This window comes from Apodemus sylvaticus, chromosome 7, assembly GCF_947179515.1.
Source record: "Apodemus sylvaticus chromosome 7, mApoSyl1.1, whole genome shotgun sequence".
Classification (NCBI taxonomy): Eukaryota; Metazoa; Chordata; class Mammalia; order Rodentia; family Muridae; genus Apodemus; species Apodemus sylvaticus.
Genome location: NC_067478.1, coordinates 108,864,215 through 109,152,572, shown reverse-complemented (window position 1 = coordinate 109,152,572; position 288,358 = coordinate 108,864,215). Strand labels below are relative to the sequence as shown.

Sequence of the window (288,358 nt, the reverse complement as noted above, 5' to 3'; positions counted from 1 at the left end):
GCATGCATACTGTGCAATACTGAAATCCTTCTTCCCTTGCCTCGTCTCCTGTGTCTCCTTCCTAAATTACTGCCTATCACATCAATGTATGTCAGTTTTTAACTGCCATATTTCAAGGAACATGATATGCTGCTGTAGTGTCCCATTTGCTATGAATGTTAGGCTTTCATTATTTATAGCAGAATAATTGTCTCCCTGGGCATTTGTACCACATTTTCTTCATCCATCTGTTGATGGTACTTAGGTTGATTACACATCATGGCTACTGTAAATAATGCTATAATAAACAAGGACACTTAAGTATTTCCTTGTTACATTGATTTCATTTATTTTGTTTATACTAGAAACAGGCAGCTATAGAAGATGGCGGGTATATTTTCAATTTTTCTGGGTATTCCCATAGTGCCTGTCCTAACTTACATTCTTGTCAGCAGTGTGTTGGGAGCTCTACAGTCATATCCTCACTAGCATTGTTTAAATTTTTATGAGTTTTAAGATATACCTTTTGTTTTTTATTTTCACAATAGCCACACTATGAAGAGAGTACATCTCGTTGCAGTTTTAATGAGCATTCCTCCAACAGCTAACAATATTATAAGCTTTTTGTATTTGTTGGCCATTTTCACTTCTTTTGAAACTTAGCATTTCACATCATTTGGCCATTTTTATTTACATTACTTAGCTTTTGCCGTTCCACTTTTGAGTTCCCCATATATCCTGTCAATACTCTTGTTAATGCATTGTGTGGTCCTTAGCTCTCCATCCCATAGCTGTCTTTCACTCCAGTGGTTGGATTTTGACTCCGATGAAACGACTTATTGTGATTCAGCACTATTTTTTTCACTGCTTTAGTGTGTTTTAGGCTATCCAATGACTTAGTAGCATGTTATGTTACATGAAAGAAGGAAGACACAGAATGATGTTCATGGAAGTTATGGGCAGGAGGTTAGGAAGGAAACATGGGAGGAGAGGCAAAGAGGGAAGGAATCTCAATATTCCACACTGTACACATGTAATGACATACCACAATGAACCCCTTTAGATGGACAATTGCTAAAGAGTTATAAACATTTTAAAGCTTTGTTTGTCCTGTGATAGTAAGGGGAGACTTAAGAAAAACTAGTCTTCCTTACATGATGAAATAAAAAAGTCACAGTGTAGCCCTCTACTTTGCCTTTCTTTTCCTTAACATAACCTGAGAATACAAATGGGTGACCTACCACCATCATTTGCTTGAGGAGCAAGAATTAAGGAAACTGTAGACTTATCACCTGAACCAAGTTTCCTGATGTTGTGCAGATCCAATGTTTTAAACTATATCTTCTGTGTTCCCTTCCCATTGTCTCACAACTTTGGTTATTAAAGCCTTTGACAAATTCAAGTAGGTTTTCTATAGAGTCCTATCATACACTGGGCACCAATTGTTAATCTTCTGCATGTGAGTATGATGCTTTTGGCCTGTTATCTATTGAGGCAACGCTCCTTTGTTCAGTGTGTTTCTGGTGCCTCTTCCAAAATTAGCTGGCTGCAGTGAACTTCCATTTCTGAGACCTTTGATCTGTTCTGTTGGCTTCTGTGTCTGTTACATGCCAGCCAAAGCCTGCTGCTTGGCCCCCCAGGCTCTGTGGCATGCCTTAAAATCAGCTATTATTCCTGGGCTTTGTTCCTTTTTGTGCCAGATTGCTTTTGTTATTTTGTATTAAAATGATCCCTATTTTTTTATCAGTTTTTCAGAATCTTATCAAGTTTTGCCAGGGAATACTTTCCTCATAGCCCCATAGCTTCAGTTTTTAACTGAAGGCCCATCTGGGTGAGAAAAAAGGCATCAAAGCCATCCAACTCAGCGAGGTTTGGTCCCCTAAAGGTGGGTGGGTCGAATCACTATTCACAGCCTTGCTACACTATCCTCTGAATTATCTCTGCTCTCTTTTCTTCAAGCTGGCTTGTAGCACACAGCATTCTCATGGGAAACATGTGATAAAGGAGCACAATGGTAGCACAAATCCCTCTGCAAAATTACCCTGGTTTCAAGTGATGACTTTGCACACAGTATGAGTCGTAGGCCTTGGCCTACTTTGTCTTATTTAATTCTTAAGACAACATTATTATCCTCCTCTATCAGAAAAGGGCAACAAGTCCCATGGACGTCAGCCAGCTTGCATGAGATCAAGCACATCTAAGAAGAAGAACTGAGTTGTTCTCCTTCCAAACCTGCTTACTTGGGCACTGTGCAGACAGGGCATTGAGTCAATGGTCTATCTCCACCAAGTCTGTGATTCTGACATGGCCCCTGTGTCCAGCTGTGTGTCTTCATCTCCAACTTGGAGACAAGTAATAACATTTTTTTTCCTACAAATTACAGGACTAAAAAGGTGAAATGAGTCAACATGGTTCAGGTCCTTAGGTCTGTAGTTCACATCTAATGTACCACCATGTCCCAGGATACTATGTTCAGCCCATAATGGGCCATAGAAATGTATTTTAAAGTGATAGTAGCTGATATTTGTCATTAACTGATGGAATATTAACTGAGTCTACCTTAGAAACACTCTGTGGGGTGGGTGCTGGGACACTCTCTCCTTTCATGGCACCTACAGAGACTATTTGTTTTTCATGACATATCTGAACAAAAAATTATACATCGTATTCATTTACTTAGTAGTTAAACCTCATTGACACATGTTTTAGAATTATTTATTAACTCCTTTAGCTGTTGTCTCCCAAGAATCAACATAAAGCAAGAAGTGATATTCAGTCTGGTTCGATGGCTCCAGAATCAGCAGGCACATCAAATTCATTTTCCTTTTTTAAAAGCCAGACTATATTTATGTTTACATTCTTGAAATAAAATCCCACTATGTGTCCAAGGTTTGTCTCAAACTTACAATCCACCTACCTTATCCCCCTAAGTGCCAGAGTTCAAGATTACACTACCATACAGTTTTTTCTTTCTGACTATTGGGATTCTCAAAGAGCTAAGGAATTATCATGAAATAAACATACATTGCATTGATGAGGTGTGAGTAGTGGGTAAATAAATATAATGTATATTTTTGTATAGATGTGCCATAAAAAATAGTCACTGTATGTGCCAGGAAATGATGAATTTGGAACATTTGGCTGGAGGCAGTTCCAGGATATAGTCAGGCCATAGCTATCAGTGTTATCAATGTTCTCACCAACCCTCATGCTATAGCATGTCTTGTACCAGGTTTGCCAGGCCTCAGTGTTTATATAGCTGCTGTTTTGTATAGGAACTACATACATGTTCCACAGGAAGACCAAGGCAATGCTAATGTAGAGAGGATTGCTGTCTCATTAGTTCTAGATCACTTAGACCAAGCAGTGAGATGAAATGAGAGGGAGAGAGAGAGAGAGAAAGAGAGAGGGAGGGGATTGGGATTCAAGTTCTATCTGCCAATTCTACCTAGGGAAATGGCTACCCTGTGAGGATGGTGCACCCTGCTATGCTTTTGCACACACAGCAGATCTAAGATTGGCTTGGGCAGTAGCCTAGAGAAGCCAATCTTTTATTAGCAGGAAATGGGAAATTGGAAGAAAGTCAGGCTAGATCAGACGTAGGTGACTGAGCTGCTAGATGCAGAACCTTCTAGAAGCTGCTGTCAGGAGGAGTATTTTCTATTTGTTTATATCATCATTTATTTTATGTCCTAACACTTTATGGTTGATGTTTTTACAGCACCCCAGCACCTTTGTACAGACATGTGTTATACAAACTATTATCCATTTGGCTGTAAAGCCTAGTTTTAGGTGATCCCCAAACATCCAGCTTAAAGCTGGTTCTGCATGTGCCCCTCCCCTGACCTCCTACCAGGTCTTTTGTTAGGGGCTTACTTGAACAAGTAGTTTCCTGGTTTCCTGACTCAGTGCTTAGATGCCTTTACCAGTTCTCAGCCATACCTACTCCATTTGCCTTCAGTTTGATCCCACTATGATCCCACTCCCCTAAATCACCCTGCATCTCTGTCTGCTGCAGTGGCCTTCCTCTGAATGTGCTTGCCATCAACACTCTGCAAACAGTCTTAGATCAATCTCCTACTGGAGATTACAGCCATATGCACAGAGTACTCGCCTCTCATGGATCACATACTATCATTATAACTAATCTAATCTCTTTGGATATTGGTCTCACCTTCCTGGTTGGTGGTAAGGAGCTAAACCTACCTGTTTGCTCTAGTTGTCTTAAGAATCAAGAGGTATGCTAAATGTAAAGTTCTTATCCAGGCTCAGAAGGTTTTATTACTATAAAGGGATTCATGTTTTTCTTCACCTTCCTCCTCCACCGCCTGCCCATTATGCAGTGGTAGACCCTTGCCAGGTCAGCCACAATGAAGACCTGATCTCCTGATACTTCCTAGAGAACCAGCCACATGCGGGGCATTTGGTAAGACCCACTCCCACCCCTGGAGGCCCAGAGCCACTGGGACTCACTACACAGAAACCACCAAAACCCGTGGCCTCCAGAATACCATTTCATTCCCGTTCTTTCTCCCCCTTCTGCTGCCACCACCTGCTGGTTCTGCTGTGGTAGAGCCTTGCCAGGTCTGCCACAATGAAGACCCCATCTCCTGATACTTCCTGGGGAACCAGCCTTTTACATGGGCATTTGAGAGAAAGGGAGTCCCAGGAGTACAGATACACAGGCTTGCAGGACAGATAAACCACAGTCAGAGACAGCAAGACCAGCTAATACCAGAGATAAGGCAAACATAAGATCATTACCAACAGAAACCAAGGCAATATGGTACCATCAGAGCCCAATTGTCCAACAACAGCAAATTCTGGATACCCCAACACATCAGAAAAGCAAGAGCTGGATTTAAAATCACATCTCATGATGCTGATAGAGGACTTCAAGAAGGACATAAATAACTCCTTTAAAGAAATAAGGAGAATATGGGTCAACAGGGAGAAGCCCTTAAAAGGGAAACACAAAAATCCCTTAAAGAAACATAGGAGAATATGGGTCAACAGATAGAAGCCCTTAAAAATGAAACACAAAAATCCCTTAAAGAATTTCAGGAAAACACAACACAAACAAGTGAAGGAACTGAACAAAACTTCCATAATCTAAAAATGGAAGTAGAAACAATAAAGAAATCACAAAATGAGACATCTCTGGAGATAGAAAACCTTGGAAAGAATTCAGGAGTCATAGATGCAAGCGTCAACAACATAATACAAGAGACAGAAGAATCTCAGATGCTGAAGATTTCATTCAAACAGTCAAAGAAAAATGCAAAATGCAAAAAGCTTGTGACCCAAAACATCAAGGAAATCCAGGACGCAATGAGAAGACAAACCTAAGGATTATAGGTCTGGAAGAGAGTGAAGAATTACAGCTTAAAGGGCCAGTAAATATCCTCAACAAAATTATAGAAGAAAACTTCCTTAACCTAAAGAAAGAGATGTCCATGAACATATAAAAAGCCTACAGAACTCCAAACAGACTAGACTAGAACAGAAATTCCTCCCATCACAGAATAATCAAAACAGCAAGCACTAAACAAAGACCAAACTCTAGAGGAGCCCTGCCAGGGCCTTACTAGACAGGGCCTTCTCTCAAATTGTTTCTGTTGTTTATCTTCATTACAGTTTCACAGAAATAATACAAACTGCGTCCACCAGAATTATGAGTCTCAGCTGCAAAGGATCCAGGCTGGGTCTTAGTCTAGTAAGTCTGGGTATTAAAATGAAGATTTGTTTATTCTTGTTGGGGGTGGTAGTGGAAGGAAGAGGCATTGATCTGATCACATGACCTCTTAAAAAAGAATCTTCTGGTGGATGGTGAGCTAATAAGGACACATGGAGAGAATAAGCAGGAATCCAGCTATGAGCTACTCAAGCTATTCCCAGCTAAAATCAACAAGAGACCAGGGACTGGGTCCTACAGCAGCTAGGAGCAGGATCTGTCCAAGAGTCTGGCTTAACACTGGGGCAGAATCACCTGAGAATCTGCATAATCATCCAGTACACAGTCTCAGAGCAGAGGACTCCATGGCCAGCCCAAGGGCACAGGCAAGGAAGGGATAATCAGTTTAGATGTTTCCAGATGAGCTCATTCATCTGTGGAGATTTGTTACTACAGCAATAAGAAATGAACACAGAATGGCATCCTCACTTGGGTCTCAGTAAGAAATAAAGATCCCCATCAAAAGTACCACAAAGTTCACTGATCGAATAAGACCCTTGACAACAGGGGTGCTATGGTTTGAATATGAAGTGTCACCCACAGATGAGCACCTGCTTCCCAGCTGGGGTGCTGTTGTGGGAGGCTGTGGGACCTTTAAGAAGTGGTTCTAGATAGCAGAAGCAGGTCACCAAGAGTGAGAATTTTGAATTTTGTGTAAATATACCACGTTTTCTGTATCCATCCCTCCATTGAGGGACGTCTGGGTTCTTTCCAGCTTCTGGCTATTATAAATGAGGCTGCAATGAACATAGTGGAGCATGTGTCCTTGTTGTATGCTGGGGAATCCTCTGGGGGTTGATTGGGGAATGGGCAGAGGGAAGAGGGCTTATGGGACTTATGGGGAGGGTAGAACCAGGAATGGGAAGTCATTTGGAATGTAAACAAAGAATATAGAAAATAAAAAAAGAAAAAGAAAAAGAAAATGACATCCTTGTTTTTAGTTGTTACACTTCCACCTCAGATCTTCTACTGAGTGAAAAGCAATGGCCACACATTCCCTCCGCAGTAATTTGCCATGCTTTCCTAAGCATGGCAAACTGCAGTCCTCTGAAGTCTTGTGCCAAAATAAAGCTTCCTTCTCTCACATTGTTTCTGTTGTTTATTTTGATTACAGTTTCACAGAAATAACACAGATATTATGCAAGCCACATCCACCAGAACTATGAGTCTCAGCTGCAAAGGATCCAGGCAAGGGTCTTAGAAAATGGTGGTTGTAACCTGGGGAACTGTTAGGCTTGGTACTAGGGAAGAAGCAAGGAGTCACTGAGGAGGTGGCATGCTGTCAGGTGGAACCCGGCCAGAAGCCACCTTTTTATATTGCATGCTACACAGGCTGCAGTTGATCTAACAAGACTTGCTCTGCATGTCCCAAATGTTTCCGAAGGCCTCCTTAATCATGAAGAACACATTCCAAGGCTTCCTATTGCATGCCAGAAGTGACTGACTGATACAAAAATGCACAAAAATTCACTGTTGTCCCCCTTCATAAGGCTCACACTAGACATGAATCAGACACTAACCAGATGATTTACATCTGATCACAAGCTGTGATAGATGGTGCTGAGATGATGTGCTGTGTTGCTGATGTAATAAAGGAGTTTCTCCATGCCTTGTTGCCACTGTTATGATTTACTAAGGAAGATGATATGAAGGTAATTTCCTTTCACTGCCTTGTAGAAAGCATTGGGTGTTCTGCATGAGAGCTCTCTAATGATCCTGAAGGCTGAGGTTTGCAACAGGACAGAGATCTCTCCTGTTTTAAAATGACTACAGAGGGGAAAAAAGAAGGTTGTAGTGAGACCTCAGAGCAGCTTTTGAGGGAAGATTAGGTGGCCGAATAGTATGCTGGGCTTGCAGTATCGCCGGAACAACTTTTATTTTTTTTTATTTTTATAATTTTTTATTTTCAATATTCCTTGTTTACTTTCAAAATGATTTTCCATTTCCCAGTTCCCCGTTCCCCATAAGTTCCCTAAGCCCTCTTCCTTCTGCCCGAAAAACTTTTAAAAAGGCAGATCTTAGAGGAAGATGCTTTTAAAAAGTGGTTTCATGAACATGGGATGGAAGATGGTGGAGCAGAGCAACAGAGACGGGGGGAAATAGAAGTGGGAATGCTGAGGTGCTGCCATGCTCCCAGCGGTATTGGAACATGTCTATACCTCTGCCCTCTGGGAGGTACAGGCCTGCAGCATGGAGCTCCTGCAGCTCTCTCTGCTCGCTCTATTGGGGGAAGGAAAGCCCTGGCCCCAAGCACAGTGATTATGCCTGGCAGACCAAGAACAGAGATGCACAGTCGCCTGGAGCGCTCATGCCTCCAGATGTCCTGCCTAACCACAAGCTCACCCCGACTCCAGGTAACAACAGGCTGTCCATATCCAAGAAGAGCTTCAGCAACAGTCCAGTATTTATAGTGTTTCAGAAACCAGAAACCTTGAACTAGACAAATCACTTGTTGTAATATTTGTTGCATGTAAATATATGGAAAAATACACACACACACATATATGTATGTATATATATATATGCTTATCTCTATGTATATCTCTATGTATACATATATATATATATACATGTATATATGTATATATATGCATGTCTGCAATGCTACTTTGGTGAATAACTGTGCAATGCAGAGCTGGGATAATGGCAGAAAGAAGAGATGGAGAGTGGTCGAGCTAGACAGATTTGGCAGTGACAAGTGTGGGAGTTCAGTTGCAAAGGACAAGGGAACATTGATGAGAAGGGTCATTGGGGTGTTGTGCACCAGCCTAGAGTTTACATAGGTATGTCCTGCCCCATTCTTCTCAGCTGCATGATCACTCCAGTCCTGAGCAACTGCAGGATATACAAGAAGGAGAAGAGTTGATATTATGAATTGGGCATCTTTGAAAGACATTCACGGTCTATGCTGCCATCAGACACGATTTTGGTATGTGTAGTAGTTTGTACAGGACCCATGAGCCATGATGATGTCCATGGTTCATGGTCCCACTGGAGGCTATGTGGATATCTGTGGTCTGTGATGTCACAGGAGGCCATGGCAGCATAATTGATATTTGCTGCTGATGAAGGCTATGTTAATGTTGATGACCCATGCTGCTCTGGAGGTCATGTTGGTGTCTGTGATTCATGCTGCTGCCGGGGGGATCATGTTGATATTCATGGTCTCTGTTACCATCAGAGGCCCAATTGGTGGCCATGGTCTGTACTGTTGCTGGGGGCCATGTCGAAATTTTGTTGTATGTGCTGCTGCCCCTGGACTCCATGTGAAGTCGATGCTTCATACTGCTGCTTCAAGTTATGGGCAAGAAAGCTTTTTTTTGAAGTGATATAGATGACTGCAGATTCATAACTGAGAATGAGAGACATCAAAGGCTTCTATAACACATACCCCCAAATAAAATAAAATAAAATAAAATAAAATAAAATAAAATAAAATAAAATAAAATAAAATAAAAAGTCGAGAAGGAAGCCATTGAAGAGAGTCCTAAAAATTATGATGGGGATGCAGATGTGTAGCTTTTCACAGTTGTTGACTTCTAGTGATGGGTGGAGAAGGACTCAGTTTTCTTTAATGGGCTGACCACTGGGATTTTGACCATGGTCCAGTTAGTATATGGGCAACACTATATTTAGGGGGTGTCAAAGGTAGAAAGGAGAGTAGACTAGGGAGGAATGGGAAGCAAGTGTGATTGGGGTGCATTTTGTCAAATTCCCAGATAATTATTAATAATATCATGTTGGAAAAAATATCTATAGAAATACTGAGAAATACTGTTAACATGTTAAATATGTGCCTTAAATATTAAAATAACCTACTTAACAAAAAGAAATAAATGCAATGCAGAGTAATAAATTCATTTACCTACAATTTTAAAATATTAAGATAAATAACATGAATATCTTAAAGAAACTTTGTATATTAGTTTTCCCTAACAAGTTTTAAATGTCTATTCTATACTCAAAGCACTCAATTTTAGTGGGGGTATTTTTTTCTTTAAAGTTATTGTTAGTGAGGTAGGAAGACCTTCAGTTGCAATGACAGTGTGGAATATCAACAGTAATCTCCAAGGACTTAGTGTCAAGACATGGGTGACTAAATCTCAGGTACTGATGGAACATAGCTTCAACAACCCTTCTCTTGGACCAATAATTGGTGAAGAGCAACCCTTAGCAGAGCATTGCTTAGCAAGAGACCACATGATCATATATCTCAGAGAAACAAAGGTCTTTCCCTATTCTCCAAGCTAAGCAACCTCCTGTTTGCTGTACATGGGAACTTGGTCCTGCAGAGCATGATGTTGAGTCAATAACAGAAATGTCTCTTGCATCACTCTAGATGGAGTGGAGTGATTTGCCTCTGCTGGACATGTAGGCAAAGTCTACTCTGACCCCCAAGAAATCAAAAATGGTCATTAATAGAGACTAGGCATTAAGGAGAGCCTCATGAGTTGTGAATCATAACTCTGACTGTCCAGTGTGTCTCGTGCAGGATTTGGATACTGAGTACCTCCGAATGTCTGAATGGGAAAGGCTTTGTCTCTAATTCCAGGTTGCTGAACCAACATTTTTTGGAATTGGAGCCATGTACGAGTTCCTTATATCATGCGGATATGCTTTTCGAAGGATTGTGGAACCTCTGTCTCTTTGTCGTTACTTTCTAATAGCTGGTGTTATGTGTGGCTTTACTGTACCACACTCTGTCATGATATGCTGTCTCATCACAAGTCCAAGAACGGGACCCACTGACCATGGACTACAATCTCCAAAATACATTGGCTCAAATAAACAGACACCTCAGTGCTTTAGGAGAACAAAATTTCAGCCCAAAAGTAATGCTAGTAAGAATGTTATGTGGAAAAAATAAGATGAAAAACTAGTAGTTAAATAGAATTCTTCTTATAGTGATAGCAACAGGGCTGGAAGCAATAGCATCCTATCTCACTGATCCCACCTTCCTCTAATCTTAACATAAAAACTTGTAGAAACAGAAAGATACAGAAATTAGATTATGTACAATGTTACTGAGTAGGAAATTGAGGCAGGATAGTAGACTCATGCAATCTCTGATTTTCATCACATAAAACCAGTATATGTTTTCTGAATGAATATAAAAACATAAGAGAAGGTCATTGAAGAAAGTTGTCCTTGCTAATGTATAACATGATGGCTTTTACTGACTAAATGAGAGGAATAGCCACCATTATAATATAGAGCTGTGGTTGCAACCATCTTAGACTGGAGTTAGCAAGAATCATTTACCACCCTAATAGTACTTGACTCCTGATATAATTCTCTATTATGTCTTTAGCATCGGCTATGAACTAGTCTCACACATATTGTCTAAGATAATCAATCAACTTTCTTAACCTAATTTCCAATGATAAAGATTAAAACAGTTATATAAAAACAGAAATGACTCTTTAAAAATCAACAGACAAATATAGAATAATGGAGATATTAGATAATTGATCTGTACCTATCAAACAAATGACATGTCAATAGGAGTAAAGGTATGGAACTTTAGAGTGAAAAAATAAAGGCCATCTATAGTCCTAGAACAGGAATCCACTATCCTTAACTGAGAGTTTCAGCCTAAAGCTTTCATCCTCAACTCTGGGATAAGCAGAATAATAGAAGCTTAAACTGAAGAAGCCCAGAGAGCAAACATTAGGTCAGATTTGAAGCAGAGAGTTGCCTCTGGAAGTGGGCATTCTGGGCACATAGGAGAACTGTGTGAGAGCTTACTCTGGAGTATTCCTAATGCCTCTGAGAAAAGGGCTACGCAGCCAGCTGCAAATAACTTCTGTCTGCACTATACACAAGGGAACAAAAACAAGCAAAGATGTTCTCTGTTTCTACAAAAGCTCTCCTTGCAGTGATTCCTTACACTCCACCAGCAACATGAACCTTGCCTCTCAGAACACAGATACAGTGTGAATATCATATTTTCCTTTTGTCTGGAACAGGATATTTGAGCAAATATTTAAACATACCTAGCTGTGTCTATCCCAATACCTAATACAGAAAAAGAAAACATGCTATATCACCACAAGTACTAATCCATAAAATCTATGAAAACTAACAATAACTCCTCAACAAAGAGAAATCTAATTTTAAAGTTCCACAAAAAGAAAGCCAATGGAAGTTAGATGGCAACAAATGGGTCTGTAATTCTCAGAATCAGGAAACTTGTTTGTATGAGAAATAAATAAAATAGATGAAGAAGAGCTATCTATAGATCAATGTAATTATGTAGAAAGGGAATAGTGGCTATAAATGGTTAATTGTATTTTTAAAGTATAATTTGATAATTGGACAAAAGGATTAAGACAGTATCCCAAACTAGGAGAAATGGGAATCACGAAGAATATAGTAAATAAAGCTTCAAAGGAGAGATGAGAGCAACTCAGGATAGATTGAAATAGGAAGCAGCAAGCTTCTCTTCTCCCACATAGAAAATAGCTCTGGCAGATTCTGTCTGATGTTTCTCCATTGGTACTGGGGAGTCTTTGAAGTTTCAGAACTTTAGGGAATGGCTTGGTCTACAAAGTGTGTTCACTTTGGATCAACTTCAGTTCTTTGCACAGTAGCAGGCTCCCTCATCCCAGGCTCCATGGTAGACAGCTCAATACATGTCTCTGAAGCAGTTTTCATTAGGCGTGTAGCATCATGTTTCTTCTTTTCTCTTATTATATATTTTTATTTCCTATATTCTTTGTTTACATTCCAAATGATTTCCCCTTTCCCAGTTCCCCCCTCCCCATATGTCCCATGAACCGTCTTCTCTCCACCCATTCTCCAATCACCTCCCTCCATTTTCTCTGTCCTGATACTCCACTACAATGATAGATCAAGCCTTTCCAGGATCAGGACCCTCTCCATACTTCTTCATGGGAGTCATTTTGTTATGCTAATTGTGCCTTGGGTATTCAGAGCTTCTGGGCTAATTAATATCCACTTATCAGAGATTGCATTCCATGTGTATTCTTTTGTGATTTGGTTGCCTCGCTTAGGATGATATTTTCCAGATCCAACGATTTGCCTCAAAATTTCATGAATTCATTGTTTTTAATTGTTTTTAATTAATTTAATTGCTTTAATTTAAGTAAGCATTGTGTAAATATACCACATTTTTCTTATCCATTCTGCCACTGAGGGACATCTGGGTTCTTTCCAGCGTCTGGCTATTATAAATAAGGCTGCTATGAACATAGCGGAGCATGTGTCTTTATTGCATTCCGGGGAATCCTTTGGGTATGTGCCCAGGAGAGGTACAGCAGGGTCCTCGGAAGTGTCATGTCCAGTTTTCTGAGGAACTGCCAGACTGATTTCCAAAGTGGTTGGTCCATCTTACAATCCCACAAGCAGTGGAGGAGTGTTCCTCTTTTTCCAAATCCTCGCCAACACCTGCTGTCTCCTGAGTTTTTAACCTTAGCCATTCTGACTGGTGTGAGGTGAAATCTCAGGGTTGTTTTGATATGCATTTCCCTAATGACTAATGATGTTGAGCATTTCTTTTTTCTTTTTTTTTATTCGATATATTTTTTGTTTACATTTCAAATGATTTCCCCTTTTCTAGACCCCCACTCCACGAAAGCCCCATCAGCCCCCTTCCCTCCCCCTGTTTTCTAACCCAACCCTTCCCACTTCCCTGTTCTGGTTTTGCCCTATACTGCTTCACTGAGTCTTTCCAGAACAAGGGGCCACTCCTCCATTCTTCTTGTACCTCATTTGATGTGTAGATTATGTTTTGGGTATTCCAGTTTTCTAGGTTAATATCCACTTATTAGTGAGTGCATACCATGATTCATCTTTTGAGTCTGGGTTGCCTCACTTAGTATGATGTTCTCCAGCTCCATCCATTTGCCTAAGAATTTCATGAATTCATTGTTTCTAATGGCTGAATAGTACCATTGAGTATATATACCACATTTTTTGCATCCATTTGTCTGTTGAGGGATACCGGGGTTCTTTCCAGATTCTGGCAATTATAAATAGGGCTGCTATGAACATAGTGGAACATGTATCCTTATTACATGCTGGGGAATCTTCTGGGTATATGCCCAGGAGTGGTATAGCAGGATCTTCTGGAAGTGAGATGCCTAGTTTTCTGAGGAACTGCCAGACTGATTTCCAGAGTGGTTGTACCAATTTGCAACCCCACCAGCAGTGGCGGAGTGTTCCTCTTTCTCCACATCCTTGCCAACATCTGCAGTCTCCTGAATTTTTAATCTTAGCCATTCTGACTGGTGTAAGGTGAAATCTCAGGGTTGTTTTGATTTGCATTTCCCTAATGACTAATGAAGTTGAGCATTTTTTAAGATGCTTCTCCGCCATCCGAAGTTCTTCAGGTGAAAATTCTTTGTTTAACTTTGTACTCCATTTTTTAATAGGGTTATTTGGTTTTCTGGAGTCTGACTTCTTGAGTTCTTTATATATATTGGATATTAGCCCTCTATCTGATGTAGGGTTGGTGAGGATCTTTTCCCAATTTGTTGGTTGGTGATTTGTCCTTTTTTGATGGTGATCTTTGCCTTACAGAAACTTTGTAATTTTATGAGGTCCCGTTTATCAATTCTTGATCTTAGAGCATAAGCTATTGATGTTCTGTTCAGGAAATTTCCCCCTGTACCGATGTCCTCAAGGGTCTTCCCCAGTTTCTTTTCTATTAGCTTCAGAGTGTCTGGCTTTATGTGGAGGTCCTTGATCCATTTGGAGTTGAGCTTAGTACAAGGAGACAAGGATGGATCAATTCGCATTCTTCTGCATGCTGACCTCCAGTTGAACCAGCACCATTTGTTGAAAAGGCTATCTTTTTTCCATTGGATGTTTTCTGCCGCTTTGTCGAGGATCAAGTGGCCATAGGTGTGTGGGTTCATTTCTGGATCTTCAATTCTGTTCCATTGATCTGCCTGCCTGTCACTGTAGCAATACCATGCAGTTTTTTTTTGTTTTGTTTTGTTTTGTTTTTTTGTTTTTTTGTTTTTTTTTTTGCATGTATATCATGGCTTCTTTTTTTTTTAATTTATTGATATATTTATTTACATTTCAAATGATTTCCCCTTTTCTGGACCCCCATTCCCCGAAAGTCTCATCAGTTCCCTTCCCTCCCCCTGTTTTCCCACCCAACCCTTCCCACTTCCCTGTTCTGATTTTGCTCTATACTGCTTCACTGAGTCTTTTCAGAACAAGGGGCCACTCCTCCATTCTTCTTGTACCTCATTTGATGTGTGGATTATGTTTTGGGTATTCCAGTTTTCTAGGTTAATATCCACTTTTTAGTGAGTGCATACCATGATTCATCTTTTGAGTCTGGGTTACCTCGCTTAGTATGATATTCTCCAGCTCCATCCATTTGCCTAAGAATTTCATGAATTCATTGTTTCTAATGGCTGAATAGTACTCCGTTGTGTATATATACCACATTTTTTGCATCCACTCTTGAGACGTCATAAAATTACAAAGTTTCTGTACAGCAAAGGACACCATCAAATGGACAAATCGGCAACCAACAAATTGGGAAAAGATCTTCACCAATCCTACATCAGATAGTTTTAGCTATCCTGGGTTTTTTGTTATTCCAGATGAATTTGAGGATTGCTCTTTCTAACTCTGTGAAGAATTGAGTTTGGATTTTGATGGGTATTGCATTGAATCTGTATATTGCTTTTGGCAAAATGACCATTTTAACTATATTAATCCTGCCGATCCATGAGCATGGGAGGTTTTTCCAATATATATAAAGAACTCAAGAAGTTAGACTCCAGAAAACCAAACAACCCTATTAAAAAATGGGGTACAGAGTTAAACAAAAAATTCTCACCTGAAGAACTTCGGATGGCAGAGAAACACCTTAAAAATGCTCAACTTCATTAGTCATTAGGGAAATGCAAATCAAAACAACCCTGAGATTTCACCTTACACCAGTCAGAATGGCTAAGATTAAAAATTCAGGAGACAGCAGGTGTTGGAGAGGTTGTGGAGAAAGAGGAACACTCCTCCACTGCTGGTGGGGTTGCAAATTGGTACAACCACTCTGGAAAGCAGTCTGCTGGTTCCTCCGAAAACTGGGCACCTCACTTCCAGAAGATCCTGCTATACCAGTTTTTAACACTATTGCTCTGTAGTATTGCTTGAGGTCAGGGATACTGATACCCCCAGATTTTCTTTTATTGTTGAGAATAGTTTTAGCTATCCTGGGTTTTTTGTTATTCCAGATGAATTTGAGGATTGCTCTTTCTAACTCTGTGAAGAATTGAGTTTGGATTTTGATCGGTATTGCATTGAATCTGTATATTGCTTTCGGCAAAATGACCATTTTAACTATATTAATCCTGCCGATCCATGAGCATGGGAGGTTTTTCCATTTTTTGAGGTCTTCTTCCATTTCTCCATAGTCTTGAAGTTCTTGTCATATAGATCTTTCACATGTTTGGTAAGAGTCACCCCAAGGTACTTTATACTGTTGGTGGCCATTGTGAAGGGGGTCATTTCCCTAATTTCTTTCTCAGCCTGCTTATCTGTTGAGTATAGGAAGGCTACTGATTTGCTTGAGTTGATTTTATAACCTGCCACATTGCTGAAGTTGTTTATCAGCTGTAGGAGTTCTCTAGTGGAGTTTTTTGGGTCACTTAAGTAGACTATCATATCATCTGCAAATAATGATAGTTTGACTTCTTCCTTTCCAATTTGTTTTTTTTTTTTTTTTTTTTGTTTGTTTTTTTTTTATTCTTTTTTTTTTTTTTTTGTCTTTTTTTTTTTATTTGATATAATTTATTTACATTTCAAATGATTTCCCCTTTTCTAGCCCCCCCCACTCCCCGAAAGTCCCGTAAGCCCCCTTCTCTTCCCCTGTCCTCCCTCCCACCCCTTCCCAGTTCCCCGTTCTGGTTTTGCCAAATACTGTTTCACTGAGTCTTTCCAGAACCAGGGACCACTCCTGCTTTCTTCTTGTATCTCATTTGATGTGTGGATTATGTTTTGGGTATTCCAGTTTTCCAGGTTAATAACCACTTATTAGTGAGTGCATACCATGATTCACCTTTTGAGTCTGGGTTACCTCACTTAGTATGATGTTCTCTAGCTCCATCCATTTGCCTAAGAATTTCATGAATTCATTGTTTCTAATGGCTGAATAGTACTCCATTGTGTAGATATACCACATTTTTTGTATCCACTCTTCTGTTGAGGGATACCTGGGTTCTTTCCAGCATCTGGCAATTATAAATAGGGCTGCTATGAACATAGTAGAGCATGTATCCTTATTACATGGTGGGGAATCCTCTGGGTATATGCCCAGGAGTGGTATAGCAGGATCTTCTGGAAGTGAGGTGCCCAGTTTTCGGAGGAACCGCCAGACTGATTTCCAGAGTGGTTGTACCAATTTGCAACCCCACCAGCAGTGGAGGAGTGTTCCTCTTTCTCCGCACCCTCTCCAACACCTGCTGTCTCCTGAATTTTTAATCTTAGCCATTCTGACTGGTGTAAGATGAAATCTTAGGGTTGTTTTGATTTGCATTTCCCTAATGACTAATGAAGTGGAGCATTTTTTAAGATGCTTCTCCGCCATCCGAAGTTCTTCAGGTGAGAATTCTTTGTTTAACTCTGTACCCCATTTTTTAATAGGGTTGTTCGGTTTTCTGGAGTCTAACTTCTTGAGTTCTTTATATATATTGGATATTAGCCCTCTATCTGATGTAGGATTGGTGAAGATCTTTTCCCAATTTGTTGGTTGCCGATCTGTCCTCTTGACGGTGTCCTTTGCCTTACAGAAACTCTGTAACCTTATGAGGTCCCATTTGTCAATTCTTGCTCTTAGAGCATACGCCATTGGTGTTCTGTTCAGAAACTTTCTCCCTGTACCGATGTCCTCAAGGGTCTTCCCCAGTTTCTTTTCTATTAGCTTCAGAGTGTCTGGCTTTATGTGGAGGTCCTTGATCCATTTGGATTTGAGCTTAGTACAAGGAGACAAGGATGGATCAATTCGCATTCTTCTGCATGCTGACCTCCAGTTGAACCAGCACCATTTGTTGAAAAGGCTATCTTTTTTTCCATTGGATGTTTTCAGCCTCTTTGTCGAGGATCAAGTGGCCATAGGTGTGTGGGTTCATTTCTGGATCTTCAATCCTGTTCCATTGATCCTCCTGCCTGTCACTGTACCAATACCATGCAGATGGTTTCAGTGCAGAATTCTACCAGACCTTCAAAGAAGAGTTAACACCAATACTCTTCAAACTATTCCACAAAATAGAAACAGAAGGAACACTACCCAATTCCTTCTACGAAGCCACAATTACGCTGATACCAAAGCCACACAAAGATCCAACAAAGAAAGAGAACTTCAGACCAATTTCCCTTATGAACATCGATGCAAAAATACTCAACAAAATTCTTGCCAACCGAATCCAAGAACACATCAAAACGATCATCCACCATGATCAAGTAGGCTTTATCCCGGGAATGCAGGGTTGGTTCAATATACGGAAATCCATCAATACAATCCACTACATAAACAAACTCAAAGAACAAAATCATATGGTCATTTCATTGGATGCTGAAAAAGCATTTGACAAAATTCAGCATCCTTTCATGCTTAAAGTCTTGGAGAGAACAGGAATTCAAGGCCCATACCTAAACATAGTAAAAGCAATATACAGCAAACCGGTAGCCAGCATCAAACTAAACGGAGAGAAACTTGAAGCAATCCCACTGAAATCAGGGACCAGACAAGGCTGCCCCCTTTCTCCTTATCTTTTCAATATTGTACTTGAGGTACTAGCTCGGGCAATTCGACAACATAAGGAGGTCAAAGGGATACAAATTGGAAAGGAGGAAGTCAAACTATCATTATTTGCAGACGACATGATCGTCTACCTAAGTGACCCAAAGAACTCCACTAGAGAGCTCCTACAGCTGATAAACAACTTCAGCAAAGTGGCAGGTTACAAAATCAACTCAAGCAAATCAGTGGCCTTCCTATACTCAAAGGATAAGCAGGCTGAGAAAGAAATTAGGGAAATGACCCCCTTCACAATAGCCACAAACAGTATAAAGTATCTTGGGGTGACTCTTACCAAACATGCGAAAGATCTGTATGGCAAGAACTTCAAGACTCTGAAGAAGGAAATGGAAGAAGACCTCAAAAAATGGGAAAACCTCCCATGCTCATGGATCGGTAGAATCAATATAGTTAAAATGGCCATTTTGCCTAAAGCACTATACAGATTCAATGCAATACCCATCAAAATCCCAACTCAATTCTTCACAGAGTTAGAAAGAGCAATTATCAAATTCATCTGGAACAACAAAAAACCCAGGATAGCTAAAACTATTCTCAGCAACAAAAGAAAATCTGGGGGAATCAGTATCCCTGACCTCAAGCAATACTACAGAGCAATAGTGTTAAAAACTTCCTTTCCAATTTGTATCCCTTTGACCTCCTTATGTTGTCTAATTGTCTGAGAAAATTCTTTGTTTAGATCTGTACCCCATTTTTAATAGGGTTATTTGGTTCCCTAGGGTCTAACTTCTTGAGTTCTTTGTATATATTGGATATTACCCCTCTATCAGATGTAGGGTTGGTGAAGATTTTTTTCCCAATTTGTTGGTTGCTGTTTTGTCCCTTTGACAGTGTCCTTTGCCTTACAGAAACTTTGGAATTTTATGAGGTCTCATTTGTCAATTCTTGATCTTACAGCCTAAGCTCTTGAAGTTCTGTTCGGGAAATTTTCTCCTGTGCCCATGTCCTCAAGGGTTTCCCCCCAAGTTTCTTTTCTATTAATTTCAGTGTGTCTCTTTTTACGTGGAGATCCTTGATCCACGTGGAGTTGAGTTTAGTACAAGGAGATAAGAATGGATCAATTCGCATTCTTCTGCATGCTGACCTCCAGTTGAACTAGCACCATGTGTTGAAAAGGCTTTCTTTTTTCCACTGGATGCTTTCTGCTCCTTTGTTGAAGATCAAGTGACCATAGGTGTGTGGATTCATTTCCGGGTCTTCAATTCTATTCCATTGGTCCACTTGCCTGTCACTGTGCTAATACCATGCAGTTTTTAACACTATTGCTCTGTAGTATTTCTTGAGGTCTGGGATACTGATTCCCCCAGAAGTTCTTTTACTGTTGAGAATAGTTTTAGTGATCCTGGGTTTTTTGTTATTCCAGATGAATTTGAGAATTACTTTTTCTAACTCTGTGAAGAACTGAGTTGGGATTTTGATGGGGATTGCGTTGGATCTGTAGATTGCTTTTGACAAAATGGTCATTTGAACTATATTAATCCTGCCAATCCACGAGCATGGAAGATTTTTTCAATTTTCTTAGGTCTTCTTCGATTTCCTTCTTCAGAGATCTGAAATTCTTGTCATATAGATCTTTCGCTTGTTTGGTTAGAGTCACACCAAGATACTTTATATTGTTTGTGGCTATTGTGAAGGGTGTCATTTCCCTAACTTCTTTCTCAGCCTGCTTATCCTTTGAGTATAAGAAGGCAACTGATTTGCTTGAGTTGATTTTATAACCAGCCACTTTGCTGAAGTTGTTTATCAGCTGTAGGAGTTCTCTGGTGGTGGTTTTTGGGTCACTTAAGTAGACTATCATGCTATCTGCAAATAGTGATAATTTGACTTCTTCCTTTCCAATTTGTATCCCTTTGACCTCCTTATGTTGTCTAATTGCTCTAGCTAGAACTTCAAGTACTATATTGAAAAGATATGGAGAGAGAAGGCAGCCTTGTCTAGTCCATGATTTTAGTGGGATTGCTTCAAGTTTCTCTCCATTTAGTTTGATGTTGGCTACCATTTTGCTGTATATTGCTTTAATTATGTTTAGGTATGGGCCTTGAATTCCTGTTCTTTCCAAGACTTTTAGCATGAAAGGATGCTGAATTTTGTCAAATGTTTTTTCAGCATCTAATGAAATGATGATGTATTTTTTTTCTTTGAGTTTGTTTATGTAGTGGATTACATTGATGGATTTCCTTATATTGAACCATCCCTGCATCCCTGGGATGAAGCCTACTTGATCATGGTGGATGATCGTTTTGATGTGTTCTTGGATTCAGTTGGCAAGAATTTTATTGAGTATTTTTGTATCAATATTCATAAGGGAAATTGGTCTGAAGTTCTCTTTCTTTGTTTGACCTTTGTGTGATTTTGGTATCAATGTAATTGTGGCTTCATAGAACGAGTTGGGTAGTGTTCCTTCTGTTTCTATTTTGTGGAATAGTTTGAAGAGTATTAGTGTCAGATCTTCTTTGAAGGTCTTATTGAATTCTGCTCTGAAGCCATCTGGCCTCATGCTTTTTTTGGTTGGGAGACTTTCTATGACCCTTTTATTTCTTTAGGGGTTATGGGTCTGTTTAGATGATCTATTTGATCCTGATTTAATTTTGGTGTTTGATATCTGTCCAGGAACCTGTTCATTTCCTCGAGATTCTCCAGTTGTGTTGAGTATAGGCTTCTATAGTAGGATGTGATGATTTTTTGAATTTCCTTAGTTTCTGTTGTTATATCTCCCTTTTCATTTCTAATTTTGTTAATCTAGATACTGTCTCTGTGCCCTTTGGTTAGTCTGGATAAGGGTTTATATATCTTGTTGATTTTCTCAAAGAACCAGTTCCAGGTTTTGTTGATTCTTTATATGGTTCTCTTGGTTTCTACTTGATTGATTTCAGCCCTGAGTTTGATGATTTCCTGTCTTCTCCTCCTCCTGGGTGAATTAGCTTCTTTTTGTTTCAGGGCTTTCAGTTGTTCCATTAATCTTCTAGTGTATGCTCTCTTGAATTTCTTTTTGGAAGCACTCAAAGCTATGAGTTTTCCTCTTAGTACTGTTTTCATTGTGTCCCATAGATTTGTGTATGTTGTGGCTTCATTTTCATTAAATTCTAAAAAATTTTTGATTTCTTTCTTTATTTCTTCCTTGACCAAGGTATCATTAAGTAGAGTATTGTTCAGTTTCCATGTGTATGTGGGCTTTCTATTGTTTTTATTGTTATTAAATACCACTTTTACTCCATAGTGATCTCATAGGAGGCATGGGATTATTCCAATTCTTATATTTGCTGAGGTCTGTCTTGTAGCCAACTATAAGATTGATTTTGGAGAAGGTACCATGAGGTGCTGAGAAAAGGTATATTCTTTTGCTTTAGGATAAAATGTTTTATATATACATACATATATATATATATCTGTTAAATCTAATTGGTCCAAAGCTTCAATTAGTTTTGCTGTGTCCCTGTTCAGTTTCTGTTTTCCTGACTGGTCCATTGAGGAAAGTGCAGTGTTGAAATCACCCACAATTATTGTGTTAGGTGCAATGTGTGCTTTGAGCTTTATTAAAGTTTCTTTTATGAATGAGGGTGCCCTTGCATTTGGAGCATAGATGTGCAAGATTGAGAGTTCTTCTTGCTTTATTTTTCCTTGACCAGCAAGAAGTGTCCCTCAGAGTCTCTTTTGATGACTTTGAGTTGAAAGTCAATTTTATCTGATATTAGAATGGCTACTCCTGCCTGTTTCCTGAGACCATTTGCTTGTAACATTGTCTTCCACCCTTTTACTCTAAGGTAGTATTTGTCTTTGACACTGAGGTGTGTTTCCTGTATGTAGCAAAATGTAGGGTTTTATTTACGTATACAGTCTGTTAGTCTATTTCTTTTTATTGGGGAATTTAGTCCATTGATGTTAAGAGATATTAAGGAATGGTGATTATTACTTTCTGTTATTTTTGATGTTATTTTTTAAATTTGATTGGTTATCTTGTTTCAAAATAAGTACTCTTAATACCATAGATCTAATGATTGATGCTCTATTTGGAGAGGTGTGTGGAGAAGTGTGTGTGACTATTGGGGTACTCAAGCATTTGGTACCAGTGCCTATTAATCCAGATTAAAGTGATATACAGAACTGAAAGACATAATATACTCTTTTGGTAGTTTCTTCAATTTTGTTTTATCATTTTTAACTAGGGAAAAGTTATTAAAGAGTTACAGAACCAAAGAGTAGCCTGTGACAGGATCCTTCTTGTTTCCATCTGTTCTGGGAGCTGATCCTGTGTCATAGGTCTTCATACCCAAATACCAACAGGGGAGAGCTGGTCTCCCAGGAGTGCTGACACACCTGTAAGCACAGGTAAGACCACCACTTCTGTTCAAACTCCTGGCCCAAGTGGGACCCTCCCAGAGCCCTCAGGACACAGGAAGCAGAGAACAGCCATGGGCAGGATCCTTCTGCTTTCTGTCTGCACCCTAGAGCTGACCCTGTGCCACAACTCTCCATACTTAAGTTCCTCCACATGAGAACTGATCTCCCAGGAGGCTAGCAAGAGGGACAATCAGAGAAAGCAACACCAGCTAACACCAGAGATATCCAGATGGAGGGAGGCAAGCATAAGAACATAAGCAACTGAAACCAAGGCTACTTGATATCAGCAGAACCCAGTTCTCCCATCACAGGAAGCCCTGGATACTCCAACACACCAGACAAGCAAGACTCTGATTTAAAATCATATCTGATGATGATAATAGAGTACTTTAAGGACATAAATAACTCCCTTAAAGAACCACAGGAGGACACAGATAAACAGGTAGAATCCCTTAAAGAGGAAACAAAAAAAATCCCTTAAAGAATTTCAGGAAAACACAACCAAAGAGGTAAAGGAATTGAACAAAACCATCCAGGTTCTAAAAATAGAAATAGAAACTATAAAGAAATCACAAAGGGAGACAACCCGGAGATAGAAAACCTAGCAAAGAGATCAGGAGTCATAGATGCAAACATCACCAACAGAAATACAAGAAATAGGAGAGAGAATTTCAGAAGCAGAACATACCATAGTAAACATAGACACAATAGTCAAAAAATGCAAAATGCAAAAAGGAAATTTGTTTTAAAAAAATAACAACAAAAATTTACATATCATTTTTTAAAAACCCCACACATTTATACAGAGAAAATTACAAGATGATCATGCATACCCAGGGAAAGTTCCAGAAGACATTTTTGTACTTAAAGCTAATCTTTACCACAGCCAGCCTTCTACAAGTACTAAAAAAAATAGTTAACAAAAACCATAGCAAAAGAAACCATGTAAAAGGGGGGCTAAATATGATTTCTACAGTCGTAGAGTTATTAGATTTAGAAATCCTTGTTTAAAAGTAGGTATGATTGCAAAGAAACATGCACTCAAAGTGTGAAACACTAAAATTAAAAAAGAAAGGTTAAGGAACAGTTTACTGTTTATGGAGACAAACTTTATGGAAGATCCCCTAGCAAAAGTACAACTGTTAAAACTACACAAAGAGTGAAAAGAGATGTGAAGAAAGAAAAGCAATGTGTAACCAAACGAGAGTCATTAGAGCCATTCATTCTTGAGGTAAATACACCTGAGGGCCAAAAGGTACAAGAAGTAAGATTAAAATTATACAAGTACAAAAAGGAATGATTAAAGTTGAAGACAGGATGTAGAAATTACCTAATCAAATAAATAGGGGGACATCAAAGGAAAATGAAGAGACCCCAGGAGACAAGAATAGGTTCAAGATTTCAGATTTCCTGGGAACAATCTCCCTGTTATAGATAGAAGACACCTTCCCACAGATTCCCTGACCCTCTCGTTCCTATGTTCTTCCCACCCCTTCTGTGGTTTTTGCTTAGGTGTAGGAGTTGTGTTATGTATACCCAAGTTGTGGTTGGGAACTCCACACTATTGTTCTCTGTGTTTTTGTCAATTATGAATTTCTCTAATGGTTTCTCTCTACTGCAAAAGAATTTTCTTTGATGAAAAGTGAGCTTTACATTTATCTGTTGTTAGAAGGTTAATTATTTAAATTGAAGAGAGGCATTGCACTGGTTTATGACAATGGGAGTTGGAGGGGCTTTTCTAAGGACTATAACTTCACCAGCCACTGGTAGTGCTGGTTAGCTAGCTTTACATTACAGACATCAGTTCTCACCTGTTGTATGGGCTCCACGGTGTTTGTTACCAAGAAATATGCACCATTAGGGATGTGTTTCCCGTCCCGTAATTGTTATGGCCCATACCCTGCACAGCTGGGTAGGTTAAGATGACTGATGTTTTTTGTCTTTAGTCAGCTTGCATATAAAGCTATGGGAGTTATTCCTGAGAGGAGGCTTCCAAATCAGCTCGAACCCAGTTCTTCCAAATTCTAAGTGTCGTGTCTTAAGAACAGGGCATTACCTTCATGTCTTTGAAGGAAACCAAAGGCTGTGAAAATAGCATATATTTACTTTAGAACTCTTTTGAACTTCCTAATCAAACCCAAAGAGAGGTTTCTCATGCCGGCACTGTGGTTGGGCTAGATAGTCGATGACTCTTGTGGAAAGCATTAATACTCCAAATGGGCTAGCTTCATTTAATAGCTATATCATCTATATCTATGCCTATTACAGATATATCTACAATATCTATATTGATATATCTATTTGTTTCCCATGGCATTTTTGAGCATCTTTAGTGCATTCATTCTTCCCCTTTCTCTCTCTGTGTGTATTATTATGCTTTTTCCACAATCTTTATTTAACACAATATATTTTTTCTATTTTATGGCACTGTGTCCTACAGTCTTCCTCTCTGAAACACAGAAAATATGGTCCCTTAAATAAAGTCTGCATGTGGAAACACCAGTTGACATGCTAAGATGGATGAGTAATATCTCACAAAGCCCCTGCTCTACATGAACAACTATACCTAGTTAACAGTGCTATGATAGGAAGTCAGTTTTCTGCATAGACAAGCCTTTGATAGATTATCCAATCCAGAGTGCTCATAACACACACACACACACACACACACACAGGGACAATATACTTACTCATTGTAGAGTTTTAGAAGGAGTTTAAAGAAAGAAAAGGCAAGGACAGAGCAAATATTTAAATAAATAGTGACTGAAAATCTCTTAAAATTTAATAAAAGACTTATTTTAAAAATATATAAAAAATCAAACTCCACTAATAATGGGCTAGAAGACACTTGCCAAGAGACAATTGAAATCAAGTGACAGGGAAGGAAGAGGTGGCTAGTCACTTGCAAAGGATCCTCAGTTCTGACAGCAGTATTCTTGTCAGCAACACTGCAGGCAAGAAGGCAATGGTGCGTATTACACATGGCTTTTAAAAAATATATTCCAATGTATCCAAGTGTCCTATATCCAGTGGAACAATGCTTCAAAAGGAAAGAGAAAAGTAAACCCTCCGTAGAGAAATTGAGGGCCCTGATGCTGTTATACCTACTCAAGGGAGTCCTGCAACATAAGTAACAAGACATGCAGTTTAGATTCAGTGTTACTGAACATTTTTCAGGATCATTAGAAGTTTAAATTAACTGTAGTAACTCATCCATCTACGTAACAAATAACACTTAGGGCAGCTGAGAACCTGTTGCTTCAGCTTGGTATCAGCTTCATATCTGCAGCAAGTGAAACAGTCACAAACTTTAAGGTGAAGATTGACTTCTGTGGGGGAAAAGAAGATGCTTCTACATTTTCTTTTCTTTTTTTTTTTTTTTTTTTTTTGGTTTGGTTTTTTTTTTTTTTTTTTTTGGATTTTTTTTTTTTTTTTGAAACAGGGTTTCTCTGTATAGCCCTGGCTGTCCTGGAATTCACTCTGTAGACCAGGCTGGCCTAGAACTCAGAAATCCGCCTGCCTCTGCCTCCCAGAGTGTGGGGATTTCAGGCCTGCACCACCACCGCCCTGCTGCCTCTACATTTTCAAACACCTCTACTTATGTGTATCTGAGAGTATATATGGCACACATACAGGGGTGTTTGTGTGGGCCAGAAGAAAAGAACCTCAGATCCCCAAGTGCTGGAGTTACAGGTGATCTAAGTAGGTTTTGGAAATTAACGATGGTCCTCTGAAAAGGCAGCAAGTTCTCTTAACCACTGAGCCATCCTTCCAGTCCCGTCTCTACTTTTTCGAAGCTAAAATGATATCAAATTGAAATGGACTTTGCTAAGGATGAGACCAGTCAGTCACTGTACTTATCACATAGAAAACGCAAGAGACTGTCCACAAAACCAAATGAAAATTGAATTTTAAGGTCTCATTATAGAAAAATGAACAGCATGAAAGAAAAAGTGCAGAACAGGAAGTATAAAGAATCTAAAATCTGGTGGATTCAAGATGGCAGCAGATGGTGCCATGGGGACCCTTTGAGGCTTCAAAGGCAGCTGACTCAGCAGAGGAAGATAACCCCCCAGAGTGTGCAGTATCTCTGAAACAACTTTTAAAAAGGCAGGCCTTTTGGAACCACCACTACTGCCACACAATCTGCAGCAAACATGTCCCGGGCACCAGCAAGGAGGCTGGTGTCCAGGGGAGGGTGGTATACAGCAGGGTGGAGTTCACATAGGCTATGCCCAGCCCACGACCTCCCTGACTCTAAGCAATGACAAAGTACCTGAGATAAAGAATGGTTTAATTCCTGGATTAGGCATCCCCCTGTTGCTCCAGAAGCCATGTTATTGTCTGTGCTCCATGCTGCCCCTGGAGGCCAGGCAGATGTACAGGGCCCATGCCTGCCACCAGAAATCGTGTGCAAGTCTACCATCTGAGCTGCCTCCAGCAAGGAAGCTTCTTTTGCAATGCTATTGATGACTGCAGACTCATAACTAAGAATGGGAGACACTGAGGGTTTTGTGACAGCCTCCTCCACACCCCACCTCTGCCAAAGAAGAACAGAAAAGAAAATGAAAAAAGAAAAAGAAAGAAAGAAAAAGAGTCCAGACAGGACGCTATTGAAGAGAGCACTTAAAAACTGTGATAAAGATGCTAAAGCTCTTCATGGGTAATGGCTTCTGCCAGGGCCTGTTGTCTTTAACAGTCTGGACACTAAGCTTGGCTGTGTTCCAGTAAGTATATAGACAACACAAATTAGACTTGATGGGAGGACCTGAGAGGAACGGGAAATAAGTCTCATGGGGTGCACTGTAGAAAATTCCCAAATAATTAATAAAAATATTATGTTAGGGGAAGAAAAAATCAGAAAGAGATTTGCTTACAGGCCATCTGATAAAGGCATTTTTCCTAACTGAAGTTTATTTTCTTTCCAGCAGTAAAAAAAGAACCTGAAAGCCATAAAGAAAACAAATTTTAAAATGTGAATACATCTTCCTAATTAGTAGTTTCTTCCAATTCAAAAGGATTAAATCTTCCAATCAAGAGACATTATCAGACTGGATTAAACACATGATCCAACTATATTGAGTCTGTGATAGATTTTCTACATAAAACCAAAAATCCTGAAAGGAAAATAACAGATGATATTTAAGGAAAATTATCAAAAGAGATGAACAACAATTTTTAAATACAAAAATCAAAATATCCAATAGATTTTAATTAAAAAATAAAATAATGACTTTTATATTAAGATACAAAAATTTTAAACATTGATATTCTTAATAATCAACCATTAAAATATATAAAGAGCGAAGTAAAGTAAGAAATAGTCCAACATTAATAGTTGGTGACATCACAGTCCTGTTCTTAACAGAAAAGAACTAAGCAGACATGTTTGTGCACTGTGGTAGGCATAGAAATAGGCAGAGTTACTATAGAAAACCATATGGCAATTCCCCCCAGAGTTATCAAAATTATAAAAGCAATTGTATTTTATTTTAAAAGTTAAAACAATCCTACAGGGCACTTCTGTATTTCCACCCATTTATGATGGGTCAAGCATGCAAGCAACCACATGTCCATTCATATGGGGAATAGATAGAGTAAATGACATAGTGCTTTTCTGTTCTCCATTTGTTATTGTTGCATAAACACACACACACATACACACACACACAGACATAGAGACAGAGAAAGAGACAGAGAAATATGCATAAATACGTAGATATAGCAGTCTCATTCTCATTCTATTCCTTGTGTTACTTATGCGAGAGGGGAGAGGAGGCATGGGAGGAGTTGGAAAGGTAAAGAAAATAGAGAGATGATGCAATTGTATTTTATTTTAAAAGTTAAAACAAAAAAGCATGTCAAGAATACCTAACAGACATTCTCTGAATGCCACTCAATGATAATATATAAAATTTTAACAATATATACATTTTTCTTCAATTCACAAGGGAAATTTTTAAGGATACAACATCTGTTAGGCCACATATTAAGTATCCTTCCAAACACAACACAAGAAATTGAGAAATAGGTAATAAAAGTAAAACTGCAAATTTACAAATTTTTGAATGTTAAATAACACACTCATAAATAGCCATGTCTCAGAGAATAAATCACAAAGAAAATCAGAAAACGTGTAGAGAAGAAAGGCCATGAAAAGACGATAGGTCAAAGCATGGGACCCAACAAAACTGCAGAGGAGGAAGCCTGTGCCAAGACAGCTGAGAAAAAAGCACAAAGCAATAGCTTTCTGATATTAACACTTAATAAAAATAAAAATAAAACAAACCATGTTGTGCTGTAATGAAAACAGACATACAGACAATGAAAGGGATCCCAGAAATGAGCTCTAATCTCTTTGATCAAAAGACGTTTTTTAAGGTTGCCAAGACTCTTTGATGGGGAAAAAAAACCTCTCTTTCCAACAATACTACTGGCAAAGAGACCTGAGTGCACAAAGATAGACCTCAGTTCCAATCAGCACAAATGGATTTAATATCAAACCCAACAAAACTCAGAATAAAAGCCAGGGCAAAATTCCCCATCATCAGATTTGGCAAAGACTTCTTGGATGTGATACCTATGGCCCAGGCTTCAAAATAAACATTCATACTTATTTATAATTAAAATTTATATTCATTAGAATAAGGCACTGCTAAGCAAAAATGACAATCAAGAGATGGCAGAAAGCATCTAATATATTTGGATAAGATATAAATCATTCATTGTGTACAGAAAACTTCTAAAGCAACCACCAGCAACACAATTAGATTGAATACTGGGAAAAAGATTAGCATAGGCTACTTCTAAAGACAATGCATTAATGGTTGATAAGCACATGAGAATATGTCTCAGCATCACTAGTCAGGACAATGAGACATTATTACATGTCCATTAAGACAGCTACCATAAAACTAACACAAAATAGAAAATAAGGAAGAATGGTGAAGATTTGGAGAAATTGCCATTCTTTCATCCTATAGTTGAGATACCAAAAGACCCATCTACTCTGAAAAGCAATATTATAATTTTTTCTCACAAAATTATAAATGTCATTTTGATCCAATTCTGCAATACACTTCTGTATTTTTGTACCCAAATAAAAGGAATATAGGTCTTTAGAAGATACTCATGGATCCATGCTTATAATGCATCATTTATTATAGTTGAAATATGTAAACAGCTCACATTGTCTAGCCACAGGGAAATAAATAAAATATGATGTAGTCACACAATGGACTAGTTGTCAGCTTTTTAAAATGAAAAAAAAACTTAACATCTTCTGCAACATGATGATAAGTGAAATAGTCACAGAAAGGCAGATGCTCTAAGACAGTGGTTCTTGCCCTGTGTGTTGTGACCCCTTTGGGAGTCAGATGACCCTTTAACAGGGGTCAACTAAGACCATCAGAAAGCACAGAATAGTAGCAAAATTATTCTTATAAAGAGGCAACAAAAATAATTTTATTGTTGGGGGTCACCAAAACATGGGAAACTGTATTAAAGGGTTGCAGCAATCAGAAGGGTAATAATCACTGCTCTAAGAATTGACTTGGGGAAGTTAAGTCATAAAGAAAAAAGGAGAATGTGCTTCTCAGGGATGAGGGGCTATGAATAGGAAACCCTCTTTAATGGCTGGTGGCTACTCATCATCATGAACGAACATACCTAATACTGATGAATAATTCCCCTAGTAAGTTTTTTAACTGGGGGTATTTTCACACATCAAAACAATGGGCAGTGATGGATTCTCCCAGAAAAATATGTTGGTTGAATGAATGAAGTCTAATGGTAGATAACCCTTGTAAGAGAAAGAGACAGCAGGCAGGAAGGCATGTTGGGAGAGTCTTCTGGTATCATAATTTCTGGATGTCACTGGAACATTTGATCATCATTCCTTAGGCAAGATTAGCCTTCTAAGCTTGGAAAGTAACTCATACTTTATGAGTATATTTATTTCCATACTTTATGGAAAGAATATTTATGCTATTTTTAATGAAATGATGCTCTACATATTTTGATTGACCAAATAGTCACAGATAGATAGATGATAGACAAACAGACAGACAGATAAATAGATAGATGGATAGATAGATAGATAGATAGATAGATAGATAGATAGATAGATAGATAGATAGATAAACATTGAAAAATGTCTAGAGACTGAAGCAGAATATTAATTTTAAAATATGGATAATAGTATTTGGGCTTATCTGCATGCCGTAGTTACTCTAAGATAAATATAAGTCGCTAAAGAGTTAAAACAATAAATGAGTAATTATGTTTTTACTTTTAAGCAAAAAGCATCTAGATTGCTAGCTCCTTGAATATAGCATATAAAGATGAGCCATTTCTGCCATATTAACAGCTTTTACTACAGCTTGAGAAAAAGAACTTAAATCAACTATAGATATGAAAAAATCCTCTTATGCACTCCAAACTAAACAGCCTGCCATCCCCTCTGGAATTCCATTCTCCCAATATCTCACAACCCACTGTCAGCAACCTGCTGAGCCTGAACCATACACGTAAGCTTCCCTTCTCCTACCCATCTTCCCTTTTAGAAGCACCAACAGCCAGATGGTCCTGGTGCATGACTTCAGCTTTGGACACTCAGAAGACACAGCTCACAGAGAACAACTCTGTAGTCACAGTTATCCATAAGAAGACACCATTAGGCTGGTTTTAACCTACTGGGGACCTACCGTCACCACCAAGGTGAGCATCATTGCTGAGCCAAAACTGAAACTCAAGGGAATGGCATGCCAACCTGAAGTCCTTTCTTCCTTTCCCACCTGCATCCTCCCACCAGTTCCTCCTAGTAGTTAAGCCTATGTCAATCATGGATGAAAGGAAAATAAGGTCTGCATCTACCTATCCCTGGAGTCCAAGATGATAACAGAAAGGTGATTTTAACCTGAGATACATTTAAAAAAGCTCTCTGTCAGGCAACAACTGTCATGAGTAATTGGAAATATTGTTTGTGTCTCTGAGTGAGAAGGATGGAACCAAAGATGAGGTTTGAGATAAAGCCTGTGAGATGGATAGATGGGGTGTTATCCTAGTGACACCTCCCAGTTTCCTGTTACAGAAAGACCCTTACCTTCCTGTATCACACTTAAATAACTCTGTACCCATTGGACTACTGGTACCCCAAATACCTTTATTGCTATGAGTCTCCAGTGAATCCCATGGGTTTGAACTTCTGAATATTGATTTTGGGAACTTTCTCTGACGAAAAAAGTATATTTTATATACTTTTATCCTGGCCTTCAAAATAATGTTTCTCTTAAATCCCACAACTCTGTATCACCCAATCCCACAAACCTACATTGGCAGTAGAGAGCCCTATTCATCCATCTGCCTATCTGTCCTCAAATTCATCCAACAACAGCTTATGACATTGGACATTATTCTTAATGTTACAGCTAGCAATGAGGAAAGAGATTGTGGGTCTGCTTTGTGTATTCCCACTTCAGTGGGAGGAAGTAGCACAGGCAGACAATATACAAGCCACTGTAATAAAGAAGGTCACAAGATAATGAGTCCTACAAGGAACAGAACAGAGAAATATGAGTGATGAAGTATAGGGGTTGGCGTGTGATGGAAAAGAACTCTGAAAAACTGACAGCTGAATGGAGACAAGAACAGTATCAGTCCTGAGAACAATTATGAGGAATGCAATTAATTATAGGTTAAGAGAATAGGGGGGGGAAGAACTGAAATAAATTGATCTGACAGGATGAAAGACAAAACCAATCAACCAGGAGAACAAGGAAGAAGCCAGCTACAGTTGAGACAGTAGCTGGCATCAGACACAACAGGTCATATGGTAATCCAAGCAATAGGACACGACATCCTGGATGAGATGAGAAGGTACTTAGAGGGGATGAGCAGGAGGGAAAGAATAATTGACTTAAATACAATGAGTCTTCATGGGTTTATATAGATTTCATAGTTGCTAAGAAAAAAATCAATTAGAAGAGATACCATTCTACTACTAAGAAATAAGAAACAATTAAACCACAAAGTGGTGTCTCACGTATTTTCTTGTTGAAAGAACTGATTTTCATAGATTTTCAGACATCATTTCTTATGCATGTCTAATGAGAAAATATACATGAAGACAATTGATTGGAGTGTTGCCCTAGCCTTCTTCATGACAAGCCCATCATTTTCAAAACAGTTTGAATTAAGTCTTCAAAGACAACAGTATACTTATTTTTTGCGCAGTGACTATGTGCTTAAAATCCAACAGATGCACCTGCTGGGTTTACTAAGCTTCTAGTCCATTGGAAACATAAAGAAAAGAGAAGGCAGTAAATACAGAGAAAACAACATATCTACAAATTCTGCCTCTTCCTAGAGCAGTGCTTAGGTATGAAAAAAACTAGATTTGATTCTCTCTACTTACCAGCTATGGATCCTTGAATGCCTTTAGTTACTGCTTTCCCCTGAACATGAAATACCCTGAAACACCATTCAGGGTAAACTAAAATGCTTTGTGTAAAACCCTTAGTAAAATATTGGCTGCAATTCTGGAATTTGTGTTCTCCACATGAGTATGTGTCCCTATGCTCAGAAGTGCCTGACATGGTCTCAAGTTCATTTCTATGGCCACAATGCCTCAGACTTTTATGGGTGATTCTTTATCTCATTTAAACTTGGGAGGTCTGAATGGGGTCTCTCGGTGTGAAAATTTATAATAACATGGCAGTTTTGTCTCATGTCAGATATTTTCATCTTTTCCCAGTCGCTCCTAAATCATGATATATCAGAAAAAAAAACCATTTTGTTGCCCCTTTCATAAAGGAGATTGCTTTCATTTACCATTCTCTTTAGCTGGTTGAAGTAAAAAAAAAAATGAAAACTTGAGAGGAATGGGTTTGTAATGTCCGTTCAAAGATGCTGAAGGACATTGCCTATTATCACAAATGTCAAAAGAGGTGGGGAGGAACCACTGAGCTCAGTCTGAGAGGAGCCCTCACTGTTTGCCCAGATCTATGTGAGTCATGAATAAACACTTTCCAGTCAACTCCTGGAGTTCCAGGACACACGATGCTCACAGGAGCACACTCCACCAGCCTGCTGGAATCTTTGTACTAATGTTGTGGGAAATGTGATCTGGTCCTCTTCTGGACCATATCCTCACAGGCAATGGTAGGCAATATGGCCATATCTTATGTGTTCAGAGAAAACTCAACCCAAGGAGTTCTTATCTTAAGTAATAAATTGTTTGATGAAATATTCTGGGGAAAAGCTTCTTCAAAGGGAAATGAGCGATCTACCTTCAGAATGTAGTTTCATTTTCTTCTCTTCTTTCTTTTTTTTTTCTTTTGTTTCTCTTTAAAACTCTGGGGGCTGAGTAGAAATCTCATTTGCCATCTGTCTTATTTGTGTAAATTGTTAAACAGCTATGTTTAGGAATTAGACAAAGTGCATCTTTCTATGTATGTCTTCCAGAGCATATGACAATGACGACCTAACAAACACTGCATCCTGCAGTCACTGTGCTTTGGCATTGGAAGGATATTAAATACAGACAACATCAACCGAAACAAGTCCCAATGTGGTTTTATGAAAGCATAAAGCTCCCTTTAATTCCTACACAATTTTACATAGAAATTAAATAGGTATAGTATATACTATTGGATTTACTTTTGTAAAATATTTTGTTTATATCACACATCTTGAAGCAATATGAACTTAGAGACTGTTGACAAATGCTAAATTATTCAAGACCCATTTCAGCAGTCAGTGAAGAGTCATGAGCAGAGCAATGGCTTCTTACCCAGGCAGCATATGGTCTTTAGCTACAACAGATACACGAATGTTGTCTGTGTTTTATAAATTTCTAATACCATAAACTGTTCCAAGCAGCTCAAATCGGTCTTCAGCATGTGTTGCTCCTTAAAACACATTTTGCAAAATGAACTTAAGTTTTTGCACTTGAAGTTTTAGCTGATATATACACACAAATGTCAGCTGTGGAAAGAAGCTCGTGGTGTTCACATTGGTTAACCCCATTCTGTCTCAGGATCTTTATTTTGTTCAAAAGCTCACACATTCTACGTTTTATACAATTATTTTTATTTTTATTTTTATTTCTTTATTTACATTTCAAATCTTATCTCCTTTTCTGGTTTCCCCTCTGAACTCTCCCTATCCCATCCCCACTTCCCCTGCTTGTATGGGAGTGCTCCCCCACCCACCCACTCCTGCTTCCCCGTCCTGGCATTCCCCTACACTGGGGCATTGAGACTTCACAATTCTCTTCATTACCTGCTCCATAGTTTATTTTATTGTCCCCATTTTTAACTTCCCAATGGAAATAGTGAGGCTAAATTCAGAAACAGCTGCATACCGTTCATTTACGTTTGATTTCCACTCACTCCTGAACATTTTCAGTCTGTTCCCCATGCTTGTCAATAAATGCTGCACAGAAACTTCTTTGTAAATCAAAGATATTACACTGTATTGCACAATCATATTTTCCATTGTTTTCAAACATGTTGGGTCATTTAATTTTCACTTCAGCTATGGATTAACCTGACCAACAGTGTTATATTCACTTTTGTAAATTTGGTAAGAGAGATTAAATAATTTTACAAAATTGCGCTGTTTAAGAGTCAATTCTTAGATGGCCTAATTCTTTTTTTTTTATGTTTGCACAGTAAGTATTTTATTAACTGAGCTTTCTTCCCATTAAAGAATATGCATTAAGTTTTTAGTATCATAAATTAAATAATCTCTTCTTCAAACTTACAGGTAATTTCCACTGACAAATATGTTTAAATAATTTTTTACATTGATCGATTTTTATGATGAGATCAGTGACATTTACAATACAGTTAACAAGTTTTAAATGACTTGTTACAATAACAAGCCTGTTCATTAATCAAAGCATTTCTCTTAGTCTTGAATTGGTATAAGATGTATTGGCACTTGAGAATTCGAACACCTTGCAGTGGCTTCAATCAGGGTCAGGAAGCAAATTTCACCTCAAACCCGTAAGTGTATGGGAAGCGCCATATCTGGAAGTACCTCCAGAAGTAGCCAAGGCACCAGGGTGGGAACAGATCTCACAAGTGCATGAGGAGAGCCACAAATTACAAGAAATATACAAACCTGAGTAAAATGTCCTAGCCAACACCAAATAAACGTTCAATAAGACTGGCAGTAGAAGCTCTGGCCTTAAACGCCAGATCAGTAGTGGGAAAGGACACACAGATCCTACTAGAACTTACTCCTTCTGAATATTGTGAGCACCACTACTAAAAGGAAAAAAGTGATTAAGATTTTTAAAATAAAACAATACAAAAGAAACAAAAATACAAAAAATACCAAAGAGTTCAATCAACAAACTGACCCTGGGGATTTATGTATGAGCTGAAAAAAATAAACACAAAAAACAAAATCAACCTTGTTTCTTCATCTTTGTTGATCATCAATCAACAAAGCATTGATGCCATCATAATGACACCGAGTAGAAAATCTACTGAGAAGAATGATGAGACAAATCATTCAAAGGAATGGTTGCAATTATGCTCAAACAACTCAAAAACACGGACTCCAAGAAAACAGAGACAAGGAGATGAACCTAATGGGAACAGTCCTCCAAGACAGGAAAATAAAGGTAGAAATGCTAAAGAACTCCCAACATGAAATGTAACTGGGAATGAAAACCTTAATAAACCAAGTGAAATCCTCTGTATAAAGCCACATCACTAGAACTGATCGTGCAGAAATCAGGAGTTCAGGAATGGAAGACAGATATAGGAGTTAGATCACGCATGATGGGTCAATGATAAATCTTAAAGGAAATATGAGCAAGAGTTGGGAAGCTCTGAGACACTGTGAAAGCACGTAGCCTTCAGATTATAGGCATAGGAAAAGGAGAAAACAAGAGTGATGGCATAGAGACTATCTTCAAGGAAATTTCCCAAGCATAGAGATAGAGATATTCATCCAAGTACAAGAAACCTACAGAACTCCACATACACAGAACATGAAATAAAACCCATGATAGCATTGTAGCTAAAGCGTTAAAAACAAAGAATAAACAGAGGGCATTGAAAACTTTAAGGAAACAAAATTAAGTCACTTAAAAAGGCAGACCCAGCAGAACAATACCTGTTTTCTTGATAGAAACTTGTAAAGTGAGAAGGTCTTAGAAAGTTGTATTCCACTTACACAAGATAGCAACAGCCTTAGTTCTGACATACATGTTTTCCATGTTATACTCATGGAAATTATCTGAGCCTAAATTTTGCATATCATATTATTTGGAATTTCATTTTCATATTTCACTAGCTTTGTGTCTTTATGTAAACTTCAAACTTGGGCTTCAGCTTCATTAGCTACATGGAAGGTAACTCACAGGAAACAAAATACATTAAGTGTTCCTATATGCTTTGAGTTTTTAATGCTACAGTTGTCATTCTATTGGGTGCATAGTAGATGTTACATAAATATAGTTTATTTTTTTTCTCCAGCCAGATGGCATAATGAATCATTGCAAAAGTGACAATTGCTAAATGAGAAAGGATTGTTTAAACCAAATACTTATAAAAAGTCAAAAAGTACTACTAATACTTGACAATTATTAAGCATACATCTTCTTATTCTAATGTATATCTAAATCTATACATTGTTATTCCCACTCCATACATTAAGAATATAAGTCACAGAAGCTAGAGGAATAACTCAGAAGTTAAGAACACTTGTGACTTGTGTAGAGGACCTGAGTTGACTTTCCAATGCCAACATAGCAGCTCACAACCATCTCAAAGTCCAGTTCTAGGGTATGGAGTGCTTCCTTCTGACATATGAGAACACCAGCAACATATGTGATAGGCATACATGCATTCTAAAACCCAATCTAAAAAGAACTAAAATACAAAGGGGCTTAAGAACCTTCTCAATATCATGCAACAAGTTGCTGCTGGGCCCAAAGAAGCTAATCCAATTTTCCAGTCCTCCAATTAATTATATGTGAGGCCCAACACCTGGCATAGCCAGCAGTCATTTTCTTTTGCAGTGATGAATTGCTTCTTATTTAAGCTGCAGGTTAACTTTGTGGATTTTTGTTTTGGCAAACATAACTGAACATTGATATTTTTGGAGCTACAATCTGGAGCACAAAACTCAGGTTCTGATAGAAAAGTGTCCTGTATAATAGGAGAAAAAGAAAAGTTTGTATTCTGAATAGTCATGTTACTATGTTACCATGACTTCTTGAGAAAGGAATGAAAAAGAAGATTGAAGTCATTGACATTCACTGAGGAGTTTGAAAGAGCAGGAGATTCTTGGTTATTCCTGGAATCATCTCATTCAGACCCAGAGGATAGATTTTCCTTTATGATTTTACACTCTTCAGAACTGTAGCATCCCATCCCAGACACCCCTAGACACCCCACAACTCACCAAAAGATAACTTTCCCATCCTGTTTTTTACAGCAGTGCTTCAATTCCTGAAAAGTGCTGACAAATATGTTGCCAAGGAACATTTTTGCTATAGCCCCTGTATTACTCCTTACAGTCTCGCTGAACAAGTTATATCTGCCCTCATGGGCAGTGATGCTGGATCTTGGAATTGTAAGATACGATGAACCTGGGAGAAGTTCTTGTTAAATGGTGGTAACCTGTCTGGACATTTGAGGGATAGTATAGGAACCTGTAAATGCATGATTCAAGATGAAGGCTCATGAAACAGAGCATTCAAACAATAGAGCGGTTTTCAGAAAAAAAATATTAAGTGTAACTTGTTAGAGTAACCTGAAAGTGGATCTGTACAGTGGCGCTAGCACTATGCCTGCTGAAACTGAAACAATGTTGACAATTTTTTGAAGAGTGGCTTAGTTAAAAGGAGAAGTGTCCAAATGTCTTTTTTTTTCCCCTAAACAACCGTTTCATGGTGTGCTTGTGCACACATTAGCAGCCTGGAAACATTATCTGCATGCTGTCAGATGACGGGGCAGATAGGATCATTTACTTGACAACCAAATGCATGAAGGCAGGCTGCCCACTCTCAGTGCTTGGGAAGGCAGTGGATGCTGTTGCTTCACACATTATTTCTCAACCACAACTGCACATGAGCATCTTGTAGAGAGCCTCTAAAATGCCGCTTCAATCCTTTCTCACACACTTCAGACTACAGAAAAACTGGGAGGTAGAACCATGACTTATGAGGTTTCCTATGCAAACCAAGATCTAGTTAAACTTGGAAGCTACTGTATGGAATGCTGTCTTACTAATGTGGCCGATTCTCACTGAACCAGGAGAGCAATGTGGAACTTCAAGAGTATTCTCTTAGACCTAGGCAGATGCAACAGATGTGCACACAAGAGGCACACAAGAGATGTGCACCCAAAATGATAGGTGTGAACACACAGAGCCAAAGCTCCACTTGACTATGTGCCTGCCCACATTCAGTGTTACCAATCTAAATGGCAATGCTGATATAAACCTCCTCTTTTTGTCAGGGATGCACCATTCATGGATACGGTAATACTACTGCTCTCCAGAGTACAAGCCTTCTCTAAAATGAGCAAAGAGAGAAACAACATCATACATCAAATCCAGAATGTATAAAAATTGTCACTAAGTAGGAAGAAGAGTAACTCAATTTTAAATATGTAAATATCCAAAGAAGATAAACAATTGACTATTAAACACATAAAGAACTATTTGGCATAATTTTCCAAGAAAAAATGCAAATTAAAACCATGCAAATGGCAATAACAGTAATAATTTTCAAAAGGACAAAGAAAATATTGTTGAGGATATGGAGAACTGGAATGTTTGTACTTCATTTAAAAGGGTAGAATGTTTCTACCCTTTTAAATGAAGTACAAATTCAAAATATAGTTTAGCAGTTGAAGATTTTTGAAGAAGTGGACAGAGTTCAATGAGAGAAAACACATGTAAGTTAGTTCTCTTATTTGTTACAAGAAAAGACCAACAAATAATGCATTTCTAGTGTTAATAAATGAATACTCTGAGGTTTATTAAAATTATTTTAGGGCATAACATATACGTCTATATTTCATAGGGTTCTGTAAACCTAGCCTATGTCCCCTGATGATGAGGATATGGACACTAAAAGAGAACTTATTACTGCTGCTTCACTGAACCATTATAATATCCATACTACTGAGACATGTTGAGTTTGAGAACAGAGTACTACGACCTTCCTAAGCTTTATAATTCCCAATAGCCTACTAAATACTTATCCTCAGACACAAAGGTAAATATAGCTTTAAAGCTCACACAAGAAGCAAGAGAAAAATGAATGTGGGGGACCCAGCCCTAACTTATACATCTAGAGCCCAGTTCCTACACCCAAGTCTCATGAAACATTTGTAAGAGAAGGTAGAAAAATCCTTGAGCCAAAGAAATAGAATTTCTGCTGTGAAATAGTGTCTCCTATATGTGATAGGAAAGCTTCATCCAGGAAATCTCAACCACATAGTTGTATAGACAAGACCTAAAAGTGATAACACCAACTGGCATTCCAGCGTACATGGAGAATTTGACCCCTAGAAGATGATCTACAAGCTTAATGGCTGAAGAGAGAGGAAGAATTAGTCTTCTACATGAACAAATCCTTGATAGGCTAATCAATCCCAAGAGGTCAGCCCTTAACACTGAATTTCAGCAGGGTTTGTTTATAAATGCATGCACACACACACACACATACACACATTATATAAGAATTATAGTTAAATACTGTGAAGATGTAGATGTGAAGAGTAGGAAGGACACAGGAGGAATTACTTGGAGGCAAGAAAATGTAGAGGAGAATGATGTAAAGATAGTATTCATATATGAAATTATCAACCAATCAATAAATAAATCTGATGTATCTTATATGTTACAAAAGAAAAAGAACCATGTAAAAAACTTAAAACAGAGCTAAATAATATAAAAATAACAAGCTTGTGACAACATTGAAAACAATGCTGAGTCAGACACAAAGGTAAGACTCAGGAAGTATATAAAGAGAACAAGGCATGGAGTATTTAATAATAATATAAATGATGTAACAGCCTTCATTTTGAGAGAAAGGGGCCCTTCTCTTGGTTGTGGTGGCACATATCAACAGGACAATCTAAAGAAGCCATGGCAGGAGGATACCATAAAGGAGATCCTCATTAAACAACAACATAAAATATATTCAGTGTTAGAGACTGGGAGTAAGAAATTATTTTCTCCAAGAATATTAATAGGCCTGGAAAGATGGTTACTCTGTCAACTGTTTTCCCCACAAATGTGAGAACCTGGGTCTAGAACCCTAGAAATGTTGTAAAACTGGACACCATAGCACATGTCTAAAATCCCAGGACTCTTGTAAAGAGAGGGGAGGCAGAGACAGGAGAAAACCTGGAAGTTAGTGGAAGAGCTGTGGTGGTGTATGCAGACAAGAACAGCAGGAGAGCCTCAAGGCTGAAAGCAAGGACTAACAACTGATACTGTCTTCTGACCTCCACGTGTGCACCCATGCTCACACACACACACACACACACACACACACACACACACACACACACACACGCATATACATCATACACACGAAAAACAAAATAAAGAATAAAAATGCAAAAAGGAGAGGCATCCATGTCAGATACAGGCATTTTTCTGCAACTCTGACTTTGCAAAGAGAAATCTGACTTTGTGAGGCATAAAAAAACACTCAGCCTCCTTCATATGCAAACCATACGAGTGAATTCTTTCCACTAGAATGTGAACAGAAGCCATCTGAGACAGGTTTCAGGAGAGCTGCTTTAGAAGGAGCTGAGCATTCTTTCTTCTGTTGGTGGCTGGGAGGAAAATATGATACAAGTAGATTGTCTACCTACTACCATATGGTGACTTTATGAATCAGAACAATTCTCCTAGGATACCATATCGAGAAGCTAGAAGGAGACTGGACCACTGTAGAACGACTTTACCCCTCCTCCCATCCCCGACCTGCTGCACTGTGGCTCTGTGGTGGGTGTGGCAGCAGAGGGAGCATAGTGACTTGTTTATGCCATTAATTCCCAGTTCTCTGCTGTTTTCAACCAAAAGAAATGCTTTACTACTATCAGATCATAACATAAAAATGTCAGATTCAAGGCTAAATCAATACATTAGACAGAGAATGGTTTGTAAACTGCAATGATTCCACCTAAATATGTGTACCTGTGATAGTAATCCAAATTAAAAAGAGGAATATATGCAGAAAATGCAAGGATAAAAGTAATAATAGGGACAGACCTCTTTTAGTCTTCGTACAAGGTGTTATATGCAGGAATGAAGAATAGAGTATAGAGTGAGAGCTTGGGTGGATCAGGAGGAGTGGGGTGAGTATAGTTGAAATACATTGTGAGTGTGTAGGAAATTCTTAAAGAAGTGACACAAATACTACATACTAGAAAATAATACAAGGCGATGAATAGGATTCGTGAGCAGCATGCCTGGGGAAGCATTTCTGAGCTTAGTACATTTAAAATGTTCTGTATCACTTATTTTGGAAGGTAACTCACTGAGAATTATATCTAAAATGTAATTAAAAATTTTATGTACTAAAGACATATGTCAGTAGTTAAGATTGCTTGCTGCTGTTTCAGAGAACCAGCACCCACATCAGCTAGCCTATAGCAACTTGCAACTCCATATCTATTGGAATTAGTATACAATTCTAGTACTCTTAGGAACCTGCATAAAGGAATGTATAAAACACACACACACACACACACTCACAAATAAAATGTGAATATGAAATGAGAAATAAAAATAATAAATTTTAAATATTTCAAATGTTTTGTCTTCAAGTATAATTTGAATATGTCAAAATATAAAAATAAAGTAGACCAGAGCTCTAACTACTTGAAGGTACTCACTCACAAGTAACTATTTTTAGTCTAAAAAAGAAATCAAACATATTATATAAACTGCAGGGAATGGCAGAAGTAAGGGTATTATATATCAGAAGTTCTTGCAAACAGTTGGAGACATAGTAAGAGAAAAATTCAGTGCCTTAAAGACTTCAGCTAATTACAAGCAAGAGAAAATAGAAGGCTCATGAGTCCCAGGTCCAAGGCTGTGAAGTCAGTAGGCATATGAGCACAGAAGAGGCAATGCGCTTGGGGAAAGCGGCAGCGGTAATTCTATCTGAAGAAAGTACTTGGCAAAATAGTCATGTAAACACTCAGAAATATTTGCCACTGCTTGATTTCTGAAAAATCTGAAACAATTTAACCTTCAGTTATTACAAGGATGATTGAATACATCAGAATACACCACTTAGTAATGTGATGGCTCCACTAAAATAACCATCAAATTTTACATACAGACCTACACTTGTGGAAATTAAAAAAGCAGAATGAAAAGTGGATCACATGGCATGATTTTATTTGAGCACTAAAGGACACATTGTCAATTAATGAAACTTGTGCCTTGACATTTTCAGGTATTTCTTTCAAACAGACTCATTTTACTTTTATAAACAGAAGAATACATTCGAGAATGGTCTGTAATGTCAAGATGGCACATTGGATGAAAATGCTTGCTGTCATGTCTGATCATGTCCCAAAGACCTACACTACATGATGGAACGAGGGGCCTGATCCTGTACATGGTCTCCAGCTTCTGCCATGGCACCACACACACACACACACACACACACACACACACACATGCAGACACATACACACCTGCAGACACACACCCCTGATGCTCACATACTAAAATAAATTTAATAAAAGCTGTAAAAAATGGTCTACTAGACTGTATTTCCTCAATGTTCTCCCTTAAGAACATTGTTCCATTTATTCAGAGATTACAGCTCCGAATCATTGTAACTGTGCACCCTCTCACACACTTAGTATAAGCAATTACCATATGTAATAGCATCTGTATCTCTTCTTTAGGATCTGAGGAATTATTCGTTGCTTTTAAAGCAGTTTTCTCCCTAATGCTACTGAGCATAGGTTTTTATTTTATCCTCACTTAAAGCTCCCACAATTCCATCAGAATAGTAGAAAGAAAGAATAAAAAAGGATTAAGCAGTATGGAGAATTGATGACTGTTTATGATTTTATATCTGTATTTGAAAAGCTCTCATCTATCAAGATCTTTCTGTAATTTAATATAGGAGAGATATATATTCATGTCAAGGTAATATTCCGGAAATTAAATGTAACATCTGTGTAGTAACCAGTTAGATGGTATCCCATCTGTTTTTCCATCTCTCTCTTTCTACTCTACTGAAATTCCTCCAACAATCCACTTAGAATCACACTTAGGATACATGCAAGTGTGATTCTAAGTAGTGTTAGAGTGTTAAGAGTAGTAATCCTCCCTATTTACATAACGGGTGCAGAGTGTTGGCTTCTTCAAGCTTAAATTGTCAGTTCTTTTTTTTTTTATTTAGTATTATCTGATAAAGTATTGATTTTTATTAGATATTTTATTTACATTTCAAATGTTATCCCCTTTCCTGGTTTCCCCTCTGAAAACCTCCTATACCACCCCTCCTCCCCCTGCTCACCGCCCCCTCCCAATTTCCTGACTTGCATTCCTCTTCTCTGGTGAATCGAGCCTTCACAGGATCAATGGCTTCTCCTCTCATTGATGTCTGAAGTGGTCATCTTCTGCTACATATGTATCTGGAGCCATGGGTCCCTTCATTTGTACTCTGTGGTTGGTAGTTTAATCCCTGGGAGCTCTGGGGGTACTGGTTGGTCCATATTATTGTTCCTCCTGCAGGGCTGCAAACCTTTTCAGTTCCTTGGGTCCTTTCTTTAGCTTCTCCATTGGGGACCCTGTGCTCATTCTATTGGTTCACAGTGAGCCATGGATATTTTGATCCATTTTGTAATATGGACCAAAGTATCCACACTTTGGTCTTCCTTCTTCTTGAGTTTCATGTGATCCATGAATTGTATCTTGGGTATTCTGAGCTTCTGGGCTAACATCCACTTGTCAGTGAGTACATACCATGTGTGTTCTTTGTGACTGGGTTACCTCACTCAGGATAATATTTTCTAGTTCCATCCATTTGCCTAAGAAGTTCATAAATTCTTTGGTTTTAATAGCTGAATAGTACTCCATTGTTTAAATGTACCACATTTTCTGTATCCATTCCTCTGTTGAAGGACATCTGGGTTCTTTCCAGCTTCTGGTTATTATAAATGAGGCTGCTATGAACATAGTGAATCATGGGTCCTTATTACATGTTGGAGCATCATATGGGTATATGGCCAGGAGTGGTATAGTTGATCCTCAGATAGTACTATATCTAATTATCTGAGGAACTGCCAAACTGATTTCCAGACTGCAATCCCTCCAGCAATGGAAGAGTGTTCCTCTTTCTCCACATCCTTGCCAGCATTTGCTGTCCCCTGAGTTTTTGATTTTAGCCATTCTGACTGGTGTGAGGTAAGAAAAGTCAAGGGAGTAAGATGTGAATTCACACTTTGACCCTGAGAAACTTCATCTTTGCAGGCAAAGTTATAAGCTGGTATCAAAAGATCAAAATCCACCAGACAGAAGTTAATCCGTACTTTCCATTCCTTACAGAGTTAGAAAAACTAGCTTCTTATTCAAAGTAATGAAATATACCACACCAAAATTTTAATCCTCAACCTCTGACCTCATCTTCTTCTGATCTCAGAATATTAATTCTACTCACTATGTACTTAGCAATCAGTCATTTGCTAACATAATCACCTTTTGTATTGGGGTTGTTCTTCTTTTCAGTCCTTTATTAAACTTATTCCCCCAACAAAACCAGAATCTGCTCATTAGAGGCTCTTTGGAAATATCTGACATGGTACAGTCTTCATGCTTAGTGGATTTTTATGAGTTACTTTTGAGCTCAAAAAGAAAACGAGTCAAGAGAAGTAAAGAAAGGAGACAATTGGACACAACAGCTAAGCATCATCTTCTTAAGTCCCCTAGTACCTATAGCATTCAGAACAGTACTCTTCTCAGTTAAAAGTCATGGAAAGGATAAGTATGAGACTGAGAAAGCAATTCAGAGGCTCTTGTGCAGGAGTTAAGAAAAAAAGAGACACACCTCTACACCTAGACAATGGACAGTTTAGGTCACAGGTAACAGTTCATGAAATGCCACTATCCCAACTAACAAGTGCATCCTGGGCTCAGTAAAAGATTTTCTGGGAAGTCCTCAAACTTCTATGTCATTGACAAGGACCAATGGGAAAACCCTTGGATTTTTAGCTTCCAACAGAGCAGTGTACACTTCCCTACATAGAGGGAACAAATGGCCAGTGAAATACTAATAAGCTTTACTTTTTTTCGTTTTTTTTTCCCCCAAAGTATGTAAGGTCTTTTCCTTTAACCACCATGTCAGAGGAACAATGTATTTTTCAAGATCTTATGTACCATAGAGAGGAACGCTCTCCCTTTTGACCTCCTCATCAGACTAACTGTTATCCCTGATGTTGTTGAAGTGGACACTTGGTGGAGCTGACAAGGTAGCTCATAGGTTATAGGAGCTACTAGTGTTCAGAGAGTGACTGAAACAGTGAGAAAGAAGAGGTTGGACCAAGTGAGTTGCTTTTGACAAAACTAAATGTTGGCTGATATCACAGGAGGAGTGTGAGATGAAGAGACCCGGACCTTTGCTGGGACAAAGGTAGATGACAAAGTAGAATGAGGTTTCTCCACACCACCTCCTTTACACAGCTACCACACTTTCATGTACCTAGAAGCACACAATGTGAATGCATCTCTTATTATAAGACAATTTCTTAGCTTTTTATGAGAATTTAATATCACGAATCCCTAGATAAGCCTTGGGATAACTGGTGTGCTGCATTCTCAGGTACAGCTGAGAAGTCTACCTTCCCATAGGCATGAAGGCAAAATGAATTATCCAGCCTTGTGCAGGCAGAGAAAAGACAAGAGCTCTAGCTGTATATGTACTTCCTGGCCTACACATTGCTCTTTTAGGTCCTGCTTTCTTTTATAGGAAAATACTTAGTTATGGAAATGTGATCTCAATGCACATTCAGGGGGTCTTCAAATAGGGGTTTGACTATGATGTCCCATTGCTGAGAAAGAAGAAGAAAGCCTGGTGATCCAGGAACAAAACATGAAAATAGTCTTCCCAATCTCTGCCCCTCATAGATTATAGACATCTGGGAACCAAAACTTGGTTCTATAAGATCAGGGCACACAAATGATGTCAGATTTGCCATGAGTCTCAGAGCTCTAGAAGCAACCCTTAGGGCAGAAGATAGGATAGGATAGGACCAGATAATTAGGAGAGCAGCCCCTGGGTGAAGACTGGAGGGCAGACATGCAGCAAACTCATAACCTCATAACAGGACCAAGGACTAGAATAGATACCCACCTGAGACAGGGATCCTTCTCAGTAATGTGCTCACTAGATGCATTTGAGGAACATCCAAAATGCAGTGATTACTTCCTCCCTGTCATGATTTCTGAAGAGCCATGAGTCATTCTGCATCCCTGTATTTGTATTGTTGGAAGTTAATAACTAATAAAATCCTAATGTATTAGAATGATTTGTTTTTCATTGTAGTTATTATATTAGAGATGTTTGAAGGTTATTCTTAAACAACACCATACTCCTGCACCTGCGCTCTGCAGGTGCAGCCATTCAGGGACTAACTTTCTGTTTCACATGGACTGGGTGTGAGCCAAGTACTGTGCTAGATTCTAGAACAGCAGTCAAAATAACAACTGATGGCCCTGCCCTTACAGAGAGCAAACATCTTAAAATATTATCTTGAGTATTATGATAGGTAAAGTAAAAGCTATCAAGGAGATACAGAGAAAATAGGCCTGACAGAGGTTACATAAGTCCATTTTTATCTTGAGATGCTGCTCTAACTAACAATCATGAATTGCCCAAACCAGGAGTTTATCCTTAAAGCTATAAGAGAACCATCCTTGGAGAAAACTAAGGGCTATAATAATTATGAACTATGACAGTATAATAATCCTTACTTATATGTTTGGAGGCATTCATCTTTCCTAGGAGTATGTGATATGGAATGTTCTAGGCATCATAGTAAAGAAAAGATCAAGACTTACAGAGTGACAAGCATAATAGTTTTTTTTTTTAAAGCGCTTACTAGCATGAGGATTTGATCCTAGAGTCATTTTTTTAAAGGGGGCTAGGTATGGTGACACGTCTCTAACCCTGGCACATGGGAGGGAGAAAGGTGGTTCACTGGGCTTGTTGGCCACTACGTCTAACCTACTTGATGAGTCCCAGGCTAATGAGAAGCCTTATCTTAAAAGACAAAGATGGTGACTGTTGATACAGCACCCGAGGTCTTCTAGCCACCACATCCACTTACTCACACATACACATGTGCATGTTCTGGAAAAGTGTCTATCTTCATCTATGTTCTGTTGCTAAATCTGAAAGTGGGTACTAATTTTTTAGTGAAATTTATTTTGATTCATGACTTTGGAAAATGAGAAGTCCAACACCAACTGACCACCTGTAATGGAGGCCTTGAGCTATTTAGGGTAAATCGTTTCTTGACTATGAGCTGTTACAGTGATTTACCCAGGCCTCGGAGAATAAAAACTTAATCCTGAAAGATGACATTAATTCACTGTTGTGGACAGAGTTCTTAGGACTCCAATACTTCCCAGTAGACTCTACCTCCTGCTTTGCCGCCTGTGTACCAACACACACATTCTGCGGGACATGCTCTAACCACTATATTCATCCCTTCACTCCAAGAATTTCATACTTATCACAAACAAACTGGATTTATTCCAGCCCCATAGTCTCAAAAGTCTTATCTTGTTCTAGAATTTCAAAGGCCAACTGTAAGCCTGTGAAATTCAGACAAGTATCTAAAGAACAATAATGAGACGGACATATGACAGATTGCCAGATTATAAAAGAGAGATGTTGGCTACTCTTTCAGACTGAGATTTCTGGCTGGTGCCTGCCACTTTCTTAGACGGGTGTTTTTCATTGAAGGTCATCATGATGGTTTGTGGGTTCCAGAAATATACCATGGCTCCATGAGATGTTGCCCATAAGGACTCAGAACATGTCCTATATATTTCCCTAAAATACTTCAGTGTAAAAACCATTCAAAAATGCAGTCTGATATTTGCATGTTGTGAAATTTCAATCTATATTAAAAAGCATATAATAACACATATAAATCTTAATTACATTACATCATTCAATTCAATTGATTTGACAAATGCATATTTGCCTGTATATCCCAGGCCAGATGATTGTATATACTGGTATATATCCAACCATATTTCTAGTCCCATCAGGTACTGCCACTAGACTAATTTTGCTTATTCCAGGACTTGATTAATAATTAATATCATACATAGTTATTCTTAACTATGTCTGTTTTCATCCAGCAGATTGACCCTAAAACAACAGAAATGCATTCTACGTATTGACATCTTTTTCCATTTTATTGCTGAGAAGTGTTCTGCCCTGTGACTACATCTGAACTTATTTTCTCATCCTTTCCCTCCATAGGTGAAGATCTGGAATCTTTCTAATTTGGGGCAATCACACATAAAGCTGATAAGCAATCTTCTGGAGGATTTTTGTGGACCTTCAAAAGAAGTTATAGGTCACAGGTAAATTTTCTTCCCAATTTTATACAATCACCTAAAACTTCCTCACAGTAGACATGCAAAAACATTTCTTCGGCTTACACTGTGAAGGAATTTGTTGGTTCTGCATTCTTTCCTGCCTATGGTTCTGTCAGTCTATTGAATGCTATGGTTTTGTCAGCAAGTGATTCATTGTAGTGAAAATTTGGGAATTTCACTTTCTTTAGAAAACACAGAAATATTTTAATAATCTCCTTTCATTTTAATCCTGGAGGTATAAGGATATAGGACTCCTTATAGTTGTCCAAAGTAGCTGACTATGATTTGCCTCATGCTCTAGAAGAAGCATGGTTTTACTAGCTGCATATAATTTCTGCAATTGAATGATGTTTGGAATTCTGGGAACTTTACAGAGGGTGTATAAATGCTAGAGCTGAAAGAGGTGAGGTCTGAATGCTAGAGCTGAAAGAGGTGAGGTCTGTTGGTGGTTGAGGTGGTTCAGAGGGCTTCGTTCTGGTTTGTTAATAGTCTTACCTGAAGAAGAAACAAGAAAAAATTACATTCAAGTATCTCTCCCCACTATTCCCTTTTGTCCCTATCTAGTGATAAGGTATAAAACTGGGGCCAGGGTAAAGGATGGAGCAAAAGAAGAACCCATGAAGTAGCAAAGACCAACTAAAATTCCTCCCACTGTAGATTTTTCTGTTAATTTTCATATGCTTTGAAGAATTCATATATAATCATTTGTCTATCAACTGTGTCAATCTTTTTTATTATTTTAATAATTTGTTGTTTTGATATTGTTAGTTATATATCCTTGATGATAGATCTTTGTCAGATACATTTTATATGTGTTTCATTTTAATATTTTCTATACATTATAACATTTTCTTTCACAAAAATGAATTACCAAACTTCTTTCAGTGAGCATAGCATTTTTGTGTCAGTAAAATTTAGTTGAACAATAGTCCATTCATAATGATTGGACTCTTAGTCAATACTGTGAAACTTGTACCTCATCAAAGATATGAAGCTATTCTTGGGTAGTTTCACCAAAACCCACAGCCTTGAGTCTATGACCCACATAAAGTGTTTCTTGGTTTAGTTTGTTGCTCAATAGAGACAGAGATTCATATTCTTTTTCTATATGCATACCAGTTGTGTATCACAGCTATAAAGACTCCTCATCCCCCCTTGAATTAGTTGGGCACATGTTAAAAAACAGATGCTTGCATAGATAAGGTTTCATTTCTACATCCTGATGTATTGCTCTCAAGATCTACCTGGCCATTCTGTCATTACAATGTTGTCTTGACTTTCATAGCCTTCTCAGAAAACCTTGAAGTACTTTAAGCTTTCCACCCATGCTCTTAAACTTAAGTCTTGTGGATAGTTAAGACATGTTCCTATTCTACAACAATTTTATATAATTTTATCAATTTCTGAAAATCTTATGATTGTAATTTCATTGACTCCTCAAATAAAATGGGCAAAAAATGGACCCTAATAATATCAAGGACTTCCACCCAAAAAATAGTGAACTTTATTTTCTCACTCCTCATCCATTCTTCTCAGTATCAATTCACAGATATTGTACCTCTTTTGCTAGATATGCCTAAGGATTTTATATTCCAAAAAAAGATTTAGACACATCTTATGAATGCAAAAATGAAATTCTTTCACAAATAATTTTCCAAAGTCCTCCCAATTATTTTTGACTCTCCCACTGAGAACCATTATACAGACACTCTCAAGATTTTCTACTGAGAGGGTCCCTTCATCATTTCTTTCTCCCATTCTTCTCATAACTGTTTGTATTTTCTGAGGGTTTTTACCTGCCTGTTAGCTCATTATTGTTCCTCCCTATTCACAATGTTTTAGTTCTTTTGTTCCAACCTATTTTTTTCTCTTTTTATCTGGTTATGTTATTTATTTACATTCCAAATGATATTTCCCTTCCTGGTTTCCACTCCACAACCCCCCTATCCTATTCCCTTCCCCCTGCTTCTATGAAGGGGCTCCTTCACCCACTCAGCCACTCCCACCTCACCTCCATAGCATTCCTTGGTTGATATCGTTGTTCTTCCTATGGGGTTTCAAACCCCTTCAGTTCCTTCACTCTTTCTCCTAAGTCCTCCACTGGGGTCTGCATGCTCAGTCCAACATTTGGCTTCGAGCATCCACATCTGTATGGTCAGATTCTGGCAGAGCCTCTCAGGGAACAGCTATACCAGGCTCCTGTCAGCAAGTACTTTTTAGCATCAGCAATAGTGTCTGGGTTTGGTGTCTGTATATGGGATGGATGCGCAGGTGGGGCAGTCTCTAGGTGGCTTTTCCTCCACTCTTTGTCCCTCTACTTCTTTTAGACAAGAGCAATTCTGGGTTAGTATTTTTGAGATTGGTGGGTGGCCCCATCCCTCAAATGGGGGTCATACCTAACTTCTGGATATGGTCTCTACAGGTTATCTCTTCCCTTCATTGACTATTTATGCTAGTGTCATCCATTTTGGAGAGCCTTGTCATCCCAGGGGAGCCTCGTGCTTTCCTGGCGTCTGGGACTTTCTAGTGGCTACCCCCAGCTCCCCATCATCTTCTGCTACACACCTCCATTCAATTTTCTGACCCTCTGTATATCATCTCCATCTCCTCCCATACCTGATCCTCCTATTTCCCTCCTCTTCCTATCTTTCTCCCAGGTCCCTCCCTCTCTCTACCTCCCCTGATTATTTTGTTCCCTCTTCTAAGTAGGACTGAAGCATCCATACTTTGGTCTTTCTTCTTCTTGAGCTTCATATGATGAAACTACTTATCTTTATAAGTAAACTCATTATCTCCAGTATGTGTAATTACACTTCTGCCTCCAGTCTTTTCTTATTCAAAAGCTTCTTCTCTCAGACATGTGCATTGCACAACAGTGTGGAGGGCAGAGGTTTGACTGGCTCTGGTGCTGTCTGGTACCTGGAACACACATCCTCTCTTGAGTATGGGTACCCCTGAAGCTTGTTTCAGCTTTTTCTGCTGTGAGGCCTTACTTTTCTATAGCCATGCAGTAAGCTTAAGAATTGATCCCTCTCAGATTAGCCCATAGTCTCTGCTGCCTCACCATGTGGCCTGCAGCACTATGTAAGAAAGAAAATATACATGTTACGACACAGAAGTCGCATGTGGGTCTCTCCCTGAACAACAGGCCCCTCACAGATAGGCCCCATGGGAGGCCAAGGTGGTGGAGGCTGCTTGGATGAATACTATCATCATCCAAGCCTAATAGAACTCAGCCCTTTTGCATAAGAGCTCTGTATACCAAGCCTAAAGAAAAATATGTTTCAAATGCTTTTTTTTTTCTTTGAAGAAAAACCATATTGCTTCACACAGCCTAGGATCTAGATTAAAGGATAAGTGTATCAAATCCACAGAAACAATGAACTTCATGGTTTTTCTGCTCAAACCGTGTGATGAAAATCTTTGAAGTCCAGCTTCCATACAAGCCTTTTTAACCAGTGACACAATTATTATAATCTTTAGCAACAGGAAACAGTGTTATCTACACCAATATTAATTTTCCATGTGAGATCATACCATGGCCATCAAGGCAGAGTACTAAGTTCAAAATCAAAATGTCCTAGGATCTATGTGAACTGGAAAAAGCTGCTAAAATTCTCCCAGTGTCAGTTTTCTTGCATGCACATGGAGGTGGGTGCACGGGAAAGGGGGAATTCCCTTCTCATTGTATATCCTTAGTGAATACAGAGTGAATCTCCTTCTTAATTTGATATCCACATCTGTGAAAAAAAGCTAGTAGTAACAATGGCATTGCTCTGCCACAAGTCAAACACAACCAGGCTGGCTTATTCTAGGTGAGCAAACCAGAGAGAAGGCAGAGTAAGAAAACTCCTCATATCTTAATGGGAGCAGGCAGGCAGTATGACCTGGATGCCAGTGAGCTGTGCTGATAATCCTTGAACCATCGAGATGAGGAAAAGCTAATAGGGTGTGTGTGTGATGTGTATGGGACTCCTTAAGACCACTACACACATCATATCACACTCTCCCATTTCTGAGCTGATTTTTAAGAGAGCAGCTGCCTGAGTTCTGTGGCCAGGAGAATTCTTTCAGTGGCATGAGAGAACCTAGAAGTGGGGCATCAAGTGAGACCCTGACGGCAGCCAGACTTCTTGATTTCAGATGAATATAGATGAGTAAGAAAAATACGAGAACCTAGCTTTGTGTGTTGGGCCCATCCATCCCCACTGTACACTTAGGCCTGGCTCAGGTTATCGTCCTGCTGTCTTGTCACCTTAAGCTCATCCATCTAGGTAACATAGTATATATGAATATAGTATGAACAGGGTTGAATTAGAAAACTTTCTCTACATATTTTCTGCTCCTGTCCTGTCCACTGCCTGTCCTGGGTAGGAAATCCCTGCTCTGACATCTACATATGTCAAAGTCCCATCCAACCTCAGACTCCCTCAAGGATTCCTCCACAGTGTTTGGTTCATAAGCTTAGCTAAAGTGTAAGCGTGAATCCCAACTCAGTTTCACAGGTGGAATATTCTCATGCAAGTATTATCCCAACCAGGAGAGAGGATACTGCAAGCACCGAAAACAAGTGTGCTTTTGACTGTGTGAATATACTACACTTTATTTTGCACTTTACTCTTCTTGGGTCATTTAGGACTTTTTAGCTATGAGAAATGACAGACCAGCTGGAATCTTTATATTCTTTCATTGACATATGTGCTCATGTGTGCTGGGCATCTTCCTAGCATGGAAACTGTTGGATCACAGAGTATACATATGTCCAGCTTTAGATACTGCTGCCAAGCTGTTTTCCAAAGTACTCACACCAATTGATGTCCCTTGTAGAACATGATAGCTCTTTAATGAACATGTATTCATTGTACAGGGTAATGTGTTTCATCATGACAGGTTGATGCATGTATATAACCTACTTTGGTCATATCCATCCCAATAATGCCTTCCTGTTCCTCTCTGTCTTTTTTTCCCTTCCACAGCCCCCAAAACCCTCTTCTATTTTCATGTATATGCCACACTTAAATTCTACTTGAGAGAAGAAGCTGCTTGCCTCTCTGTGTCTGGGTTATCTCATTGATCTTGAGGTTTTTCCAGTTCTAACCTGTGTGTGTGTGTGTGTGTGTGTGTATGTGTGTGTGTGTGTACATGACACCATTTTATTTTCCTTTGCAGTTGAATTAAGCATCATTTTTGTGAATGTGGCTTACTTTATCCATTCAGCTGTCAATGAGCATTTAGGCTGATTTTGAAACTTAACTATCATAAATATTACTGTGATAAACATGTGTGTGCAGTTATCTCTCTACTTCACTAACAATGGATCTTGGAGGAGTTCAGATGAAGTTCAGTCTAAAAATGACAGGTTTTAATCAACCTTCTCCAAAGAAGCAGAAGCAATAGGCTCAAGACCCATGTTAGAAATCAAATTGGCTTGGGAATATACTCCAGTTCAGTTGCAAAGGACAGACAAGGCCAACATCCCATCTCCACCAAGCTGAGAGTTCTCTCTTTCCCAGAAGAATTAGCCCTTTGTGGCATTCAGTCCTTAAACTGAGGGAATGAGAACTATCAAAGGAAAATGCCTATTTTACTCTATCCCCAATACAAATGTTAATCTCATCCTTAAGTACTCTTACACACATACCAAGAATAACATACCAAGACAAACTCTCTAAGTACCCAATGACCCAGAGAGACTGACATAGTCAATAGTTATTCCATGTTATCATCTTGCCTGAAACCATTCCTTCAAATTGCTGGATAGTATTCTACTGTGTTTATGTACATATAGCTATACTTTACAAAAGTGAAACAAACAAATGAATCTTTTTTTAATACTGTACATGCGAATTGAAACTACAATGTCAATCATTCTTATTGCTATATAGCAATTCATTGAATGACTACATAGAAATGAATTCACTGGGCTAGCAGCCCTGTGGGTAGTTTCCACTGTAAAATGTTGCATTGTTTCTGTGAATGTTTAGGGTGCTACCTGTATGGTTCTTAAAAGTGTAACAAAGGGTTCTTTGTAAACAACTTCTTGCCCATGTATGCAAGTGTTTTTCTTGGGAAGCAGAAGGTCAAGTAATAGTCGAGTCTATCTTGACATACAGAATAACCCCTCACCATGCACTCTGTGTCCATGACAACTGCCATTTTCTCTCCTACTAGTCCCACTTTCTATGACCTAACCAGTTTCTTCCCTCTCATGAAATTTCTCATTAATTTTTATTATTAATTATTATTATTTTATTTACATCACATATGTTGCCGACCCTCTTGGTTCCCCCTCCCAGAGTTCTTCCCCCATACCCTCTTCCCCTTTGCCTCTGAGGGGGTTTCTGACAGCACCTCCTTCCTAAAGCATCAAGTCTCTACAGGATTAGGAGCATCCTCTCCCACTGAGGCCAGACAACGCAGTCCTCTGCTACATATGTGTGTGCCACAGGCACTGGACCAGCCCATGAATGCTATTTGGTTGGTGGATCAGTCACTGGGAGTTCCCAGGGTCCAAGTTAGTCAACACTATTGGTCTTCCTATGGGATTATCATCCCCTTTGGTTCCTTCAATCCTTCCCCTAACTCTTTCATAGGGGTCCCCAACCTTAGTGCAATGCTTGGCTATGAGTAACTGTATCTGGCTCAGTCAGCTGTTAGTAGAGCCTCTCAGAGGGCAGCCATGCTAGGCTCCTCTCTGCAAGCACAACATAGCATCAGAGTGATAGTATCCAGGTTTGGTGCCTGACCATGAGATAGATCCTGAGTTTGTTTGGTCACTGGTTGGCCTATGTTCCATTTTTGTCCCTGCATTTCTTTTAGAGAGGCATAATTTTTGGTTGAAAATTTTGAAGGTGGTTTGGTATCCCCATCCCTTCAAGGGGGACTCTGTTTAACTACTGGTGGTGGTCTCTTCAGGTTCCATATTACCACTGTTGAGCATTTTGGCTAAAGTTACCCACACTGAGCCCTAGGAACCTCCCATGTCCCAGGACTCTGGGACTTTCTAAATGTTCCCCCACCCTCCCATCCCTGAAAGCTGCTTGTATCCATTCACTCATGAAATTCTTAAAAAAGAAATACTTTTAAAAACATCTACATAATTGGTTGAACATGGAGAAGTCAAGCTGGTGTCTACTTAGAGATTCTTCCTGAATACTGTTCAGGGCATTGGAAAATTCTTTTTTCTTTTCTTTTCTTTTTATTATATATATATTCTTTATTTACATTTCAAATGTTGTCATTTTTTCTAGTTTCCTCCTGCCCCCAAAATCTCATAAGCCATCTCCCCTTCCCCAATCAACCCTCCTCTGCTTCCCTGTCCTGGTATTCCTCTACACGACGGCACCAAGTCTTTCCAGGACCAAGGGCCTCTCCTCCCTTTGATGTCTAACAAGACCATCCTCTGCTGCCTATGTGTCTGGAGCCATGGCACATAGAGTAACTCCATGTGTATTCTTTGGTTAATGGTTTTGTCCTGGGAACTCTGGGAGTACTGAATGTCTCATATTGTTGTTTCTCCTGTGGCACTGCAAACCCCTTCAGCTCCTTGGGTTCTTTCTCCAGCTCCTCCATTGGGGACTCTGTGCTCAGTTCAATGGCTGGCTGAGAGTGTCTCTCTATGTATTTTTCATGCATTAGCAGAGCCTTCCAGGTGACAGCTATATCAGGCTCCAGTCAGCAAGCACTTGTGGGCATCGGTAATAGTGTCTGGGTTTTGTAACTGTATATGGGATGGATCCCTGGGTGGGGCAGTCTCTGGATGGTCTTTCCCTCACACTCTGCTCCACACTTTGTCTCTGTATCTCCTTCTGTGGGTATTTTGTTCCCCTTTCTAAAAATTCTTTTCTTGCTACCAGAGGACAAAGGTAAACACCGTTATCCCACCTACAAAATTTTCCATTTATGATTGTGACCTGCCTGCAAGATACATTGGTACAGTTGTGCCACAAAAGTTGTTGTGAGAGTGACCAGCCAGTGACTGACTGGATTTAAAGCTCACTCTATAAATGTGGCCCATCCCATATACTGCCTGGGTGGCCAAGGACCTGAGACTAGATAGGCTATGGACTTAGGGAACAAACAAATATTACTGCTCTGACAAAATAACATAGCAGCAGAATGAGACATAGTAGCAGAACTCATGGCATTCTGTTATACACTTAAATGGCATTTCTCGGCCATCATCAGAGAAACTGCCTTCAGTAGATGGGAACAAGCCAGAGACCCACCGCTGGGCAATGTGCAGAGAGTGGGACACCTTGGAACACTTAAGCCTAAATGGGATGTGTCTATCACATCCCTCCCCTCAGATCTCAGGGAAGTGTGGAGATTGTAAGAGACAGTAGAGATGGATGGCCATTAAGGACAGTGGTCTGTATACAACAGGACTGATGTGCATATGAACTCACAGAGACTTACAGCATGCATAGGATCTACAGAGGTCTAAGCCAGATGGGGTCCCAGTGCTGAGAGAGAAAGTTGACAGCCTTCATCTCTAATCTGGAAGCAATCTCCAGTGGACAATGGCTCACATAGAAGAATCTCACACTAGGTATACAAACTATGCTTGTGAGTAGACCCCATGTCCATCAGTAGATGCTTCACGCTACATGAACTCAGTGGTATTTGAGGAGGATTTTTAAGACTGACACTTCAATGCTTTGTGCATTAACCTTAAAGGTCTTTTGTTTATATGTTATGGTTTCTAGTTTTGTATTTTCATGAGATTTCTGTTTGTGTAGATGTGTATCTCTTTATGTCTGTATACCTTTCTGTTGCTTTACCTTCGGCTCTTTTTTCTCCTTGTTTGTTTGTTTGTTTTTGTCCCATTCTGGGTTGTTTGCTGTCATTTTTCCTCAGATGCCTGTTTTCAAATGAGAGAGAGAGAGAGAGAGGGAGAGAGAGAGACAGAGACAGAGAGAGAGAGAGAGAGAGAGAGAGAGAAAGAGAGAGAGAGAGAGGGAGGGAGAGAGAGACAGAGAGAGAGAGGAGAGAGAGAGACAGAGAGAGAGAGAGAGAGAGAGAGAGAGAGAGAGAGAGAGAGAGAGAGAGAGAGAGAGAGAGAGAATAAAAAGTGTGTGGATTTGTGAGTGAGCAGGTAAGGAGAAAGGGAAAATCTGGGAAGAGCGGAAGAGCGGGAGGAGGGAAACCATGATCAAAATACAGTAGTATGGAAAAACTCTATTTTCAATAAAAAAGAAGTATGACTGGAGAGTAAAATTCTTATAGAAAAATGCATGATTTAAATGTGCAGCATAATGGACAGCCCCAAAGTTAACACATTCAAAATAACCCAATATAAAAGGGACCATCACCTAAGTATGATTCCAACTTCATGGCACTCTGCTCTCTAAAGCTATCATGCCAACTAAGTTGCATCAGAATGAAAACATACTCCCTTCTTTTTTTAATTTTCTTTTAATCTTGTCAACATGTTTGTCCTCTCCTGCCTGTGCTAGTAGATTTAAGTGCTGCTTAAGTTGTTTTGCTTTTCTAATGTTGTTGAGTATCTTCGTATGTTCATTCCCCCAGAAGAACCTCGAGCAGAGGGAAATGTTTGCTTTGTCTTTGAGTCATTGTTTAATTTTGACCCTTTCTCTAGGAATTCACGCTTACTCAGCTCTGTCATGTTGAAGCCCTTTACTTGCAGACTTAATGTCTTCTCATGGCCAGTCCACAGACTACTTTGTGCTGCTGGATAAGTCACACTAAGACTTTCCCAGGATATTTCCCAAGTCATGTTCTTTTGTGCTAGAGAACCCATAACAGTTACCAGGGGCAGTAAAGCAAAGGCTGGCCGACATGGCTCACAGACTGGCTGTGACTGTAAAGAACCAGGCTTGTGACTTAGGTTATTTCAACCTCAAGTCCTAGAGCATATTTAAGATTGAATACACATCGATCTATTCTACAGTAAATCATGAGCATTCTGAGAATGAGCAGAGGTGATCACACTGGGGGAGATGAGTTCTCATAGGAAACCCCTAGTCATATTATGAGACAAACATGGACCCATGCTTCCAAGTGAGTCCTCAGGAGAAGCATGGGTACTATTTGCTTACAGTTAGTAAATCAAAGTGTTACACTGCTAGCTGAATGACTGGATGAGAATTCTATGTCAGAAAGCATACCAGCTGAAACAAACACATACCTCTGACTGATTTCAGAAGCACAAACATGACCTGAATTAATGGTCTAATATCTCAATTGCTACTTAGTGGAAACTGGAACAGAGATAAAGGTCTATCACACAAGTTAGGAAAGCACACTGGATAGGAGAGCCCTTCCAGGAACCGTGAGCACAGCCCTGGGCTGTCCCCTTAGAATGAGACCACAGTGGGCAGGTCTGTGGGATGGTGAGGGCTGGGCTGGCTGCAGGATCATAACTACAGAGGAGAGAGCAGCACGTGGATCTTCCTTGTCGTCAGGCAGAACTCTTCAATGAGGTGGGCTCAGGGAGGGCTCTGTGCCTCCGTTCTGGTGAGTAATAGCCAGAAGCCTTGAGAGGCAGAAGAGGCACTGAGCAGTCGATCAGCTGCTGCTGCCCAGGCTAACTGAACTCTCCCACCCGGCTGCAGGTGCAGACAGTGAGACTTGACCCTGCCTGAGCCATGCCAGCTGACCTCACAGAGGACATCTTTCCTGCCAACCAGACAGTGCCGATGCTAGATTCTTCCCCAGTAGCTTGCACTGAAATCGTGACTTTCACTGAAGCACTGGTGGCTGAGGAGTGGGGCTCCTTCTACTCTTCCTTTAAGGTAAGTGCCCTGGCTTTAAAGGCTCGAACAGGTGGGACTGGAGAGAGCTGCGAGAGTCTTAGCTGCTGCTAGGGATGGTTTTCATTTTATTTCCTTTTCCTCCCTTCTTTCCTTTCTTTTTTCCTTTTACTTCCTTCCTTCCTTTCTCTCTTTCTGTCTTTCCTTCTTTTCCTTTTTTAACTAAGGAGAGGGGGAAATCCCCCAATCTTATAAGTTTAAATAATCAGGCTTAATAGTTTTCAAATCTGGGTACTGTGGTTTCTTAAGAATGCAGATGTGAGATGTTTTTGATGTTTCTGTGTAAACTTGCAACTTGTCAGTAACGCTTACCAATGTGATATTTTACTCTCCGATCCACTAGCAGAGAGCACTGTCGTTAACCCTTGAGTACTGCATGAAGTGTCTGTTTCTAGCAAAAACAGCAAGTTTTCCATTAAACATTTTCCCTCAATGCATGATCATTGAATTGTTGTGGTTTTTTGTTTCATTTGGCTTTTGTTTTTGAAACATCAGAGGATTGGAAAGTCACATCCCTAGTGGCTCACACCAAGAAAGAGTGGAAGGCAGGAGGACCCCTCTGTCTTTTCTATGCCTTCTCAATGAATGTTAGTCAGAAATACATTCTTTGTCAAGTTGTTGATGGTAGTGTTTGCTCAGGTTGCTGCCTAGAATAAATAAAATGAATCTGAATTTGGTGAGTTTCATCTCTGCAGTATCAAAGGGCCATAACTCTCTCGTTAAGCTATTATCATCCCATGTTTTCTAGAAAAATCTAGTGGACAATAACAAATCAGGTACCTAGAAAATATGAGATTGTTGCTTCATAGATGAAAATGCTGCGTGGTTGGGACTGCTTTACACCCGGCCTGCCTAATGTGCCTTGTGTAAGTCATCCTCCTAAGTCACAGTCTTCAGCCTGTTCTTCTTGTCCAAAGGAAAATTCTTCCAAATAAGCCCTAGTCATTGTTGGGTTTTGCTGCTATTATTGATAATTTTCTGGTGTTCTCAAAATTATTTGGTTTTAGAGTTAAACTTATTATTACCATGATATCCACCCTCTACTCTCTGGTTTGATCCATGCTCCCAAGTCTTAGTAGGGAACTTTCACCTCGGAACTTTCCAAGGAGTCAGACTGCTTTTTCCTTTAGTGCTGAGTCTCAGAGTGAATTACTTCTGACTTCAGGGGACTCAGTCTTTTAGGCTTGCCTAACCTACACACACACACACACACACACACACACACACACCTGCTCAGTGTACCTCTTCATTACCACTGACTAGTGTTTGAACACTGCCTTTTCTGAAACTAGCCCGTGCTCCAGAGTGGATCTCATCAGGCTTCCTGTGCCCAGGAACTTGGGCTTTGCAGTGCCACTGCCAAGTTGTCTTTGATGTTTATGAAACATGACAGCAAGCATACTGAGAAGACGTCACCCACCCTCCCCCCAAGATACAATAATCAAAATAAGGCTATGGTTCTGAGGCTCAGGCAATAAGCACTTTCTATTGAAGGCTTATTTGCCATCTTAAATTCCACCTGAGAAAGTGTTTTGAACACACAAACAAATCCCTGCACTACTATTAGCTCACTCTGTCCCAAAGGTGTCATTGTCACTAGACACTGAATAATTGCACCCTCTGTTTCATTCCTGTAGTTGGGCTAGTGGCCAGTGTACAAAGAGAGGCAGAAAGGAATTATGCCCATTGAACTTGGAGTGGTCCATTGTTCTGCTTCATCTGTGAGAAATTCATTTACTAAATTTATTGACTAAAGCAGAAATTTTCAGGTACACAATAATGAGGCTGGGGGAGAGGAGCCTTGGCAACCTAGCCTCAACCTTAGAAGAACTCTATTATGCGGCTGCCCATGAGCACAAGCAGTTCTGTCACAGTGTCTATACAAAAACCTGCCTGTGATTCAAACCCTTCTTTGCTGTGCTTCCTTTTATGCCACATAATTCTAACATGAAATGCTAAAAATGTGCCCTAGGTACTACTCACTAAATGTGTCCCTTTAATTCATATTGCCTTTGCAAAAAAGCACTGAAAGACACATAAATTGGAGAAGAGTGAAAGAAAATAAATAAACCTTGATAGGAGTCAACGTGGTGAAAATTCCAACAACAGCAGTTGCTGTTCAACATCGTGCCAAGAGCCAAGCTGTGCGACTCCAAGGGCAGTTCTTGTCATTCCCACACTCATAGCATACGCAGTTGGCTTCCATCTTCCTCTGGGTTTATCTAAATTCTGCCAGTTCTTCCCCCAAGTGCCTCTCACACACACCCTTGCACTACTCAGGTTCTTGGACTGCACGTCTTCTTATTACTTCCCGAAGCTGTCTCTCACTCTTGCTGTAGCATTTGTTGGGTGAATGTGCTACAGACTCTGAGCTCCTTACATTGGTTTCACATGCTCCCTTGGTCCCAGCACTTTGCTAGAGACAATTGATAAACAGGTGGGGCATGAACAAAGTATAACATTCTTCTCCTGTCCTCAATTTCCATTGAAATGGGCAGCACAACATTGCCTTTCTCCTCGGAAGAAGGGGAGGAACCTGGTGAGAGACCATTCATTCTGCCAGTCCATCCTCATCCTATGTGGTCTCTGCCAACTGAACTCACCAAAGGGAAAGAACACATCCACCCAATACCTACTCCATGTCAAAGCCAATGGGACTAAAATTAGTCTTGGATTCCTGTGACTGGGAGTCTGTCAAATATGGGTCTGTTTCAGTATCAGAGTAAGTCCTGGAGAATTGGACCCACCCAATTATAGACTTAGGTTGTTTCAACCTTCTGAGGCCACATCTCCGAGACTGTTTTATCATTCCTGTTCTCTGATACAAAGCTATATTGGCAGAAGATGCAACATCCCTGTGTCTGGGTTTCTGGCTTTTTCCCCCCTCAAGCTTAGATTGAACCTTTCAGTTTCATCCATTTTTAACCCCCTCCTCCTTTTAAACTTCAACTCTCACTGTCCCACCCTCCTGCATTCTCCTAAGCATGTCATACTGCCCCAAAACTCAGAAGGACAGTCAAGTGTGAGCCTGCCTCCCACTTACCTCCCCAATAGCTGCATGTGTAGATAAGCAGTTGTAGTCTGGGGCTTTTCAACCAAGAACTTGGTGAGCTTCAGTCTTAGCATGTTTCAGCTTGCTGTTCCCTCTCCCTCCCACGTCACACCCACTTCACCTCCTGTGGTTGAGAAGCCATAGTGTTGAGAGATTATCTGAGCTTTGAGAACCCACCAGTTTTCAAGAATCTTACTCATTAGAGTGTATATAGTTCTGTCCAAAAACAAGACAAAGGCAAAAACCTTCACACAAAATCCTTTCATCTTCAAGGTAAGCTTGTTAGCATTGTTTCTGGAACTTAGTGAGTGATGAGACATCTAATTTAAAGAAAGTGGGAGGGAGGTCTATCTGAATCATTAAATTAGCTAAATTATAAAATAATGCAAATCAAACTCAGTGTTATTACTCATAGGTAAGGGGGGAGGGGAATGTGAAGTAAGACTGTTAAACATTATCTAATCATGATTCCCCCATCAAGCCTCCTTCAGTGCATACTTGGAAATGATATGCAATTAATCTAACTATTGTTTGCATGTAAATGCTCGCTCCCTCCGTGCTGATGGGACACAACTCACTGTGTGTGCCCACCCTCTCTGCCCTGTTGTCTTGCTGGCAGATTTTTAAATATGACCTTCCCCCTAATCCCCCTCCACCCCCCATAGCACATTCTAACAAAAGAAAACTGTAACAAAACCTTCCCCAATTATCTACGCAATGCAGTCTAAACTGCTCTTAAACTTCTGTCATACTGAAAGCTCTGTTGAGTCAAACAGCTCCCTTCTAAGACCCTACCTGCCTGCCCTGTAGCTCTCACTTCAATACCTCCTGCTGACTTGTCTGCTCCTCTGAAAGCCCTGCTTTACCTATTGTATTCCCTATAAGCCCTAGTGTCCTCATTGCCTGCCCTAAAGCCCATCATGTACATTTAAATTCTCTTCTAATTGGTTTTTCTCAGTATGTCCACTTGAGTTCTCCTGTCTAATACTATGGCTGTCCCTAAGGGGAAGTCTTACTTAGCACGACTCAGGTAAATGTCTATTAACGTTCTGTCCCTTCCTAATTGCTTCTTCTACAAAGACCTAATACAGCAGTGGGCCAACCCTCCACTCTGTGTGGACTCAGTCATGCAGGCAGGCAGTCTGATGTCATTTCCTGTAAGACACAGGCATTGATGATAGCTTCATAAGGATGGCATACAATTTCCCCAGCTATTTACTAGTGCAGGAAGAAGATTGCCTTTTGTTAAATTTTCTGCATTATTAATAAGTTGAATATCAAGAGGCATAATCTTGATTAATTCAGAATGAACTTAGTCATTGGAGAGATTTTTTCAGTCCAGTGAGGATTTTCTCGGATACTGGCTGTAGGAAACTATCTAACTTTGTGGACAGCCTCCTTACATGTATAGAAAGCATGGCAGTGGTTGGGGCCTCATCCCATCAGGGCAAAGGGCAGTAGCTGAAGGGAAGCATTCCATTGACCCTGCAGTGCACTCAGACTTCTCTGGACCACTGTCTGGCTCTGACTCTGGAGAAAGGGTTGTGTCTCTTTGTGACAGTTCCTCTACGTTCCTGGTCTTTGAGTCTCTCCTTTTCCTTTTCTCTTTGCTGGCTAAATATCCATAACCTTATAGAAAATGGAAAACTGATATCATCTCTAGCCAGCTCTGGGCTACAGGAAATAGTGGTTCTGTCTCTGCTCCCTTTTCACCCAATACACCCATGTTAAATGTATATTGTCATGACATCTGGGGACTCCAGAACCTGGTTTCCCCTTTTATCACGTGATCTCCTCATATGCCAAGCACCTTCTCATCCAGTTTTCTCTCCATCAAGGAGAGGCAATGCAATTACTCTCACCCCATGTTTCCTCATATCCCATACCACATACCATCCAACACTCCTGTCTCTTCAGCCTCCTTGCTGTGATGTGAAAATTACTTCTTGTGGTGTTCTTCCATATTTATGGCCGAGGCTCTATAATCTAAATTATCAAAGACACATTGTGTGTGTGTGTGTGTGTGTGTGTGTGTGTGTGTGTGTGTGTACATATATACACAGGGCCTTTAAACCATTTTATTGAAAATTATTCTGTATTATTTTATTTAATTTTTTCTTACAATATATTTTGATCACGCTTTTTATCCCCAAAAACCATTCTAGACTCTACCTACCTCCTTATATACCCAACTGCCCTGCCTACTGTTACCTTCCTTTTCTCCATTTCTCTCTCTTCCTCCCTCTCCCTCTCCCTCTCCCTCTCCCTCTCTCTCTCTCCCTCTCTCTCTCTCATATACAAAAGTGAAAATAACATACAATAACATAATAATATACAAAAGTAAATAAACAAAAACAAATAAAACAAAACAAAAAATAACTAACTAAAATGAAACAAAAAGCACTTCTTTAAAAAATAATGGAGTCAGTTTTGTGTTGGCCAACTACTCCTGGGCCTGCCCTGGAGTGTAGTTGATGTTCCCATTTGCCTTGGTCAGTGTTCTATTGCTGTGAAGAGACACCATAATCATGACAACTTTCCTAAATGTAAGAATTTAATTGGGGCTTGGTTGCATGTTCAGATGTTTATTGCATTGCCATCATTAGGGAAAGCATAACAGGGAACATGGCAGCATAGAGTCAGACAAGGCTGTAGAGAAGTAGCTGATACTTTCATATCCAGATCCACAGGCAGCAGACAACAGTGTGAGTAACTTGGGCTTTTGAAACCCCAAAGCTTATCCTTGTTGGTCTGCATACCAGAGAGTAACTGGCTGAGAATCCTTAGCCAGGCCAGCAGGAATGAAAGTTTTTGTGAGAATCAGGCATGGCCTGAATGGCCAAAGTGTGACAGCTCTCTGATGGGAAGTCAGAGCAAAGTGGGCTGCTGGGCCTCTTCTGTGGCTGGCACTGACCAGATTTGGTGGCATGCAATGAAACACAACAGGCAGCTAGGAGCCAGAGCCAGAGCCATCAAGCAGGAGGTGGCTGTGCTCAAGTAGGCACCCAGCTTGTTGGGCAAGGTTGAGGTCCAAAGATGAATGTTTTGGGAGAGAAAACACTTTCCTGGAGTATTACAGCTCAGTAAGACAGGTACCCTCAGACATTCTTTAATGAAATAACTCATACATGTTATTCCTTGTGTACCAGAACCTTGCAAACATTTTTGGGGTGTTGTGGGATCTAGGGGTAGATCTTCCCATTGAGTCAGTCTGAGAAATTTGGTACCCTCTATTTGTGTGGGGGTGGACTTCAGGTGTTGTCCCTACATAACTGATTGCCATGGTCCTTCTAGTGGGGTATAGTGATCATGCACTCCAGGAAACTGGTTAGGAACAAGTCTGAACTCTTGCTCTTCTCAATTTTGAGTTTAGTGGGGTTCTGAATTTTTGCCACACCCTTATTAGTTCTTCGGTCTGATGGCATGGTCTGCTGCCCCACACATCCCCAGTGACACAATCCCTCCAAGAAAGTCACACCTCCTAATCTTTTCAAATAAGGCCACTCCCTGATGACCAAGTATTCAAATCTATGAACCTATGGGAGCATATCATCATTCAAACCATTACACCAGTGCCATTTCAATGATGTAAATAGATTTTTCCCATTTTAGGCATTATCAATTGCAAATAGCTTTCCAGTTAGGATGGGACTTTGAAGACACATTCTTTTGCTGTGGAAAAAAATCCCTTCTCTTCAAGCTGTTTATATAGTTCTCCTCATGACATACTCAGATGCTCAGTGCTGGGTTGTTTCTAATATATTCCATGTTGGCACAATCAAGGTTATATATCAAGGGAAAGGAGCCTCTGGGCTATATTTGGAAGAAGTACATCAATTGATAACTTCAAAGCATCATCCCAGCATCCTGGAAATAACTTCCTGTTTATATAGTGGGAGGTAGTTTTCAAACTACTGGCTCAAATGAATGAGAAGGTCACGTTGTTTTTCTTTAGTGAAATTTAGTTGCCTTGTGTTTCAGTCATCCTAATACAAGGAGAGGGAACTGACTCATCACCAGGTCCAGGGACCTTCCCAAGTTTTCTCCTTCATTCAGTTGCTAGAGCAAAGAATCTGAGAGCACAGGCCCTGTAGCTGACTTCTCAGAGACTCAATTCATATGTTTTCAGTGGCTGTATGCTGGTTTGTTTATCTCTTCTGAAGCCTTGGTTTCCCCATCTGACTGAAGCTTTAGCAGATGATCCTCTGTTGAGAAACTTAAGGGATGAAATGCTTAAAGTTTTGAAGAAGCATCAATTGGCTTAAAACTGTAAAATTTTAGCAACTCTAAATTGAGATTATCATCCTTATTCTATCTCCTGATACTACCTATAGACCTATGAGGTGTCGCTATCATCCATGTCGAAGAAGCTTGGAGACCCTGGAGGCCTTGGAGACCACAGTACTTGTCAGCATGTATGTGTCCAGAGATGATAGACACTGATATGTGATAGCATACATCACTCCTTTTCTTTTTGTTTTAATTTTAATCAAACTATCAAAATTTTGAAATAAGATACAGATAAGTAGGAAAGATGCCATTTCTTACTGGTTCATTGTGTTATTGGCTTAATGGTCACTCCATCAAAGGTTCTTGGCTGAGATGAGAAGCTCTAGCTTGCTCAGAAAGTGCATGGGTCTCTACTGTAGGAAGAAAGATTTTTTTGTAGGCTACCATATAGCAAAATTACCTGAGGTCATAATAAAAGTATAAAGAATAATTCCTAATTCTGTTTCTTTTTTCCCCACTTAAGCAATGCAGATGCCTACCTGAAATAGGATGTGTCTCTCAGTCTTCTTGGCATTTTACTGTTTGTAAAATGATGACCTTTTACAGCATTCAAACCTCCTCTTGGCTCTTAGGGTTGTTAAAATAGCATTCACTTTTTCTAACCAGATGGCGACTGAGAGAAGTTGAAGGCAGAGGGCCCTCCATACAAATGAAATACCATAAAATCAAAAAGTAAATAGGATTCTCAGCTGATATCAGGAAGAAGTACGTCAAGACTAGAATCTCAGTGGTCTAATACACCTCAGGTTCTTTTCTCTCACATCCCAGTGGCATGCAAGTCAACCTGTACCTACATTTTTACGTAGCTTCCAGGGAAGATGGTTCTTATCTCCTGCTGGCTAAAGGCTGAAATGACTCAGGATTTCACAGTGATCCGAGTGGGTCAGGAATCCTTCATGACGAGCATGGAAAATATTTTTCATGCACACCTCCATGCAGGCTCCGGAAGCTTTACTCACTCATGCAGAATATGGCCCACGTCTTCTTGGCCTTTCCCATCTCCCCTGCCACCCTCTGTGCTCCCGTTCTCATTTTTTTTTTGCACTGTATGTACTAGGTATCTCCCCTCACCTTTATCTTCTGATACAACTCTGGGCTCTGTTGACCCCTTTTTCTTCTGGGAAGAGTCACTCAGTGTCCACCAGCATCATTATTCCAGTGCTACGAAAGCACTCACTGTAAAAATTGATGCTTTCTCTGGACTACACTCTATGTAAGCACTAGAGAGCCAAAGAGGAGTTATCAGTGCACCAGGAGGCAGAAAAACTAATGCAGAAACTCAGGAAATGTTATTAAAAGTGATTCTTGACTCTTTCCTAGCACACATGAAAAGATAAAATATGCCTCATATTTATTCAACTTAATATAAAACTTTAAATAAATATCATATTTAAAATTAAGTCAAAGGATTGTATTGTAGAAGCCAATCTTTTGGGCTGTGTTATTTCCTTCCCATTTTGGTGAGTACCTTTTGCTCTACTAAATGAAGAAGTCTAGAGAAGCTTAACTGAGAATTATGCTAGGAAGTGGAGGTACAAAGTTGGATCAAACAGACACCTGACCCTCAGCCAGCTCTGTCTATCTGGGGAGACAGACACAGGTGATAGCCAATTCTGATGTCAGTTTGAAAGAAGATGCAGTCCATTAGATAAAGCAAAACAAGGTGCTCAGCAGGGTCATAAGCACATGGTCCAGAAGAACTCCAGAGAAAGCCAGTGCTCTGCCTAGGAAACTGGGTCTAGGTAAAGGAGAGAGAGAAGAGAAAGATGTGGTCCCTCATGCTAATAATCTGGTATTTTTCCCCCAAATGAGAACTCTTTGATGTTTTATTAGAAAAACATGTCAACCGTTAAGACTGTACTTTGGAGCATTTAATCAGGATAATACTGAGATCCGGGGAGAATTCATGTGGATATGAGAGCTGCATGCTCAGCCACTCACTGGGAATGTGAGATTAGAGAGTAAGAAGCCACGGGGCTGGAGGAGAGGATTCCAGGGGTGTGGGCCTGCCCTGGAGTGTGATTGATAAACTGAGTGGCATTCCATTGGACAAAACTGATTTACCCTTTGCCAGCAGGTATCAATTACAAGATTCTTGATTACAGGTGGGAGTCCAAGTCTGCTTCCCTTTCTCAGTGCTAGGACTCTCTTTGACTTGAACCTGTGCAGATCTTCCATGTGCTGCCTCAGTCTCTGTGAATTCGTATGTGTTTCAGTCTTGTGTCTGGAAGATGCTGTTTCCTTGAAGTCATCCATCTTCTCTGATGTTTACAATCTTTCTGCCTCCTCTTCTGCATAGATCCTCGAGCCTTGGGAAGAGGAGTTTTTATAAAAACACCCCATGTAGGACTGAGTACTCTGAGGCATCTCACTGTCTGCACATTTGTGGGTCTCTATGTTGATACTCATCTACTACAAAAGAAACTTCCTTTGAGTTGATCAAGGGAGGCACTGGTCGGCAAATTGTGTATAACAAACTTTCACTAACAGAATATGGTTGTCATGGCTAGGGGTAGGAAAGAAGGGAATACCTTGCAGGGCCCTCTCCTTGCATGAAACAATTGTCCTATATTTTGATTTCAGTGATTGTATACATATCAAAACTCACAGATCACCAGGCGGTGGTGGTGCATGCCTTTAATCCCAGCACTTGGGAGGCAGAGGCAGGTGGCTTTCTGAGTTCAAGACCAGTTCACTCTGGTCTACAGAGTGAGTTCTAAGATAGCCAGGGCTACACAGAGAAAACCTGTCTCGAAAAAAACAAACAAATAGAAACAAACAAGCAAAAAAAAAAATCCCTCACAGATCTGTTAAAAAGGTGATTTAGCCTTTGCATACATTTTACCTCAATAAAAATTTTACAAGATTAATAGTATGAATAATTTTCACAAACTGCTTTATTTAAAGTCATAAATTCTGAGTAGCTGTGTAGGGGAAGCATGGCTCAGGCACCAGAGGAAATTAAAAGGAGACATTAGCATAGAGGTAACAATGAAAGGAGCTAGACAGCAATAACAAGTGTCACAGGGCCACAGGGCTTTGCTCAAATAGCCTCGCCTCTAACATCTTATATCTCCTTAACAAGGACACTTTTTACTCTATTTCCTCTGGCCAATGGTTTTCTTCTCCTCAAAGACGTGTACTGTATGTGGCATTGAATAGTGTGCTTGTTCTGTGTCTGCTTCTGGAAGTGATGCTCAAGACAGGACTGTCAGCTGTCTCTGACTTCTTCCCCTCTGAACAGCAGTGCCTGGGAATCTTAGAGTGTGAGTGAATCCTTCTGTGGACTCGGCACTGTGTGCTGAAGGTCACTTGACAAAGAATTCTGGGGTGAGTTCTGAGGTTCTCCCAGGATCCTTTTCACCATGCTTTGTATGAATGGACCTATCCTTTCATACGTACATTTCCACAGAACTTTTACAATACAATATGCAAGGAGGATGGAAAATGATGCTGGTTCTGTGAACATGTGGGACACACGATTAGGGTTGAGAAGAATGCAAGACATGCGACTGGTGAAGGAACGCTGGAAGGAACGAGCTCCTGAAACAGCTCTTCAGTTGGCTCTGGAGTCAGTTTTATCTCACACCTTGATGGTTCCCCTGAATACTCACCTGAATTTCTTTACTGTTACTGGTGCCTTGGTGTGAAAAAAATTGGTTGGAAAATATCTGAGATATCAAACAAAGGTTTTTCTTTATCTGAAAAAAATAGAAAGGTAACTGGCTTTTTCTTTCCCTTCATCTTTCTACCTTGAGCTCAGATACAATGTGGGCAGCTGCACCAGCCATTCTGGAACCAAAGGAGGAAAACTAAACCCCACAGATCAAGGGCAGTAGCAACCTGCCTTAAGGTTTTTAACTATATGAGGAAAAGCAAAACCATTTTTGCGTATTTACTTTTATTATACATGGTCATTGTTTACTTTTAAGCTAAAAACCTTATTGCCATAAAAAACAAGTAAAATGGAGATATTTCATTGAAAAACAGAAGCCTTGCAAATGAGACAGAGAGCCATGGAGTCATTTCACATTTTTCATAGTTGAGCAGTACAGAAGAAGCTGGCTCTGCCCAGTTTCTCAATCCTGTTATCTAGATTACAAAAGGTTCAGCATAGTTTGTATGCATCTGAGCAAGAAGAACAACACTCATCCCCCAGGGGTAGGAAAAGGCTCTAAATTTTTAGATGATCCTCATTTCAGATGTTAAAAAATAATACCATTTACTTAAATAACTGTATGGGGACAGTGAGCATAACAGTTGCTCACTTTTCCATCTTAGTCTCCCAAGATTCTTTTAAAGCCTCTCAAAAATCTCAAGTTGAACTCAACCAAGAAAATGTACCTTTCTGATTTCTGAGAACTGCCATTTTCATACTGTGCACTCCTGTGTACTTTTCTAGGCTGTTCAAACAAGTTTTCCAACCCTGACACAATGCCTTGCACTGAGGGAAGGACTAGATGTGGCAATTCTAGGCACAGCATCGCTATAGGGAAAGAAGGAGGAGGCCATCTTGGATGAGTCATGAGGACTCCTAGTTTCTGGGATAGTCTCAACAAGCCCAGAGCAGATGGCAAGTGGAAAAGAGTGTGATGTTCCCTCAAATAGCAGCTTCTCAGATCCCATAAGTCTGGGTGCCCATCTTCTCTGCCTTTTGTACCTGTGCATCTCAGTACTGGAAGATTTTCAGGTTCTCCAGTCTCCCAGATTCTTAGTATATCCACCTGAGTTCTGTTTTTCAGGTTCTGTAATGCTTCTGACTTTTTACCCACTCAACAGCACTAATTTGTTCACTGCAAAAGCAAACAGAGAAATTATGTGAAACTCCTTTCCTCTTCAATTCTGTTTTAGAGCCTTCTTCTCTAGAGAGGAATAGATGGCAGAGCAGGAGTAAGTATTGAGTAGAACATTGACAGAATCCCAGGAAGCCACAAAGGTTCTGCCTTCTTCTCTCAAGTCACCCCTTTGCCAGTGTCCCTTAGTGACCTTGGCACTCTACCCAGGGCATTCTGTTAACACCTTGCACATTAGGTTAATCTCTAGCCTTTACTTTAATCTCCGTGCATAACATTAAAACATTTTTCTTAATCAACCAATTATAAGCATAAAAACCATTCTGAATAAATTGATTTTGTACCTCCAGGGTCTTACCCTATAACTTTTACCCAAACTTGGGAATTCCATTCATATACGAATATTAAATCTGTGTTTGCTCAAGAATATTGTTTGCCCATTTCATAAGTTAATAAATAATTGAAAAGAATATTGTGTGTGCCCTAACGGAGCTTCCCTCTGATCATCGGCTCCTAGAGAAGACTCTAGCCTCAGGCAAGTCAAACAATCGATACAAAAGAAGATGCTCTTTGACTAAGAATAAATTTGATTCACTTTCTAACATATTCAGTATTTTTGAAGAGTTTTTGCTTAAATTGAACAAACACGCAAAGAATATTCAAGAACATAGAAACTACTCCCACATAATAAAACTTAAAAATAGTTTCTAGAATGCTAATTCTCCAAAACATGTCATCCCTTCTATTGATCATTTGATTCATTTCTTCATTGATCATGTTTAAGCTAAGTTAGGCTGTGTTAACATGAAAGCCCAAACCACCATGTTTTAATGTCTATTTTCTATGTCAGCCACACACTGTAACACAGTGATAAGAGACTTCTGATTATGTATCCACCCAACACAGACTTCTAGAATTCTAGATCAGGAGAGGAGAGAGAAAGAATGGGAAGAAATGAAGAAGACTAAAGGAGGAGGGGAGGAAAAGAAAAATTGCTATTAGTAACAAAATAATCCAAATGTTATTAAATGAAATAGACATGACTTTGTTCTAGGATGTCCCCCACCTTCAGGCTCCTTTAAAACTTCTCCACCTTCTCAATGAACCCTAAGGTTGAACAACACACAACAGAGGAGCCTATAGAATAGGGATTAACCTCCAGAGTAAGAAAAAAACTTGGGAGGAAAAGCTCAGAGATTGGATTTGGATAACAAAGGGAGACAGGAATTCCTCCATCAGTTATCAGTAAACATCAGTTAGCAGCACAAAGTTAGTACAACAGGCTTACGATCAATAATGAAAAATGTTTTGTCCTGAAGAGGAAATATTGAGAAATATGTGAATTTAATAACACAAAATTGCCTAAATAGAGAAAGGAATGACTATTTTGTCAATAAAGTTAGGGGGAGTTGGGCAGGTACATGTTTCTAACCAAAAGAAAAGGTAAAATTATGGAACTTAATTTTTACAAAATCAATTGAATAAATATTGAGTATAACAAAGACAGCCTCAGTCTATAAAATTTTAAAAAGAAAATAAAAACTAAGAAAATATACATTTAAAAATACATACTGAGTCTTATGATTCATAGAATATATGACAAATATAACATCATGAAGCTCTTTAAAAAAACAAAGCTCTTTGAGGGCAAAGATGGAAAACATGGATAAATATATTAAATACAAAGCTAGAATGTAGAGAAAATGCATTAGTAGTCTGAATAATAAAAATTCAGTCATAAACATGAAACCAGGTTGACAAAAATAAAGAATTTTAACATGTAATTAACAGCAATGCTATCAGCATCTTCTTGCTTTTGGGAAGATTCCAAAAGTCTTCTGACTACAGGTGCCTTTGTGAATGCCAAGACTGTCAAATAGGGAGAGCATTAGTTAGGATTCTCCAAGGGGGGCAAAAACTGAGAGAATAGCATCTCTCTATCTCTATCTCTATCTCTATCTCTATCTCTATCTCTATCTCTATCTCTATCTCTACCTCTATCTCTATTTCTATCTCTCTGTCTCTGCCCCATCTCCATCTCCATCTCTATCTCATCTCTAGCTCTAGCTTTCTAGTTCTATCTCTAGTTCTATATCTAACTATATGATTTATTAAATTGCCTTTGGTATGAGTAGTCCAGTAATCCAACAACAGCTACTTCACACCGGAGAGACCAAGGATCTAGTAGTTTCTTGGTTCAAAAGCCTGGTTATCCCATACACCCAATCTAGTGCAAGAAGCCTGGGGAATTCCTAGCGAGTTGCTGTGTTCAAATTTAATATCAGCATGAGCAACAGGATAAATGAATTTGCCAGGTAGAATAGGGGCAAGCAGGCCCAGTACAGAGTTTCTTCGGGGCATATCCTTTGATGTGGATTAACAGCAGAAGGGCTCACGCGCATTTAGAGTGGTCTTACCTCACATATGAGAGTAGGGCCGTGTCATCCCAATCCATTTCACCATTCCTTTCCTGTACTCTGTGTAACTCACGATCTTGAATTTGAAATGCATACTTTAAAACTCAAGGCTTCAGACTTTAGAAGAAAGTAAAGGCCTTATAGTTTTCTCCTTGTAAGTATATCCATTCTTCCTGTTTCCTTATTCTAGGTTCTCTGTAGCTTTTCTGTCCTGCCTCACAGTAACTTACTTAAGGATGCCTGCTACAAAGGCTCTCATAAATAGATATTTTCTCATCTGCTCCTGAGAATCTATAACACTACACTATAACACAGGGGTCTCACCAACTTTTCTAATTTATATTGTTTATATTTTTATTTTTATTTTTTATTAGGCTAAGAAAATTTATTTTAAAATATACAACTCAGTATTGACATTTTTAACTCTTCAAAATAATTTATAATAGTTAAATGCCTCTTAACATGATATCTTCTGAAGCTAAAAGTAATATGCACTCAACCAGTTTTTAAAATCTATTTGGAACATTTTTTATTAGGGAAGTGAGTCCATTGATGTTAAAAGATATTAAGGAATAGAGTTTCTGCGAGTTTCTTCCTGCTGTGAACATCTAGGCTCTGGTCTCTGTCTTTTGGTCACCTCCTTCAAGCCACAGTCTTACTTGTGTTCACAGGTGAGTCAGTACTCCTGGGAAATCAGCTCTTTCCTGGCAGTATTTGGGTAAGGAGTGCTATGACACAGGATCAGCTCCAGGACCAGAAGGAAAATGGAATCTAATTTATATTGTTTATGAGGGTTTTACTATTAAATAAGTGCATGATAAGAAAGAGTGGGAGACAGAGAAAGGAGAGAGACAGAGAAAGAGAGAGGCAGAGGGGGGGGAATTTTTCCCAGGAATGTCTAGCAGCTTGTATTTTAGTTGATTACAGATGCAACTGACAGCCAAGATTCTACATTATGATCAATGGGGAGGAGGGGGACTTATTCACATGGATGCATTTTTGGTGTTCTGGGCATCTCCTTACAAACACTGTGTGATTGGAGATGTACATTTATAGGGTTGTAGATCCTGTGTCTGCTCCACTACAAGGTACAGCTCCTTGGGGAGGCAGAATTCAAGGACTTTGACTGCACTTATCCCACACACTGCCCAGGCAAATGTTGGGCACCTCTGTGGGGTGGGTGAGGGCAGTTTGAAATGTGGGAAAGCTGGAGCTGGCTCAGGGGTCCCTGGGCCTGCGACAAGGCCAGGGCAGTAGGATTCTCAGTCTCTTGCACATCCAGGCACTGCTGGGAGTTGCAGAAGAGAAAAAATTGAGTGGGAACCCATGGGCTGGGTCTAACCTGGGGTTGGGGTGGGGACATCACCAAATTGTCCCAGTAGAGATGATCCTTGGCTTGACAGGTGGCAGATTTGGTGGTGGCTGTGGCTGGGAGTGCAGAGAGGCCTTCTACAGGAAATTAGACTCTGGTTCTGGAGGTGAAGGCATTTTCCATGGCTCCCCATGGTAGATTTCAATGAAAAGAGATAGTCCATAGTTTTGAGGTATTTATTGTCCTGGCAGAAAGCAGATGTGTAAAACCATACCCTAATTCTCAGGGTGGGCCAGAGATTAAATACTTTCTGCAGGGAGGAATGTCTGGGAAGGGAATCTTATTGGCAATACCCTCCAGGCCTCATTAGCATGGAGATCTCTGTCTGAAGCCTGTGTGACCTGTGGTCACATCTCTTTTCCTATTGTTTTTTTTCTGAGATGTTACAGATGCTTCATCTACATGTGGAAGGGCTAGATATTGCCCTTACATGACTGATGGCCAAAAATCTATGGGCAGAGGGGGGTGTAGCTATGTGACAGGGGCTTGGCACTAGGAGCAGGCAAAGCTCCTACTGTCCCTTCAGAGTCTCTGGGGCTTCAAGCTTTTAGCTCAACTGAGAACTAGGCTTCCTCTCACAGTCCACTGCCCCACATACATTATCTTAAAATTATCAACCCATAATGCTGTGCAGTAATTAAGCGGGAATATTTCAATGAGCCACATTAGTTTCCCCACAGTTTTTCTTTTCCTGGTTTCTTATATTATCACCCTTTTCACTTTTGATATTCCAGTTCCAAGTAGTCAAACCCGCATTAAGCATAAGAGCTGTGAAGTACCTATTCCTTTCAATAGGTCTTCTCTCAAAAACACTAATTTTTAAATATTCTGCCATCTTCCATCTTAATTGTTAATGGGTGTATCACTCAGCTTGCTAGATTTCCATGTCTAAACAGTGTTGGGCATCAGGCTAGAGGAATAACTTGGTCTAGAGCACTGTCTTCCACTGGAGTAACCAGGGTTCCTCCAAAATTCCAGACTTAAATGTGAGTAGCAGTTGGAGCCAGACAGCTAAATCTATAGAACTCGGAATGTAGATGCAGTAACTGACTTGATGTTGAATAAGGTGTATCTGTCACCTTCCCAGACCCACATTGTTTATAAGGGACCTAGGAGTGGAGACAGCAAAATGAGAGGACAGATGGAAACTTAAGCAGATGGCCAGCTGTGTAAAGTGGTTGCATGCTAATTCACTAGCCCATCATAGTTTGGTCAGCAGTCATACAGCTTAGCTGCATGAAGAATTGAGCTTCTGCACTTTGTGAGTTTGGATACTATCTCTGCATCCTTCTGTGAAGAATGCAGCTTCTGGTTTTTGTGATGTTGGATGCTCTCCCTGCATCCTCCTTTATATTCTTGCTTTTTGCCCAATGCCTCTTCTAATTTTTCAGGGCTTTCAGCCTTACATTCTGGCCCTTGCATCTGCTTCTGCCTTACGCATGTCAGCAATCCATGTTTCATGCTTTGTTGGTTTTAGCTGTTTGATTTTTCAGCCTCCTGAATAAGCAGAAAATATCAGAGTCTGAGATGACATGGTCCGTCCATTAGAATCCTTCAGACACCACCTTCCAGACAAAACAACACATCCCTACTGCTCTAGTTTTATCAATTGCGTATCTCATCAGGAAGAAAGCTATCTTTTCATTTTTGTTTTACAGAAATTACAGTTGGCCCTCCATATCTGTGGATCTTGCGTCCACATTCAAACACTAAAAATTAGTAACAAAAGTTCTGTTCTGAACACATACAGACCTATTTTTGTCATTAATTAGAATTGCAGTATAACAACTATTTCCACAGAATTTGCATTGCAGTAGGTATTATAAGTAATTTGGGGATGAGGCAAAATACACAAGAGGATGGGCAAGGGCTATGTGCTATGATTCCACCATTTTATTAAGGAGATTTAAGAGCAGGTGGATTGTGGTAGGAAAAGTGCTGAAATCAATTCCATGTGGACTGTGAAGAACAGAATAGCTTGACTTCAACTTGATTATAGAGATTTGAACCTGATTTATCCAAATGTTAGTTTTTATTATCTCAAGAGTCTAGAGATTAAATAGCAATTTAAATGTTAATCCTAGTTCTTCATACATAGCAGACACTTGGTTTGTTTATTCAACAAATATTAATTACTCCATAGACTCAAAGCACAATAGGGTTTCAGATGATTTCTAACAGCTGTGGCTTGATGCACTGTGGGAATTCAAATGGAACTTCAAATTTTAATTGTTTCAAAGCTTCCAATCTACCTCATTTGTGGTTAATAAGGACATCCTCTTGTGTGCCAAGAAAGAGTCACAAGAGCCACTGTTGAGGTGCATAAGGAATATTGGTATTTCTGTTGCTGGTTGAATCTAGAGTTTCCTGGCAACCAGGACACTGAATCTCATAATAATGTGAACATAGTTCCATGCTCCAAGTACTTACTGACTGAAAGTGATAGGGAATGAGAAATTAACACATCCAATTAAACTTAGTCTATGGCTCCCAGCACTGCTGATTAAACACTTCAGACCAGTTGACTAATCCTCTCTGCACATACTAGAAATTTACATGCAGTCATTGAATGTGTCCTAGATGCTAAACCAAGAAACATATTTTAAGTAGTTATCTTGAGTTGGTGGGAAGAAGCACATGTTTAATTCTGTTACCTGTGAAGATGGGGCGGCCACTGAAGAAGATCCCGATGGACAGTCTTTTCTCAAAGCATTTTCTTAGCTTAGGCCAAGACCTAGGACAGATCATGTCCCAGTTTGAGAGTTGTTTTTCCTGTTCAGCTCTGGTTCCACATTATTAATCTTATTTGCTTGATGGCCACCATGTTCGTGTCTGGACAGTCAAGATCTTTTCTTAAGAAGCACCCTTTACTCAACCTATTTTCCCTCCTGTCACTTTGTTTGACTATTTTCCAGGTCTTCAGAATCAGCTCACCTTATGAGTCTGTTTATTTAGAATGCAAGTTCTGGCCAACCAAAACAACCTCACCTCAAGTTCTTCATTTTGGGATGCTGTAATAGCTCATTCATAAAAATTTTTCCTGAAAGCCATTTTTCTTTTTACAATCTTCACCCTCACCACTTGACAATGAACTCTGTGGTTTAGACTCCCATATAACCCTGCAAACTATAAGCCAACTTATAGAATGATGTTCACAGACCATTTCGAAGACAGGTTTCCATTTTTGTTCTAAGCATCCTTTCTATACAACTGTATATTAGCCCAGTCTCTTCTCAAGGTAAATACCTCTCCTAGTTCATCCTCAAAAATTCACAGAATGACTCTTAGTCCACAACTACCCCAGACAGGTTGATGCACAGCCCTGTTATACTATAAAGGACAAGTTTTATCCTCAACTCCTATCCCAGCCAGCCAGCCATTCTTTGTGCAGAAGGTCTTCCACCAACTTGCTTTGCCAACCAGGTCCAGATGTTTTAGAGATACTGTCTTTATCTCTGTTCTAGATGTCTACCAAATAATTATTAAAAGCCTCCAAAAGAAGAAAATGTGAATTAAGTACCCATTTATACGTACCTTTAAATATTGTGGCTTTTTTCCTTACAGTGTATGCATATGAAAATGAGCTAGATAATACAAGGTAGAAACCCTAGCTAGCACTAGGTAAGACAGCTGGAGATGGTGAATATGGAAAGGCAGTTGGGGTTCCAATATTCCAATTGTAATTGCAAAGGTATCACAGTGGAATTGCTGGGGTGGGGGAGTCAGTCAATCCAAACAGAAAGAAAGAAAGAAAGAAAGAAAGAAAGAAAGAAAGAAAGAAAGAAAGAAAGAAAGAAAGAAAGAAAGAAAGAAAGAAAGAAAGAAAGAAAGAAAGAAAGAAAGAAAGGCTTCTCCAAACTCCATACTCAGAAGATGGTTTTAGGGAAGAATGGAGGTAGCCCTCTGAGCAGGGGCAGTCCTACCTCTGGGCCTCCATGTCAACCAGCAGATTATTGACCACTTGGCAGAGCGTGTAAAGAAAAACAGAATGAGGGAAGATAGGACAAAGTGCTGAGCGAGAAATTGCTAACTTGAGTAACTGTCCAGACATCTCCAGGGCTTAATAGAAAGGCAAACTGCTCCTGTCTAATTACGCATCTTCAGGAATCAAAGCACTGCAATCTGTCTCTGTCTGTCTCCCTGAAATGTCCATCTAGGCATATGGATATCTTACATCCTCAATAAAATTAATAATTTATATGTTTGCCTTTGGTATTCCCAGCTAACCTACAAAAAATGAACAGAGCTTTAATTAGGATTCAGGATTCCAGTGGAAAGCCACACAGTTCTCAGCAGAAGGAAAGTCTTTGCTGCTAGCTGAGAACCGAGGCATTAATGCTTTTACCATTGAACCCTTTTCTGCAATTTCATTTCATGACTTGAAAAGTGTCAGATATTTATTCCTTCCTGTGCTTGAAATAGCAGTTTTCAACATCACATAGGTAAGAGCATCCTCAAAACATACCATGAAAATGTAAGGGTGCCTACGGTTCTCTAACCCTCACGCAGAGCAGATGATGTAGCTGCATCTTTCTGTCACTTGTGATTTGTGATTTGTGATTACTGTCATGCAGCAGCTACACATCACTCCAGTGTCCAAACTGTATAATCAGCATTGACCTTAGGCTTACTCCAACTCAGCTTCCAAGCCAAGCTTTGAACAATGTTTGGATCACAATGAAGATGAAGATTGTTTTCAACTTGAAGGCATAAAATACAGTGTGAGGCAGTGTTACTGTCCCTGCCAGAGGTGTGAAAGAAATCCACCAAGTGTGTAGGTAGAGCATGAACTTTCCTGTGTGCAAAGCTGCATCAGGATCCAGGGTACAGGGTTTGCAAGCCAAGAGATTCACTTGTCTCTTCCACATTCGCTTACTGGCAAGATTGAGCACAGGGACACTACAGCCACCAAGTATGGGAGTGTTGTCAACATGGAAGGCTTTCCAGGGATGCCCTGACCCTAGTGCATGATCAACAGTGAACACATATTGCTATACACACACTATGGTGGTAATGTGATGATCCAGAGAAGCCACACACTTTACAACTGATAAATATACTTCAAGCTTTTGTTTTCCATATTCCAGGACTTCTATGGGAAAGATAGTTCCAACTACATCTGGCTCAATCACAACTTCCACTCCAGGCAAGCCTGACACATCCAGAGTCAAGTAGAATGACTAAATGTTTTCCATCTCCTGAGATACTGCCCATCACAAATGAACCTCTCTGTGTTGGATATCCATTTATCTATCTAAGATGTCTGCTAACATTTTCTGTGAGCCATTGTCCTTGGGATTTTCTTGCTGTGATAAAAGACCATGGTCAAAAAGTAACTTGGGGAGGAAAGGGTTTATTTTCTTCACTCTTCCAAGTAACCATATGTTGGTGAGTAAATCAGGACAGAAACTCAAGAAGGGAAGGAACTTGAGACAAGAACTAGTGGGTAAGTCATGGGGGAGTGCTTGTCTGCTGGCTTGCTTTCTTGTTTTTCTCAGCTGTCATAGGACCACCAGGACCTAGGACCAGGACCTAGGACTACCAGTCTAGAAGTGACACATCAAGCATCAATCAAGAAACTATCCCACGGCCCAATCCAGTGAAAGAGTTTCTCAATGGAAGCTCCCTTTCCCAAAATTACTCCAGCTTGTGTCAAATTTACATCCATACAGATGTCAAGATCATCAATGAGATCTAGACTCAATGTCACACATGCACACACACTGTCAGCCCTATGTCATCTCTATCTGATATGACATTCATCATGGACTCCGGTGATTCATCTCTTCAGAACTGAGCTGCAATACGCTGTTGCTCCCGCCCAGGCAGCTGACATCATCACATCAGCCAGTTACCCTCTATTTCAAAATCAATCAGTTATAAGTCATCAGCCACAGAATAGAGAGCACTCTGCATTTACACATTGAAAATTCTAGGGCTGGAGAGATGGCTCAGTGGTTAAGAGCACTGACTACTCTTCCAGCAGTCATGAGTTCAAATCCCAGCAGCCACATGGTGACTTGTAACCATCTATAATGAGATCTGATGTCTCTGATGAGAGCAATGGTGGTTTACTCATATGCATAAATCAATAAATCTTTAAAAAAAGAAAATTCTAAATTTAGGCCATAGATGGGTCTCAGTAGGAAACAGTGCCATGTTCCATCTGGGAATTCACATGGTAGGAAAAGAGAGCTGACTTCCACAGTTATCTGTTTATGTCAACATACATATCATGGCATGCATGAGTGTGCACACGCTCTTACACAAACACATACAAATGCAAAAATAGATTATAATAATAATCAGTGTGAAATAATTTTATAAGGAACAATTACAAATTCTAGCATAGTTTCAACCCAGGTGTGAAGCATCTAACTGGAATTTTGCTTCATGTGACCACTAGGGGGCATTTAGTCCTAAACTATATTCTGTGAAGGTCAAGAATGGTACTGGCCCCCATCAGGATGAGGTAGCTGCAGGAAGATAGGGAGAAATCCTGACAGGACATCAGGTGGGTACAGATAAGAGGGTGAACATAGAGAATCTGAGCACTGTCTGCCGCCCTCAGAACTCTCCAGAAACTGAAGAAAGGCTGTCTTCCTTCCTTTGACACTGCATACAAAGCTGAGGTAAATTCTTCTGTCTTCATCATCACTAACCATCAAGTTAGTCTAAAGAGAGTTTTATTTTTATAATTGTTCTGGCGATGAGAAAACCAAAGTCAAAGAGCTTCTCACCTACAATGTATCTCACCTGGACACTAACCAAAGCCTTTGGATTCCGTCAGATACTACCACAGACTCAGCTCTGTGGGAGGTGCTATTGTTGCAGTACCCTTTCCTCAGCTCCTCATCATCCTTTTCTCCATAACTCTCCAAATCTCCACATTACCCTGGGGGGGGGTGAGGGTGGGAAGGGGGTGCGCGCGCACGCACGCGCGCAAGCGTGAGTATGAATACCATGAAAATTTGCCAGCAGTTCAGTGTTTTCAAAGTTATATTTAATGAGACAAGACTAAACTTAATTGAACACACCTGCTTTATCTTTTATTATCCCTTGTAGCAGCAATACTTTAGATTATCTCCAGTACACAGCAGACAATTAATAGATGCTATATAAACTCATATATAAATTAATAAAATAAGCTTTCAGGAAAAGCCTACCAATCAATAAAATGACTTTCTCCGTCGGAAAGTTTCCTGAGATGGGGAAGACCTGTGTGGACTATTTGCACAGACTCTGCCCATCAAACCCTAAGGAGAAGAAGCCTGGATTTTCTTTCAGAGCTCTTTGTGCCTGCAAATTCAACTTCAAACACTAAAGCAAGTCCAGCACACCTGACTTCCCAGCACTCCTGAAGGATGACTTACACTTCACTGACATAGCAAACTTGATTATAGCTTTAGTCACTGGGTGCTCTCAGTGGAGCAGATCTGAGCTCCACACTTATTCAAAGCTAGGATGCGTCAGGCTGGAAAATGCTGCTTTTAGAGAGAGAAAGCTGGCGTCTAAAGTAGCTCAAGGGACAGAAAATTAACATCTGTGAATGTGCCTTTGGTGCCACCACTGTGTTTGCTCACTCACCTTGTGCATGGTGGACCATTCGTGGCTGTCACTGTTGAGGTCTGACTGCACACACCACAGGCAGAGCTTTGTGTAAAGGAAGGAGAATGGAGAGAGATTTAAACTGAAAGGGTAACATCAAGTTTCGGTGTGGAGAACCTGAGTCCTGTTATTGTTTTGTCTTGCCTTCAAATGACCATTAGACTGTAAGTGTAATCAAAAACTATTCTGTACCAACAATAGAAAGTAGGGTGCAAGGATGGAAGTCATGGGCTTCTGATCTCAGCTACTTGGGAAATTAGAAAAGAGCCTGTTAAGTTCAAGACCCATTTGTGTTACACCATGAGTTTAGTCCATCTGTGGAAACTCAGTAATTCCCTGTATCAAAATGAAAAAAATGGGGAATATGGATGTGCTCAGCACTAGAATGTTTATTGACATCACTAAGGTTCCAAATTCACTCCAAACCAACAAGAAAGCAGGAGAGGAGGAAGAGGAGGAGGTGAGGAGGAGGAAGAGGAAGGGAGGAGGGGAGAGGAAGAGGAGGGAGGAGGAGGAAGACAAAGTTGACTTATTATCTGATGGACAAATGATAGAATTCCTGAAGCCTATGTAGATAATTCCATGTACAAGACTGACTTGAAATTAGCCTTCCCGAGGAGACACCAGGGCTCCACAATGGAGGTTCCAGGAAGCAGATTTGTTAGGAATGCTACAGATGTCACTGCGGGGCACTGTGGCTAACACCCTCTTCCAGGAAACAGGGTATGGATACCTGACTAACTAATGCTTCTGCAGGACTAAAGATTGTTCTGGTAAAAATGGAGTCTGTGGTGAAGACAGACCTGATTCCTCATCCCATCATTATCTCCTTCCAGGAATTGTTCTCAGTTCACTCATCATAGTGGAAACATCACAAGAAAGCTAACTTCCTCTTCCTTCTTCACATGTGGTTGAAATAGATCAACAGAGATCAAAGAGCTTCTTGGCAAGTGTAGCAATAAATCACTCCTCCAGACCACTATGCAGGCTGGTGAAAATGGATATGAAGAGAATCAAACAAATTTCATGAAAGGAAATTGCTTGAGCTACCAAAATGTTTCTCTCTACAAAACTTATTTCCTGAAAGAGATGGAAGTCTTTAGAAACCTTACTCTCAGCAGAATTGAATGGACATTGCATTAAAAAAAAAAGGGCATGAGTGAGTTCAGAAAAATATTGTTTTAACATGAAATTACCATTACTTCAAAAATCTAGACTGAAAAGATAAGTTGATAAGAAAGATAGAACACTCAATAAAGTCTCATAAAATTCACAGTAAAGGATGGAAAGCTAAATATTATGGATACAGGCAGAGGAGAGATGCAGAAACCTAGAAGGTCCACATAATAACTTAGCCATGGCAGAGGAGAGAGGATATGTGACTAGGAAAATCATAATAGAATTCAATTTACCTGAATCTTAAAACTTGAGCCATTTAATATAGAAAATGTTAAAAGGAAGAAAAAAAAAGGTCACGGTGAAAGAAGACCAAATAAATTTGTGTCTAAATCTCAAAAATATTGAAGGAATTAACCGAACATCTAAGTAGAAAAATAAGTTGCTACAAAGACAAAGGAAACCCCAAAAGGAAGGCTGTTCTGTAGTCCATGCTTGTAATGCATGTCTGATGGTTATAAACAGAACAAAGTGTCATCCCCTAGAATCAGCTGCTGTGCAGGTACAGGATAATTCCAGCTACCCCAGAAGGTTTGTATCCTGCCCCAAACTTCCTAATTGAAGCTGAGAACACTGCAGCCAGAAATTAAGCAAAACAGAAGGATGGGCTTAAATGACATAATTAATAGCTAAATAATTCTTGGTTTATGAAATTTTAATACATGTGCCAAAAATGATTGTTGGGAATGTATGTCAAAATTTATTAAGAACAGGAAGAATAAAACTCATAAAATCATTTCAGCATAACTTGGGGGTTTGTGAGGGAATGAAACGTAAATAATTTCCAAGTTGGGTAGTTTACAGAAATATATAAAGAAAATAAAGAAACATATAAAGTAGATTGCTGTCATATAAACCATCACTTGTCAATTGGGGAAGAGTTAATAAAAGATACCATTTCCAAAAGAAAATTTCACATGCAGCAAGTGATAAAGCATTTTAGAAGACTGAAGTTGTACTTGGGCATCATCTAGTCAATGGACAATGTGATTCCTCCTGGCACACTGTCTCCATACCTAGGAACACATGCATGTAAGAGGCAAACAGGACAGCACTATTTACTGCAAGTTACGTGTCTGTTGATTTCATGGAATAAATAAACTGTAGGATTGGGGAGATGGCCCAGTGAGTAAAGAAAGAACTTGCTTGAAACCTCAGAAATCATGTGAAAACCAGGACAGATTTGGTAGCTGCCTGTAATCCTACCAGTTAAAAGGTGGAGACAGAGGAGAGGCTGAAGAATTCCAGTTCAGTGTGAGAGTGATTCACTTTAAAAGAAAAATGGAGAATAATCAAAGAATGTACTTAACATCGATTCTAGCTATCCACACATACACACAAGTGCATGCATGCATCACACACACGTGCACACACACATACAGACACACAAACTAATACACACACATGCACACATGCACAAATACACATGCACATACACACATAAGAAGAGAGAAATGTACACATGTGAGTACCTACACACATTCACAAAAGAGAATTGTAAGTAAACTGAAATATAGTCACAGAGCAATACTATATTACAATAAAATCTTACCACTATTCAACAATGTTGATAACTCTTCATTTTAACCCAAAAAGGAAAGAGGCTATAATTTAGATGTGTCTTGAATGTGTCCCTCAAAGGTTAATATGCAAACTGGTCTCCAGAGTAGTGATGTTGTGGTGGTTGAACCTTAATGAAGTAGAACCTTGTGGCCAACACTTTAGTTACAATAGCTTAATTCTAGTGGTGAGTGGAGGAATTGTTGGAGAAAGTTGATCCCCATGTCTTGGCTTATGAATCATGTTTGTTTCTTTTCTCACCATATGACTTCTCTCTTACCAATGTCCCCATCACAACACAATGGTATCTGCCAATTTGTAATGTAGCCAGGAGCTCTTTCCAGAGTCAAACAGATACAAATTAGATATTGTGCTCTGGAAACATCAAAGCTTTGGGTAAGTGAACTACTTTATGTATTACCCAGCACCAGCTATTTGTCACATCAGTTGAAAACAGGCAAGAACATGAATCAAAAAGAATATACATGGGGGGACTGGAGAGATGGTTTGTTGATAAAGTATTAGCTTCACAAGCATGAAAACTTGAGTTTGAATCTCCAGCAACTGCATAAAAACCCATATCTGAAACCTCAGTCCTGGGAGGAAAGATGCATGCAGACAGGTATGTCATAAAATATTTGTCACTCATAAAACTGGAAAATATTGATGAAAAATAGCTCTTGTCTTTGTGAGGACATCAGAAATTCTCATTTTCATTCCCTGCAATGTGAAGAACTGATGTCCAAGTTAATTGCTAATTCTACAATATTCCACTACTTCTTGATTTCAATAATTGACACCCAGGGATGGGTTTTATGGGGAGTAGAAGCATGTAATAGTTGTTTGTAGATTTGTGGTTTAAAAAATAGCTGACGTTCAATGAACCCCCCAATAGAGGGTCAGTATAATAGTTTTCAATGTGTAATAATAGCATCAGAAGGCAGAGAGCTACTAAATAGGTCAGATGAAGTGATTTTCTGCTATTGTTATAGTCCATATGACAGAACAAGCAAGCTAACTCAGATCAGAGTTCATTTGACAATATGGGGTTGTTTTTTCAATCACCTCACCTATACACTCAAAAACAAAAATCCTTTCTTTGGTTGCTAGGAAGATTAAACGAGGGGGCATATGTCAAATTCCAGAAAGTTCTTAGTTTAATGTACTGCCATGTAAGAAAGAAAGCAAGTTCTCAAGGAAAGCCTTGAGAAGAACAAGGTTGTATTCTGTTAAGAAGCTGATTCTGACATCTCGGACATGGTGAATTTTAGTCTTCTTTTCGTTTGCATATCTTATCATTTTAATAGCATGTATTGGTGGAATTTGTATTATTATGTGAGATCTCTGAAGATACTCTCATCAGATTCTTCTAATCTAATTGCCACAGTAAACATGACATCTTTGCAGGACAGTTCTTAGCCCAGCTTCATGGCTGGTGCTGCAGCCCAGGCCCTTGGACTGTTGACTCACATAGACCATCTGCACAGCCCTGAACTCCTGAATTCCTGTTTCCTTTCTTGACACTGTATCTTGAAGCCATTGTCATCTCTTACAGACTAAAGTTCTGTGCTGTCCCTTTCTATCCAGAAACTGAATAAAAGGTTGATCTATTTATGTTTTGTCAGGACAGGGAAGTCCAGTCTTCCTTCACATCCTCATTCCTGGAGGATAAGATTTACCTGGCAAGGTCATATCAGAATGATACAAAGTTGCACTCTCCTTGTTATGGTGAATACAGTGATAAACAGGCAGCCTTTCGCTACATACAATTTTAGACCTGGTCAACAACAGTTCACCTTGACCTCAAATAACTTTTTATGGTATGTCAACAAATGTGGAGAGCAAGTTCTTGTAAATACAAGGGCAGTGGAGTGTGCAAGGCCTTATGAGTTATGGCCTTTCCCACGTTTGTGAAGCGCAGCAGTACAGGCAGCAAAGAGTATCATTTCCTTGGTTTCTCAATAGTATCTAAGACATGTACAATGACCATCCCAAATAGATAGTACATCTAGAGTCTCTGGGTGGAATAGTGGAGGCGGCTATTTTTGACACACACTCCCTTAGACTAAAGTTGAAATTAATGCGTTCAAATGTTCAGTGAGCGTAGTTCCTGAAATATCTCCAGGGACCTTACATCATCAGATGATAAATAGCCTAACTCTAGAATCTAGAGACAGGGTAATTATTGATGATACTTACTGGGGTATATCGTTTGAAGCTCACAGTCACAAATACACACACACACACAAACACACACACACATATATATACAGAAGTATACATATATACATATATACATATGTATTCATATATACATATATGTGTGTCTATATATATGTAGGTATGTGTATATGTCTAGGTATATATGTGGTATATACTACATATATACCTAGACATATACACATACACATACATATACATGTATATGTATATATACATATACAGATACAGATACGTATATGTATGTATATATATACTTGGTAAATGCCCATACTAGTATCATTGTAAGCAAACTATATGAAATTACCTAAGTCATAACTCACACTTTGAAAAATTCTTTTCAAAGGGCTCCAAGATACATAATTCCTTATGGCCATGATCATAGTTCACAAACAAGAATTATTTCTGAGAGATTGTGGAGGTCTCTGACAGCCTGGCTTGTTCAAAACACATTGGACATAGAGGTGACTACAGAAAACCTTGGCAGAAAGACAGCCAACACTGCTGTCCCAGCACTGTAAGGACTCATTAGTCTCTATAGCTACTTCCATAAGCTGAGCTGTGGCCCTATCTGACTTTACAAGGCATATCACTTGCCCACGGTCTCCTTCTACCTTTCATGAACTACAGTACGTCTAAGTTGTCACTATCCTTCCTGACAGTATAATATACACAGACTTTATTCATTAAGGACATAAACACTTTGTCACCTCCTTGGTCCTCTAATGTATCAGTATCAGTTAGCCCTACAAATGTACCTTCTGAGCCAAATCAACAAATCCATCATTCTCCAACTTGATCCACAATGTTTATAAGAGAAGTTCTTCATGATTAAATCCATTGTTCACTCCCCACTACCAGACTACCACCTGCTGGATAGGAAATGTCAGTATGATGTATGGAAGAAGTCCTTGCTATTAGCTTCTGGCAAGGAGTTATTTATCTAGCTAGATAAACAACTCAAAACAGCAATTATCTAACAAAATGGAATTTCCCCATTAGAGTCAAAACAGTCCATTTCAAGATAATGATGTGACCTCCCTAGGCTTTCTCGATGCCACTCATATGAAAACTGCATTTGAAGTAGCACATCATCCAGACTTATAACATCTCTAGTGAGCAGAGGACAAATGACAAGGTCTATGCCTTAACAGTCAGCAAGAATGTGATTCTCTAAAAGGGAAATGACAAGTACATTAGAAGTAAGTCATCAATTACCTGTACCTTCTAAATTAGCATAGATCAGCAGTGTGCCTCTCCCACACAGTTCTTCCTCTCTACCCCCCTTCCCACTTGGCTACCACAGTGCCTCCCTCATTCACTTTCACTATTTCATTTCACTATGGTACCAAGGCCCAGATCTATCCAGACGTTCAGGCCTCCATCTGTAAACCCAGGATGGAAGAATGAAACATGACCTAATGCCTTCTAGGGCTCATGGAAGTTCTGGATTTATCCTGGACTTCTGGGGATGATAGTCTTGTGAAATATCCTAAGGACCTTTTTCCATCTCTGTAACATAGCATGAAGGTTGAGGTTTTAATGTGGCAACCTAAGAGACCCTCACTTATGTTTTGATCAGAAGGAATTAGCAAGACAGTTTGACTTAATTCATTTCCCACTGTGGTCCATTCCCACAGCTATATGTTTATTTTTACATACATGTGCATGTATGTGTGCATGTATGTATGTGTATGCACATGTGTGTGAGTTTGAATATATGTGTGTGTGCATCTGCATGTACATGTGTGTTCTATGCCACAGGATCACATCATTCTCACCTTACAGTTTTAAAACATTTTTTATTAATTGAGAATTTTATACAATGTACTTTGAACATATTCACTCCCCTTTCTCAACCCTACCCATAACCATCTTCTCTACCCTCCACACCCTTCCAATGTAACTTTGGGTTTTCTTCTCATCCCTGTTGAGTCTAGTTTGTGTTGTCCGAGTAGACTTTAGGAATGAAGTCTGCCCTGGAATGTGAATAGCCTACAGAAGTAATATCCCTAAAGAAAACTGACCCTCCCTTTCCTGACAGCTATCAAATGCTGGTAGCTCATCAAATAGTGGTGGGACTTCATGCCCACATCCCCTTTGCAAGTTGGAATTTTGTCTAGTTGAATTTGCGTAGGCTATTTTGTATACTGGCACAACTGCTAAAGTTCATGTGTGTAACTGCCCTACTGTGTCTAGGAACATACTGTCCCCTTGATGTTACCTACAATCTTTGGCTCTTACAATCTTTCTGTCCCCATTTCTGAGAAGATCTTTGAGCTTTGGAAAGATAGGGTAAATTATAGAGGTCTCATTTAGGACTGAGAATTCCACAACCTCTTATTCCCTGCATGGCTGAAAGTCTGAGAGATGCTCTACTCTATGATTCTAGCACATTGGAAGTCATCTTAATACTGTATTCATATTGGGTTCTCCATTAAGACCTTTGGTTTATCTCTTGTTACCTTATTGACAGTGACAGGTATGGGTTTTATCTCATGGAACAGGCCTTATGTTTCAATAAAAAATGTGATTGGCTACTCCCATAGTGTTCATATTTCTCTTCAACAAAGGGGCTATCTTGAACGACCAACCAATAGTTTGCAGTGTTTAGAACTTTATGAGAATGATGATGTTTCTCCTTCCATAGTGTGCACTGAGCTTTCCAGAACCATGGAAAATATTCAGTAGGATTGAGATTCCAAATAAGTACCAACTTGGTTTCCCCACATTCTGTGACTCAAGTGTGTGGTGTCTTCAGCCATAAAGTAAGCCTATACCAAATGTTTATCTCCAGGATGAGCAAGAAATTTTGTCTCAGAAGAATAAGGTGCTCCTGTTATTCACTAACCAGTAAAGTCCTGTGATCTCTCTACTGCCCCGCAGCTAAGATTATAAAAATGTATCACTGTATCTAGCTTTTACCTGTGTTCTGGGAATCAGAATACAGGTCCTCATATTTTCACAAAAAGTACTTAATTTACTGAGCTGTCTGTCCATTCACTACTAAACTATTTTATTAGATTAATGTATATATGTATTCATTTATGTTTGCATGTATGTGTGCTTGCTTGCATGTATATGTATTTGACATGTATCTATGTATTTTATGTGTATGTTTGTATACAAAGATGTCACAGCACATGTGTGGAAATTACAAACAAAATTTTTGGAGTCGACTTCCCTCCACCATGTATGACACAGGAATCAAAGTCAATTTCCCAAATAGCTGAACCATATTTCTCATCCTATTAATCCATTTCTAAGTGAAATAGTTTATTCTATGGTGTGAAAGTATTACTTTTATTTAGACATTTCTCCTGCTTCTTAAAAAAAAAAGTTGTACTCTATGTTGACTAGGAAATAAAAAAAGTTAATACATACACTAATTAACACTATGTTTTTTTCCATGTGTGTGTTTATACAGCATTTTCAAAGCATTGACAGGATATAGACTATAATTAAAATTATATTTGACTAGAACTATATTTGGCTATAAAAAATATATGAGTGAAACCTAAAAATTTAGAAAAGAAGTCAAGAAAAAGATACACAATTCATGAAAGAAAAAAAGAAACCTACTTTTTTTTGTAGATTTAAGTGTCTTGGCTTCCACCAGCTGGGTATTGAAGTAATGAGAACCAGGTCTGCAGTCCTAATAAATGCAACATGAGTTATCCCTTTGATAAAGTGGCTGCTGTAAAGCTGGGCGTTCCATATGAGTCTTTATAATGGACAGCTGCTACAATAGAATCAGGCATGACGAGTCACTGAAGACATTTCTTGCTTGGCCCACTTAAGAGAAGTATTTTAAAAAATTGTTCTGGGAATAAGGGCGTTGTGAACCAAAATAATTCTCTGTTTTCTTCTATTTGAAATTGCATTTCCCTAAGTCTGAAAGCAGTAGGGTATGCCTTTAGCCCCAGTATACTCTAGGTGGAGGCAGGCAGATCTCTAGCTGTCAAGACCAGCATGAGCTACATATTGAATTCCAGGCCAACCAGTGATATGCGGTGAGAAACTTTACCAAAAAGAAACAAAACAAAACAAAAAGCAAAACAAAACAAAGCAAAGCAAGCACGAAAAACAAATAAAAATCAAAAACACAATAATTATTATATATTATATATTATTATAATGAGAATGTAATGTAAAGCAGCAGTGCTTCAGATTGGCTACTCTAACTCTATGGAATTTTATCAAAATATATGGACTTTGGATCTGCCTAATCTCAATATGTAACTTTTTTAATCTATAAATTCTTTATGATAAAGATTTAATTGTTAGATAAATAAATAAATGAAATGAAAGACAATAACATAACATCCTAGTACAATTTAACATGATATAGAAATTGTTATGCTATATACATAAATTATGGTTTTCAAAACCTAAAACAAAACAAAATTGTGAAAATTCCAGGGCAACATATAAATCTGGAAAGAATTGACCCAGACACCAAAATACACATATCACAGATTCTTCTCCAAGTAGTGAAGCATGGCTTTTAATAAGATTTAATGATATCTGTGGATCTGAATGTGGGTGTTGGCTAGGAAACCATAAAGGCATCCTCATGAGAGGAAGGCTAGCTGTTTAGGGAGTAGACACATTAGAGGGCAGTAGAGCACATGGACATGCCTGTGGGAAGTAAGTGCCTAGGGACTGAGAGGCAGATGTGGGGTCAAGGAAGTGGAAGAGAAGGGAGAAGGGGACTCTACAAAAACATCTTTTTGAAAATGTCATAATGAACTTAATCCTTTGTGTGCTAATTAACAGTAAATAACATTTTAATGATGCTTACCTTGGAATAGGGAGTTGATTAAAATGGAAAGACAGCCAAAAAAAGAATATGGTCTGCATTGTTCTAGTTTCTTAAAAAAGAATTTATTCTTCTCTTATAACTTAGATTAATCCCTATATTAAGCAGAAAATAGTGTTACTGGTGAGCTCAGCAGGCACAAAGAGCACCAGCCATGGTTCTTCAATGAATGGATTATGAAGAGAGTATAAATAATTATGGTCCTGGTCTTAATGATGCTTCAACCCTTGAAAATTTTTGTTTTACAGTCATGGGGAAAATTATGCACTCAATATAAATTCTGCGCTTTTTTTGTATTTTTTTTATTCGATATAATTTATTTACATTTCAAATGATTTCCCCTTTTCTAGCCCCCCCCCACTCCCCGAAAGTCCCATAAGCCCCCTTCTCTTCCCCTGTCCTCCCACGCACCCCTTCCCACTTCCCCGTTCTGGTTTTGCCGAATACTGTTTCACTGAGTCTTTCCAGAACCAGGGGCCACTCCTCCTTTCTTCTTGTATCTCATTTGATGTGTGGATTATGTTTTGGGTATTCCAGTTTTCTAGGTTAATATCCACTTATTAGTGAGTGCATACCATGATTCACCTTTTGAGTCTGGGTTACCTCACTTAGTATGATATTCTCTAGCTCCATCCATTTGCCAAAGAATTTCATGAATTCATTGTTTCTAATGGCTGAATAGTACTCCATTGTGTAGATATACCACATTTTTTTGCATCCACTCTTCTGTTGAGGGATACCTGGGTTCTTTCCAGCATCTGGCAATTATAAATAGGGCTGCTATGAACATAGTAGAACATGTATCCTTATTACATGGTGGGGAATCCTCTGGGTATATGCCCAGGAGTGGTATAGCAGGATCTTCTGGAAGTGAGGTGCCCAGTTTTCGGAGGAACTGCCAGACTGATTTCCAGAGTGGTTGTACCAATTTGCAACCCCACCAGCAGTGGAGGAGTGTTCCTCTTTCTCCACACCCTCTCCAACACCTGCTGTCTCCTGAATTTTTAATCTTAGCCATTCTGACTGGTGTAAGATGAAATCTTAGGGTTGTTTTGATTTGCATTTCCCTAATGACTAATGAAGTTGAGCATTTTTTAAGATGCTTCTCCGCCATCCGAAGTTCTTCAGGTGAGAATTCTTTGTTTAACTCTGTACTCCATTTTTTAATAGGGTTGTTTGGTTTTCTGGAGTCTAACTTCTTGAGTTCGTTATATATATTGGATATTAGCCCTCTATCTGATGTAGGATTGGTGAAGATCTTTTCCCAATTTGTTGGTTGCCGATTTGTCCTCTTGATGGTGTCCTTTGCCTTACAGAAACTTTGTAATTTTATAAGGTCCCATTTGTCAATTCTTGCTCTTAGAGCATACGCTATTGGTGTTCTGTTCAGAAACTTTCTCCCTGTACCGATGTCCTCAAGGGTCTTCCCCAGTTTCTTTTCTATTAGCTTCAGAGTGTCTGGCTTTATGTGGAGGTCCTTGATCCATTTAGATTTGAGCTTAGTACAAGGAGACAAGGATGGATCAATTCGCATTCTTCTGCATGCTGACCTCCAGTTGAACCAGCACCATTTGTTGAAAAGACTATCTTTTTTCCATTGGATGTTTTCAGCCTCTTTGTCGAGGATCAAGTGGCCATAGGTGTGTGGGTTCATTTCTGGATCTTCAATCCTGTTCCATTGATCCTCCTGCCTGTCACTGTACCAATACCATGCAGTTTTTAACACTATTGCTCTGTAGTATTGCTTGAGGTCAGGGATACTGATTCCCCCAGATTTTCTTTTGTTGCTGAGAATAGTTTTAGCTATCCTGGGTTTTTTGTTGTTCCAGATGAATTTGATAATTGCTCTTTCTAACTCTGTGAAGAATTGAGTTGGGATTTTGATGGGTATTGCATTGAATCTGTATAGTGCTTTAGGCAAGATGGCCATTTTAACTATATTGATTCTACTGATCCATGAGCATGGGAGGTTTTCCCATTTTTTGAGGTCTTCTTCCATTTCCTTCTTCAGAGTCTTGAAGTTCTTGTCATACAGATCTTTCACATGTTTGGTAAGAGTCACCCCAAGATACTTTATACTGTTTGTGGCTATTGTGAAGGGGGTCATTTCCCTAATTTCTTTCTCAGCCTGCTTATCCTTTGAGTATAGGAAGGCCACTGATTTGCTTGAGTTGATTTTATAACCTGCCACTTTGCTGAAGTTGTTTATCAGCTGTAGGAGCTCTCTAGTGGAGTTCTTTGGGTCACTTAGGTAGACGATCATGTCGTCTGCAAATAATGATAGTTTGACTTCCTCCTTTCCAATTTGTATCCCTTTGACCTCCTTATGTTGTCGAATTGCCCGAGCTAGTACCTCAAGTACAATATTGAAAAGATAAGGAGAAAGGGGGCAGCCTTGTCTGGTCCCTGATTTCAGTGGGATTGCTTCAAGTTTCTCTCCATTTAGTTTGATGCTGGCTACAGGTTTGCTGTATATTGCTTTTACTATGTTTAGGTATGGGCCTTGAATTCCTGTTCTCTCCAAGATTTTAAGCATGAAAGGATGCTGAATTTTGTCAAATGCTTTTTCAGCATCCAATGAAATGACCATGTGGTTTTGTTCTTTGAGTTTGTTTATGTAGTGGGTTGTATTGATGGATTTCCGTATATTGAACCAACCCTGCATTCCCGGGATAAAGCCTACTTAATCATGGTGGATGATCGTTTTGATGTGTTCTTGGATTCGGTTGGCAAGAATTTTATTGAGTATTTTTGCATCGATGTTCATAAGGGAAACTGGTCTGAAGTTCTCTTTCTTCGTTGGATCTTTTTGTGGCTTTGGTATCAGCGTAATTGTGGCTTCGTAGAAGGAATTGGGTAGTGTTCCTTCTGTTTCTATTTTGTGGAATAGTTTGAAGAGTATTGGTGTTAACTCTTCTTTGAAGGTCTGGTAGAATTCTGCACTGAAGCCATCTGGTCCTGTGCTTTTTTTGGTTGGAAGACTTTCTATGACTCCTTCTATTTCTTTAGGTATTATGGGACTGTTTAGATGGTCCAAATTCTGCTTTTTTTGTCATGCTGGCATTTCAATACAAGATAGCTCCATCAATGCTAAGCAAGTGCCTGACCACTGATCTAACTCTCCATCTCCATATACAGTTCTTTGCATTTTGAGCTTGGATTTTTTTCCTGACCCAGCAGCATGCACTTTGATCTCCTTTTGCAATACTGGCAGGGAACAGGGAGCACGGTGCTCAGTGAGCCACACTGTCATGAGAAGAAGCAGTTATTTGCGACCACTTTCAACAAATCCCATATGCTATTTAATACTGTCTTATAAAATAGATTTTATATTAGATAACAGTGTCCAACTGTGACTTAATTTAAGTGTTCTGAACAGGTAAGGTTGGCTTAGCTAAAGTATGATGTTTGATATTGTAGGTAGATTAAATGCACGTATAAACTGATATTTTCATCGTTAGAGGGGGTGGTTTACACTCAATTCCATGGGAAGCCTACTCACTGCACGAGGGTTGGCCACAATATGTAGGCAAATATCCTCCACTTAAAACCAAATGACAATAGATGCTAATCACATCTATGAAATTACCTGACTTCAACATCTTAGACTAGTGCTTCCCCAAAGAGCAGCACTCCAAACCCTAGCTAAATAACACACAGAATTTAATCAACATTTGGAACTCTTCTGTTCTTGTACTAAAGCTGTGGTCTGGTCTGCTCTTAAGATGACCTCGCCTGGACTTCTTGGGATGATTTGGTTTTTGATTTCAGGTTTTTTCTGGATTCCTCTGAGCATGTGCTCTGTTCTTTCCTCACAAGCCTTATGCCATATCTCATCTAGAGTCTAGAGTGTCCCAGTACCTCTGTTCATTCTGTGCTGTGGGTGTCAAGCAGATAAAAAGTTCCTTTTGAAGTGATCATGAAAAACTTCTTGTGAGGGACTTGGCATTTTAAGTGAGTGGCATCCCAGCCCTTTATTAATTACACATTATTCAGTAGAACTTGAATATTACCATCTCATGAAATTTGTTAAAGGGAAAAGAGAGAGCTAACCCATAATCACACTACCTAAAATAGTCACTGTTAACATTTCAGTGAACATTATTTCTTTCTCTACATGTATAATTTTGCAAAGTTGTAATCATCACCAATATACAATTTGATCATATTTCCCACTTAAATATTATAATGCATGTATTTTTTAGTGTCTCTTCTAAGTCTTCACCACTTCATCTTTTATAACTGCACAATAGTTCACCAAACTGATGAGTTTGGCTTACTTACCTATCTTATTATCTCCAAGGACTTTTTTTTCCATATCTTTGTGATGGTAGTATTCTTTTATACACCCTGATCTGTCACACGGAGTTAAAATTACTTCCAGGCCAATGAAGAATGTTTGTTTGCATCAGTTTACACTACTGCTTAGGTAAAGGGGTCAAGCTTCCTTGGGAAGTTTGCTGGGCAGAAGTTACAAACCATGAACACATTCCAGTGCCAAGGGCAGGTGCCTGTACCATCTGTCCTAGGAATCACCCTGGTCTGTTACCTGCTCTGTTTCAAGCTACTCTGTGTCTTGCAGACAGAACAACTGATAACCCTGTGGGTCCTGTTTGTCTTCACTATTGTGGGAAACTCTGTTGTGCTGTTCTCCACATGGAGAAGAAAAAGAAAGTCCAGAATGACCTTCTTTGTGACTCAGCTGGCCATCACAGGTAAGTAACCACACAATACCAGCAGGAGAGAACAATGCTGAATGCAAATTCCTGTGGTGTTAACCAGTCTGGTAATAATTTTTATAGGGTGTTAAAAGCCATGTTTGAATATTTCCTCTGATAAGTTTGGCACATTTAGATGTCCATAAGATTCCATTGTGAAAATAACTTATGTTACCAACATGGAAATGCCAGTTTCTGTGTCCTCACAAAAGATCTGTAAGGCTTCATCCTTCCTATACAGAAAAGCCTCCCTGGCACCTTAAGGTCATTTTATCATCCTATTTAAAAGCATGAGGAATACATCCTAGAAAATCAACTACAATGATCTATATTTAATGATAAAATGTGACATCTATGGTCCTTTACAGATTAAAATCTATGGACATGACTTTCAAAATACAAATAAGTAGAACACTGCTGCTGGAGGTAGCATGAAAATAAGCTGACACTCAGGATCTGGAAGCTCTAATATCCATATGGTAATGTCATCTCCAGTTCAGAAGTGTGGGCACAACACATCTAGAAGGGAAGGGAGAAATATGCAGAGGAAGAACCTCCACTTTGAAAGAAAAATCCCTCAGGTAGAAGCCACAGTGATAGAGCATCTGCTCCAACAGGACAGGAAAGGACAATGACAGAGGGAACACTGCTCCGCAGGCCAGAGAGAGAGGACCAAATGAAGCTCAGGGGAAGGGAGTACAGGTCTAAGGGCCAGAGAGATGGGGCCAAGTGAGGTGGAAAATGTCCATGCAAAACCAGCCGTGGAGCTGAGGGATATGCTAGCAAGGTGAAATTAGTAGTTTAATTTGGATCAAATTATAGGAAAAATGGGAAAAAATGTTGTATTTGTTGACAGGAAAGATGGTAAATCTCTATCAGGGAATGCTCAACACATCTTCACATGCTCAACATGGGCTGCAGCAATGGCTGTGGACTCCTTAGGAATATGACTTTGAGCCACAATCCGAGAAATAAGATAGCTTCTTTTTTCTTAAAGAAAAATGATGTATATTGTGTTTCTTTAGTAACATTTCAATTAATTTTTTGAGAAATTCATATGACATATCAATCCCTTCCTCCAACTACTCCAACACATCCCTTCTGTCTGTCTGTCTGCCTGCCTGCCTGTCTGTCTGCCTGCCTGTCTACCTGCCTGCCAGCCTGCCTGCCTTCCTGTCTATCCATACATTTGCCTCTCCATTTACCCACCCACCCAGTCACCCACCAATCCATCCATCCATCTGTCAGTCCATCTATCTATCTATCTATCTATCTATCTATCTATCTATCTATCTATCTATCTATCATCTATCTATCTATCTATCATCTATCTATCATAATACATATATATGTAAAATATCCATCTCTAACATCTTTCTCTTTTCTTTTCTCCTTTTTTTCTTTCATTATCTCTTTCTATCTCTCTGTAAACCAATGATTCTAGTTTGTGTTAGTCAACAATTCTCAAGTGTGGCCACACCTAAGGGGTTTACATCACTGAAGAAAACTGAGACTATCTCTTCCTGCACTTATCAAATACTTCTCAGCTAAAAATAGGACTTGGTAGTCACATCCCCCTTCTATGCTGGGATTATTTTTCTGGTCTATGTTTATGAAGGTTTTATGCATTCTCTTACAATCACTGTAGGTTCACTGTGCAACTGACTTATTGTATCAGAAAATATTGCTTTCTTGAGGTCATCCACTACTTATGACTCCTAATTTTTTTCTGCTCCCTCCACTGAGAAGATGGCAGAGCCTTGATGTGGGTGTGATGTAGACATTCCTTGTATGGATGAGTGCTCTGGGGTTTCTTGTTCTTTTCAGGTTAACCAGTCGTGGGTCTCTGAGAAAATTGTAGTAGATAGGTAATTCCATTTAACTCATTTTTGTAGTATGTATTTCAAAAAAACCTATAACATTAGTTATTGCTCTGCTTACTTATTTCTCTGTTCTGCCCTCCCATCCCTCACCCCCATTTCATCTTCTTTCTTCCATCCTCTCTTGTATATATTGCACTGTATCCATCTTTCCTTGAAAGATTTCTTTCATCATAACCCCTTACTAGTCACCTGCCCTCTATGGCTTTTTCAGATAGTCCCTACAACCTAACACTCACCTAAGATCTAATAAACACATATAACATAAAACAGGCAGTGGGCAGCTTTCTAGATCACAGTTATCTAATTCTGGGTGACAGATTCCAGTTCTATCCATTTACTTGGAAATTTCACAATTTTGATTTTGTTAACCCCTAAGTAGTACACCATTGTGTTTGCAACCATACAACCACATTTGATTATGTATTCACCAGTTCACAGACATCTAGGCTGTTTCAATTTCCTTGTTCTTGTAATGAACATGAAAAATCAAGTATCTCAGCAGCGAGTCCTTGGGGTATAAGACCAAGGGTGATGGAGCTGGATCATGTGATGGATCTATTTCTAGTTTTCTGGGGAAACTTCAAACTGATTTGCACACTAGTTGCACTGCTTTTCACTCCCACCAGAAGTGAACAAGTGTGTCCTACTTTCTGCTCTCATTTGGTTTTTGTTTGTTTTGTTTTGTTCTGTATTTTATTTTGTACCTTGACCATTCTAGCTGGGATGAAATAAAATCTCAAAGTCATTTTAATTTGTATTTCTGTGATGGTCAAGTATTTAGAACTTAAAAAAGAACGCTGGCTACTTTTCTTTTGCTGTGGTGAAACACCATGACCACAGCAACAGAAATGGAAAGGTTTATTTGGCCTTGTGGCTCCAGAGGGTGAGGGCTCATGCTGGTTGAGTGGAAGCATGGTGGAAGAAGCAGCTGATAGTTCACATCTCAAAATGCAAACAGGAAGGAAAAAGCACATTTTAACTGGCATGAGTCTTTTCAATTTCAATACTCCCTACCCCTTATAAGTGACATACTTACTCCAGGAAGACTACACTTGCCCGTCTTCCCCAAACAACCACCAATGGGGAACTAAGTGTTCAAATGCCCAAGACTTGTGGGGACATGTCATTCAAGCTAGCACATTTGCTTTTCTTTTGAGAACTTTGCTTAGTACCATACCCCACTTTAGTTGGATTGTTTGTTTTCTTGAAGTTATTTTTTTTAATTATTTATATACTCTAGCTGCTAAACCTCTGTGAGATGTATAGCTAGTGAAGCTTCGTTCCAATTCGGTAGAATACCTCTTTCCTCAAGTGATAATGCCCTTTGCTAAGCAGATGCTTTTTTGTTTCATGGCCTTCATACCTGGAATTAATTGAACAGTGTGTCTTAGAAAATGCTTTTATATTGCTAGAAGTCTAAGATAAGGTCTTGGGGGTCCTAAGACAGGATATTTTATAAAAGTTATTAAAAAGACCCCATATACAGGAGTCATGACCTCAGAGCTTCTGGTAGCAAAGACGAGAAGACATGAGAGAAGATGGAGATCATTTATAAACAAAAGCAGAGACCACTGAAGAGCCCCACTCTTAAAATTTATATAGATATTTCAAGCCCCTACCCACATCCCTATGGATCCTCCTAAGATTTCTGTAGCTCCAAACCCTTGTTATTTTTGTCTCTAGCTCCTTATCTCCCCTGATCTCTAATGTCTCCCATGATCCCTCCTTTCCCTCATGATCTCTTCTGTCTCCCCTAATTTTTCTCCCATGATCCCTCTTGTCTCCCATAATCTCTCCTGTCTTCTCTGACCTCTTCTGTCTCCCCTAATCCGTCCTGTCTCCCATGAACCCTCATTCTCACTGAAATCTCATTTTCATCAGCTCATATGATTTTATTGTGTGCAAGCCTAACCAACAGCCATCTCTTTGTTTTCTTGAACATTACCTGTAGAAACATGAGTTTTTATGCTGAAAAGACTTTAGTGAACATTTTAAGAAACATAATGACATGATTAAAAAGCAAATATGTTAAAACTGCATATGTTATATTCTTACAAGTGTCAGCTGCCACCAGAATTTCTCAATTCTATGTTGTTCCAACCATGTCTTATTTGTACATTTTAAAAAATTCCTTTTATTTCTAAATGTCTATTATCTTACATCAAAAACTCTAACTTTTTAATTTGTATTTTATTCCTGTCTTTTTACTCCTACTAAAGAAGACTGCTTAGATCCTCTGTTTTCAAAAACAACAGTTATCAGGCTTTCTTATAGAGAGAAAATAAGTTTCTGTCTTAAAAAAATAACACTAGTGCCAGTTATAATGAGAAACATATTGGCCAACATATGAATTCAAATTTTGCTTTAAAATTCTCCTGGCCAGAAAATAAATCCTTCTGAATCATTTTAAATTGTGAGCTTCTTGGATCCAGCTATGAACATATTATGTGGTTTTATTTCAAACAATTTTAACTTGCCAGTTTATAGCCAATACTATAACCCATACTAATTAGAACAATGTTTGAACTTTAATACTAACTAGAACAATGTGTGAACTTTTTTACAAGGTATCCATCAGTACTGCAGAGAGCTCAGACTTGAGATAAACAATCCATACTATAAAAATAATTTTTAATCCAAAAGAATTGTAAAATGATGTTCTTAATACATGAAAAAAGTATATAAATTTTTACATAGCACATTTATATATACTTAATCTAAAGGAAGTTAGTTAAGAAAATAAAAATATAAGAATTATTATATTCTATAATATAATAGAATAAGATCAAGTATATGAACAGTTACATTGTATATAGGATAAGTATTAATACTAAAAAAAAAACAAGATCATCATAGTATATTTTTAAAGTTACCAGAAATAATCTTTTCAGAAAAGATAATACCTTAAATTTAATATGTAAAAGCTCAAATTTAAAAGAAAAGTAGAGGATAGTGGATTGCTATTGGTTTGCTTTCCATTATGATGACAGCATAAGATTATCTTTATAAAAGGAGATACATATTTTGGCTTATGATCTCATACGCTTTGATACATCATGAGGGGACTGTGTTTCCTTTGGGACATTTGATGAGACATAAAATTATGGTGGAAACATATGACAGAAGAACCCTCAACATCCTGACAGCTAGAACAGAGATCAAGGAGGAAATAGAGTAGCAATGTCCCCTTCATGGGCACACAGCATGTGGTCTAACTTCCTTCTAGTTTAGGAAATGGGTTCTAATTCCTAAATATCTTTCTATCTCACAAGAGGACCACAGGTTAAGAATCGACCCATTTACCAGCACATGGGCTTTGTGGGACATTCAAGGTCCAAACTTCAGAAAATAGGCAAAATTATTAAAATAGCTAGTATTCTAGGATTAAAGGCAAAACAGTGTCCTCTGGGCTAATTCCCAGTGATGCTGTATCCGTGGAGTCTCACAAAAGACCTCAGAGCTGTCAGTCTGTTGCTATACAACACAACCTGGCATAAGATTCCAAGCATGAGATGAACTCTACATCTCAACATCCAAGGGGGCAGGGAAGCCTGAGACTGGAAACCCAAACCCTTTTTTTATCCTAGCCATAATGTGATTCTCCCTCCTGGGTGTTGGGCTTTACTTGGGTTTCTATTCATCTCTACTTTCCTATGTCTTAATCTTGAAATCAGAATATCTGTTGTTGACAAATGTTGCCTGTGTTAATCACAAGTTCACAGCTGCAGACAAACTTGCTGCAAGAGGACACAGGCCATGCCTTACACCTACAAACTCAAGTTTGTAGGCACCAAATGCTATCAATGTGGACCCTTCCAGAGGTGACTGGCTCACATTGCCTTCACCTTCTCATATGGATTAATGATGTTATCATTGGTTTTATTTCCATTATGATGACAACATGAAATTATCTTTATAAAAGGAGATATTTATTTTGGCTTATGATCTTATAAGCTTTGGTACATTTGAAGTAGATTTTCTATCAAAAGAGTAAAGGAGTTAGTGTTCTCTCTCTCTTTCCTCCCTCCCTCTTTTATTTTTTGTCAATCACTATGATACAGCAAGAAGGCTATGACCAGATGTTATCACCTGATTTTAGACTTTATAGCTTCTAGACTATGAGGAAGCAAGTATCTATTTTTTTTTTTTTTTTACAAATTATCCAGTGTCAGGTATTTTGTAATAGTATCACCAAAAGACCAAGCTAATAAATAGAAACAAACTAGAAGAAAACTCTAGGGTTACACTAAATGGTTCTATAGTCACAGTTCCTGTACTCTTAAGAGAATATTTTACCCTATCTTTGTCTTGATATTTGCTTTGGAGGAGTTTATTAAAAGGTAAGAGAGCTTCTATTTCCAATTCGTCGCATACATACTCAGAATTATTTTCTTTGTAGTTTATTCGCAAAACATTTCACACCAATGCAGATCAAAGATTTCCATCTTAGAAGACTTCAGAGGTAGAGCAGGTAACATAAATGCATGAGACAAAAACAGTGAAGGCCCAGTTGACTGCAGTGAGCACACTCCCTAAGGCATTCAGACCCAATTTTTTTTTCAAAGGCTACACTGGTCAAATAAAATACATACAATATATGATGACCCATTTTGGCCTGAATTTGTTAATATTTAAAATTAAGAATTTGAAACATTTGTGTCATTATAAAAGACTGTCTTACAACATATGAATCCAATCTACAGCTCTCCAGGGCGAAGATTATGCTCTAAGGTTGAGCTTGTGAGGAATGGAAGATAGGAATGGGGGAGTTTAATATTTTCAGTGGTTCACACAGACTTTATTTGAAGACTTAAAAAAATAATTTGTCTACATTGATACTACCAGGGTAAGAGTGCTCCACAGTTTCTACTTATAAGTTTTAAAAATAAACCTGAAACATTCCATACCTCAGTTACCCTAATGGTAGAAATAAAATATAGAGGGAAAATTTCTACTGACATGAATGGAAGCCTTCATGAAGATCATGTGCCCATCTAGGGTGAAGAAAAAAACTCAGATCAGCTTATACCTACTGAGCACTAGTGTTATGGTTGGAGCTATGTGGATTGGGGTTTTTCTACATAAAGGAGAGAACACTAAGACACTGGACCAGACAAGCAAAGGTAGAGGCAGAAGCTTATGGCTTAACCTCACCAGGGTGAGCTGGTCTCACTCAAAAGTGCTGATGTTAGAATGTCCCTGCAAAGAACAAGCTTACCTAAGGACAGCTGTCCTTTACAGGTGATTCCCTCTTGGTATCCAGCAGGAGACATTAATGTAAGGGGCTGCTGTATAGCTACTTCTCTAATACTGTGAAAAAAATCCCATAGCCTCCACAACTTAGAGGAGAAAAGTTTATTTGGGCTGATGGTTCCAGAGGGATAACAGTCCATCAGGGTGTCAGGTAGCATACGTAATGGTAGGGGCAGAATGATAGTGGGGGTCAGGTATGGTGGTTTGAACAGGAATGACCTCCATAAACTCCTGATTTGAATGCTTAATCACTAGAGGTTGGCACTAGTAGGAGGTGTGGCCTTGTTGGAATAAATATGGCTTTGTTGGAAGAAGTGTGTCATGGGCACTGGGGTGTGCTTTGAAGTTTCAACTGCTCAAGCCAGGCTGTGTCTTTGTCTCTTCAGATATAGAACTCTCAGCTCCATCTCAGGCACCATTTCTGCCTGCATGCTGCCATGCTCCCAGCCATGATAACAATGGATTAAAACCCTAAACTGTAAACTAACCTCAGTTAGATGCTTTCCCGTATAAGAGTTGCCATGGTTGTGGTGTTTCTTTGCAATAGAAACCCCAGTTAAGACACTGGGCAATTTAAACACTCAGAGATCACTCCCAGTGAAGTACATCCTGCAGCAAGCCTCCACTTCCCCAAAGTTCCATAGCCTCCCCAAACAGAACTGCAACTGGACGCCAAGTGATCAAATGCTTGCGCTTCTGGGATACTTGACCCACTATAGATACTGTTCTGGTTACTTCTCCTTTACTGGGTAACACACTCCATCTTTGAGGGAAGTCAAAGCAGGAACTCAAACTTGAAGCAGAAACTACAAGGGATGCTTTTTGCCGGCTTATTAGCTCCTGGATTCATGCTTAGCCAACTTTCTTATGAAGCTCAGAGCCACCTTCTCAGTAAATGACACCCTCTACATATACAGAAAAGACTCTTCCACATCTATTAATATTAAAAATTATCCCATCCCAAGAAATGCCCATGGACCAGTCTGATCCAGGCAATTCCTCATTGGAGGCTTTCCTTGGGATGACTAGTTTACATTGGGTTGACAATAAAACCAACTACATCAGGGACTGCCATAACACAAGCCCTATAGTCCTGAAGGATTAAATAATGTAAGCTTGATGGTCTGCTGCTTCTAATCAGGGTATTGATAAAACCCATCCATGAATGAGTTACTTAGTTATACTGGGACCAGGTTTAATTGGCAGCATGAGACCATGCTACCGTGGTAAGGACAGGTATCTAACCTTATATAGAGTCCTAATACTAGTATCAGACTGTGTAACTAGCTAGGCTAAACAGGGAGGTGGAAGCAATGAAAGGCCAGGGAAAAGGAAGCCCTGCAAAGCCATCAGGAGGGTTTAATGAGGGCACTTGGACTAAACTTAAAGTTAAGCTGTGCGGTAGAAGCAAGGTTTCCAGATGAATACTGGAGCAGTGGTGAGATTCAATGAGGCCTGTGTGCTAGGTGCTGAGGTACTGTGGGAGGATGTGGCAGCAGCAGACAAGGACACTGGAGGAGAAACTTGACTTTACAAAATAGATCCCAAGAAGTGCTCAAAAGTAGTGCTGAGGCCTACCATTGACCTAGTCTTGTGCTTAAATATTTAAATTGAAATAGAAGTGCATCAGTTTTTCCCTCCCTTCCCTTCCTCCAACCCTTCCCAGCCACCCTACCATGAGCCCCTCCCAATTCCCTCTTCAAGTTCATCACCTTTTTCTTTAATTATTATGTTACATATATGTGGGTATGTCTCTCTGCATATATACTTATAACCCATGGAATCCATTTTTGTTGATGATGCATGTGTGGTTTCAAGGCTGGCCAGTCTGTGTTATAAGCTGAGGGGACTCCTCCCTGCATAAGGCTAATTCTGCTTCTTTTAGAAGTCAATAGTTCAGGCTGGAGAGATGGCTCAGCGGTTAAGAGCACTGACTGTTCTTCGGAAGGTCCTGAGTTCAAATCCCAGCAACCACATGGTGGCTCACAACCATCTGTAATGAGATCTGATGCCCTCTTCTGGTGTGTCTGAAGACAGCTACAGTGTGCTTACGTATAATAAAAAATAAATCTTTAAAAAAAAAAAAAAGAAGTCAATAGTTCTTAGTCTAAGGGTGCATGGTCCATAAAACTGTCCTTCTTCCACATCAACAAGCCCATTGATATTGCCATTATTCCAGTCTTATTTGTAAGAGAGATTGTTTCACAGCACACTCCCTAGTATTCTGGCATTTACAATCTTTCTTCCTCCTTTTCCATAATCTTATCTGAGCCATAGATTCTGGAGTTGTGTATGGATACATTGTTAGAACTGGGCTCCTCACAATTAGTTGGTGTCTGAATTATGTTAAGTATGATTTTCTGTGTTGGCCTCCATTTGGTGTAAAGAAATGCTTCTTAGATAAAGAGCAGTAAATATATACTTGGGTGAGTATAAGGATGATATTTAGAATGTAGCAAGGGGTTGTGCTGATCTAGCAAAGTGGCAGTAGTAGATTCTTTTCTAATGCCAATACCTCACTAGCCACAAGAAGCTGGTTCAGTTTCCAGTACCAGGAATACTTTCTCTCCTGTTGAGGGATCTTTTTTTTTCCTTTTTTTTAATTCGATATAATTTATTTACATTTCAAATGATTTCCCCTTTTCTAGCCCCCTCCACTCCCCGAAAGTCCCATAAGCCCCCTTCTCTTCCCCTGTCCTCCCACCCACCCCTTCCAACTTCCCCGTTCTGGTTTTGCCTAATACTGTTTCACTGAGTCTTTCCAGAACCAGGGGCCACTCCTCCTTTCTTCTTGTACCTCATTTGATGTGTGGATTATGTTTTGGGTATTCCAGTTTTCTAGGTTAATAACCACTTATTAGTGAGTGCATACCATGATTCACCTTTTGAGTCTGGGTTACCTCACTTAATATGATGTTCTCTAGCTCCATCCATTTGCATAAGAATTTCATGAATTCATTGTTTCATGTGTAGATATACTACATTTTTTGCATCCCCTCTTCTGTTGAGGGATACATGGGTTCTTTCCAGCATCTGGCAATTATAAATAGGGCTGCTATGAACATAGTAGAGAATGTATCCTTATTACATGGTGGGGAATCCTCTGGGTATATGCCCAGGAGTGGTATATCAGGATCTTCTGGAAGTGAGGTGCCCAGTTTTCGGAGGAACCGCCAGACTGATTTCCAGAGTGGTTGTACCATTATGCAACCCCACCAGCAATGGAGGAGTGTTCCTCTTTCTCCCCACCCTCTCCAACACCTGCTGTCTCCTGAATTTTTAATCTTAGCCATTCTGACTGGTGTAAGATGAAATCTTAGGGTTGTTTGATTTGCATTTCCCTAATGACTAATGAAGTTGAGCATTTTTTAAGATGCTTCTCCGCCATCCGAAGTTCTTCAGGTGAGAATTCTTTGTTTAACTCTGTACCCCATTTTGTAATAGGGTTGTTCGGTTTTCTGGAGTCTAACTTCTTGAGTTCTTTATATATATTGGATATTAGCCCTCTATCTGATGTAGGATTGGTGAAAATCTTTTCCCAGTTTGTTGGTTGCCGATTTGTCCTCTTGATGGTGTCCTTTGCCTTACAGAAACTTTGTAATTTTATGAGGTCCCATTTGTCAATTCTTGCTCTTAGAGCATACGCTATTGGTGTTCTGTTCAGAAACTTTCTCCCTGTACTGATGTCCTCATGGGTCTTCCCCAGTTTTTTTTCTATTAGCTTCAGAGTGTCTGGCTTTATGTGGAGGTCCTTGATCCATTTGGAGTTGAGCTTAGTACAAGGAGACAAGGATGGATCAATTCGCATTCTTCTGCATGCTGACCTCCAGTTGAACCAGCACCATTTGTTGAAAAGGCTATCTTTTTTCCATTGGATGTTTTCAGCCTCTTTGTCGAGGATCAAGTGGCCATAGGTGTGTGGGTTCATTTCTGGATCTTCAATCCTGTTCCATTGATCCTCCTGCCTGTCACTGTACCAATACCATGCAGTTTTTAACACTATTGCTCTGTAGTATTGCTTGAGGTCAGGGATACTGATTCCCCCAGATTTTCTTTTGTTGCTGAGAATAGTTTTAGCTATCCTGGGTTTTTTGTTGTTCCAGATGAATTTGATAATTGCTCTTTCTAACTCTGTGAAGAATTTAGTTGGAATTTTGATGGATATTGCATTGAATCTGTATATTGCTATTGGCAAAATGGCCATTTTAACTATATTGATTCTACCGATCCATGAGCATGGGAGGTTTTCCCATTTTTTGAGGTCTTCTTCCATTTCCTTCTTCAGAGTCTTGAAGTTCTTGTCATACAGATCTTTCACATGTTTGGTAAGAATCACCCCAAGATACTTTATACTGTTTGTGGCTATTGTGAAGGGGGTCATTTCCCTAATTTCTTTCTCAGCCTGCTTATCCTTTGAGTATAGGAAGGCCACTGATTTGCTTGAGTTGATTTTATAACCTGCTACTTTGCTGAAGTTGTTTATCAGCTGTAGGAGCTCTCTAGTGGAGTTTTTTGGGTCATTTAGGTAGACTATCATGTCGTCTGCAGATAATGATAGTTTGACTTCTTCCTTTCCAACTTGTATCCCTTTGACCTCCTTATGTTGTCGAATTGCCCGAGCTAGTACCTCAAGTACAATATTGAAAAGATAAGGAGAAAGGGGACAGCCTTGTCTGGTCCCTGATTTCAGTGGGATTGCTTCAAGTTTCTCTCCATTTAGTTTGATGCTGGCTACCGGTTTGCTGTATATTGCTTTTACTATGTTTAGGTATGGGCCTTGAATTCCTGTTCTCTCCAAGACTTTAAGCATGAAAGGATGCTGAATTTTGTCAAATGCTTTTTCAGCATCCAATGAAATGACCATGTGGTTTTGTTCTTTGAGTTTGTTTATGTAGTGGATTTTATTGATGGATTTCCGTATATTGAACCAACCCTGCATTCCCGGGATAAAGCCTACTTGATCATGGTGGATGATCTTTTTGATGTGTTCTTGGATTCGGTTGGCAAGAATTTTATTGAGTATTTATGCATCGATGTTCATAAGGGAAATTGGTCTGAAGTTCTCTTTCTTTGTTGGATCTTTGTGTGGTTTTGGTATCAGAATAATTGTGGCTTCGTAGAAGGAATTGGGTAGTGTTCCTTCTGTTTCTATTTTGTGGAATAGTTTGAAGAGTATTGGTGTTAACTCTTCTTTGAAGGTCTGGTAGAATTCTGCACTGAAACCATCTGGTCCTGTGCTTTTTTTGGTTGGAAGACTTTCTATGACTCCTTCTATTTCTTTAGGCATTGTGGGACTGTTTAGATGGTCTAGTTGGTCCTGATTTAATTTTGGTATTTGGTATCTGTCAAGGAAATTGTCCATTTCCTCCAGATTCTCCAGTTGTGTTGAGTACAGGCTCTTGTAGTAGGATCTGATGATTTTTTGGATTTCCTCAGTTTCTGTTGTTATATCTCCCTTTTCATTTCTAAGTTTGTTAATTTGGATACTTTCTCTGTGCCCTTTGGTCAGTCTGGCTAAGGGTTTATCTATCTTGTTGATTTTCTCAAAGAACCAGCTCCTGGTTTTGTTGACTTTTTGTATGGTTCTCTTTGTTTCTACTTGATTGATTTTGGCCCTGAGTTTGATGATTTCCTGCCTTCTACTTCTCCTGGGTGAAATAACTTCTTTTTGTTCTAGGGCTTTCAGGTGTGTCATTAAGCTGGTAATGTATGCTCTCTCCACTTTCTTTTTGGAGGCACTCAGGGCTATGAGTTTTCCTCTTAGCACTGCTTTCATTGTGTCCCATAGATTTGGGTATGTTGTGTTTTCATTTTCATTGTGTTCTAAAAAGTCTTTAATTTCTTTCTTTATTTCTTCCTTGACCAAGGTATCATTGAGTAGAGTATTGGTCAGTTTCCATGTGTATGTGGGTTTTCTGTTGTTTCTGTTGTTATTGAAGACCACTTATACTCCATAGTGATCAGATAGGAGGCATGGGATTAGTTCGATCTTCTTATATTTGTTGAGGTCTGTCTTGTGACCAATTATATGGTCGATTTTGGAGAAGGTACCATGAGGTGCTGAGAAAAAGGTATATTCTTTTGTTTTAGGACAGAATGTTCTATATATATCTGTTAAATCTAATTGGTCCAAAGCTTCAATTAGTTTCATTTTGTCCCTGTTTAGTTTCTGTTTTCCTGATCGGTCCATTGAGGAAAGTGCAGTGTTGAAGTCACCCACAATTATTGTGTTAGGTGCAATATGTGCTTTGAGTTTTAATAAAGTTTCTTTTACGAAAGAGGGTGCCCTTGCATTTGGGGCATAGATGTTCAGGATTGAGAGTTCTTCTTGTTGTATTTTTCCTTTGACCAGCAAGAAGTGTCCCTCAGAGTCACTTTTGATGACTTTGGGTTGAAAGTCAATTTTATCTGATATTAAAATGGCTACTCCAGCTTGTTTCCTGAGACCATTTGCTTGTAAAATTGTCTTCCAGCCTTTTACTCTAAGGTAGTGTTTGTCTTTGACCCTGAGGTGTGTTTCCTGTAAGCAGCAAAATGTAGGGTCCTGTTTACGTATCCAGTCAGTTAGTCTGTGTCTTTTTATTGGGGCATTAAGTCCATTGATGTTAAGAGATATTAAGGAATAGTGATTGTTACGTCCTATCATTTTTGACGTTATTTTTTAAATTTGATTGCTTAACTTCTTTTGGGTTTGATGAAAGGTTACTATCTTGCTTTTTCCAGGGTGAAGTTTCCCTCCTTGTATTGGTGTTTTCCTCCTATTATCCTTTTTAGGGCTGGGTTTGTGGATAGATATTGGGTAAACTTGGTTTTTGTCATGAAATATCTTAGTTTCTCCATCTATGGTGATTGAGAGTTTTGCTGGATATAGTAGTTTTGGTTGGCATTTGTGTTCTCTTAGAGTCTGCATGAGATCTGCCCAGGACCTTCTAGCCTTCATAGTCTCAGGTGAAAAGTCTGCTGTGATTCTGATAGGTCTTCCTTTATATGTTACTTGGCCTTTTTCTCTTACTGCCTTTAATATTCTTTCTTTGTTTAGAACATTTGGTGTTTTGATTATTATGTGACGGGAAGTATTTCTGTTCTGGTCCAGTCTGTTTGGAGTTCTGTAGGCTTCTTGTATATTCGTGGGCATCTCTCTCTTTAGGTTAGGGAAGTTTTCTTCCATAATTTTATTGAAGATATTTGCTGGCCCTTTTAGTTGTAAATCTTCACTCTCATATATGCCTATAATCCTTAGGTTTGGTCTTCTCATTGTGTCCTGGATTTCCTGGATATTTTGGGTTACAAGCTTTTTGCATTTTGCATTTTCTTTAACTGTTGAGTCCATGGTTTCTATGGAATCTTCAGCATCTGAGATTCTTTCTTCTATCTCTTGTATTCTGTTGTTGATATTTGCATCTCTGTCCCCTGCTTTCTTCCCTGGCTTTCTGTCTCCAAAGTTGTCTCCCTTTGAGTTTTCTTAGTTGTTTCTACTTCTGATTTTAGATCCTGCATGGTTTTGCTTAGCTCCTTCACTTGCTTGTTTGTGCTTTCCTGTAATTCTTTAAGAGATTTTTCTGTTTCCTCTTTCATGACCTCAGCCTGTTGACCAAAGTTCTCCTGTATTTCTTTAAGTGTTTTTTGCGTTTCCTCCTTGTTGGCTTTTGTATTCTCCTGGATTTCTTTCAATGATTTTTGTGTTTCCCTTGCAAGGGCTTCTAACTTTTGATCCATTTTCTCCTGAATTTCTTTAAGTATGTCCTTCATGTTTTCCTGTACCAGCATCATGACCAGTGATTTTAAATCCAAATCTTGTTTTACTGGTGTGATGGGGTATCCAGGACTTGCTGGTAGAGGAGAATTGGGTTCAGATGTTGCTATATTGCCTTGATTTCTGTTAGTGACGTTCCTGCGTTTGCCTTTTGCCATCTAGTTCTCACTAGTGTTACTTGGTCTTGTCAGTGCTGGACTCACCAGTGCAAGCTGCCCCTTCCCAGGTGGCCTCTGGTGCACAGCTTCCCCCCTGCACTGCCTGTAGACAGGGTGCTGCTGCCCAGGCTGATCAGATCCCAAAGCAGGCACCCGAAGGCTCCCGCTGGGACCCGCTGGATTCACTGGAGCACACCAACTTCTCCCAGCTGGCCACCCGGAAGCCCAGCTAGCCTCTTGCAGGACCTGAAGATGTGGTGCGGCCGCCCAGGCTGATCTGGATCTGGAAGTGGAGAGAGTTGCGCTGAGGGCTTCCGCCTGAGGCCTTGCCCCAGATTGTGTCTGTGGACCAGATGGAGCCTGTGTGCACCCCCAGGGAGCGCTGACAGTGTATGCTGCTGTGACCTCCCCTGTGTCCTGCTCACTCCGCTGGGCAGCCGATCCCCCAACCAGGCTGGCGCACCCAAGGTTAGCCTGGCTGCCCAGGCCCTGAGTCCAGGCAAAAGCCTGGGAGGCCAAGGTCCGAGCCAAGCTCCCCTAGGGCTATGACTGTTAATTGGGTCCGCCAGGTGACCTGGATGGTGGGCGTGCACGCCCGTGCTCCCTGAAAGAGCCGGGAGAGTCTGCTATGCTAACAACCTCCTGGGCAGGTTGACTCACACATGGCCCACCAAGCCGCCCAGTTCTTGGGGTCAGTCCTGTGCCTTTTGGGGCCTAGACCCCTGCTTTATTAGCCTCAGGCTATGCCTGTTAAGGCTCTGCCCGCCAGAGCTCTCTGTCGTCCTGCAGACAAAATGGAGGCACGTGCGCAGGCCCGGGCAAAAAACCTCCTGGCTGGGTTGGCGCCCCGATGGCCCCCCGAACAGCCCAGGGCCTGGGTGCAGGCCAACGCTCGTCGGGCTCAGACCCCCACGGTGTTGGCCTCGGATTATGTTTATGTACCTCAGTCTGTCCGATGTCTCTTGAGTCCGAAACCAAGATGGAGATGAGCCTCTCCTGACTCGCTGGAGGCCGAGTTCTGAAGTGGCTTCCGTGCAGCGAAAGGCGCCGCACAACTGCCCGGCTGGTCAGCGAAGGTCAGTGGTCGTGGGCGCAGGGCCTAACTGGACCCTGTGTCGCCTTGGTTCCACTGCTGATGGCCCTTCAGCTGGACCAGCCACTACTGCACTGCAGCCGCCGCCGCCACCGCTGCCCATCGCTGGAGTAATTTTCCCTGTTGAGGGATCTTGAATCCAATTTGACAGACATTGGCTGGGGCTGGCATGTGAGTGCCATTTATTGCACCTTTATGTATATTGTTCCAAGCTGGAAATAACCATGGTTCATAGATGTTGCAGGTGAACAAGACTTTCTAATTTCTCTCCTTCCTTGGTACTTTGCATAGTACTTTCTGGAACCATAGAAGCTAAAGTGTAAGCAATTAACTTTCAGATGAGAAAAAGCTTGAATTGTATGAGTCTTGTGTTCTAAGCGTGTGGTATCTTCATTAATGAGAGGCCATCTTTAACTCATGAAAGGCAACTGAGGGTTACATCAGTAGTTTATATTGTCTTGAGAGTTACTTAAACTATACTTACCAACACTTTATAGAGGGTTCTCACACCTGGCACTGGGAGCTTTGATGGTCATATTGGGACCATTGTCCTCTTAAGAGGTTTAAATTCTTTGCACACATGCTTCTATATAAAATAATGATTATTTAAGGTTTCTATCAGGCAGTTTTTGAGATTATTTGACCCTTATCACTCCTTCCTCTATATTTATAGTGGGGAAAATTAATCAAAAAGAGCTTGCCCTAGGTTATATAGTAATGAGAGATGAGAAATACAAGCCCAGGTACTCCTTCTTCCAATTGTGATCTCTCAATCACTGTAGGCTGCAGAAGTGTACGAAGGTGATCCATGGGTGCATGAACTACTTCAGGATAATGGAAGTGGATGAGGCAGAATTGAGAGAATGGTGCCAACATATTTGACAAATGCGTAGGAGCATGCAAGCTGGAACATAAGAGTAACTAGGGGCAAAAGGATGTAAGAGCTAAATGTAGAAATTTCAAAAATTGAAAGTGCAATGACTCAGCTAAAATATCTATAGCAGAGCAGCTGCCTGGATTTCCAGCCTGCACAGTGTCAGGATTGCCTGACTGGTGGAGACTGACTCATAGAGGACAGGACACAGGAAGTTCCTGCACACCCAGTACCTTCCTGCTTGGTATTGTTGGTTGAAACGTGTTTTGTTGGAAGTATTTCTCTGCATAGCCTCTGTAAGCATGCAGGTCATGCTTCACATCTATCATCTCCTCCTAGATGGGGGTTGGGAGGGTCTGAGAGTCATTAGGAAGGGAAGCATGCTGGGAGTATGGGGTCGAAAATTACAGCCATGTATTCTCTTGCTCCACAACATTCCAAGCTCTCCATCATCTAAACAGAGTTCCATTATGCCCTGGGCCTATGAATATCCATTCCGTTAGAGACGGACAATCTCTATGGATTAAAGGTTTAGAAATGGAGAGAACACTGCTTGGGTTTCAGTCCTGTTTGCCCCCTACTATATGCCCTACAAAAAGGGGTAGGGAAGTGCCAATGCTACAGAAGACAAGTTTCACACATTTGAAATTTTACTGATTCAGGAGCTGGAGAGATGCCTCTGCCGTTAAGAGAACTTGCTGCTCTCCCTCAATTGCCTAGTTCAGCCCCCATTCCTTGCAGCATATGGCACACGAATTCCTGTAACTTCAGCTCCAGGGGAGGGACCCAATGGCTTCTAGTACTCCCCCCCCCCACATAACTGGAAATAATCCATTAAAAAAAACCCACCTCGGATTGATATTCATGGCAAGACACACTAGGGTTTGCAGAAAGGTGAATGGTTTTATTTGTTCCTGTTTTTCATCTTCTCAAAGCTTGGGGAAGCTCAGGCCTGGGAACATTTTCATTTGCAAATTTACCCAGAGATAACTGGAGACATTATTCCTTCATTGGGTTTAGAGAGGAATGGATGCATTCCTCTCTAAACTCTTGTAAACAGAAATGGTCACAAACTCATTCTTTCATGAACACTTTGACTGGCCAGTATCTTGAGTTAGTCAATGTGGTTAGAATTGCAAGCGATTATACTCTTGCCTTGGACAAGTGAATATTTTTGTTAATATTTATGTCTTAGTTAGCTTTTTAGTGTTTTCATAAAGACAATAACAAAAAGCAATGGGAAGCAAGAGGTTTATTTGGCTTACAGATCTGGCTCATGAGACCAAGGCAAGGAATCCAGGAAGGAAACTGGAGACAGGAACTGAGGCAGAAACCATGGAAGAAAGAGCTTAATGGATTGTTATTGATGACTTACACAGTTTGCCTTATTTTTATTAGATATATTATTTATTTAGATTTCAAATGATTTCCCCTTTCCTGGTCCCCCCCCAAAAGTCCCATAAGTCATCTCCCCTCTCCCTGCTTCCGAATCAACCCCCTCCCACTTCCCTGTCCTTGTATTCCCCTACACTGCTGCATTGAGCCTTTCCAGGACCAGGGGCCTCACCTCCCTTTGATGTCCAACAAGGCCATCCTCTTCTGCTTATGCATCTAGAGCCATGGGTAACACTATGTGTACTATCTGGTTCATGTTTTTGTCCCTGGGAGCTCTGGAAGTACTGGGTGGGTCATATTGTTGTTCCTTCTATGGCACTGTAAACTCCTTCAGCTCCTTGGTCCTGTCTTTAGCTTCCTCATTGGGGACCCTGCGCTCCGTTCAATGGCTGGCTGAGAGTGTCCTGCTCTGTATTTGTCATGCACTAGCAGGGCCTCCCAAGTGACAGCTATATCTGGCTCCAGTCAGCAAGTACTTGTGGGCAATAAGTGTCTGGGTTTTGTAACTGTATACGGGATGGATCACTAGGTGGGTAGTCTCTGGATGGTCTTTCCCTCAGTCTCTGTTCCACACTTTGTCTCTGTATCTCCTTCTGTGGGTATTTTGTTCCCCCTTCTAAGAAGGACCAGACTATGTATACTTTGTTCTTCCTTCTTCTTGGGCATCATTTAATATGTGAATTGTGTCCTGGGTATTCCAAGCTCGTGGACTAATATCCACTTATCAGTAAGTGCATACCATGTGTATTCTTTTGTGATTGGCTTACCTCACTTAGGATGATATTTTCCAGTTCCACACATTTGCTTAAGAATTTCATGAATTCATTGTTTTTAATAGCTGAGTAGTATTCCATTGTATAAATATACCACATTTTCTGTATCCATTCCTCTCTTGAGGGACATCTGGGTTCTTTCCAGCTTCTGGCTATCATAAATAGGGCTGCTATGAACATAGTGAAGCATGTGTCCTTATAACATGCTGGGGAATCATCTGGGTTATATGTCCAAGAGTGGTATAAGAGGGTCCTCTGGTAGTATCATGCCCAGTTTTCTGAGGAACCACCAAACTGATTTCCAGAGTGGTTGTGCCAGCTTGCAATCCCACCAGCAGTGGAGGAGTGTTCTTTCACATTTTGCCTTCTTATACTCACTCATGACCACATGGCCAGAAGTGGGCTGGCCCCTCCCACACCAACCATTCATCAGGAGAAAATACACAGGCTGGCCTGCAGGGTAATCTAATGGCGGATTGGATTCTCAGTAAGGTTTCCTTTGCCCAGATGATCAAAGCTTGTGTCAAATTAACAAAAAACTAACCAGATCAATTGGTTTCCCGATCTAAAAAGTGGAGGAATATCATTTATGATTCTGGTGAGGACTTAGGGAGTAGTATATTTGGGGTACCCAATATAAGGAGAGGCACCTGTTGCTCAGGGATACCAGCTGTGAATGACCTCTGCCACTGCTGAAGAACAAGTTCTCTTAAAGGTGGGGATCATGCCAAAACCCCCTCATTTATCCTGTCCTTTTTGGGGGGACTTTGCATGGGTTTATGTGTAAGTGTGGAGATACTCAAACTTTCTCATGAATGCATGCCCAAATGAGGACAAGATATGCTGCTTTCAAATTCCTAGACTGATTATATTGATTATTTTGAACTGAATACAATAAAAAAAAAACCACAGAACACTGTGGAGAGGCTTTCTCTAAATCCTTCTTTTCTACCTAAAGACAGATCATAAACCAAGAACCCAGTGAATATAAATTCTTTCATGGGCATTTCATTATCTCAAGGGGAAGGAGAGTCTTAATCTGACAGGCATCTGGAAGCTGCTGTATCATGCCCAGGTGGCCTGTCATATCTCCATCTAGTCTATTGATAACTCATCAATATTTCATATAATTCCCACTTCCTTTTAAAGTGATTTGATAGCAACTCGACCCCCATATGTGCCCTCCTATACCTACTCTTAAAAATTAATACATTTGTGTACTTTTCGCCTGTCACTTCTCATTTAATAAACCCAGTTACTAGATAAAGAAGGGAGCCTATTTTTCCCTTATCTTATTAAATCAGCCAATTCAGGTAACATCATTAACAACAGAATATTTGAAAAAAACTGTTTTCAGAACCATTATTAGTGGTTCTTCTGAGGAAGGAAATAAATACAAACAATCATAGTGGGGTAAGGCCAGTCGACAACACTCATCATTAAAATCTGCTCTGTCAGTCTCCTACTCACAGACCAGAGCTTTGAATAACTCTCTGAGGAACATTCTCATTTCCAATTAGTCTTTTATTCACTTATCTGGTAAGTCAATTAGAGTTAGACTTAGCTACACACAAAAGATATAGATAATGGTGTTTTATATTTATGTAGATTAAAATTTTCCTCAGGTAAGGAAGTTCAGATCTGGGTAATCCAGGGTTCTTGATGTGTTTTCTTATAATTGGGGACCCAGACATCTTTACATACTTTATTCTCAAGGCTAGTTCATGGTATGGAAGGATATTGACTTAACACAGTCGCTAGAATTTCTGCCAATGCATGCCTAAATACCAATCAACAAAAGACAAAAGGAAGAGCAAAGGGATCCTTGTGAATTATCTGTCCTCCTTTTACCTGGAACTCCCACCTATTGACTGTTTTTTGTATGTTACTTACCACCTCTATCTGCAGGAAAGACTTAATAATGCTTTTTATTTACTTCACTTCTAATGTGAGCTGACTGGCCAGAAGAAAATGAAGTTTATTTCTTAAGAAAGAGAGAGAAAAGTCTATCAAGTCTCTGTCATTGCTCAGCTTCTGCAGTTCTTCAAGAACTAAGGCACCCAGGCAATGGATGTCTGGCCATGTATTCCATCTTCCACTTATGCAGGTTCCTCTCAGTTACAATGTTTCTTTACTCTCACTTCCCAGTGAGCAAAGAAGATATCTGTGATCCCCAAAAGGTATGACAATTGTCTCCAATGAAAGCAAGCCTTCGATTTCCCAGCAGACCTTAGTGGTTATCCTCTAAACCAGTGTAAAGCTGACACTTCCCAGAGATAAGACCCCAGGCTGAGGACTGTTCTCTACCATTTCAGATGCCCGTTGAAGTCTCTGTGTTTCTCTTGAGTTCTGGAAAAGATTTACAGCCCCAACTTCCCATTGTGCCTTCTTAAGTTTGCCATGAGTTTACTACAGAGAATGCAGGAAAACATTTGTGTTCACTGGTTTATCCAAGGGAAAGTTAATGACACCCAAATAAACAGCAAGAAGAAAAGATGCACAGGAAAAAGTGAAGCAGAAGGGAACAGAGCTTCTGTGCTTTCCTTAGAGGCCCACCCTAAAAGTAGCAGAGGGTTAGGTGTCTGGATACTCCCCAGTGCCTGTTTTCGTGTTGGTTTGAGGAGGGTCTATAGCTGGTCCTTGGGAAACTTTGTGGTTTCTTATTTCTTCCAGTCTTAACCACCCTTTTCCCATCCTTTCAACTTCTGAACACTAGATATGAGAGAGAGAAAAAAAGAAGTTAGAGGGGAAATAATGTTTTCTCTTTGTGTTTGTTTATGTAGTGAATTACATTGATAGATTTCCATATATTGAACCATCCCTGCATCCCTGGGATAAAGCTTACTTGATCATGGTGAATGATCATTTTGATGTATTCTTGGATTCAGTTGGCAAGAATTTTATTGAGTATTTCTACATTGATATTCATCAGGGAAATTGGTCTAAAGTTCTCTTTCTTTGTTGGATCTTTGTGTGGTTTTGGTATCAGTGAAATTGTGGATTCATAGAATGAGTTGGGTAGTGTTACTTCTGTTTCTATTTTGTGGGATAGTTTGAAGAGTATCGACGTTAGGTCTTTGAAGATCTGATATAATTCTGCATTAAAACCATCTGGTTCTATGCTCTTTTTTGGTTGGGAGACTGTCAATGACCACTTCCATTTCTTTAGGGGTTAGGGGACCATTTAGATGGTCTATCTGATGCTGATTAAACTTTGGTAGTTGATATCTGTCTAGGAAATTATCCATTTCATCCAGATTTTCCAGTTGTGTTGAGTATAGGCTTTTGTAGTAGGATCTGATAATTTTGAATTTCCTCAGTTTCTGTTCTTATTTTTCCCTTTTCATTTATGATTTTGTTAATTTGTATACTCTCTGTGCCCTCTGGTTAGTCTGGCTAAAGGTTTATCTATCTTGTTGATTTTCTCAAAGAGCCAGCTCCTGGTTTTGTTGATTCTTTGTATAGTTCTTTTTGCTTCTACTTGGTTGATTTCAGCCCTAAGCAGCAGTGTAGGGGAATACCAGGGCAGGGAAGCAGAAAGGAGGTGATTGGGGAACAGGGGAAGGGAAACGGGCTTATGGGACTTTCAGGCAGTGGCAATCCAGGAAAGGGGATATCATTTGAAATGTAAATAAAGAATATAATGAATAAAAAATAAAATAAAAAATTGTGTATATATATATGTATATGTATATATACATGTACATGTATATATACATATATATACATATGATATTTCTGTGCTTTAAAAGAACCCAAAATTCTAGCTACAAGGCTCCATTATATAGACATGGTTATTTAAATCAATAGCTATCATTTATCACTTAACCATCTCTCCCAGAGGTTGAGAGATAGAGCAGATAATCCTAATCTTCACTAATTCTTCCTTGATGTTCCAGTGAGCAGTCCTGATTCTACAACTATCAGGAAGTGCCAGCCATTTCATAATTTATCCACATTTCAAAAGATACTTATTTCTTTAAAGATCAAAAGAACTTTGGAAGTTGCATGCCAGGAATGAGGACAAAACCCCAAATGTATTTCACATTATCAGAGCCTTGAACCTCTTTTGACCTCCTGTCCTGTCAGCTTCACTTGGTATATTTTCTATGCACTATAGTGTCCACTGGATATTGTACCATTATACAGAACAACTCCTGTATTGCTATTTATTACTTCATCCCAATTTGAGGCTATCTGCAATTAGTTGGTGAATGTTCTTATAATGGAATCTTTGTGAACATTCATTGTAACACATTTAAAGATGATTTATAAGAGAGGACTTATTACACCAAAGAAAGACACTCATCTGGCTTTCAAATTGGCAAATAGCCTTCTAGGCCACCTGGGTCAAAATGAATCTGCTTAGCATGTTGGCTTGAGGCTTAATCTTGAACTTGTAAGGAAAACAGCTGCTATTTTGGTACATACTGCAATTTTTAGCACAGCCATTCTAACAATTTTCTGGATGAACTTAATGACTGTTTTTATTTTATGTGCTAAAGTGCCAATTAAAATTTATTAGTCATTTATCATCTTCTAGACTTACTTGTCTGTTTTATTCAAATGCAATAAGGAGGGAACACTGAAGAGAGCTGCTTCCATTGAGTGTGCAACAAAAGGAGGAAGAAAAGCACATTATTTTTGGCACACACTCAAATCATCTCTTTCTGGGAGGATCAGACCTTTAAATACTGGCAAAGGGAATTAGTTGAAGAGCAATTTGCTAACAAACCTAGGCACTCTCCACCTTTGTCACTCTTCAAAAGGCATGTGTGGGCAGAGGAAGTGAGGCATTTGCCCAGAGCACCTACAGTGAGGGAATGGAAGGGTTGCAGCTCTCCTTGGGGTGCCATTCAGTTGAATTCCATATTTAATTCATTTTTGTATCATTAACACTTTTATCATTAGTTATTAACACTTAAAATACTGGAAAGTGATTTCTCTAAATTCATACATTTTAAAAGAGATGTTACCATTTTAATTTTCTAAATGTTCTTCAGACAATAACCAAGTTGATACTTTTAGACATTCATTTTTTACTCATAAGATATTTTATTTAACAGTTTGTGATCAAGGGGTATTTTTAAAAAAATACCTGTCCTTTGAATAGATTGAAAGTAGTTTTAGGGAGGTTGGTGAGATGCCTCAGAAGATAAATGTGCCTGTTGCCAAACCTGAGGACATGAGAGGGATAACTAGGCACAGTAGAAAGAACAAACCTGCAAGTTGTCCCTTTGCTTACACACACACACACACACACACACACACACACACATACACACACTAAATAAATAAGTAATAAGAAATTAGAATATTCAGTTATATTTAAAAACATTTTTATTCTTTGAAATATATTAAATATTACATATATATATATATTTTTTTTAACAATATTCAATACTCCATAACCTTTATTTCCTTTTTTGTCCTCCCCAGAAAAATTTATCTGAAATTATTTCTTATTCTCTAAGTTCATATATTTTACAATTTTTATTATTTTATGTATATGAGTGTTTGCTACCCAGTAGCTTCAGTAAAGATAGAAGATGATGTTGGATCCCCTAGAGTTAGAGTTACAGTTATGAGCTGCTCTGTGGCTTCAGAGAACTGAACGGAGGTCCTCTGGAAGAGCAAAGCATTAAGACATCTCTTTAACACCCTTTTTGGTAACCTAACAAGTTATTGGGACCTCGGGTAACTCACCAATGCCTTATAAGTGGGTTGGATGGGACCTAATGATATCTTCCCTCATCTGTGCTGGAATTTCTGTGTATGAGGTCTTGTGAACCACATCCTCTGTGATCTCACAATCACAATGGCTTGTGCACATGATGATGAGCTATTTGTGCTTAATAACTGTTAAATCTGGAGGAATGACTTTACTTCCAGGCTGTAGAAACTGTTAAGTACATTTTACAGCATCCCTCCCCCTCCCCTAGCTCTTAGCTTGAGAAACAATTAATATATACAAAAATGGGAACAAAGATGCTTTGGAAGTACAAAACAGCCAAAAGAGAATGAACAATGGGTATTCTTCTCAAGAGTTTGCTGTGGCAGACTCAGCTGTCATCATCTGTGTTGGCTGAGATTGAGAGATGACATTATGAGTTGGACAATTAACAGTGTTTCAATGTGCCCTCGCTGGAAGAGTCATGGTTTGGTCTAGTGGGAAGGGGAACTAGAAAGACAGCCATTCTATAGGACTGGTCAGTGTACCATACTTTACACGTGGTGTTCTCCTGCTGGCTCAAAGTCAGACCAAAGACATAAATTAGGGACTCTGTCACCTATTAATTAAGTTCTGGGATGTTTTGTATTGATTTTATCAGTGCTGTGCTATTCTCTACTGGTACCCAGGATCACCAGACCAGGGATGATGCTATCCACAATGGGCTGTGCCCTCTCCAACTAGTCACTAATTAAGAAAATGCCTTGTAGGCAGATCTTATGGAGGTGTTTTCTCAATTGGGGTTCCCTCCTTTTGGATAACTCTGGTTTGTGTGTCAAGTTTACATCAACTTGACTAGCCAACACAGCCATTTTTTTTTCATTATTGGGAACTTTTTGTCACATAATCAGTCCTATTATTTACATGTTTAATCATGTAAATTTATGCTTTCTTCATATTGTAAAGTGTTTTGTTTTCCTTTTAGTTTCTCTTACTGTCAAGTTAACACATGCCCATCACCCAGTTTGTTGATCCTTCCTACTACACGATTAAGTCTGTTGTTAAAAATGCCTGTCAGATTTTATTTTATTCCTCAGTTCTAGGATGACAACTTGTAAAAGAAATTAAGCATTCTAGCCCAGCTATCTCCTTCAACAGAGCATGATACTCTTAATCTTGTGGGTTCAAGCCCCACATTGGGCACCAAATATTAAACAAATTAAGCATTATAGCTAACCTGTATAAAAGATGCATAATCCAGTTTTTTTTCAAACTGAAAGTCTAGATGGGTCAGGTTTGGAACTATTCTAACTTATTTCCCAGCCATATGTCCCTTGTTTCTTTTTGTTTTTCTGGCTGTGTACTCATGGTCCATCTCCTCCCATGGTGGCCTCCTTCATTAACTCCACATGTCCCTTTTTCTTCTTCCTTTTGGTCTCTCCTGAGACCCACTTCTTGATTCTCAAGTCTCACCTTTCTCCCTCTCCTGCCCAATCATGGGCTCTAGTCTTTTATTGACCAGTTAAATCGGGAAGCAAGGTTTATATAGCATCATTTGGTATTATGTGAAGATTTGTTTGTTGGGGGGCGGGGGCAACCAGATCTTGGAAGCCAGTATTTAGCTTTTAAATACAAGTAGCACCAGACCAAGTCATTACAACCACAACACCTTTGATATTATCTCTAGTTCTTTATTCAACTGCTCATTTTTTATTATTTCCTAATTGCATTTTAATTATCTAACTACATATCCTTGCATTTCACTGAGTTTCTTTTAAAAGATTATTCTAAATTTATTTTTAGACAATTCATTTATCTTCATGAATGCTGTGGGATTTTATATGTCTTTTTGTAAAAGCATATTTGTTGGAGACTTTATTGCCTGTGTGAACTTGGCAATGTGTTAGAAAAAACAAGCCCCTCTTTCGATTTTTGCAGTATGATTTCTTGAAGCTAAAATCCTTTCCCTGAAAGTTCTGAACTGAAGAGATTGCTTCTGGGATCATCACCAAGTGGAGTTTAATCCAGTAATATAGCTTTTTCTGGGTTAACAGAGGGAACCACAGTTTGTAGGCCTATGCTCAGGTACTCCAAGTCTTCTGTGTTGATTTATTTCTAAATCAGACTTTGTTCTGTGAGGCTGGTACAAATGTGGGCATCAACTTCAGGAAGAGCAGACAAGCTCCCTCTCTGCAGCTACCAAGGCAGCCGTGTTTTTCAGGCTCCTAGGAAGACTTCTCTATGTTCCTTAATGGGACTCTGGTCCCCAAGCTATGGCTAAAATGGGAAGAAACTAAAGCAGAGATGTGCTCTGATGTGCAAGTCCACATCAGAGACCATAACATATAAGCCTCTCTGTGAGATCATAAACAGGCTTGATTCCTGGTGGCTTCCTATATGAGTAGGCCTGTACTCTGACTTCAGCTAGGAGCAAATTGATAGTAACATTTGAAGATCCACCATGGGTGTGAGATCAGAGTATCTATACCCTTGAACTGTAATTGATGAGTCTCACTTCTGATACCCAGGTAAGAAGAATTATTTTCAAGCTCATAATAGAAGGGGTCAAGTACAAACTTGGGGGGTCACTGAGTATCCACTGAGCTGCAGACGTTGACTGTCCTGCTGAGGGTACTCAAATATGTACCTCTCCTAATGGGACTTCGTTTGGATGGAATTGCTTATCAATCATAAAGGTTGAAATCAAGTGTCAGAGTTAATCTATAATTTTTCATAGTAATGATTTCAGGAAGCCTGACCCAATGGCATCAGTAGAAGAGTCCCTAATGGTTTCCTATGAGGACAAGATTCTCACAATCTACAACAGCTCTTTCAACTCTAGCCATGAGTGAGGAACTATATAGAAATTGCTTTGGGCTACAAGACAGCAAGCTTTTCTGTATGTGTTATACAGGAGTTCCATTGATAGGTGCAATAACAGAAAGGAACTGGTGCATGGAGAAAGACAATTATGGGTCCGCTGTGCAGTCAATGTTAGGAATCTTTTCATGTTAGCCCCAGTAGCTACGTCTCTTCCTGAGTCTTTGTCTGGACAATACTAAGCAAATGCCATGGCCTAACAGGGCTAAGTTAGGCCTGTTAGGTTATAAGTTAAAGTGCTGTTTGAAGGCCCACTTCAGGCAAGGAAGTTGGCAACAGAAAGCTCTGGATGTCAGTGCAATAGAGTGCTTGGCTCTGCTCTGCTCCCTTGAAACACAGTTTGAGGGTGGACTCAAGGCCCAATGATGCTACAAGTGTGTTGGATCCACTGGCATGAATTGAACAGTCCTCTGAAGCAGGAGTGAGGATTAATGATGTGAAAGGCAAAAAGAAGACACAGAGATAGATTTGGGAGGGCTGTCCAGAGAATACTACACCACAAGTTTATTTCTCATAGCCTTTTTATACCCCCCACAGTGCCGTGGGAAGAAAATCATAAGCTGGCGGAAACAATAGCTGACATACATAGGGTATCTGTTCCCATCCAGAGGTCTCCTTGATCCTTCTACCAACATTCAGGCCCTCACTTTGAGCTTCAAGTGTATCTCCTCTTATGGTTCCATGCTTCAGCAGGCCAAGAAATCTGCCTGTCTGCAAAACATTCTGCCAGGCCAGCACACCTTGACTGTTTTGACCAATCCCAAAAGGCAAACATTCACAGCAGGCAAAATGTCTCCCAACATACAAGCAAGTCTGCTGGAGAATACAGCAGTTACTAAGTCTAAATCTATGAGCATAATCATTGTGTCCCCCATGTGGATGCAGTCTATGAACTCTCAAAATGACCCTCCGAAGTCGTAGGATACACTGGGATTCATAATCTGCTCTCAAGGACCTGCACAATAGCAGTTTGGGGTTTGAATAGCTGAAAAACATTTAAATATTCAAGTGCCTATGCCCTATTATGGCATCTTGTATTGTCGCTTATACTTTTCTTTTGTATCTTAAGTATTTTAAAATTTTCTTTGCCAGTGACAAGTTTCAAAACATTCACTTTTTTATATTTTCTAATGTCTTTTTTAAATGTCAGCTTCTTGGTAATTCCCTTTTCACAACTTATTTAATGTCTTATTATCTTGTCATTTACCTCTTATTCCATAATGCTGAAGTGTTCCCAAAATATAAAAGAATGCAAAATAGACACTGCCTAAAACTGAAATAAACTTCCTGAACTAAAGCTTTCTGGAATGCATAGTCTTTGTCTGATGTGTCTGTGCACTTTTCTAGATAATTAATTCTAGAAAGTCTATTATATAACATGTTTGTTTCACCAATTGTTTAATTGTCTAACATCTGAATACATGTGCAAACTTTTGATTTAGACACTCATTGGAGTGCTAGCACAATACATAGACATCTCCTACTTAAGTAGGTTATGTTAATGGTGAAAAACATTTTTATTAGATATTTGCTTTATTTACATTTCAAATGGTATCCCCTTTCCAAAATACCCCTCTGAAAATCCCCTATCCCATCCCCCCTCTCCCTCCTTACCCCCTCCTCCAATTTCCTGACTTGCATTCCTCTATTCTGGGGAAACAAGTCTTCACAACTCCCATGGTCTCTCCTCTCATTGATGTCTGAAATCATCTTCAGCTACATATGTATCTAGAGCCCTGGGTCCCTCCATGTGTACTCTTTGGTTGGTAGTTTAGCCCTGAGAGCTCTAGGGTTACTGGTTGGTACATATTATTGGTCTGCATGCAGGTCTGAAAACCTCTTCAGCTCCTTGGGTCCTTTCTCTAGCTGCTCCACTGGGGACCCTATGCTCATCCTATTAGCTGGCTGTGAACCATGGATATTTTGATCCACTTTCCAATAAGGAGCAAAGTATCCACACTTTGGACTTCCTTTTTCTTGAGCTTCATGTCGTCTGTGGGTGGTATCTTGGGTGTTCCAAGCTTTTAAGCTAATAATATCCACTTATCAGTGAGTGCATTCCATATATATTCTTTTGTGATTGGGTTACCTCACTCAGGATGATACTTCCTATTTTCATCTATTTGCCTAAGAAGTTCATGAATTCATTGTTTTTAATAGCTGAGTAGTAAGTACTCCATTGTGTAAATGTACCACATTTTCTGTATCCATTCCTCTGTTGAGGGACATTTGGGTTCTTTTCAGCTTCTGGCTATTATAAATAAGGCTGCTATGAACATTTTGGAGCATCTTCTGGGTATATGCTTAGGAGTTGTATAGCTGGGGCCTCAGGTAGTATGCTATGTCCAATTTTCTGAGGAACTGCCAAACTGTTTTCCAGAGTGGTTTTACCAGCTTGCAATCCCACCAGCAATGGAGGAGTGTTCCTTTCTCCACATCCTCTCCAGCATTTGCTGTCCCCTGAGTTTTTGATCCTGGCCATTCTGACTAGTGTGAAGTGGAATCTCAGGGTTTTTTTGAGTTGCATTTCCCTGATAATTGAGGATGTTGAACATTTCTTTAGGTGTTTCTCAGACACCCAATATTCCTCATTTGAGAATTCTTTGTTTAGTTTTGTACCCCATTTTTAATAGGGTTATTTGGTTCTCTGGAGTCTAACTTCTTGAGTTCTTTGTATATATTAGATATTAGCCCTCTATCAGATGTAGGATTGGTAAAGATCTTTTCCCAATCTGTTAGTTGCCATTTTGTCCTTTTGTATTGACAGAGTCCTTTGCCTTAAAAAATTGCTTTGCAATTTTCTGAGGACCCATTTGTCAATTCTTGATCTTAGAGCATAAGCTATTGGTGTTCTCTTCAAGAAATTTTCTCCTGTGCCCATTTGCTTCAGGTTCTTCCGCACTTTCTCTTCTATTAGATTCCGTGTATCTGGTTTTATGTGGAGGTCCTTGATCCACTTGGACTTTAGCTTTGTACAGGGAGATAAAAATGGGTCAATTTGCATCCTTCTACATGTTGACTGCCAGTTAACCCAATACCATTTGTGGAAAATGCTGTCTTTTTTCCACTGGATGGATTTAGCTCCTTTATCAAATATCAAGCGACCATAGGTGTGTACATTCATTTCTAGGTCTTCAATTCTATTCCTTTGATTTATGTCCTTCTTGAGGCCCCCTATCAGCAACATGAGCTGTGATTTTAAATCCAAATTTTACTTTTCTGGTGTGTTAGGGTATCCGGTACTTGCTGTTATGAGAGAATTGGGATCGGATGGTACCATGTTGCCTTGATTTCTATTGGTAATGTTCCTACATTTGCCTTTCACTATCTGGTTATCTCTGGTCCTGCTGTATCTGGCTGGTGCTAATCCCTCCTGTGAGCTTGCAAGTCTGTCTCAGCACCCCTGGGTGACCAACTCCCCCTGGGGCAGAATGCTGCTGCAGCACTGCCCACTTTCTGGGTGCAGGTGGGTCTTGGTGGACACTGTCCCATCGGTTCTGACATTCTGGTATTCCCTGTGCTCTGGCTGTACCCACCCACTAAGTAGCAAGAGCTAAGATGGTGGCCTCATCTCTATATGTGGGACTCCCTGCAGAGCAGTTCTCCCCTGGCAGGATAGGTGCACAGACGGTTGTGGTGCCGCCTAGCTCCTGGGTGCAGGTGGGGGCCTTGGCAGACCCTGTCCCAGATGTTCTGTAACTCATGTGTTCCCTGCATTCCTGACTGAACCTACCCACACAATCACAGGACCAAACATGGCGGCCTCAACTCTAAACACGGGACGTCCTGCAGACCAGTTCTCGCCTGGTAGGATAGGTGCACAGAGGTTGTGGAGCTGCTCAGCTCCTGCGTGTAGGTGGGGCCCTGGCAGACTGTCCCAGCTGTTCTGGCACTCAGGTGTTCCCTGCATTCCTGGCTGTACCCTCCCACTCAGTAGCTGGAGAGAAGATCATACATTTTTTAAGCAGAAAAAAATCCCCTAAAAAATAGGTTAAGTTCATAATGAAAATGAATTTTTAAACAGAAAAAAATTATCATCCTCTCATTCTGGGAATAATTTAACCAAAGGGAACAAATTCTGGGAATAATTTAACCAAAGGGAACAAATTCTTCTCCCAATAAAACATTTTCTTCTCTTCTCTAGAGGGATTGTTCCTCTCTTTGTTTCTTGGCTTTGTGTATACTATGGTGCCCACACAGCTCTTTTCTGATAAAGCATTGCCCTCTCTTCTCTATAATGGAGATGTTACCTCCATCACTTCAGGAGGCCAAAAGCCATCTAGCTAATTTAAGAATTTGAAATTCTTAGACAAATGGATGGAGCTGGAGAACATCATACTAAGTGAGGTAACCCAGTCTCAAAAGATCAATCATGGTATGCACTCACTGATAAGTGGATATTAGCCTAGAAACTTTGAATACCCAGGACATAATCCACAAAGTAAATGATGTCCAAAAAGAATGGAGGAGTGGGCCCTGGTTCTGGAAAGACTCAGTGCAAGAGTATAGGGGAATTCCAGAACAGGGAAGTGGGAAGGGGTAGATGGAAGAATAGGGGGATGGAAGAGGGCTTATGGGACTTGCGGGGAGTGGGGACCCAGAAAAGGGGAAATCATTTGCAATGTAAATAAAAATAAATAAAAAAAAAGAGAAAAGAAAAAAAAGAATTTCATGCTTCTCAATGGCAAGATTTGAATTGTAAAAGTTGAAGTGACCTTCTGCATTTTCACATGTCTGCTAAGGGAGTAACTTTGCCTGCAAGAGGGGCAAGCCACCTGCATGAACTGACCTTGTCATTCCATAATAGAAATATGTAGTCTCTGGCCCTAGGAAAGGTAGTATGACTAATTTAATGGAGCAGTAAGTATGACTCTGTCTTCCTGCTGTCCTATTGCTTTTCTCAGCTTTCCAAGTTACATCATAGTTCCACACTGAACCCAGTCATTCCTTCCTAAGTTGATTCATCTAATAAACATCCCTAAGCACCTACTATGATCAGTGACCCTAGGAGCTGAGGGGTCCACAGTAGACTTGGTGCTATTCTAGCTCAAACAATAAAACATACCATTTGCTTATAGAAAGTTCTGTAGTTGAATGGGCCTTGGACTTGGTTCATTAGAGCAATTTAGTCATGTGAGGAGTCAGGGAGGAGCATCACCCTCAGCCTTGCTAACTTTCTTAGCAAAAGATGCCAGTTAGCTGGAGCCACTGTAATGAACAGCATAGACTAACTGGTTTAAAAGATGAAGTTTTTGATATATTTCTGAAAGATAAAGGTCAAAATGGAGTTGTTGGTAGAGTCCAGTTCACTGAAGGCCTCTCTTTGACTTGTGAGTACTGATCTTTCTTTTTTGAGTTTCATTGGTTTGCCCACTATGCAGGTATGTCCTCTCTGTACCTTATATATAGACTATAATATTATTGGGCAGGGACTGTCTCCCATGGGCTCCCTTCATTGTAATTACCTCTTTAATTATTCATAGTGCTGTCATATTTGAAGGTCATATGAGGACTTTAAGATACAAACTTTGTGTTTAAAAACTTTGTGTCTTGGAGGGACACGATTCACTATTATCAATTTCTTCTAGAAAACTCTTGACCATATTCACAGATTACAAGTATGTTTCTAAAAACTTTCTCAAAGGAATAGGAAAGAGCCCTGCACAACACTGTGTGCCAAATGTTCCACATGCTTCACTGATCTCACTTGAGTTATATGTTCATAATTGTACCAATCACTGTAAGTAAAGCATGAAGCTACATGCAGGAATTAGGCTACAGAAAGAGACCACTCTCTGAGATCCAATTTTCCCCCAACACAGGGACTGAATGGGCATCATATATATTTCAATTAAATGCTTATGTGTTTACCAAACTGACAGAAGAGATGATGCAGAAGGAATCTCCATGTATGCTGAGTCCTAAGAGGAAAAGTGTAGAGTTGCTATCATTCAACAGCTCATAGTCAGGACAAAGGAATACACACTTGTATTGGGCCCTGGGACACGCTGTCACCTACATTAAGGAGCAGAACAGAAATGCTTCCAAGAACTTTAAGCCTCTTGAATATATCTTCTTTAAATATTTTAATTTTTAAATGCATGTGTATGCATGTGTTTTTGCTTGTCATTGTGTGTACCACACATATGTAGTGCCATCAGAGGCCAAAATAGTGCATCAAATTCCCTGGAAGTTAATTTATAGGTGGATGCAATCATTCCTCTATGGGTGCTGGGGAACAAACCCAAGTTATCTGCAAGAACAGCAAATATACTTAACCTCTGAACCATCTCTTGAATTCCCATCTATTGAGGATCTTCAAAGGTTAAAAACATCCTGGTATTGACTAAAAAGTGTCACACATATTAAATTACAAAGATCCTACTCCACTTAACTCAAGGAAACTTACAGGAATCAAATACTCTGGGACTGGACTGTGCTTCTCTCATAGTTGCAAGTTCAAATTGATGAGTCATTAAGTAGAAACCTGGATCTTCACACAGTTACTACTTCTATCCTAATACCCTTGTCGGGTGAACACTCCCAGGTTCAGATGAGGTTAATGAGACAGTGAGAGGAAACAGACTGTCAAAAACTCCCAGTAGGTCTGCAACCTTGGCACATACCATCTTGCTTCTCCATGCTGAAGGGCATAAGAAACAAGGAGTGCAGGTGGTCACTCTCCCCTGAAGAGGCTTGGGATAACAGAGCATATGTTGGAGATACAAGTAAGAGTCTGGAAGTCTCCTTTCAACTCCACAAGTTCTTAAAGTTGTACTCTTGGGATGCTCAAGAGAACAACTTAATATGCAGAAGCAATTTCATGCTCTGCAATTGTGCCCTCAGCTTAACAACTAGTGATTCCATTCCAGGGAGGGCTGCCAAGCACTTGTAGCATGGAAAATTATTGTCTATTCTTAGGTTTTTTAATAATAAACACTTTCTAAATTCCAGTGACTTTTAATTCAGCTCTTTGACTTACTGTCTCTAAGACTGTGGAAATACAGCTATGGTGTACAGATGGGTATTGGGCATGATCAATGATCAGCCTTGCCCTCTACACTGACCTCAATGGAGCCTCCTTAATTTCTAAAGGTTTTTCTACAATTTAGTCATTGCTTCCAAAGTTAATAAACCAACAAGCATGTTTACAAAGAGTTCATGTAACATACATTTATGTCAAACCAATAAATGATACTAGAGAGTAATATACCCAACCACTTTTCTAGCATATCCAAAACTTTTCTGAAAAATATATTTCATTGACATCAAATTCAAACATACTAATACACATGCACTGAAAGCCAATAGTAGTCTTTATACACAGTTTTCCCCAACTTAACTGAAATCAAGACCTCACTGTGCAATTTCTGAGAGTAAGCACAAACTTGAGCTATGTAACTTCAATCCAAGTCATACTATTTCTTTCTTTTTTCTATTTCTATTAAAATTTCTATCAGAAATTTCTATTATTTTAAAATATATTTATTGCTTTTTCTTTTTCCTTTATTTATTTATTTTTATTTATTGGATATTTTCTTTATTTACATTTCAAATGTTATCCCCTTTCTTGGTTTCCCCTCCAAAAACACCCTATCCCATTTCCCTTCCCTGTACTCACCAATCCACCCACTCCCACTTCCCTGTCCTGGCATTCCCCTATACCAGGGCATTGAGCCTTCTCAGGACCAAGGGCCTCTACTCCCTTTGATGTCCAACAAGGCCATCCTCTGCTACATATGCAGCCAGAGCCATGGGTCCCTCCATGTGTACTCTTTGGTTGGTAGTTTAGTCCCTGGGAGTTCTGGGGTTACTTGTTGATTCATATTTTTGTTCCTCCTATGGGCTGCAAGCGCCTTAGGTCCTTTCTCTAACTCCTCCATTGGGGACCTTGTGAGCAGTCCAATGGTTGGCTGGGAGCACTCACCTCTGTATTTGTCGGGTACTGGCAAAGCCTCTCTGGAGAAAGCTGATCAGTACTATTGGCCCCCCAGCTTCTATACTTTCCTTCCTAAAGCCTATGTCAGGGGTATAAAACTCTAATTCACATGCTATTCAAAGCATCAGCTTGTTTTTATGAATAGTTTTATTCAGAACACAGCCTCATTGATATATATGTTGTCTGCTGCAGTTTTTGTATTAACATGGAAGAATTCAATAGATATGGCATGGTATTTTAATTCATGTCTGAAATGTCCACCAGAGGCTCACTTATTGATGGAGAGAAGGATTCAAAACCTTTGGCATAGGAGGCAGACCTGGTAGAGTTGAAACATTGAACTTGGGCCTTCAAGGGTTATAAAGTAACCCACTCCTATGAGTCAGTATGGCACATACTTTTCTGTTGCCAATGACTGATCTGACATACTTCTACTGCTGCGCACCACCCCCCATTATGGTGGGCTGATCTACTCTGAAACAGAATCAGAATACATCATTGTTCCTGTAAGTTATTTCCACAACCTATTTTGCCATGGTGGTGAGAAAAGTAACAGAGAAAGTTGATTCTGAGAAGACCTTTAGTGCAAGTAAACTGCAGATCATAAAACTTTAGAACCTGTTTGCAGGAGGAATGTAGAAGAATTGGAGCTGCAGGCTTGAGATGCCCTAAAATGACACAAACAGAGTTTGCATGCCATTCTGCTGGTCGTTCAGAAGGCAGGAACTCAGATACAAATGGAGCAGTACATTTAGGCTGCACCACTCATGAGCTGCCAGAGGGGAGACTCTATTGGGAATCAATCTACGAGTCTTTTATACTACATTCTAGCCAAGACTCAAGCTATATTATATTCATATTCTGCGATTTTTAAGCTGCACTAAGTTATTAAGGAATAGTAGAGCACAATACTGGCATATGGTTACTCTTCACAGTTCTTAGCCAGATTTAGCATGAATTTACAACATCATGTGGAATAGAACAGATATAGAACGGGATATCCTGGGCAGTCATAGTCACCTAGGGAATTGATTCTCAATTCCAGCCTTGTGACTACTTTGATGTCACAGCAGCTGTGCTAAAAGGGAGTCCAGATACATTTCAAGAAGGAGACAGAACTTGTCACGATCCATATAGTACTGGTTTAAAAGGCATGCAGAATGTAGAAGTTACCAGGTTATAGAGGGTATTGTCAAGGTTTCAGAAAACATCCAATGAGGCCATTCAATATGTTGCAGAGATAATCCTGCAAAGATTTTCTAGGTACCTGTGTATGAAGTGTGAAGCTATGAGGGTGTTGTCTAACTTACATTTGAGATCTAGAATTTCCAAAAACCAATCAAGGCATCAGCTTGTTTTTATGAATAAAGTTTGATGGGAACATGGTCAGCCTCATTTACTTACTTGAAAGCAGAACTTTCACCGAGGAAGGCTTCAGGCACTGAGTCGTGCAGGCCCAAGAAAAGCCTATTTGTGTCTATATCAGCATGGTTGTGGTGTTTGGTCAGTCCAAGTCTATAGGAGCTCAGATGACAATATCATCATAAGCTTCAGATGCCAGACACCAAGCTGAAAGATTTCATGTTTGCCTGCTGGGCTACTGTTTTATTTAATGTGTATGATGTTTTGCTTGGATGGGTGTCTATATACCACATGTATGTGTAATGTCTGCTGAGGCCAGTAGAGGTTTTCAGATCCACTGGAATTAAAATTACAGACTATTACATGCCCCCAAGTAGATACTGGGAATTGAATCTTGGATCCCTAGAAGGACAACCAGTGCATTTAAACTGAGACATCTCTCTAGCTTAGGCCCTGCTGAGTTTAACCTGGCTTTGGTCCAATCTTTCCATGCTAGCTCCTGTCTTATACTTTTTGGAATTGAATTGTTGTTTGCTCCTGTAACCTTATGTTCTGGAAATGTGTAAAGTTGTTTTCTGGTTATACCAGGGCTTAGTTACAAGTCTGCCTTGAATCTCATATGAGATTTTGAGCTTGACATTTTACACAGTGTTAAGACTGTTGAGATTATGTGGATTCTTGATGTAGGACAAAATGTGCTCTGTTATGACTTGTCTGTGAATAGAATGAGGGCCAGAAATAGACTGTTGTCATTTGGGTTTGATATGTTCCCCCACATGCACATACATTTCAAGAGTTGGTTCTCAGGGATTGATGACATTTCAGGATGATGTAGAATATTTGGTATGAGAGGCATTGTCAGCAGGGGTGGGTCCCTGTGTTAAGAGTTTGGTGATGGACAGGCGGCGGCGGCGGCGGCGGCGGTAGCAGTGGCTGCTCCAGCTGAAGGGCCATCAGCGGTGGAACCAAGGCGACACAGGGTCCAGTTAGGCCCTGCGCCCACGACCACTGACCTTCGCTGACCAGCCGGGCGGCAAGCAACTGTGGTTCTGCGGAGCCTTTCGCTGCACGGAAGCCACTTCAGAACTCGGCTTCCCGCCAGTCAGGAGAGACACACCTCCATCTTGATCCCGGGCTCCAGAGATCGGTCAGACTGAGGTACACAAACATAATCCTAGGCCCAACACCGCAGGGGTCTGAGCCAGACGGGCGTTGGCCTGCACCCAGGCCCTGGGCTGTTCGAGTGGCCATCGGGGCGCCAACCCAGCCAGGAGTTTTTTTTTGCCCCGGCCGGAGCACGCGCCGCCATTTTGCCTACAGGAGCCAGAGTGCTCGGGAGGGCAGGGACTGCTAACAAGCGTAGCCTGAGGCTAACAAAACGGGGGTCTAGGCCCCAAAAGGCACAGGACTGACCCCAAGAACTGGGCGGCTTGGTGGGCCATCTGTGTGTCAACCCGCCCAGGAGGTTATTAGCACAACAGACTCTCCCGGTGCTTTCGGGGAGCTCGGACGCGCACGCCCGCCATCCGGGTCACCTGGCGGACCCAAATAACAGTCATAGCCCTAGGGGAACTTTGCTCGGACCTTGGCCTCCCAGGCGTTTGCCTGGACTCAGGGCCCGGGCGACAAGGCTAACCTAGTGTGCGCCAGCCCGGTTGGGGAAATCAGCTGCCCAGCGGAGTGAGCAGAACACAGGGGAGGTCACAGCAACATTCACCTTCGGAGCTCCCTGGGGGTGCACACGGGTTCCATCTGGCCCACAGACACAATCTGGGGCAAGGCCTCAGGCAGAAGCCCTCAGGTCAACTCTCTCCGCTTCAGATCAGCCTGGGTGGCCGCCACATCTCCAGGTCCCTCAAGAGGCTAGTGGGGGCTTCTGGGCAGCCAGCTGGGAGAAGTCGGTGTGCTCCAATAAATCCTGCGGGCCCCAGCGGGAGCCTTCAGGTGCCTGCTTCGGGATCTGAACAGCCTGGACAACAGCACCCTGTCTACAGGCAGTGCAGAGTGTAAGCTGTGCACCAGAGGCCAACGGGGAAGAGGCAGCTTGCACTGGTGAGTCCAGCACTGAAAAGACCAAGTAACACCAGTGAGAGCTAGATGGCAAAAGGCAAACGCAGGAACGTCACTAACAGAAATCAAGGCAATATGGCAACATCTGAACCAAATTCTCCTCTACCAGCAAGTCCTGGATACCCCATCACACCAGTAAAACAAGATTTGGATTTAAAATCACTGGTCATGATGCTGGTACAGGAACACATGAAGGACATTCAGGAGAAAATGGATCAAAAGTTAGAAGCCCTTGCAAGGGAAACACAAAAATCATTGAAAGAAATCCAGGAGAATACAAAAGCCAACAAGGAGGAAATGCAAAAAACACTTAAAGAAATACAGGAGAACTTTGGTCAACAGGCTGAGGTCATGAAAGACGAAACACAAAAATCTCTTAAAGAAATACAGGAGAACTTTGGTCAACAGGCTGAGGTCATGAAAGAAAAAACACAAAAATCTCTTAAAGAATTACAGGAAAGCACAAACAAGCAAGTGAAGGAGCTAAGCAAAACCATCCAGGATCTAAAAACAGAAGTAGAAACGACTAAGAAAACTCAAAAGGAGACAACTTTGGAGATAGAAAGCCTTGGGAAGAAATCAGGGGACAGAGATGCAAATATCAACAACAGAATACAAGAAATAGAAGAAAGAATCTCAGATGCTGAAGATTCCATAGAAACCATGGACTCAACAGTTAAAGAAAATGCAAAATGCAAAAAGCTTGTAACCCAAAATATCCAGGAAATCCAGGACACAATGAGAAGACCAAACCTAAGGATTATAGGCATAGATGAGAGTGAAGATTTACAACTTAAAGGGCCAGCAAATATCTTCAATAAAATTATGGAAGAAAACTTCCCTAACCTAAAGAGAGAGATGCCCATGAATATACAAGAAGCCTACAGAACTCCAAACAGACTGGACCAGAACAGAAATACTTCCCGTCACATAATAATCAAAACACCAAATGTTGTAAACAAAGAAAGAATATTAAAGGCAGTAAGAGAAAAAGGCCAAGTAACATATAAAGGAAGAACTATCAGAATCAGAGCAGACTTTTCACCTGAGACTATGAAGGCTAGAAGGTCCTGGGCAGATCTCATGCAGACTCTAAGAGAACACAAATGCCAACCAAAACTACTATATCCAGCAAAACTCTCAATCACCATAGATGGAGAAACTAAGATATTTCACGACAAAACCAAGTTCACCGAATATCTATCCACAAACCCAGCCCTAAAAAGGATAATAGGAGGACAACACCAATACAAGGAGGGAAACTTCACCCTGAAAAAAGCAAGATAGTAACCTTTCATCAAACCCAAAAGAAGTTAAGCAATCAAATTTAAAAAATAACGTCAAAAATGATAGGAAGTAACAATCATTATTCCTTAATATCTCTTAACATCAATGGACTCAATGCCCCAATAAAAAGACACAGACTAACTGACTGGATACGTAAACAGGACCCTACATTTTGCTGCTTACAGGAAACACACCTCAGGGTCAAAGACAAACACTACCTTAGAGTAAAAGGCTGGAAGACAATTTTACAAGCAAATGGTCTCAGGAAACAAGCTGGAGTAGCCATTTTAATATCAGATAAAATTGACTTTCAACCCAAAGTCATCAAAAGAGACTCTGAGGGACACTTCTTGCTGGTCAAAGGAAAAATACAACAAGAAGAACTCTCAATCCTGAACATCTATGCTCCAAATGCAAGGGCACCCTCTTTCATAAAAGAAACTTTATTAAAACTCAAAGCACATATTGCACCTAACACAATAATTGTGGGTGACTTCAACACTGCACTTTCCTCAATGGACCGATCAGGAAAACAGAAACTAAACAAGGACACAATGAAACTAATTGAAGCTTTGGACCAATTAGATTTAACTGATATATATAGAACATTCTATCCTAAAACAAAAGAATATACCTTTTTTTCAGCACCTCATGGTACCTTCTCCAAAATCGACAATATAATTGGTCACAAGACAGACCTCAACAAATATAAGAAGATAGAACTAATCCCATGCCTCCTATCTGATCACTATGGAATAAAAGTGGTCTTCAATAGCAACAGAAACAACAGAAAACCCACATACACGTGGAAATTGAACAATACTCTACTCAATGATACCTTGGTCAAGGAAGAAATAAAGAAAGAAATTAAAGACTTTTTAGAACACAATGAAAATGAAAACACAACATACCCAAATCTATGGGACACAATGAAAGCAGTGCTAAGAGGAAAACTCATAGCCCTGAGTGCCTCCAAAAAGAAAATGGAGAGAGCATATATTACCAACTTAATGACACACCTGAAAGCCCTAGAACAAAAAGAAGCTATTTCACCCAGGAGGAGTAGAAGGCAGGAAATCATCAAACTCAGGGCCGAAATCAATCAAGTAGAAACAAAGAGAACCATACAAAAAATCAACAAAACCAGGAGCTGGTTCTTTGAGAAAATCAACAAGATAGATAAACCCTTAGCCAGACTGACCAAAGGGCACAGAGAAAGTATCCAAATTAACAAACTTAGAAATGAAAAGGGAGACATAACAACGGAAACTGAGGAAATCCAAAAAATCATCAGATCCTACTACAAGAGCCTGTACTCAACACAACTGGAGAATCTGGAGGAAATGGACAATTTCCTTGACAGATACCAAATACCAAAATTAAATCAGGACCAACTAGACCATCTGAACAGTCCCATAAAGCCTAAAGAAATAGAAGGAGTCATAGAAAGTCTTCCAACCAAAAAAAGCACAGGACCAGATGGTTTCAGTGCAGAATTCTACCAGACCTTCAAAGAAGAGTTAACACCAATACTCTTCAAACTATTCCACAAAATAGAAACAGAAGGAATACTACCCAATTCCTTCTACGAAGCCACAATTACGCTGATACCAAAGCCACAAAAAGATCCAACAAAGAAAGAGAACTTCAGACCAATTTCCCTTATGAACATCGATGCAAAAATACTCAATAAAATTCTTGCCAACCGAATCCAAGAACACATCAAAACGATCATCCACCATGATCAAGTAGGCTTTATCCTGGGAATGCAGGGTTGGTTCAATATACGGAAATCCATCAATACAATCCACTACATAAACAAACTCAAAGAACAAAACCACATGGTCATTTCATTGGATGCTGAAAAAGCATTTGACAAAATTCAGCATCCTTTCATGCTTAAAGTCTTGGAGAGAACAGGAATTCAAGGCCCATACCTAAACATAGTAAAAGCAATATACAGCAAACCTGTAGCCAGCATCAAACTAAACGGAGAGAAACTTGAAGCAATCCCACTGAAATCAGGGACCAGACAAAGCTGCCCCCTTTCTCCTTATCTTTTCAATATTGTACTTGAGGTACTAGCTCGGGCAATTCGACAACATAAGGAGGTCAAAGGGATACAAATTGGAAAGGAGGAAGTCAAACTATCATTATTTGCAGACGACATGATCGTCTACCTAAGCGACCCAAAGAACTCCACTAGAGAGCTCCTACAGCTGATAAACAACTTCAGCAAAGTGGCAGGTTACAAAATCAACTCAAGCAAATCAGTGGCCTTCCTATACTCAAAGGATAAGCAGGCTGAGAAAGAAATTAGGGAAATGACCTCCTTCACAATAGCCACAAACAGTATAAAGTATCTTGGGGTGACTCTTACCAAACATGCGAAAGATCTGTATGACAAGAACTTCAAGACTCTGAAGAAGGAAATGGAAGAAGACCTCAAAAAATGGGAAAACCTTCCATGCTCATGGATCGGTAGAATCAATATAGTTAAAATGGCCATTTTGCCTAAAGCACTATACAGATTCAATGCAATACCCATCAAAATCCCAACTCAATTTTTCACAGAGTTAGAAAGAGCAATTATCAAATTCATCTGGAACAACAAAAAACCCAGGATAGCTAAAACTATTCTCAGCAACAAAAGAAAATCTGGGGGAATCAGTATCCCTGACATCAAGCAATAAATACTACAGAGCAATAGTGTTAAAAACTGCATGGTATTGGTACAGTGACAGGCAGGAGGATCAATGGAACAGGATTGAAGATCCAGAAATGAACCCACACACCTATGGCCACTTGATCCTCGACAAAGAGGCTGAAAACATCCAATGGAAAAAAGATAGCCTTTTCAACAAATGGTGCTGGTTCAACTGGAGGTCAGCATGCAGAAGAATGCGAATTGATCCATCCTTGTCTCCTTGTACTAAGCTCAAATCCAAATGGATCAAGGACCTCCACATAAAGCCAGACACTCTGAAGCTAATAGAAAAGAAACTGGGGAAGACCCTTGAGGACATCGGTATAGGGAGAAAGTTTCTGAACAGAACACCAATAGCGTATGCTCTAAGAGCAAGAATTGACAAATGGGACCTCATAAGGTTACAGAGTTTCTGTAAGGCAAAGGACACCATCAAGAGGACAGATCGGCAACCAACAAATTGGGAAAAGATCTTCACCAATCCTACATCAGATAGAGGGCTAATATCCAATATATATAAAGAACTCAAGAAGTTAGACTCCAGAAAACCGAACAACCCTATTAAAAAATGGGGTACAGAGTTAAACAAAGAATTCTCACCTGAAGAACTTCGGATGGCGGAGAAGCATCTTAAAAAATGCTCAACTTCATTAGTCATTAGGGAAATGCAAATCAAAACAACCCTAAGATTTCATCTTACACCAGTCAGAATGGCTAAGATTAAAAATTCAGGAGACAGCAGGTGTTGGAGAGGGTGCGGAGAAAGAGGAACACTCCTCCACTGCTGGTGGGGTTGCAAATTGGTACAACCACTCTGGAAAGCAGTCTGGCGGTTCCTCCGAAAACTGGGCACCTCACTTCCGGAAGATCCTGCTATACCACTCCTGGGCATATACCCAGAGGATTCCCCACCATGTAATAAGGATACATGCTCTTCTATGGTCATAGCAGCCCTATTTATAATTGCCAGATGCTGGAAAGAACTCAGGTATCCCTCAACAGAAGAGTGGATACAAAAAATGTGGTATATCTACACAATGGAGTACTATTCAGCCATTAGAAACAATGAATTCATGAAATTCTTAGGCAAATGTATGGAGCTAGAGAACATCATACTAAGTGAGGTAACCCAGACTCAAAAGGTGAATCATGGTATGCACTCACTAATAAGTGGTTATTAACCTAGAAAACTGGAATACCCAAAACATAATCCACACATCAAATGAGATACAAGAAGAAAGCAGGAGTGGTCCCTGGTTCTGGAAAGACTCAGTGAAACAGTATTTGGCAAAACCAGAACGGGGAACTGGGAAGGGGTGGGAGGGAGGACAGGGGAAGAGAAGGGGGCTTACGGGACTTTCGGGGAGTGGGGGGGGGGGCTAGAAAAGGGAAAATCATTTGAAATGTAAATAAATTATATCGAATAAAAAAAAAGAATAAAAAAAAAAAAGAACACTGTGATATAAATAAACAGGAAACCTGAAAAAAAAAAAAGAGTTTGGTGATTATAATCCAGTCTCCATTCTGGCCCAAGCTCTCTGATACCTCATCCACCAGTTTGGAAACAGCCAGTTGTATCCTTCTGCTGCTACTGACTGAATATGTCCCATCACTATGCCTTGTTTGTTATGATGGACCCATTTCCCCTAGCTCTGACCCAGATTAGGTTGTTCATCCGTTAAGTTGCTTCTGCCAAATATTTTGATACATTCGCATGAAAAGTAACTAATACTAAAAAAAGTGCATGACTTGAAAATAAAAAATTTCTATCTGACCATTTAAAGAAGTTTGCTCATCTTTGAACAACTCTCAATTTATCAGCCAGAAGGGTCCTTTTCAGATAAAAAGCTGGAGTCATCCGTGCCTCAGCACCATCTCTTCTAAAAATTCTGCATGATGTATGGAATAAAATCTGGAAGGGTTCACAAAGCCTTCAGAGCTACATGGTCTGGATTTTCTTCCATGTCTACACATTTCACATCTACAAATCTTCCCATTTTGCTCCACATGAAGGACCCCTTGCTCCCTTTCATCAAGCCAGCCATATTCTTATGTCAGGGCCCCTCCATATGCAATTATTTCTGTCCAAAGAAGTCGTTTCCACTAGAGAGTCTTCCTGGCTTCCTTTCCCTTGCCCTTCAAATTTTTGCTTAAACATCAATTTCTTTCAGAACATTCAGTAATCAACTGAATTAGTAAACCCTATGAGTCCAAAACATCAATAGTCCTGACTTTCTTGTGATGTACTTTCTCTTCTTTCTTGTAATAGTTATCAAATTCTGTTCTGCTGTCACTGATTTACGTATGGAATTTAAAGTTGATTGTGTACAATGGTTCAATATGAAGCAGAAATTTTGTTTTCTTCTATCAATATGGAATAGCAGATATTTAATAACTATCTGTCGGTGAAATTAATAAGCAAAAAGAGGAATGGAAAATGAATATAAATTTACTCATAAATCATATCTACTAAGTACTATAAGAGAATATTTAAAAATAATAAATGGGCATATATATCATTTCCTAAATGGTTATTACCTAGCTAGTTAAGAAAAATTTTTATTGATATATTTTTATTTACATTTCAAATGATTTCCCATTTTCTGGGTCCCCACTCCCCGCAAGTCCCATAAGCCCTCTTCCCTCCCCCTGTTCCTCCATCTACCCCTTCCCTCTTCCCTGTTCTGGAATTCCCCTATACTCTTGCACTGAGTCTTTCCAGAACCAGGGGACACTCCTCAATTCTTTTTGGACATCATTTAATATGTGGATTATGTCTTGGGTACTCAAAGTTTCTAGGCTAATATCCACTTATCAGTGAGTGCATACCATGATTGATCTTTTGAGACTGGGTTACCTCACTTAGTATGATGTTCTCCAGCTCCATCCATTTGTCTAAGAATTTCATGAATTCATTGTTTCTAGTGGCTGAATAGTACTCCATTGTGTAAATATACCATATTTTTGTATCCGTTCCTCCGTTGAAGGACACCTGGGTTCTTTCCAGCTTCTACAAATAGGGCTGCTATGAACATAGTGGAGCATGTGTCCTTATTGCACGCTGAAGAATCCTTTGGGTATATGTCCAGGAGTGGTATAACAGGGTCTTCAGGAAGTGTCATGCCCAGTTTTCTGAGGAACCGCCAAACTGATTTCCAAAGTGGTTGCACCATCTTGCAATCCCACCAGCAGTGGAGGAGTGTTCCTCTTTCTCCACATCCTCGCCAACACCTGCTGTCTCCTGACTTTTTGACCTTGGCCATTCTGACTGGTGTGAGGTGAAATCTCAGGGTTGTTTTGATTTGCATTTCCCTAATGATTAATGATGTTGACTATTTCTTAAGGTGTTTCTTAGCCCCCCGAAGTTCTTCATGTGAAAATTCTTTGTTTAGCTCCGTACCCCACTTTTTAATGGGGTTATTTGGTTCTTTGGGTTCTACCTTCTTGAGTTCTTTGTATATATTAGATATTAGCCCTCTGTGGGATTTAGAGTTGGTGAAGATCCTTTCCCAATCTGTTGGTTGATGTTTTGTCCTTTTGACAGTGTCCTTTGCCTTACAGAAACTGTAGTTTTATGAGGTCCCATTTGTCAGTTCTTGATCTTAGAGCGTAAGCTATTGGTGTTCTATTCAGGAACTTTTTCCCTGTGCCCATGTCCTCAAGGGTCTTCCCCAGTTTCTTTTCTATTAGTTTCAGTGTGTCATGTTTTATATGGAGGTCCTTGATCCATTTGGAGTTGAGCTTAGTACAAGGAGATAAGAATGGATCGATTCACATTCTTCTGCATGCTGACCTCCAATTTAACCAGCACCATTTGTTGAAAAGACTATCTTTTTTCCAGGATGCTTTCAGCTCCTTTGTCAAAGATCAAGTGACCATAGGTATGTTGGTTCATTTCTGGGTCTTCAATCCTATTCCATTGATCTGCTTGCCTGACATTGTACCAATACCATGCAGTTTTTATCACTATTGCTCTGTAGTAAAGTTTAAAGTCTGGGATACTGAATCCCCCTGAAGTTCTTTTACTGTTGAGAATAGTTTTAGTTATCCTGGGTTTTTTGTTATTCCAGATGAATTTGAGAATTGCTCTTTCTAGTTCTATGAAGAACTGGGTTGGGATTTTTATGGGGATAGCATTGAATCTGTAGATTGCCTCTGACAAAAACGGAGTTATTACAACAGAAACCGAGGAAATTCAAAAAATCATCAGATCCTACTACAAAAACCTGTACTCAACACAACTGGAGAATCTGGAGGAAATGGACATTTTCTTAGACAGATATCAATTACCAAAATTAAACCAGGATCAAATAGACCATCTAAACAGACCCATAACCCCTAAAGAAATAGAAGGGGTCATAGATAGGCTTCCAACCAAAAAAAGCACAGGACCAGATGGTTTCAGTGCAAAATTCTATCAGACCTTCAAAGAAGACTTAACACCAATACTCTTCAAACTTTTCCACCAAATAGAAACAGTAGGAACACTACCCAACTCTTTCTTCAAAGCCACTATTACGCTGATACCAAAACCACACAAAGATCCAACTAAGAAAGAGAATTTCAGGCCAGTTTCCCTTATGAATATCAATGCAAAAATACTAAATAAAATTCTTGCCCACCGAATCCAAGAACACATCAAAACGATCATCCACCATGATCAAGTAGCTTCATCTCAGGGATGCAGGGATGTTTCAATATAAGGAAATCTATAAATGCTATCCACTACATAAACAAACTCAAAGAAAAAAACCCACATGATCATTTCATTAGATGCTGAAAAAGCATTTGACAAAATTCAGCATCCTTTCATGCTAAAAGTCTTGGAAAGAACAGGAATTCAAGGCCCATATCTAAACATAGTAAAAGCAATATACAGCAAACCGGTAGCCAACATCAAACTAAATGGAGAGAAACTTGAAGCAATCCCACTAAAATCAGGGACTAGACAAGGCTGCTCCCTCTCTCCATATCTTTTCAATATAGTTCTTGAAGTCCTAGCTAGAGCAATTAGACAACATAAGGAAGTCAAAGGGATACAAATTGAAAAGGAAGAAGTCAAACTATCACTATTTGCAGATAATATGACAGTATACTTAAGTGACCCTAAAAACTCCACTAGAGAACTCCTACAGCTGATAAACAACTTCAGCAAAGTGGCTGGCTACAAAATCAATGCAAGCAAATCAGTAGCCTTTATATACTCAAAGGGCAAGCAGACTGAGAAAAAAATTAGGAAAATGACAACATTCACAATAGCTACAAACAGCATAAAGTATCTTGGGGTGACTCTAACCAAACAAGTGAAAGACCTATATGACAAGAACTTCAGATCTCTGAAGAAGGAAATCAAAGAAGATCTCAGAAAATGGAAAAATCGTCCATGCTCGTGGATTGGCAGGATTAATATAGTTAAGATAATTTAACAAAACTGGAGTAGAATATAATCAGTGCTGATGTTAGTCACATGATTAAACACATACAGAAAATTGGAATAAGAGAACAATGTAATGTGGAATTGTTTGGGTAAACTTCTTGAAACAACATGCACCAGAAAGATGGAAAAAATAAGAGAGCTCATGGAAGGATTCCATAGAGACCCATGTGGAAGGCATAGGATACAGGGAGAATAATTCTTACCATGCCAGAAGCTCAATAAATTATCACACAGCCTTAAAACAGCAGTACAGTTTGAAGTTATATTCTTCCTTTATCTATTAAGCATTCAGTTAATGGAACAATGGGATCTTGTACATCTGTGTGTATACATATACATATATTAGATGACAGATCAATTGATAGCTAGATAGCTAGATTGATTATTGATTTGAGATAGATGATAATAGATGATAATTGGTGATAGATGATAGATTAATGGATAGATAATTACTGATAAATTATAGGTGGATAGATAGATAAATTAATGGATAAATAAATGATTTATTTATTTGATTTGATTACTGACAAATTATAGATAGATGGATAGACAGACAGATAGAGGTGAGTTTAATGGATAGATCATTACCATTAGATTGTTGATAGATAGATAGATAGATAGATAGATAGATAGATAGATAGATAGACTGATTAATGGATAGATGATTACTGATAGATTATTGATAGATAGATAGATAGATAGATAGACAGACAGACAGACAGACAGACAGACAGACAGATAGATAGATAGATAGATAGATAGATAGATAGATAGATAGATAGATTAATGGATAGATATGTGATTACTGATAGATTTTTGGTAGTAGATAGATAGATAGATAGATAGATAGATAGATACTAGATAAATAGTAGATAGATGGATAGATAGACAGACAGGAAGGCAGACGGACAGACAGGCAGATAGTTAGGCAGACAGGCAGACAGACAGATAGATAAAAGTTAGATGATAGGTATATGATTACTTGTAGATTATTGGAAAATAGGTGGATAGATAGTAGATAGATAGATAGATAGATGATATTGTTATGAATAATCATGAGATTTGGAATAACTTGGGATATACTTGAGACATACTTGTGGGCATATGAGGATTGGGTTAATTGAGATGGGAAGAGCTATCCAAGATGGGTGGAACCATCTCCTGAGCTATGATTATGGACTGTATGAAAAGAAGAAAAGGTGCTGGGTATGCAAGTATTTATCTTCTCTATTTTTATTTTCTACATTTTGTTTGTTTTTTATTTGTGTGTTTTTTAAGGAAGCAAAAACACTTATTTTAATTAAAATATAACCACATACTTACTCTTTATACATTTTTCTTCTAACCCCTTCTATATCCTCTTCCTCCAACCTCTCTCTGGTTCTTGACTGTGTGGTAGGAGTAACCAATATCATCAAGCTCCTTTTGCCTTAAATGCCACACCTGGTAGACTGTAACTGTCAATGTGACATAAAATATACCCTTTGCCTTTTAAGTCCCAGAGTATTTTATTATTGCAATAGAAAGAAAGCCAAAGCAACTATTTAGAAATATAAAGATATCAATGTAGGCATCAATGTATATATCATTCAACTTGATTAATAGTTTATGATGCTTTCTAGTAAGAAGAAATAATTTATGGAATTAAAGATCTGCCACAGACTCAGAGAGAGAAGTACACTTAATCAGGTCATACACATGATATTTTTTCCTTCAAGTAAATTATAAGTCACCAGTTGTCACAGTGACTATAATTCATTAAATCAATCGAAATATACAGAGCATCTGCTATCACTAATCTTGTGCTAAATTCCAGGCCAATGCACCCTACTCTGTGAACATGGGCAAAAACATCAGAGTTTCAACAGCCTGGAAAATGAGGTGATAGGTGTTCTGAGACCTGCCATACCCTCTTCCTCTGATCCCCTTATGAAGTATGACTTCCAGTAATGGCTTGGTTCTCTTATGCATGCTACTGCAGACGAAGAGTGCTACTAGCTACAGCAGAGAAGAGGAGTGATTAATGGAAGCAGTGGGAAGCTTGCTGGGAGGCATCTAGGAAGTTGGGAGAAAAAAGCAAAGCTATAAACTGAAATGGCATCAAGGAAAAAGGAAGGGTCATAGGGAAAATAAATCAATAAAATAAGTGCTAAGAGGGCTTCACCGTGACATTATATTCTGATAAAGGGCCTTCTGAAAAAGATGGATAATAAGTGATGAATAGTGTTCACAAAAAGATAGATAGGGAAGCCATTCTGGTGTTTAAAAGATGGCTCATAAGTTTTCTTGGAGGTCCAAAGAATGGATTCACTTAATGATGGGCATGGTTCTGAGAGATGGATCATTAGCAAGCTCATCAGAGCATCATAGCATGTGCTGCACAAGCTTAGATGGCACCAGTCCTTTCCTGTGATCATCAAGAGATCCATGACGCTGCTACTGACATAATGTGACATAATACATTATAGTAAACAGGTTGTTCTGTTTGACAATGTACACTAGAATATTAATAACTGTAATATTAATAAGTGTATAGACCAGCAAATTAGTCATCTAATACCTTCATCAAATTATGTGACATACATTTACAAAACTGGCATTGTAATGTATTTTGCATATGGATAATGTTGACACTGGGATTGAACCTAGAACCTGTGACTTTCTAGACAAGCAGTCTACCACTGAGTTTCAACCACATGCTTCTTTACACTTGATTTTAAGACAGGGTCTCTGCTGCCCACGACCCCAATGGATTCACCTGGAGTATATGGAGACACTGAACTTGTGCTCTTGTCTCAGCCTTCTCAGTGACTAGGTTTACAGGGCTGTGCTGCCAGACCTGGTTTATAGTATTCGTTTGTATTATATACACAGATAATATATAGTGTAGTCTTTGATTGCATCCCAGTAACAACATCACTAAAGCATAGAAATTTTTCATTTTCATTTTTATTTTATAAATTCACTATCTTGTTTGTGGTGTATCATGAATGGAAATGTCCTTAGCAGAAGTCACTATTCATCTTGCCTTTTTGAATAGAGTGACAGAAACAAGCAAACAAACACACATAAACACACACATATATACATATGCATACACACTCACATAAATACATACACTATTATACATATACACAAGCATATATATAGACTCATACACACACATACACACCTATACATACATAAACATATGCATATATATGCATATACATACACATATACCAATACATATACATATACTCTTATATACACATATAAATACATATATACACACATGAACTCGTGTACATACATTCATACATATACTTCTATACAGATATGAACACGTACACATATATATTGATATATAGTCATATACACACATGCATACTCAGTATGTATACCAATATACACAGAGAAACATATCACAATGTATATACATATACACATAGCCATACATATATACACATAAATTTATAAAATACACATATAAAACACATATATACACACATAGGCAAGCCTGCACATGTACATACATTTGCAAATATTCATACACATTAATATTACACATATTCATACATATATGTGCACTAACATATATATATACACATACATACATACCATACATATATACACACACCTGTATTGCAGCATCACACTAAATATTCTGATTTACCTACTAAGACATCAATACTTCTTCAGCACTCCCAACCTATTTCATAAGCATGAGATGATGCACATGACATCCCTAGCACAGGGTCTGCAGGAGAAAGGTTAGCTTTTGTGGACCGCCGTGGTCCTCTGGGCACAGACTTCTTGAGGGCATATCCTTCCTGTGCCCCACAACTACCTGGAAATAATGACTGAGACCCCATCATGCCCCACTTCTCACTAGCATGCCAACTGCTCACTGGAATTAGCAAGGACTTTGGCAAGGGCACTAGGGTCTAGCTTGACCAGCTGGGTCTATTGTAATCTCTGGGGCAGAACTTGGACATCAGCATTTTCCCAATATCCACTGCACAGACTGCTCTTCATTTCTTCATTTAGTTCCAGTTGATTTGTATTTCTCCATGGAGTTCTGTTTCATGATGTAATTGCTTTCATTTTTTTAAAAAAAAAATCCCATTCATTTGTGGGTTTTTTTTTTTTTTTTTTTGGTCCCGCCTCCCTCTGCCCTTGGTACAAAGCAGAAATCTAATGCATGGAATTAAGTAAAACTCATTTTCGTCATCTTGTTACAGATGCTAGGCTGAAACCTCTCAAAGAGCTGTCCTGCTTTCCATATGCTGTGTTTTATTTGATGTCGTCATTGTGTCTTTATATCCTTTGTTAACACTGTAACCAAATCTCAAAATCCAAGTGCATGTAACCTTGGTGAAGCAGGTGATAGTGTAGTTAGTTCCCAGTTTGTTATAAAAGAACAGTTATTTCAGTTACACATAATGACATTGGTAGCCTCGAAAGCAGCCTGGTGATTGATAAAATCAGGAGCCTTTTCCTTGGAACACACCGAGGCAGGACTGCAATTGAATCAGACTGAATGCTGCTATGGTACAAACAACGTAAGCAGAAACTTAAGAGCCAACGTCCTGCTTGTGGATTCTGGGCCTAGAGTTAATTACTTCTGGGAAAATCCCTTTATTTGTCTCTCATGTAACCACATCACTGCTGCCTCTGATTCTCTTCCTCCCGTAATTATTTTTCTTCATTTACTTTTCCTGATAGCCGTATGTTCCTTGAGTAGCTGTCAAAAGGCTGTATTGCGGCACACCGACTCTCATACCAAATGGCACAGCCTGCCTTCCATCTGCTGGTTTTATTGAAATCTAAATGGGGGCAGGGGAGTCAAACACACCTCTCTACACTTTCTCTGGAGATCCATGTGAACTTCCTGTCCTCTTGAGCTGCCGTCTGGTGAATATCAGATGATGACTTGTGAGGTCTTAGGGACATAACCCTCTGAGGACTGGTCATAATGATCATGGACAGGTCCTTGGGTTAGCAGCCATAATAATCACCACCAGCCTCCACATCAAACAGAACGTCAATTGTCACATCCTCTCTTTTGTCACATAGAGTACAGTTGTGAATTTAATAAACTGTGAATTTAATAGTCATAGTTTTCTTAATGATTCTGCATCTTTTAAAATCTGCTAACCTATTCTGGATTTTGCCAACACAGTCCTATGATATGGGGGAAATGCCCTCCCCCAATATCCTAAACAGAGTTGTTAGATTCAAGTTAAAATGCCAGACTAAGCAGCCTCCAGAATTCCTCCACTGTAGCTCATTTTAAGACAAAGTCTAAATTGGAAATTTGAAAAAACAAATAAATAAGTTAGCACATAACAGTAAGTAAAATTTCTTCACACTAGAAATAAAAAGCAGACTTTAAGTAGCATACAGACAGAAACTGAAGCTCTGTTTACCATAGTCAGTTTACCATATTACACATGCAATATTACAGAAGAGGAGGTCCCTCCTTTACAGAGAACCGAAGTTCGCAGGTCAAGTGAAAAACTGGATTCTCAGATAAGCACAGTGCCATACGTGACCAAGGAACAGGAAATCTGCCACTGTCCAGGAAGCTGGCCATCTTTGTCCCAGGTACCCCAAGAACCAGGAACTAAAGTTTATAGTCCTCCATATATAGGCTACTAGAGCAGTTGAAAAAGTCACCGAATGCATCCAGGTAATGTTACGATGTTATGGACATTGTTAGAAAAAACATCCCATGTGCATGTGGCTTAAAAGGTTCTGTTGCCTCTTGTGCTTCTGAAGGTCAAAAACTTAAACAGGACCCAGCATAATTGCTCATCTTTGCTCAGTGACGCTGGGAGCTTAGCCAAGACAGTCACATCCCTTAGTCCCTACTGACTTTATTCTTTCTACAACTACCTTGTTGGGTGACATCTGAGTTCTAAGAATACCAAGTACATGCTACAAGCATTCCCATGACCCAAACTGCGAATTTTTAAAGAGTCTCTTCTGCTTTGTTCTACTGGCAAAGTATACCTCTAGCAGTATCCAAGGTTCACAGAAAGGAGGCTGCAATTAGGTGTAATTAACATAAAATGTAGCTCACAATGAACAAGTACATTGCTGGGATTTTTGTAGTATGTTCCTACTTGTTATGGTTTGGCAAATCTCAGTTGAGCATATCAGAACATGGGTTAATAGCAAGTCAAGACAATAGCACTCTTTAGAGATGGCCAAAAACTACCCCATAGAACAGTGGTCCTCAACCTTCCTAATGCATTTAACACAGTTCTTCATGTTACGATGACCCCCAATCATAAAATTATTTTCATTGCTACTTTATAACTGTAACTTTGCTACTGTTATAAATCATAATGTGAATATCTGGTATGCAACCAATATAAAAGACCCTCCAAAAGGTGAAGAATGGATGCCACAGAAGAACCTTATAGCACACAGCAGAGCACTCACAAGTCTCCCTCTGAATAATGGAAGAAAGAGGTTATGTAGAAGATGACCTTGTGGAGAAGAAATGTTATTGTCATAACTGGGTGATGAGCTCCAAGCTGCCTCTATTCCAAGCCTTGCCTGGGGAGACCCATAGGGTTATCCATCCCAGACTCTGCCTAAGGTTACTACTGGCCAGCCTCAGGAATGGAATAGATCAAGCTTCAGGCTGAGCTGCACAGGCAGGCTTCCCTATACCTCCAGATATGGACTGAGAACTGTAGTGGATGAAGATTTACTGTTATTCCAAGCACGGAGCATCATGAACACCTATGAGAAACTGTTAGTTTCTCAACCTTCCTTATCCAACCAGCAGCAGAGATCTGTAAAGAAAAGCATCACTGCGATACCCCTGTCCCCATGCCCTGGGCTGGTACAAATCAAAGGAAGATGTGCACTAAGAATGGCATGGACCATTATGCTCCCTCTATCTGGAGGAAGATTAACTGCAGGTGCCTGGTGTGAGGAAGAGTATAATGGACTCCGGCTGTCAGACTCAATATTCTATGTGTGACAGGTCTTCCTCTGTCTGGCTAATACCTTGGAATAAAGATATCCTCTCCAAATTTGGACCGCGTGAGAGGTTTCAGATGAAGAAAGAACACCAGGCAACCGTGTAAAAGGCGACGCTAACCCAAGTCAGCATTGCTCTTGGAGTTAGCAGACGAATATATGGTTCCAGAAACTTCTCCTGAAGAAATCTTTGACAGCCAATCAGGCCCAAGTAGATCATAAAATATCCCAAGCATAAAAGCATTTAAGAAAGTCAAAAAACCCTGGCTGCATTTGCCTAGCAGCCTGCTCATGATTAACTCCATTCAGAACTTGCTCACTATGGTAGGCACCATACACACTGCCTTTTAGTCCAAAATGTTGGGGCCTCCACATGTAAATGCCTTCTCTGTATGGAGCACCAGGAAGAGAAGCTTTTAGTTTATAGTGGAGGGATTTTGTTGATCCAGTCCTGGGATACCCTGCGAAGAGAAGACAGTTGACTGAAAGCAAGGTCAGCAGGAACACAGTTGTGTCAGTCCAATTCAAAGACGGGAGCATAAGAAGCATTGGAGAAATATGAGTGGAGGTCTCCAGACTGGAGATGCGCATGCGCACTGAGCCTCTGCTGGACAGAGCCTTCTCTTCAGCAGAAGGTTGCCTGTGCCTGTACCCCTCTCTGTGCTCAGTAGACGCAAAGCACGCTGAGGGTGGAAGTGGGCTCTGTACTCCACAGTGGACAGTGGTGCTGCTTGATCCTGAGGATGACCGTAACACTGCCATTCACCTGCTGACACGCACATCACTAATGCCCGGTGGTGGAAGAAGAGGAAATGTCACAGGCTCAACATAAGCCTTCATATGCAGCGCTACTGATTTCCATCTTCAACTTTTGTCTAAGAAGCACAACAGAAAAAGAACATTCATTTTGGGAGCAGATTCCACAGACAGTTTCTGATTCTGATCCCACCTTTCCTGGTTTCTGTTAAAAGTCATTGCAAGTGAATGCCTTAATTCTTTCTGATTCCATTACCCCATCTGTGAAGAAAGCAGTTGCTTTTTCATGCCTTCAAAATACGAAGTCACGTAAAAAGGTACTTACCATTGTGTCTACCTCATAAGTACTAGAAGAGTTATATTTCCAGGACCCTTTAAAATACTGTCCAGGAACATACACCCCTGTCCTCACCTCTGCTCCTTCTGAATACCTAAGAGAGGCACTTCCATCTCTTCACGTTTATCATACAGTCTCAGGGGTCTCCACTCTTGGCTTAGACCAAGAGTGCCTCCTGCCACCCTCTGTGTCAGGATGCTCCAAATCTCATCTGACATTCTCTTTGATTACTTTGCACTGAGATTTGGGTGTCAGGGGTACCTCAGACCCTGAATCTCATAGCTGTTGCCCTGGGAGCAAGTCTTCTTTTAGGGAAAAAAAAACAGTGTTCCCTCATGTTTAGTGTAGATAATGAAGAATCCAGTAGCAAGAACACATCTTTCCTGTTATCTTTCTTATGTTGGGAATCCTAAAGTTAAGACATATGTATTTGACTCAAATTCAGAATTTCCAGGGAGAGGAAATGTAACAAGTGTTCTCAGCTGCACACATTTCATTATAAATGAATTCTCGGAATCTATTCTTGAATGTAGGTTGGATGATGGAGACATATCAGTAAGGATAGAGGGCAAGGGCTCTGAGAGTTGGTGTGGAAAGAAAACAATCTGAATGGGAACCTGAAGATCCAGAGGACTCACAGGGCACAGCACTCCCTGTAGTTCCTCCTGTCCATGCTCCCAAAGAGGCAAACCCAAGGGCCTCGCAGGACTTCCAGCAGCCTGTTAGAGAAATCGCAGCGATGGTTCAGGAGTAGAACTGAGGCAAGAGCCAGCCATCAGGCCCGGGCCTGACAGAAGGGAGCACCGGCAAAAAGATGTTTTTCCAGGGTACATCTGACCTACACAGGTAATGCAGGAGATTGTGTGTGCCAACAAGCACATCAGATGCTGCCTTTCTGTGGATTATCAGAGCTAAGAATGCTCTGACCCACAGAGGACCTCACATGGGCTTGTGAACCTTCATAGATTTTTATCATTTTAAGATTAAGGGTACAGGTGTGGTGGTGTATGGCTGTAATCCCATCATTTGGTGGCTGAACCAGAGACTTCAGGCTAGCCTGGAATATCTAATGAGAGTTTGTCATAAAAATGATACAATTTTAAAATCTGTACAAATTAACAACATATATTAAATTATAAGAAAATGTTAAAATAAGCAACAGCCTACTTATAAACAATTGGACATTTTCCCAGAAAACAACAGTTTCTTCCATTTCTTATTTTTGCTAATCACTTCAATGGTCATTTTTGTATCACGTGGTTGTACTGTCGTTTTGTGGAATGCACAAGGCTTCACTGCACACATGGAAATTACAGCTTAGGGTCCCTGTGAAAATATCACAGACTTAGCAGACTGTGGTGGTCTGAATGAAGATGGCCCTCATAGACTCACATGCATTTGGCTATTTGGTCACCAGTTGGTGGCACTTTGTAGGAGGGTTATGGACCCTTTAGTAATGAAGACTTGATGGAGGAAGTTAGCCCCTGGGCTGTGTGGTAAGGGGCACATTGAAAGTTTATAGTCTGCCTCCACTTTCCTCTCTCTGTGTGTGATTTTGTCACTTTCTGTCCTGTCTGTCTGTCTGTCTGTCTGTCTCTTTCTCTTTCTCTCTTTCTCTGTTTGTCTTTCCCTGCCTCTCTCTGTGTCTCTGTGTCTCTGTCTCTGTGTCTCTGTTTCTCTCTATGTCTCTCTCTCTCTCTCTCTCTCTGTGTGTGTGTGTGTGTGTGTGTGTGTGTGTATGAAATGTGTCCCCTCTGGAACTGTAAGCCAGAGGAAATCCTTAAAGTGTTTTGTGTCATGATATTTTGTCACAGAAATAGAAAAGAAACCAATATAAAAACCCTGGGCAGAACTCAAGAGCCAGAGGGTCACCTGGCAACTTCAGGGCTCTGTTGGAAAGGCTGCTTGGGTGACTGGGCAGTTTTAAAAGCTCAGACAGGTCTCCAGGGCTGGATCTTTAGAAAGTGTTATGATGAACCACCAGACTGATTTCCAGAGTGGTTGTACCAGCTTGCAATCCCACCAGCAGTGAAGGAGTGTTCCTCTTTCTCCACATCCTCGCCAACACCTGCTGTCTCCTGAATTTTTAATCTTAGCCATTCTGACTGGTGTGAGGTGAAATCTCAGGGTTGTTTTGATTTGCATTTCCCTAATGATTAATGATGTTGAACATTTCTTAAGGTGTTTCTCAGCCATTCGAAAGTCTTCAGGTGAAAATTCTTTGTTTAGCACTGTACCCCATTTTTAATAGGGTTATTTGACTCTCTGGAGTCTAACTTCTTGAGTTCCTTGTATATATTGGATGTTAGCCCTCTGTCAGATGTAGGGCTGGTAAAGATCTTTTCCCAATTTGTTGGTTGCCATTGGACCCTGTTATACCACTCCTGGGCATATACCCAGAGGATTCCCCAGCATGCAATAAGGACACATGCTCCATTATGTTCATAGCAGTCTTATTTATAATGGCCAGAAGCTGGAAAGAACCCAGATGTCCCTCAATGGAGGAATGGATACAGAAAATGTGGTATATTTACACAATGGAATACTACTCAGCAATTAAAAACAATGAATTCATGAAATTTTTAGGCAAATGGTTGGAACTGGAAAATATCATCCTAAGTGAGGTAAGCCAATCACAAAAGAATACACATGGAATGCTGTCACTGATAAGTGGATATTAATTAGCCCAGAAGCTCTTAATACTCAAGGCACAATTCACATATCAAATGATTCCCAAGAAGAAGGAAGGAGAGGGCCCTGGTCCTAGAAAGGCTTGATCTAACATTTTAGGGCAGTACCAGGACAGAGAAATGGGAGGGCGTGATTGGGAAATGAGCACAGGGAAGAGGGCTTATGGGACTTATGAGGAAGGGCGAACCAGGAAAGGGGAAAGCATTTGGAATGTAAACAAAGAATATAGAAAATAATAATAAAAACAAGTGTTATGATTACAGCATAGAGTAAGTTGAAGTTCAGGATCCTTTGTGTTCTCCATTTGGTGACACAGAGAAGAAGCCACTGAGACCTAGGGAACCCTAAGAGGAAGGCTGTAGGATCCAAGACCCACTCACTACACAGGCATGAGAAGCAGTGATCTCCATTTAGGCTTTTCTCATCTGTGGAATGATGCTGAGGTCCACACACCTCACTAACACACCCTTACATGTCCCACATATAAATGCACACTCTAGTTACACCCACAAAATATCTAGTAGACGCAAGGACAGAGTCATGACTTGAACAAAAGGTGGAAGGACCTCAGGGCCCGTTTTCACCAGTCCATTCTGAGAGGTGAGGAGATGCTCAGAGTCATGGGAGTAGAGAAGGAGAAGGACGGACACTGGGCTTGCTCATAATGTGTGAAACTGGGTGCTAGGGCTCTGATCCTGGGAAAAGAGCTGTGTCTTCAACTGACCTATCTTCAAGGCCTGTTGACTATGACTTCAATGACTGTGAGCAGGTAGAAAGGTTGCAGGTCCACAGCCTGATTTTAACTTATCTTGGTGTCTCTTTAGCCCTGAAGTAGGCATTCCTTGCACACCTCTGTGTGGTACCTAACATTCTGTAATGAACAGACAAAAATATTTACAATAAGTTAACAAAATCCTGGTTTCTACCAACAAAAAGGCTAAGAGCACCATCAAATACCAGTTTCTTTGTGTTGCTGTAACATGTACTTAATGTTTCCATGAATATATTTTTAAAGTGCCTTGACTTATGTTTTTCTTTGGTCTGTTATTATAAAAACTTCATGAGACTGAGTCCACATTGGGTCATAGTATTTGGAATGACCCAAATCTGTGTTTCCAGGCCATTATCACGTTTATTTGGGTACAGAATAAATTTTACGTTACGCCCTTAAAGGGAGTTTGTATTTTATGTTCACAATACTATGTTGCCCTAAGGTTTGTTGGCTAGAAGCTTAGTCCACAGTGTAATGGCATTATCAGGTAATGTATCTCTTAATAGACATGATGATAGCAATAATGACCACCTTTGTGAAATAAATAATATTGGTCTCATTGAATGACTTAGGGCTTTCAGAAGTGAGGTTGTTGTAAAGATCAATGCTGGCCATTCCTTAGACTCTTCCCTTGTCATGTGATGTCATCCTCTTACACCTGTCACCTGTGTTTCTCACTATGCAAGGTCATTCTTCCATGTTGTGGCACAGCCTGAGGCCTTCGCCCAGTGAGGTAGCATGATCTTACCTCTATAAATTTGAGTTAACACTAGATACCTTTCTTTGCAAACTCTACAGACTCTTGTGTTTTATTACACTGACACAAGACAAACCAAAATACTATGCCAGAAATATGAGTAGTTAGTACCTATTAGCTGTGCGTGCAAAGTGTTTACAAAGCCAATGACAGAATGGTAATCTGGCAGCTGTCAGAGAGGCCTAAGTGATGTTCAACATTCTCTATGTATATACAACTTATGTGTGTGCTACAACTCAAAAAGGAAAAATGGAAGAGGGTCTTCTCTTTTCAATCAAAAGCTAATGGCTGAAGTAATTTGTCACTGAGTGTTTTTCTATCTTATATGATAGAAGGCAGAGGGTTAGCACACCAGATTGTTCATGGCCTTAGTTAAATAGCAAGCAGCCGAGTAAAGACTGCTCCTAAGAAAAAGTCCACAGCATGCTTTCCCTCCAAGACAGGGACATTCTATCTCCATCACTGGTAAGAAGTTTCAGAAATATTACAGGAAGTATGAAAGGGATTTTGCAAAATCTAGCAACTTCCTAAATAAATATATATTCCATATCCATTCCTTAGAATGAGCATTTTTAATGTATTCTAATATTGTTGCCAGAGTGTATCCCTAAATTGCAGGCAGACTGTTTCCACTCTCAAATGCAAAATGTTGCTGGACTTGCAGTCCAAGCTCATGCCTGGCTAGCAGCCCTGATTGCAACCTGTCCCATTTTCTCACTTTCAAAATGTGAGGAAAAAAAATGAAATTCTCATTACTATGGCAAACCACAGTGACAGACAATCTAATGTCAGACTCAGAGAGAAACTGGCACTAATTATGAAGCAGATGGAGCTGCATTAGAAACGCCAAGCCCAGGAGCCCTCTATGCCATACCTAAATTCAATTTTCAAAACACAGACAGCCAGACAAAGGAAGACAGAGATTGGAATCCTCCAATATATGATCCAGCCGACAGAAGAACTATGCCTGAGATACTGCCAGGCTATGAAGCAGCAAAGTACAGACTCTCTACTTTTAAGAAAGGGATTTGAATCCCAGTGGAGAAAACAATCAGGACACAGGAGCAGACATGTGGCATGGGGCACAGGATTGTCCTTATTCCCAGGAAGACACAGACAGATGTGTACATAAAGAATTCTTTTAAACCCCGTTAAGAGCTGTGCTAGGGAATGTACATGGTACATGTGCATATACCGTGTGTGTGTGTGTGTGTGTGTGTGTGTGTGTGTGTGTCTATACTAATTCACCATCCTAAAGAATCAAGCCCTTGAGAAGAAAAAAAACACTGAGCCTGGATAATAAAGACACATAACAAACTTGGGTGTTCCCTGGCATCACCAGCCCTGATTGCATCCAACTGCATCTTGGGAAACAGTGAGCACAGGAAGGAGAGGAATTCATTACCATATCACCTTAGGATCATCAAATATGAAGCCAGATCTGGATTTTATGAAAGAAAAAGAGAAAGAAAGAAAGAAAGAAAGAAAGAAAGGAAAGAAAGAAAGAAAGAAAGAAAGAAAGAAAGAAAGAAAGAAAGAAAGAAAGAAAGAAAGAAAGAAAGAAAGAAAGGAAGGAAGGAAGAAAGAAAGGCAGGAAGGAAAGAAGGAAGGCAGGAAGGAAGGAAGGAAAGAAGAAAGAAAGAAAGAAAGAAAGAAAGAAAGAAAGAAAGAAAGAAAGAAAGAAAGAAAGAAAGAAAGAAAGAAAGAAAGAAAGAAAGAAAGAAAGAAAGAAAGAAAGAAAGAAAGAAAGGAAGGAAGGAAGGAAGGAAGAAAGAAAGAAAGAAAAGAAAGAAAGAAAGAAAGAAAAGAAAGGTCTGGAAGGCATTAGAGAAAAGCACATCTCTGGGAATACACACACACATGCTCTAGGGAAAGATATCTTAAGGCGATATTTCTGTGTCATCTAAAGATTTAAGATGACATAGACAGGAGCGTGTCATAAATAAAAGGAAAAGAGAAGAGGAGGGAATTCTCTGTGAGCTGACAGGGCACTGAAGGGAGAAAGCTGTTAGGAAAGATACCCACTATGTATAACATAACAAAAGCCCTGCTGTAAAGAGCGTTCACTTTGCAGGAAACAGGAGCTTTCTGACCCTTCAAAGTTTCCAGAATGGGTAGATGAGCTTCGTTGCAGCTATCCTATGACTCCCGACACAGAACCAGGCACTACAGAGGAACACAGGTGCCAAGGGGTAGGGGCTGAGTTTGCTTTTCCCAGAATGCATCTGTCAGTTCTCTGTTTTGGGGACAGACTATAACAGGAAAAACAGTTAGATGGTTTGTGCTTCAATAAAATGTTGTCATTAAAAGGGGAAAGGAAGAAAATAAGATGCCTGGATAGTGTGGAAAGGGTAAGGGTGATAGACAGCTTGAGCAGAAAACAACAGGAAAGCAATGACCTAGGGGTGACATTCATAATACAGAAAAATCCAATCAATTACTGGAAACATAAGTCTGAGAAACACTCAGAAGGCCATAGAGAAGGTCTGTGAGATGGATAATGGATGGTGGAAGCCCTTTAAAAGGACACAGGAATGGAAGAGTGTTCTGGGAAGAGAAGCAGGGGTAAATGTGGGAGATGTGGAAGTGGGTTAGAGTAGGAGCATCTCTGAATGTAGTAGCAGCAGGGAAGAAGGTTTGAGGGCTTAGCATCTTAACAGCAGGCAAGGCTAAGGGGTTTGCTACCATAAACACAGGAATGGAGCAGAAGCTATTCACCAGTCCCACCATCAGATCTGAACTAAGTACTTTATACATTCATCTCCAAAATAGTTTATTTCAATTCTGTGCTAAGCACTGAATCTAAGGGAAAAATGCTTCCAAAGTCTTAACCCTGGCCATGTATCTGTGTGCCTGTGTTTGTATGTTTATATGTGTATGTATTTATATACATGCATGCACATGTGAATGTCAGAGATCAACCTCAAGGGTCTTCCTTGATTGCCTTCCCCCTTATTTTTTGAGACAGTCTCCCACTCAGCCTGGAATTCATTGACTCAGTTAGGCTGGATCACCAAAGAAATCTGTAGTGACATATTTGTCTCTGATGCTCGGTGCTGGGCTGCACATATTCTCTGACACCCAGGTTGTGTGTGGGTGCTGGTCATCCAAATTCAGGCATCATATTTTTGTGGTAGACACCGTATGTACTGAGCCATCCCCCCAAGTCCATTCTCAAAGTATAAGGAAGAACAAAGTTGTTATTTACAACACTGTGATACTTTGCAAAACAAAAGATGTAAACACTGGGGAAAGGCACTCACAGTTTTAAGAGCATAGTTTGTAGTCCAAAGATTTTATATGATAATATTTTACCTTCCGTATGTCATGATTACCAAATGACACATGCAGATATCAGTGTTATAAAGACTATGTCTTTGATTTTGAATGGCTTACAAAAAAAACCTTAAGGGTGTCTCATATTTGACAGAGTAGAAACAGAATTAAAGGGCCACAATCAAAGAGATAACAAATCAGTCTTGAAATTACTTAAGTATAAATACTGAGTACAAATGATCACATAATGACAATTTATATAGTAGTATGCCAGAAAGAAAGGCCGTGCATGAATATTTGTATGCTTGACTCAGCAATTCTATTGATAGAATAATTTCCCAGAGAACTAGTAATGGTGTTTATAATGGCTTCTAAACAAGGATGCAATTTATAAAGTGATTTATTGAGTGTAAAAGATTTAGAATAAGAATAGTGGTAAGGTTGTATATAGAAAAAAATAACCTTTATCTGAAAGGAAATAATATAGGACAATATAGATAAAATTCAGGTACGAGATAAGATTTGAGACTGTCACATGACAATGCAAACCTTGTGTGACTGACAGTGTAATTCTTCTCTCAGAAGGTATACCTATGTGCATGCAAATAGAAAACCTCTGTACTTGATGAGGGAAGCTGTTATGACGTGATGGAAAGATTTGGCATCCTTGTTATTTCTGTTTTATGCTGGTTTGCCTTGAACCAACTTGGGTTTTCTAGTTTTAATGCAAGTTGCATGTAAAAGAGCTAAAAAAGGATAGGATGCATTTACACATTCAAAGGTAGAGAGAGAAATGCAGAGGCCACTCTGACGGACAAGGCAATTGATGCAAATCCACTGCTTGGCAGGAAGTCTAACAGCGGCAGCTGGAATGAGCAGAAGTGGGAGGATACAGCAGCTCTGAGGGGAAAGGGGTTGCAGGGTAAAGAGATAGGGAGTCAGGCTGCAGATAATTACCTTGCATTCTGCCAGCATCAATGCAGATGGAGATGTTTTAGCCATTGCATCCCTCTGCAAGGAGTTGGCAAGTCTTAGAAGAAACTGTACCACCTACCAGCTTTAAAGGATAAGCAAGAGTCTATAGGACAGAGACAAGGAAGCTGGTCCTGCCAGGAGTCGATGTTCCCTCCTCCAGCTTGTCTAATTGCAGCCTTCCCCAGCCAAACAGCAAACACAGTCACCAAGTTTGAATTCACATTTTCAAAAGGAAATGAGGGCACTGTTCCCTCCGGAACCCACAAGACATTAAGTCAGAGCCTGTTCTCCCATCCAGGTTCCAGCAATTCCCTCCCCAGACATCTCTGTGCCCAAGGCAAGAGTGCTTCACAAGAAGGGACTGCTCTGTCAAACTCCGGTTTCCTCCTTAATGGGGAGCTCCTGGGAATAGCAGAGCAGCCAGGCACAGCACAGTTACTATTTTTAGGAACTTTTCATTTGACCCCAGTGACTTACAATAATAAGTGGATGTTCCATTGCCCAATAATAATCAACATGGCCTTGGAGACCAGGTATCTTTTTCCCTCAGGACCTGCTCCAAACACCATCCAGCAGATGGGAGCACCTGTGCGGACATAGCCATCATGTTGACAGGTTCTGGCGGAGTTCCCTGAGTGCCTGAGGATTTGCACATAGCACAGTTCCCTGTGCAGGATGGAGGGAGTACACATTTCTCAACAAAATAAAGGTGGTCGGTCCATGTCTCTCATTACACACACACTTGAAAGAGGAACAGGCCATTAGGATTCTTGTTCATATCTTCATTGAAATTCTTTGTCACACAATGTTCACATGATGCAAATTGCATTATACTAGTTGTGATTTATACCAAAAAAGAATTATAATAATTAAAATAATGAAGATATTTACTACCATGTACCAAATCCTGTCTTATCTTTATAGCTACCTCACAATGAAGATAACTCAATTTCTACAGGTATCAGAGAAAGAATATATCCCCTTGACTGATATGAAGCCATCAACCTCTCATGGGAAGACTTAGTCTTTTGTTATTGCATTCAGTTATAGACCCAATAGTGAGCACTCTAAGGAATAACTCCAAATCTGTATCCACACAGATTATCTTGGCTTAAATCAGTAAGACACCAAACAAAAGGACAGGAGCATGGAAAATAGTCTTATAGGGGAAGGGGGTGATAGAGAAGGGAATGAGGTAAGAAGGGGGGAAGTGGGAGGTAAAGGCAGGTAGGAAGTGGCAGGAGACATGATATATTGTCTACACATACAAAGTTGCCAAACACCACGTTCAATCAATGAAAATTTCACTTTGACCTCTTCCTTTAATGTCACACAAGACTACATTGTTGGTGGGTTTTTCCAAACATGTAATTAAATATTGACTTTCTTGGCTTATTGATACCTGACTGCATCTTGAAATCCATATCAACTCACATGAAGTGCAACTCCTGGTTGCACTATATGGTCATATTACCACAGAAAGTATTACCAACATATACCTGAAAATACTACTCAAAGAACTTTGTCATGTAACTTCCAGCCTAGAGTTGACAGCCTTTTTTAAAGCTTGAAACAAATCCACCAATTCTATGCATATGCCCCCATAGCTGCATTTCTCACACACACTGTTTTCTCCCAGGGTCTGGATAATCTCTTCCAATTCAGTGTGAGACATACGTAGGGACAATATAGGTTTAGAAAGGGAAAGGACACAGCCAGCCTTGCTTAAGAGGCCTGGTGTAGGGCCCAGAAAGCTCCGTTTTAACTCTCTCCCAAAGTCATCATTGCTCAGGGACTTTTGGAAGAATATTCAAATGCCTCTGAAGGAAAGCATTTGGCAGTGAGCACATGGATGTGAGCAAGGTAGAGTCACAAGGTCTTGGGTCAAACCTATCTCTACCTCCAAACAGCTGGTTACCACTTAAGTGAGTCACTTAGTTGCATAGTCTCAATTTCTTTGCTGTTTAAAAGAGTATATATTATACAACAACTAAATAATATTTGCATATGCAAAATATGCAACATCGATGTCTAGGTTATAATATGTAAGCAATATGGAGTGCTGTTGCTACTGTGTTACATAAAAAGAACAAACAGATAATACCGCAGCGTGCAAAATTCTCCTCACTATAGTGGAAAGAAATGATTACATCCAAGTCCCTGAACATATGTTGCCTGTGTTGTCAGGTGAGGGGAATGTCTAAATAAAAGTACTAGCACATGCTAACAAGACACTCAAATGGGTGGTACACTTAGATTTCCACTTGAACAAAAAAACAAAAGTGGTGAGTTTCTCTAAAGCCTCCTCTGGTTTTTTTTTTTCTAACAAAATCTCAAGTGTTTGATATTTATCTATGAAGATTCGAGATCCAGACATTGGGATGAAAGCCTCCTAGCTCAGACAGTCAGAGTAAGCACCCAACTGACCTTCTACCATAAGCAACATCTCAAATGAAAATTCTCCTTCTCCATGATGCCTCTAAAAACCCTTTTAAAAACCTTCATACTGAATGTCCTTTCCTTTTCCTTCCTGTGCAGCTATCTGTCCTCCTGACTTCCTTTTACTCTCTATAGTTTTTTTCCTATGTTCACTTCCTGTCAACTGGTTGCTTGCTTGGCCTCTTGATCTGTGGTTAACTTTATTTAATCCTGTTTACAATAAGCAGAAAGCTCTTGGATTAAAAGTGTGTGTTAGGACTGAGCCACACCACAACTAGAAACAGATGTTTTCAGAAGATAACACAATCTTGGGGTTCACATTGTGACCCCTGCAGCACCCGTCAGTACACATGGAACCCTCAGTTCTTAAGACAGTATGCAGATGGCTGCCATGGTATGCTCCGAGAGTAAAACTTAAGGCAGTGGAGCTGAAACTATCACAATATATCCAGTTTTACCCACAGCATGTATGTGGATTTTCCTAGGTTCTATCACCTGCACCAACACTCCTGGGATTGGATCATTTTGACAATTTGTCTCCACTGAGGTTCCTGAATAGTGGGAGATGAATTCATTTTATAGGCAGTAAAGTTGGGGTTCATGCCCTGGTTAACAGACTCTAGGTGCTGTGCTCCTAAGTACTGTCTTTACACCACTGCCTGTGGTGTAAAGCTCAGGCCAAAGTCTTAAAATTTAACAATAGTAAAAGAAGACAGAAGTCTTATTGGGAGCTAGTAAGAAAGGGAAGAATCTGACTCAAAATGGCCAGAAAGACCAAGACACCATTCCAATGATAACACACAGACAGCAGATGGTTCATATCACTTACAGGGAAATACAAATCAAGAATATGGGAAACTGTATACCTAACTAAACATCTCAAACCCAGAACAACTGGTCATCTTAAAGGCTAGGGAGGATGGAGGAAAACCAGTCTCCTCACTAATTGCTGGTGGCAGAGCAAATAGGACAGTCACTTTAGAAGGCAGTTAGGCAGTTTGTTATAAAGTCTGGTCTTACCTTGTGGTCAACTATCACACTCTTTGGAATTTTTCCACCAGAATGAAAATTCCTGTCCACATAAACTCCTGAACACAGATATTTAAGTAGTTTTATTCCTAATTGACTAAGTTTGGAAATAATGAAGATGCTTTTTCATAAGTAAATGCAAAAGTAAATTATGTCATTATAGTGAATGGAGTATTATTTAGCACCTAAAATATCATGAAACTGTACAAAGGAAGCTTAACTACGTACTACAAAGTGAAAAAAAATGAAAAATTTAAAAGTGATATGATTCCAATATAAGACATTCTAGATAAGATTGTCTTATCATTGTTCTATTGATGTGAAGAGACATCATAACCATGGCAACTCTTATAAAAGAAAGCATTTAATTTGACCTAGCTTACAGTGTCAGATGTTTAGTCCATTGTCATCATGGTGGGGAGTGCACAGCATGCAGGCAGACACTGTACTGGAGAAGGCACTGAAAGTTCTACATCTGGATCCACAGGGAGCAGGAAGAGAGAGACTCTGGCCTTATCTTAGACTTATGAAAACCTAAAAGCCCATCTCCTGTAATACACTTCCTTCAAAATCCTTTCAAATAGTGCTACTCCCAGGTAACCAAGCATTCAAATCTGTGAGTTTATAGGGACGACGCTCATTCAAATCACCATGACAACTATATGAAGACAATGGAAAGATCTGGAGGTTATCTGACTGGTACTAGGCTGGCTATTTTTTATGTCAAATTAACACAAACTAGAGTCATCTGAGAAGAGGGATCTACAGAGAAAAAGCCTCCAGGAGATAGAGTTGTAGGCAAGCCTATAGGTATTCTCTTGGTTACTCATAGGGAGGAGGAGTGGGGGTGTGTGGATGTTGTCACTCTTGGGCTAAGAAGACAATCAGAACTAACAAGCCATGAGGAGCAAACCATCAAGCCACAGTCGTCCATGGCCTCTGCATCAGCTTCTGTCTCCAGGTTCCTTCCCTGCTCAAGTCCCTGTCTTGCCTGATTTCTGTGATGAACTGTCATAAGAAGTTTCATTTAGTCACGGTATTTCCTCACAGCAATTACAGCCTTGCCTAAGACAGGCAGTAGGAGAAAGGGAAACATAAGTGAACAGTTTTCAGGGCAGGATAACTATTCTGTATGAACCAACGGAAGAGGATACGTGTGATTGCACAGCCATCAAACCACATAGAACACTGAGATGGAGCCTCAAATACCCTGCACACTCTGGGTCTTACTAACCGCGTGCTTGCAGTGCCCTGATGGTGTATGAGTTTCCTCCAGTCATATAGTTCACTTGGCACAGATTTGGTGATGGTGATGAAAGTCACACTTGTGTGGGGGCAGAGCGTGAACATGACTTCTTTGCTCTGCTCATTCAGTTTTTTCTGATGCTAAAACTACTCTCAGAGACGAGCTCAAAAAAAAAAAAATCCTGATTAGGATTTCCTAAAAACCAACAACAAAAACCCGGAAGGACAGGATAGATGTGGAGTTACAAACACACATACAGATTGTTAAAATTTTCCCATATCTCTATCAAGGGATCTCTAGGCAAGAACTGTGTTTATCTTGCTCATTTTAAATTAAGATTTATTTTACTTTTATTTAAAGATATGCATGAATTCATGGAGATCGGATGTGTTACTGGATCCCTTGGAGCTGGAGATACTGCACATGTGAGCCCCACGGTGGGTGTGGGTGCTGGGATCTGAACTCTGGTCCTCTGATGGAGTAGTAAGTGCGCTTAGCCACTGAGCCATCCCTCCCACTCCAATTTTCTCCATTTTCTAAAGGAAAAAAAACAGTTTTAAGTATTAATAAGTTCAAAGGAAGTTTCAAAAATGGATAGAGATGGCTTATGTATTCTCTCCCACTCTCTCAATAATTTTTCATGAATAACTGTGGTTCAGTATCAAAACTAGGAAAATATCCCAATGCAATCAATGTATTTGTATTGCTCTATGCAATCCTGCCATGCATGAGTCCACGTAGTGTCCCCCCCCCCAAAATATATATATTGCTTAGCTGTGTTATGCTGCACTGGTGAAGGTACTAACACTCTTGTGTGACTCAGTGGAGAACGGAGGACTGACAGTGGTGTGAGTCACTAACATGCAGTTCAGACATGAGGGAGTGCACACTCAGGCTCCAACATTATCTTTTCCCAAACATTTTACTTCTGTCTCTGAACTTCAAAAGAACTAAAGATAATGAGAAATTGATCACTTTCTGGAAAGATAGGGGAAAAATAGGTCAATAAACACACAGAGAAAGTGTGTGATATACAAGGAATCTGAGGGAGTTAGCCAATGCCATTCTATAAGAAAGCAGTATAAAAAGCTATCAGCAGGGAAAATGAGGAAAATAGAGGATCTCAATGATGTAAGGATGTTAGAAGAAAATGGAAGTTCGCTGTGAATATCCACGTGGCCTAATAAGAAAGCTAAATAAAGAAACCTATTATTTAATGAACAAATATATAAAGCAATTAGCTTTTGTATACACTAGCAATAACCAATTAGAAAGTATAATAAAGTGAATGGATTTTCTGTAGCAGTTAAAATACAAAATACAGGTGAAGAAGTTTGGAAATAACCATGGCAGCATATAAAGGAAGCTGCAGAGCTTTATTGAATGACTTTTAAAAAATTTAGTATTGAAAATTCAATGTTTCTGGAGAAGGAGCAGAACGAAAGGTCAGAAACAAATCAAATATACATAGGAATTTACACTATAAGAAAAGTGCACGCAAAATGAATAGGGTCACAAAGCTGTGGCGAATAAATGCTAGTGAACTTGCGTGTCCCAGCTGATTGGCACCCCTGCTTTTTGAAGTATACTTAACTGTGTGTTGTCTGAAGACTCCTCTGGAAGAGAAGACTGGAAAAGTCATCCCCAGGGCTGCTTGCCCATCCTCCAAATGCTATCAGGCATTCAGGCTCTTTAGAATCTATTGTTTATGGCTACCAGACGCTGGCCAGTGGACAGCAGCGTTTCAGACATGCAAACCAGGCAGATGCTATAAATAGCTAAACATCTATATATTCTGGCTATGCCTAAAGCAATTGTGTGTGAATATTTCAAGTCAAATACAGCTGGCTTTTGAGCCAGCATGTCTGTGTCTACTATGAAAAAGTAGCAAACCTGGTCCTGGTGGAAAGCCATGTTCTGCTCTCCTCTGCTGTCCCCCTCTCCATCCTCCAGCTTCTCCCTGACTCTGCAGGCACAGCACCCGTCAACCTGTGACATTATAGTCTGCACACATTTGATTTTGTGTTTCTCGTCTTCTTTCCTCGCCAGCATGCATTTCAATGGAAGCAGAGACTAGGTTATCTTTATTTGGCTTCCCTCAGAAACCAACGGATGGCTGCTTGAGCACACTGCGGCCCTAATAAACACCTGCTGAAGGAAGGAACAAGGAAATGAGGGAGGTGGGAAATACACTAAGGCAGAGAACTCCTTACAACACTCTCACAGCATTAATTTTAGAAAAGGAATGTGAGTAATGCCAAAGGATTTTTTTTCCTAAGTATAATACCAATGTATACATCATTGCAAAAGACTAGCATTTGGGCTAAAAGATATGAAAGTCAAACTATAAGATAAAAACAGTAAGTAAAATTACAACTTAATTCAAATATTTGCAATATAAACAGTATCTACACAGCTGATAGATGTGATCACCAAAATAAGGGCTTCTGCTGCACATTAATCAATAAAAGGTAAACACTTAATAGAAAAATCAACACAAATACATAAATAGCTAAGATTCAAAGGGAAATGTGATTCACCAGCAAGCCTATTTTAAATGTTCACTCCTGCTACAAACAAACTAAATGGAAACAGAATATCAATGAATAATTTTATTTTCCAATAAGAAAAGAAAGTAGGTTTCAGGAAAACAGTAATGTAGTAAGTCTTTTTGCTCTTATTAAATATGATGTGAAATTATATAAGATGTTTAAAAATACTTACTCTTAGATGAAATTTTTCTTACTCATAGCTTTAAATTATTTACTAATATTCATTATTTATATAATAAAAATATAACTGAATGTAAAAAGGATGATGTCCAGCCATAGGTCCATGCCCAAAAGACTAACACTTGCAAGGCAGGAAGACTGCTGTTTTTAGGATAGATCTGGTCCCAAAAGAAAATAATAATTACAAGTCCACTTTGACTGGCAGGGTGGATCAGCCCTGGACAACACTACCTATGGGCCAGCAGCAGGTAGACATTCAACCACAGAGGTAGATGTGATGCTTTTCTGTATCAGATCAGGGGTGAGGGTCAACAATGCACAGGTAAATCTTAAAGGACAAATAGGAATTTTTAAGTAGCCAAAGAAGGAAGAGACCACATGACCAGGAATGGCCTATGTAGAGATAAGCATAGAGCAAGGTTCAAGCCTAAGAAAACAAGTCCAAAAAAATCACATCTGACCCTAAAATTCTATCCCCAAACAGCCTGGGCTGTGATTCACTTCACTGGGTGTGTATTTAGGATGGGTTTGGCATGAGGCTTACTAAGCAAAGAGCTGGTAGGTAAGTTACTGTCAAGTCAGGTCAGTGCTCTTCCAGGAAGAGTTCCCAGCCTTCTTTCTCAGTCAACAAATGACTGATTTGTCAAGACACAGTGAAAGGGCCAGGGTGAGATCAGAGCATTTGGTGAGGGTAGGAAGAGCTCAGAGTTCAAACTCAGGTCCAGTAACCACAGGGACCAGAGACAGACAGACAGACAGAAACACAGGTAGAGACAGAGACAGAAACACGGGAAGACAGACAGAGAAAGACAAGCAGGGAGAGAGAGAGAGACAGAGGGAGTGAGAGACAGAGAGAGAGACATAGCAGCACAGTTAGAGATAGACAGGAAGAGACAGAGAAGCAGGTAGAGACAGAAGCAGAGAGACAAGGAGAGACAGAGTTTAGACAGAGAGCTGTAATTTGGGGAACAGCTCTGGTGTCGTCAATACAGGCAGCAATTTGATACTAGGACATGCTATATATCAGTGATCTAGATGCAGGAAACTCACACTACCTTCATTAATCCACCATCCAGGCACTACAGAGAACACCTCAGCATGGCTTTTGAACTAGGTTGCTTTCCATACCAGAGGTCCATGACAATACATAAGTTTTTGATTGACCAAGGCTAGTTTTGCCCTATCAATAATAACAGTTTTCTGTGGGAAGAGCCCATAAAAAACTAGTAAGTGAGCCCAGCTGACCACTCAGTGGTCTTGGCTCTGCCAGATGTCCCAGTGTGTACTCATTAGCTTACTTGACAATGGAGTTTGTGGGCTGCAAATGGTGTCTATAAAAGGGGAAACTGCTTAGGGACAAAAAAATACTCGGCTTTTGAATAAATAAAGAAGGTGAAATATTAATTCATCTAAAATATGAATGTCAACAATTGTAAGATTTGGGGGAGAAGATGATATAGGAAATTATTCAGTAGATGTTTGCCTGAGACAATCCAAAGCTCATTCTTCAGATTAGGATTAAGAAATGGACAGCATGGTAGTTAGACAGCAGTGGTGACAGGTGTCTTAGCACAAACCCACAGAGAGCAGAAGCACCATCAACAACTGGGAACAGCATATACTGCAAAACAAAATGAAACATTTTGAGAAGTCATTTTCTTTGCAGAATTTAAATAAAAGTCTTTTGTGAAGAGTAGTTCTCATAATCACACCTCTATACAAATGTGGACTCTATAGGAATAATAGCTCCATTCATCTTTCTGGATCAGCGCTTCTATAGAGATGCAGCCCTATAGTGTGTAGAGATTATTTTCATGACAAAATACACTATAATTTCTATTTAATTTGCACCCTTAGTTTGGCTTTTAAAGACTCATCATGAAGTCACAAAATGCTCGTGGAGAATTTGTAGTATTGTATAGAAAGAAATCAAATGACCTTCAAGAAAATGGACTCAGACAGAAGACTGTGTGCTTTCTGCTATAAGAAGACCCAGAGTGGAGAGAGACAGTGATGATACTGCGACACAGATGAGGCAGACTATACAGCTGTCGTTCAAGAAATTCTTAGAATGACCAGAGAGTCACAATTATAGGAATTGTAGAATCAGTCAAGATTTCCATAAATACTACCCAGAGATGTGTGAAGAATTGACAGAGAGGGAGCCAGAATGGAAGAGAACCTTCGTGGGTGGTAAAATAGCCATTAAAAGATAATGATGATGATGATCTACAGTTAGCCTCCTGCACCATCTACCCAGGGGTCTTTAACCCTGCCTGGATGCTACACTCAAATGGCAAACTGTTCTAAGTGATTGCACCAGAATATCTGGAGCTGACACCTGCCATCAACACTTTCACAGAGTTCTCAGATGATTCTGATGCAGGAGAGGTACGGATGCTTCTCTAATGAAGCAATGGCAGTTAAGTATAGACGTATTAATAAAGCATGTTCTGGTGATTACTGATGAGGGCGATAGGAGGAGTGGTGAGGTCTGAATCAGAATAAGTAGCTGTGTGTGTGTGTGGGGGGGGGGTCTTATTAAATCATACTCCAGAGTGTTCTCTGAGAACTTTCCTTGCCTTACATGCCAACAGCTCTGGGCTAGAATTCTACAACTAAATCATAATTATTATTAGGCCTACAAGAGATACCTGTGTGAATTTTTAAAATTAAATTACAAATTTTCATTTAATTTATGTGAAGAAAATTCTTCTGCTGCTAGGAAAACTGTATCTTCTTAGAACTCATGTGGAAAGGGAGACTTGGCTGGATATCCTTCCTAAGCCCATAGTAGGGATTTTTCTCAGATTCAGTGTTAAGTAATTTCTTTACTACAGGGCAGAGAAGGTCTCTTCTACTGAGTGTTTCCCAGAAAGGAGTCTAAGGAGTGTGCTTTTTTTTTCTAATTAGTAGATTTCAATTTCTTAAAAACCATGTTCACCTGCATGTGTGGTCTCTGTCATCTCCTTCCAATATTGTACACACCTATGCTAGCTCTAACCCCTTAAGTGACCACATTGGTTTCTATGTTATTTTTCTAGACAGAATCTCTCCACAAAAGACCCCAGCATTACCAGGCTTACGAAACCATCAGCGCTCAATAACCAATAGCTGTGGTCATTGTGTGGATGCATAGGATATTAGTCACCAGGATGGAGGGATGAAGGTGACAAGTTGATTTGTGGAAGCATAATCAAAGTTCTGTGTTCTGGAGAAATGTGTGTTGAATGGATGAACACAAATGTATGGCGAAACCACAGAGATTTCCATTTCCCATTCCTCTGACTACCTAGTTCCACCGCCCTCGGGGATGTTTCATGACTTATGCAGTATCTTCCCTGGTTGGAATACAGAGTTTCCTGTAAAAAGACTATGCACCATACTCCACAGGGAAGCCCCAGAGGCTTGGAAACAATATCCCACAGGTCAAGAGAAAGGCTAAGGGGGCAGAGTCCTCTTATTTCTCAGACTAGAGCCAGGCCCCTATTTTGCTGATTTTGATAAAGGACTAAATAAAAGCATGCATAAGGTGGAGATATTTGGAGGGCCACAGACTCGTGTACAGGCAGTTTCTCCAAAGAGCCAACTGAATAACTATTAGGAAAGGGGACTAAAATTGGGAGAGCAGCCTACTGGGATTTGGAGAAGCCTGAAGAGTATGTTTACTGGAATAACTTACAAAAGACAGGTGTTGATTAGGAACTGTGCATTTCTTTTAGGTAGTAGCTAAAGAGTTCATGATCTATTCAGAAGAAATCATCTGAAATTGCTGTCAAAACTTCTGGTAAACAGATCACTCAGCTATTTACAGCAAGCAAAAACTGTAAACAACTTCAACTTAGACCATAGAAGGAACAGTTAAGTAGCATATGCAATGAATGTAAAACACTACAGACTATACAAAACAAAGCTAATTGTAACTAGTAAAATAAGACAGAAAACTATACATGTGCAATTATATGTCCTAAGAGTTTCCTTAAATAAAAAGTAAAACCTTACATTAAAACAAAGAAAACAAAACAAACAAACAAAAAGCAAACGATGATTAGGAGCTAGAGAAATGGCTCAGTAGTTAAGAACATTTGCTCTTCTTCCAGAAGACCAGGATTCAGTTTTGAGCAACCACATCAGTCAGCTCCCAACTGCCTATCACTTCAGTTCCAGAGAATCTGACACCCTCTTCTGGCCCTCATGGGGATCTGCATGTACATGGTCTACAAACGTACAAGCAAGCGCATACACATACATGTAAAATAAGTAAATAAATCTTAAAATAAGAACAATGGAAAAAATCACCAAAGAATATCATCATATATGATAATAAAACCTAAATTGCCAAGTTTCTCTGACTCCATGTTCTCAGTCAGCATAAACAGAAGACATGGTGATAGAACATTTGTTTCAGTTTATCTGTCATGCCTGTCTACCTGCACTCTGTATTTCAAAGCAAGTCACATAGCCCATCTCACTATCAATCAGGCAGGTAACTATATGCAACCTAAAATGGTCTGAGCACCTACTAAGTTATATAGAGCCCTACGGACCATAATGCAGCATGTGGTCCTGCATGCCTGGTCCTCAGAAAGTTATAGTATTTGAAAGCATTAAAACATGAGACCTTGTTGGAGTAGATGTGGCCTTGTTGGAGAAAGTGTGTCATTGAGGGTAGGCTTTGAAGTTTTAAAAGCCCAACTACACCCAATCTCTTTCTCTTGCGGTTGCCTGTGGATCTTAACTGAGAACTCTCAGCAACTTCTCCAGCACATGTCACCTGCATGTTGCCATGCTTCTGCTGTGATGAAAATAGGCTAAACCCCAGAAACTTTAAGAAAACCTCAATTAAATGGTTTCTGTTATAAGGGTTGTCAAGACCTTGCTATGGCGTCTCCTCGTAGCAATAGAGCCCTAAAACACAGAACATCACTGCACTCGCACTTATGGCTGGTCTTTAGTCACACTAGGTATTTTCAGGCCCAAAGAAAAACAATATATTGGGTGTCACTTGTGTCACCACTGCGATTCCTAGAGGATTATGTGCTATTCGTGTGTGTGGTGAATTCACTCAGCGATTTTCAAACCCTTGCTGCAACTTTATTATCTCCTTGATGATCTCAAGCAAACATTTAACCCATCATCCTACAACTTGGTGGACAGGACTATTTTACAGCACTGTTTTTAATCCCGAAGCATTTTTTTTTACTTAAAACAAGCTATAGTTTTTATACTTATTAATAATTTTATCTATTCCCTCTTTCTCTCTGAAAATAGAGACCTTTGTTTATCAATGGGACTTGAAATATTACATGTACATATTAAATGCTTAGGAAACAACCATTGACTTAATAAGGGAAGATAAAAAGAATGGTGATCCTCACCTCAGATTGAAATTAAGGGCCCACTAAAAAAATCATTAAAAGGTAGGCAACCTTATCGTAAGCTTTAGCCATGACCCATGGCCAAGAAAGAGTTCATGTCAACAGCATATTGTTTTGATTACTGTAACTTTTTTTTTCTTTTTTTAATTTTTTTTTCTTTTTTTTTATTGTTATTTTTTTATTCGATATAATTTATTTACATTTCAAATGATTTCCCCTTTTCTAGCCCCCCCACTCCCCGAAAGTCCCGTAAGCCCCCTTCTCTTCCCCTGTCCTCCCTCCCACCCCTTCCCACTTCCCCGTTCTGGTTTTGCCAAATACTGTTTCACTGAGTCTTTCCAGAACCAGGGACCACTCCTGCTTTCTTCTTGTATCTCATTTGATGTGTGGATTATGTTTTGGGTATTCCAGTTTTCTAGGTTAATAACCACTTATTAGTGAGTGCATACCATGATTCACCTTTTGAGTCTGGGTTACCTCACTTAGTATGATGTTCTCTAGCTCCATCCATTTGCCTAAGAATTTCATGAATTCATTGTTTCTAATGGCTGAATAGTACTCCATTGTGTAGATATACATCGGTACAGGGAGAAAGTTTCTGAACAGAACACCAATAGCATATGCTCTAAGAGCAAGAATTGACAAATGGGACCTCATAAGGTTACAGAGTTTCTGTAAGGCAAAGGACACCATCAAGAGGACAGATCGGCAACCAACAAATTGGGAAAAGATCTTCACCAATCCTACATCAGATAGAGGGCTAATATCCAATATATATAAAGAACTCAAGAAGTTAGACTCCAGAAAACCGAACAACCCTATTAAAAAATGGGGTACAGAGTTAAACAAAGAATTCTCACCTGAAGAACTTCGGATGGCAGAGAAGCATCTTAAAAAATGCTCAACTTCATTAGTCATTAGGGAAATGCAAATCAAAACAACCCTAAGATTTCATCTTACACCAGTCAGAATGGCTAAGATTAAAAATTCAGGAAACAGCAGGTGTTGGAGAGGGTGCGGAGAAAGAGGAACATTCCTCCACTGCTGGTGGGGTTGCAAATTGGTACAACCACTCTGGAAATCAGTCTGGCGGTTCCTCCGAAAACTGGGCACCTCACTTCCAGAAGATCCTGCTATACCACTCCTGGGCATATACCCAGAGGATTCCCCACCATGTAATAAGGATACATGCTCTACTATGTTCATAGCAGCCCTATTTATAATTGCCAGATGCTGGAAAGATTACTGTAACTTTTAAATAAAGTTGATATAGAAGCATTTCTCAAGTTGATTTTTATATTCCAATATCACTTTTTTGCCATTTAGAATCCTCCAACATTTTATGCAAATTTTTGGATCTTTTTTTTTCCATTTCCTTTTTTCTTGAATTTATTGATAAAATGTATTTATTGATAAAATGCCTCCAAGATGAGCCCATAGGCAGACCCATAAGACACTTTCTTAACTAGGGACTGATGTGGATGGCCCAATCAGTCAGTTGTGGGTAATGTCACCTCTGGTCCTGAATGACCTGGTCCTAGCTGAAGCAAGAAAGCAGGCTGCTCAGCTGTGAGGAAAAAGCAAGTAAGTAGCACTCATTCACAGGCTCTGCATCAGTTCCTGCCTCCAAGTTCCTGTCCTGTTTGAGTTACTAATTGTGATACACATCACAATCCTGTAAGCTAAAATAAACAAGTTCCTCTACAAGTTACTTTCAGTCATAGTGTTTTGTCACTGCTATGGAAACCCTAACTAAAACACTGCCCTTTGACTTCACTTCTATTTTTGTATTTTTAATCTAAAATAACTCTTCTTTAAGAGGCATATAATGGAATACTGACTTCTCTATACTGCCAACTCTGGAAGAACAAGAAGGAAAAGGAGAAGGAGGAGGAAGAGGAGGAAGAGGAAGAAAAGCAGAAGAAGAAGAAGAAGAAGAAGAAGAAGAAGAAGAAGAAGAAGAAGAAGAAGAAGAAGAAGAAGAAGAAGAGGAAGAGGAAGAGGAAGAGGAAGAGGAAGAGGAAGAGGAAGAGGAAGGAGAAGGAGAAGGAGAAGGAGAAGGAGAAGGAGAAGGAGAAAGAAGGAGAAGGAGAAGGAGAAGGAGAAGGAGAAGGAGAAGGAGAAGGAGAAGGAGAAGGAGAAGGAGAAGGAGAAGAAGGAAGGAGAAGGAGAAGGAGAAGGAGAAGGAGAAGGAGGAGGAGGAAGAGGAGGAAGAGGAAAAGGAGGAAGAGGAGGAGGAGGAGGAAGAGGAGGAGGAGGAGGAAGAGGAGGAGGAGGAACAACAACAACAACACAAGGAAGAACAAGAAGAAGAAGAAGAAGAAGTAGAACAAGAACCAGAACCAAAACTGGTTCTATGCCAAAGACAGAAGAGAGGAAGATCACCAGCAAACACAAAGGGAATGATGGGATGGCTTGAAATTGCAGAGAAACTGCTGTATGACACAGCAACCTTTAGTGAGTGACAGGCAGAGTGGGCTGCTTGAAATATGGTGAGTTCCAGGGGTGTCACAGGAGCTGGATGAAATGTGACCAGATCAGGAGTGCAAGGCCACTGGCTGCAGAGGTTCTGGTTGAAATGTGACATGCTGAGCTTCAATGACAAAGCTGAGTTTCGCTGAAGGGAATGATATGAACTCCCTGCTATCACTGCGAAGCCTGAAGTCTCTGTGGATCCCAGTACCCTGCAAGCAAGTAATAGCATGGTGGTACAGGACAGGAGCTATATGGCAGTCTCGTGGGTTAAATAGGACAGTTTTCAGACAGACTATGAAACACTGGGGAAAAAAGGCAGTCTGGATCTGAGTTAAAAGAGAACACCCCACAGCAAAGGTAAACACAGCCCTCCCACAACCCACCTCCATAGAACCAGGAACGGAACGCTGAGAGAAGCAGCCTGGAAAGCATGACTATTCAGGACAGAGAAGAGAAAGCTGCAGCTGGCAGGTGAGCGAAAAATACTAAGAGAGGCATCCCTTGCTATGAATAGGGAGGCACCTACCAAAAGATCCATCTGACACAAACATTTTTTCTCAGTAGGCGGGGCATCCTGTCTAAGTTATTTGTGTTGTTGATGAGTAGCCATCTTCCTACTTGCAGACACAGCTATCTGAAAGATGGTATGGGAAACAGGGGAGACCTGCATGCACCCCAGCTAGGAAGAAATGCCGATGGATGTTATGCTTTCAACTTCATTTTCTTTCTAATATTCTCTTTGCTCTAAAAGATATTTTATGAATTCTTTAAGATTTTTTTCAATTTCTTATTATATATATTCCTTATTTACATTTCAAATGTTATTCTCTTTCCTGGTTTGCCCCCCAAAATCCCCTAACCCATCCCCCTCTCCCTGCTCACCAATTTACCCACTCCCGTTTCCCTGTTCTGCATTCCCCTATCCTGGGGCATCGAGCCCTCTCAGGACCAAGGGCCTGTCCTCCCTTTGATGTCCAGCAAGGCCATCCTCTGCTGCACATGCAGCTGGAGCCATGGGTTAAGAATTTCTTACAATGTATGTTTACCACATTCACTCCTCTCCACTCCTCCCCTTACCAAGCTCTCAACCCTCCGTCTTTCCCACTTTGAAATTGTTTTTCTCCTTCTGTCCCTAGCTAGTCCAGTTGTGTTGCCCAGCTGGTCTTGGGATTGGAGGTACCCTGGAATGTAGTTAACCTACCGTGGGTCACATCACTAAAAAAATGGAGATAGATAGATACTTAGATAGATAGATAGATAGATAGATAGATAGATAGATAGATAGATAGATAGATAGATAGATAGATAGATAGACAGATAGAAAAATTGACTCCCCCAGAAGCTATCACATGCTAGTAGCTCCTTAGCCGGTACTGGTTTTTGTATCCACCTCTACTCCTCTTCGTTGGGATTTTGTCTGGCTGGAGCTAGCACAAATTCAATGCAAACTGCCAAAATCACTGATAGGGGTTTTTTTGTTTGTTTGTTTGTTGGTTTTTATAATTTATTTTCTAAATTCTTTGTTTACATTCCAAATGCTTTCCCCTTTCCCAGTTCCCCCCTCCCCACATGTCCAATAGGCCCTCTTCTCTCCACCCATTCTCCAAACACCCCCCTCCTTTTTCTCTATCCTGGTATTCCCCTACAATGCTGGATCAAGCCTATCCAGGATCAGGGCCCTCTCCTTACTTCTTCATGGGAGTCATTTGATATGCTAACTGTGTCTTGGATATTCAGGGCTTCTGGGCTAATTAAATCCACTCATCAGTGAATGCGTTCCATGTGTATTCTTTTGTGATTGGGTTACCTCACTTAGGATGATATTTTCCAGTTCCAACCATTTGTTTAAAATTTTCATGAATTCATTGTTTTTAATTGTTGAGTAGTATTCCATTGTGTAAATATACCACATTTTCTGTATCCATTCCTCCATTGAGGGACATCTGGGTTCTTTCCAGCTTCTGGCTATTATAAATAAGACTGCAATGAACATAGTGGAGCATGTGTCCTTATTGCATGCCTCGGAATCCTCTGGGTATATGCCAGTGGTATAGCCAGGTCCTCCAGAAGTATCATGCCCAGTTTTCTGAGGAATCGCCAGACTGATTTCCAGAGTGGTTGTACCATCTTACACTCCACCAGCAGTCCCCACATCCTCGCCAACACCTGCTGTCTCCTGAGTTTTTAACCTTAGCCATTCTGATTGGTGTGAGGTGAAATCTCAGGGTTGTTTTGATTTGCATTTCCTTAATGACTAATGATGTTGAGCATTTCTTAAGATGCTTTTCAGCCATCCGAATTTCTTCAGGTGAAAATTCTTTGTTTAACTCTGTACCCCATTTTTGGTGCACCCTGCACTTGGGAGGCAGAAGCAGGCACTTATAGTTTATATACATGCATCTGCCCTGTTGTCTGTCAATCATGGTTTACTTGGTGTTATCTATAACCTCTGGCTCTTACAGTCTTTCCACTCCTCCTCTTTATTTATACCTTTTTATTTCCAATGTTTAATTGTCTTGATACAGCCAATGCCTTGCCTTGAGATACCTTGGTAACTACTGTACATTCCTTTTGCACTTACTTATTACTTTGTCTATTATATTTACTTTGTCTATCATATTTACTTTGTTGTATATGCTTTCTCCCATTTCTACTTTATTCTTTTTCCCTACTTTCTCTTAGTTTCAAACTTTTTTTAGTATATGTAATAATTTAATATTTTTAATAAAATAATTTTAGTAGCTCTAAAAGTCTATAAATCATATTTTCTGAGCAGCTTCCTGGCCCTTCTTCTTTGAATCATATCACGGGCTAAAGTAGAAGTACAAAAGTATTTTTTCTAAATTCTGCAGGGCAGACATGCTGCTAAATCATTGTTTCTATCAGTGCCTACCTCCAATAAAGTCACCATGAAAATTCACAAAAAATAAAACCATGAAAATAAGAAAGGGGAAACACCCAAATATATATCCATTCCAACCCTTAACAGACTGCCTTGAGGAACATGAAAACAGAGAAGATGCTACTGTGGCAAGTCCACAAGGTCTCAAATCCCCTAAGACAGGAAGAAAGCAAGGATGACAAACTAGCTGAAATGAACCAAAAAGAATCTAGAACTCTACTTTTCAAAAGAATGATGCTTCTGTAGAGGACTGAAAAGGAGGAATGAAGGAAGAAAATTAAAGCAGAATCCAAGTCATAACCTGCCAAGAGGATGTAAAGCTCAACAATGCAGAGGAAAGACTCAAATGGAAGGAAGAACTCAGCAAAGAAACCGAGACTCTGAAAAGGGAACAAAACTGTTGGAAAAAAGCAACTAAGCTATCAATGGACAGACAGACAGACAGACAGACAGTATCAAACAGAAGAAAGAACATCTGTGATGGGAGGCAAAATGGAAAAAATACTCCACTGAGACTGCAGTAAAGAGAAATAACTCATAAACATAGTCACACCACACAATCAACAGCTAAGACCACAGAACAAAAGCAGCAATGAAAACTAAAGCCGCAGAGAATACAGTTACTAAGTGGTTAGTGTCTGGTGCCCACCTGCCATGCATAATCCGTGCCATCTGGAAACTTGATGACAAGTTGAAACATAATCACACATCTTTAGCCCTCCGTTTAACAAACCTCATATCTTTGAGAAAAAGCTCCATATTTATCCATCCATGCACCAGTAGTGCCACACTTTTGTGGCACCACTGATCTTGGGAGAGGGTTGAGTGGCAACATGGAGTGCTAGAACAATCTCTTTCAACATTGTGGCTGGCAGTGTCAACGTCTCGGTATGATTTGCCCAGTTATCAGGGTTCCAGTGTCTCTCATAGGCCAGGTTTGTTGTTATTCGTTTGATCATTGGTTTACTTCTTTCTCTGAGCTTCTTAGTTTCTAGAAGAATGGAGCCTTGGAGTTTCCTACTGTACTACTTTTGGTAAATTCACTACCACGTTTTTCAAACTTCAAAAAAATATTTTAATTAATTCTTTGAGAAATGTATTTTGAGCATATTCATGCTCCTCTCCCAACCACTCCCATATTTGGCCAACCTACCACTCTTGTCTGTAACCACTGAAATTTGAGTTCTCTCCACAACCAACCCCTGTCAAGTTCACTTTTATTGACTATCTCTTCTTGGGAATGGGGCCTGTCCTGTAGTGTGGTAAATATACCAGAGATTATAGCATTAATGAAAATCGACTCTCCCTCTCCCAGCATCTATCAAATGCTAACAATTTCTCCTTTGTGCCCACATCCCCTCATCTCCGTCCCTGGATAATGAAGGTTATCTTTAGCTGGATCTTACATAGGATTTGTACATGTGATCATGATTACTGTGAGTTTATATGTGTACCTGGAAAACACTGTTTCCTTTCTATTATCTAACACCTCTGACTCTTAAAATCTCTCCTTTTCTTCTTCCTCAAAGATTCCTAAGTTTTAGAAAAAAATCTGATATGTCCATTCTATTTGAGGCTGAGTACTGCACTTTTATTTTATGTAGGCTTGTTAGTCAGTTGAAGGTATCTGTATTACTTGCTATAAAGAAACTTCTTTGATGAGAGTTAAGAGGTGAGTTGATCCATTTATATAGCAATAAGTCATTAGGAATTGTTTTAATGCTATGCCCGTCTAGTGGAATAATAATATTCGGTTCTCCTGGAGGTGCCAGGCCTATTTAGCCACAGGTTCTTGAATATGTTACTCCAGTGCCAAGTACGGGCTCTATCTCATGGATTTGGCTAGATCCAATCAGAAAGTGGTTGATTAATCCAATAACATTTCTGCCACTATTGTGCCAATGATATGTCACTATCTTGTCAGGCCAGGAGTTATTGTAACTTGCTGAGTCTGTATTTTGGTGAAAATAGTAATTATTTTGCCCTATCTCTTGTAACTCTGAAAACTAGCCAGTACAGATTAATGAGTAACAGGCAGGTACCACTTTGATTTCTCTATATTCTAAATGTGTTATGGAGTCTTCTCCAGTTACACCATTTTATACTTTTTTCACATTCTTCTTTAATAATACAAGCATGTAGAGATTATAAACATCCTCAAAGATAGTTTAGTCTCAACTTAATAGTTTTAATGGATTACTTTTATTACCACCTCTTTTTGATTCAACTTTTATCTCTTTTGCTATTTTTGATCAATATTGGAATTTTTCATTTTATAAATGTCAGGTATCTAAAACTTATTTAAACCCATCAATTCAACTGAAATCATGGAAGTATGCATTTGTGTCCATATATCTACTTTGAAAGTTTCCATCGGCTTTTCCTTTTTTATTAATTTATTCACTTTAAATCCCAATCATAACCCCCCCTGTCCCTCCTCTCTCCCAGTCCTATGTTTACAAATCCCTTCCCCACTACCCCTCCCTTCTCCTTAGAGAAGGGGAAACCCCTTGGATAGCACCCAAGGACTAAGTGCATGCTTTCCTACTGAGGCCCAACAGGCAGTCCAGTTACTGGAAAGGAATCCAGTGGCAGGCAACTGAGTCAGAGGCAGTCTCTGCTCCAATTACTAGGGGACCCACATGAAGACCACGCTGTACTTCTGCTACAAATGTGTAGGAGGTCTAGGTCCAGGCTCTGCATGCTCTTTGGTTGGTGGTTCAGTCTCTATTATTTACACATATTTATATTTTTAAATTTAAAATTCACTGATTGTTGACTTTTATTTTGTTATTTTTCTAAGTTAATTGCCAACCCTTGAATTTTTAAAATTAAAACCAATTTCTACTTAATCACTAATAATAGGAACTGTTGCAGATTTGCAAAGTACTATCCTACTTAAAATTTGTTTACAGTGTTGATCAAATTATCTCCAACCTTATTAATTTTTCAGCCTACTCAAAATATAATTTCTGTTTACTTCTTCTAGTTCCATTAATTTTTATTTACCAGGCTTAGAATTTCTATTTTTTTCCTAGTGAACTGAATCTTAATCAATATAGAGCAACGGTGTTTATAAATGCATGTAAAATGTATCTTATTGATTAAATATTTTCTCAATCTCATCAAATTCATATTTTTCTAATTTTAAGTATATTTTTAAAAGTAAAACGCTGTCTCATTTACCTGGTGTTTCTTGAATGGACATTTTCGATATCTAGTTTCTGGGTGCACAAATGTTTGTAAAGTCACTGTATACTCATAGGAGACAGAAAGTGAAAAATGCAGAAAATTACTGCTATTGTTATTAAAATAGTTTTTACCTGATAAATACATGGTCTTGATAACCCTCAGAGATTCTCCAAATTTGAGGGTCATTTCTTTAAAATATCCACTGATTTGGATACTTTAGAAAGAAGCATTGCTTCTTTCGAGTGCATTTAAAATCACCCCATCTCTGTGCCAAACTTGAGAAATTTGAAAAAATAGATAGAATTTCAATCATTTTTTTCAGGACTTTTTTTTTCTGGAATTCTTAATATAGATGGAAAATTTTCAAAACCTATCTTAGCTATATAATATCTTTTCTTTTTGACCAATGTGTCATCCATTTACCATTTTTTACCATTATGACAGCCTCCTTTTGGAATCTACATCATGAGCCCTTGTAGCTGCCACAACTCACCTTAATTAAGTGACCTTGGAAATCAGGACAGACTGCTTTTTTAAGGTGAATTTCCCATGATGTGAGTGTGAAAATGAAAGCAAATTATGGAAATGCAAGAGCACGCAAAGTGCAGGCAAGAAGGAGACAACCTTAGATATGAAGCATTGCTAAGAAAGAGATCCTGAGTCCAAGCACCTCAGGAGGAGTAAGGAGCTACATGTAGGAAAAGCCAACATCTGTGGGACTAAACAAGATGATGCTGAAAGCAGAGAGGGACTCCCTGCCTACCCCAAAGCTGAAGCCAGTGGTCAGTGATGAAAGGTGATCACAGCCACACCAAAAGGAATCAACACATCACCACTGACACAAGACACCATGTCTCAAAGACAGTCCAAAGTCTACCAGGAGAAAAACGCACTTGGCAATTCTGCCATCAACAAGTTGCCTTGACCATGGAGTCAGCCATGGAGAAGATGGAACACAACACACAGAGGAGATCAAGGCCAGCAAGTTCCTGGCAGAATGTACTGTAAAGAAGCTCTGACATTGACCTTATAAGGTCAACATCCTAAGGATACTTGATGGGAAGAAAAGGGCACTGATTTCCCTAGTTCTTAATTCTGATGCTTTGGATGTTGTCAACAAAACTAAAACTATGTAAACTGGGTACAGCTGATAATCGTAAATACACCATTTCTCACCTCTGAAAAATGAAAGAGCTAAGAGATCCATAACCCACTCACATCATCAAGGGACAATCCAGGATGTGAATGAAGCACATTGCTCTGTTTGGAAAGGAAGGTGAAGGTGAGAAACGATGACGCTGACTGTGTAGGTAGAACAGGAACTTGACTCACCAGGGCTTCTGTCCTTGGCATTCTAATTCATGGATCAGAGAAGTATGTTCTCTTTCTTTCTTTCTTCCTTTCTTTCTTTTCTTTCTTTCTTTTCTTTCTTTCTTTCTTTCTTTCTTTCTTTCTTTCTTTCTTTTTTGTTTTGTTTTTAGAGATAGGGTTTCTCTGTGTAACCCTGGCTGTTCTAGAACTCACTCTGTAGACCAGGCTGGCCTTGAACTCAGAAATCCACCTGCCTCTGCCTCCCAAGTGCTGGGATTACAGGCATGCACCACCAAGCCCAGCGAGAAATATGTTCTGAAGTAAAGCCATGCCTTGCTTGTGGCTTGTGGCTTCAGGACATGCTGCAACTCAAAAGGTGTTATTTTGATCTGATGACACACTCCAGCAAGAGGGGATGAGAAATGTCTCATTGGATATCAATGATGAAAGCTAACACCAGGGAAGAGACACCAGGTACACAAGCCTGCATGTACACATCTGCACACTTGCATGTGCTCATACAAACACACACACACACACACACACACACACACACACACAACTGGATTCTAGATAATTAATCTAGAGCTTAAAGATTATTACAAATATACAAATTTTATTGAGTTCAATTAAGTTTTTGATATCCAGCAGTGTATAAGTTAATATTGGCAATTAATTTCAACCTTAGAAAATTAAAAACATTATTTTTCATGCATAACTACAAAAAAGTAATGAATTCTGGGATTATTCAACTAAATAGACATGTAGTAAAAAGTGAGTAGAAGGGTTTAGGGTACCACCTCCTTGGTACTCTCTTTAAATCAGGAGGTACCCTTTTTTATCAGGACTATATCACAAAAGAGATCCATTATGGTGCTAGGCATGTTTACTGCCTAGTCTCACACAGCAAGGCTCTCAGCCAGGGAACATAAAAAATTTGATGTACACAGGGTTGGAGCTTTTGCCCACTTACAGATGAGGAGCCTCTAATTCAGAGAGAAAGGAGCTGGGCCTCTGCCAGTCATCTACCTTTTATTCTTCCAAATAGGCATCACTCAGACCATGATTTTCACCCTGACAAATCAGGACAAATAAAACTGCCAGCATCAGGGCAGACTCTTTACTGGGACAGTTAGCTCCATAATGGAAAGGAATATCATTGCTCAAGGCATTTGCATAATATCTATTGATCAAGCTTCCTCCGAGTTGCTATTCTTTACTCTAGCTCCTAGCAGTGAAGAAGGACTATTGCAGGTCTCAGTATAGTGAGTTCTTCACATGAAGGCCAGGCCATACAGAGCAAGAGTCCCCTGGGTAATCAAACAGAACAGAGCTTCAAGGAGAGTCAAAAGCAGGAGGGACACTGCTCTGCATTCTCACCTTGCTGTGTGACCTTCAGCAAGCTGCCAGTCCATGGCGTTCCTTTCTGATTACATGCTGCCTGGAATCCCTTCATCAGTGTAGCTCTGGGCCAAGGTTAGATACCCCATTAAAATGAAAGTACAGTTGGGAGAAGTCATTAGTTCTAGAGGATTAGTTCATCAGTTATATTTGCTCAGGTTTAGCGCTCTTGCAGATTGATGAGGTGTTAGCAGGTAGACATGTTAAGGGAAACCTGGCTTCAGAAGGAGATAGATAACGCAGAAGAGCCACGTGTGTCATTACGGAATGATGGACAGGCCAATGTAGACTCTACAACATAGGCATCACATTCATACCTCCAAGTGCTAAATTACTCAATGATTAATGGTCTAGGGAACTTTGCCTGCTTGTCTCCAGTGTTGGAGTTCCCCCCTCCTCCTAGAAGCTACTTAAAATCTCCAGATGTTACTAAAGAAAGTCCCTATGCTCTGGTCTACTGCTTCCCCCTGTGGACAGGCTTTTTGAGTGTCCAGGAATGGCATCTTGTCCCAGATCAATTCTTTCTAGTAAGTAATGCCCAGTTCTTTACCTGCAGGGCTGTGCCCTAAAGAAGCCTCAAACTTCAGTCTTAATTCCTGAGGTGAGAAGTCTTGTAGAGTACTGCACAAGATTAAAACATACAAGAAAATGCCCAAGGATTCTTCTCTTCCTATCTTTGTTACTCTTCCAAGCCTCAGTTGTTCAGAATCCTGTCCTTCTCTGTCTCTTAGGGTCTCTTTTCCCAAAATCCTTCCCTGAGCTTCTGAGGACAAAAGGGATAGAAAAAAATATGTATATGGGGGAGGGGAAGTAATGAAAGAAAAGCTTTTAATTTTTATGATCCAAAAAGGTGTAATATTTAGTAGTCTCCTCCTCCACAGACAAGCTCTCTGCAGGTTCCAGGTAGTGCCAAGTTATCTTAAGAAAGTAAATGTATCTGTCTCCTTTTATGGTAGCATATTAGACCTGAGATGTCTAGGAAACAGCCAAGGTCACAGAGAAACTAGGGGCCAAACAATTCAGATAAGATGTACATCAAAGTCTGGGCCTACACACCCTCAAAATGACTCTCATATCCCAAGAGGAAGGCTGATGACCCATGAGTAGTTATTGAGTGGAGCAGAAGTACAGATTTGATTTCTTAGGGTTTTACTGCTACGGACAACAATAGGTGTTGACCAAGGCAACACCTATAAGGATAACATTTAATTGGGGCAGGCTTACAGGTTCCAAGATTCAGTCCATTGTCATCAAGGCAGGAACACAGCAGCATCCAGGCAGGCATGATGCAGGAGGAGCTAAGAGTTTTAAATCATCATCTGAAGACTGCAAGCAGAATACTGATTTCCAGGCAGTTACTATAAGGGTCTTAAAGTCAAGAGTCACAGTGACATTCTTACTCCAGCAAGGTCACACCTACTCAAACAAGGGCATACCTTCTAATAGTGCTACTCCCTGGGGTGAGAATATACAAATCATCACAGATGACAAGGGCTTAATCACCACTTGGCCTTAGTTATAATAACAATTAAAGGTGAGTTGCATCTCCTTGTGAAGTTTCCTTTATACTCCAAGTCTAGCAGCCCGTTTACATTTTTTAAAAATGGTAATCTGTTCTGTGTTCAAGAGTTGGATTTTTTTTAGTTCTATAGCAGTTTCCCATTTTTATTTCTATTATATTCAGTTTTTTATTTTTATTACTAACTTTTATTTAAATCATCAAAATAATTTATAAGTTAAATACCTCTTAAATATGCATAATATCTTCTAAAGTTAAAAGTAATATGCACTCAACCAGTCTTTAAAATCTATTTGGAAAGTTTTGCTCCACTATGTTCATTGCTGCCTTATTTGTAATAGCCTGAAGCTGGAAAGAACCCAGATGTCCCTCAACAGAGAAATGGATACAGAAACTGTAGTATATATACACAATGGAGTACTATTCAGCCATTAGAAACAATGAATTCATGAAATTCTTAGGCAAATGGATGGAACTAGAAAGTGTCATCCCGAGCGAGGCAACCCAATCACAAAAGAACACACACGGTATGCAGTCACTTATAAGCAGATGTTAGCCCAAAAGCTCAAAATAAACAAGTTACAATTTATCAAGATCAAGAAGAAGGAGGACTTAAGTGAGGGTGTTTCGGTTCCTTTAAGAAAGGGAACAAAATAGTCACAGGAGCAATAAGGGAGACAATGTGTGGAGCAGAGACTGAAGTAAAGGCCACCCAGAGACTGCCCTACTTGAGGATTCATCCTATAAACAGTCAACAAACCCTGACACTACTATGGATGACAAGAAGTGTATACCATACTCAGCAATTAAAAACAATGAATTCATGAAATTCTTAGGCAAATGGTTGGATCTGGAAAATATCATCCTAAGTGAGGTAACCCAATAGCAAAAGAACACATATGGAATGCAATCACTGATAAGTGGATATTAGCCCAGAAACTCTGAATACCCAAGACACAATTCACATATCAAATCATTCCCAAGAACAAGGAAGGAGAGGGCCCTGGTCCTGGAAAGGCTTGATGCAGCATTGTAGGGGATTACCAGGACAGAGAAGTGGGAGGGAGTTGATTGGAGAACAGATGGAGGGAAGATGTCTTATGGAACTTATTGGGAGGGGGGAACTGGGAAAGGGAAAATCATTTGGAATATAAACAAAGAATATAGAAAATTTAAAAAAAAAAGAAAAGAAAAGAAAAGAAAAGAAAAGAAAAGAAAAACAGAAAAAAGGAGCATGCCATGGTTGTCTCCAGAGGGGCCCTGCCAGAACCTTCCAAATACAGAGGCAGATGCTAACAACCAACTATTGGACTGGGCATGGGGTCCCTAATGGAGAAGCTAGAGTATGGTCTAGAGGAACTGAAGGGGTTTACAATAACATGGGCAGAACAATGTTTTCAGCCAACCAGATGCCCAAGGACTCCCAGGGACTGAACCATCAACCAAAGAGCACACATGGTTCTAGCCAAAAATGTGGCAGAGGAAGGCCTTGTTAGGCATCAGTGGGAGGAATGGTCCTTGGTTAGGTAAAGGCTCAACAGAGGCCCAAACAAAGGGAAACTGAGGGGGCGGGAGGAGGGAGTGTGTTGGGTAGAGAGGCTTATACAAGGAGACTGGGGGGGGGGGAAGGAAATATTTCTGAATAGACAGAAACTGCTACATCTTCAAGGAAGAATATGCAGCATAACTGTGGGTTCATGAATTGGGTAGTGTTCCTTCTGTTTCTATTTTGTGGAATAGTTTGAAGAGTATTGGTATTAGGTCTTCATTGAAGGTCTGATAGAATTCTGTGCCAAACCCATCTGGTCCAGGGCGTTTTTTGGTTGGGACACTTTTAATGACTGCTTCTGTTTCTTTAGAGGTTATGGGACTGTCCAGATGGTTTATCTGATCCTGAGTTAACTTTGGTATTTGGAATCTGTCCGGACCCACAGGACAGTCAACAGGGTCCCTGGAACTACCTAAGAAGAAGGCGATGGCCAAAAGATACAAAGAGACCTACAGCAAGTCTAATTCCAATCAAGCTGTCAAATTTTATGTTTTACACAAGCCAATATAAAGGGAAGCACACAGGTTTGGGAAGGGTAAAGGGGAAACAATCTCAGGGGGCTGACATCATTTCTAAGAAACAGTTTCTCATAATTTCTGAGTAAGGCTAGTTATTGCTGCTGGAATTTTGGCATGCTAAAGGGGGTTATGAGGAGGTGAAGTAGAAAGGGGTTGCTATAGTAACCTATCCACAGATGAATTTCAAAAGGAGGGGGTTTTGAGATTTACATAGGAATGATTCCTGGCATGGAAATCTAAGTGAGAATAACTCCTGGTATCGAGGTCTCCTGGCATTGAGATCCAGGTAGGGATGGCTCCTGGTATGGAGAGTTCTTGGCATTGAGATCTAAGCAAGGATGGCTCCTGGCAGGAATCTGTCTAGAAAATTGTCCATTTCATCTACATTTTCCAGTTTTGTTGAATATAAACTTTTGCAGTAGGATCTGATGATTTCTTGAATTTCCTCAGTTTCTTTTGTTATATACCCCTTTATATTTCTGATTTTCTTAATTTGGATACTGTCTCTGTGCCCTCTGGTTAGTCAGGCTAATGGTTTATCTATCATGTTAACTTTCTCAAAGAAGTAGGTCCTGGTTTTGTTGATTCTTTGTACAGTTCTTTTTGTTTTTACTTGGTTTATTTCAGCCCTGGGTTGGATTATTTCCTGCCATTTACTCCTCCAGGGTGTATCTGCTTCTTTTTGTTCTAGAGCTTTCAGGTGTGCTGTCAAGTAGTGTATGCTCTCTCTAGTTTCTTTTTGTAGGCACTTAGAGCTATAAGTTTTCCTCTTAGCACTGCTTCCATTGTGTCCCATAAGTTTGAGTATGTTGTCACTTCATTTTCATTAAATCCCAAAAAGTCTTTAATTTCTTTATTTCTTCCCTAACCAAGTTATCATTGAATAGAGAGTTGTTCAGCTTCCATCTGTATGTGGGCTTTCTGTTGAACTTGTTGTTATTTAAGACCAGCCTTTGTCCGTGGTGATCTGACAATATGCCTGGGATTATTTCAATCTTATTGTATCTTTTGAAGCATGTTTGTGACTGATTATATGGTCGGTTTTGGAAAAAATACCATAAGGTTCTGAGAAGAAGGAATATTCTATTGTTTTAGGATGAAATGTTATATATTAAATCCATTTGGTCCATCCATAACTTCTGTTAATTTCACTGTGTCTTTGTTTTTTTTATTTCTCTGATCTGTTCATTGATAAGAGTGGTGTGTTGAAGTCCCTCACAATTATTATGTGAAGTGGAATGTGTGCTTTGAGCTTTAGTAGAGTTTCTTTTATAGATACCCTTGAATTTGGAGCATTTATGTTCATAATTGAGAGTTCTTCTTGGTAGACTTTTCCTTTGATGAACATGAAGTGTCCTTGCTTATCCTTTTTGTTAACTTTTGGTTGAAAGTTGCTTTCATTTGATATTAGAATGGCTACTCCAGCTTGTTTCTTGGGACCATTTGCTTGGAAAATTGATTTCCAGCACCTCACTCTGAGATAGTGTTTTTCCTTTGACACTGAGGTACATCTCCTGTATGCAGGAAAATGCTGGGTCCTGGTCACATATCTAGTCTGTCAGTCTATGTCTTTTTATTGGGAAATTGAGTCCATTGATGTTAAGAGATATTAAGGAATAGTGATCATTACTTCCTGTTATTTTTTAATGTTATTTTTTTTTAGCAGTTTTTAAAACTTTTTTTATTTTTTAATTTTTTTTTTAGTTTTTATTTTATATTATCTACAAAGTAAAAGTTTTCCCTTAACTTAAAAGTTGAACCACTGTAGTCAGTGATCGCCTCATCAAACTTGATTTATAAATAATAATCCGTCAGTTTGGCGGTAAGAATTTACTGAACTTCTGTCAAGTTTAGTAAAAGGGCGTTCCAAGTCTTGATTTTTTTTTTTTAAAGCGGTAATAGCAGCAAGAATCACTCTTGTTACTTCTGTTGCTAGCTGATGTGTTCATGACTCTCAAGGGCCATTAAAAAATAAATAACTTCCAGTTTGAGCAAGCAGAGCTGGGCACTTGCAGGACCCTGCAACAGCACATGGAATTACGTAACAGCCACAAGTCCTACATGCCTCTACTCGGTCCAAATAGCCTCACTGCAAGTGAGCTGTTAGCACTCCTATCGGATGTTAAATCAGTGTATCTTTTTTAAAAAACAAAATAAATGAAGTTCTAGTTTTCTGTGCTTCCAGTTGGCAGAAGCAGTAGAAGGGAGGAGGGGATTTGGCCTTTCGGTTCCTCCAGGGCAGCCTTACAACTGCTGTTGGTGGTGGGCTTGTACTGAAGGGTGCGTCATATAAGGGAAATGCGCTGTTGTCTTTAATGTTATTTTTATGTTGGTGTGGTTATCTTCTTTTGGGTTTGTTGAAAGAAGATTAATTTCTTGCTTTTTCTAAGGTGTTTCTCCTTGTGTTGTACCGTTCCATCTATTATCCTTTGTAGGGCTGGATTTGTAGAAGGATATTATGTAAATTGGGTTTTGTCATGGAATATCTTGGTTTCTTTTTCTATGGTAATTGAGAGTTTTGTTGGGTATAGTAGCCTGGGCTGGCAATTTTGTTCTCTTAGAGTCTGTATGATATCTGCTCAGTATCTTCTAGCTTTCATAGTCCCTAATGAGAAGTCTGCTGTAATTCTGATAGGTCTTCCTTTATATGTTACTTGACCCCTTTCCCTTACTGCTTTTAGTATTCTTTCTCTGTTTAGTGCATTTGGTGTTTTGACTATTACGTGGCAGGAGGAATTTCTTTTCTGTTCCAATCTATTTGGAGTTCTGTAGTCCTCTTGTATCTTTATGGGCATATTTTTCTTTAGATTAGGGAAGTTTTCTTCTATAATTTTGTTGAAGATATTTATTGGCCCTTTAAATTGGGAATCTTCACTCTCTTCTATACCTATTATCCTTAGGTTTGGTCTTCTCATTGTGTCCTGGATTTCCTAAATGTTTGGGTTAGGTGCCTTTCGCATTTTGCATTTTCATTGACTATTGTGTCAATGTTTTTTCTATGATATCTTCTACACCTTAGATTCTCTCTTCTTTCCCCTGTATTTTGATGGTGATGCTTGCATCTATGACCCCTGATCTCTTTCCTAGGTTTTCTATCTCAAGAGTTGTCTCCATTTATAATTTCTTTATTGGTTCTATTTCTATTTTTAGATCCTGGATGGTTTTGTTCAATTCCTTAACCTCTTTGGTTGTATTTTCCTGCAATTCTTTAAGAAATTTTTGTTTCCTCTTTATGTGATTTACCCATTTACCTGTGTTCTCTTGCATTTCTTTAAGGGAGTTATTTATGTCCTTCTTAAAGTCCTCAATCATCATCATAAGATGTTCTTTTAAATCAGAGTCTTGCTTTTCTGGTGTGTTGGAATATCCAAGGCTCACTGTGTTGGAAGAACTGGGTTCTGATGATGCCAAGTAGCCTTGGTTTCTGTTGCTTATGTTATTACCCTTGCCTCTCACCATCTGGTTATCTCTGGTGTTAGCTGGCCTTGCTGTCTCTTACTGTGGCTTATCCGTCCTGCAAGCCTATGCATCAGTACTCCTGGGAGACCAATTTTCTCCAAGAGAAATTTGGGTAGGGAGAGCTGCGGCACAGGGTAGGTCTGTGGTGTAGATAGAAAGCAGAAGGATCCTGTCCCTCATTGTTCCTTGGTTCCTGTGTCCTGATGGCTCTGGGTGGGTCCCACTTGGGCCCAGAATTTGAGCAGAAATGGTGGTCTTACCTGTGCTCAAAGATGTGTCAGCACTCCCGGGAGACCATCTCTCTCAGTGGTATTTGTGTATGGAGAACTGACAAGAGTTGGACTTTTAAGATCTGAATTTTCCCTTAATCTTTTATTTCTAACTAATTGAAAAACATGGATCTGATTCAGTGCTTGAGGCAGAAATATCCAAGCTCAAGTCAGAAATCCATGAGTTTTTCACATCTGATAAAAATAAACGAATCCAAAAGGTACTTTCTATAACCTATAACTCCACATATGAACTGAATGTTCATACCTCAGCTAGTAAAGTCCCACTCATTGGTTAGGTACAACATTCACAAAGACCTCTATGAAACCTGATGGAATACACAATTTTCCCTTTACCCAAACAGATAAGCCACCTCTCATATGGACAAACATTATGCAACCTGGTATTCTTCATTTGACATGACACTTTGGGGAACTAAAATATGACAAAGTTAAAGACAAGAATGGACTTTTTCCTCGATGTGTACTTAGTGTGTAGCTTACTATATAAAAGCAACTAATCTGTGTAAGGAATTTGGGAAAATGAGATCACAGGAGTCTTAATGAGCCTGAAGAGCAAAGCTTTATTGAGACACAAACTGCTGGGCTGTCTCCAAGAAAGAGGATAGCAGCCCCAATAAAAGAAGTTTGGATAGTATAGTGTGGTTTCAGCTTGGTGGGAGAGTCATGGGAGTATTCTGAGGGGAAACAAGCTGCTGTAGACAAAAGTCTTACAAGAGGACTTCTAGTGTTAAGATTCGAGGATGCTGTGGTCGGAATGCATTGCTGAGATAAGTATCAGGTGACCTCTGAGAAGTGCAGAACATTGCTTCATTTTCCGATAGGTGCTAGTTCTCACATGCATCATCCATCTTGTTGTTTTTAGTGACTCCATCCTGGCCAGGAAGTTGAGCCAGCCTAACAATCAGTAATCAATAGTTGTTGTCTGATGAGTGTTGAATGGAGAGTTGTGAAGCAGAGTCCTCCAAGTAAAGGACAGAATGTCACAAAAACATCGTGAAAGGATTGGGCATTCATTATATGAGTTACTTTTATGGTGTCAATGCTGCCCGATACCAGAGAATACCATCGATGAGAAGGTAGGGGAAGATATAAGACCAGAAATCCAAGTTTATTTTTATACATTTATGGCTCTGTATTTAAAAATATTATTTAGAGTCTGGAAAGACAATCAGCACCTATATAAATGGCAGGCATAGCCATGAGTGCTTGTAGTATTAGTATTAATGATGTGGAAACAAGAGGATCTTGGGAGTTCATTAGCCAGCTAGTATACAGAAATGGTGGGCTTTAAATCAGTGGAAGACCCTGTCTCAAGACAATAATGTAGAGTGATAGAGGCAGAAACTGAAAATTATCCCTCAGCCTGCACATGTGCATCTGCACATACATGTGCACACATTAAATACAATACACACACATCACCCAAAACACAACGGAATAGATTAAGGCACTGCATTATTCTAGAACATTGCTGATTTTTGGTGAAAAGAAATCATTTTATAGGAAAGATTGTTTTGTTAAAATCACAAATAGGTGAATTTTCTTCCAGAAGACAAGGGTCTGGGAATGCATGCTGCCAAAAGAAACACTCAGTTTCAAATACAGAAAAAGATAAGTTGGCTTTTTCTAGCTCTAAAGCAAGTGCTAGAAATAAGTCTGTTTGTTTGAAGGACCTCAAAACACTTTGGTAGTTCACTGAACACTAACTGAAATCCTGCTTGGTTCAAGGTCACCAAACACTCGGCTTCTTCCATCTTCAGGTGACCCTTTTCTCTTCCTGAGGTTTGTAATCTCTTTTGAAGCAAGTGCCTGGCTGGATATTGAATGAGATGCATAAATTATATGGTATCTAAGAAAAAAAGAGACTCAAGTCCTTCCACTTTAGTCTCTGCCCCTGGGTCTTTTGGTAGGTGGTAAGGGAACTAGGCAGGTAGGAAGGAGACAGTGTTTACTCAGAAAGACACTGAGCGACTGATAACCCCAGAGAGGCATGAACACTCTGAATTTTTAGGTTTTATTGTTTTTACTGAAGCATTAAGTCTAATTTTATAGACATATTGTTTACAAGTGCAACACACCCTAATAATAGCAGCCAGAAAGCAGCATGGTCACATTTTCTCAATTCTCATCGCACCTTGTCCAGCATGAGTTGGTCATTGGAACCTGATTGGACATGCTGGGGAGATGAAGAAAGGATAGACACACAGATGCATGTGCAGAAAAGCTGGGGTCAGGTGTTCTGTCCTTTCTCTGATAGAGCCAGGCAAACTACCATAACAATGTAGAACCTTAGATTAGTGTGTTATTAAGTACAGCGTAGGATGGGAGGACTTAGATAGGCTGTAGGAGACATCTGTAGATGAGCAGTCTTAGCCTACAAACATTTTGAAGAAGACACTTCCCTTGCTAGGTTTTGCACACAGTGGTCAGCTGTCCTTTAACAGTAGTACCTGGACCAGAAAGAAATTTTGCCTTTCTTATCCTGGCCCAGGGGAATTGTTTCCTCCATTCCCCACATACCCCATCAATACCTGCCACCATCCCTAAACCACCAAAGGTGACATACACAGTTCAGACAACCTCATTCCTTTTCAAGTGCATATAAATGGAATTCTGTAGTCTGTGAGCTTTTACATTTGGCTCCTTTGGATCACCAGAGTGTTCATAAAATACAGGATTGCTGCTGTGCTGAACACAATTCATTGTCCTTCTGGAGTGGTGTTCTAGCATAACTTTGTAACAATTGCAATATCCATGCCGCTAATGTAGACCCCTAGGTTTGTTCCAGGTTAGGGTTGTTCTGAGCCACAAGCATTCCTACTTACATTGTTTTCTGCAACACTATTTATGATTTCTGATTTGAATTTTGAATGTTGCACATAATTTTTTATGCTAAAAATGTTGAAAAGATATTTTCCAGGCTTTTTTCCTGAAATATGATATTAATGCAGCCCTGGATGTCTTGAAACTTGCTTTGTAGACCAGGCTGAGCATGAACTCATGAAGATCCTCAGGATGTTTTAATTCAGGTGAGAGACAGCCTCTTAGATGCTGGCAAGTAGGCAGAAAAACAAACACACAAAAATGCACAAAGGTATGATGTTCGTTAATATTTACTGAGTCACCACAGAGCTAATTCGTTGGAGGGAAAACAATTCTGCAAATTACCCAGAGGCATAGACATGCTCATTACTCATGTTTTAGTCCTATGGGAACTAAACTGAGATGTGAGGATATCTCACACAAGGTCGCAGGGCTAGCTTGTGGAAAGCCACAGAGCAATGGGAGGCTGACTCTGAGCTCATGCACTCAGCCTCCATCAGCACAGTGATTAGACAGACAGGAGCTCAGGAGGCCTGTCAAGCAAGGGAAAAAGGAACTGAAATTGCAGCAGCTCCTTCAGCCGAGCACCAGGGACTGTCATTTTCCTCCCCTCGCGTCCTAATTAATCAAATCCTCTTGAACATGAAAGGGAGTGAGATTGGATTTTTGATAAGATGAATGAAAGAAATCAGTTCCCATCTGGAGTCTTGAAAACTCTCCTGTTTAAGTCAACAGGGAACACTTCAGTGCAACCTGCAAGGTAATTTTTTAATTTCCCAAGAAGGCTAAAAGATTTGGCTATGTCAAGACCAATCTAGATTCACAAACCTTTGAGAATAGCAGAACAATCAGGGTCAAATGTCTACAGTAAAGGTATGACAACTTCTGTTTTGTAAAAACTTAACTATTATATGATAAATGATCTCATTCCCTCTACCTAATTGAACCAATGTAGCCAGGAAAGTCATGGTCCATATGCAAGTGAACAAACCTGGCTATGGATCAATAAAACTTTATTGTGGAAATTAGTATCTGAGTTTCTTATAATTTCCATGCACTCAGAAGTTTATTCATGATCATCATCATCATCATCATCATCATCATTAGTTTATATTCTTTTCTACTGAAACATTCAAGAGCCACCCTTAATTTGAAAGCTACACATACATGTACACATACACACAACACAAACTATACAGAAAGCAGAAACCTGAGTTTGGACCCTAGCTCTACCATTTATTCTGTGGCTTTACATTTTTTAAAATTACATAGATTTATTGGGTGATTTATTGATTTGAGAAAGGCATACACACAGCATGGTATATGTGTAGAAGTTAGAGGTCCACTTGCAGGTGTCACCTCTCTCCTATCACCATGTGAGGTCTAGGATGATGCTCAGTCACTAGATTTCCAAACAGGGCCTTTACCTACTAAGCCAACCATACTGGCCCTTCTGTGGATTTTTCAGATGCTTAAATAATCCAAGCTTTGGTTCTTGTCTGTGTAGATGATCACAGCAGGTGTTATGTATTTGGAACCTTTTTTGTAGTTGGCATGGAGCAGAGTACTTTATAGGCTTGCCTCAAATTATCCTCATAATGAGCACAGGAGGCAAAGGGGCCCGGAATGTAAGCCAGGGAAAGAGAAATCATTTAGCAGGGCTGAAACCCTGACTTCAATATTCAGTGCAACATAGAGGAAAAAAAGCATGAGAAGCTGAAATAGCAATGTTTCCTTTTTGGATAGCTACAGTGATGAAAAGAAAATCTGTGACCTCATCTGGCCTTCGCCATTTCTTGACATTGAAGCTTCTGCTGTGGAACATGGTGGCTCAAGGGGTATGATGGTTAAAGGAACCCTTGTCTTGGAGGCTGGTTACACAGCCTGTTCTACCCAGCTGGCCTACTTCCTGATGAAGATAAGTGAATGTCACTTGTAAAGAAGACCATCATAAGAGATAAAACAATAAGCAAGACTTTCGGAGGTAATAATCCAGTGTCTATCTCACATGTCACTCCTAGTATTTGAAGTTCATCACTTCTCTTGTTTTTGGAATGCTCACCAGCTCCCCCCCTTTTCAGCTAGACACGTTTTTCTTTCTCTCTGCTAACTAGTGATCCAATAGTATGCCCAACACCAGTGTTGTTCTGACGCCATGGTTTGGTTCAGGTACTCTCCTGTCTGTATGTGTTCCTGACTTCTGAGGTCCCTGCTAAGCTTGGACTCCATTCTCCATGCTGAACAGACAATACACTTCTGTCCTCAAAGGGAGTGAAGTCCCTCAGATACATCCAGAAAATACGCATTCTCTGCACCTTAGTTTGCTTGTCAGTCATTGCTCAGAGTGCCTGGGTAGACAGGCTAGAGCAGTCACAAAGGAAAAGCCCAGCCCATGGAGCCCTCCCGGATGGTTTGGAACAACCATCTCTCTGAATCCAGCAGCTGCAAGCTAGTCTGTGCAGCAGTTTCTTCTGCTGCAAAGTGAGACCTAGACTAATCTTGTAGGGCTTGGGTAGCAATTAAATTAATTCTTCTAATTCTGTTTTTTTTTAATGATGCCAAACATTTAGTGGCAACATAGATTTCCAGTGTTGTAATTATTATTAATGTTGTCAATATATATGGAATCTAGACCTCCTTTTCCCCAGAGAGCATGAAGGTGCAATGTCTTATGGGAATAGTTATCACCTCATATTCCAAAGGACTCTAACAATGAACATACCCATGCTTAGTAGTCTGTCAGGAAAGCCTCTGCTATATGAATGAAAGGAATAACTGAACAACTCTAAACCCTCTTTTCAATATAGCATTATCTTTTCTTTTAATAGCACATTGCTCACATCTTCAGTACTGTGAAAAATTCAGAAGTGCTGAAACTTTCCAGCTTCCCCTATTTGGGTAGGGGTCATGCATCCTCTCAACCGGGAAAGTTTTGGTTGTTAGCTTAGCATTTTAGTATCATTTCTGGATTACAGAAATCTAAAGTTGTCATCTACTTCTATCCTTATATGCTAGATACTCTGTTTCACAACATCGATGGTTTCAATAGAGCAGGTTAGAAGTCATCTTAGACTTGCTCCTGATTAGATTTAGGTGGTAGACTTTTAAGAGGTATACCAGATGACTCTGCACTGTTACTAGTCACATTACTGTCAGGCTTTTCTGCTGTAAACATACTGTCTTCCACGTTCAATGAACACAAGTTATGAAATTGTATAATTAGCTGGTTACTCAAACTTTCACTCAGCTCTTGGCCTGCAAAATCAATGTTGGAAAGATTTCCAAGTTCTGATTTGCTCCTAATATCAGTCCTTCTGTGTTTATTATTTGTCTTATTGAGTATAAAAGAATGTTCCATTGTCTTCCATTTATATACTTTTATCATTATGGGACCACTAGTTCTTTTTTTTCAACACATTATAATCTGCTACTATCATGTTATTTTGTGCACAGATTACCAGCCAATCAAGAACACTACACTTTGGCTCCCATCCCAATTGGAAATGTTTTTAAGTATCCTTTGGGTAATTCCTTACATTCTAACACTGCAAGGTGTCTGGCCCAATTTATACCTTTTGTTGTAGCCTAGTCCTAGAGTCATCCAAAGCTACAGTCATGTACATCAGAACACGTTTAAATGAAAGACCACAGGTAGAAACATAACTGTTAGAAGTTAGGACTGTTCTAGGGATGTTGGGTCATAGTCTCAATTGACCTCTAGAGACTTATGGATCTTAATTGGATAGTAACCACATGAGTAGGAAATTGGAACTTATCACAAAGATAGAGATGAGGAGGCTACTGCTAACATTTAGTAAGTGAGGTCAGGAATGGCAAATGTGTTGCAATGAACAGAACCATCTAGCATAACAGAGAATGGCCCCTGCAAAAAGAATCCCCACTGATAAATGGGACTCCGGTCCCCAGACCACTCACTACAATTAGTCTGTCTCTCTTGTGGGAACTTGTTTCCCTCTTTTTACCTCATCCATTGACTTAACCACTATTTTGTCTTCTATTTAGTGTTAAATGAATTAAGTCCACTGCCATATAATCTAAGAAATAAAAGGTGTCATCATAGGTTGACTTTAGCAATGACTCTCCTTCCCATTTATCATGCACTTTTCAGAAGAGCCTCTTCTACAGGTGGCCTAGGAGCCTAAGACTTGTGCCAAGACATGTCCTCTCCTCTTAGAGTATTTGGTAATCCGTCTAGTGGCTTGGTCCTGCTTGTTGCACCAGGCCTGTAACAAACATCTAAGTTTTATGTGCTAAGCACTTTGCTAAGCACCTTACATGCATTATCTTATTTAACCTCTGTAGTAGCCCAATAAATAAAGTGGTTTTATTACCCACTTGTACAAAGGATGTATCTTTGGTAAGTTTAACAGCACACACAGAAACTGTAGAGCTCTGCTGTGACAAAGCCATCATTGAAAACCCCAAGGCAAATTCCACTCTGCATATTTGGCTCATCTATGTCAATATATTTCCAGTGAAATGAAAAATATAAAATCAAATAGATGTGTCGCAAAAAAAAAAAAAAAAATCTTTACCACAGAGGGATAAATCAAAGAACTGAATTAGGCTTTTAGGCCCTACAAGGTCAATTCAGAAAGGCCATATTTCATTCTGTGGTTTCCTAGTGGCTTAAATTAAGGTCAAAATTAATCAGAATAAAGGTTTTCTGATGTCTCGAGGGAAGTGCACAGTGAGATGACTCCTGATAGTACTGATTCTATGGAGCACTTCTATAGCAGTCACTGAAACAGTGAGTATGCTACACTATTGATACAGTGCATAAATCAGCAACACTTATAGACCTTCACAGAACCCAAAAGCATGATGCCCAAGGCACAGGCTCCACGGCCAACACCTGCCCATGACTAGCCTTATGACATAGTACTTTCTAGCATCGTGGTACCATTCTTAGTACTTGAATTTTTAACTAATAGATATATGCTAAGATCTTAACTTATGCATCAAAACACCGTAAAAGGCCATCACTAGAATGACCTCACTTCTTCCTGCCTTATCTCCTGGGGCATACTGTATTCCCTTTTTATATCCTATTATTGGAAATAGAGGTTTTCTCACATATCCTGATGATGGTTTCCCCTCTCTGTACTTCTCCCAGTTCCTCCCCACTTCCCCTGCCATCCAGATCTATCCCTTTGTATCTCTCATTAGAGAGAGACAGGATTCTAACAGAATATAAAATATGATATAATACATAAAAGAAAGAACAAAAGCTAACATATTGGAGTAGGACAAAGCAAATGGAAGGAAATGAGCCTACAAAAATGTCAAAAGAAACAGATATAAACGCAGAGAGCAAAACATCGACACACTCAGAGATCCATAAAGACACTAAACTGGAAGCCCAAGTATATACACAAAGGACCTCTAGAGCAAAAACAAACAAATGAATAAAAAATGAAAATAATGGCCCCTTGTTCTGGAAAGACTCAGTGAAGCTGTATTCGGCAAAACCAGAACGGGGAAGTGGGAAGGGGTGGGTGGGAGGACCGGGGGAGAGAAGGGGGCTTATGGGACTTTTGGGGAGTGGGGGGCTAGAAAAGGGGAAATCATTTGAAATGTAAATAAAAATATATAGAATATATATATATATATATATATATATATATATATATATATATATATATATAATAAAAATAGTATTTTTCAAAGCATTGACAAGCATTTTGAGGCAAAGAATCTCCAAAGATGCTGTTGAATTCATTTTCTGTTGGTCATCTATGGCTGAGTATGCGGTCGACCTTTAAGAATACTTTGTTTTTTGACCTTCATATGGTCTGTGGACTATATCTTGGTTATTCTGAACTGTTAGGCTAATATCCATTTATCAGTGAATGCATACCATGCGTATTCTTTTGTGACTGGGTTATCTCACTCAGGATGATATTTCAAGTTCCATCCATTTTCCTCAGAATTTCATGAATTCGTTGTTTTTTAATAGCTGAATAGTATTCCATTGTGTAAATTGCCACATTTTCTGTATCTATTCCTCTGTTGAAGGACATCTGGGCTGTTTCGAGCTTCTGACTATTATACATAGGCTGCTATGAGCATAGTGGAGCATATGTCCTTGTTGTATGTTGGAGTATTTGGGGTATATGCCCAGGAATGGTATAGCTGCATCCTCAGGTAGCACTATGTCCAGTTTTCTGAGGAACCATAAGACTGATTTTCAGACTGGTTGTACCAGCTTGCAATCCCACCAGCAGTGGAGGAGTGTTCCTCTTTCTCCTCATCCTCACCAGCATTTGCTGTCACCTGAGTTTTTCATTTTAGCCATTCTGACTGGTGTGAGGTGGAATCTCAGGGTCATTTTGATTTACATTTCCCTGATGACTAAGGATGTTGAACATTTCTTTAGGTGCTTCTTGGCCATTCGAGTTTCTGCAGTTGAGAATTCTCTATTTGGCTCTGTTCCCCATTTTTAATAGGATTATTTGATTCTCTTGAGTCTAACGTCTTGAGTTCACTGTATATATTGGACATTAGCCCTCTATCAGATATAGGATTGGTATAGATCTTCTCCCAATCTGTGGGTTGCCGTTTTGTCCTATTGACAGTGTCCTTTGCCTTACAGAAGCTTTGCTATTTTATGAGGTCAAATTTGTTGATTCTTTATCTTAGAGTATAAGCCATTGTTGTTCTATTCAGGAAATTTTCCCCTGTGCCCCTCTGTTCAAGGTTTTCCCCCCACTTTCTCTTCTATTAGATCAATGTATCTGGTTTTATGGGGAGGTCCTTGATCCACTTGGGCTGTACCAGTGCTGTGCAGTTTTTAATCACTATTTCTCTGTAGTACAGCTTTAAATCAGGGACTGTTTTTGCCCCCAGAAGTTCTTTTGTTATTGAGAATAGTTTTTGCTACCCTGGGTTTATTGTTATTCCATATAAATTTGAGAATTGCTCTTTCTAACTCTGTGAAGAATTGAGTTGGAATTTTGACGAGGATTGCATTGGATCTGAAGATTGCTTTTGGCAAGATGGTCATTTTTACTATATTAATGTTGCCAATCCATGATCATGGAAGACCTTTACATCTTCTGAGGTCTTCTTCAATTTCTTTCTTCAGAGACTTGAAGTTCTTGTTGTACAGATCTTTAACTTGTTTGGTTAGAGTCACACCAAAATATTTTATGCCTTATGTTTCTTTGTGACTATTGTGAAGACGGAGACCAAAGTGTGGATGCTTCTGTGCTTCTTAAAAGGGGGTACAAAATACTTATAAGAGGAAATAAGGGGACAAAGTGTGGAGCAGAGTCTGCCTCACCTGGGGATCCATTCCATATACAGTCACCAAACCCTGATGCTATTGCATAGCCTGGGAATTGCTTCCCGATGGGAGCCTGATATGGCTGTCTCTTAAGAGGCTATGCCATAGCCTTACAAATACAGAAGCAGATGCTTGCAGCCAACCATTGGACTTAGTGTGGGGTCTGCGATGGAGGACTTGGAGAAGTGACTGAAGGAGATGAGGGAGTTTGCAGTTCCATGGGGGTGCAACAGTATCGTCAGGCCAGACCCCCCTGAGCTCCCAGGGACTGAACCACTAATCAAAGAGGTCTCATGGCTTTGGGTCCCATGGCTTTGGCCACATTTGTAGCAGAGAATAGCCTTGTTGGACATCAGTGAGAAGTGAGGCCCTTTGGTCTGAGGAGTCTCAATGCCCCCATGGCAGGAAGGCAAGAGTATGGGGAGCACCCTCATAGAGGCAGAGGATGGAGGAGGGTATAGGGGATTTCCAGAGGGAAGACCTGGAAAGGGGAAAACATTTGAAATGTAAATAAAAATGTTCAATAACAGACAGACAGATAGACAAAACTGTGTAGAATCTTAATGTGCGGCCATTGTTAGGTTCTGGGTGCCTTGGTTGACCTATGTATGCTCAATAAACTATCCCTGTCTGACTGAAAAAAAAAGAATACTTTGTTTCCCCCAGTGAGACTCCCTTAGAGAAAATGAAAACTTCATTTGTAGGTGTTTATTGATTGGAGATGGCTTCTGGGTGAGGGATCGGGACGTGTGTCCACCTCTCTTTTTAGTCCTAGGACTCATTCTGATGCAGTCCTGTGCATGCCCTGTGAATGATGCCTCAGTCTCTGTGAGTTCATATGTGTGCATCAATCATGTTGATTTGATGGCCTTGTTTCCTGGGGTCTTCATTTTCTTCTGGCTCTTATTCTCTAAGCTTTGTCTTCCAAAGTTCCAAGAGTAGGGATAGGGTGGACTCACCATTTTTACGGCTGAGTATTCGGAGTTCTCTTATTCTCTGCTCATTGTATGACTGTGTGTCTTCATATTTGCTTCCATCTACTGCAAGGGTAAGCTTCTGTGGTGATGGCTGAGTAGGACATGGATCTGTACGTCTGGCTGGGTTCACCTTATGAGTTTTTAAGAAGCCACTCCTGAAACAGGATTAGGTATATGAAGCTTTGGGGAAAGTAACACCTGTGAAAAGGGATGAAAAAGGATTGGCAGGAAAACACAATATCTCATTATGCTAGCTTTGTCTTCTCCAGGGCACCAGAACATTTTCCTATCTTGTGGAAATGACTGGATGCTGTACCCCTGGTTCACTTGGGTCTTGGCAGAGGTTGTGCTTTGAGCTGCATTGTCTCAACCAGCAGCACAAGGTGAAATTCCAAGGGCCCAATAGCTAAAAGGCAGCATCAAACCTTATTGTTCGCAACTACATACAGTTCTTGAAAGAGGGATCTGGAGAGATAGCTATGTGTAAGTCAATATCCCTTCTCTAGGCACAAGAGGCCATAGGAAGACATGACAAGCAACACAATCACAATAGAAGTGTCCCATCTTCTCTATCACTTGAGCTTATCACACCCCAAATCACTCATATGAACTCTCCTTATTAGGAACACAAAAATGTCATCAAAAGAAAGCAAGCTGTCCACTTGCTCTGTTCACCCATAACTACACACACTTTTCCTCATGTATTTTCTCCTAGAGTATGGAGGAGCATTGGTAATAAGGCTGTGCCTTATCCTAAGGGATCATTCTCACTGAGTAACTCAATGCTTCCACATACTGGAATGAGAATGTAGCATCCAGCAACCACCAATAACCCAGACAAGCACTCAAGCCCACTTAATGAGATAGTTGCTTTCTGAACACAAGAGATGTAAGGAGAATACCCTTGAGAAGAATCTGTGTTTCTTGGATTAAATATGGCATCATTAGTTTTTGGAAGGCATTTCTAGAGGGGGAAGGGAAGCAGTGGCAGTGCTTGTGACTTGGTGAGCTTATTTGAAAAATCTCAGGAAAAAAGATTCCTAAGAACCTGCTCTAACAATAATGGATGTGGTTATTTCTTTCCTAATTGAGCAGTAATGACTGAGGTACAGGCCACTACCCTGGATTAATAAAGGGCCAAGGAGTTGACAGTTCAGGCCATTAAACTCAGCTGGTACTTCATCTTGGTGAAGGGCACAATGCCAGGCTCATATTAATATTGTAAAAATAAGCCCAAAACAGTGAGACAAGAATTTATTTTTGAGACAAAATTTTATGTAGTAATTAAATACTTGACAGGTCTCTCACAAAAGAGCCTTTCACATGAGTTCTTCTTCTTTAAGTCCATTCCATTCAGAATGCCTTCAAATATTTTGTTGTCAAAATAAAGATGAAAGGAAAGGGACTCTTGACAACACACACACACACACACACACACATGTTTCATAACAGTCACATGTAAATAAGCTATTATGACACAACCCCTCCAACTCCCTGCTCCAGACTTATAATTAGACTCAAGGCACTGGACTGACTCCAGAGCACTGCACAATCTGGAACTACACCACTGCTACTCTTTTCCAGTGTTTCTCTAGGAAAACCAGGGTGGTCCTCCCTAGAGCAGCACAGTTGAGCTAAAAGAATAATCTGTTACCAGAAATGTAAAACAAACAAACAAACACACAAAAACAACAAAAACAAAAACTGTCTATGCACACCTGAGCAAAACATAACCTCTGCCACTCCAAAGACTTAATTCCACAGAGATCGCAGAGACCAAGGAATATCTTTTCTTTTTTCTTTTTTATTTTTTTAACAATTCTGATTGAGGATCAAAATTTCAAATCACTCTCTGCTTTCTAGCATTTAGATTCTGTGATCATTATTTCAATCTACAGTGAAGGAAATGGTTGATATGTCTTAATCTACCCTGTGAAATCTCCTATGCAGTAATCAAGTACTAATGTATCCATCCATTCTTTCAATGGAATTTTACAGAGCTATTACTGTGTAATGCTGTGAATCCGGGGACGGAAGATGTAGAGCTGAATAAAATATAATCTCTGCTGCCCTGCAGGGAGTGGAGTCTGAAATATTAAGAAAAGAATTCATTAAGGTGTCATAGGTACTTCTCAAGAAGGGTGGAGAAGCATGGGGTGGGAGTATGGCTAATCTAACCAAGCTCAGTAGGCATAAAAGAAGTAACTTTGAACCTTGAACATAAGAGATGCTCTCAGACAACATTTATAAAGAGCTTCCCAGGCCAACAGAGAAGGTGAATAAAAGGTATGAAAGAGTGAAAAGCTGGGAATATGGAGAGCAGGAAGGGGTTTCCATTGTCCACAGTCATCAGCATCACATGATGATGCTCTTTTTCTTTCTGCAAACACCCTTTCTAACCAAATGTGTGACTAGCAGAAGGGACCCTGATGAACCTGTCCATTTCTGGTTCAAAGTCTTGCCATATATAAGGCAGAAGTGTTTACTTCCAAACTTGTTTCTGTCACTCATACTCATTATTAAATTGTGCAATTTAGCTAACATTAAAGAGCTGATGCTTCTGTGAAAATTAAGATAGATACTTTGCAAAGTCTTGACATTTTTTAGTGAGTCACTAAAAGAGCTGCAATAGGATTAAGCTCAAGGGATGCAGCTATAAAAGATGAAGGAGGATTATAAAATTCCCTCCAATGAGATTCTGCATCAGATTGCCTTGCTGGTATCTCAACTTTTCACTTTAATTTAACGAAACCAAAATTAGAAATCATAAAAGCTACATTATGGGTATGTTTTATTCAAAAATGATGAGAAATAAAATTCAATAAAACTCTTGGCCTTCCACTAAAGAAATGACAAGCAAATGTGCATTTATATTTTGAATTAATATGCTTAAGGTATATTGTGTGTATACCTCATTTCTTTAACCAAAGTTTTTAATCAATTAATCAGATAATAGCATTAGTGTGCTGGCTGAAAAGTTTCTGTAATAGAACAAAATTACAGTGGAATGAGAAAAGATCTAACTAAAGAAGGCTAAAGTCTTCCAGACACCAGTATAGGGCATGTGGAGTTTATTCTGCAAATTGGGGAGTGGAAAAACCCACAGTCAGCCAGCCAAATGTAGCCTGCAGCTGATTTTCAGTCTTTTTTTGGGACACAGCCATACCCACTCAATCTACTCTTGTCTATAGCTCCTTCCAAATGGCAGTAGTAGAAGTGAGTAATTGTTATAGATATTATATTATATGCAGGTGTTCAGAAAGGTTAGTGTGCATTCATCAATGCATAAGATCCCCCCTCTGCTTAGGCAATTCTCCCAATAAAATCCTCAGACATTTGTGACCTAACACATTTGCCTAGTCCTCAGGAAATAAGAACAAAGACAAAATGTAGAAACCTCACCTCTTGGGAACACATAGACAATGGCAACCCTAATGTCATTAGAAATCCTATCATGTGCAAAATCCATAAGAATTCAAGGCAGTAATTTGATTTTTATAGGAGAAGAATTTTCAAGGCTGAGTTTACTCCACCCATGATAACCAGTCACACAGGTCTACAGAGTTGAGATAGAGGGATTATACCTATCATCCTGTAAGCACTGAGTCCCAATCTGCAGCAGGGTTACAGAAGACAGATATAGCTATCTGCAGAGCAGGCATTAGAATACCGATTTGGAGTTAGCACCCAGTTCCCACCCTAACAATGTAGCCAAGGAGAAATTCAAAGCCTATGCCTGACTAAGGATGACTTTACAGATAATAAACCCAGACTTGCAAAACTCTTGAATAGATTAATTCAACATTTCACTTAAACATCTTTAAAGAAAGGTGCCCATTTTCAAAACATAGTTTGTGATAAATATATTTTATTATTAACACTTCATTAATATAATATTTCAAAATATACTCTATTATAAAAAGCTGTAAAAATGTCACACCAAAATAACTAGGCTCAATGTCTATATATCTTCATGAACTTCTATGCAGTTAGAGTAGCCATTTTGAAGCTGTGGAGACTCATGTTGGAGTTTAAACTTTCACTATCTAATATATTTTTATGCACTACAAAAAGAAAAATCCATGAGGGCTAGAAATAAATAAAAATTAGTTTTATATCCTCTTTCATAACTTATGTTAATCACCTGGATTCCATCATTCCTTATCTTCTTGTCCTCTTTTGACAAGTATAGTATATCCAGCTTTAAGGACAAGTAATATGTAGTATTGCTACATTTTGTAATTGTGTGTTAGAGTATGCATATGTGTGTGCATGCATGCATGTATGTATGTGGTGTGTGTGTGTGTGTGTGTGTGTGTGTGTGTGTGTGTGTGTGTGTGAATCCATGTATAGGATAACTTCAGACATGTTTACCTTGATTTATTTGAGTCAAGGTCCTTCACTAATTTGAAGCTCACTGATTCAGCTAGACTGATAGCCAGTGAACCTATTTATTCCTCTGCCTCTGCTACACAGGAATTACAACATGCAACATTGTGTCTGAATTATAATTTTGTAGGTTTTGGAGGTGAAACTCAGGTGCACATACTTGCACAGCAAACACTCTCAAAAAGAGAGTATGATCTAAGACTGCTCTTGTGGTCCTCCATTTACCATTCAATGTCTGCCATTCAACCAAAATGTGTAAGACCCCCAAAGAAACTGAAGTCCAACCAATAGAAATCAGGAAAGAGAGATGTTCAGTGCTTAAACAAGAACTTTAAAGTAAGTATTATAAAGAAGGAAAAGACCTTAAATTAGATATTGTGAAAGTTAACACATGGCAAATACAGTCATGAAAATGTTCAATGATTAAAGAAATGGAAAAATAATCCATAGTAAGATGCTAGTAGCTACATAACAGAGCAACAACAACAACAACAAAAATACTACAATATCAAACGCAACTAGCCAGGAAATCTCCTATGCTGTTGATGAAAAAGCATAGAAGTTGCAGCAATGATTGAAAACAGTTTTTTATCATGAGACTTACACGTACCCTGTGTTCCAACAATTCCATTTCCTTCCCCTATAGAAGAAGGAAAAGGTTATCCACACAAAGACTTGTGTGAATTTTTATCAGTTTTGTCTGAAATAGTTAAAAGTTGGAAAAAAGAATGGGCACTTGGAGGAGCACCCCGCCATCTTTGTTCCTAGATGGACAGGACAGGCAGCTCCAGGTACAGAGATATCCCGAGTTGAGCATCACTTGTGACACAGACCAACAGGATTCTGCCTGCACCCAAGACCTGGGCAGCTCTGTGTTTCATCTGTGTGCCAGCCTGTCGTGGGTACTTTGCCCTGCAGAGTAAGAGGCTATTGGAGGGGCTCCCTGCCGCCATCTTTGTTCACAGTAAGATAGGACAGGCAGCTCCAGATACATAGAGACAACCCTGAGTATAGCATTGCTTGGGGCAAGGCACACCAGGGCTCCAACGACACCCAAGAGTAGGTAAGCCCATCAGCAATCTGTGCCAGGGGAAACCCGGTCATTCAAAGGAGCATAAATAGCCTTACAGGCTTACAGGAAATTCAAGCACCAGACAGTGAAGTTACAACAGGACAAACTAATGCCAGAGATAACCAGGTGGCAAAAGGCAAACGTAGAAACATTGCTAACAGAAATCAAGGCAATATGGCAGCATCCAACCCAATTCTCTGACAACAGCAAGTCCTGGATAGCCCAATACACCAGAAAAACAAGATTCGGATTTAAAATCACTGGTTATGATGCTGTTAGAGGAACACAAGAAGGACATAAATAAATCTCTTAAAGAAATACAGGAGAAAATGGATCAAAAGTTAGAAGCCCTTACAAGGGAAACACAAAAATCATTTAAAGAAATTCAGGAGAATATGGGTTAAAAGATAGAAACAAATAAAGAAATGCAAAACGCACTTAAAGAAATACAGGAGAACTTGGGTAAACAGGAAGAAGTCATGAAAGAGGAAACACAAAAATATCTTAAAGAATTACAGGGAAACACAAACAAGAGAAGGAATTGAGCAAAGCTATCCAGGATCTAAAAACAGAGGTAGAAACAACTAAGAAATCAAAAAGGGAGACAACTTGGAGATAGAAAACCTTGGGAAGAAATCAGGGGTCATAGATGCAAATATCTACAACAGAATGCAAGAAATAGAAAGAATCTCAGATGCCAAAGATACCATAAAAAGCAATGAATCAACAGTCAAAAAATGCAAAATGCAAAAAGTTTTTAACCCAAAACATCCAGGAAATCCAGGACACAATGAGAAGCTCAAACCTAAGGATTATAGGCATAGATGAAAGTGAATATTTACAACTTAAAGGGCCAGCAAATATCTTCAACAAAATTCTGGAAGAAAACTTTCCTAACCTAAAGAGAGAGATGCTCATGAACATTACAAGAAGCCTACAGAACTCCAAACAGAATGGACCAGAACAGAAATACCTCCATCACAAAATAATCAAAACACCAAATGTACTAAACAAAGAAAGAATATTAAAGGCAGTAAGAGAAATAGGCCAAGTAACGTATAAATGAAGACCTATCAGAATTACACCAGACTTCTCACCAGAGACCATGAAAGCTGGAAGATCCTGGGCAGATCTCATGCAGACTCTAAGAGAACACAAATGCCAGCCAAGACTACTATACCCAGCAAAACTCTCAATCACCATAGATGGAGAAACCAAGATATTCCATGATAAAACCAAATTTACACAATATCTTTCCACAAACCAGGCCATACAAAGGATAATAGGTGGGCAACGCTAATATAAGGAGGGAAACTACACCCTGGAAAAAGCAAGACAGTAACATTCTTTCATCAAATCCAAAAAAGATAACCACTCAAACATAAAAAATAACATCAAAAATAACAGGAAGTAATAATAACTATTTCTTAATATCTGTTAACATAAATGGACTCTATTCCCCAATAAACAGACATAAACTAACAGACTAGATACATAAACAGGGCCCTACATTATGCTGTATACAATAAACAGACCTCAGTGTCAAAGACAAATACTCCCTCAGAATAAAAGGGTGGAAAACAATTTTACAAGCAAATGGTCTCAGGAGAAAAGCCTGAGTAGCCATTCTAATATCAGATAAAATTGACTTTCACCCAAAAGTCATCAAAAGGGACCCAGAAGGACACTTCTTACTGGTCAAAGGAAAAATCCACCAAGAAGAACTCTCTATTCTGAACATCTATGCTCCAAATGCAAGGGCACCCTCATTCATAAAAGAAACTTTACTAAAGCTCAAAGCACACGTTGCACCTAACACAATAATTGACTTCAACATTTCACTCTCCTCAATGGAACGATCAGGAAAACAGAAACTAAACAGGGACATCGTGATACTAATTGACGCTTTGGACCAATTGGATTTAACAGATATATATATAGAACATTTCATCCTAAAGCAAAAGAATATACCTATTTCTCAGCAACTCATGGTACCTTCTCCAAAATCGACCATATAGTTGGTCACAAGACAGAAATCAACAGATATAAGAAAACTGAACTAATCCCATACCTTCTATCAGATAACTATGGAGTAAAAGTGGTCTTCCATAGCAACAAAAACAACAGAAAGCCCACATACACGTGGAAACTGAACAATACTCTACTCAATGAGAAATAAAGAAAGAAATCAAAGTCTTTTTTAAAAATTAATGAAAATGAAGGCACAACATATCCAAATTTATGGGACACAATGAAAGCAGTGCTAAGAGGAAAACTCATAGCCCTGAGTGCCTCCAAAAAGAAACTGGAGAGAGCATACACTAGCAGCTTAATGACATACCTTAAAGCCCTGGAACAAAAGGAAGCTAATTCACCCAAGAGGAAGAGAAGACAGGAAATCATCAAACTCAGGGCTGAAACCAATATCAAGTAGAAACAATGATAGCCATAAAAAGAATCAACAAAACCAGGAGAAATCAACAAGATAGATAAACCCTTAGTGAGACTAATCAGAGGGCACAGAAACAGTTCCAAATTAACAAAATTACAAATGAAAAGGGAGATATAACAACAGAAACTGAGGAAATTTGAAAAAAAATCATCAGATCCTACTACAAAAACCTATAATCAACACAACTGGAGAATCTGGAGGAAATGGACAATTTCTTAGACAGATACCAAATACCAAAATTAAATCATGATCAAATCATCTAAACAATCCCATAACCCCTAAAGAAATAGAAGTAGCCATTGAAAGTCGTCCAAACAAACAAACAAACAAAAAAAAAAGCACAGGACCAGATGGTTTTAGTGCAGAAGTCTATCAGACCTTCAAAGAAGACCTAACACCAATACTCTTCAAATTATTCCACAAAATAGAAACAGATGAAATACTACCCAAATCATTCTATGAAGCCACAATTACACTGATACAAAACAACACAAAGATCCAACAAAGAAAGAGAACTTCAGACCAAATCCCCCCAATAAATATGAATACAAAAATACTCAATAAAATTCTTGCCAACACAATCCAAGAACACATCAAAATGATCATTCACCATGAGAAAGTAGGCTTCATCCCAGGGATGCAGGGATGGTTCAATATACGGAAATCCATCAATGCAATTGACTACATAAACAAACTCAAAGGAAAAAAACACATGGTCTTTTCAATAGATGCTGAAAAAGCATTTGACAAAATTCAGCATCCTTTCATGCTAAAAGTCTTGAAAAGAACAGGAATTCAAGGCCCATACCTAAGCATAGTAAAAGCAATATACAGCAAAGCGGTAGCCAACATCAAACTAAATGAAGAGAACCTTGAAGCCATCCCACTAAAATTAGCAGCTAGACAAGACTGCCCTCTCCATATCTTTTCAATACAGTACTTGAAGTTCTAGCTAGAGCAATTAGACAGCATAAGGAGGGCAAGGGGATACAAATCAGAAAGGAAGAAGTCAAACTATCACTATTCCCAGATGATATGATAGTATAATTAAGTGACCCAAAAAAAACTCCACCAGAGAATTCCTACAGCTAACAAACAACTTAAGCAAAGTGGCTGCTTATAAAATCAACTCCAGCAAATCAGTAACCTCCCTATACTCAAAGGATAAGCAGGCTAAGAATGAAATTAGAGAAATGACATCTTTCACAATTGCCAAAAACAATATAAAGTATCTTAGTGTGACTCTAGCCAAAGAACTAAAAGATCTGTATGACAAGAACTTCAGGTCTCTGAAAAAGGAAATTGAAGAAGACCTCAGAAAATGGAAAAATCTTCCATGCTCATGGATATGCAGGATTAATGTAATTAAAATGGCCATCTTGCCAAAAGCAATATACAGATTCAATGCAATCCTCATCAAAATCCCAACTCAGTTCTTTATAGAGTTAGAAAGAACAATTCTCAAATTCATCTGGAATAACAAAAAAACCCAGGATAGTTAAAACTATTCTCAACAGTAAAAGAACTTCTGGGGCAATCAGTATCCCAGATCTCAAGCAGTACTACAGAGCAATAGTGTTAAAAACTTCATGGTATTGGTATGGTGACAGTCAGGTAGATCAATGGAGAATTGAAGACCCAGAAATGAACCCACACACCTATAGTCACTTAATCTTTGACAAAGGAGCTAAAACCATGCAGGGGAAAAAAGATAACCTTTTCAACAAATGATGCTGGTTCAATTGGAGGTCAGCATGCAGAAGAATGCAAATCAATCCATTCTTATCTCCTTGTATTTAACTCAACTCCAAGTGGATCAAGGACCTCCACATAAAACCAGACACACTGAAACTAATAGAAAAGAAACTGGGGAAGATCCTTGAGGACATGGGCACACAGGAAAATTTCCTGAACAGAACACCAATAGCTTATGCTCTAAGATCAAGAATTGAAAATGGGACCTCATAAAATTACAAAGTTTCTGTAAGGCAAAGGACACTGTCAAAAAGACAAAATGGTAACCAACAAATTGGGAAAAGATCTTCATCAACCCTACATCCAACAGAGGGCCAATATTCAATATATACAAAGAACTCAAGAAGGTAGACTCCAGAGAGCCAAATAACCCTATTAAAAATGGGGTACAGAGCTAAACAAAGAATTTTCACCTGAAGAACTTCGAATGGCTAAAAAGTACCTTAAGAAATGTTCAACATCATTAGTCATTAAGGAAATCCAAACCAACACAACCCTGAGATTTCACCTTACACAAGTCAGAATGGCTAAGATTAAAAACTCAGGAGACAGCAGGTGTTGGCGAGGATGTGGAGAAAGAGGAATACTCCTCCACTGCTGGTGGGTTTGCAAATTGGTACAACCACTCTGGAAATTAGTCTGGTGGTTCCTCAGAAAACTGGACACCTCACTTCTGGAGGACCCTGCTATACCACTCCTGGGCATATACCCAGAGGATTCCCTGGCATGCAATAAGGACACGTGCTCCACTATGTTCATAGCAACCTTATTTATAATAGCCAGAAGCTGGAAAGAACCCAGATGTCCCTCAAGGGAGGAATGGATATGGAAAATGTGGTATATTTACACAATGGAATCCTACTCCGCAATTAAGAACAATGAATTCATGAAATTTTTAGGCAAATGGATGGAACTGGAAAATATCATCCTAAGTGGGGTAACCCAATCACAAAAGAATGCACATGGAATGCAGTCACTGATAAGTGGATATTAATTAGCCTAGAAGCTCTGAATACTCAAGACACAATTGATTCCCAAGCAGTTTCCCAAGATTCAAATGATCATATCATTTGATATGATCAAATCATATCAAATGATTCCCAAGAAGAAGGAAGGAGAGGTCCATGGTCCTGGAAAGGCTTGATCAAGCATTGTAGAGGAGTACCAGGACAGAGAAATGGGAGGGCAGTGATTTAGGAATAGGCAGAGGGAAGAGAACTTATGGGACTTATGGGGATGGGGGATCTGGGAAAGGGGAAAGCATATGGAATGTAAACAAAGAATATAGAAAATAATAATAAAACAGTAAAAAAAAATAGAAATACCCCTATGGGCAATGTTATGGGCCTTTTTCTTGATTGGTGATTGATGTGGGTGGGAGAGCACATCTCACTAGGTGCTACCCATGGGCTGATAATCTGGATGGTATCAGAAGGAGGGCTGAGTGGGCCATGGGGAGCAAGCTAGTAAGCAACATCCTTCCATGAACTCGGCTTTCATCGTTGCCTCCTGGTTCCTGCCTTGAATTCCTGCCCTGACTTTCGTGGATGGTGGACTACAAGCTGTAATATGAAATAAAGTTTTTGCTCCTTAAAAAAAAGTTAGAAAGAAGCCATATATCTTCCAATGGGTTAACGAATAAGCAAACTATATTTCCACACCACTTTGAAGAAGATAAAGAGAGATTAAACCATGCATGTAGCTTAGCTGAATCCCAATGACATCATGTCATTTTAAAAGACAGTTAACATGTAGTAAATAGATCATAAACTTGGACTTACACAAAATTCCAAAATTGTCAAAACTGTAAGAGTGGACTCGTCAGTGGTTTGGAGGAGACAGGTGAGTACAGAGTGGCTAACGTTAGGGAATTTGGTCAGCTGGGAAACAATCTGGCATCCTGGCTGTGGGGTTAACCCACACAAGTTGTAACCATATATCAGACTAAAGATATAGTCATTATCAAGTGGGCAAAGGGGGACTGAATAGATCAGCAGCTCAGAGCACTTGCTGTTCTTGCAAAAGATCAGATTTCAGTACCCAGCACGACTTACAGCTATGGCTGTAGAGATTTCTTCCATGTTCCCTTCTGGCCTACATTGGCACCTGCACACAGTTGTGTGTGTATACACATACACACACACTCACACACATACACACACATGCACACGCACACTCATATACTCACCAATACACAGAGAAATAGTGAAAGACAGAGAAATATAACGAGGGAGGGGAGGGAGAAGGGTGGGAGAGATATGAAAAGGCAGAGAGGCATACACATAAAAACATATAAACACATGTTTATAAAAACTGGTAATATAAAATATGTGATGTTATTTAATCCATAGCCTTATACCAATATCAGTTTCCAGGTTTTCATTATTATATTAAGGTTTCTAGTGTCAAGGAACTTGTCGTGCAATTTTTCCACTTCCTCTAAATTTACATGCATGCTAAAGTGTGTGGTTGTACACACATGTGCAGATGTGCAGAGGCCAGAAGAGTATGCTTACCACCCTGAGCTAAAGTTACAGACAGCTGTGGGCCACATGATATGGATACTGAGGATCAAATTACAGTCTTCTTCAAGACCAATAACAGCCGCCATCTCTCTATTCCCTTCCCCATTTTTCACGTCTAAGATGACTTTAAAACAAAAATTTGTTTAACATCTGGTAAGTAAATATAATAAATATGAAACCATTCTAGGAATAAGGGTTGCCAGGTAACAGTAATCATTTTAATAGAAATAGAATATCTATTGACATGGAAATATGAGAAAAACTTTAAAATATCACAAGATTAATCCCAGGAACTATCCTTTGGCTTTGAGAAGCCAAAGCAAAAGTTAAGTAACTATTAGGACAGACTCCATGCCCAGAAGTAACAGGTTGACACAAGAGAAACTCAGTATTTTAGTAGATTTTTGTCTCGTTATGCTTTATTTGGCCGTGTGTGTGTGTGTGTGTGTGTATGTGTGTGTGTGTGTGTGTGTGTATGTGTGTGTGAGAGAGAGAGAGAGAGAGAGAGAGAGAGAGAGAGAGAGAGAGCATAAGGGAAATTGGGAAAGAGTAAATCCAAGAAGAAAACACTTGAATTAGCTTGAGATTTGACTCTCTGCACCATCAACTTGTGGATTTGCATGCAATCTCTTTGGTGTCACACATTAGATATTTACATCATGATTCATAACAGTAGCAAAATTATAATTACAAAATAATAAAAAATAATTGTATGGTTAGGGTCATCACAACCTGAAGAACTATATTAAAGGGTCACAGCATCAGGAAGGTTGAGAGCCACTGTTCTACACAATCACACATATATTTAATCCTAAATTTTTTCTTACATGAAAAAATAAAGTTGGTTGGAATATTCTTATAATACACAATCGAAGTAAATATTAAAAGAAAGAAACTTGCAAGTAGTTCAATACTAATTCCTCAAAATAAAGCTCAATGGGAGAAAACAGAGAATGAGAAGAAAAAAGGGAAAGAAAAAACAAGGAGGGAGAGACAGAAAGAGAAAGAACCAAGGGACATTGAGACAAAGAATTGTTTGCATAATAACTAGAATATGCAAACATCAATGAATGGACTCAAACCAGACTTAAAATTCATAAATAACCTAAAGCAGAATAATTATTTTAGTAAAATAAGCAAAAGCAAAGCTAAGTCAAAGCACTGGAAAACAGAGAGCCTGCCGTCAGCCAGGTGAGAAGGAGAGAGAAACAAAGGGAAGACTTGCACAGACATCCAGTCAGGAATTGCTCCAGACAAGACTCCAAGCAGCATCTTTAATGCTGGCTGCAGAGGAAAAGATCACTCAGATATCTACCTTTGGCAAAAGTATACGTTGAACACCAAGGTGACATAAATCTGATTTTAAGACTGTTTTTCAGATGTAGGGTTGGTGAAGATCTTTTCCCAATTTGTTAGTTGCCAATTTGTCCCTTTGATGGTGTCCTTTGCCCCATAGAAACTTTATATTTTTATGAGGTCCCATTTGTCAATTCTTGATCTCAGAGCATAAGCTATTGCTGTTCAGGAACTTTCCCCCTGTACCAATGTCCTCAAGGGTCTTCCCCAGTTTCTTTTTTATTAGCATGAGTGTGTCTGGCTTTATGTGGAGGTCCTTGGTCCATTTGGAGCTGAGCTTAATACAAGCAGCAATATAGGGCAATACCAGAACAGGGAAGTGGGAAGGGGTGGATGGGGAAACAGGGGGAGGGAAAAGGGCTTATGGAACTTTCGGAAAGTGAGGAGCCAGAAAAGGGGAAATCATTTGAAATGTAAATAAAAAATATATCGAATAAAAAAAAAAGAAAAAAAAAGACTGTTTTTCTTTTGAAGCAAAAACAAAATGGGAAGCATTCCAGCAAGGATGTATTTGAAAACATGTTAAAGGGGAATGGATTGATGGCCCAGCGGTCAACAGCAGAGAACCTAAGTTTCATTCCCAGCATCCATGACAGGTGGCTCAGTCCTCCATAATGCCCATTCCAGGAGATCCAACCCTCTTTTGGAAGCTTCTGGTACCCACACTCACATGCATATACTACATATACACAGATACACTCTCAAATACATACTTAACAACAAAAATCAAACTTAAAAAGTAAATGTTATATGGGTCTATGATGGGACGATAGTGAACCCAGATTTCACATGAAAAGCTCTGAAACAAGAAAAATGGAAGAGTAATTCTAAAATGCAATTATTTTTTATTTTTAAATATGTTTGGTAATTCGGGAGGAATTTTATATAGTCTATTTTTATCCATATTCACCTCCTCTACCTTCGCATCCCAACTCATTCAGCTTTGAGATTTATTAAATTTTGTTTTTTTAATTGAATACAGCTTGTGTTGTCCAACTACTTTTGTATGTGGGTCTAGCCATCTATAAACCAGAAAGAAGACTATTAAAGAAAACTTTCTCTCACCCAAGTTATATTGTTAATAGCCCCTCAGCTAGAGTGAGACTTCATGATGACCTTCCCTAGTCTATCCATGCTGAGACTGTTGTCTGGCTTGAGTTGAAAGAGTCTTTTGTATGCTGTCATGGCAGGTCTTATAGATGCTGTCATGACTGCTTGTTAGTTCATATATGCGATGTCCCTGCTATGTCTGGAAAACCATTGTTTCTCTGGAGTCACCCCATACTTTCATATCTTAAAACCTTTCCATACCCATCTTCCTCAAAAACCTCTGAGACTTGGGTGAAGGATAGTTATATTCCATTCAGAGCTGATTATTCTTTAGTCTTTTATCCTCTTCACGCTAAACACTTAAGGGTCTCTGTGTTAATTAACTTATCCTGCAAGAAGAAGATTCTCTGATAGAAGTTGTAAGAAGCACTGAAGTACAACTAAAGCAATAAATCATTAATTGTTGTTCCAATACTAGGTCCATTTAGCAAAACAACAGTAGCAAATTCTCCCTTAGATCCTGTGATTTATCAAGGCACAGATTCTTGGCTCTTTTAATAGTGTCAGATATGGATTCCATCACACAGCACAGGCCTTAGATCCAATCAGAAAGTGAGTGGCTACCTCTATAACATTCATGTCAGAATTGTACCAGTTGTCATATCTCATTAGGCCAGCAGTTACAAGGACTTGATCACAGGTAAGACTGAGAATTAGTTTTCTCCTCTAGCAGCACATGAACCATGTGCTATAGCACCTTCATGAACCATGAAAGCATGCCAGTAGTGATGAATCTTCCAGAATACCAGATTGATTCTACAGTGTTCTATGATTCAAGTTTGTGGTGTTTTCAGAAAGAGGGACAGCGTCAAGTTGCAGAGATAACAAAGAATATTAATGCTTGAGTTTCTTGTTTATGGAACCTCTTTTTCAACAGCTCAAAACATGAAATTCCTATTGGTACTAGGTTTTTTTATTTGCTAGTGTATGCTGTCTAGGAGGGTATTTGTTGTACCTGTAATCTAGGATAGCTACATTTAAACCATTTTAATAGACTGGTGTGTATGTATTTGGGAACATTTACAGTAGGTTTACATATGGATTTTTTGAAGGTTGCTTAATGTCAGTTATTCACCCCTTTATTCCTTCTTCTAGCCTGCCCTCCCACCCCTCATCCAAATTTAACCTGTATTATTGTACCAGTATGACCTATCATCTCTACCTTGGAAGTACCCCCATTCTGAGGCTCCTTACTAATTTCCTAGTCTCTGTGACTTTCAAAATACAACATATTTATTTTGAAGATTCAAAGCTAACCATTTATAAATGAAAAAAAGTTGTGCAATATGTCTTTTTATGCTTGAATTTACTCACTCAAAATAATTGTTTCAGGCTCCACTCAGTTTCCTGAGAATTTCATAATTTCGTTTTCTTAGCAGCTGAATATTATTCCACTGCATAACTGTACCATATTTTTATTACTCTTTCCTCAATTGGTGAACATCTAAGCTTCTCCATTTCTTTGATAGTATGAGTAGAGCATCAGTGAACATGGAGAGCAAATATTCTGTAGTAAAATATAGAGATCTCTGGGTATATGTCCAACAGTGACAATGCTGGGCAGTTTTTGGAAAAAAAACGCCACACTAATTTTTATACTAGGTGTACCAATTCTTGCCTCCACTGGCAATGTGTAAGTATTCCCTTTCCCCACAGTTATGAGAATATCTAATGTCAAAGGCGTTGCTGTTGCTGTTGTTGTTGTTGTTTGTTATTTTGTTTTGTTTTACTGTGGCAATTCTGACTGACTGAGCTCTCAAAGAAGCTTCAACTCACATTCATCTAATGTCTAATGCTGTTGAGCATTTTAAACTGTTATTCAGTCACTTCTAGTTCTATTTTTGAGAACTCAATGCTTGGTTCCATTCCCCCTTTTTTAATTGGAATGTTTAATTTCAAGATGTTTAGGGTTTTTTTTTTTTTATTCTTTGTCTATTGTAGACAGTAAGCCTCTCTCAGATTAATGGCTGGTAAAGATTTTCCCCATTCTTTAGGTTGCCTCTTCACTAAAGTGATGCACAGTAGCCTTTTTGTTTAATGTAATCCTATGTGTCAACTGACAGTCTTAATGCTGGTGCTACTGTGGTCCTGTTCAGAAAGTCTCTTTCCTGTACCCATAATAAGTTCAAGTGTATTCCCTGCTTTCACCTCTATCCTATTCAAGATTTCAGGTTGTATGCTAAGGTTGAAGTTCACTTTTGTGCAGGATGAGAAGACTATTATCATTCTTCTACATGTAGTCATGTAATTTAACAAGAATTTGTTGTTGAAGATTTTCTTTCTTTCCTATGTATAGCGTTTAGCTTCTTCGTCAAAAATCATGTAGGCATAGACATATAGCTTCATATTCAGATCTTCAGTTCTGTTCCCTCAATCAATGTATGTGTTTTTATATAAGCACTGTGCTGTCTTTACTACTATAACTCTATTATAACTTGAAATCTGAGTAATGATACCTTCTGTATCACTTCTGTATATCCTTCAGAATTGTTTGAGCAATCCTGGAATATTTTTTAATTTTTTTTTCGGATTCTAATGAAAACCAGTAATGGAATTTTAATGGCAATTGCATCAATTAATATATAAATTGATTTTGGTTGGGTGGAAATTTTCACAATTTTAGTTCTACCAGTCCATGTACATGGCAGATCATCATCTGGTGTCTTCTTTGATTTCCTTCTTCAATTAGTTAAAGTTATTATACAAATCTTTTCCTTTCTTAGATTTACTCCAAGACATGTTAAGGCTATTATAAAAAGGATTGTTCTTTGTTATCTTTCTGAGTATGCTTGTTGTTTGTATAAAGGAAGCCTATTGGTTCTTTGTTGCATTGATTGCTTAACGCTATACAAATCGGTGTGTGTTCCTTGCCACCCACCAAAATGCTCTGGATTCTCAAATGAAAGACACACACACGCACACACACACACACACACACACACACACATACACAGCCTTATTTTTAATATGCCCTAAGCAGCTCAATGGCTGGACCACTCCCAAACTTACACATCACTAATGCCTCACTTCTGATACTCCTGAGTTATTACTTACTAAAATCTATATTCCAACTTTGCCAGCCTAGACCCAACGGGGGTTCCCCTGAGGGCCACTCTTCCTAGGATCTTACCTGTCTGTATGCTTTCTCTCCTGCAGCTCTGAAGCCTGATCTTCCTGCTTCCCTGGCATGGAGGTTCTAAATCCTTCTTCTCTGGGCTCCCTTCCCTGGGAAATCTAAAAACCCACCTCTGTCTCCCTGCCCAATGATTGACTGCCCGCAACTTTATTTACCAATTAGAGCCAACTGGAGGCAGGGACCCAGGGCATCTTACATGTAGATCAGTGAATTCCTGTGTAATTTGGGAACCCAATTAACATAATATAAGCAATAAAACAAATCCACAACAGGCTTTTTATGGGGGGGGAGGGGAGCAGGGCTAGGATGCAGTCTGTTTTGTTTTGTTCTTTGACTATCAAATCCTGCTTCTTTCTTTTCTCTACCAGTTGTAGGATTTCTCTGGTGGGATCTTTAGGATGTTATATATACAATAATATCACCAGAAATGAGAATAATTTGACTTCTTTTCTTATTGTATCCCCTTTATTTCCATGACTCTCTTATTGTTCTACCTAAGGAGAGTCCTGTATTGACCAGGAGTAGGGAACAGGCTTCCTCATCTTGTTTTTGATTTTAGTGAAATGTTTTGAGTTTCTCCCTTTTTAGCACGATGATGGCTTTGAACTGGTGGTATATTTCTTTGTTAAGTTGAAATCTGCCCCCACCCTACCCTGTATCCTTGATTCTCCAAGGCTTTTATCATATAAAGATCTTGGATTTTGTCAAAGAACTTTTCAGCCTCTAATGAGATGATCGTGTGATTTCTGTCCTTGAGTAGACACAATTTATATTTTTCTGATGTGTTCTTGAATTTGGTTTGCAATTGCTTTATTGAGAACATCTGCATATACTTTCTTAAGGGCAACAATTTTATTTTGGTGTTGTTGCTGCTGAATATTTTTCTAGTTTGTGGATTAGGGTAATATTGGCTTCATAATGAGCTTAGAAGTATCTCGACTTTTGTATTTATGGAATAATTTTAGGAAATTAGTGTTAGCTTGATTTTGAAAATCTTGTTAATTTCTGTTATGTATCCACCTAGTCTGGACTTGTTTTAGGTAGGAAATTTTTCAAATTATTCTTTTATCTCATTCTTTGTTATGAGTCTACATAAACTCCTTACTTTATCTTGATTTAATCAATCATATTTATAAATTCATCCATCTTTCTTATATTTTCCAGTTCAGTGGGGTAAAGATTATGTCCTCATAAATTTCTAAATTGTCTCAGAATATACTTTAATGTCTCCCTTTTCATCTCAAAGTTTATTAATTTGGGCCATCTGCCTTCCTTTTGATTTTTCTTTTCTCTTTATCATTTGATTAATTTGCCTATAAATTTGTCAGTTTTGTTAATCTTTTCAAAGAACCAACTTCTCATTTTATTCAATCTTTGTATTGTTTTTAATTTCAATTTTATAAATTTTGGCTTTGACTTTTATTAGCTCTTCTTATCTACTCTGTTTTTTGTGTCTGTTGTTTGTTCTTGTTTACCTGATGCCTCCAGATATAACACTAAATTATATTGTGATATTTTTACAGTTTTTTTTTAATATATACAGCACTACAGATTTTCCTCTTAAGAGTGAGAGCCTCTTATATGTCTCTTAGATTCTGGAATGTTGTCTTTTCAGTTTATTTCAATTGTAGGAAGGCTCTCTGTTCCTGGTTCCTCACTTGCTCCAATCTTCATTAAGTTGTGTGTTGCTCTGTTTCCATGATCTAGTGTACTTTCTGTTGTTTTTATTGTTGACAAGTACTTTTATTCCTTTGTGGTCTAATGAGATGATCTGTCAATTTTCTGAAATTTGCAGAGGCCTTTCCAGGCTCTGAAGGCAGTCCACCAGTTCTGGTTCATCAGATTTCATGTGCAAACAAGGCAGTGAGTGTGTGAGACAGCTAGTAGACAGGTGGCTGGGGAAATTAGTTTGGGGATCAATCTGAAATTTAGGGTTGGGTTTAGGGTTGGTACCTGTGCTAAGCGAAACGATGGATTAGGTACCTGCTAGGCTAACATCTAGGAGATAATTTTTCTTATTTTTAAATGACAACTGTAAAAGGTAACTTTATAATAAAATTATCACTGTGTGTTTTATAATATATGTAGACCCTAAATACCTAAACAGCATAAAATTTGTGAGTAAGTTGGCCAAGGCAGGCTGAACATTACAGAAAAAAATTGTACAATATTCGATGAGAGAAAACAATGAAAAATCAGTTATACAATATAAACCTTCAATTAATATCAAGAAAAATAGAGATGATAGGAATATAGCATAAAGAAAGATGAAATAAAATGAAATAAAATATCCATTATCACAGGAAGAAATAGAAGAGAGGAGATGTACAGGAAAAAAGAAACTAAGAAAAATGCAAAATAGCAGATCTCAATACAACTACATCAATGATAGAATTGAATATAAATTGTCTAGTGCCCCAGGAAAGCCCAAAATCATTAATGCTCTGTCTTAATGAGGTTACCCTCTGGCATTCCCAGAATTAATTTAAGGTACTACCATTTGCCAGTGAAACCCATAGAAGGAATAGTAAAAAAAATTAATATCACTTATTAAATCCTCATTTCCCCACATAAGCTTGATCTCAGCCTACATCCTTCTCCACAGCTTTAATCTGCTCACAGGCATGAGACCAATTATCTGCTTCTCGGATTTCCACACAGCTCTCCACCCAGTGCAATGCCAATTCTGGTAGCTGACCTACAAAACTGATCCTTTCCTCGATAATGAATTAAATCTATCTATAACACATTCCAAGACACAAAGTTTAATATCTCTCCTGTTCAAAGGGGAATGGGGTTCTCTCCTCTAACACCATCCTTGCTGCTTCCTAACTCCTACTTAAGTGTCTGAAGCAGCAAACTGATATGCTATGCACAGCTGCCATGTCATTTCTCACATCCTCTCTCATTCCTTTCCTCACTCAGCCACCGTCCGTCATGATTCTTCTACCTGTCTGACCTTTCTACTTTGAGTTTGCTGAAGCTGTGGCATCACTCTCTCCTTCTCCCCATAGTGCTTCACGTAAGAACCCACATTCACATCTACAAGATACCCTTAAAGAAACAGAACTGCCCAGTGCACTCTGTCCTGGATTTCTACACATCAATATTTTCTAGTATCTTTTATGCAATGAATTGTAGGAAACAGGGACATTCCATGCATGTGGTTAGGCCTTTAAAAGCATACCCTTTGTTCCCAAGCTCCTATTAATTACCTCTTAGGGGCTTTTATTTGTATCATGCTCAATTCCTAAGGTAACTAAATAGCATTTTACTGATCAGAGCTACTATCATTTGCTTAATAGCAACTAGCAAATGCTATCATAGAGTTACATGGCTACAGCACTACCAGAAATAGGCTTATTTAATACTAAGCTCCAGGGAGAAAGAGATTTTAAAAGAAACACTATAATTGTTCATATAGCCATTTAGATCTAATGAAGCATCACTATTTTTCCCATTATTTTTCAATTAAGAAAAAAGTAAACCAACAGAGAATATCCCAAAAAGACCGCCATCCATTCCATTCATTCAGTCCAATCATTCCTCCCAGGAGAAGCTCAGTTTTAGCCTTGTTTGATTGTTTATAGCTCACAATTCTCAGGCTCTTCATAAACCTTCCCTGATCAGTAATAATTTTCATAGAGCCATTTCGAGGGAAAATGGTTCAGTGGGTAAATCCACTCACAGAACAATCTCAAGGACCTGCCACCAGAACCCATGTAAACAAATAGACATGACTATGTAATTCCAATCTTGTGGGGAACAGAGACAAGAGGATTCTTGGGATTGGCTAGTTCGACACTCTAACTGAGAAAATGACAAGCTTAGGTAATTCAGTTAGATACCTTTCTCAAGGAAATAGAGAGTGAATAGGAGAGATACCTGATATCCTCCTCTGGCTTCTGTGGGCACATATGTACATTCACCACACATTCATAACACACACACACACACACACACACAAGGGAGGGAGAGAGGACAGAAGGAAGGAAGGGAGGAAAGAAAGAAGAGAGAGAATATAGAACTGAAAAGAAAAGGAAAGAAGCAGGTTGTCTCTCACAGTCCAGAATCGCCACAGGGTTTATCAGATTTCGACAATTTTTGTGTCATCCCTGAGTACTTGTCTTTGATACCTGTTATGGTTGGTACCTAGAGAGAAACAAACTGGCAGATAAAGAGACAGGCTTAAGACTTGGGGTCTCCCTGTTGGGCCAGTGTGAGTGAAGTTAACTGAGGCCATTCCTCCCTATACCTCTTGGTTCTAAGAGCTTTCTGAGCTTCCTCATAACCGGAAGGAGGGAATCTAATCAAATGACATTCCTTCCAAAGGATGCTGTCTCAACCTTTCAGGGAATTCTATAATCTATATTTCATGGATGGCTTCCGTAGTCCATTCTGGAACTCTTCAAGGACAGCTGCTTCTCAGCTTTGAGCTGCATGATTCAAACTGGGAGTTCTGTGTGCCTGAGCCCAATTATACACCCCCTGCACTGGGTCATCTCTAATCACTAACCATGTTAGGTATGCACACTAAAGAAATCTGAAAGCCCCAGTGGGTGGTACTGATGCAGCTCAGGGGTTAGCAAAGGTAGAGGTCAGAGAAGGTAAGCCTGTCCCTTAGATAGCTTTGCCATTTGGAGAAGAGACAGCTGCTCTTGTAGGACAGAAAACGCCCAATAGCAATTTAATACAGAGTAACTATTTGCTCTCAAGAAATTTTTCTTTTAAGAAAACATACTTTAAGATTCCATATTCCCCATCAGAAAGGTTATCATCAAGAAAACAAAAGAAAGAGAGCAGCACGTAGGAGGGCCGTGTCTTGCTTCAACAGTGTTTGGACGGAACAGACCCAGGGACTCCCACTTCAGCTTCCGGCCGCCTTACTAGTCTCTCCAGCCGCAGCCTCCGGGACCATCTCCTCGTCGCCTTCGGCTCCTAGGACCAGCCTGCACCGTCCTCGCGGTCAGCCCCATACTCCGGATCAGCCATGACCTCTCAGATCCGTCAGAATTATTCCATCGAAATGGAGGCTGCCGTGAACCGCCTGGTCAACTTGCACCTGCGGGCCTCCTACACCTACCTCTCTCTGGGATTCTATTTCGATAGGGATGAAGTGGCTCTGGAGGGCATAGGCCACTTCTTCCGCGAATTGTCCGAGGAGAAGCGTGAGGGCGCCGAGCGTCTCCTCAAGTTGCAGAATGACCGCGGGGCCGTGCTCTCTTCCAGGATGTGCAGAAACCATTTCAAGATGAGTGCGGTAAGACCCAGGAGGCCATGGAGGCTGCCTTGGCCCAGGAGAAGAGCCTGAACCAGGCGCTCTTGGATCTGCACACCCTGGGCTCTGCCCGCGCAGACCCTCATCTCTGTGACTTCTTGGAAAGCCACTTCCTGGATAAGGAGGTGAAGCTGATCAAGAAGATGGGCAACCACCTGACCAACCTCCGCAGGGTGGCCGGGCCCCAGGCCGCGCAGACCGGTGCACCCCAGATGGCTCTGGGCGAGTATCTCTTTGAGTGCCTCACCCTCAAGCACGACTAGGAGGCCTCTGTGCCTTCAAGGGGCTCCCCCTGCTCTGCACCAGCCCCCCTCAGTCCGCCTTGGGACATCCGCCTGAAGGAACCCCTCAAGCCACCAGGCAGCTTTGTAACCGCTCTGGAGCCTCTCAAGTCTTGAACCAAGTGAAAATAAAGCTTTTTGAGACAGAAAAAAAAGAAAGAAAGAAAGAAAGAAAGAAAGAAAGAAAGAAAGAAAGAAAGAAAGAAAGAAAGAAAGAAAGAAAGAAAGAAAGAAAGAAAGAAAGAAAGAAAGAAAGAAAGAAAGAAAGAAAGAAAGAAAGAAAGAAAACAAAAGAAAAATGTGAAGCAATAAACTGAACAAGAAAAAATACTCTATCTGGAAAATGCTGTTCCCAGAAGCTGGAATTTATTAAACCAAAGCCCAGTGAAAGAGCTAGGATGTTTCAGTGTGATTTGTTAGCCAAGAAAACCACAAAAGCTCCCCAAACAATATGGAGCTCTTACCTTTCCTTCCAAACAGCTATTTATGTGTATAAGTGTTTTGCACACATGCATGTGTACCATGTGGGTTCCAGATGCAAGCAGAGTACAAGGAAGGGTCCCTAGCTCCTGAAACTAGAATTTCAGACAGCTGTAAGCCAGCCACCCCACGAGTGCTAGGAAAGAAGACTGGGTCCTCTGCAAATGAAGCCAGTGCTCTTAAGAGTGATGACTCCATCATCTCTCCATCTCCCCAGCCTTACTTTTGGTGCCCCACCAAACTAGATGATAAGTCCTTTCATTGAAGACACCACAAGCCTCAGGTTTGTAATACAAGGAAGACAAACTAAAACTTAGCCAGAATTGTCTTCCTTCTCACCATCTTGCACCTTTATGGTCCTAGAAGGTGCTATCCTGGTTTCTGGTGGAAAGGTTTGGGTAGCATTGTTCTCAATTGCCTTACTCTGCTGTTAAGCCTATTAGCTGTGAGACCAATCTGCTATGTTTAGATGAGTCCATTTGTGTGATAATGGCCCTACAGTTATAGCAATAACAAATTGCTACTCTTATTGGATACCTTGTCAATAACATATAGCAGGGGAGACCATGGGCCCTGGGAAAAACTGAATAGTACTATTCAGCTAAACTGACACAATGTCAAGCTGTCCTCTGAATAGTTATGTTTGTGCTCATTGATAAACTTTACTCTACCTTAAGAAGAAAAGGCTTCTTTCCAGTGAACAGTAGTAAACACAAAACAGTTCACCATTTCATGAGAGGCTTTTAGTCATGGTATTGGGACATCAAATTCTTCAACCTGCACACTGTTCTCCCTACAAAATATACTGGACTAATGGTGGTGCAGAACTTGTGGGAATAGCCAATGTCTACTCCAACTTGAGGCCCACACAATGAGCGAAAGCCCATACCTGACACTTGCTGGTTGGTCAGGAACCAGAGGCAGGACAGCTCAGGGACCTAGGAGAGAACTAATCTTAATGAGAGTTTGTTGTACTCATAGAGTAGTGCCTAGCACAATTGTCATCAGAGGGGTGTGATTCGGAAGTGCAGAGACCCACAGTGAAGCACTAGGCAGTGCCAGGGGAACTCTGCATAAAGGGAAGGGCTCTATAGGTCTAAACTAGGTCCTCTGCAGATACCTTAGGGTTGGGTCACTTGGTGTTCTTATGGGATTCCCAACAATGGGAAATGGGGTGTCTCTGACTCTGCATGTCCTTGGGACCCCTTTCTTGGGTTGCCTCAGCTCATCCAGTCTTATGAGGCTTCTAGTCTTACTGTATCTTGTTAGGTCATGTTCAGTGAATATTCCTGAAAGGCTTTCTCTTTTTTTGTCTTGTTTTGTTTGTTTGTTCGTGTATTTGTTTTTAAGGGAAACAGAGGAGTGGATCAGGGGAAGAGGGGAGGTGGGGGACAGTCTGGAAGGGGTGGAGGTAGGGAAAATTGAAGTAAAGATGAACTGTATGAAAGAAAAATTAAAGAAAACAAGTAAACAAAAGATTCAGGATTGCACACTATGCTGAGTATACATAATGAATGTGTTCTCAGCCCCCCCCCAAAAAAAGACATGAACACCACACTTCCTATAGCTCAAGGAAGATTGCAGATCAGGGGTTGGAAAGAATAAAAAATGAGAAAAATAAGGAAAAACATAACGAGAGGTTTGGTTTCTTTAAAAAACACAGAAATATTATGGGAATATGATTTTGTTTTAATCCCAGGTGGGGCTGTTTCAGATTGTCCACAGAAGCTGAATAATTCCTCTCCTGCTCTAGCATGGGCCTGATTTTGCCAGTAGCTTGTCTAATGTTTCAAATTCAGGAACTTTTCAAAAGGTATATATATATATATATATATATATATATATGTTAGGGTCCCGAGAAGGTAGATTGTTGATTGTTGGCTGGTTGCTGTTGGTCACAGTTTTTCAAGTAGTTATGCTCAAAAAAGAAATAATAAGAAGAAGAGATTAAATATTCTGACAGCAAAGATCAAACCTGTCCCAAGGAATCTAATGCTCCTAATCAGCAGGAAGTAGTTTAACTGTAATGTCACCCCATTTCCCCTCCATCCTTTTCTCTCCCTTATTCAGTGTTAGGGTGCAGAGGGGGTGGAGAAGGGTGGAAGAAAACAAGAATCCATGAAGTAGCAAAAGACTGGCTACAGAGAAGGGCTGAGAGATAACTCCTGAGCAACACAACCCCATTCCTATCACAATGTCACAGCAACTGTCTGTGTTGTGATGTAAGAAGAAATGCTGCCAAAATTCAAGAAAAGGGGACCTTTGTACACTTCTGGTGGAAATATAAATTAGTTCCACTACTAAGAAAATCAGCATAGAGGTTCCTCAAAACGATAAATGGGATAGTTGACTATAAAGGTCAACTTGCTATAACCTGGAATCACCCGAGAAGGAAGTCTTAAATGAGGATGCATCTAAATCAGATTGGCCTGACAGCATATCTATGGAGAATTGTATTGATCGGTAATTGAGGTGGAAAGACCTGCCCTGAATGTGAGTAGATCCTTTTCACTGGCTAGGCTCCGTAAAAATGGAGAATGCCAGCTGAGCAGAGGCCTCAAGAAAGCAGACTTGTGCTCATTCTCGCTTCTCTCTTCACCATGGGTGGCAGTAGACTAGATGCATGAATTGCTGACTTGGCATCCACTCAAAGATGGGACATAACTTGTAACTGGAGCCAAATCAACCCTTCCTCCCTATGTTTGTCAGGATGTTTTATCACAATTAAAATGAAACTATATACATATATATATATATATATATATATATATATATATATATATATATATATATACCAATATAGAGTTATCCATAAAATTACAAACTGTCATCTGTAGAAATACATATAGGTCCGAAATAGTCCTGTTAAGCAAAATAAACCAGACACAGAAAGAGAAATATGTTTTCTCTTATATATTATGTCTATATTTGAGTGGGGAATGGAAATATAATGATTCGTCAAATGAGGTATTTTAAAATGCAAATGGTTTCACAGAGAGATGTGACCAGAGATAACATGAATATTTTTAAAGCACGGTATATACAAGTCTGAAAATAAGATGTTGAGACCCATTATTTTAAACAGCACATATAATTGAATAAAAATGAGCAGGGCCTGGGTGTGCACATTCCCAGCATTTGTGATCCTGGGTTTAAGTCACAATACTATAAAAAGGGTTTTATCACTTTTAGATGAAGAGCAACTGACACAGGAAAACTCAAAGTTGTAAAATTGATGCTGTAAAGAATGTATTAATAAATGTGCATAGGAATGATAAATTACACAAAGAGTGCAGCTAAAGGAGTGTCTCCTTCAATAGTCATGAGAGACAATAATGCAATAGCCAGTCATGTTAGAAACTGTCAGAACTGAAGTCTAGAGTGAGGAGAAAGTTGCTGCTAGTGTTTCTTCGCCAAGGCTGACTTCTCCTTAAGTTCCATTCCTATAACAAAAGGACGCAACCCTGACTTATTACGAGCTATTAGGCTCATTCCCTAATCAAAGAATTGCCTCTAACATATGCTCAGGATCACAACCACCACCAGGTCCTTGTCTACCATCGGGTCCCTTGTGTTCTTATCAGACAAAGCATAATCTGTCAGGTGAGTAAGATGAACCTGGGTAACAACTATGTGAAAGGAACAATTTGGGTACACTTAAATAATTATGGGAGTATTTCTGCTATGTTAATTTCCCACCTGCCCAAGTGGGCAGACATATAGTCTCTGTTTACATTGTATAAACAGAGGGACCTGGACATGAAGAGACTTGAGAATAACAGTGTGTGGAATACATGAGTCTAAGGCCTGTATAAGCTGGTAAAACGTTCTGTTCAGCACCAACTCCTCTGAACTTCAGCGACAGCTGGATGCACACTATTGTTAAAGAGCTTTTTCTTAACTAATCTCTAAGTATGGAGTGATTGCTCAGTGGGAAGCCATATTCAATCCACAACACTACAGTGATGCATGGATGCTGAGAGAAAAAGTTTTCTCCAGAAATAAGACCTCTAATAGTTTATCAAGTGTGTGTGTGTGTGTGTGTGTGTGTGTGTGTGTGTGTGTGTGTGTATAAACCAATAAAAAAATTAAAAGGCCATGAATTTGGAAGCATTACCTATCATGAAGGGAGTTAGAAAGGGGGAGGGAAAATTATGTAAGTACAATATTCACGTATGAAACTCTCAAAAAACAAAATTTAATAAAAAACAAGTGTTTCTTGAGATGAACCATGATTCAAATCTCCCAGTCGTCTGGCTCTGCCCATCTTAGACAGGCAATATGGTGATGGCCGCCGCAGTGTAGGACAGAGCTGAATTACCCAGGCCTTTCCAGCCTTCAGTTTTGTTTTCTCTTGAGTCTTCTCACAGTACTTGCTTTACTATAGTGACCCTTCTCCTGGGACCGTAGCTTCCTCTTCAGTCACAGCCAAAATCCTCTCTAGGCAAAAACAAGCTCTGATACTTAAAGACAAGCAACTCCTTCCTCGCCCCATGTTTCCTAAACAGCCATCTGCTAAGCAAAGAGAAAACAAAAGCAACCCAGAGATTTTTTATTTTTCACAGTGGCATATCCATGGATTTTGGAGAGATTGAAACTAAACATTGTGTCTTTGTTAGACTCCTTCACAGGCTTGATCAACATTCTAACAGACATTATCTGGCGGTTCACGGGAGACTTCATGGCCCCTGACCTGGTCTGCAGAATCGTCCGCTACTTGCAGGTATGGAAATCATCTTGCAGTGTGATGAGCCACACTTGAGCTGACACCAGCTCTGGGAATCACAGAGAAATAAATACTGAACCTTTGCTCCTGCACAATCAGACACTCCTTTCTCCCTAGCTGAAAAGACAAGCCAATTTTCTATAATGTCTGAAAAAAAATGGGTCTTTCTTTTGCTACAAATAATACATTTGCAAAGCAACAATTAAGCAAATAACAAGTACAGCCCTGAGTGGAAACGGTAGTATGTAGTGACACTTTTGACATCTTATAGCTAAATCATGCCCACAACATTTGTCAGTACTTGCTGTTTTACTCCCTCAGTCTCTTCTTCTAAAAAAGAATATTAACAAGTAGCTCCCCATTAACTCCTCATTATGCATTTCTGTTCTTGTGCAGTTTTCTAGTCTAAATGACACCAGCTTTACAGATGGACAACATCACATCTGAAAACCATTGCCCTCTTAAAGTCCCCTGGCTAGGGATTTGGAATATCTGTATTCATATTCAGAAGTAAGATTATGGTTACATCCATTGTATTGCCTTCAGGTCTTAGTAACATTTTTCATTGTTGGGAAACAAATGAGAATATTTGTGATGTTAATGTTCTTTGTGCTCTGAATATGACTTTAAAAGGAGTCATTTCAGAGGGATGGTATTTTCTTACAGTGAATTTGTTACACATCCCTGGAGCATGCCAGGGGTGCAGTCATTAATATGCAATACTTACATGACAAATGTCTTACATCTACTTGTTGAGAATATTGTTGTATACAGAGTTGATTTTAATTATTCCATTATTTCAGTAATGGATTGCTGAAGTGTAAGTTATAATAAGACTCAGTTGCCTAAAACAATATGTATTTATACTTTCATGATGTTTATTAGTCAAAAATTCAGGAATGGATTGGTTGGGATAGACACAGGCTAATCATTAGGTTTCATAACATGATTCGTGGCAGTGGGCCATTGGAGGGCAGATCAGGGACCAGATAATTCACATCAAAGGCCAGTGTGTGATCAGAGCAGAGTATTCACCAATGGGCCTCTCCATAGATGCTCAATAGTATCCTCACAAGTACAACTAGATTTTCCAAGGACAATTTGTCATAGTAACCAAGGTAAACATACCAACATATTTCATAAAACTGTCTCAGTGGTTACACACCATGGCCTCCATATTTTTCTTTTGAAGACATAGGTCAATGTTGGTCCAGTATGGGGAAGAAGAAAACCTCTAGAGTGACTAAAAGCAAGAAATAAATATGATCGGGACCTGAAGGAGGTTGGCCACTAAGTATACCATCACACTCCCCAAACTCACACTTATAATCTATACTATTTTCATGTGTAACAACTTCAAACCGTGACAACAAATACCCATAGCAACATTTCTTCCAATTGTATTCATAATAAATACTAAAATAATAGTATATAAGATTGGCAGGAAAACTCTGATGATTTTCTGTCCTAAGATGACAGCAAGAAAATGTTATGAATGCTACAATAGGGTTTTCTAAGGTTTTGTAAATTAACCAAAGACTTTCAACAGACAAGGAGCACTGACAGAAGAAACCAGCTGAGGTCTATGGTGTTCTAGCCTTCATTATTCCCATCCTGCATTGTCCATGTCTGTGGTGGCCTTGAAAATTAACAGCTTTCCTTCCCAGTAAAACAAAACTTCTGCCAGTCATGGACAGAGCAGATATGGGTAGAGTCTTTAAATTCTTTTTCCCAGAGAGCTGTCCCTATTCTTAGTGTCGGGTAGTCCTTTGGAAACTGGGCTTGCAAAACTATCTATATTTCAGATGGCTCAGAGCTTTTCCATTATAAAACCTCTTTTCATTTCCCCCTGGGTATTTGACACAAATAATTACAGAAAATTGATTAACTTCACAGAAGCCTTAGTTGTGAGATAACTGTTGAGGAAATCAATAAATGAAACAAATTTTAAAACAGAAGCTGTGAGGTGACTCACTTATAGGAGCATTGAGACTCTCTGACAATCCCTAAGACCCTAGAAGATAAGTGCATGGCTTCAACCGGGCAATTGTGAGGAAGAAATCAGAACAGCCTAAAGCTATTGCCCTTGACTGAGACAGCTGATACAGTTCAACATCTTTTCATGAATAAAAAAATACTCGAGAACTTGGGAATAGGCAGAAAGCAACTCAACATAAGATATGTATATGGCAGAGCCAGAGCTGAGATAAAAGCTTCCCAATCAGAGATGCAATTCTAACAAAGTGCCAGAGAATTAGAATTAATAAAGCCCCAAACTTGAAGAATATATATCAAAATGCAAAACTATGGAGCATGTGCATACAAAACTATTCAAAGAAGAAATTATGAAAACAAATCTATTTCTAATAACTACAAAAATGTTATAAAACACTGAGAACTATATCTGTCAGGTCTACAAACTAGAAATTGTAAGTCTACAGTTAAATAAGCTAAAGACAAAAAAAATTAAATAATACCTGCCTGCACCCTGTGTGCATCCTAGTCCCATGACCTTGGGATAATTATTTTCTATGCTCTCACCTTAAGGTGATACCTATCTTTCAAGATGAGTTTCTTGTAGACAATACAAAGAAAGATTTTGTTTCGCAACCCATTCAACTAGCCTGTGTTTTATGATTAGTGAGCTGAAGCCATTGATACTATTGAAAAGTGTTGGTTTCAGACATTTTGTTTTGTTTTGCTGTTTGTGCCTTAGTTGTACTTGATGTTTAAGAAGTCATAGCTTCATTTGTTTCCTTTCTAGAGTCTCTTAGCTGTACTTAATCTTCTCTTCAATCTGAAGTGTTCAAGAAATGAGGGATAGGAAGAAAGTAACTCAAAAGAATTCTAATTGGGTCATTGAGTTTTTTAATTCCATCTTAATTTCTATTTGAGTTATCTTTGATATGTATATCTCTTCATTAAATTCAGTTTTCAAGTCCTTAATTTTCTTCATCAGTTATCTTGATATTTGTGTTTTCTTGGCAATCATTCAAACATTTACTACTATTTAAGTTCATTGAAATATTTGTGCTTTCTTCCTACTTCTTGAATTCTTTCATAAAGTTTAAAGTCTGTAGTTATTCTTTTGAGTTCTGAATGCTGTAATTCATATAGTTAATTCTTCTTGAAGATAACCTCGATAGGAATAATGGGTTTAGGAAATATCTCGGCCTTTTTGATTGTGTGCTTTGGCTATGTGATTTCTGTCTTTGCTTCTGGGTCTGATATAAAATATTTTAAACTTGCACACTAAATACAGACACATATCAAAAACCATACACCATGATGAAGTTAGATTTATCATAGAGATTTGAGCACATAAGCCAATAAATGTAATAAATAATATTAATGGATTTAAGACAAAAACTGCATAATCTCAACAGGTGCAGAAAAAGGTTTTAATGAAATATCCAACATACCCTCAGTGTAAAAGTTTTAGATAGAATAGGACTGGAAGAAACATACCTCAACATAATAAGGGCCATATATTGCAAATCCACATGCAAACTCATCTTAAATGAATAAAACCCCAAAGCAATCCCATTAAAATCATTAATGAGCCATGACTGTCTACTTATCTACTATTGCCACTCTTTTGCAATATAGTCTTTAAAGCACTAGCTGGAACAATAAGAGAACGAATCCACTCTTCTTTTGAGGGATACCTGGGTTCTTTCCAGCTTCTGGCAATTATAAATAGGGCTGCTATGGACATAGTGGAACATGTATCCTTAAAAATGTGGTATATATACACAATGGAGTACTATTCAGCCATTAGAAACAATGAATTCATGAAATTCTTAGGCAAATGGATGGAGGTGGAGAACATCATACTAAGTGAGGTAACCCAGGCTCAAAAGATGAATCATGGTATGCACTCACTAATAAGTGGATATTAACCTAGAAAACTGGAATACCAAAAACATAATCCACACATCAAATGAGGTACAAGAAGAACGGAGGAGTGGTCCCTTGTTCTGGAAAGACTCAGTAAAGCAGTATAGGGCAAAACCAGAACAGAGAAGTGGGAAGGGTTGGGTGGGAAAACAGGGGGAGGGAAGGGGGTTGATGGGACTTTTAGGGAGTGGGGGTCTAGAAAAGGGGAAATCATTTGAAATGTAAATAAAAATATATCGAATAAAAGAAAAAAGAAAAGAGAACGAAATTAAGGGATTCAGATTGGAAAGGAGCTATCTAAATTATCCTTGTCCCCAAATGATATACTAAACACAGAGATAACAAAGTTTCATAAGAAAACTTCTAGAAAGTACCAATACATTAAGCACTGATATACAGCAGAATCAACTAACAAAGCTCAGTAGCTTCTCTCCATAGCAACACAAACTTGCTGAAACAGAGATCACACATACACATTCACAGTGACCTCAAAAAAATCTAGTAATATATTTAACAAAGAAGATAAAAGACTTCTTTAATGAAAACTTTAAATATGTCAAGAGATTGAGAAAGACGTTAGACAATGGTGTAGAAGGGCCTATGCTGATAGTTTGGTGGAATTAATATTGTGAAAATGACAATTGTACCAAGAGAAATTTACAGATTCAGAACAATCCTAGTCAATTTCTCCACAAAATTCTCCACTTAAATAGGGAGAAAAAAAATCCTAAGGTTCATATACGTATTGGTGAGGCTTCTCTAGAGGAAAAAACTGATAGAATGAATGAATGTAATATATGTGTGTGTATTTGTGTGGGTGCATATATCTGTCTGTGTGTGTGTGTGTATATATATATGAAAGGCAGGGGAAATTATTAAGGCAGTTTACACACAAAGCTGAATGTTGTCTTGGGGGAGTTTTCTGTGTTTAAACAATGGGCTGTGGATCTGAACAGAGAGTTCTCAAAAAAAGAAATTAAAATGGATAATAAATAGCCCAGAAAGCACTCACCATCCTTAGCAATTAAGGAAATACAAATTAAAGCAACCTCGAGATTTCATCTCACCCCAGTCAAAATGGTTAATATTAAGAAAACCATTAAAAAGAAATGTTCATGCGTTTTTGAGGACGGACACCCTGTATTCACTCTTGATGGCATGGTGAAATGATACAGCTACTCTGGAAAGGACTGTAGAATTTTCAAAACGCCAAAAGAAAATCTACCACATCACAGCTATACCACATCTTGGAATATCTCTAATATTTGCTCAGTAATGCTAATTGCTGCTTTATCCAACAATCGAAGAAATGGAAACAATACAATGTACATATGCCTAGTGGAATTCGACTCAGCTGCAAAGAAAAACGAAATCAAGGATTTTCCAGCTTAAATGTGTGGCAATAGACATACTATATTGAGTGAGGTAATCTGGACTCACAAAGGCAAAAGTCATATTTTCTCTCCAATTTGTAGTTCCTCGATCTAAATCTATAATGAATAGATTATAGGTATTATAACGTGAGAAATGAAAAAGTGGAGACTTTAACCACAGAGGAAGGAGAGAGGGCAATACAGAAGGAGGGGGAGGTGGTAGAAGTAATGATACTAAGGATGCTTTTAAAAGGCATGGGGTCATTATTGTATTTACCTAAACATGTATACATATATACACACATATATATGTGTGTGTAAATATAGGCACACATACATACACACGCATATACAGGAATAGAACTGAGAATGAATTAAGATGTAAAGATGTGTGTACATATGTGTGTATATACATATATATGTCTAGACATGTGCCATGTGCATCTATATCTGTGTGTACATATTTATATGTTTGTGTATATACATATACACATGTATACACATATTTGTGTGTATATGTATATGCATATATATGTACAAAACTGTCATTTTGGCAATATTAATTCCACTAACTCACAAGCATATTTCCCCATACACACAGTTTTCTAGTGTCTTTCTCAGTTTTCTTCATTTTTTATTCACACATGTGTTTACACTTATATATTCACACATATTTATTTATTCATTTATTTGTTTGTGTCAACATTCCTGGCTAAAATATTCCCCTCAAAAGTCATGAACTGTGTAAGAAAACTCCAGTATAATGCATGGGACATAAAGTACCCTCTCTTGAATTGTACATCAAAGGAGCCCAAGAAACTGTCGCAACAATATAGGCTATTCCATTACTTGTGGAGGTCTCCTAGAACTTGAAAATAAGGTCTTTTGCTGATATAATGATGTGCTTCAGACACTGGACTTAGTGTGATTAAGTGAGAATTGATCCAGAAGTCTCATCCCCAAGGAGTAGCCCTCATAGTATCTGAAGGCATGCTGCAAGATCCAAAGAGGGAGAACATGCTGTAGATCTACTCAGCTGGCTAGAATATTAACAATGAGGACTGGGCTGGTACTATTTCCATAATCACATGGACAAGTAGTAGCATTTTCATTTTAAGAGTTACCAACAGCTGTCTGATTGGATGTCTTCTCAATAGGAGGGAAATTATACTTGGTTTCCATGAACCTAGCCTATGGCTAGTGAGGTCATGGACCAGAGAAGTGAACCAACAACTGCAAGTTTCTTAAGTCAGTGTAATTTCCCAACTGTATTCCAAATACTTATCATATGCCTGCAGATAAGTATAGATCTTATGACTCACCAAAGAAACTTCCTTTGGCACAAATATATTATTATAGAGCAGCATAACTAATTAAATGCAGAAAAGTGATTGTGGGTTCCCAGCCAAAACTGATGAGGTACAATCTCTACACTTGAGCCTCAGAAAACATTCACATTTTGAAAGAAGTGGCACAAAGATTGTCAGAACCAGAGGACCAGGAGGTCTACTGTCAAAATGTGTGGTCTAGCTATGACTTGGAAGCCACACCCATTAAATCTCAACAATGTGACTGCCTAAAGAAGACCTGAAAAAGTCAAACAGTTGGGATCCCAATATAGATGGAGGAAATCCCCTGGGATTCGCACCCTAAATAAACACCTACAAGCAATAAACAATTTCAGTGAGAGGGAGAATCAGTCTTCCCCCAAGGAATTGCCCCTGATTGATTGATTGATTATCCAATTTCAAGTGATCATCCCTAGAAATATACACATTCGTGTAATGTTGAAATGATTCATCAGGTTGAATGAATATACTTATTGACTTATATGTATACGTGACTATGATAGCTAAAGAAGAGAAAGCCCTGAATTTGTGAGAGGGGAGAGTGAACAGGAGGGATGACAGAGAGTAAAGGAAGGGTTGTGTGATGTAATTATTGTATTAGTTTGGGTTCTCTAGAGTCACAGAATATATGGGCAGTCTCTATATAGTCAGGGAATTTGTCGATGACTTACAGTCTATAGTCCAACTTCCCAAAAATGGGCAGCAGCAGCTTTGGATGGAAGTCCAAGGATCTAGCAGTTGCTCAGTCCCAGGAGGCAAGCAGGTAAGGAAGAGTAAGTAAATCTTCCTTCTTCCAATGTCCTTATATAGATCGCCAGCAGAGGGTGTAGCCTAGATTAAAGGCTGTAGGTCTCCAGCAGAAGGTGTGGCCCAGATTAAAGGCATGTGCCTCCATGCCTTTAATCTGAGATGATCTTGAACTCAGAGATCTCCTTGTCTTAATCTTCTGGAATTCATAGCCACTATGCTTCAAGATCTCCATGCCAAGATCCAGGTCAAAAACTTATATCTCTGAGCCTCCAGATTAGGATCATAGGTGAGCCTTCCAATTCTAGACTGTAGTTCCTTCCAGATATAGTCAAGTTGACAACCAGGAATAGCCACTACAATTACATTTTAGTTTTTAAAGATTCATGATGGTGCTTTAAGAGCCAAAATATACTTCCATGTAAGCAGATGTATAGACCAATGGAAGCAAGTAGAAATCACCAAAAAAAAAAAAAAAAAAAGACACATTTGTATACGACCAATTATCAGTGATTCTGTCAGGAACACACAACAGAGATAGGTTATGCTCTGCAGAGAAGACACTGGGAAGACTGGATGTATGTGAAATATAATGAACTTAGATCTTTATTCTCACACTGGGTATACAAGTATACTCAAATGCATTAAAAATTTAAACAGAAGACTTAAAATTGTAACACTACCAAAATGAAACATAAAAGAAATGTCCATGGGATTTGTCTAGGTGAGAAAAATCTCAATATGACCTTAAAAGCACAAGTAACAAAAACCAAAAATGGGAATTCGAAGATATATCAACCAGGACAATGTTTTTGCCTACCAAATAAATAAATAAATAAATAAATAAATAAATAAATACAATAAAACTGAAACAACAGCCCATAGTATGAAAGGATATTTGTAGTGCAAAATCTGACTTTTCTTTTTTTAAGAAAGGCATTCTGAGCAGGAGCTGGAGAGATGGCTCGGTGGCTAAAAGCATAGTCTATTCTTTCAGAGGACTACAGACCTAGCACTCACATAGTGGCTCATAGCTATCTCTAACTTAAGTTTCTGGGGATCCACCACTCCTTTCTGTTGTCCTTGGCCCACACAATGGTGCTACACTATGGCACACATACATTCATTCATACAGGCAAAACACACATATGCATAATTTTTTTAAAAAATATTAAGGAAAATATCTTTAAAAAGAAATATTGTCATAATGTATAAAGAAATAAAGCAAGCCTATCAGTGCTACAATTTAGGTCTTGTTGGATTGTGTCCTTTCAGGGTTTGTTTGGCTAAAAGTTGGGCCATAAAGGAGGGGAAATATTGAGAGTTGTAGAGGTAGATTGTTTTCTTCTAGACACCCTGAATTCTTGAATGAACACACACACACACACACACACATGCACACCTCTATATTAATATGCCTTAATCAACACAATGGCTGGGCACTTCCAAACATACTGCTGCTAGTACACACTCCACTCTGGTATTCTTGAATTGAATTCTTGAATGAACACACACACACACACACACACACACACACCTCTATATTAATATGCCTTAATCATCTCAATGGCTGGGCACTTCCAAACATACCTGCTGCTAGTACACACTCCACTCTGGTATTCTTTAATTAATACTTGTTTAATCTATATTTTATCTCTGCTCCCCTGGACCCAATCAGGGGAGTAGTCCCTGGGACCACATTCCCGGATTCTTACATTCTTACACGTTGATCATTCTGCTTCCCCATCATGGCAATTCTCTTGTTCCTGTCCTCTGTGTTTCTTGCCCAGAAATTCGAAATGTCCTGTCTCTTTCATCCTGCCTAGCCATTGGCCACTGGCTCATTATTGATTAATCAAAAATCAATTAGGGACAGTGACCCTCAGCATCTGGACATACAGATCCCGATGTGATTTGGGGAGCCAAATTAAGACAAAGTATTAGAACCAATCCCCATTAGGGAGTGCCAGACCCTTTAAGCAGTAGGGCTTAGTGAAAGATCTCCAAGTTGCTGGGAATGTGTTCAGAGGCAGTTCCTGTAGAAGGAACAAAGCATCTATTTTGTTCCTTCTGTTCCTGTTCAAAACAACGTTCCATCTGTTTCCTGTTCAACCATTGGTTCTCCCTGCACTCTTGCTCCACCACTTGACATCAGCCATAGACCCCTTATCAAAGCCAGAGCTCATTTCAATAAGCTGCTTGATCATAAGAGTAAGATGAACTCTCTCCTTTACAAAGTTACTCGGTACTGGATATTTTATTATAGCAATGAAATTCTGACTAATATAGTTGAAAAAAATCAATAAAATCCAAATGACATGATTACCTATTTCTCAGAAGGAGGCATATAGCCAATAGATATTGAAGAAACACAGCCTCTCTAATCATTCGGAAATGTAAATAGCAACTGTAATGAGATATAACCCCATAACCCCATACCTTTTAGGTTAGGATGGCTGTTATTAAAGATAAAAATTAACAAGGGCTCACAAGGACATGAGGAAAAAACAACACTGGACCTGTAAATGTCCAGGATGGGAAACTGTATAGCCACTGTGGAAAATGGTATGGAAATGCTTTAAAACACTATTAAAAAATACATATTCTAGCTATCCTACCTCTGAGTATATATTCTAAGCATATGAAACTGTCTTACCAAGTAAATACTTGCCCTCTCATATTCATTGCAACATTAGTGATATTAGCCCACACATGGTACTGCCTAAGTGTCCATTGTAAAATGAGTGGATGAAGAAATAGGACACACATACAAGGATATACACACATGAGCACACATTCCTCACACATATATGCACTCTATACACAAATGCACATATATACAAACACACATGTATACACACTCATACAAATAGATACACAGTGAAATATTATCAGAATTTAAAAGAGAAGAAACATTATTCCCACAAGATGGCTACACCTTAAATTGAATAAGGCAGACACAGAAAGAAATATATAGTAAGATTTCTATTACGTGTGCAATCTAAACATATTAAGTCCACATAAATGGAATAGTGGTCAAAGGGCATGCCAAGATAAGCTTAAGAGAACTATTATTACATGGCCTGATGCCCACAGATAATAAAATATTTTGTGTACTGGGAAATTTTTAAGAGATTAACTTTTATGTATTTTTATCAAAAATATTAAACTTGTGAAGTAAGACTTATTAAGAGCTTGCTTTTAGTCAGGAACAATTCTGGGTCAAAATTTTTGAAGGTAAGTTGGTGACCCTGACCCTCCACTGTGGGCCATGTATATCTACTGGAGGTGGTCTCTTCTGGTTCCATCTTCCAACCCTTAAACATTTCGGCTAAGGTCAGGGAAAGCCATCCAGTGACAGGCCCAACTTGAGATTTATCCAGTGGGCAGGCACCAAACCATGATACTCTTACTGATGCCATGTTGTGCATGCAGACAGAAGACCAGTATGACTGTCCGCTGAGAAACTCTACCAGCAGCTAACAGAGAGAGGCAGATACTTATATCCAACCACTGGACTGAGGTCGGGAATCCCTATGGAAGCGTTAGGGGGAGGATTGAAGGGGCTGAAGGGAATTGCAACCCCATAGGAAGAACACCAGTATCATCTAACCCAGACCTCTGGGAGGTCCCAGAGGCTAAGCCATCAGCCAAAGTACATCTATCAGCTCGTCTGTGGCTCCCAGCACATATATGTAGTCAAGGACTGCCTTGTCTGGCCTCAGTGGTAGAGGATGCACATGATTCTGTAGAGACTTGATGTCCTGTGGAAGGATGGGGGAAGGAAGTAGGGGGTGGGGGAATATGGAGGGTGGGGATGGGGAGCACTGTATTAGAGGCAAAGGGGAAGGGGATGGGGTGAAAAACTTTTAGAGGGGGGACCAGGAAGAGTGGCAACATTTGGAATGTAAATGACTGAAAAAAAAACAGACTTAAAAAAAGGAGCTTGCTTTAGCCAGTGGATGATGAGCACAGGTACACAATTTGCTATGAACCATAAGTTTACAAAGTTTTACTTGTCAATTTAAATAAGTGAGTAAATAAATAAATAAATAAATAAAATCAATGATTTTTTTCAGAACTGCTGTTTTTTTAAGAAAAATGTGAAATATTCAAAGAAGCAAGAGATACTGTCTTATTTATAGGAAAAAATATAAAACATAACACTATTTCTGAGGAATGCCAGCAAATGAGTGTGCTTTGTGAAGATTTAGTATAAGCTATTTTGAATATGGCCAGTGAATTGAGCATATAAGCCATTTTTTTGCCAAATAGTGAATGGTTAAAAAAAAAAATTCAGAACATTAAAACCAGATCATACAGAAATCTGAAAATAGAAAAGTAAAAACTTAAAAGAAAATTTTCATTAGTGGTATGGAAAACAATCAGAAGATCAACCACATTCAAAGCACAAATATAATAAACGAAGGATTCATAAATTGAAAACCTACATGAAATTACACATCTTTTCTAACTGTGATGGAAGAAAACTAGAATGTAGTCAGTAATGGGAAGAAAGATTCGATACAACCTAGGTATTTTTTAAAAGTTAAAAGAGTTTGAAACAAATTAAAGTATAATAAATTCATATATAAGGATATATATATAAGGATATGTTTAAAAAATGAGGATGACTGGTCCTGGAAAGGCATTGATCCAGCACAGAGAAATGGGATGGGGTGATTGGGGAATGGGTGGAGAGAAGAGGACTTATGGGACATATGGGGAGGGGAGAACCAGGAAAGGGGAAAGCATTTGGAATGTAAACAAAGAATACAGAAAATAAAAAAAAAAAAATGAGGATGAAAGTGTTAGCAACAATACACTAACCTGAGAAAGAAGAGAGACACAAAATGCTCAACCTATCTCCTAATACAAGGACCAAAGCAAAGAACCAAATCAATCCAAACTATACAGAAAGAATCAAGCTGAGTCGTAGTTAAGGTTTCTATTGTGGTAAAGAGACAGCATGACCACAGCAATTGTTATAAACTCTTGTAATTGGGGCTGACTTCCGAGGTTTAGTCCATTATCATTAAGATGGCATGCAAGAAGACATGGTGCAGGACAGGTAGCTGAGAGTTTGACTTCTGGATCTGAGGACAATAGGAAGAGAGATGGAGCCCCTGGGAATCACTTGAGCTTCTGGAACTTGAAAGCCCATGCCCAGTGACAGAGTTCCTCCAACAATGCTACACCTACTCCATAAGGCTGTCCCTCCTATTAGAGCTACTCCCTCTGACAAGGCTATCCCTCCTATTAGAGCTACTCCCTCTGACAAGGCTGTCCCTCCTATTAGAGCTACTCCCTCTGAGCCTATGGAGGCCATTTTCATTTAAACCACCACAAGCTGAAATAGAGAAGAGGAAAGGAAAAATGGAGAGTAGAGAGTAAGTAGGAAAAATCAATAAAACCGAGTTCCTCTTTTGAAAGGATGAATTAAATTGATCCCATTTTACTTATAAAAATAGAAATTTCAATCAATAAAATTCAAAATTACAGGGAAAACATTAAGTCTAATGTCATAGAAATACCAACAACCCTGAGACTGCTATGAATTAGTATACGCCAACAAATCAGATAACATGAAAGAAACTAAAATGTACAAGCAACAAAGATGAACTAATCAATTAGTATGAAGTTTAAAGAGAGCAATAATGAACACCAGATTGGATGGGAATCAAACAACTTCCAACCAAAAAAAATAAAAAATAAAAAAAAAAAATAAAAAAAAAAATAAAAAAAAAAGGAATTATCACCCATCTATCAAAATCTTCCCAAAATTTTTGAAATCTGGAAAATACATCCAAATTATTTTTATAAGACGGCATTATATGCATACCACGCCAAAGCACTACAGGAAACCAAACCTGGAGGCTACCACCTCTTATTAGTATAAATGCAAGAAAATCAGTTGAATAATTTCCAGAACACATTGAGAATCACATATCTTAAGAAGTGGAATTTATTTCAAGGATGCAAGAAGGGTTCAATACTAAGACTTCACAAAATGATTCAGCACATCTATCTTAATATCTGGAACAGCAGATTCCAGCATTGTTCTTTTTCTGCAGGATTGTTTTGGTATATGGTATTTTTTGTATTTACATACAAATATCAATTTGGGGTAGATTTTTCTATTTCCATGAGTAATGATATGGGGGATATGATTGGAATTACACTGAATCTATGATTAGTTTCTGTAAAATGTTCTTTACAATATTCTCCCAATCCATGAGAATGAGTTCTCACCATCTTCGAGGGCTATTATCTTTCTTTAGAGGTTTCAAGTTTTCATTGTGGAGGTCCTTCATTTTCTTGATTAGATATATTTTCTTTATGGGCCACTGTGAATAGAGGCATGTCCTTGACTTCTTTATGTTTGTTGTAGGTTATAGCAATGTCTCCCTGGTTAGCTGTCCCTTATTAAAATGAAGTGTCCTCCCTTATCTCCTCTGCTTAGTTTAGTTTGATGTCTGTTCTGTCAGATGTTAGGCTAGCATTGCTGGCCTGCTTTGTGGTTCCATTTGATTAGAGTATTTTTAATCCATCTTTTTACTCCAAGTTGGTAGCTACCTTTAAATCTAAGATATGTTATTGTAGTTAAAATTTATTGTGGGTTTCTACCACACCTTTGATCTTTTAGTTTCCAGACAAAATACACAGAACCTTTATATATTTACAGTAAACCTTAATAGTACTAGAGTCGGACAATCATCAACCCGCTATGTTAGCTTGTCTACATCCCTGCCAATTACCCTGAGATATGACTTGTAATGTTCTACCTGGGCCGCTCTTACTCCAAATGTCCATCCCTCATGACCAGCTCTCATGATTACCTGATGGCATCTTCTCCTCTCTTTTTCCCTCACCTCTTTCCTCCTCATGATATCTGCCTCACACCCCAAGCCCTGGGAATCAAAGACCCATCTACCTCTCTTCTGCACAGTTTTAGGCTGTAGGCATCTTAACTCAACCAATAGTTTTAAATTAAGGAGCATGCTTGCGTAGCACTCGTGGTGTGCATGAAGATTTCTTCCTCCCTGAGGCAAACAGATCTTGGAGGCCAGTATTTGGCATTACAATATGTTTCCTGTAAACAAGAGAGATACATTTTTTTCTTGCTGCCCATGTATGTATGGTGTGAAGGCCATCCACTAGAATGTTGGAATCCTGTGAGTTGTTACATCTTCAAAAAGAATAATTGTCTCTATTCCAGAAACTATCCCTTACAAATAGTCCTCAGTAAGCATGGATCCTGGAGATCATCTACCATGTGCATGTGGGAATTGGACGGATTTGATCTTGTCCAGGTCTTATATAGGTAACCTCAGCTGCTAAGATTGTGATAGCCCAAATTACAGAACCTTACACATTCTTTCCCATGCTCTGGGTCTTATATTCATTCTGATTCCTCTTCTAAGATATTCCTTAAGCCTTGGGTTGGGGTAAGTGGAAAAGAAAGGATAGATGACCTTTGGGGCTGAGCACTAAATCTTTTGTCAGTATTTTGAGAGTCATATATGAGTCCATTGACTGTTACCAAGTGCAGAGAGAAGCTTCTCTGTTCAAGGCTGAGGATAGCCTAGGTCTGTGGTTTGTAAACTTAAATATTTAGCAGACACCTTAATGCCACAATCATTTAACAAAATAACAATAGCAAATTCTACACTAATGCTTATGAGCTCCTCAGCCATGGGATTTTGACCAGAAATACAGTGCTAGGCATGCATCCCCTTATGTGAATCAGGCATCAACTCCAATAAGAAAGTAGTTAGTTACCTTGATAACTCTTGTACCACTATTGCATCAGTCAGTACAGCAGTGTTCATGGTACAACCACTCATGTGTTTTCTTCCTTAGAAACCCCATAATATCCTTCCACATCATGAAAGATAGTCTGCTTGAACTTTCCTGGCCAGTTTCCTGCTCTTCAATCAGTGATATGAGTGACTTCTGGATCACCTGTATTAAAATCTGAATTATTTTGTCATACTTTGCTGGGTTTGGAATAGCTAGCATATATTTCAACCTCAGTCCTGTGGCTAGTTAATGTTGATTGGTGAGTAGCTGAGGCAGTTCCAGTTCAGCTAGAGAAAGTCACAGTTTCTGACCTGCTCGGCAGATACTTTGTATGGGTCAGTAGAGTGCAGTGTGAACTGCAGGGTTAGAGAAGTGTAGCCTCTAGTCTGAGCGGCAACTGTTCCAGGCAGTGCTTAGCCATGGCCTGGCAGGCACAGATAATGAGGAAATGGCTTCTGATGGCGAAGCTGGCTGAGGCTCCACAAGAGTCCTGAAACTCAGTGGTTTGGGTACCAGTGGCCATGGGAGGTGGCCTCTATCTTTAGGAGTGAACAGGTAATTAACATATATTCTGATACAGAGGAGTAAGTTGCTTGCAAGAGAGTAGATACAATCACTTCCTGTGGGGAAATGAATAAATCCATATAAGCTGTCAGGTGGTAGGAGGGGCTAAAGTGATGGCTCTGCACTCTAGACCATATACAGTTCTACTGGGGGACCTTGGTTTGATTCCCAGTACCCACATGGAAGTTAACAACCATCTCTAACTTCAGTCCCAAAATATATGGTTCCCTCTTCTGGCCTTTGCAGGCACTGCATACACATGGTACACAGACATACATGTATGCAAAATAGCTGTGTCCTTAAAATAAAAATAAATAGCTCTCTTATTTGAAATGTCATAAAGAAATGGGAATTTTGCCTATGCAGTGATCAGGGCCTCATCCAGGTCCTCAGATGGTGAGAATAGAGTTCCAGGGGCAGGACAGACAAGATACTCTACCTGTGAAGCAAGTAAGATACTTTAAGAGGGCCCTGGGATGGTGGCCTTTAAGAACCAGAAGGAAGGGAGGGTGTGCTATTTCTAAGAGGAAGGGACTGAAGTTCCCATGAGAGGAACAGTGGGAGCTCAATTTTCAAAACAACAGATAAAGTCTTTCAGGGAGTAACTTCAGACCCACAATGGGATGGTGACATTAGTGTGTCCAAGGGAGGTGAGAGTGAGGGCTCTTCCCTGGAAGGCAGCAGTGTGAGTCCTGCAAAAAAAGAAGAGTTTAAGCAGCAGGATCCTGGGAAGGGGACACAGCTGGGATTCCAGAGGGAAGAGGAGAATGTGGCTCCAGGCGACATGAGCAGCCAGAGTTCTGGGAAGGCTGTGGGGTTCCAGAGAGGAGAAAGAAAGAGCCCCTCTGGGAGTGTGAGCAGTGGCCGTGATGGGATGGCCAAGACATTCAAGGTGCCCACCCAGTGAGAAATAGATTCACAAATTTGAATGTGTAGTGGTGGATATCATAAACTGTATAGCTATTAAATAATACTCACATCTATAAAACTGAATAAAAATGTTTACATAAGGGTTGAAAATTGTTAATTACAACACAAATTCTATTTATTGAAAATAGTTTAAATGTCTTCGGTCTCAACACAGAAAAGAATTGGTCACAGTAATTGTAGTTACCACTAAGGTGTTCTGTAAAATATTGATGCGTGCAATAAAAAAATAAAATATTAAAACATAAACACAGATGTTGTACCTTTTAAAATACTCAGTATGAATCACAAACATAAATGTAATACCATAAAACCATTATGGGATAACTGGAAAGTTTAAAAGACAACAGTATAAAAGCAACCCTCTTAAAAATAGGAAAGACAGGAGCATCACTAAAGATGCCAACAGGCATCTCATTAGGGAATTGCAAGTTAGAAGAAGACAGGACCAGTACTCATGTGTCACGTAACAGCCAGCTTACAGAAAGAATAAGAAACACTGGCAATGCCCAACACTGGTATATTAACAAAAACTTGGACTCACTATAGATAGATCTAAATATGATACAGCTTCTTTGAAAACCAACTTGACAAGTACTTACAAAGTTAAGCATAATTTTACTACACAGTTGGGCAACTTATGATCATAGACATTTGTGCAGTTGAGCAAATAACTTACATCCACACAAAAATGTGCATAAAGGGGGTTTTCGCAGCTCTAGTAATCCCCAAAACCTGTTACCAGCCAAGATACTCAGAAATAGCTTCTCAAAGGTTAGCAATGCGTCTCAAGTCCATGTAATAGGACAATGAGTATTTTTTTCTGAAATATAAGAAAATAAGCTGTTGGTGCACATGAAGGAACAGTAAATCACACAGGCACACAAAAGGAGCCAATCTGGTCAGCTAAATACCGCATAACTTCAGCTCTGTCATATCCTCAAAAGGGCAAAGCTGTGTTAGAACATAAATCAGTTGTTCCTGGGGATTTGTAAGAAGAAAGAGTAACTAGACACACAGAGGGCATGACAAGGTCAGTGATTCTCATCTTGATAAAATGGATGGTAGATAAGTGTCATCACACTGTCCAAGCCCACAGGGTGCAGTGACAAAGCCTGAACCTTAATATAAACGACACAGCTTAGTTGTTGATAATATACCAAGACTGACAGACTAGTTTAATACCATATGAATTCAAGATATTAACCCCAGTAGATGTGCAATGCAATGTGGGCAACACAGGAATTCTCTTCACTATTTGTAGGACTTTGTAAGCCCGAACTTGCTCTAAAAAAAATCAAGTGCATGATTTTTAAAGACAGCCTGAGAATAGTAGTTTACATGAACACAATCTGGCATCTTTCTAAGTAAAATCATTTTGCTTCCAGCAGTTAAATCTCACTTCCCTTTGCAGAATCTCCTTGCATGTCACGTTCTCTGGGTCATGTCTGTCAGCATTGGGGGTGGGGTGGCAGGAAGGCAGGCATGTCCTCAGGCTAACATCTGCTCTCCAAGTGGCACCCCATATGCTGTTGGTGTGTAGCATTTCCATTGTTGACGTTTATGAATTGACTATAATTGTACTGTGATTTCCTTCCTTTCTTGAGTTAATTATGAAGATGTTTAAATTTCTGAGTGGTATTCTTTTCAAATGTTGCTTCTTTCAGTTTTGTCACTCGATTGAAATATGTGAGTTAAGTCCTACTTTTTGGATTCTACTGAGAAATTTCCTTTGTTGGTAATTTAGAATCTGACCAAATTTTTGTATGTTGTGTAGCTATTTTGCATTTTGTACTTGGGAGTTCTATTTTGCCTATTTATATTTTGTAGGCTGTTTTGCTTGTAAAGCCTTGAACATTTTTGTTACATAGATTTAGTGTTATATTAGGTATTACATCTACATTTATCAGTATTCTACTGACATTATGTGGTGTGTCTTTTATCAACAGAAATAAGTCTTTGTTACATGGGAAGCTGATAACTTTGGATTTGATTGGTATCATGCAGAATTTTTAATAAGGGCCTTTTAATAATTTTTTAGTTGTTTGATATGCCTCTGAGTACTATTTTTAAATTCCAGTGTTATTTGGGTTTATTGATTCGTATTCTGAATAAAATATAGTTAGACCAAAGGGAAGGTTTTGTCTTAAATAGTCTTTGTTTTAATAAAAGAGATTAAGCCATTTATACTTACAGTGGAAAACAGTGTCTCATATCATTTCAGGACCTCACTGTCATTGTGAGGATTGTTGCAGATATAGTTAGTAATTGTGGGAAGCTGAAAGAATATTCTTCCAGGACGTTTGTACCCTAACCCTGGGAATCTAGGCCTGCTACACACCATATGTGACAGAAAAAGAATATTACTAAGAATCTGAAATGTGGGATTATCCTAAATTAATTTAGGGAATCCTAAAATGCAACGATAAAAGGGAAATATCAGTCTGACATGCTGGCAAAAGGGGAGGACATTGTAGCACATAGGAAGGGATTGCACTGACGGCCACAGGAATAGGATGCTAACAGCTACCTAAAGCTTAAAGAAACCAAGGATGTTAATTTTGTCTTGGGTATTCAGAGCTTCTGGGCTAATATCCACTTATCAGTGATTGCATTTCATGTGTGTTCTTTTGTGATTGGGTTACCTCACTTAGGATGATGTTTTCCATTATGGGACTTATGGGGAAGGGGGAACCAGGAAAGGGGAAATCATTTGAAATGTAAACAAAGAATGTAGGAAAAAATAAAGAAAAGAAACTGGGGATGGATTCTCCCTTAGGGTCTCCAGAAGAGCCATGATCCTGCAAATATGTTGATTTGGGGATAGTAGAATTGTTTTAGACTTCTGGTCTCCAGAACTATGGAGGGAATAAATTGATGTTGTCGAAGCCTCCACACCTATGGCTATTTTTCATAGGAACCAGAGAAGACAGAGAAGTTAATTTTTCTCCATTTAAATGTTTTCTTCATTTATTTCGTTATAACTTACCTTTCAACTTCAGACGTATCACTATCAAAGGCAGACAGACAACTATGCAAGACTCAACAAGATGTCTCTCTTTTTCTTCTCTCCCATCACACCACTACCCAGGTTCTTCCCAGAGATGTCACATCATACATTCCTAACTATCTGTGAAGCATTTTACATTTTGAGACCTTGCCTGTACAGCATATTTTGCCCCCTTTCCTCTTAATTTTGCAACAGTTCTTATTCAGCTGGTGTCTCCTCCAAGGACTCTGGAGGGGGATGTAGGGTGTTATATTTCCTTCCTTCATACATATCCAAATAAAAGCTGTTCTGTGCATTGGCACAGAAATGAAATTTACAAAATTCTTGGATCACAATTTTTCTTTCAAAACTCTGAACGTGTTCTCTGGCATTTACTTTTTATAGAGAAGCCTGGTAATTTGAGACATATTTCTTTTAGATATCTTTATTTTATTTTACTGCACCTTGGTGTTTGACGATGTTTCATCTCAGAAGTTAAATATTCTTTTCAGCTGTGTCTCCGCATCTGTCTCTTTTTGGTTAATATTGCTTGGAGTCCTGAAAATCTGTTCTGGTGCCTCTTCTCCTGTCCCGGATTCTGAACTGTGTCAATCGCCTGACTGGAGACAGAAGAGATGTCCAAGGACTCAGGCTGCCCAGCACACCCTTCCTTCCAGCTGATTCACTCTTTCCCATATTTCTCTCACGCCAGCTTCCTGGCATTGTGTGGTCAGTCTCAGCCAAAGTTCACACAGAGAAACATAAGTTCTCTCTAAGGAGGCAATAGCTTGACTTCTCTTTAAACTATTCTCTTTCTGTTTCTACCTTGGTTAATCTTTACACAAAAGAATTTCTTTTTATGTCCCTCAGGTAGGGCGGGAGTGGTATCAGTCTCTGATCATTCTTTACTATTCTCTTCCAACAAGAGTAATGCTGGAAAGCATGTGTGGTTGTGTTATAAAGACAAAAAAATAAAAAATAAATAAATAAAAAGCCAAGGAATGGGGCATATGGTCCCCGATTTCCCAGTCATGTGATTTTTAGACTGTATGATGGTATAACCTTGGAATCATGGTTTTCATGTTCAACGCCAGGGCCCTTAGTATGAGATAGGCTGTGCATTTGATGAGTTTGCCTAACTGGAAGCTAGTATAGGGATTATATATAAATGCATTATCAAATGAGAACATTTCAAGTAATGATCGTTTTATTCTAAATTGAAGTGAATCTATATCTGAATTGAACTATGAGCTGGTATTTGTCTGAGCTGCAGTAAGTGTGACAAAGAAACAAATTACAAACAAATGTGATCACCAAAGAGAAAGTCAGACTCTCAACAATGCACTACCATTCTCAATGGCCTCTAGATTTAACCACAAAACGAGATATGTTACTGGCTTGTAGAAATTGCCTTCTGGTTCCTCAGAAAATTTCCCATGAGATCATACTTTCTAACATATCTCATTTAACTAGATTCCACATAGGAATGCTTCACAGAAGCAATGTTAACTTCTGTCCCAATTTCTTCCGCTACAGAGAATGCAACTAAGTTTATGCCTGAGCTATTGAGAGGGTGTGGATGAAATTAATTGGAGGAGAGTCAGAAGAGGGAAGCTCGAAGCTTAGGCTACCTCCAGCTCTGACAGAGACTGGGAGGAAGGCAGTGTGGGTAGGGGGCGGGGCTCTCTGAGGTTGATGCTGGGGTAAATGGCTAGAACAGCTGTGTGAAAAGAACCCTTCCTTTACCTCTCAACTAATCTCGCTGCTAAAAGGCAAATGAATGCTTGTTTCTAAACTATTCTGGAATGCCAGTTGTGGCAGAGAAAATTATTTTAGCTTTAAAAGTCAATTGCAGATAAATGTATCATGTGACTATCAAGAGAGACTGATATTGAAATACATTGAAATACAGGAAGTCCAAGAAGCCAGTTGAATACACAGAGAGAGCTGTGACCATTCCAACCGTATTGCCAGTAGCAACACAGAGAGTCCTGCAGCAAAGCCCAGATCAGGTTCCAGCAGGGAGGCCCAATGTCTCTCTCCCTCGACTTTGACCTCACTGGTACCTTGGTTCAATCCTCTGGTTCTAGGTACCAAGTATACTATATACTATGTGCATTTCCTATCCCATGTGAAGTCACACAAGTCGTCTGGTTCCCGTCCTTAGGTTGTCCTGCTCTATGCCTCTACCTACGTCCTGGTGTCCCTCAGCATAGACAGATACCATGCCATCGTTTACCCCATGAAGTTTCTTCAAGGAGGTGAGCAAACATTCTTTCATAAAGATCCTTTTATAGGGTAGGGATATGTTTGCTAATATTTTATTGATGTTTTCTCTGCTCCAAGAACACTTTTCTCTCCCTCTTCCCTTCTCCCTCCTCCCTCTCCTTCCTCCATCCCCCTCCCTCCTCTTCCCCTGGCCCTCCCCTTCTCATTTCCTTTCTCTTCCTCCTTTACTGTTTAATGGGTCAGAGTGTTCAAAATTATGGAAAGAAAATTTGGATGCCAGAGGAAAAGAGGAATGCTACCTGATCATCGCCCCATAAGAGAAATCCTTGGTGGGCCAGGCTGTGGCTGTGCACCCATCTACTTCCTGAGGTCTTGCCAGGAAGCACACTCTTACAACAAGATGGGTGCTGTCCCTTCATGCTCTTCATTTTCAAGAAACAAATGCCAGCCCCTCCTTACCTTCAAACCACAAAGTGTTTTTAATTTATTGAAAACAAGGGAGCTTTCTCCTTACTTCAAGATGCCTGGAAGAGAAAGCAGGTAGCCAGTAACACCCTCAGCTGATGCTCACAGTAGTACGCGGGTTAGGGGCGCTGCTTGATGTTCCTACCTGGTGCAGGAGGCGAGGCAGAGCTCAGGAAACTTCAGGTCCTGAGGCAGGAGGGCATCATGAAGGTTTCAGAACTCTCCAACCAGGTGGGAAGGATGGAGGCTCTGCGTTCATAGGGGATAGCATGTTGATGCTACTGATGGGGTTCCAGTAGTCATCTGTGCTTTGGTGATGAGCACTGTGTAGGACCAGCTAGCTGCCCTCTGCTCTGCACATGGGCAGGCCTGGCCCCATGGGCTCCTCACCTCATATACCCACAGAAACTGAAATTTGACCAGGAAAACAAGGCAATCCATAGAATCCCCATATAAAGAAGGCAAGTTGAATGAGTAATGAGAACCTTTTAGTAGATGTGCAGAGTGTCATGGGAGATCCACAGGAAGTAGAGAGCTGTGGGAATTTCATTAATTGACCAGACATGAGTTCATATGTACTGTTCTTAAAAAGTGGCAGTGTCCAACTACAGAGAGATTGATACTATTATGGGTTTTAGGGTCACTGAATATAAGAATAATTAGTAATCTACCAGAAATGGGGAAGGAAAAATATGTGTTAATATGAAAATAATCTCAGACTCTGATAGAATAAATGTTATGCATACACACACAGATTCCCTGATGTACACATAGACTGACAGACGTGTACTCACAGAGGTCACACACATGCATGTGCACACACGTGCATGCACACCCACACACCCACACACACACAAACACACACACACACACACACACAGCAAATAAAATTTTAAATAAGTTGGAAAAGAATAGGTTTGTTAATATATAATATTGGAGTAGCTTTATAGCCAGTTAGAAACGTAAATTCATGATGGCACAGTTAATTAAATATAGACCCTTTGGACCAGGAAAATTAGTCACTCAAACATTCAAGACTAAAGAACATGACAAACCTTCCACCATCCTAAGAAAGGCAGAGTCTTTACAGAAATCATATCAAAAGCAGAAGCAGTAAAGGAAATTATTTGTCACTGCATCAAGGTCTTCAGCCATTTATAGAAATAAGAATCAAGAACAATAGCAAAAGGAAAAGTGGAGTTTTATACCCCCAAAAGACAAAGAATTAATATATTTATATTATTATTATTTTATTTATTACATCCCAAATGTTGCCCCCTCCCAGTCCCCCTCTCAGAGTTCTTACCCCTATCTATTCTCCTCTTCGCCTCTGAGAGGATACTGCCCCAGACATCCCCCCTCCCTGGGGCATCAGGTCTCTATAGGATTAGGTGCATCCTTTTCTGAGGCCAGACAAGGCAGTCCTCTGTTACATATGTACCTGGAGCCTCAGACCAGCTGTGTATGCTCCTTGGTTGGTGGCTCAGTCTCTGGTCTTCTCAGGGTCCACGTTAGTCAACACTGTTGATCTTACTATGGGGTTGCCATCCCCTTCAGCTCCTTCAGTCCTTCCCCTAACTCTTCCATAAGGGTCTCCAATCTTACTCCAGTGCTTGGCTGTGAAGTAGCTGCATCTGTCTCATTCAGCTGCTGGAAGAGCCTCTCAGGGGACAACCATGCTATGCTCCTGACAGCAAGCACAACATAGCATCAGTAATAGTGTCAGGGCTTGGTGCCCATCCATGGGATAGATCCCAAGCTGGGCTGGTCACTAGATCAGTCTCTGTGAGACTCATTCATAGCTGGTGAGATTGCAAACTGGTACAACCACTCTGGAAATCAATCTGGTGGTTCCTCAGAAAATTGGAAATAGTTCTACCTAAAGAGCCATATATACCCACTATACCGGCATATACCCAAAAGATATTCCACAATATCACAGAGATCTGTGCTCCATGCCCCACTATGTTCATAGCAGTCTTACTCATAATAGCCAGAAACTGGAAACTAATATCTTTCTTACGATAATTTTGACAAAGACTTAAGAATATCCATCAAAAACAAAAAAGAAAAAAGAAAGAAAAAGAAAAGACATGAACACAGATTAAGAAACAAACAATTACGAGACACCCTGCTAATTAAAGAATTACAAAATTAAACATGTAGAGAGGAAATTGTGCCAGCTAGATGAGATTTAAAAGGGAATCTTCTTGGAGTTGGGGAATAGTGGGATGTAGGTGGGCCTGCACCCTCATGTGGAAGCTGTATGCTGCAGAGAGCATTGTATCCATTTGAGGAAACTGAGGCTATAGGAGACACTGACAGGTCCCAGTGGCTCTCTGCTAGAGGTCAATCTCTATAGAGGCTGTGCTTCTCTATATGTGTGCTTCCCAGGCATGTTCCCAAGAACATCTCCCCCAAGAATATCTTTCTCCTTTCTTAAGCAGAGAAGCAAGCCAAAGTCCTCATCGGAATTGCATGGGGCCTCTCGTTCCTGTTCTCCATCCCCACGCTGATCATATTTGGGAAAAGGACACTTTCCAATGGTGAGGTGCAGTGCTGGGCACTATGGCCAGATGACTCCTACTGGACCCCATACATGACCATCGTGGCCTTTCTGGTGTACTTCATCCCCTTGACAATTATCAGGTGAGAGGCCGGTGGGCTGGACCTGTGTGAGCACTGTTCTGCTCTGCCTTTTCAGATCAGTCCTGGTTCCAGACTCCCTGTGGGAACTCATTGGGATTCAGGCTCCTACCTACTGCTGCCATGGGCTAAGCCTGAAGCAGAGTCAGGAGAGGAGAACGTTTATTGAGGATGCACTCAGACACATACATTGTGCCAAGTGGCTGTGTCCCTTCTTTCACAGTGCCACTCTGTGAAATAAATGACTTCATTTTATGAAATCTGAAACTCAGGATCTGGGCAGTTAACCAATTTAACATTACACTGGATTGAAACTTTGATCTGTCTGATTGCACACACCCTGTCCTTTCTTCGGTGTCATAATCATATAACCTTTCAAATACAAATTAAGATATAAGATTTGGGGATATTAGAAATGAAAAGACAGACACACTTGAAACAAATCAAGCCCCAAAATGCAATAGTATGTTAATACATGTTTGAGTATATGAGTAGTTGGCTTTGATATCAGAGGAAAGGAGATAATGACTTTCTCTCCATGGCGGGATACCAAAGAAGGAGGCATCGTTTATTGCAAAAAGCCTTGGCAATCAAGTCACAGGATGCAACTTATCCTTGAGCCAGAGATGACCAGAGCAGCTTGCTCAAAAGGTAGGAGGGTCTCACTTGTTCACACAGCCAGACTCCAGAGCAACAGTGGTCTTACCTGTGTGGATGAGGTGCACGGGGAAAAATTCCCATTTTGGCAGGTGTGTATGTGAGCCACGGTAGTCCTGCACTTTTGGGGTGTCCCTTACCTGCTGGGGTGGGTCACATAGAACAATGGGAAAAGCAAGTCAGCCTTTGGATTGTGGTATCACACAAACACTCTGCTAGTGTGAGCTCTGACAGACAGTGTGGAGGGCTCTTGGCTCTTCCTCCAGGCCAGAGAAAGGCAGTATCATTTTATTATTTGATCTTTCCTGAACTGTGAGTTAGGGAAATACACCTCGTTGCTTTAATATGCATCTGTTTTACTTGTCTTTCTCCTTGGCTATTTCTAACCATCTCCTGACATTATGGAAGATGACCGCTTTTTGTTCAGTGATCATCTTTGGTTTCCTGGAACCCTAAAGCTGGGAGGAATTTGATGTTATCACCATCCAGCTGTGACATTTTCTCGAGGGTGGTGTAGCAATGACTGGGACAGCCAGGTCACTAGCTCCTCTGAAATAAGTAGCTGTCCAGTCGTCTTTTCTCAACCGACATACATCCACGTTTGTCTCAACTTGCTGCCCTCCTCTCTGCCAGTTTGCATGGATGAGAGTTGGGTGGAAAGATGAAGATCTAAGTTTAGGTGACTAGCCCAAAGGTAAGAAGCAGCAACAGGGGGGCAAGGTTCCTGTGGCTGGGCGTGGGCGGGGCTTCACGCCTTATTGATTTCTCCGCCTTCATTAAGCCACGCCTTCTAAGTCTCCACTTCCTGGGAAGGTGCCAGCCGCAGGAGACCCCTGGCAGATTTGTCCAGAGGTCTGTGACTCTGAGATTTCTTTCCCACATTCCTTTGGCTGCTTTTCTCAGTAGGACTGCACCTCCAGACTGCCTGCTGCTTAACTCAGGGTTCCTCAGTGTGCTTGAAAGTCAAGGCTGAATTTGTTTGTGAAACAGTTTCACAGGGGTGTCTCATTCCCCTCTCAGCACAGTAGCACCTCCACTAGAACCCTGCCTGCTTCCTGGCTGCTGGTGACCTTCTGTGTCCTTGAGCTTCTTGGACGCATTTCCTGTCTGTCAGGAAGCCGGACGGTCAGCCACCAGCTTTCCTCCTTTCTAAGCCAAGAGCTGGCTTCTTTCTGGGGGAGAAGGCATTCTCCACTTCTTGAACCAATCTCAAGCACACACTGCACTAGTTAGTCTCTCTCTCTCTCTCTCTCTCTCTCTCTCTCTCTCTCTCTCTCTCTCTCTCTTCCTCCCTCCCTCCCCCTTCCCTCCCTCCCTCTCTCTGTCTCTTACCCTGTCTCTCTTCCTATCTCTTTTTCTCCTATTCTTCCCCTCCCCCCTTCTCTCCCCTTTGTTTTCTTCCATGTTCTTTATTCTGACCACATAATTCCCCCATTGTTGATAACCTCTTTGAGATAAGGTTAAATGAACTGAATTCCAAGCTTTCTTAAACTAAGAAAAAACTCAATGGTGTGCACTCACGTTGGTAGCCATGCCTCTTACTTGCTGTCCATGGTAAATTGCTAAATGCATGCTTCTAAATTTGCTATGGTGATAGTCAACAACAACAACAAAATAAAAAAAAAACCCAAAAACAGTATTTTGGGGGCGGGGTGTTAGTTGTTAGTGTTGCTTTGTTGTTTTATTTGTTTGTTTGGGAGACCTGAGATTGTGTAGAAATCCTGCAAGTAGCTACATAGCCCAGGCTAGCCTACAACTCACTGCAACTCCTACTTCAACCTCACAGGTAGGAATACAGAGGTGAGCCACCACATCTCGATATCGTTTTATGTTTTAGGTTGCATTTCCTTCCTCACAAATGAGATGAACACATTTGTGTTTTTATCAACACTTTTGTGCTTTTTAAATTAAACATATTCTAACACTCATGTGTGTGTGAAAGCTTTCATTTTCTCCATCCTACAGCCTTAGAGAGGTTCTTTTACTGACAGCCTCGCCCATTTGTAATGTATTGTGAAAGTCTTACCACTGGCTACCCCCAGTGGGGGTGAAGCCTCCTTGTGCCTTCTGCTCCCCTCCCCCACCCTGTGCTTCAGAGCACACCTCACTCACCCACGTGCCCTCACTACTCACAGCCCACGGCAACCCCAGGATCACCCTGCCTTGGGTCCAAACTCCTTCACAGCCCTCATTTCTCCTCTCCAACAAACCCATTGGAGAGTTTTCATTGCCAGCCCCAGAGGAAGAAACACCTAGGGTCCCTGTTTCTCCAAATTCATCCTCACTTCCTTCAAGTAGCCTTTATAACTTTGGAATAATGTAATTGTCAGCATCTAATGAATACAGCATTATGTTTTAATTTCTTGATGCTCAATCTAGTATCCAATAAACATTTGGTAAATATTGGACTAAGTGAGCAGACTTAGTAATAGTAATAGTAAAAGAAATAGTAATGTGTACTAAATGTTTCATGGATGTGTCATGGTCTCTGCTGTCTGTCTGTCTGTCTCTCATATTTTTCTCTCTTTCATGCGAGCGCACACACACACACATTTTACATGTATGCTCCCAATGTGAAAATTCCATTCCTGCATCAGTTTGTATGTTAGTCTGTTAGTATATGTGGTAGGAAAGACAGAAAGAAACGGTGAGGTATCATATCACCAGCAGCAAACTCTCTGGGGAGCTATGCATGAATAAAGATGTCGCAATTTCATCATCTACTAAATCAGTTTTCAAGACTTGAAGTCACCATGACTGTCAGACACCAAAGGCAGCACTCTACTTTTTCTGGGTCAGAACAACTCCTGTGGTTTCACAGTTTGCTTGGTGGGGCTGTCTAATTGTTCCAGTGAGGTTGTTTGCCCTGGTGTAATGCTTTCTCTGCTTTCTCTGGACTTATATTCTTGTGACCTAATTGATTACTTTCCTTCCTACCACTTCCCTTCTCAGAGACAAAGGTGTGGGCAGAAAAGACCCATGGTCACAATTACAAAGGTACAAGTGGAAAGATGCACATTAGTTACGGAGCGCTGGTTTGTGTTATGTGAGGAAAATCCATTCAGTTTTCTTGGGCAACAGGGCTCAGACATGTCAGAGCCCCATGGGAAAGCAGTCCAAATTAACAGTGGGTATTTGTGTGGAATGTCCAACCTCTCTTCCACTTCTCCTACATTTCCCTAGCAGCCACCCACCCCAACCCCTGGCACGGGTGGGTTCAGGACAGGCTGGATAATGCAGTTCAAGCCAAAGAGGTGAAGAGAATTCTTCAGGAAAGGGACTCTGATTTTTAACAAGAACTCTGAGAACGAGGTCATCACTGCTCATTCATGTCTCTGTTGATGCAGAGCTGGCATGAATAGCCTGCTCTAAAGAGAAACCTGAGAGCTACAGAAGGGACAGGTGACTTCATCATCAATAGCTTTGGCATTCTCTACCTGTGTATGGAAATAACACTAGGACTGACCACAGAATGTTGTTGGTTACAGTAAAGCAGATAAAGTTTGTGAGAGGCTGATATTGTGGTTGACTCATTCAATAGACTACTAAATTCTCTGGAAAACTGACCTTAATTTTAATCTCTCTGAAAGGTACTAATTGTGGAACCCTAGCCTTTCCATCCCTAAAATAGGGGATTTATGTTTTCATATCCATAGCTCATATATGAACTCACAAAGTAAGAGTTTCTGTCCAACAAAAAGAAAACTCTCACAATTGGCATAGATTGCGATTATATGGTCTCCAGAACCTATTAAAGAACGGGGCTAAGGAGACAAGGAATGCTTTATGGAGAGACAGACTCAGCAAGGGCACGCCCATGAGATAAAAGGCAGGGGTTTCTTCAGGCATATTCTCTCCTTCCTTGCATCAGGTCATTCCTTATGTGGTAAAACCAAATCAAGGACAAACAAACAGCCCTGGCAAGACTGTCTTTCTCCAGGGCAGTACAAACATTTCCTGCTCATTGTGTAGTGTTTTCAAATCTCCACACCACACCATAGCTCGGGCTACAGCTTAGTATGGACATACAAGACTACACATGTGGTGTTCGGTGTGTTAAATGTTTTGGGAAGGTAAGTTTTATTTCTGCAGAGGGTTCTTAGCTATATCAAATCTAGCAGGGAAGCACACCCAGTAAAGGCCCCACTAGGTTTTTATTCCTAATGCAAAGGGCAGCCTACACATGATGCTCAGTGGTCAGAGCTTGGCCTCACGTTCTTACACTATTGGTTAATTTGAAATGGTGCATTTATTACACAAGATACAATCCTGAGCACCAACTGGAACTCTGGACAGATATTTTGATCTCACAAAGATCTGATCCTAGAGGAATTTGAATTTCTGCCAATTAGTTTCTTCACAATAATTCTTAAAAGGAGTTTTGTCTTGCATAACTATTTTATAGAAAGGATAGTGCATTTTTTTTATATTTCCTACAATGGCATGTCAGTATTAAAAAATATAGATCTTCCTGCAGCCAACCCCTGGTCCTCAAATTACTGTGGGTCTGTGCCATTTCAGTCTTTACTGTGGTTAAACAAGCAAGTATATGTGTTTATTTCTTTTCATTTGTTTGCACAAATGTAAACAAACTATATATATTGAACCAAGCTTAAACTTTGAGAAGTGTAATCAACAATTTCACTTTACTACTTTGTTGGGAACCAGAGCTTCTATCGTTTCAGTGTAGAATCAACCTGCAAACACACTGACTCTGCGTGTTCCTTTGCTTCTCCTCATCATTCTGATCCACAATGAAGGCATATGGTCCTTCCAGAGAGGGACCTGCAAGTCTGACTCTACTGAATTGAACTCCTGTAATCTAAATCTGCCTCTGAATTACATAAAGGAAAATGGGGTGTTCCGATTCTTTTTTAAGTTCAGGAGGTAAACTAGATTGTTACAGGACAGAAGTGCTCTCCCACAGAGAAATTCTTCAGTTTTCATGTTTCCAAGAAGCGTAAGTCTTCCTTGAAAGTTATCACAATCCAAGACAGAGTTGTATTCAAAACACGAAAGAATGCCTTTTTCCTTGAACTGTTTCTATGGACATGATCTTTAGTACAAGACTGCCATAGACAACCTCTACACAGCCCGTGTTGTCCAACAGGGTATTCCAAGGAAGAAAAGCTGACTTTGAAAGAGAACAGGGTGAACAGTAATGTTTCATTGCAAGGTAGCACACAAAGAATGATAGACTACAAACAGACAACAGAGGATGGAAGAAAATGAGAAAATGGTGAGAAGATTTGGTGCCTCAACAGTGATAGCATCGCATGAAAATGGACTTGCCCAGGTGGGGCAGGGGTTATCCTGAAGAGCTGCTCTCTGTCCAGCATCACCATCACTTCTGGAGCTGTGGTTGCAGGCTACAGCAGCAGGATGGAGGTGTTTATAGATTATGATACCACTAGAGGAAAGATTAAAGGCACATGTGTTTCAACAGCACATGAACTAAAGCTGGGGGGATTAGAATTGATCTCACAAAGAACTAATATGCATCTTTATGATATATTACCTTCCTTTGCTTAATAGCTACAGAGTTTGACATATGTGATGGTTTTGATGAGAATGGCCTCCAAAGGCTCATATGCTTGGTCCCAGTTAGCGGAACTGTTTGGGAAAGATTAGGAGGCTTAGCCTTGTTGGAGGAGATGTGTCACTGGGGGGTGGGCTTTGAGGTTATAAAAGCCTACCCAGGCACAATCTCTTTCTCTAGGACTACCGCCTGTGGTTCAGGATGTAAAGCTCTCAGCTCCTGCTTCATCGCCAGACTTGTCTGCTCCCCACTCTGATGATCATGAACATCTGTAAACTAGCTGCCAGATGAATGCGTTATTTTATAGGAGTTGCCTTGGTCACATTTCTTTCCTGCAATAGCATAGTAACTAAGATATGAGAAAATAAGATAAATTCTACGGACAGGATGTGGTAACATCTGTCCACCAGTTTGATTACACCTATCGCTGCAGAACAATTTAATTAGAAGAATTAAAATGCATTCTGTTTATATTTTATGACAATAAATAAATTTTTCAAAATAAAAAAGTTAGAGATTGCAAAGGTTTGTGCTAACCCCGAAGAGATGAAAAGGTAGGTGCAAATGCTGGAGTCATTTTGAAGGGACAGCACCACAGCATGTGCTCAGTAATGAGAAGTAAAAAATGAGCAAGAAAAAGAAAATGCAAAAGAGAAGTTTCTCGTGAAACTGTTGCTCCCAAGAAGTAGCTTGCCTGGAACAGTAGATGACAAGGATACATACCCACCAGTTCCATTTGTCCAGTTGTCAAGGGTAGCTTGGCTTTCTGCTCCTCTACTTGCCTGTAAATAAAAGCAGGACCAATTAGGCCCAAGACTTCAACTCATAAGATCATTCTAACTTTAACATCCTACATATCACTAATTGTCACCAGCATATGAATCACTGGTGACTTAAATATTGGGATTACCATTGCCAGGTAGTATTAATGTCTCATGGTGGTTGGGACCTTACCTCTGAGAGTGGTTTGAATGTACAATGTCACTTACACAGTCATGCAGACTCCTGCTTTTTAGGAGGCTGTAGAACCTTTGGCAGGAGAAACTCAACTGGAGGAAGTAGATCTTAGCCGGCATAGAGGGGAGTCTTAACATTAAGAGCCAGTTCTATTTCCTGTTCCATCTCTAAGCTGCACAGATGTGAGCAACTTGCAGCCTTTCACGACTGCTCGTAGCTGTGAGATATTCTGCTCTCCGTGACTTCCCCTTACACTATGAGCCCAAATCTCCCCTTCCATGAAGCTGTTGCTTATCAGCTCTAGAAAAGCAGTTAATATACCTTGTGTCTCCTTTACCTTGGAAAGTCCTCATCTGACAAATGTTCTATTTAAAGAAAATTCTCACTGCTAAACTTTCCTTGTTTTTTTTTTTCTTTTTTCTTAATGGAGGCCTACAGACTCCAGGAAAGTCCTTAAATGAACAATCAGAAGGAAGAGAATACTCTACCAAGGCCTGAGGTTCCCTAGAGCATGAAAAAGAACTCCCAGAGCAAGAATGAAAAAAAAAGCAATAAAAAACAACATTTTAACATGGTCATTAATTAAGTTATCGTCTAAAGCCCATTAGAATCCATTAATGCTTTGTCAGCTACCACAAATTGAAACTCTGTGTTGTTGTTTTTTTAGCTACCAATTCTCAAGAGGAAAGATTATGCACTTTAAAATTAAGGCAGTGTTCTGCACCAAAGTTTTTAGTTGAAGTGTTCAGTAAACTTTAAATGTCAAGTAACATTGAAAAGAGTTGAAATTTTTGTATTTATCAAAGGAGACGGGAAATACAAAATTTGCTGAGGTGTGTATGTTATTAACATTCTGCTGGCACAGACCTCATCACTGAAGAAGAGTGGGTGTGATGGAAAATGGGGGTTTGGGGGAGGGCTGGAAAAAGAAGAAGAAAAATTACACTCTTAAGTCCACGGGTACTCAAGAACTGTGCTCAGCTCTTTAAATATGATCATATTTGACACTCAAATTTTTCAGAATTTGGTGCTACAGAATCTCAATTTAGGCTTGGGGTTATCAACAACTATGCAATAAGGGATCACAAACCTAGGCATTGAAACAGTGTGCATTTCCAGTCTGTGGTGTCTCTGTGTTGGGGCCTGCACAAAGCTAACTGGGTGTGTGTTTTGGTAGCATGTTTGGGGACTCACTAGGGGCAAAAGGTCACCAGATGCACAACTGGGGAAGCACCATTCCAAGGTCCCTTATATATTTGCAGAACTAATTTTCCTGGGGCTGTAGGATTAACAGCAGCCCTGCCTTGAGAAATATGCAGGTATATAATTACTTCATTCATTGTACCCTCACTGAGGACAGGAGACTTAGCTGAGGCAAGTAACAGATCCCTGTTAAACTCAAGGAGATAGAATCCCACTACTGCAAGAATACAAGGGAAGGACACAGAGATTGCCCTAGAGTGAGTAGATATGGTGACTTCGTGTGATGCCAGCCTTTAGAGAGTGTATTCAGGAGGGCTATAAGCTTAAAGCCAGCCTAGACTACATAGTGGATAGTTCCCTAGCATCCATAAATTCCCTTTGTAATTCTAGATTTGGAAAGCAGAGACAAGGAATTCCAAAAGCAAGCTGGCCAATGCAACAAACTGTTTTAATCTGAGATTTTTTTAAAAAAAAGGAGCCAAACTTCATTGAAAAGGTAGAAGGGAAATATGGGGAAGAACTTCTGATATCCATCACAGGCCTCCACATACCTCTCTCTCTCACACACACACACACACATACACACACACACACACACAGAGAGAGAGAGAGAGAGAGAGAGAGAGAGAGAGAGAGAGAGAGAAGAGAGAGGATTTTTTTAAGTCCTCCAGATTTTCATCCCCTTGTTTAAGATGCTAGCAGCTCTATGAACTTAATCTTGTGGCACCTTCAGCATGACCAAGCATAGCGGTCAGGGATGGTTGAGATCTCTCTCACTGGATCTTTCTCAAGGAGAAATGGAAGTGGTAGACTTTCTGATTCCCCACACTGGGGACTTTTCAACCATGGTAATAGGTAATACTCTTTCCGTTTTGTTTTTGTTTTCTGCAGCGTCATCTATGGCCTTGTGATCCGAACTATTTGGATTAAGAGCAAAGCCCATGAGACCGTGATTTCCAACTGCTCAGGTAAGGCTGTGAATTTCTCAGTTCTCACCTAACCTGCAAAACTTCTCCTCTAGCAGCACGAGCTAGGGGTATCCGGATCCATAACCTTGCTTGATTATAGCAGAACCAAACAATAGAATGCACCTCCCCACCCCGCTCCATCCCCCCCCACACACACAATGTTACCCAGGAAACACTGTCTTCTGCTCAGCCTCCCTGAGAGCTGAGAGAGAGGGCTGGTGAGATGACCTGAGTCTAACACCCAGAATTCACATGGTAGAAGAGAATAGACTCGAGAAAGTTGAGCCAAAAATAAGATGAAAAAATACGTGGGAGAAGGAGGAGGGTATTTTGAGCTTGTCTGACTATGCAAGCGTCATCTGTCCCTTGGAGAAGCTTTGGGAGCAGCCTGGGGAATTGCCCCAGCTCTAAGCCAGGCAGGGAGAACCTTGGAAGCACAGCACACATACCAAACCTGAACATGGACTTCTCTGTTTTGCTTGAATTTGGAAATGAGTGAATTTACCATCTGACTACAGGATGATCTTAAGCCTGAAGTCAGGCCTGGCTCATCCACACTTTCTCCCTGACACGCTACCCTAAAGGAGAACAGCACTGAGACAGCCCTCTGGGACCCTTGCCTAAGTTTCACTCACTGAACTTAGTTTTGTGGCACATCTATACAACACTTTAGGACCTAGATGTGGCCCTGATTCCCAGAAAGGAGTACTGTGTCTGACTGGGTTACATTGCAGAAGGCAAGGCAAACTGATAAGCTAGAAAGAAAACTGATTCCTCATTTTGTTATGATGTGGCAGTTATGTAGAATGAGACCACTCTGCTTGTGCTCACACTTCTCCAATCCTTTACATGAACACACATGTGTACCTGGCAGGCCCACAATGACAGAAATATTTACAAATGTTCACATACTTAAACTCATGTATATTATAAAACACACACACACACACATACACACACACACCATCTGCACTCAGACAAAGACCACAAAACTTTGGAAAACTCGTATAACGTCCTTGGGCTCCACTGAGTTAAATGAGTAGCTACATTAGATTATCTCTAAATCTCTGTTTGGACTTGGGCTCCCCAATTCTCCATAGGTGGAGCTTGGCTTATCACACTAGAAGCTTCTTTTCCCATGTGACAGGAGGCGGCCAAGAAGACCCACAGGGTTATTTGACATGAGCGTCACTGCCTCTTTCCTAGAAAATGTGGAGAGGAATCTGAATCATGGCATCTCCATCTTACTGCAGGCTCTTACGCTGTGTGCTCCTGTGAGCCTGAAACAATATAAGACAATGGGCACAAATCTCAGACCTTGGCCCAGTGGCACAGACAGAGCAGAGGGGGAGAAGGGGCTTCTGCTGTTGGCCATAGGACATGCTTCCATTTGTTAGCTCTGTAATCCCTGCCCAGCTTCCAAAGTGGCATTTTGTAGGAAAAAAGAAAGCCAGGCTCCAAAGGGAGGCATGTTGCTGTTTCTATATGTAGCACATGCTGACATGACCAGGATTCAAACATGTGGCTGATTAGAACACCCATGCTTTTCCCCCTAAGCCTGGCCACCTCCCACGAGGAAGAAAATTATAGAAAGGGAAGTGATAAATGACTTTTAAAACAGCTCCGATTTGGAAAAAAATAAATAAATGAGTAAAATAAAACCTGTTTTTATTAAAATCCAAACTCAAGCTCTTTAGCCCAGCACCCATCCATAGCACTCCCCTGCAGCAGCCACCCAGGCCCAACTCTAAAGTATTTGTTCTGTATTTGAAGGGTCAGAGTTTGGTTTGGTTGAAATGGCTTGGGTTCTGTTGCTCTTCCAGATTCAGTCCTCTGCCTTGTGATTTCTGCTCATTGCAGTTGTCTTATTCCCCCCTGCCCATGCCCCTGAGTTCTCACCTTCCCAACCCAACCCTGACCACTCTTCTTCTGCCTGCACTTCTCACCCAGTGAGCTATGGGGAAGGTTTCTTCATTGTCCATGAGTTCACCACTCTGGAAAAGCGTGGAGCAAGGCACACACAGCCAGCAGTCTGAGGTGATCTTTGGTAGGCCTCCCCATCACTGTTGGCAAGCACTTTCTCTCCCAAGTGCTCCTTATATCTCCCTCTGTTGTACTTTCTAGGCACAACATTGGAGTTCCACATCTTTCGGTACTGAATCAGTACAAAACCACTTAGAGATGTGTGCCCACTATTATGCATAGCATTGCCTTTTCCCAAATTAGAAATGGCTACTGTCAAATTTCACCACTTAATATAATTTTGAATCTTCACGACACCTGTTTTGAGCTTGTCGCCATCTGTGACCTGCTTCCAGAATGAGGCCAGCTGCTAGTCTCAAAGTCTCACATTCTGTCAGTATTTTATTCATCAATGGACTTTCCTTGACGTCCCATGTGTCAGCACAGCCAAGCAGTTCAGGGGTTGACTGGTAATGGGATCTGCAGCGGTGTTGGCGCACCAGGATTACTGCTCATCAGCTAGGTCCATTGGCTAAGATTAGTGTGAACAGAAGCTTGCTTTGTAAACACTGCCTGCCAAGCCCAAGTCACCCTTAGTGTGGAGCCCTGCAAGGGGCTGAAAGGAATAGCTTCATAAATGACCAGAGATTTTGCCATAAACAGATGGCACAGACTGAAACATTAGACCTCACGAGCTCGCATGTGTTTGAATTCTAGGAGAAACTACACCTTACAGTGTGGGTATTTACTGTATGAGAACATGAAATTAGGGAGGGAAAGCCATGAAACAGACAAAACTATATTTCTGGAGAGAACTGAATCTTACCATCATGGTTTTGCTGGTTTGATGTGATCTACACTGTGTCAAACTGTATGTTTCAATGTCTATGAGGCAGAGTGAGGTAGAGGGAAAGAAACTTCTGGTTAGGAACTAGGGTAAAGTTCTGCTTCGTAGCTTGAAAGCTCTATGATGAGCCTGTTGAGTGCTCTCAGTGCCAGCTTCTTCAGTAACTGAGGACAGACAAAATGCCTTTCTCCACAGAACTGTGTCTAAAAAAAAAAGACATGCACAAAAAATGCAAAGATAGGAGTAAATGACTATTGTGGAATTTTGTAACTAGCAAGATTCCATACAGTTATAAAGTTTGCTTGCCCCAGCTGATCTACAAACTAATACAATTCCATAGCAAAAGCAAATTAAAACTCATTTAATTGAGTCTAGAAGATGTTTTTAAGACCTCTATTAAGATATGAGATAAAAAAATTCAAGAGGTGACAAATCCAAATTATTCCTGGGAAAGTAGAACAAATTAGAGAAGATTTTTCTGTTTCGAATATGAGTTGTTAGGGTGCCTTTGACATAAAATAGATAACAGTAAAAAATATTACACGCCTCAAACAGATCTACACATCCATAAGGATTTGAAATACATCAGAAGATCATGGAGAAAAAATTAAAACTTTACTTCCATCCATAGTCAAAACATAACTCCAGGGAAATTAGAGTCTTATATGTAAAAATAGTTCATTATTCTTTAAACAAAAGTAATGTAATATCTTTATGACACTGTAAAAGAAGAGACTTTTAAGACAAGATATATGATATATTATACAGCAAATGGAGGTGTATTAATTGGACTCTGTTAGAATTTTAAAAACCAGTCTGAACACTCTAGGAGAAATTATTTGAAATGTAACGTGCCCAGAAGGTGAGTATACAGAACACATAAGGAACTCCTAGAGATCAGTTTTAAAAAACAATCATAATTTAGAAGTCAGCAAAGCATGAACAACTTGCATCAGGCTACTGATCTGGTTGCTTCTGCTGTCCCACATACTGGCAGCCATGGTCAGACCCATGGCTGATTTAAGATTTAAGTCCCCCTTCCCTTCCCTTCCCTTCCCTTCCCTTCCCTTCCCTTCCCTTCCCTTCCCTTCCCTTCCCTTCCCTTCCCTTCCCTTCCCTTCCCTTCCCTTCCCTTCCCTTCCCTTCCCTTCCCTTCCCTTCCCTTCCCTTCCCTTCCCTTCCTTTCCTAAGCCCCATCTCTCCACCCAGTGGAGACCATCTGAGGCAGCTGAGGCAAAAAAAAAAAAAAAAAAAAAAAAAAAAAAAAAAAAAAATGGAAGGCAAAAAACCTACATCCTTGGTCTGGTCATTGTCTCAAAGATAAATCTTAAAAGCGTATTTTCTGGTTAAGATTTCTCTGTGTTAATAGCTGTTGCATTTGGGAACTAGGCTGGACTTGTCTGGATCTGCACATTTAGAAAGGCCCCTGGCTGATTTAAGATTGCTCTGTATTTTCACTTCACAGTGGGCTACACAAGAAATATGGCCAGTGCAGACCAGAAGCAGTTGCTATTTACAACTCTATAAGAAATTTGGAGACTTTCTCCTACTCTTTTTTTTATCTCTGTTATGTCAACCAACTCTGTTCTATGCTCATTTCTTTTTTTCCAGTTCCTTCCTAAACATGGATGGTAACAAATCAGTGCAATACTAGCCAATGCTAATACACCATTAACATTCTGTTAAGTACCCTCATCCCCTGTCATCTCACAGAGTACAGACATAGATCACCTTACCAGGCACCATCTGTGGCACATGCAGCAAATCCATCACCAGTATCCCAAGGCTGCCTGCCTGCACAGTGCTTGCTTCAGTTAGGGGAAAGAAACTCTCGCACCTATATAAACCCTAAAACATGAGTAGCCTTAACAAAACAGGTTTTCTTTCAAATTTTTTTATGCATCTGAGTATTTCACTGCATGTATGTATATGTGCTGTGAGTGTACCTGGTACCCACAAAGGCCAGAAGAGGGCATGAATCCCTTAGAATTGGAATTATTGCCTAAACTGGAGTATGGAGTACAAAACCATCTAACCAGTGGGTTTGTTGACACTTCCTCAGACCCTGGTGTTGCCTCCTGTCAATGCTGATACAAAAACCTCCTGAGAAAAAGCCTCAAAATGCTTTCATCTTGAAAGTCCAGACAAGGAAGTAAGATAATGGGCTGAACAGGTACTCCCCAAGACAAGAAATGAATAGGAAATTCTCCTAGGCATTTAAGGTCAAAGGGCTAGGTAAGTTTGGGGTCAGCTGGACCTTTCTGAAATAATCACACTCCTTAATTACGGTCATAGGAAAATGTGAAGTTTAGTTTAGTTACATCCTGAAACTAAAGCATTATGGTCATAGGAAATGTGAAGCTCAAGATGCAAAAATCCTGGAAGCTTTGTCAGATCTGCATAGGCCTATGTGGCATCAAAGCACAGAGGACAAAGCTGTGGCTCCCATTCCAAAGAGCAGAAGGTTGAGAGCAGGTACCCAGGGACCCGCAGTGGGACTGACCCATCTCCCATCCAGGGACTGAATGTAGAGGAAGAGTCTTGAACCAGAGAACAGGACCATTGCAGAAGGGCACAGACATCGTCAGAGAGCTCATGGGGATGCTTCTAAAGAGGCCATGGCTGTTGCCCAGATGTCGCCCAAGCCTGAGCCTCTCCATAGGTGTGGCTGGCAGTCGAGGGCAAGGTGGAATGGCTAAGCTGCCCAGACCAGAAGGATCCAGACTTGATCGGGACAACATGATCCCTGGGAACTCGGTGGCCTGGAAAGATCTAGGGACATTCTGAGATGTGCGATTTCGTTTATCAGAAAAATTAGCACCAGAAGGGTCCTGAGAAGGAAATGGCCCAACCCATAGTTGAACAAAGGACTCCTAATTCAATAAAAGCATTTAACTGATAAGCACCAGGGGCAGCTAGTATAATTGTGGATAAAAAGTTCTTACTGTTCAAAACTAATTAATCAACGTCCAAAACGTCCAAATATTCATTTAAAAAATGAACCTGAAGTTTGTAAGTAAAGTTCCAATACATGAAACACACTTGTTTTTAAATGTTTCCACATAGAATTTCCTGTTTCAGAAAAAAATCACATGTGCATGTTCCAGGTCCTTGTGGGGAATCTGCCTATTGGACAGGAAGGCAGTTCACCTTGATCTAAAGTTCGAGAGAACCCAGTGCCCAGATGCAGGTGCTGGGTCAACATGGAAAGGGAGATTCTGGGGAGTGACATCTCTCAGGTTATAAGGATGCTTTCTTCTCAAGCCTGAGTCAAATCGCTGGAGTCCAAATAAAGGTGGATAGAGAAAAGTAACTCCACAAAGGTCCCCTGACTTCCATACACATTTTATGGTATTCCAGTTCTGTTTTCCCCAATAATAATATATAATTATATAAATACAGAAAGAAGAAATAATGAGATCCCAGTAAGTCTGAAGGAAGCCTGAATCCCTGGGAAGGGGAAAACCGGGAGCTGACCCTTTGGAGAGCTCTGGCAAGACCCCACCCTCTAAAGTTACATCCTGGAACTAAAGCAGTATCAGGAACCATGCTTTTGCCAGCCTCAGATCTAATGAGCCCGCTACCTCCCAGCGTTCCAAGCCATTCATCCAGTGACAGCGGAATTTCACTGCTTTCAGCACAGCTCAGTGCCAAGTCCTGAGTAGAAATAATCCTTTCATCTCCCAATAAAGGAGAATTACCTGCATTCTGTAACTCAGCTGTCTTTGAAGAGCTGTCTTTGGAGCTGGAGGCTGCGCCTTTCCTGGAGTGGTCACATTAAAAGTGATTTTCACTGATCTCCTTGGGAGATCCAGAGGGCAGGAAGCTGATGATATTGCCAGCTAGTCACCCCGTGGAAAGTGTTGAGATTTTCCCCCTTTTAAAAGATTTCAGAGCCCAAATGTCATTCTCACAAACTTTCTAAAAGACAAATTAAGTTTTCAAAGCCACACTGTTTAGGGACCAGCTGTTACCTTGGGCCAGCGTGTGGGGACACTTCGAAAGGACATAATTTTATCTGCTATCATCTTTCCTTGCCCCCATGGAGATAATCTCACCCTGATAATTTCCTGCTGTCTATGGCAACACCATTGGATAACAGACTATCTAGGGTAGTGAGCCATCAATTTTCTTCTATAAAGACAGCTTTTATTCATCCCAAAACACTGTTGAAACTTCATTCATTCCAAGTGGCAAGGTGACTGACAGGTCAGCTCCGATCTTCACACCTGGAACACATTGTTATTTTATCTTACTAGTAACTCAATAAACTGCACTTTCTTTTACAAACTAAAAAACCAAGGCTGGGAACTTTAGGCAAGTATCGGAAACATTTAGTCTCTGGTGCAGATGAAGGGTGTGATCAGGTCTGTGCATGAGGTCTGGATCCATCCCATAATACCACCCTAGAAATGAGGGTCTTTACCCTTAACAACTGCAGAAGTTAATTCTTCGTGGGAGCACAGGACTCTGGGTCTTAGAAGATATCTAAACACACTCTCTGGCCTCCTTCCACTAGAAGGGCACTCTCACCTTTACACACTCATACTTAGGGTAACCAAAAATACATCCAGAATTTTCTAAAGCCCTTGCAAGGCAAATCATGCCACTTAAGAACCATGGGTGTGGAAGGACTCTGGGAAACTTATCTTCTTAGACTGCTAAGGTTCTGAGATTGTGAAAACTATGCAGAATAATACAAAGATCCTGACCTGAAGACGTACAAATAATTACAGTTAATATGTAGTTCTTTGGACCTACAAAGCCCATTCATTAGTAATCGCTTGCCCAATGAAGAAATAGCCACATTGTAAAAAAAAAAAAAAAAAAGGCTTAGACGCATTCAATGAGCTTCTGTCTAGAAAAGCCCAGTGCCCTCACAAGGACATCTGAGGTCTTCCTAATTTTTCCTCAGTGGTTCTCTCCACTCCAAATGTGAGACAACCCTAGGCAACATCAAAACAAGGGGGGGTCACTATGCTTCAAGCAAGCACACCCTCCACATTCTTGTTCTATGCAACAGCCTCTGACTTACCAAGTCCCATGTCCACCCTTGCCTCTTTACTTTTGGAATTGATCTCTTCTCATTTGAGTTTCCATGACAATCTCTGTATCTCTCTCGCAGCTTCCCAGCACAACTCCTGGGACAGAACGGGGCAGGGAATGGCTTTCTCCTCTGTCCCTGGCTGTGTTATGTCATCTCATCTCATCCATTCTTGTGGATAGTGCCATGTCTCTTGCTTAAAGGAAAGGATCTAGAAAGCAAGAAAAAGACCTCTACTTGAGCCTTTTTATCCCATCTATAGCTACTGTCAGATATGCTTTGTTTGGTGGACCAGGCTAGATGGTGTTGAAAATAAGACTGAATACTTAGAACACAAGTAAACTTCTGGCCAGTACCTACCAGGATTAAAATAAATTTCAAGTGCAAATTAGTGAGGGCAGCTAGTGTCTACAGTTGGTTTCTCTGGTGAAAGCCGATCTCTCTTTATTTTTAATTAGATATTTGCTTTATTTACATCTCAGATGTTATCCCCTTTCCTTGTTTTCCCTCCAAAACCCCCCTATTCTATCCCCTTCCTCCTGATCCCCCCCCAAGTTTCCTGACCTGGCATTCTCCTACACTGGGGCACTGAGCCTTCACAGGACCAATGGCCTCTCCTCTCACTGATGTCTGAAAAGGCCATCCTCTGCTACATATGTAGCTGGAGCCATGGGTCCCTCCATGTGTACTCCTCGGTTGGTGGTTTAGTCCTGGAAACTCTAGGGATACTGATTGGTACATATTATTGTTCCTCCTATGGGGCTGCAAACCTCTTCAGCAACTTGGGTCCTTTCTCTAGCTCCTCCATTGGGTACCCTATGCTCAGTCCTTTGGTTGGCTGTAAGCCATGGATATTTTGATCCCCCTTCTAAGAAGGACTAAAGTGCCCACACTTTTGTTTTCCTTCTTCTTAAGCGTCATGTGGTCTGTGAATGGTATCTTGGGTATTCCAAGCTTTTGGGCTAATCCCAAATCCACTTATTGGTGAGTGCATACCATGTGTGTTCTTTTGTGATTGGGTTACCTCAGTCAGGATGATATTTTCTAGTTCCATTCATTTTAAAGGCCATCTCTCTTTTTTTTTTCTTTTTTTTTCTTTTTTTTTATTCGATTTATTTTTATTTACATTTCAAATGATTTTCCCTTTTCTGGCCCCCCACTCCCCAAAAGTCCCATAAGCCCCCTTCCCTACCCCTGTTCTCCCACCCACCACTTCCCACTTCCCTGTTCTGCTTTTGCCCTATACTGCTTCACTGAGTCTTTCCAGAACAAGGGGTCACTCCTCCGTTCTTCTTGTACCTCATATGATGTGTGGATTATGTTTTGGGTATTCTAATTTTCTAGGTTAATATCTGCTTATTAGTGAGTGCATACCATGTTTGATCTTTTGAGACTGGGTTACCTCACTTAGTATGATGTTCTCCAGCTCCATCCATTTGTCTAAGAATTTCATGAATTCGTTGTTTCTAATGGCTGAATAGTACTCCATTGTGTATATATACCACATTTTTTGCATCCATTCTTCTGTTGAGGGATACCTGGGTTCTTTCCAGCATCTGGCTATTATAAATAGGGCTGCTATGAACATAGTGGAGCATATATCCTTATTACATGCTGGGGAATCCTCTGGGTATATGCCCAGGAGTGGTATAGCAAGATCTTCCAGAAGTGAGGTGCCCAGTTTTCTGAGGAACTGCCAGACTGATTTCCAGAGTGGTTGTACCAATTTGCAACCCCACCAGCAGTAGAGGAGTGTTCCTCTTTCTCCACATCCTCGCCAACATCTGCTGTCTCCTGAATTTTTAATCTTAGCCATTCTGACTGGTGTAAGGTGAAATCTCAGGGTTGTTTTGATTTGCATTTCCCTGATGACTAATGAAGTTGAGCATTTTTTAAGATGTTTCTCCATCATCCGAAGTTCTTCAGGTGAAAATTCTTTGTTTAACTCTATACCTCATTTTTTAATAGCGTTATTTGGTTTTCTGGGGTCTAACTTCTTGAGTTCTTTGTATATATTGGATATTAGCCCTCTATCTGATGTAGGGTTGATAAAGATCTTTTCCCAATTTGTTGGTTACTGATTTGTCCTTTTGATGGTGTCCTTTGTGAAAGGCCATCTCTTTACTGAGATATCTTTCTTGTGCTTCCTGGGGCTAGCTCAAACTCCACAGTACCAAGTAAAAAGTGGACATTAGCATCTTGGCCATGTTTATTTAGTAAGTTGTATAAAGTTTCCATGCCCTATGAGATGGGAAGGTCTTCGAATAACAAATTCTTCAGGCAAGTGATCCTATAGCCAATGCTCCATCTCCCTATCTCATCTTTACTCATTAAGATTCATTGCACTTTTTGGCAAATCGTATTCAGCCTTATTTTTCAATCAGTATATCTCAACTGTAAGAAGTATTTGTTGATTTATTCAACAAGCATTTGTTAATCCTTCAATATACAGACGTCAATTATGACAAAGCCCCTCTCCATAGATGCTCATCACTTGAATGGCTTGCCTTCAGATTATAGTTGCCTATGATTAAAGTTTATGTGCAGGTTCAGTTCCGGTTCTTCCTGGTGGCTTGGACTTTTACAGAGTTTCTGAATGTGATCAGTGAGTTGATCTGGAGTAGCCATTCTAGGGGGTAGCTGAAGTGACCTCATGAGTTTCTCAGCACAGCTCGGGCCTGAGGGCAGCTTTCAACAAGCAGTATCCACCCTTTGTGTCCTTGTGGTCTAATTCCAGCTGTGGATGATTCAGGTAGTCTGACCCTCCTTGTGAGAGTCTGGGCATTTGCATTAAGTTGCAACTTGAGCAGCTCTTATCAGCTACCACTGAGCCATCTCAGTCTAACCCTGTCCCAGAGGAGCAGGACATAAGCAGGTCTGCAAGTCCAACCTTCAGTGTTCCACGTGACAGAAACTGTCTTGCCCGCTTCACCATCCCACTTTTCTGTCTACAGATGGCAAACTCTGCTGCAGCTACAACCGAGGGCTCATCTCAAAGGCAAAAATCAAGGCCATCAAGTATAGCATCGTCATAATCCTTGGTAAGCAATGTCTTTCCTCGTGTAACAAAACTGCATAAACTTTCTAAAAGCCAGCTGGAGATGGGCAGGTCATTCAGGAAAGGAATGTACTACAAGCACATTTATCTTTCTTTAGAAAGAACAGTATGGGATTCACCAGTGTGTCTGACCACTGCAAGAGCCGATAATCAGCTCCTAATCCTTCACTTGGTGAATCTAGCTGCCCACTAAATTCATGGACTGGATCACTTAGAGGAAATCTGGTTAGGAACCAGAGTTTATATACAAATTATCTTTCACTTAGTTGTTTCGTTTAAGACATTGTCTCCCCAAGGGCAAGAAAAAGTAGGTGTGTGATCTTTTTTTTTTCTGGATATTTAATTTCAGAGTCAATAATATTTTCTGTATGGCCACAGCTTGTGTCCCTGTCTTAGGGTTTCTAATGCTATGATGAGACACCATGACCACGGCAACTCTTACAAAGGAAAACTAATTGATGCTGGCTTACAGTTTCATAGATTCACTCAGTCTATTATTATCATGGTGGGAAGCATGGCAGCTCACAGGCAGACACGGTGCTGTAGGAGCTGAAAATTCTACATCTTGATCCACTGGCCAGGCTTGAGCATATATGTGAGACCTCAAAGCCCCAGCTCCACAGTGACACACTTCTTCTAACAAGGCTACACCTCCTCCAATAAGGACACACCTCTTAAATAGTTTCACTTCCCATGGGCCAAGCATATTCAAATCACCACAGTACCTCAAACTACTTGTCTTCATCCCTCTCTTTCTACACTTAGGATCCATGAAATCAGCTTGCATTCCTGTCTGTCAAAAATGTTCAGACAGATTCATGGTCTACTTTTGTTGTTTTGTTCACCAACAATGACACCTCGCCCAACATCCCTGGCACATTTCTTTAAAAAAAACATCACTTTAGTTTCATTCCATGTTGGTGATTCTTGCTTTTTTCTATTTATATCTGACATGATACACATTCATAGATATAGTTTTATTAAGACATATATTAATGCCAGGAGATGGTGGTGCACGCCTTTAATCTCAGCACTTGGGAGGCAGAGGCAGGCAGATTTCTGAGTTCAAGGCCAGCCTGGTCTATACAGACAAGCCCTGTCTCAAAAAACAGAACAACAAGAGCAAAAGATGTATATTAACATATAGGTATGTATTCAGACTTTCTATATAATCACACACACTATTTCTTCATTAAGTTGGTGTGTGCACTTTTTTCTGGATATTTAATTTCAGAGTCAATAATATTTCCTATATGGCCACAGTTTATGTCACTGTCTTAGGGTAATGACTCTCTCATGACATAATCCTAAATCTATGAAAGCTATGAATTGCTCTTGAGTTATACATGATATCCCCAAAGCCCTGCTTCTTTAGAAGCATTTAGATGCTCCAACAAAGAATAAGCTCTATGTCAAATCACCAGAATAGCTCATGTCCCCTTTCTAAAATATAAAATGCCAAAGAGACAACACGCAGCATGAATGACTCAGTCAGCAGAGTACAGGCACACAGCAATACCACAAAGATGAGCTGAAGAGGCGTCCTCAGCTCATCAGGGCTCTAAGAATTCTTTCAGAGGCTTCTGGAGGACATCAGACATTCCTTGCCTTCACACCAGAATCACAAACGTCCATTGTCTGGAAGATGAAAAAGGAAATGAATGCATAAACATGCATTTTCAAGCTGCTGTATCCCTGTTCAATCAGAAATTACATTCACAGCCATGGAAAGTCTGGTTATTGTACAATCAGGTGCCCATGGGCAGGTCACAATACTGTCAGAATGAAGTACCCTATCTATAACAAATATTTTTCTAATGCCCCTTTATCATAATGGAATGATAAGTATCCATTATGTTTTTTAAAGTTAGCATACTGCTTTATTAATTACCTAAAGTAAGAGTAAAATAAAAAGAATGTATAAGAGACCAATATCAAATGTATATATAATGGTATAGGCACAACTACACTAGAAAAGAAAGAAATCACATGCCTATGCCTGTACAGCTACAACTGACAGCCAATACAGATGTTTTGAAGGAAATACATAAATGTAAGCTGTTTCACTGTCACTAACCTGACTTTCTGATTTGGCAAACAAACCTTGGTAAGTTTCAAACTAAACAAATTCATCTCTCTTTGTCTACAACATAATTGCATTTCTGAAAGCTTCAATTTTAATAAATATTCAGGTATACCTATAAAAATGGTTAGCTCTCTAAACTAGGGAAATTATAATCAGGATCCTCTAATAGATAAATGCCAAGTTATTTGGCATTATTTGTTCTATACAAATTTATTATATTGTTATACAAATAACAAAAGTTATTTGTTATATACATTCAAAATGTATATAAGACATGAGACAATGTTGGCTGTTTTAATTCCTGCCTCTAGAATATAAGAAAACTGACAATCCTGAAATACACAGAGAGGAGGGGAGGGAGGGAGAGATGGAGGGAGGGAGGGAGGGAGGGAGGGAGGGAGGGAGGAAAGGAGGGAAGGAGGGAAGGAGGGAGGGAGAGAGGGAGGGAGCCAAGAAAACTCAAGCTCCATAGTAGGGAAGGTAACCCAAGATAGCCAGTAGTTTAAATCTAAGTCCAGGGCTGAACCTAAAGGCTTGAGAACAATTGACTGTGTATGTTTCTGTTTAACTCCAAGTGTGGGCCATTGTTCCAGTTCTAAGGGACTCAATCAGTGAGAGTGAATTCTCACAGGCCCTTATTGTTATATTTATGCCTTTGATAGATTAGATGAGGCCCATTCACCAGCGGAAGGCAATCTGTTTTATGTACCCTACTGATGCAGATATTAATCTCATTCAGAAACATCCTCACAGACATATCTAGAGTGATAGTTAACCAAATGTTTGGGCACCCTGGAGACTTGTGAAGATAGCAAATAACTTAACCATCACAACTGAGATTCCCATATCCCACTCCTGCCATTTGATGCTTTGGACTTAACACCCAGTTGATTTGGGCAAAAGTGCTGGGTTGGAGTTTTCTGAAGAGGTTAGCTTAAACATAGAAAGAAATCTTAAGATTGAAATTATCTTAATATTGTCCATGCTTTAAAATTTAACCCTTTAACTTGCTGTACATCCTAGAACTAGTGGTCAATGTCTGGTCCAATTTCATACTGTTCTGTCTACTTCAGAGATCCTAAAGGGTCTTGCTCATTTTTCTTCAGCATTGCGGTAAGTGGGAGGCCCTGGCCACACCTATCAGATCCCAGATTTCCTATAACAATTCCAAACCAGTGGAAGAAGTCAGAGCTCCCCTTCCAGATATGGAGGATCTAGAAAAATCTCAGCTTTGGAATGCTGTCTCCAGGATACATGCATGCTAATACACAGGTTTAAGCAAATATGTCAGTCATATTAACACGTACAACTGTTCATAATAGCACACTCAAGGCCAATATATCTGACAGATCTCTAGGGTCAAAGATCATCTCAGATAAAATTCCAATCAGGGGTAAGAGGGAAGCTTCCGGTGAGGCCGCAAAACTGCTAATAGCTTTCTTCTCCCCAGCTTTCGTCTGCTGCTGGAGCCCATATTTCCTCTTTGACATGTTAGACAACTTCAACCTCCTTCCAGACACCAAAGAGCGTTTCTATGCTTCTGTGATTATCCAGAACCTGCCTGCCTTGAACAGTGCTATCAACCCCCTCATCTACTGCATCTTCAGCAGCAACCTCTGCTCCCCCTACAAGTAAGTTGTGTTCTCCCTGGTTCCAGACACACCAGCAGCTTTCAAATCTAGACCCTGAATCTCATTTTCTTCCCAAAGCTAAACAGTGAGCTACAGAACCCTCATGTCACAATAAGGTGCTTAAAGGTTAGGAAGTCCCTACCATTTTGATGAATTCAAATCCATGCTCAGAGCATGGCAGTGATGCACATGTGGAAAACCTTGATTTTGACAGAAGCTTCCCCATGTGAACAGCCTCACTATAAACCTACTGGGAATGTGATATGGGACATTTTCACTACTTCGTAGGTAAATTTTTACCCAGGAAGGGCTCACAAGACTGAATGACAGTCTTGATGTCAAACCCAGCATTTGTAGCAGAGCTAAAATTCAGACCCCTGTCAACTACTGTCATTCTGCTGCCTTTTGTCTGTTCTGAGGTAAACTCATCTGGAGTAAGGAGAAAGTCATTGCAGACAGAGTAATAAGATGGTTAAAGGCTTTGCTTAATGGCAGTGGCTGAAGTTGAGATCCTGCTTCTACAAAGAGAGAAGCTACGAACCTCCATACACTTCCTTTTCTGAATATGCAAAGTAGGGATAGGGCAGGGTCTACTTTGTAACGACATCACTGTCCACTAGGCTGTGATGGCAAGTGTGGAAGGAGAGACCCATTTGTTCTAGCCTAACAAGTATCTGATCTTTAATGACCTTTATAAAACTCTGATCTCTTAATGCCTGTGCTGTCTTTGTCACCAGGGTAAATCATTTTCCTTTACTTCTTTATTCTGACTTTCTCCAGGATGCAAAGATCACAGGATTCCAGAATGACATACCGAGAGAGAAGCGAGAGGCATGAGATGCAGATTCTCTCCAAGCCGGAATTCATCTAGACCCCAAGGCATTAGTGCTAGGCTGAGCTCAGTTAGATCTTCTGGATCTTCACCACCAGTTAGTGTATGTGCATGAACCCTGAGCCATATCCTCCCGACTCCTCCATCGCCTAGCAGATAAATAAGGCAAACTTTCTAATGAGGGCACGCCACCTGCAGTTCTGCACTAGCCAACATGGTCTCAACACCTTTGTATCAGCTTGGAAAGATACTTTCTCTTTCTAATGTCTCCCAGTCCTCCTTCCTTCCCATAGCCCAGCACTTGCACCATCCGTGGCCCTGTGTCCTTGCAAACTGATGACACAGGCAAGCAGAAAGGTATTGGAGGGCTATCCCTGAGTCATTTAATTACTATTTTGAAAGTAAATATGAGAGTTTAAAAAAGTTAGGCTTCTTTCCACCAGTTCCATATTGGAGGTTTAGGGGTGTAGATGAGGTGGTGGCCCCTGAAATGCCAAGAAATTCATTTTCAGACCCTGCTACTGTATACATCTCCATGTGCAGGAAGGAATGGTAGCAGGAGCAGTTGCCAAGCATTGTGGTTTGTGAAAAGGACAGTTTGGTTTCCTGCAAAACAAGGACACCAGGCAAACACATGCTCACCTAGCAGAAAGATCACACTGAATAGTGATAGAGCCTGGGTGGTGGGGCGGGGGAGAGCTGAGATCTTGAACTCACAGCTCCTTGGACTGTGTAAAAGTCTGTCCCTTCCCCAAATCAACATTCAAGTCAACCCGAGCTCATTCCACAAACCTCAGGGACGTTTCCGCCCATCCTTACTCTCAGAATCCTCTTCAGCTGGGGGCTATGCTTCCTGGCTTTCCCAACATGTTTTTACAAGCTCTTTACTGTGAGCTGTAGCCTCTGTCTATCTGGTCCCTCTGCGAGGATGTGCTGCTGGTGGGGCTTATTTTGACAGGTCTACAATCCAGTATTTATAAGTATAACTCAAATGAAATATGACTAAATGTTTTCGAGTCAATTTTTTTCCTTCAGATTTTGCCAGAAGTGGAGATGGCATCATTTGACTGTGTACATCTCCACCCACGGCCCTATGACGCACGTGAACATCCTATTTTTAGCTTCTCATACAGTCTTTGACATTGAAATCTCCTTGGCAAAATCCTCCATTCCAGAGTTGAAACCTTTTCTTGTCCTTTTGGTTGACTGCTGGTTGACATGTTCAGTTTATTTTATAAGCACCCATTCCTCATTATCTTATCAGCTCAAAGACTGCCTGCTTAAGGTCATGGTGGTAATTTTTCCACGAATTTCTTTTTCAATTCCATCTGACATTCGGGAAAGCATCTCTTTAGGCAGAAATTAGACACTGTACCAACTGTCTCTCAGTTATTAGTCCCTATGTTTGAGGAGATAGAACAATCTACCTTTTTGTTCGCACAACAGTTTCGAAAGCTGCCTTCTTAATCCAATCAGCTAAACTTGAGCAAGCAGAAGCGTTGAGTGGCTGAGAAGTACTTCTTAACATTTCTCTCTAAATCAAGATGTGCCAGAGAAGACTAACTAAACCATTGCTAAAGCAGCTGCCTGTGCAGGAGCCAATTAACAAGTAGAATCTGGTAGGTGTCCTAGCTAGCCAAGCAAGAGGCCCAGGCCCTTGATAGATGCTGTCAATCTCTGTTAAGTTCTGACAGGTCTGAAGGACCTGTCACATGCCTACACCATCTATTGACCAATCCTTAAAGTTAAAGAGAGAGTGCACTGAAGGTTATTTTGCCATCCATGGACTGTGAAGGTAGCCAACAGAGGCCTATGGCTCTCATCCTCATAGGAGTTAGGAGATCAGTAAGGTAATGGGACAGATTGTTGTAGGATGGTGTCATCTATACAGGACTCGCTTTACATTGAGACAGAATCCAAAATCTTCACAGGCCTTGTTTTCCAAAATTGGGAAACATGGTTTAATCGTAGTCCTTAGTCCTATGACCCTGGATGAATCCTGCTGTATCTATGGGCATCACTAGGCTATCTCTAACATGGAGACAAAATAATAGTGGCGCAGAGGATGTTGAGGTTTAGAGACTGTAATGGATTAAAATAGACTTGCAGAGAGTGCTGCTAGAATTCTTCCCTTTGAAGATTAGCACTTCAGTGAGTCAAGGTTGAGTCATGCCTTTTGGAGGTATAAATTTTCTCCTTACCATATGAACTAAGAAACACATATAACATCCCCAACAGGGAAGAGTGTGATAGAAAAGTAGAATGTAAAGCACAGTACTGTTATCTGTAGCTCTTGATGCTCCCATGAGACCAGAAAAGGCACCAAGGTGGTGTGTAAAATAAAGGTTCCTACTTTCCACACCAAGATGTTAAGAAATGTGTGAGTACATTATTACACAGTTTCAAGGACAGATAAAAGTTTAGGCTAACAGTTCAAGTGTGTTTAAAATATTCAGTCATACTATAGAAAATATCTCTGCTTTATTGAACTAAATTCAATATGAGTGGCAAAAGATTCTCTTCTTTCAGGCCATATTTACAACACAATTTAATTGAGATTTAATTTCATCAAGCAACAGCTCCCACAGGCCAACCCATCCCTATATCAAAACACTAATACCTTTTTAATGACTTTTACTGAGATAATTATGAGAATAATGTACTTTTGAACTAATTCAACATACATCTCATGCATTCTCTCCAGCTTGGTTGAGACAGCTTGCATAGAAATATTCAGAATTGTCCTTGTCTTTTCCTTATACATTCACAGTATGGATTTAAAAAGATTGTAGGCACTAATCTGATGAGGAAACAGGAAAAGAAAACAATATTTTATGAGGAAATAAAGGAATTCTAGTCTTGGGTGTTAGTTGATATTTTAGGGAAGCCACACATCTGACAGCCTGACTCTGGTTTTGTGTTTTGTTGTGTTTCAGTTATCATTTGAATATATCTCATTATGTATGCAGCTCTGTTCCTACAACCTGGCAACCTTCATTCCTGTAAAAGGAGAGGGGCCTTACCAAGCTGCCAACTTTCTTTCTTGGAGAACTATGAAACAGTCATGCCTCATTTAAGAATTCATTATCCACAACAGGGCTGGACCAGTTAACATTTTAAACATGCAATTCCATCCTCACGGAATGTTTAAATGAGTGGGAGTCTGCACAGAGACTCCCAGGAGAGGTCCTGGGAGTGAGGGAATGGGGGTAGCTCAGCTCAACATTGCCAACATAACTGCATATGCATCTATAGGTGATTAAATGTAATGGTTGTATTTCAAGTTCATTGAATTACATTAAATGAACATAGAATGCAGATTAGAATTAGACATTGATCATCCAGAATGTACAAAGCTTTCAGGATAATTTCTAAAAGAATAGAAATAATATGCAATTTCCAGGCCAAAAAAGGGTAGCACTGGATGTGGTGGCACAGACCTGCAAACCCAGCACTTGAGAGAAAGAGACAGGGAGACCAGAATTCAAAACCATCTTCTACATAGATCTGGAGGCCAGCCTCGTTTGAGAAAGAAAGCAGAAGGAAGAGAAAATGGGGGGAGACAACCTCCCTGCTTCTCTCTCTCTCTCTCTCTCTCTCTCTCTCTCTCTCTCTCTCTCTCTCTCTCTCTTTGTTCCCACTTCACCACCTTAGATTTGCAGACCACAATTTTCTTTTCCAAGTGAGATCCTGAGATGTTTGTTTCTATATAGCTGGTTTGTTTCACTTGACACAGTAGTTTTTAGGTCCCCCCATGTTGTTGATAATAACAGTATTCCATCCTTTTTGCACTAAGGTATAAAGAACTAAAATTTTTTATCCATCCTCACATCAATGAGCACATGATTTGATTCCACATCTTGGCTATAATCAATACAGAAAATCAGATTATCACTTCTAAAGCTTTGCAATTTAGCTGATTATTATCTGTTAGTTAATTTTTTTCAAAAAAAAAAGCAAAAAAGAAAAAAATAATACTAAAGAAGAAAAAAGGAAGAGAATTATAGAAGAGCTGAAACAGGTAGAGAAAAACAAAATGATGAATTTTCCACCAAAATTTAACTATTACAATAAAAGAAGATAAATGTTCCAATTAGTAATAA

At 39.8% G+C, this 288,358-nt stretch overlaps 1 protein-coding gene and 1 pseudogene across 2 annotated transcripts; both read left to right on the top strand.

The window, feature by feature from the left end:
• Nucleotides 1-60,094: 60,094 nt before the first annotated feature.
• Nucleotides 60,095-284,294, top strand: Npsr1 (neuropeptide S receptor 1). Of its 2 annotated transcripts, XM_052188797.1 has the most exons (9): nt 60,095-60,241; nt 98,152-98,284; nt 234,373-234,476; nt 256,299-256,392; nt 259,273-259,474; nt 268,719-268,795; nt 279,603-279,689; nt 283,243-283,423; nt 284,204-284,294. In XM_052188797.1, exons 1-9 carry the CDS (start codon nt 60,095-60,097, stop codon nt 284,292-284,294), a joined length of 1,116 nt encoding a protein of 371 aa, XP_052044757.1. The 2 variants fall into 2 exon arrangements, with proteins under 2 accessions (XP_052044757.1, XP_052044758.1); XM_052188798.1 differs by lacking the exons at nt 234,373-234,476; nt 256,299-256,392.
• LOC127689299 (ferritin light chain 1-like) lies at nt 228,562-229,410 on the top strand (annotated as a pseudogene).
• Nucleotides 284,295-288,358: the final 4,064 nt, after the last annotated feature.

Excerpts from the sequence above, each read along its gene's own strand:
- Npsr1 (XM_052188797.1), top strand. The coding sequence starts at position 60,095 with ATGCCAGCTGACCTCACAGAGGACATCTTTCCTGCCAACCAGACAGTG. Across the intron at positions 98,285-234,372 it reads GACTCAGCTGGCCATCACAG|ACTCCTTCACAGGCTTGATC; the intron begins GTAAGTAACCAC and ends TGTCTTTGTTAG. Across the intron at positions 283,424-284,203 it reads AACCTCTGCTCCCCCTACAA|GATGCAAAGATCACAGGATT; the intron begins GTAAGTTGTGTT and ends GACTTTCTCCAG.